Source organism: Polypterus senegalus, chromosome 1 (assembly GCF_016835505.1).
Source record: "Polypterus senegalus isolate Bchr_013 chromosome 1, ASM1683550v1, whole genome shotgun sequence".
NCBI lineage: Eukaryota > Metazoa > Chordata > Cladistia > Polypteriformes > Polypteridae > Polypterus > Polypterus senegalus.
The window spans coordinates 121,905,478-122,152,047 of record NC_053154.1 but is presented as its reverse complement, the minus strand read 5'-3'; the positions used below and the strand labels follow the sequence as shown (position 1 = coordinate 122,152,047).

The window sequence follows — 246,570 nt, the reverse complement described above, 5'->3', positions numbered from 1 at the left end:
TCCTGGCGGGGTGGAGGAAGAGGTGTCAGATATCCAAGTTACTAGGGTGTACTTTACAAAGTAAAAAGATATTGATGCACAATATATATCACAGCTTTGATATTTCATTATTGGGGACTGAGTGTCTGCAATTTGCATGGGAAAAAAGACACTAGGTGAAAGAGCGGTGAAATATTAAACTGATTATTAGCAATCATGTTCTCAAAATGTTAAACAGAAGAAAAGCCAGAGGTATGTATGTTTAGTTTTACATTTTATGCAGTAATATTGTACTTTGAATTTGATGTTACATATGCCTGTCATAGATATTTTCATATAAATTAGTAATTCTAGGTAGACATTAAGTAAAACACTTTCCTGAATTCATTATAGTCAGTATGCAGCTGACAAGTAATGGTTATATAATAGTTTTATATAACAATGAACAAGTCTGATTTTTTGTAAGCAGTATATAATTATGCATAAATGATTTTATATAATACGGTGTACAATAAATAAGAATATTTTAACATTTCAGTGAGCCAGTTCATTTGAAGGGTTTGATATATTTTTTTTGTTTATTGATTCGCCCTTTCATTTCCCCCCAGAATTAAACATTGACAAAAATGTACTGAAACAAATAATTAACTGGAACAGCAGCAGGTAATCAACACGCAGCAAAGCAGTGTCGTCCAATCAAACAAGTGAATGCCACGAATCACTGAATAAGCAATGAACAGTTTATTGATTTGAATGTATGGTAAAAAAGATGTAATCACTGAAATAAGAGATCTTCCTTTACCAAAGCTTAAAGGAAAATATCACTGAAACTGTGTTTTTTATCTGTGTATGTGTGTTTTTATAAGTTACACGATAATATTTAAAAAGTTAATAAGTAAGTTGATCAATACATGTAAATACATGAATGATAACCCCTTCAAAATCAAAGGTGTCTGAGCCTCCTGTGAGATTTATGTCAATTTAGTTTTTATTCTGGCCACCGTTTTCATCATTCGATTTGTCCTTTTGTGATCTGATAAATGGGCTTGACAATGGTACCTTTATCATGATTGTTCTTTCTGGTGCCTTATCAAGGGCATCTTTCTGCCTTACACCTGATGGTTTCAAGTTGGGTTCTTTCCTCAACAACCCAGAATTGGATTAAATGGACCTGAGAATGGCAAGGATGTCTTTATTATTTTAGTCTACAAAAAGAGGTTATCATTTTGTTTATTCGGATTGCTTCTTTGAAGCATTACACATTACGTTCGTTTGAACACTTCAACAGAGATTACATTTTTTAACTAGTCAACCTTCAGCATTGATGCCCCACCTAGAACTGGTTACTTCCCTTAATGCCCAATGCTGTTGAGTTTCTGCCGCCCATCACTACTTACAAACCGCAATCTGCCCCTGAACTGGATTAAGCAGGTTCAGTAAGGGAAGGATAATATGATTTGTTTTAGCAATTCATGAAGACACACTTGCTTGTTTGACATGCTATTTAAGTCCAACAGCTCCAATGTTCGACAGACATGCTTTTAGGTTAATTACTGACTCAGTGTTGGTCAGTTTAGAATGAGTGTACTGTACCGTGTGACACGCTGGCATCCTCTCCACTGCTGGTTCCTGTTTTGTTCAGTTAATGCAGGATAGGCTTTAAGGTGCTCGTGATCCATGACTTGGAAAAGCAGGATAAAGAAAATAAATGGATTTATCGTGGACACAGTAAAATAAGCACCAAGCAAGCATATATGGTGCATTATCAAAGGGACACTTTTACACACGCGGTCCAACACTGGATTGTAAGGAATTCAATTAAAGTCACCATTAACTGAACACACACATCTTTATATAGAATGAAGGGCAATGCATTAAAAAATTGAATCAAGTTGAGTATTAGTGAGTCTTGACCATTTGAACTGCTGGAGTGCTCTGTTAAAAGATAAAGGAATGGCCAAAGTGTGTGTCTTTACACACTGTGCTCAGTAGGCTGCATTAAAGGGAAGTGTTCATTATTTTTTTTAATCTAAAAACACAACGTAAACAAATTTACTTATACATATCCGTTCATAGAGTTAGCCACACTTGTCCAATCTATAGGTTTCATCAGATGAGGTGATGATACAAGTACTGGTAAATTCAGAAAATTAAAAATACATTTTTTAGACATCAAATGGTTTCTTCAAAGTTGAGTACATTCCTGTGTCAACCCGTTTATTAAAGCATACCTGATCAGTTACATTGTAAGTGTTCCAGTGATACTTTGTGCTGTACCTCCATAGACTGATTTCTTCTAAATTATATCTTCTAGGATTCTCTACAGGGTAAACGTGTCCCCATTACTGTTGACATCCAACTTGTAATTTTACCCATCAAAAAATGTGCATGCTTTTAAAGAAATACATTTTACAATGCACTCTTATATTCCAGACAAGCATGATGGTGCAGTAGTTAGTGCCTTGTGCACCCAGTTTTATTTGACTCTCACGCTAAGTTTCTCTCTGTGTGCAATTAGCACTTTCTCTCTGCATCTGGTTTTTCCTTCAGGGATTCGTCATTAATAAGGTACATGTGTTAGGCAGGTGGTGATTTTCAGTAGGTTTAGGCTATGTGGGTGAGTTGGCCCTTAATTCAATTCAGGTTCACGGTCACAGGGAGCCGTAACTTAACCCAGCGGCACTGGGTGCACGGCAGGAAACGGGCCAAGAAAGGGCGCAGTTCCTGGTAGATTCTGAGGGTTGTCTTTACACCTCAGATGAAGAACAAGTTTGTAAATGTAATGTGAATAGGAAGTGATGCACTGTGGTGATCAAATCTTATCATATGGGTTCCTTCTTTCATATTTAGCCATAACACGACTGAGTCACTGACAGCAGTGTTTTGCTGTCATTTCAGATATATTTTTAAATTTTTTGTTGCATCTTTTCGTGGACTCTTTCACCAACTAGTTGTTCTCTGCTTTATTGACATGTTAATTGTCCACAGTTTTCTGTTTGCATTTATTTTCTGATGTACAAGAGAGACTAAACATAAAAACCACGTGGTTACAAGTGATGATACCTTTACAGTTCTATTAAAAGGACTGAAGAAAATGCAAATCTGTATAATCTGGACATGACATTATGTTTCATAATGGAATAGGATGATCTACTCAGTCACAACCAAAAGTATGAAACTATAAATAAAATAATGAATGAACCTGCAGATTATTCATATCCATCAGACAAAGTTGAAATATCAACAAATTTTTATTGTTTAGTTGCTGTAATAGTGGAGATATGCCCTAGAGAGGAGAGGAATGAAGGTCAGTAGGACCAAGACAGGATGTTGAGGATGCAGGGAGTAGAGTTGACAAAGGTGGACGAGTTTGAATACCTGGGATCAACAGTACAGAGTAATTGGAAGTGTGGAAGAGAGGTGAAGAAGAGAGTGCAGGCAGGATGGAATGGGTGGAGAAGAATGTCAGGAATGATTTGTGACAGACGGATATCAGCACGAGTGAAAGGAAAGGTCTACAGGACAGTATTGAGACCAGCTATGGTATATGGGTTGGAGACGGTGGCACTGACCAAAAAGGAGGAGACACAGCTGGAGATGGCAGAGTTAAATGTGCTAAGATTTGTATTAGGTGTGATGAGGACATACATGATTAGGAACGAGTACATTAGAGGGTCAGCTCAGGTTGGGCGGTTTGGAGACAAAATCAGAGAGGCGAGATTGCTTTGGTTTGGACATGTGCAGAGGAGAGATGCTGGGTATATTGGGAAGAGGATGTTGAGGATGGAGCTGCCAGGTAAAAGGAAAAGAGGCCTAAGAGAAGGCTTATGGATGTGATGAGAGTTGATACTGTATGTAAGTGAGGGGTGTAACAGAGCAAGATGCAGAGCATGCAGCAAGAAATGGAAAAAGATGATTTGTTGTGGCAACCCCTAACAGGAGCAGCCGAAAGATGAAGAAGAATAGCTGGGAAAGCTAAATTACAAAACAAAAATAATGAACAGGATTGATTATTACACCCAAAGTTGTCAGGATATTATTCTGTAATGATGTGTTATGGTCCTGTTCTTTTTGAAGAAGCAGATTTAAAGACACATCCAGACTGCAGACATTCCATGTGTGCAGTGCTGCTGACGTAGAACTTTCTTATACATTAATAGCTTAAATGACACAAGGATAATCATAATCTATGAAGCCACCATGCGACTGGCTCAGAGCAATATCCAACACACAAGGGCAAAATGAAATTAAATTTTTCAATAATAGAAAGGTTACTGCCTCACACCATGATGGGCCATGGTGTTCCAGCCTGGTTGCCTTCTGTGCACATTCTACCAGTGCACGTAGGGGTTTTCCCAAATATTCCTACAACCCTCAGGAATTAATACAGTGTACCAAAACATCCCAGACTTGTGCAGGTTAGATTGATTGTTAGTAAGTCTAAATGTAGGGGTACTTTATCGTAACCCAGCATTTCAGCCATAATTGGTTCATTTTAATGCTGTCAATGTTATCTGATGGCTTCTGGCTCCCCAGAGTTTTATAACAGTGAATGGGTAGTTCAGAAAATAAGTGTGTGGGTTGATGACAGTAGGCACATTGGGTTTTACCCATTTGATCATTTAGATAAATTCAGTAGATGGATGTGCAAAATAGATAAATAGACAAGCCACTATATTCTATATAGATTTGAGATAGACAGGCAGACAATTTATTTGCCTTGAGAGGAAACTAATGTTAAGGAAGGTAAAATAGAAAAACGAAAGTGCGAATATACTTAAGAAAAAACAGTAAGAAGAAGAAATGTATGCATTGTCCCTTTAACACTAACACATTAAAACGGAAGAAAAAAAAAACAGTCTAACCAGAGGTTATGTCGTAACATCCAATGGCTGCTGGTAAGATAACGCACTGACAAAGCTCTCCTGAGCTGTAAATCACCCTTGGGCTGGAATTGCTCCACTGGTTGACCAGGCTATTACGTTAAAAGTGTGAGACATTGTCCAAGACAGCCAGCAACTTGTCCAGCATCCTTCTGTCTGCTGCCGACTCCAGAGAGTCCAGGCTAGTGCCTAGAGCAGGGACATCCTGTCTGATTAAGTTGTTAAGTCTGTTGGCGTCTCCTTTTCTCATGTTCTGCCTCTGCAGTGCAATCTGAGTTATTCAGTCAGTTATTATTTTATGTATCGCCTTTCACTAGAAACTTAATATAACATGTGAGAGTTGTGATTCCTTCCATTGCATAGCCCAGTCCTGTCTCAAGAACAAGGCTAATTCTTTTTAGTAACACTTCAATTTTTCTGTTGTCTCAGTAGATGTGGTATTTTTTTTTTTAGTTTTATGTTTGCATAGAAAAGGATGGTGCATAATACTCTTGAGGTTTTTAGGTATTCTTTGTCTAATTTGATGGGAGGATTTGCAGGAGATGGTGGTAAGTTACTACAGTTGTCAGATTGTTTTTGCATTGTAGTCAGTAAAGACAAATTAAAAAAAAAAATCTGTGATTCCTCTCCCTCCACAAAGATGAACTGTGCGTGCCGTCGTTTCTTTGTTACTATGATAAAAGCCTTTTAACAGACAAAAGCGAGATAAAGGGTCAGGCAAATGTACACCGTGTGTCTTGGTACACAAGATGCGATGGAAAGCTTCAAGTAACCCAACACTTCCTTATTCAAGTGGAAAACAGATACTGTCGCTCTGCCCTTTAATCACCGTTTTCTGGGTGTGGTGCTCATATCTCCACCTGACACTAATTCGTCAGCGCTTGCAAATTCCTGTAATAAAGGGCATTCACGCAGCAGTGACTGCGACACCTCCAGCACTTCTGTCAAGTCTTAAAGTGACTGCACCTTTCAGGAGTGTTTATGGAACACGAGCCGCACTTTTTACAGGTGCCCCCTTAAAACATTATGCAACCTGGGCCCTGACACCTTGTTTGTGCTTTATGTCAGCTCATTGCTGTTTACCCAAAGGCAATATATAACCAACTGGAGATAGCAAGCTTTTAGCTATAGGGCCTTCAGCTTTATTCTTGTAATAAAAATATGATTTTTTTTTAATGTGTCATTTTGAATAAATACTACAGAGCGGATCGTTCAGCAAGTCTTTCTGTTATTCATTTCCCTTTGAAGCAACAGCAAGAGGGTACAAATGCATCAGTCTTTTGGCAAATGTATCTTTTACGGTTATCATAATCGGAAATTATTTGGCATGTCCTTTGTGCGTCAGTCTGTTTTATGCTCACATTACACAAGTAGCTGTGCTCAAGAAGATCCAATGAAACAACTACGAAAAGGCAGATTTACAGCATTGGTGAATCAACCGCACTGTTATTTGGTGCCTTTCCTAGTTAGTACTGTAATAACAGTGAACTTCCAGATATTTCATTTGGCAGTAGATTTTTCATCATTCAAGCTGTTTTTTTTATATTTGTATTACATCTTTCATAGTAGGTACAGTGTTAAGTCATTCATTATATCTTCTAGGAAGAATAAAAGCAGATTTATAAGAGTGCCTTAATGCAGTAGTCATTTGGATGGGTGCAGTGTCTAGAGATCCTACTTCACAGCTCCAAAGAGATGGGTTTAAGTCCAAGTGGGTCACGGTCTACTTGGACATTGCATTCTCCCTATGTTCGTTTGTTTATCCTATATAACATAGATATGAGTGGTTGCATAATGTGGCTACTATGTATATAAAATAAGCATGAACACTTTACACTGAATGCTTGAATAGCACATAGCCAGCTGAAATACAAAACGTGAAGATACATGTCCGTGATGATTCTTTCTTTATGTCGATTTACTTCAATTAGTGAAATGAACAGACACTCTAAAACCTGGCTGTTTCATTCGGTTCACGTAAATTCTGATGCGGCTTCATCCATCCCAAACACATGCATGTCAAGTGAGTCAGCTGGTTGGTCCCAACCTTGTGCCTGGTAATTTCACGATAAGCTCTAGCCTTCCTGCGCTCCTCAAATTTGGCTCGCTCTAGTTTAGAAAATGTGTGGATATTCAATCTTTGAAACATCAACCCAAGTTGGAATATATCCCATCAGTCAGATTTCTTTTTACATGGTGCCTCTCACGACAAACAACTCACCCATCTGAAACAGCCGCAATCACGTCATTCTTGTGCACATTCTGAGAAGCCACATGGATGCTGTTGGAAACTTACTAAAGGTAAATTTCACCCAAACATAACAAACATTTGTCTTCACATAGAGAACCATAGACACTTAGAAAAAGTTTCAAAGTAGTGTGGTTGAAGAGTGGTAATTTAGGTACTTTCAAAACTTTGACTAGATATCATTTCTGAGTAATGAGGTGAATAGGATTGATGTCATTGTTGGACTGCATGGTGTGTTCTTGTCAAAATCATTTAAATATTCTAAAGAGTGATCCAGCATTCCCTACTGCATTACTTTTTTGCTGCACTTTTTTTAGCACTGGTGCCCCCACAACCCCTGTCCACTGGGTTCATAGTATCACTAAAGACACCAGCCCGCCTCAAAACGGAAAGAGAATTCAACAAATGGGTGAACCTTTCATAGTTCTGAGTGTTATGAGCCAAAAGAATTGGAATGATGTTGAAACAGATCACCATTATCATGTACAGTGTAGGTTATCTTTTGTATTTTTGTGTGTGACACGGTTCATTTTTATATCTAAAAATGTATTGCACTTTTGTGGCATTGTGATTACTTAGCTGGCACCTTTATCCAAGACGACTTGCAACATCTGAGATACAATTGGTTACATTTATTTTTCCAGTTGGGGGCCAGGCATGTGAAGTGATTTGCTCATGGTCACACAGTATGAGGATTCGAACCCACAACCCCAGGGTTGGAAGTCTAAAGTCTTAAACACTACACTACACTGGATTAATTGTGCTGCCTGCACAGGGGAGACAGCAGTAAATTACTGAGTTACATTACTATTATTATTACATTAATGAATGCTGAATGTAGCCTTCTACTTGATTGTGTTTGCTAATGCATAGATTATTTGTTGATTGATTGTTCCTTTTAAATCATACAGATATTTGCCTGGGTAGGGGCTTTACTCAACAGTTTAGTGTTAAACTTGAAATGCTGTCCAGAGCTGTTTCCTGCCTTGTAGCCAGTGTTGCTCGGATAGGCTCCAGTGACCCTGAAGGTGGACTAAGCGAGTTTGAAAATGTTATGTTATGTTATGATTGCTTTTTTCTCTCAATGAGTGCATTCAAGACTGAGAAGATGGCATCGTCTTAAATGCTTTGAATTTTCCTATTCATTAATTTGCATTGGCTGAGCACTGCTTCTGCTTCATTCACTGTCCTGTGTAACTTCTTTATGGAGTTGGTATTTAAAGAACTTCTTTGTGTATTCCGTTTTTTTCTTTGTCAAGAGCTATTTATGGAGTTAAGAGTTACTAATAGGAATGAAAAATTGAAAGGAATTTAAAAACAGCCACATGCAAGATAAGCCAAACAGAAAAACATTCGTGGATAAAGCAGCTACTAGTAAGTGAAGGCAGCATTTGAAGTCATTTGACTTGCAGTAACATTATTTTTAGAATTCAGTCAACCAACCAGCAAGAAGGGCCCCGCAAGACACCCAGCGCCTCAGGCCCTTGGGGATTGTCTTTGTCCCCAGCTTGTGTCACTACACGGCTGCGGTGGCGTGCCATCAAGTATCGCGTGCTTTCTCATGCCGTGCGTGCAATTTGATCTGTAAACATTTCACACCGCCCAGCGTTTTGGCCAACCATGCTGACGATGCAAACACCAGCCTTTAATGTCCCATGCAGTTCTCTCTTCTGAGCAGGTATGTCCACTGGTTTGATCTTATCAGCTACCTTGCAGCACTTCACATCTTTTCTGGATTAAACTGGTAACACTGAGCATGTTTATGCGCAATGAAGACATCCAGCTGATTGGTCTTATAATTTAATAGACACCAGATATCTTTGCAAAGCTGAAGGATTAGCAGGCCTCTAGCAGAAGCCAACGTCACCCTACCCCCAACCCTCACCCTCACCGGGATGCGAGGCAGTGTTTCGTAAGAGGCATACTTGTCGCAGACTGTTAAGTAAATTGCATTCTCCAATTGTCTGATCTCGTCAGATTTAGGGACGAAGGCACACAGAGCAGGAAGAAGAGAAACATTTCTGAACATTTTTCACATAGCGCCATCTGTTAAGCATTCCTTGGCTCAAGTTCCACCGGAATACAATTTATCCTGCGGTGCACACACATCTCACCAGACAAGTCTTTACAGAATTTCTCTTCTCTTTTCCTGAGCCCACCAAATTCCTCTTGGGGTCACGGGTCGCCAGCATTAGGTGTACGGCAGGTTGCACACGCGGAATGGACAGCACACTGGTGGTCAATCGAGCAAAACGTGTTAATCTGGCAACAAGTCTTTAGACTGGAGGCCCCAGGAAAAACTCATATCAACATGAGGACAACATGTGTAATCCACACTCAGTTACCTAACTTTAAACATGGTGCCCAAGTCCTGTTACGTGGCAGTGCTACTTATATGTCACTAGGCTGTGCTTTGGGGAAATTGTAAAGCAAAACCATGAAAGGAAAATCATGTAAAGGGCAAAGGGAAGCAGTGGCTGGATGCAGGCTTTTATTTCTTTTGTCTATTAGTTTCAGATACCCACTTGAACAGTTCAGGGGCTCTAGGCAGATGACATGCTCGCTCAGACACAGACCCCCTCACATAGGGACAATTTAGAGATGCCAATTGAGTTCACTTCATTTAGGATTGTGTGAAGGCTGAAAAGGCATTACTGCCTTCTACAAATTAGCTGTCTAGTCCCACAATCAAACGAGTGGGTTTAAGACAAGAGCATATCTGAGACAGAACACCTTTTAACTTTCACAGACATAGTCACGTAGCTATACGTACTCTGGGGGTATTTTTAATTAACCTGACCGCTGGCCTTTGAATTCCAAATGGCATACTAGGGTCCGAAGGACAAAAGTCTGAAACTCCTCACAAATGATGTCTAAGCCAAGAATGCAACTGAAGACACAACTTGGCCCTGAACTACCAGGATAACAGTCCATTATATTGGTCACACAGGTAGAAACAATCATTCTGGCTATATGTCCTTTATCTGTCGTGAGGAGAAAACCTGAAAGAAGATTGAAAATCTATGAAAAAGGTACTCTGGCTACCTTTAGAATGGACAACAGGATTATTATAAACCATAGCCATCCATTAGAGTTGCTTTTCTTTCTTCTGTATTCTGTTCCTGCAAACACTATGATCATATTAGCACCAGCGCTACTAGAGTCCACCACCTTTTGCTACTCAACCATCACATGCCCTGACAACTGTATGGATGTTTCTTGTGTGTATTGTCTGATGCTGCATTTAACATATACTGTTGTGTTGACTTCATTGTCTGCTGTTGCTACTGTCTGGAGGAGACATGTATGTTAGAATTTCATTGTTACTATGTACCTATGACAATAAAGGTGAACTTGAATCACAAATGTAAGTTGACCCAAGTGGCGTTGCTTTCCTAGGTGTTTCAATTCGTGGGTAATAAAATACAACAGGCTGTGATGTATTGTTTGAGACAACTTTTTTTTAGTGCGTGAGTCATTCATTACACACACATTGCTCTACCTTCAGTAGATGGATTTCAGTTAACTAACTTTGTAGCTCTTTGTGGTTACTTCCTTTCTTCTTCTATTTGGCTCTTCAATTGAATGTAGATAATGTATTAATTTGTGTCTTTCCCTTTATACATGGTATGGTTCTCAGGATGTAACACGTGCCAGTGAACAATCCTTCTATGGTGGTCTGGATGATTTGACAGACATTTCAGAGGATCACAACAGAATTAATTGAGAAAAAGAAAGGATGGACAAAAATGAGATAGTAGTATTTAGCCTGTTTGGTTGCCACCTTCATACCAGAGACTATTTGGCATCTCAAAACTGAGATGAGAACATGAGATTATCTGTGCACTGTAGTGGACTGGTGTCCCATCCAGTGAGGTTCCCTGCTGCTTTGTGGAATCTTGGATCTTCAGTTGGCCAAAAAGGGCTTAAAAATGGATAAATAAGGGATAGAAGAGGTTGAATGGATGAAGGTGTTATTAATGTTTTCTGTTGGCAGGACATTCCATTGGCATGCTGGCCACTGAATTAGCTTGGTTTGACTGATCAACCATAAACTGATCAAGCTTTCTTTCATTTTTTTTCATTGAACACTACAAGCATGTATCTACTGCCTAATTCATTCTAGCCCAGTAGGCGACTATAGGTGATTTTGATTCCACCTGACCTTAAATGAAATTTACTGGTTCATTTATCTTAACACCCTTATGTGTGTTGACAAATGTATTGATTTTATCCCATGCACTGGATTGTGTTTCTAACTATTCTGACTTCTTTGGGCTGTGCAACTTCTCTTGATTTCATTCTCCTGTCATTATTTCTCAGTTCTTATTTCACAATAGAAGCCTTCCCCGTGCCTCGTTTGTTAACAGTCTCTGCTTCCTACATTATCTAGTTTCACATAGTTGATAAAAATCACTCAATTAATGTTGACTCCTTTTAGACAGCCCTGCACTAAAGTGTAACCCGGTCATCTTCCATCACTGATTTGCATTTATTTTGTGTTTTGCATTCTGTATCATTCACTCATTTCCTGCAATGCTTTCTATTGGGAGCTCTGCATGTAATGTCCAACTCTTAATGCTGCCTACCCAATATTTTTTTACAAAACCCACCGTTTCAGGGTAAGCCATCCTAATAGTATCTTTTACAGTGTCCATCTTAATCCTGGCCTGTTGTGTATTTTGCAGTGTCACCACTCTTTGTACCTTTGTTATGCTATATGGACACAACGCAAGTAAGCGGAGTTCAATTGCGGGTCCAGTCGCAGTCTGTGTGAAGTTGGCATGTTCTCCCCAACTCTCACATCTCGGGTTAGGTTGCTTGATAGCTCTGCACTGTCTCCGTATGAGTGAGCATGTGTGTGTGTGTGCGCCCCATCTTCAACTGAGCACCACATGCTGCTCCCATTTCCCTTGACTCCTATAAAAGAAGTGGCAGATTAAGAAAATGGGTGGATTTGTTTTTTTTTTCTTTTGTGAGTATTGTTGCACCTTTTTTTTTTGCATATTGCATAATACTTCTGAGGAAAATGCTCCCATACTTGTCCTCAGTTTTCTATTTGAATATCTGTGAGAATTTGCCTCTTCACTAGTTCCTTAACTAATTGCTTGGAGCCACACTTTTCGTTGATTTGGAAGGGTTCATCAGCTATGGATTTCATTTTAATGCAAAACAAAAGGAACCCATCAGCATGACAACAGGCTTGTTTGGCTTTGTTTGCGTTATGAAGTGTACCCAACTACCATTCCGATTCCCCAGTTACGAAATCCTTCACTGAGTGCTATTTGCAGTCTGTTGGGGTTTCATTTTTTTTTTTTTCTTTTTATGAAACCAGCTGGTCGCCCTGGCAGAAGCGCTTCAAGAAGGCAAACATTCCTGATGAGAGGCACAATGCTAGTTATCACGTCTGCAGTCCCAGGAACTCAATTGTGTGCATCAAGAAACAGGACATTTTGAACGCTTGTGATAATTAGAAGTGGGGACACGGTGACACTCACCTTTAGAACACATAATACACAAAGCTCTCTTTGCCCTGCCCTGTGGGCTTCAAATCTTTAGAGGTACATTGTGATAAAATAAAAAATAGCTGATTTATAGTGTCCTGGAATAATAATTCAAAATAATGTGTTTTTAGATGATTTCACACACATAAATTATGGAAAGCGTGCCATAAATCCAATAAACTTTGTTACATATGGTGCCTTTTAGAGTTTCAGTTATAAAAAAAAAATTACCACTGAAATGTAACATTTTCAGATAGGGCTGATTGTTTTAATAATGATGCATTAGCACTGAACCAAACAATCTTTGCTCTTTGTAGTCCTTGCTAGAGTTTTGCCCAAAGCACTTCACAATATGCTTAATTATTCTCACTATCCATCCATCCATTTTTCTAACTGACATATCCAGTCAGGAATTGTGGGTAGTCAGAGTCAATCCTGGAAACATTGAAAGCAAGGCAGGCACCCAGTTCGTTGTGGGTAGCCAGTCTATAGTAAGGCAAGCTTACACACATCCACATTAAATCATACTTGGGACATCTTAGAGTTGCTACCTAACCTAACCATCACATCTGTAAGAAAGAAAAAGCAAACTCCACACATTGAATAACCAGACCACGATTCAAATGCGAGGACTCAGGAGTTGTGAGATAGTGTTAACCACTGTGCCCGCCATGTTTCTTATAAAACATATACATAAACATTTCTATATATATATTTGTTTAGTGTTTTTTTTTTTAATCCCCAAGAGTTTTTTTTAACATGGATGCTATGCTCCAAGAGTAACTCAGCTGAAGAACTTGAATCTATATTTGGCTGTGAATAATTCGGAGGGCATGTTACCCCATTGCTTCCTGTCAGCTTGTTTATAGTCAGCTCCACAGTTCACACTATCCAGGGTCAAAAGTTTGTCATCACGCCTTTCCCGAGCAACAGCAACTGCCGCTCAACCACATTTGCCTAGTAAATGTGTCAAGGGCTCACAGCAGGACTGAGAGCAGGTTCTCACTTGCTGGGCTCCACATAGGCATGTATGTGCAAAACCGAAAGTGTTCATTCCTCAGGTCCTTTGCGACCAGCCATTTTGGCATTCTTTCCACCTTCCTCACGTGTAAAGGACCTGGCTGGAGATGGATCACCTAGCTACATTATATATATTCAAGGGGTGTAATCTGCTAATGGACAATTCGTCTTTGGTCATCTTCTTCCCTTTTTGAATCGTTTTATCATTTTATAAGTAAAACCATGCACAGACTTTGAAAAGAGAAAGGTGCCTGCTCTGTGCACACGTCTCCAATGGCATTTTTGTTATTTTGGAACTATTTGGGGAGCACCTGCTTTCAGCCCCCATATGTCTGTATAACAATCAGGTTTAAACCCCCAATTTTAACATTACAGCCCCATCAGGGCGCCCGCTCAGTGGTTCTCAGGCAGAGTGTTTAATTGTTGGGTTAGCACAGTCCCTTTTCTCGCTTTGTTGGTTTACACATTGTACCTGCCGAAGGGAGACTATGTGTTCTGGAAGAACATTTCGAGCCTTTGCTTTATTCCGTTGCTGGAAATGAATGTCTAAAATGTTGAAGTAACTTGTCTGCGGTAATCACTGTGTACTGCTCATGTATTTTCAGTTAACTGTGTCTTAATGGAGTATGCTGCTGATTGCCACAGTGTTCTGTACGGATTATGCTGGACAGCGGGTTCTCTGAGGAAACATTTCATATCTTTGGCAAGCGTAGAGAATTTTTAGATGGGCTTGAGCTTTCTGCCAAGATTAAAAAAAATGTACATACACCATTAAACAAAATAATTAAAACATAATGCTAAATAGTTATTCAAAAAATACATATGTAAACATATGATCCAAAAATATATGAAGCATGTAGCTTCAGTGTACAACTGTGGTTGCATTACGAGTTAACACACTCATTTTGGATCCAGTGTTGGTTGGATATTCTTGCATGGGAACATCCAGTTTCTGGTGTTGATCGATGTATTGCATATGATGGCTGTCATTAAAGATGATTTCTGCCTATCCCCTTTGTATTGGCTTACTCATTTTTTCCTTGTAAGTCGTTTTGTGGGGTAACAGCTAACAAGTTTTAAAGCCTGGACACATTTCTGATGTTGATTTCATTTTACCCGCCATTATTTCAGCTACTTTTAAGATGTAAGGCTGATGAGACTCACGGGTTTTGATTTCTAATAAGTCAGTATTGTTCGTCTTTGAAAGTTATGATATTTTGTCAGTTGCCATATTTGATTGATTGAAATTTTCAATCGCCATTGTTATCTTGTTTGTTAATTTATTCTTATTTTGTAGCACTTTGAGATTGTTAAATATAAAGCACAATATAAATACAATGTAGTATTATTATTATTATTAGTTTTAGATCTTTTAGATCAAAAGTCATACAGTGAAGTGAATTTTTTAAACACTCTAGTAAAAAAGAACAGGTGAAAAGAAATAATATGGTGAACTATGTACAATGGCCACCACTTAGACTTACACTTAGCTAGGAATGCTGTCTATCCTTTCTTGTGTTGTACCCAGGATGTGAAGTGGGTTTATAATGATGTTCCAGCACTTCACTGTTTCTGCTTTGAGAACAGCATATCCAAGGGGACACCCCAGATCTCCACCATATTGCATGTACAGTATGTCACCACCAAGGAAGGGCCCCTGTCCTCCACCCCATTGTCTGAAGTACTTGTATATAAACATGCTCAATAATCAACAGAGGACAAACTCCACTCCCCCACTTTGAAATTGTATGAATTTTATACCACATCATGACAAGTACGAAGAAACTGACAGAACAGGGAGTAGTGCTTCTACCCAGTGAGGCGCAACTTGCTAAGCATGTTGACTTTGAGCTTCACCGAGCTTTCATCCTTCCACTTCACTTCTGTGCATGAAGCGGCAGCCCCATTTCCCAGCACAATTACAGCCGGTGGCTCAGTTGTGTTGGCAGCCATCATTTCCATGAAATGCAAGCCCCATTTCTCCACGTGATCACTTTTCACGTACTGAGACGAAAAAACGGATGTGGCTCCCACTCACTACAGCATTATTGCTAACAAATATTGACAATTAAAAAATATAGGATGGCTAATTTTCTTTTTTTTTTCTGTAACGTCACATAAATTTCAATTAAGCCAGTTAAAGCATTTTTAAGATTTTTGGGGTATTTTGTTTTATATTGTTGGGGGTTTATACCCATAAATGTTGATGTAGCAAAATGTCCTTTCTTATGAGATACCTAATGACTTAGATTTACCAATCCTGCTGCATTTCCGCTTTTTAACTAAATAGTGTTTTGTTTTTTTTTTTGAAGAGTGAGGGAGTCAGTCAGTCAACTTTCGACCATATCAAGGTGCTGGTCATAAAATTAGAATATCATGACAAAGTTGATTTATTTCAGTAATTCCATTCAAAAGTGAAACTTGTGTATTAGATTCATTCATTACACACAGACTGATGCATTTCAAATGTTTATTTCTTTTAATTTTGATGATTATAACTGACAACTAATGAAAGTCCCAAATTCAGTATCTCAGAAAATTAGAATATTGTGAAAAGGTTCAATATTGAAGACACCTGGTGCCACACTCTAATCAGCTAATTAACTCAAAGCACCTGCAAAAGCCTTTAAATGGTCTCTCAGTCTAGTTCTGTAGGCTACACAATCATGGGGAAGACTGCTGACTTGACAGTTGTCCAAAAGACGACCATTGACACCTTGCACAAGGAGGGCAAGACACAAAAGGTCATTGCTAAAGAGCTCTGTGTCCAAGCACATTAATAGAGAGGCGAAAGGAAGGACAAGATGTGGTAGAAAAAGTGTACAAGCAATAGGGATATCCGCAGCCTGGAGAGGATTGTGAAACAAAACCCATTTAAAACTGTGGGGGAGATTCACAAAGAGTGGACTGCAGCTGGAGTCAGTGCTTCAAGAACCACCACGCACAGACGTATGCAAGACATGGGTTTCAGTTGTCGCATTTCTTGTGTCAAGCCACTCGAACAAGAGACAGCGTCAGAAGCGTCTCGCCTGGGCTAAAGACAAAAAGGACTGGACTGCTGCTAAATGGTCCAAAGTTATGTTCTCTGATGAAAGTAAATTTTGCATTTGCTTTGGAAATCAAGGTCCCAGAGTCAGGAGGAAGAGAGGAGAGGCTGAGAATCCACGTCGCTTGAGGTCCAGTGTAACGTTTCCACAGTCAGTGATGGTTTGGGGTGCCATGTCATCTGCTGAGATTGGTCCATTGTGTTTTCTGAGGTCCAAGGTCAACACAGCCATCTACCAGGAAGTTTTAGAGCACTTCATGCTTCCTGCTGCTGATGAACTTTATGGAGATGCAGATTTCATTTTCCAACAGGACCTGGCACCTGCACACAGTGCCAAAGCTACCAGTACCTGGTTTAAGGACCATGGTATCCCTGTTTTTGATTGGCCAGCAAACTCGCCTGACCTTAACCCCATAGAAAATCTATGGGGTATTGTGAAGAGGACGATGCAATACGCCAGACCCAACAATTCAGAAGAGCTGAGGGCCACTATCAGAGCAACATGGCTCTCATAACACCTGAGCAGTGCCACAGACTGATCTACTCCATGCCACGCCGCATTGCTGCAGTAATCCAGGCCAAAGGAGCCCCAACTAAATATTGAGTGCTGTACATGCTCATACTTTTCATGTTCATACCTTTCAGTTGGCCATCATTTCTAAAAATCCTTTTTTTGCATTGGTCTTAATTGATATTCTGATTTTCCGAGATACTGAATTTGGGACTTTCATTAGTTGTCAGTTATAATCATCAAAATTAAAAGAAATAAACATTTGAAATACATCAGTCTGTGTGTAATGAATGAATCTAATATACAAGTTTCACTTTTTGATTGGAATTACTGAAATAAATCAACTTTGTCATGATATTCTAATTTTATGACCAACACCTGTATATAAATAGATACTGGGACTAGTAAAAAAAAATGTATTCTTGTATTCATTTTACTTACATTTGAAAAGTTTACACTGATTTTTGCAGATATTTCAGTGCTGGGTTGTGAAAGTGCACACACCCATCATACATGCTGTTACACAACAATTCACGCACTCAGCATGACTGGTGACTTTAAGAGTGACCAAACTGTGACACCATGAAGTTCAAAGATTTGTGTCACTGGGTGCAACATAAAGTTCATGGTAATAGAGAAGTCAGTCTTAAAGAGCAGTGCCCTTTTATGGAGCTTGAGGGAACATCTAAATCCGCAGCAGAGGCAGGCACCATCTTTGTGGAAATGGGCAATGAAGTCCTAACAGTTTATATAGGGGTCCTCAATTATGGTCCTGGAGGGCCACAGTAGTTTTTCTAATTAGACTTCAGTCCTTGCTGATAATGAAACTTAGTATTTAACTATACTTTCATTCTTCAAAGATGAATTTTATTTACATTGTAGATCCATCCATCCATCCATTTTCTAACCCGCTGAATCCAAACACAGGGTCACGGGGGTCTGCTGGAGCCAATCCCAGCCAACACAGGGCAGGAACCAATCCTGGGCAGGGTGCCAACCCACCGCAGGACACACACTAGGGCCAATTTAGAATCGCCAATCCTCTAACCTGCATGTCTTTGGATTGTGGGAGGAAACCGGAGCGCCCGGAGGAAACCCACGCAGACACGGGGAGAACATGCAAACTCCATGCAGGAAGGACCCGGGATCTCCTAACTGCGAGGCAGCAGCGCTACCACTGCGCCACCGTGCCGCCCACATTGTAGATCAGACGTCCTCATTTAAAATCTTGAAGGGCCACGATGGCTAAAGGTTTTCACTTCACCCAATTTCTTAATTAGAACCCATTTATTTACTACTAAAGCAATGTGCTTTTTGGGCTTAATTTTAGTTATGTTTCTTGTTTAAAACTCAGAACCCATAATTGCCTATTTTAGTTTTTAGCAGCTACATTTAATTGTTGCCTGTTTTCTTAGCCAGACTTTAGTTAATAATGAAATGCAGATATAGTTAATAATGAAATGCAGATACCCAATAAACCAGCAGTTCTCCACCGAACGTGCTTCCTTTTAAACCTGTGGATATGCACTATGAAGTATCTGTGTTAAAACATGTTTAGAAATGAATGAGAGGGCAATTGGAAGGACCGTTAAGTTTAAATATGTTCTGGTCCACAAAACCCATGGATAATGTTCTCAGAGAAGGACTCTACAGTGCAATTAAAATATCTCTTGGATGAATGAAAGCACTAACAAGCCAAATAATTAAATACCAAGTTTCATTATCAGCAAAGACTGTCTTCTAAGTAGGAAACTAGTTGGAAGGAAAATCAGCAGCCAATGTGGCCCTCCAGGACCGTCACTGAGGACCCCTGATTTATAGGCTATTAACGACACAATACCTGGTATTAAAAATGTCAAAGAGAGACCTTGTTTGGTACAGCTGATCACTTCTAACTCAGTGGTATTTGCAGTCGCCTACCACCCAGGTGTCTTAGGAATTAACAGTTGAGGCAGCCATATTGAAGCATTTGCTCGTATCAGAGTCATCTGTAGTGGTTGGCAGGTGCTTTACTGCTTGGGGACTCAAAAACAAAACACATCCATCTTCCAAACTGCCAGAGATGTAAATCTACTTGACAGTTTGTATTTATGATTGAACAAGGGCAGTCTTGTTGGAATCACTGAAGGAAATATGAACAGCTTTACTCCAAATACTCTTAAGCATCTGCAGAATGTTATTGCCTGTTCCAAAAAAAAAGGAAAAGAAAAGGTAGGCTCTAGTGAAAACAAGATATGATAGTTTACTTCAAGGTGAAGATGTACAGTGGATATTGAGGACAGTGTATGGTGGATTAATTGACTGCTGAAAACTGTATGAGTGGGTGTTTTTATTTGGTGTGCCATCTAGCAAAGTTGATTCCAGGAGAAGACCCCAGCCACCCTTAAATTAAATTAAATTAAATTAGCGGATTTTTAATGGCCATTGATAAAATAGTGCAATGAAAAATCACCATGACTCGTATTCTGGTTCTATAGCTACTGAACTTCAAAACTGTGGATTTAACATGTCTGTCCATCACCCTTTCTCAGTTTTAAGCTGGCTAGTTCAACATTGCACAGCTTTAAACAGTATTCTTAGTTACAAAATAAATAAAGTGTGCAGCATCTGTGAAGGTTGTCAGAGTTTAGAGTAAATTAGTCTTTTACGATACTAGAATAGCATTGCAGTAGCCAATGGTTGCATATTTAGTTTCACGTTCCTCACATGTAAGCCCAAAGCTGGTTTAATTCAAGACAGACAAATATATACAAACAAACAGCCTTTATATTGCAGTGAACAGCATGCTATGGCATCTGACAAGTAAAGAATTAGAAACCATTTGTTTCATGTGTAGGAGAAGCGATTAAGCCTTGAACTTTACAGGTCATTACCTTAAGCCACCAGAAACTTCAGTAAATCTCATTTGTTATATTTTTGTGTTTGTAAAAATATGAAAGAAGACTTTTTCAGGATATCCTAATAAGATAGGGGTAGGTACCTTGTAGCATTTTGCTTTCGAGTCCACAATTCTATTCTTATATATATATATATATATATATATATATTATATATATTCTTATAATATATAAAAATGTATTTGACGGATAGTATTTCAGATGCAAGAAGCAATAAAGAAAATGGATGGAAAGATGGGTGGAATGTAAGAGATGTTGCACATCAATTCCAAAATTTCTTAACATTCGGAGAGACAGCAGGTCTTACAGATCTCTTTGTTACACCCTCCAGCGAGTATTAGTCTTACTCTACTGACAAAAAACAGACATTCACACACTTTCCTTTGACTGTACTTTGGGTTATATAAATGTAGGATTCTTCAACATGCCATTTTTCTGCATAAATAATAACTGATTGCATTTTATTACTCATACTTATTACTTCAGAGCTGCTGCTGTGACAGGAGTCAGGTGTCATTCTTTTTCAATGTCCAAAAAGAAAAGATATCTGAAAAATATTTCTAATTTCCCTCTTGTCTGTCAGAGGCAGATAGTGTGTAAATCATAATATTATCTTTTACTGTAATAAACCTTTGATATGCTTTGAATAGATAATAATTGATAAAGATGCAGCTGCATTCTTTGAAGGTTTAAAGTTAGCGTGCCGTTTCTATTCACCGCTATTGTTATTATGTTGCTGAAGAGCAGACAATTTATTGACACAATCTGTACATGTCAACTGTGGTCAATCATTTATGTAGTGCCTTTTACATTCAGTAATATTACTAGGCACTGCACAGTCTAATAAATAAATAGAATAGAAAGCAGCATGACATGACAAGGTAGAACACATGATTATTTATTCTTGTATGTTTGCAGTTTTGTAGAATAATATTGTCTTTCTTGTTTCTAACTTCATATTAAATTTTATTAAGTTATTTTTTTTTTTTTTTGCAAAAACCTAGTAAAATAAACCTTAAGATAAACTATCAAATATTAAAAGCAGGAATTATTTATAGTTGGGTAGCTCCCAGCATCAGTGGATGTGAATTATGGCCTCAGCGGTATTAGGAATAATGACGTCCTTTATGAAGCTTGTGCATCAGCCACTGGAAGATCTTGTGTATGTTTCAAGTCACATTACACAGATGGAATCTAAGAGACAGGCATTCTGCCTAGTGTGGCTGGGTGCAGGAATGACAGGTCTCAAAAATAAAAGTTGGGATGGCAACAGGGCGTCCCATTTCATTTAACTGAAAGGATAACAACAAAAAAACTCCTCTTGGCATCTAAGCTTCTCGCACTCAGGCTTTTAACACACAAAAGGTTTTACTTTAGCTGAAGGTTCAGGGGTCTGTTTGTCAGGAGGACTGTCTGGCAGGTTGCTCTGATATCTAAAGACACCTCCTTCTGGGCAGCAGGGAAACTTGGAAGTGGTGGGGCTGAGTTCCCTCACTGGATGCTGCTTGGTGGTTCTCAGTTGTGTAGGGAGAGAATGTTAGCGACAGCACCCCCTATCTTCCCAGCGGGTTGTTACATACCTCGATCGAGCCCATGAGGAGATCTGCTAACGGGCATGCATGACACTAGATTTTCCTATTGATGACCCTTAATCTAGATAGATAGATAGATAGATACTTTATTAATCCCCAAGGGGAAATTCACATACTCCAGCAGCAGCGTACTGATAAAAGCAATATTAATTAAAGAGTGATAAAAACGCAATGCAAGTTAAAAAATGTAAGGTGGAGAGTGCGAGGCAGGTGTAACAGTCTATAATCTTGTATAATGTTAACGTTTACCCCCCCGGATGGAACTGAAGAGTTGCATAGTGTGGAGGAGGAGGAGTAACGATCTCCTCAGTCTATCGGTGGAGCAGGACAGTGACAGCAGTCTATCGCTGAAGCTGCTCCTCTGTCTGGAGATGATCCTGTTCAGTGGATGCAGTGGATTCTCCATGATTGACAGGAGCCTGCTCAGCGCCCGTCGCGCTGCCACAGATGTTAAACTGTCCAGCTCCATGCCTACAATAGAGCCTGCCTTCCTCACCAGTTTGTCCAGGCGTGAGGCGTCCCTCTTCTTTATGCTGCCTCCCCAGCACACCACCGCGTAGATAGTATAGATACTTCATAGTAAAAGATAAGAAGTAAAAATGGTGTTATTTGGATCTCTAGGGGTGTTGCACATACTTTATACATCTGCCACTTCAAAAGAAATCTGTTGTTTCTACATGCATTTCTCCTGCACCGGCTGTATTTATAGGTTTATAATGAGTTCAGCTAACTCTCCAACAATGCCCCATGAAAAATCGTACGTATTTCCAGGAAAGACGTCTGACATTACTGAACAGTTTCTAATGATTTTGTACACTCTCACATTCCGCCTGTCCTTCTAAAGACTTACACCCTGTTAGTAAAATTTCTGCAGCTGTAGCCATCTTCGCTTTGCTACCACACCCTTATTTTGTTGTTAATTTATTACCTTGCTACCACACCTTGATTTTGTTTTTGACTTATTTTATTTCTTAAAGTTTTCATTTTAAATTGCAAGAAACGTGATTTTTACCCTTGGTAACCTTCTGCATCTCTCTGTCTTTTTAGGGACCGTGTGTTGCCACTGGATTTTAACCTCATGAGAGTTGCTGATGTAGAATATGACCTGGTGAGGCGACTGGCTAGTCCTTCTAGCCCAAATATAAATTGCAATTGTAACACTGTGTGGAGGTACTACTGCAGAGACAACATCGGCTGGAGAGAATACTCTGAGGTGAGTAACTAGGCTTAACTCTGCTAATGTGACATCACTAATCATCGGCTTTGGCTAAGGCATAATTAAGGCATAGGACAATAACAATCTACTTTAGTGGCTCCCATTCTGATCTTTTTAACAAGAGATATGTGAGGAGGACATTAGTGTTTTCACTCAGTGCACGCACCACCTATCTCTCAAAACCCACCCGCACAGAGATCATATTACTTTATATTTTGTAGAGAGATGTCTTGTGCACTCAGGATGTTTGTGGTAAAATCAGAATGACATGTGGGGTCGTATATTTGAGGAGGCTGAAGGCTCTCCTTACAAGTTGAAGGGCACTCGAGAGGCAATATTTTTGCGGCTAATGTGACATAAACAATATAGTCATGCTCTGTCTTTATGGCTATAGATGTACTTTCTACAGAAGCATTGCCTCTTATTCTCCGTGTAAAATCTGTACTTGATTATCACATTTGATCATTGCATTGCATTCACTATTTGAAGAAGTGTTAGAATGGTTTATCGAATGCAAGTTACTTGGTGTATTTGTCAATTCAAAACATATACAAATGTTAATTTGGCAGTACAGCTTGTTATGTTTTTAGCATTCATTTGCAATTGTTAAGGGAATTTTAGGAGCACTGATATTACAAACTGTACAAATTGTAGCTGTGGTAATGTTATTATGCATACACTAGGAAAGTGAAATTACAAAACAAGAGTCATGGGAATGTAAATGTCACAGTCATTAGTCGTTGTCACTATACAGTTCCTCTAATAATCATAAGTATTTAGTACGTGTTGCTTTGTGACCAGAACTGATAGCTTATAAAAAGCACAAAAGTTACAGGAAAAGACTTATGTGTGACAGTGAGGTCAGATGGCTGTGGCTCCCTCTTTGTGACTTTCATTACTGTTTATGATAATTGTTTTCAGTAATAGAAACTATATGACATTGCACTGGAATGTGCTCATTCCCCCTTTCAGTGTGGGAGAAAATTAAATGCCAGGCGTTTTCATCTATTTAGAAAAATATTTTTGTTTCAGTGCTAAAAGTAAGAGAGGAGTTTGCTTTTAACAGACCTTTCCTAACACAGCGAGACAGTACCTCACAGTTTCAGAGTCTTGGGTTTGATTCTTGTGCCCAGTCACTAACTCTCTGTGGGAATTCGGCCCCCTTCTCTAAATGGGCTCTGTGTGGAGTGGATGTATGCACAAGTGAACCCAAAAATAAACAATGAGGCCCTGTCTAGCGCTGCCATGATAAGTTTTAGCCCACTGTGACCCTGAATTGAATGAAGAGGACTTGTAAATGTTGCATTATATATAATATCAACACACAGTACGCCTACATCTATCTATCTATCTATCTATCTATCTATCTATCTATCTATCTATCTATCTATCTATCTACAGTGCATAAAACACAATTCTGCATAAGCCTGGTTATATTGAATAAGACAATGAATTAAAATACTAATTTGTATACATGCCATGTATAGTAATGACAATGTTGTGGTCACAAACCTATCCAGATCACTGTAGTTGTTTGATCAGCAAAGAGAAACCCTGAGAAAGAGCAGACACATTGAGAGACTGCATTCTGAGCCTGCATTTAAGTGTTGCAGACAACAAAGAAAAACACGTCTACTATTTTAACAACTAAAATGAGCTACCCAGTGGCCACATTTCAGTGTGCACATCAAATCATTAGTCAGTGTCCTTTGGCTAACCTCCATGGTCTTGAGCCGTGGTGTCATGTGGAGTGTTTTTCTTCCTAGGAATGATCTTGCAGAGCAGCATACCTGCACAGAGTTTTTAAAATGGCCTTTAGCAGTCAGTGTTGGGCTGTGCAGACCCAAGCAGGTATGTGTCTGCCTATCGGAGAGAGTGGGTGGGTCAGCACACAGTGTGGATCCCCATACCTCTGACCTGTGGACATACTGTACCCATCTCTCTGAAGATGGACATCACCCAGTCATCCCATTTTGTTGGCTTACAGTTGAGGATAATTAAAGATACATTTAGGTGTGTTGTTGGAGCAAATGTGCTCTTTAGTTGATGGGATTATCTAGTAAGTGAAGGTCCTTTTGACCAGAAAACCAGATGGAGAGATCTTTTTCATCTTCTGAAATCATAACTATGTAGCTTATGTTAAATATAAAACCATTTGTAACAAAATATGAAATGTTTTACAGAATATATTACCAAGAGGATGCTTTTGTAACATATTCTGTGTGCCTTCTCATTATGCCTGTCTTACATTTTTTAAAATTGCATTCAGAGATGACACATTCATTTCCTAAGCAGATGGGCCAAAATCTGCTTATCATTATCTGAGCAAGCCTTATAGAAGGAAAAAAGGAGAAACTCTTCTTTTTTTTTTTTTTTTGCACACACATGCACACACAGCTGCTGGTTGAATCAAATCCATCCTTGTATAAATCAGAATGTTATCAGTTCGGTCAATGTCAGACCCTCAAATCACAGCCCTTTCATAATTAATGAATGAAGGCTTTTGTGATGTTTTCCACATTTCTGTATTAAGATTTGAAGTTAGAGTGTAGCTATGAAAATAAATAAATATGTGGCTTTTTATGTTAAAATACAAAAAATGATTGCAAGTATGAATTACCCATAAATGAGGTACAGTAAACTTTTCATGTGCTTTTATTAAAAACATTCAATATGTTCTTGTATATCTTACTTGTATGGTAAGATACTGCAGCAGTGCTCACTTGAAATGGGGTTATGTAAAATGGCGACTGACTGATTGATTGATTGATTGATTAACACCATATTACCAAGAATGCCAACAGCAGTTCACTCTGTCTTGGGAGCCCTTTAAATAATTTGCCATTTATTGATTTTTCCAATAGCCTGTTGTTCAGTTAATCGAAGATGCTGCATACAGAGGATTGAAGGAAGTCCGATTCGTCACCCTGCAAAACCAGTATATACTAAACATCAAAGAAGGGTTTCAGCAAAATGCTGTCTTTGGTTTTAGAAGACAAATCAAGAAAAGACCTCTCTTCCTTTCAACTGTCACCCTTATGCCATATTTACAGTAAGTGAAATGCACATCCTTACCATTCTCTGCAGAGTAAATTATGTTTGTAGCTTGTCAAATGCAGTGGTGCACATTTTTATAAATACATTTGTTTCCATGAATGTAACGGATAAAGCATGATGGTCTGGTCCAGAGCTGGCTTTGTGTCACATGCAGAAATAGGTAGATATACTGTATATCTATACTCATAGGCTATATACTATTGTTTATATATATATATATATATATATATGTGTGCATATTGGAAACTAAATTTTATGAGAATAATTGTACTTTGGTAAAATTATTTGTCATTAGTTTTATGTATTAAATAATGTAAAATACTTGGTCCAGCCGACTCCTGTGACCCTGTAGTTAGGATATAACAGGTTGGATAATGGATGGATGGATAATGACTTAAGGATATAACAGGTTGGATAATGGATGGATGGATAATGATTTATTGACTGACTGACTTGAGATAACAGTTCACCAAGCAAACCTCACTTCTTCATCTGCCTCTGAATTAAACTAAGCGGGTTTGAGAAAGTTATACTACGTGCATTACTTCTTATACTCCACTCATTTTATTTCTCTTATATAACATGTTAAATAGCATGCCTGACTGTGCTGCCTTCTGAATTAGCGTAGGATGATTATGTAGGTGTTAAAAAAAGAAAAAAGAACGAAAGCATCACTAAAATCCCCCACTTCGGAAACTATAGGCGATGACATTCACATACATAGTTATTGCCTAAACTTTATTTTAATATTATTTAATCAATCACATCACCGAGAACTGCAACGGATCATTGTGTTCCTAAGGCTGATGCGTTACCCAGAGCGAGAAGTCAGAAAGTAGCATATTTTAAAGGGTGTCAGCAAAATGAGTCACTTCAATAAAAGCTGAATAAATCATCCATTCACTCGCCAACCGCTTTAGCAGCCGCACCTGACTCTGACCGAATCCTTGAATCACTTTATCCATGTGGAAAACGATGCTTCATTCACTGGATGCGATGCACTCAGGTGTAAGAGTTTGTTATCGGCCTTTAGGTCAATTGGAATTGGGTTAGGGTTATCACCGTCGCTATGAAGAGAAGCCCATTCTGTACAAGTGCGAGTGAGATATCCTCATGCTAATTACTTGGTATCACTAAATGAATGACTTAATTGTCTGTAACAAAGCTAAATTGTATCTCAGTGAATAAACACCGAATATGTTATCATTACTGGCTTTTGATTCTGGCATGTTCTTTACTTGGATTGGTTCAGGCATGTCGTCACTTGGAAAATACATCGAGGATGTCTTTTTAAGTCACAGGGCCTCGAGAATGAAATCACAAGGACTTGCAAATTCATCAAAGCACAGATGAATGAAGTGCCATGTGGCTCCCGTTCTTTGAGTAAGACTAATAAAGATGCCATTGCTCTGATTTCAGCATCACAGCTGGAAACATTATTGTCAGTATCCAGTGGTTGGGAACATATTGTCTTGTTCTGAGGGGTGGAAGTCATTAGCCTGATTGACAACTTGGCACATTGTGGCAATTAAAAAGATTTCACTTTTGCATTTAAAAGTACAACACTCATTAATTCAGTGCTGTGCTCTCTTTTTGCTCAGAATCATTGAAAGGCTTGATTTTTAAGCTCTCTGATGAAGTAGAGACTTCAGATAAGGACCTGTTAGGTATTTTGGTGAAGGTAAAGTCTGTGTTGGAATTGAGTGTAACTGAGAATAGCAAATAAGAGACGGTGAAGTTGGACACATTTAAATAAAACGTTGAGGCTATTTAAAGCTGATCAATACTTGACAAAAGTGCCATTAGAACATTAAAAAGCATAAGTAAACCTGTGGGATAAACAAGTTAATTGGGTTGAACTTAATTTAAAATGATGACTTTAGAAATAAGAATGCTTACGGGTCACGTTAGACTAACAAGTCTGCTTTTTCAGTCTTTCTTCTGGAGTAAAATATGAAAAGACTGCTGCCATCTTTTGGCATTATCGTCAGTCATTCATTGATAACGTTTTCTTTTTCTTTCCAAAATTGGTGAATAGTTCACTTTTTTTTCCTGTGTTTGTTGATTTTAAAAATAATTGTGAATGTCATACTGGTAATCTTCTGTTTGATATTAATTGTTTCCTGTAGGTGTCTCGTATGCATTCCCGCTGAATAATGCTTTTCAGCCTCTTTTTCCACTTATTTCCCCAGTCTGGCATATCATATTGTTGTTTCCATGCTGACATAGCAGAGCTGATGATAAGCGGCAAACTTTTTTTTTTTTTCTGTCTGCTGCTTGCCCTCAGTTAATCTCCAGCAGAGCTTTGTGAATCACTGCAAATTGCCTTACTAGCTAAATGAATTGCTGCTGCTGCTGCATAAAACACATACAGTACTAAGCTTCATTTGGCCAGTAAACAGCATCCAGACAGAGCTCGCAGTGCTCCTCTACCAAAGGATAGATAGCTTTATTTTGTCCAGATTTTCAGAAGATGATTAATTATAAATAAAGTCACTTGTATCTCAGTTTTAATTCTGGTCCTACTCTACATGTGTTTGCTGTGGGCAGTCCAAACAGATTAGACGTCGCACGTTTTCAGATATAGAAGACTATGTGAGTGTGATGGCTTCCTCCCCATTTCAACTGCACTTCTTCCTGATACAATAATATGGCATTGAATATGTAGTCGTCCAGATACAATAATATGGCATTGAATATGTAGTCGGTTTCATTTATTTCAAAAGGATTTTTTTTTCAAACATTTGCTTGATATAGGAGAGGTGACATAGCTAGGACAGCTCATTGTAAATTCAGCGTACAAGTGTCATCATATTAAACACTGTCTTTACTTTCTCCTTCCACTAAGAATTAGGGTTATTTTTGTATAATATAGTAATAGTTGGGAGGCACAGTGGCGCAGTGGGTAGTGCTGCTGCCTCGCAGTTAGGAGACCTGGGTTCGCTTCCCGAATGCTCCCACCCTGCGTGGAGTTTACATGTTCTCCCCATGTCTGCATGAGTTTCCTCCCAAAGACATGCAGGTTAGGTGCATTGGCGATTCTAAATTGTGCTGTGTGCCCTGCCCGGGGTTTGTTTCCTGCCTTGCGCCCTGTGTTGGCTAGGATTGGCTCCAGCAGACCCCCGTGACCCTGTAGTTAGGATATAGCAGGTTGGATAATGGATAGTAATAGTTAATGTGTGGCACAGGTTCTAGAAATGAAAACTATTCCATTTTTTCTTGATCTAGCTCTTTTGACCGCTTTGTATCATGCATACTATTCATGCTTATAACCATTAAAAATCCTGTTTTACCAAATATAGTGTTTGTGGGCATGGGTCTGTCCTATATTTTTAAGTCTTAAATGTAAGAATTTGTTTAGAGCTGTTAGTTGTTTCTCAGAACAATGAGGTGCACCATTAAATAAATAGCGTGTAGTGTGAGTTTTTGAAATAGTTTAGCTGTATCTGTTCATGTCACAAATTATTCACCAAAAGTGACAATCTTCCTTTTTGTTTTTGTTTTTTTTTTTTGTACAGAACACTTGGTGGCATTGCGACAGCATTAAGCCCAGCGGCCAGGCTTGCGTGCAATCCCCCACTGTCTCCAGGTGTCTCTACCTCATCAAGTCTTTATCCAGAAACTTGGGTGGCAATGGAGGCTTTCCAAGATTTTGTCCAGGTGCCAGTGTCCAAGGAAGACAAAAGCTACAGAACTGTTTACAGTCTCTTTCATAAGACAGTGTCAGAGACCAAATATAAAATATTGAAAATTATGAGGGTCCAGAATCCTTTCCTTTGGGAAAAATATAAAAGGTAAGTTTGAGTTTATGAAAATGATGCTATTAAGCCCTGCATATTGATTTAACTCGACAGAACGGTAGACAAGATTATGGCCAGCATTAGCAGTTGGGTAATTGACCACAGAAGTAAATATAAAAGACACAAGACCAGTCATTCAGTTAGTAATGTATGATGTGGAAAATATGCTCTAATAAATTAAACATCTTCATTTTCTTAAAAGCACCATATCATTTTTTTTTTTTGTATTGTGGTTTCATATTGTGCAATGGATAATGTAGATTATTTGGTTTTTAAATAACTGGGGTTTTCTATCTGCTGCATTTAATTCAGTTGTGGATGTGAGCTTAATATTAAAAGAATTATTCAAATCCTTGGTTTGTAACAAGTGCAGGGTAGCATAGTTCGCTAGGAAATATATACATAGTAGCAAATATATGAAAGTTGTATTTCATCTTTTAATGGCTATTGAGAGGGACTTTACTGCCCATCTCATCTTGTTCAACACATCTCTCATTTCCCCTTTTTGAAATTTACTTTTGATCCTAATTCATGGATTTAGAAAGTTCCACATCACCACTTTGGTCTTCATTTTAATGATGTTTTGGGGATATTGTAACTGAGTGCTTGCTGTGTAGTTACCCATATTTGGCATACTGTATTAATCCCTGAGGGAAAAATATGAGCTATAAATCATCATCTGCATTGTATCTGAAAAATTCTGAGGCACTGAATTTGAGTGTTAGCATGGAAAAGCCATATGCTGTAACAAGCTGGGATCTGTTTAACTGTGTTTACTTGCTGTAGCCCTAAAAATAAGTGGCGTTGACATGATGTTTAGCGCTGACAAGTTTAGATTACAAACATCAACATCATAGACCAAAAATCATAGCATAGATCATCTCTATCACACTGTAGCAGTTGTTCATCCACGAAATTAATATCTTTTTTTTTAAACCTTGAACAGTTGTACTGAATACTACAGGCCTCCTTGTCATCAAGTATATTCCTGTTGACAAGACCTGCTCACATTGGCCACGCAGCTTTGCTCCTACTGTGAAAGTATGAAAAGGTCCATTTATATTGGACCAACTTTTCAAGTCCTGCTGTTGATAAGAAAAAATTGTTCAGTCACTTATCGCTTGTACACTCCATAACCAAGTAGCCTTTATAAGTATTGTCAGTCAGTCATTTTCCAACCCGCTATATCCTAACACAAGGTTACGGGGGTCTGCTGGAGCCATTCCCAGTCAGTGCAGGGCACAAGGCAGGTACAAATCCCAGCCCACCGCAGGGTGCGTACACACACACACACACACACACACACACACACACACATACCAAGCACAATTTAGGAACACCAATGCACCTAACCTGCATGTCTTTGGACCATGGGAGTATACCGGAGCACCCGGAGGAAACCCACACAGACACGGGGAGAACATGCAAACTCCATGCAGGGAGGACCCGGGAAGCGAATGCAGGTCTCCTTACTGCGAGGCAGCAGCGCTACCCACTGCGCCACCCGATAAGTATTGTAGCTCGACTCATTTCAGTTCATTATAAAATGAAAAACACGATGAAAGGTGAGGCCGTGTTTAAAAATAACCAAAATAACTGGAAACTCAGTCTCCTAAAGAGTGGGTTAGAATGTCACAGCCCAAATATCAGTCATAGTCTATTTTATTGTATACAGTTATATTCAAAGTAGGCCTTATCATTCATCGGGTAAGAGCAATGGTGCGTAAGAAATAGAAATTCATTTTAAAATGAATTGAATGTTCTTTAAATGTAATTTTCATATAATTGAAAAAATACTGTGTGCCATAAAATTCTAAGGGGCCAGGTTTATATAGATATGGTTACTGCAGAGCACAATTGGTTATACTTTTATTATTAAACATCCCTTGACAACATGTAAGAAACATTTCATTTTATATTAGTATTCAATACAATATTCTAGTAATACAGTTTTCATCAAATAAGCAAAACTATCAAGTCTTCTAACCAGGAGTGGATGGATGAGATGAGAACGAGATGCACAAAGCTCTTTGGTTATTGTTCCTCTGTATCACACAGTAAAGCAATGAGCAGCACAACTGCTTCGCTGCTCCTCAGTCCGGTGTCTCACCACAGCAAAGTGTCCTCCTTTTGTTGAACCTGCTGCCCTGCATGCCTTCTTTCACAATAATATATAAAGACATGACATGAAGGGCAAGAATCTCTTCCAGTCCAGTAATGGCCACACATGAGAGAAGGTTATCTCTGTCTATATAACACCTCATTACAGCAGCCACCCTCTGACCTGGAATTTCCCTTATCAGCCTGAAGTATATAACAGCTATGGCACTGCGGTGACTGCCAGTCTTGTGTAAAGAGCATTTTGGACTAAACTAGCTTTATGTTCTGTAGTCCAAAGAGAATGCTTTATAGATCTAGTCTAGTTATTATTGTTCAAGCAGAGTGACCATGAACAAGTTTCTGAAGATCAAACAGGAAACCTGCAAATTTGAGCCTCCCTAGCCCTAAGCCATGGTGCCAGCCAGCGGGGTAAAGTTTGAGTTTCACTATGGGAAGAGGTGTCTTGCTTTAACATTACTGGCAAAAATTTGGTTAGGAAAGTTAACACATATTTTGTTTTAACGTTAAGAAATTAAATATGTCAGTATTATAACTTTATTTTACTTTAGAGCTTTCTTAGATACGATACCATTAAAAAGAGTGTCCACAGCCACACCGCATGAATCATATGATGCCTGCGTGCAGTACATTTAATAACACATAGCTTAAAACTGCCTATTTATCAAAGTAATTCTGTTTTTCACAAATCTCTTAACCATACAGTGTTAAGAAAAAGGGTAAAAACAAGCACTTATGGACAACCTGTATATACTGTCAAACTGACAAAAACAAGCATAAAGAATAAAATGTCATATTAAAAACATTAATACAGTATTAACGTAAAAGCTTTCCATCAATCTGTCTTTCAGGACTAAATTCAGCACTAGGTTTAAGAAACTAATTGCATGTCATAGTCCACATACAGTGTAAAGATAAACTGAACATCAGTCATTCTTGGTAAATATATGCCAGACCATTTTCTGATCCTGCTTAATCTTGAGCAGGGACATGTAAGGCTGAAGCCTAATTCAGTTAACTTAGGGTTAGGTTTAGTCCATCACAGGGCAAATCACAAATACACACACATGCACTGGGGCCAATTTGGTATCACCAGACCACCTATATGTGTATGACCAATTAAAAAAAGAACATGCAGACATTACTGAATCAGTATTCTCAGCTCTGACTACCTGCCAGTGAATGCGTTGTGTGCTGTCAAAGAAGTCATCTATAGCTGGTGTTTGATCAGTAGGACCTTTCTGTGTTGGCAGTGAAGAAGAACATGGTAGGCGTTGTACCACTTTTAGTAATAACTATGACAATAAACGTAGTGATTAACTGATCACAGTAGGCTGTGTTTCAAATGTGTCTGTCTATCTATCTGTCTATCCATCTCTCTGTCTGTCTTCTCTGTCTGTCTAATCCATGGATTTCAGGTCTGTCTGTGTATCTATATATTTAAAACAAGCATATATTGTATGTGGTCCTACATTGCTTTTAATAAAATATTTTGATAAGGCTATGGTGCATAATGTGCAATAATAAAATGTATTGAGCAGTAATAGAAGCAAGTACCCCATCAAATCCCGTTTTTGTGAACTGTAAACTAAGCCGTTGGACTAAAATCCACACACAACATCACCGATTTGGAAGGTTGTTCTGCATCTTATCTATGTCACCTAGTGTCTTTCAGATCTATTTATTATGTATTGTATCAGTGCACAATCAAGTAGACATTGAATGTGATCTTACTTCATTTTTAATCAAAATGTTTCACTTAGAGGGCGGCACAGTGGCGCAGTGGGTAGCACTGCTGCCTCGCAGTTAGGAGACCTGGGTTCACTTCCTGGGTCCTCCCTGCGTGGAGTTTGCATGTTCTCCCCGTGTCTGCGTGGGTGTCCTCCCACAGTCCAAAGACATGCAGGTGAGGTGCATTGGCGATTCTAAACTGTCCCTAGTGTGTGCTTGATGTGTATGTGTGTGCGCGCCCTGCAGTGGGCTGCCCAAGGTTTGTTTCCTGTGTTGGCTGGGATTGGCTCCAGCAGACTCCCGTGACCCTGTAGTTAGGATACAGTGGGTTGGATAATGGATGGATGTTTCACAAGGCAACGTTAAGCATTGTAGGAAAAAGGGGAATAACAGAATATATTGAGTAGCAATAGAAGTAAGTGGCCATGAAATCCCTTTTTTGTGAACTAGTAAGTAGCAAGTTGGAGTGAAATCCATAACGTCACAGATTCTGGTGGCCAAAATGGCTCATTCTTTAGCTCTTACATCTCACTTAACCTGCACGTGCTAAAGTAACAAGAATATGTATTAGAAATGCCTCGGAACAGAGCTGAACTGGAACGGCATGACTCACATCTTGCACTGCACCTTGGTTGTTTTACTTGATGCTAACAATCATCATGCACCCTGTTGTACATCAATAAGCGTTCCCTTGCTAATGATAGGAAATGTATTACTTTTGTGTCACTTGTGTTACATTCATGTCAGAGTTTATTTCTTGTATAGTCTTCCCCTGTAATATGTCGCCATGGGTAGGGAAGGACTGCATTTAGTAAAGTTTCTATCTATCTATCTATCTATCTATCTATCTATCTATCTATCTATCTATCTATCTATCTATCTATCTATCTATCTATCTATCTATTCTGTAAAAGCTGGTGTATATAAAAGAATTTAACAGTTCATTTCTAGTTCCTTGATTTATACTACATATCAATGCACAATTTTTCAATTGAAAGACCGCAGGATCTATGTTAAATTTGTATAATAAATGCTAATTTTCAATTATGGCAAATGCATATCTTAATAAATCAAACTTGAGTTCCATCCATCCATTAATTCTGCTATATCCTAACTACAGGGTCACGGGGGTCTGCTGGAGCCAATCCCAGCAAGCACAGGGCGCAAGGCAGGAGACAAACCCCGGGCAGGGCGCCAGCCCACCTCAGGGCACACACATACACACCAAGCACACAGTAGGGACAATTTAGGACCGCCAATGCACCTAACCTGCATGTCATTGGATTGTGGGAGGAAACCGGAGCACACCCATGCAGATACGGGGAGAACATGCAAACTCCATGGAGGGAAAACCCGGGAAGTGAATGCTGGTCTCCTAACTGCAAGGCAGCAGCGCTACCCACCGTGCCGCACACTTGAGTTATTTTTCTAAATTGCATGGCCAGGTATTAATGATGTTAAAACACATATTGAGATCTAGCAATTGAATAATTGTTCTCACAGTATTTAACTATTAACCAAATAGCTCAAATTCAGATCAACATTTTTTATGCTGTGGAACTGAAACCTAGCTCCATAAATATATGTAATTATCCAATCACCACCTTTTCTTGCACCAGAAAGAACCTTGTTACCATGAATGAAAATTAAACTATAATTTCGGTATGCAGAGCTTTTGAAATAATTAGGAGCCTAGACACGCCCGTGGGGTTTGTTAAATTTGATGCTTTACTGTAAGTATGTGATGTTATTCACTCCAGGATGAGTCTGTCTGGTTGCACCTCTTTCCATTAGCAGAAGTGATCAGAGGTGATTACACCTGGGGAACGTGACAGAATAATGTGCACCTGTCATGCCCTGCACCTGTTCACACCCCTGGCCCCGCCCCTTTTTGCAGATGGCATCTCCAATAGCTGGATTGTCAAATTCTTGTCCTATAGAACAGCATTAGGTGACAGTTTTCCTTGACAGTACTCTGCATAGAAGAGACAGGTTGCTTTTGGTTCTTTCCCGGGTTTAGTTAAAGTCCTGTCTTCTTGTTTTTTTTTTTTCACTTTTCTTTTTTTTTAAAACATGTGTTTTATTTTCTCACAAGAGCTTAGTTCAGAATGTTTTATTCACTGAAATTTCTAATGAATTTTCAGTTTGTTTGCTAAGCAGCTCTTTATACACAAGTTATTGCAAATTAGTTTCAGAGAAGCAACATATTAATTCTTAGTCGCCTGTCAGCTTGTGGATTTTGCAGTGGTTAGCATTTAATCCTGTGCCTAGTCGCTGTCTGTCTGGAGTTTTCACGTTCTCTCCATGTCTGCATGACCTATTCTCTGGGCACTCCAGTGTTTCTCCCATATCCAGCTCTGTGAAGTTAGGTTAACTGGTAAACTGTTTTAAGCAGTCAAGCTATAAACTAATAATGAACATGAAAATCAAGCTGTGCATATTGTTCATTTTTATACTGTGGCTTGTCCTGCCATCTACACTCCCAACACAGACCCCAAATGGAAGCAGTCTAAATAATCTGAATTTTATCCGGACTCTTTGATTAAATGTGTGGTTCTAGTGACACCCGCGTCCCATGACCTCTATGAGGCTTATTCCTCATTACACTTAACTTTGAGCTTTTCTCTTTGCTTCGTGTTTTCACATCCTCATGTGTTCTTAATTCCATGTTTGTTTTTTTTTCTTTCGCCTCATCATTTTACTTCCTTTTGTAGATTTTTTTTTTTTTTACTATTTGCTTGTAACTGTGGTGGGCTGGACTACCCGGGGTTTGTTTCCTGCCTTGCACCCTGTGTTGGCTGAGATTGGCTCCAGCAGACCCCCGTGACCCTGTAGTTAGGATATAGCAGTTTGGATAATGGATGGATGGACATTTGCTTTTAAATGTAGCAATTCAGGAACAAAATATTTGGTTAGGTTTTCACAAGCGAGAATTTCTTTACCTTAGCAAACTGGAGCAACATATAAAGATGATAAGAGCAGTTCCAGCAAATGATGGTGCTCTTTGAAATTAAACTCGGGACTCTCTTTTATGGTAGACGATTTGAAAAGGAATAAGATAATCCATGAATACCCTGACTGTATTTAAAGTGGAAAGTGTCTGGGACACTTCAAAGCAATAGGCCGCTGATTGTAGAAAGTTTTAAAGAAACAGAGCATGCCTGCTGTAATTTAGGTCTTCTCCATCCAAGAATAACATGCTTTCCTTACCTTTCACAGGAAGAAAGAGTACATGTCCCGAAAGATGACAGAAATGGACCGCATGTTAAACGAAAGACACTTGTTTCATGGGACTTCTCAAGATGTGGTGGATGGCATCTGCAAGCACAACTTTGACCCCCGTGTTTGTGGGAAGCATGCAACCATGTTCGGACAAGGCAGTTACTTTGCCAGGAAGGCGATCTACTCACACAACTTTTCCAAACGCTCTTCAAAAGGAATACATTATATGTTTCTTGCCAAGGTCCTCACAGGAAAGTATACCGTGGGTAACCCCACAATGAGAAGACCACCACACATCAATGCTATTGACCCTTCTAGCGACCTGTTTGATTCTTGTGTCGATAACTGGATAGACCCACAGATTTTTGTTATATTCAATGATGACCAGAGTTACCCTTATTTCATTATAGAATATGAAGAAGTTTCTGACACTGTGTGCATTTAACTGCTGCTCTGCTCTGCTAGGAAACGAAACAATAAACTGCCAGTTCCATGGAAAAGTATTCAAACCTTAATATTCTGTGGCGCAGGGCTAATGAGCCCCAGGTCTGCATTCAGGATTTGAACATTACAAAAGGCCAAGACCTTCTTTCCTCTGACCTCGGGGATCCCAGCACAGCATGCTAACTAAAATACTGTATGTGACAAGACTGTTCATAGCAGCTGCATTGTAACGTGTAGGATTTTCAAATGCTGTAAATATTTAATGAACGACCGTAGAGGAAAGCAAATAGTATATAGTACTACTGCAGTCACAACTGTAAGACATGTACATATGATTTCATTGTTTATATATTTTAAATATGTGCCTTCTGTTTATAAAAAAGGTTTATTTATGTCAGTAAATGTTACATTAAAACAATGAATTGTATTGAAGCATTTCACTGAAAAGCAAGGACTTTTGCTTTTATCGTTATGTGTTTTTCATTACAAATAAACAAATAATCAAAATTATTTTCATGCTCAAGTAGTGTCTGCCAAATTTAACACCTCCAGAATGCCCAGGAATAACACCTGTTTTCGCTGAAGCATGGGCAGTCAACGTAATTGCAGCTTCACAAGCAATTAATGTGGTACACTTAGTACAGTATAAAAGTGATGGGCATGTGAAGCATGAATGGCATCTCGCTGTGAAACACGTTGGGTGAAAGTGTCAGATGGCTCAGGGATCAAGACTCGCAGTAACCCAACCGACATTATCGCCATCCTTGTGTGCCTAATTATGTATTTTATTACGTGTATGTTTGTACTGTATGAATGTGTGTGTATAAATATATTCCTAACAATAATATATATTAGGACACTATGTGATGTGTGTGTATGTATATTATAAAATATGTTATGTATGTGTGTGAGTATATATCTAGATCTAATTGTGCAATTTTCATTACGCTATAACTTATTAAGTTTACTGCATACAGAATTCACAAAAAAATGGAGGACAAGTGGGACATTACATGGAAAATCAGTGAATTAATTCAATGTAAGTCCATTTTCATTTATTACAAGATATTTCAGACAATTCTTTTGTCTTGTATTGTTTTCTTGTATTGCATTAAAAGTTGCATAATTAGATCTGGACCACCCTATATATATGTGTGTGTTTGTGTGTGTGTGCGTATATATATATATATATGTATATGTATATATACTGTATGTATATATGTGTATGTATGTGTGTATATATATATATATATATACTGTATATATATGTGTGTGTATATATGTGTATGTGTATGTATATGTGTGTGTATATATATATGTATGTATATATGTGTATGTGTGTATATATATGTATATATATATATGTGTATCTATATATGTATGTGTGTGTATATATGTATATATATATATATGTGTGTGTGTGTGTGTATATATATATACTGTATATACATATATATGTGTGTGTGTGTATATATATACTGTATATACATATATATGTGTGTGTGTGTGTATGTATGTGTGTTCTCACAGGTGGCTGGGGGTGTGACCAAGCTGAGACACCCCGGAGGACCGGAGGAGGGCTTATGCCTCCCCCAGACCACGTGGGGGCGACCGCCCTGGTGGCTATGGGGACCAGGGGTACACTGGGGAGTGCTGGCGGAAGATTGTCGGGAGGCACCTGGAGCACATCCAGGTGATTATAAAAGGGGCCGCCTCCCTCCATTAGGTGGTTTGACTTGGGAGTGGAGAAGGACGGCGCTCAGGAGGAGTGGCAAGGAGGCGGCCTGAAGAAAAGAGGCATTGAATTGTTGGCCAGGACTTTTGGCGGAGATTGGGGTTGTGTGCTTTACTGTAAATAATAGTTGTGTAAATAAATGTGTGTGGGTGATTAAAACAGTGTCCGTCTTATACATACAAGGGACGTTCAAAAAGTTTCCGTTTAACCATTTCTTAAGAATTTCAAAAACAAATGACATCCCTCTTCTACATAGTCACCTTCCTTTACAATGCAATTTTCACATCATCGTATCAGATTTTTAGTGCCATCAACAAAAAAATGTTTTTACGTGAGTGCGTAGCCACTGATGCACTGCTGCTTTCACATCAGGGTTCTTTCTTCATTCCTCATGGTTGTGGCTGTAGCTGGACATCCAGAGAGCTCTGCATCCATCACACTAGTATGGCCATTTTCGAACATTTCAATCCACTCATGAACAGCTCTACAACAGAAAACTTTATCCTCCATACATGTGGAGTTAAATTTGTGCTCCTGGCACACCTTCTGCCCACAAAAAGCGCATGACAGAACGCTGTTCCTCTTGCAGTTTTGCAGCCATCTTTACCACAGGTTGACAACTCTTATACTGAACTGCAAGGGAAGCCGGCTTGCCAGACAGAACTAGTCACATGACACTCTCAAGCTGCTCCTCCCACCTTTACCATTTCCAACGAAAATATAAAAGTCCAGAAACTTTTTTAATGTCCCTCTTATCCATATATTATATAATGTATTTGTGTTTCCGAAAAAATTAGTTTTATTTTTGTGAAGACAGGAACAGTCTCAAAGCATTTATTCAGACAGCAGCTGTCACTCAGACACACACAGCATGCAAGCAGAGAAGATGACGTTGTCCTGCATTCACTCCCTTCTCAGATCCAAAGAACAGATAGCCTTCCTACACAAGCGAGGAGACAGAAAGTGAGCACACAGCCGGCTCAGCAGCCGATTTTAAATGTTCCCCACATCAGCCACCAGACGACAAACACATTATGCGGCAAACCAGTGATCTTACAGTTGCACTGGCAAAGGACAAGCAATCCCTGCCTGCGTTAACAGCATTTCAGCGCACAGCGCATTTGGGGTATTATCAGGGTCTCAAAAGTCTCATATTTCAATATATAGGTGAGTGCACACTACCAGTCAGAGGTTTTAGAACACCTCAGTTTTTCCAGTTTTAATTCAAATTTAAGCAGTTCAAATCTAGTGGATAACCTAAAATGGTACAAAGATAAGTGATTAAACGCCAGAAGTAAAATCAATTTCAGTTATACAAAATGGCAGTTTTCAGGGAACAAGCAATAAATTGACAACTTACTGTTTTTCTGCAGCAACGGAAGTTCATTGAAAGTTGATGCAAACAGTTCCTGCAGGTGTCCTAACTTTTGCCAATTACTTACAAACCGCCTCTCTGTATAAAAAGCAGTGTTAGGTCAGACTGTGATGCCACATCCTCTGAAGCATTATTTGGAGTACTGAATCCTATGTCATCGAAAGGAATTTGGAAACTGAAGAAAACTCATAACAGAAACAGGTCTGGCAGGCCCAAGGCCACAACATTTCAACAGATTCAGAAGACAACTTTCTGAGAGTCAACAACTTGGCTAATAGGGATAGGGACCTTGCCAGACAGTGGTCGAAGTCCACAAGTGTCATTTGCAACTGTGGTAAAAAGACTTTGAACTACAGGTTTGAGGTTGAGTGACAATTGGAAAGCCATTGCTAAAGTGGTTAGAAGTTTTAGATCATCCCCCATTTCTCCAGTTTTTATTTAGATTTAAGCCATTCAGTTCTAGAGGAGATAACCTGAAATGGCACAAAGATAAGCGGTAAACTGCCAATGGTTTAAAAAAAAGTTTAGGTTACAAATGTTACTAGGTTGTAATTGTTACAATAATACAAAATTGCTGTTTTCTGGGAACAAGTAGTAGGTTACCAACTAGCAGCTTATCACAGCAATGGAAGTAAATTAATGCAAATAATTCCTGAAGGTGTCCCATTTTTTGTTGAATACTTACAAACTGTCTGTATAAAAACAGTGTTTGGACAGGCTGTGATGAGTTTCCTATGACATCAAAATGAATTTGGAAACTGGAGGAAATTCAAACGGGAACAGGTCTGGCAGCATCAAAGCCACAACCCAATCAAAAGATAAGTTTAGGAGAGTCAACAACTTACATGATAGGCACCTCACTGGACAGTGGCCAATGCCAGCAAGCATCACTTTCAACTGTGGAAAGAAAATTTTAAGCTACAGGTTTGAGGTTGAGTGTCAATAAGAAAGCCATTGCTAAAGTGGTAGCAGTTTTAGAACACCTCAGTTGCTCCCGTTTTTATTAACATTTAAGCAGTTCAAGTCTAGTGGATAACCTGAAGTGGCATAAAGGTAGGCAGTAAACTGCCTGAGGATCAAAGAAAAGTCTATGTTACAAAAACTGAAAAGTGATGTCATTTTCAGATTTACTCAAAATGGCTGTGTTCTGGGAACAACTAATAGGTTAACAACTTTCAGCTTTTCAGTAGTTTACTTACAAATCCCCACCAGTATAGAAGCAATGTTGAAACAAACCACATTATTACACTTTCTGAAACATTGTTTGGACACTTGTATACTGTTATCATAAATTAGCAAGAAAAAGGCAATTAACAAAGACAGGCTAGCCATTATAACCCTTTAAAAATTGTATGTCTATTTTTTTTTAACAAATTCCAAAGAAAATACAGGTGTCAATGAGTACAGTTTCATACATCAACAAAAAAGGCCTGGAAAGCGAAGGACGCTCGGCTGACAGGAACAGGTCTGGCAAACCCAAAGCCACAACAGAATCTGAAGACAGCTTTCTGAGAGTCAACAGCTTGAATGATGGGCAGCTCACAGGACAATGGTCAAAGTAAGCAAGTGCCATTTTCAAGTGGCGAGAAGAAAGGCATTGCTAAAGTGATCAGAAGATTTAAAACAAATTTGTCTCATTTGTCCACTTTTTATTATTCTATCAGACGGTTGTGGCGAGCGTCCTCTTCTACGCGGTGGTGTGCTGGGGAAGCAGTATAAAGAAAGAAGAAGGATGCCTCACGCCTGGACAAACTGGTGAGGAAGGCAGGCTCTATTGTAGGCACAGAGCTGGACAGTTTGATATCTTTGGCAGATCGACTGGCGCTGAGCAGGCTCCTGTTAATCATGGAGAATCCACTGCATCCACTGAACAGGATCATCTCCAGGCAGAGGAGCAGCTTCAGCGACAGACTGCTGTCACCGTCCTGCTCCACTGACAGACTGAGGAGATCGTTCCTCCCTCACACTATGCGACTCTTCAATTCTACCCGGTGGGGGGTAAGCGTTAACATTATACAAAGCTATTGTCTGTCTGTTATACCTGCATTCTATCACTCTTTAATTTAATATTGTTCTTTATCAGTATGCTGCTGCTGGAGTATGTGATTTTCCCCTTGGGATTAATAAAGTATCTATCTATCTATCTATCTATCTATCTATCTATCTATCTATCTATCTATCTATCTATCTATCTATCTATCTTTTTATTGAAAGGTCTCAAAGTACTCTGAAATGAAAGTACAGAAAGTAAGACTTGTTTACCTTTGAACCATTTCACCTTATTCACTGGACTTGACTAAAACTGGTAGTGTACATGCAGGAATGTGTGTGTGTGTGGACCTCCAGTTCTACCATCCCATTACAAAAGGCTAACTATAAACAACAATAAACTCCCCTCCCGTTATTTACAAATGTAAGAAATTGCAGTTGATTAGAAATTCTGAACATGTATGTACCGTGTTCTTGGGATTGTTAAAACGTGGAATTGTGGGAAAGGTGCTCACGTACAAAACTGACTGTCTGACTGTCAGTACAATGCCCACTAGGTTTCCGCTACTTAAACTTTTTGGCATTTCCATAACATATCACGCGGCATGGTGGCACAGTGGGTACCGCTGCTGCCTTGCAGTTAGAAGACCTTGGTTCGCTTCCCCAGTCACCCTACGTGGAGTTTGCATGTTCTCCCCGTGTATGGGTGGGTTTCCTTCCACAGTCCAAAGACATGCAGGTTAGGTGCATTGGCGTTTCTAAATTGTCCCTGGTGTGTGTGTGTGTGTGCGTGCCCTGCGGTGGCCTGGCACCCTGCCCAGGGTTTGTTTCCTGCCTTGTGCCCTGTGTAGGCTGGGATTGGCTCCAGCAGACCCCATGACCCTGTAGTGAGGATATAGCGGGTTGGATAATAGATGGATGGATAACATATCACATCACATAAGTTTTCGATTAGGAACAAGATGAGATTCTAATCATATTAGTTCAGGAGTAATCACGTGACACATGGACAGACATTTGCATTTTATGTATACTGTAGACAGATATGTACATATATATGGATGTGTTTCCATGTATTCCTAAAATATATGGAAGCATTCACTGCAACAATGCCACAACATTCCACATCATCTATCCAACATTCTGACACTGGGCTGGGTGTGGATGAAAATGGATAATAAAATAATTGCCTTTTGATTACTTTTCCTATAACTCTAACATGAGCTGTCATCACTTAATTTGTTTCCATTATGTTTAGCTCAGCTTTGTGGTGTTGTTCATTCTTTCCCTAAAAATTATATTTTAGTATGTTTCCAAAGATTTTGCCTTTTCTTGTCGTTTAGTACTGCTCAGGAAGTTTTGAATAATGAGGCAACTAACTGAGGTCCACTGAATTGTTTTGCAGCATAATGCAAAGTGAAGAAAACATATGCATATCAGTAATTCATGGGAATGTGTCTTTTTGGAGATCATATAAATTATTCATTCTGAATATTTGACACTTACCTTTTCGAACAATCCCAAAACAAATGGAGGGCTTGAAAACAGCTCATCATGTAATACCAGTGGAAAAAAGGGTATATGGGGCATTGTTGTTTATTATACACAGACAGTTTGCAACCCTTAGGCTTCATTCAGTCCTCTTGGGATTGCTGTTAGCCCAAAGAGGAGTCTGACGTCCATAGGCAGCCCAAACTATACAGCTTTAGATGTCCACTCAAACTAAAATGCAGGTGTATTAGAGCCTGGGGGCCTTCAAATCGATTCTCTGTTTATCACGTCTTGGTTACTTGATGGCCAGGACTTTCTCTTTTTTGCAATTGTGGCCATCTATGTAAGTGGCCAAGTATAAAAATAATAAAATCTATCAGTCCTGCTTGTAATCATCACATGTCCTACAATAGTAGTGTAATGTGGCATTTTCCTGAAAGAACCCTAACCAATGTAACCTGATGCTACAAAAATGAGTGAGAATGCATGGAGTCATTGAATGAAGATGAAGCACAGAATAATGACCTAATTGTCATAATGCACACACTGACATGATGTATTATTGTTCTTCCCAAGTGTCACTATGCTATTTAAAGCAGGTGGAAAGGTACCAATGGATATGCAATTGACTAGACACAAGTAAAATAATTTAAGCACTATGGAGTAGCAATAGATACCATAATTCAAAAACATTTGAGTACAACATGGATGGCAGTAAAGGCATACTGGAACACACCACCCTTTGAACCTTGACATAAATGAAGCATAGTGGCTCATTCAAGTTCTTCTCTATGTTGTGCAAAGCAAGAAGTTGCAGTGGAAAGCACTAAGAAACACAAACACCAAGCACTGAAGACTAAAAGAAACGTCACTTGCTTTCATGAACCCCTTGTTTTTGATCATTTGTGTTGATGGAGTGACCAGGATATTTCAAAAACCCCATGGGTTTCATGGATACATTCTTCACAGTGTTGTTAGCATGCAAGTCAAAAGTGTAACGCAATGGTATAGGGTGTGTTTGGGTGTTGTGACCCTAGATATGAATAGTGAAACATTAAAATGTCACAAGGTATCTTCATGTTCTTGGCAATCAGGTGCATCCCTTTATTGAAGAAGTGTGCCTATCAGCAAATGGACTCCTTCAGGAGTTTAGCACCAGGTGACTCCTAAAAAGGTCCTAGAAACATCTCTTGTATTTTGACGGTAATGCTGTAGAATATTTGTGTGGTGTAGTTGGTAAGCCACTAGACTTTAAACCCCAAAACTGCTCCTTGAGTTCCCATCACTGCCTCACTGTCTGACCCTGAGCTGGCCACTTCATCGTGACTGTTGCATATCCTGATGTTAAATGAATATGATGGTCAATTGTTGCAATCCAATTGAACTTTAATGAGACGAGATGGACCAAGCTATGCAGAGGAGAGAGCCACTCCAGCTAATTTACAAAAACCTTGGAGACACTTGACATGGAACAGCATTAAAGTGAGGCACATTTCTAATGCATTGAGTCAATGACTTGGCAGATTTGTTGCTGTTCTACAGGCAAACAGAGGACCAGGGTACATGTCAGTTAGCTAATAAAGCACCACCACAGCTTATATACTACAGTATATGATCTGCTTCTCGCAACTAAGAGGGCATGGCAGATGTCTTCCAACTGGCCAACCTGCCACAAGTATTACCTGGTAGGTAACCACGCAAATACCAGATTGTGATCAAACATATTCATATTGTAATAGGTTTTCTCAAATAATAAAGCGATTCCACAAAGGAAATGTGCATATAATGTCCATTGGACAATAAAAGAAAAAACGCAAAAGACTTTGCAGTGATCAAAAAGCATGTATAGCAATTGATACCATGACAGTCAAAAATGGCCTCTCTATATAGAGAGGACAAAATGGAGATGGGAAGTGAGTTGGCAAGAGATGACGTCAAAACTGTGGGACCTGATACAACGTCATCAAAGGTGGACCAGAAGTGAGGTAATGATGGAAGTCATGTCATCAGATGAAGCCGGTAGTATCGTCATTTGGAAGGGCCCGGAAGTAACGTTATCTTGGAACCCAGAAGTAAGTAACGTTTTATTTTTCTTCTTTTTGTCTGATGAAGAGAGAGAGAGAGAGAGACATTAGTACCATATTATCCCCTTGTCTCACAATGTTCCATTCACCTTTGGGTATGTTGACTGCTTCCTAAGTGTACGTTTGAGAATATATATAGAGTAGGGGTGAATGAGAAGGCAGAGTGAGTCCCAGAATAGTTGGGGTGTCAAAAAAAAGCAACAGGCACACAATGGTCCTTCTTAAACAGAAAACAGGCATTAACTTCTTGTTGCCCTCTAGCAATTCTTTCTAGTGGGGTCAAGTGTTGGAGGAGTTCCAGACGGGCGGGGATGTCTCATTTTATATCGTCTGGACCAGAAGGGGTGGGGCTTCTCAAGTTCTTTTGTCCTCAGTGGGCGCTTTCTTGAGGGAGGGGCAAAAGGACACAATACCATTAGTGACAGCTTTCCCTTTGAATCCTATGACTGGTACTACATACTTTAGACAAGCCTGGAAGGCGACCCTCTGGCACATGTGTGTGACAATATACATGTATATACATGTGTAACTGAAATCCACAAAGGGAGAAAATGAATCACATATCTTAAAATAGTTTTCTATTCCTAAGCTTTCCGCTCCTATCAGGAATCATCATCAGAGAAAAATGTTTACACTTACAGGAATCCAAGGCAAAATATAGAAAATAAGGAGGAGAGGCTAGGTGGATGTAGGAAGAGGGAGGGGGGAACATGCACACAATAAATAAGACTTTTTGACCAATATCCTCTGAACCCCACCTCATTAATTCCCTCCCTCCTCCCTATCACAGACTTTTGCTTCCATACATAGATAGATAGATAGATAGATAGATAGATAGATAGATAGATAGATAGATAGATAGATAGATAGATAGATAGATAGATACTTTATTAATCCCAAGGGAAAATTCACATACTCCAGCAGCAGCATGCTGATAAAAAAAACAATATTTAATTAAAGATTGATAAAAATGCAGGTATAACAGACAATAACTTTGTATAATATTAATGTTTAACCCCCTGGGTGGAATTGAAGAGTCGCATAGTGTGGGGGAGGAACGATCTCCATAGTCTGTCAGTGGAGCAGGACAGTGACAGAAGTCTGTCAATGAAGCTGCTCCTCTGCCTAGAGATGACACTGTTCAGTGGATGCAGTGGATTCTCCATGATTGACAGGAGCCTGCTCAGTGCCCGTCGCTCTGCCACAGATGTCAAACTGTCCAGCTCTGTGCCTACAATAGAGCCTGCCTTCCTCACCAGTTTGTCCAGGTGTGAGGCATCCTTCTTCTTTATGCTGCCTCCCCAGCACACCACCGCGTAGAAGAGGGCGCTGACCACAACCGTCAGATAGAACATCTGCAGCATCTTATTGCAGATGTTGAAATATGCCAGCCTTCTAAGGAAGTATAGTCAGCTCTGTCCTCTCTTGCACATAGATAGATAGATAGATAGATAGATAGATAGATAGATAGATAGATAGATAGATAGAAATTTTATGTCACTTCTCAATTTAATATTTTTTCTTTTCTTTTGCTTCTTATGTACCCATAAAAATAGAATTTGAAAAAGGAAGTGGAATCATATTCGTTTTTAGACCATAATGAGTAAATTGAACAAAGGTGTGATTTAATCTCTCATGCATTCAAGAAACTGGTTTCATTTAAGACACAGACTTTCAGTATACATGCTTGTGGATTATAAGCATATGGTTTTCATACAATTTCTTTCTTGTAGAAAAAAAAATTATCTCCGTCCTCACCTTTTAATGGCCAGCCATTATTGCACAAGGATCTGGTCCCATAAAATGACAATTCTTCTAAAGAAAAGACAGTTTTTTTGGTACATATTATAGGGGAACCTATGTGAGAAATAAACTGACAAAAATGCAGCACAAGTGACACAAACGTAACAAGATGTTTCCCTTCCTGAACAGTGGAATGATTATTGATGCCCAGAGGGGGATTGTTGGCTGGTTGGTGGTGCGAGATGTGAGTGGGCCCCTCCTGTTAACTCTGTGCCAAAGCATTTCTAACACGTATTCTCGGTGCTTTTGCACAGGCAGGTCAAGTGAGTCATTCTGGCCTTTAGAATCCGTGACATTGTGGATTTCATTCCAATTTCTTAGTTGCTACTTCACAAAAAAGTGATTTGATGGCCACTTATTTCTATTGCTACTCAATACATTCTATTATTCCCCTTTATCCTACAATGTTTATCGTAGCCTTGTGAAACATTTTGATTAAAAGCAAAGTAGGCCCACATTCAGTGTCTACTTGATTGTAGATAAATACATAATTACATTTAAAAGAAACTGGATGAGACAGATTGATAGTGCAGAATGATCTCCAGACATGAGTGCAAAGTGTTGGGGACCTACATTTAATAAAGATTTTTCTCCAAAAAATGAAAAATAAAATTGAAACCAAAGCAAATGCCATTCACACTGTCTTTAAACACAGTGGCATCAGGAGCTCTGTCTTCTGTGGTTGAAAGACACCATCTTTTACAGACAATCTGTTTTATTCCTTGAGCCCACAGGGGATATGAGGCTTAGGTTACTCAATGCGGGGCAGGGCTAGGCCTGGGTACTGCTTGAAGCTGTGGAAAAAGTAGGAGGCAGTGTTAGCGAAAGTGGCCCCTCCTGCTTTTCAGTGGTATTGACAGGCTTACCTGAGCATGCGTGACATAACCCCCTCCTCGGTGCATCCCCAGTCGGATGGGCAGACTTACCTGTGAGGTCATGGAGCCAGGAGAGGGTATCACATTAGCATGGAGTGCCCCTTCCCAGTGACGGATCATGTACTCTTAAGTCTGCAGGTTCAGGAGCCAACGGGTGACTCGCAGGTTTGCCTCCTTGTTTACCACCAGCCAATGCAGAGGTGCATGGTCCATCACCAGTATGAGCTCCCATTTTAGGAGGTAATAGCGAAGCTGGGTGATTACCCACTGAGATCACGTTATGATTGTACATTACATTACATTGACCTGTACAAGCGACATTGCTACCGCGTCACTTGCTATGTTGGAGTTATATATCATGTTAGAGTCTGGAAGCAAATATATACACTCACATAAGAACAACATGGTGGGGCAATGGCTACCTTACAGATGCAGTATTTCAGGGTTGAACCCCATGCCCTCTCAGTTTCTATGTGGAGTTTGCATGTTCTGCATGAGTTTTTCTGCAGATACCCCAGTTTTATTTTTACATCTCCAAAGATATCTGTGCTTGGATGACCAATTACTTTTAATTGGGTCCCAGGGAAAATCCAGAACTGTTTCCCACCTTGTGCTCTGGTGTTAGGCTCTGGCAACCCTCTATTTAATTAAACCGGAAAAAACGCTTTCTGTGGAACATACGTGATAAATCAGTTAAAAGTAGAAAATGCAGTAAAACTGAGGGTGCCAAGCCTCTAAAACATCCTGCAGTGCTGGATGTGGGTAAAGGGTGGGTGATGGCACTCCATGTGCAGAAATACTAAAAAGTTTCTTCCTGAGGCGATTGCCTTTGCAGTTCTGTTTGACGATTTCTTGTGGAAGTATAGTACATGCTGTTCCAAAAAAAATCTGATAATTTTCAATTCAAAACTAAGAACACTGTGCTCAGAGAAACAATCCAATCACCTTTGAGTCATGAGTGAGAAAGTAAATGGAAGGATTTTCAGACAATTCTCCTAATTCTTGTTTCGCAAATCAAGTAGTGGCATAGCCCCTCGGTGAGACTACATAAAACAGGAAGACACCAGCACAGTTTCTCCTCTTATGTACAATTTGGACAGATCTAAGAAATCAGAATCCTGTGCTGATCATAACATATTGTTTCAGAACGGTGTCATTTGTCCAAATTTATACGAACAGATTCTTTTGAGAAAGTTGGACTAAGTTTGTACAGATTACCATAACATAAGCAAGAATGGATCTGGCCGCCTCACTTCAGATAAAATTTGCCTCTCTAGGTAATGGAGAGGAAAAAGTGCGTGTTATTATCTGGAGTACATTGGTAAAGCAAAGGGCGCCTGCAAGGGAACCCAAAGGATTTCATTCAGATAAAAACATAAATAATGAAATATTATATAACAACACCCAAGAATATGATATAATACCACTTTACATTCTTGGATACAGAATACATGAAGTTTGTGTACAGTTTACAGTTTTACAATCGAATGATACTTACTTTTGCAATAGAATGAAGTTAATTTTCTATGCTTTAGCTGCCTTAATTACAACTCTTCATGTATAGGACATCAGGTTCTGTTCAGTCTTGTCATGAGTTTTTACCAGTAAGCAACCAGGATGCAAACTCAGGAAATGCACCGCCATGCACCAACTGTCCAACCTGAGCTAAAGAAAAGGTGGGTCGGCTCGGATAGCAAATCCGACTTTTGACAGGGGTGAGCTTTATTTATTCTCCATATTACGTTCAGTCCACTTGAGCTCTGCTGCACATTCATATCGAGTAAGTGTAGTTGAAGTCAATGGAAAATGGTTTAGGGTCTGCTTGGTATTAGGTCTGAAGTTGTTCTGAGCCCTTTTAAATCTAGGAAGCATGTTTTTATTGAGGCTCCTGTTACTGTGTTTCTGTCACTCTTACTCTCAGTCTATAAAGATGAACCTGATATCATCAGGTTTCTGTTGTTGGCTGCTAGCCAACCAGAACGCTTATTTAACTTCAATCAATTGGCTTTCAAAGTCATCCTCTGACATGAAAAAGCTGAAATGAAAAAGGCACACAAAAAAATCCCCGTTTGAAGGGAACAAAAAACCTTTTCCTTTGTCATTCCAAAAACTGAGTGGAAAAACCTCCTCTGTCGTCATTGAAATTCCTAAGTTAGGCAGAGTTTTTTTTTTAAACCATTATTAATCATGTGCCTTCATGCATATAGTTCTTGCTTTATGCTGTCGGAGAGCATAACATTAAAGCTGATTGGTTTAAAGTGAATGACTGTCCTGAAACAACAACCCTGATGTTTTCCTACTAACAACAGACACCTGACAACATTAAATCAGCCATGACACAACACATCATTGTAAAGTGCCATTTCTGCCTTTTTTTCTGAAGACTGTACTGCCAAGTGTCCAGTCCTAACCCATAGAACAGGTCCTGGGAGAAAAGAATTGTTTAGTCTGAATCACTTTAAAGACATCTGGCTAGTTATACTTTTATAACTGCAAATTAAGAGAAAGACGTTGATATAGATTAAATGTACAGATACAGAACATATGGGTTCAAATCAAAGTAATCAATGTAGACCTCAGCGTATTGATGTTTGCAGTACTCGATTGTATTTTATAATGCAGGTGCATTGCAATTTTGATTTCAGCAGGTGGCCGGTCTCAAACATTATCACTGCTTTTACAAATCCCCTAACAAATAGCATATAAAAGAGACACAACAACCAGACAGACACACTGATACACAGAATACCTCTGTTTTTTACATTTTTTCGGAAATGCACACAGTTTAATGTCAATGTTTCATGAAATCAAGACACAGAGCACATGAATAAACATACTGTCACACACGTGCGCTTAGAAGGCGGTCAACAAGTCTGGAGGTGAGCAATTTATTGTCTGACGAAGGGCTGAATTATGGTACTGATATCTCTCTTTCTACCTTTTCAGAGCCAAGGAAGAAAAATAATCCACACTCACTAACGATAACTCTAATATCAGAAACTGGCTCCACAACAATATCCTCCTACGAATCAACCTCACTTCAGACTCCCGTTGATGACATCACTTCCAGTACATTCTGATGACGTCACTTCCGGTCCCATAATGACACTGTCACTTCCAGCACAGATGGATGACGTCACTTCCTGCCAACTCATTTCCTTCAGCCATTTTCTGTCTGTATAAAAACGTCCATTTGAACTCTGTTTTCTGTCTGATGTGTGATTCTCAAATTGCATTTTGACCGAACTTTGAACATCAACTATTATACGGGGCAATTCCCCAACTCTTTAAGATTGTTTTGTGACAATACATATAATGAAACAAAATACATACAATAAAATAAATGCATGGAACAAATAAAAAATGAGACAAGGAATCATTAAGTGTACAAAATTGTATTCATATTTTTGATTCATCAAAGTAGCCACTTTTAGCTGATATAAGAGGCAAACACACATGTGGCATTCTTTCTATAAGAGAAATCAAACATTGGTCAGAAAGATCTTCCCAACACTATTGTAGAAGTTCTCATAAATGTGTTGCACTTGTAGGTTGCTTTCCAGTTCATCCCAAACTAACTCGGGGGTTCACATCTGGAGACTGTGCTGGCCAGTCCATGTTTTGAAGTTTCTTGTTCTTTTCTTCAGACTCCCGTAGATGACATCACTTCCGGTCCCATTCTGATGGTCCCGCAATGATACTGTCACTTTCGGCCCAGACAGGTGACGTCACTTCCGGTCTCGCAATAATGATGATACTTCCGGCTCATACTGTGTTCTTTTCTTTAAACACAGTTCTGACATAGCTTGGAAGTTATGTTTTGGGTCATCATCTTGCTGTACGATGAACCCCTGACCTAAACCCCTGCTAAATAATAATCTTTGAGTGGTACTAAAACCAAAATAAATCTCTAGTACCTCTGTATTTAACTTGCCAGTCTGCTAGGTAGCCTACAGTGCTTACTACCCTAATATAATGACAAGCTTCTGTGAAACAGAAGTGTAATGATAATCCCTACCCATTATTCCAATTCGCAGTATCTTTGCTAATTTATGCAAAGAACGCAACATAACCATCCAAGTAATGCACGGTGTCAGTTTTTAAGTGACATAGCAGCTACACAGATCTTTTTTAGCATGCCATGATCAAAGCTGTTGGTTAAGCAGCATTTTCCAACCTTTTTTCTGTGGTGGCACACTTTTTGTAACACAAAAAAATCCCAAGAAACAGCACAATTCTACCAATCAAAGAAACATTAAATCTCTTGGACGTGTTAAACCTGCCTGAAGTGGCAGAACAGGCAGTCCTCTATGTGCCTCACTCCACTGACCCAGGGCCAGTAAGCCCACTGTTCCTCGGCTCTGCGAGAGTTGCTGGTGAACACACACCAAGGCAAATGGCCCCCAACATGTTTCCTGGCTGCTAAAGTGCTCTCTAAGTGCCATGTCCACAAAACATGAATCTCGGAGCTGCTTTTATATATTGGCTTCTCCAAGTAGTTCCATCCTCCTCAACAGGTCTCGGCCACCTGAGGAGTGCGTGTCTCTCTCACGTCAAGACCCAGGGGCACTACACTGTTATTTCCACAGTGCACCAGTTGAAAACACTTCTGTAGAAGATAATTATCAAGTCACTGAGGTGATGAACAATTGAGCTTAGTATTTGTGAAGTTTCAACACAAGTTTTAATTAATGTATGCCTATTTAAGAGATGCTTATTCTTTCAATTAAATCAGTCCTTAGTAGTGCATTCAAAGTCAACAGTCGTTGCAATCATTTAATTTTACTTTGACACGTCTGTGTCTCATATGCTGTACTAATTTTTAGAATTAATACATTGGCCTTCTTTTTCTATTGCCTTCTTTTCACCTGGCCTTTTAGGAAGCCATTCAAATTCAGGTTGTACTTGCTCAAGTTGTGTTTTGTTAAAAGTTCCTCTATAAGGTCATTGTTTAAGTTTCCTTTGTGTTGATTTCACATTAAATTTGTAATTCTGTGTGTATTTACTTTTTGATTTATATTTAATTTTATAATTAATCATGATTAATTTCATAAGTTTATGCAATTAATTAGTTACATTCCCAGCCATGATTTATATATATATATATATATATATATATATATATATATATATATATATATATATATATATATATATATATATATATATATATATAATCTTCTTATATATAATACGCAACCATGGCCGTTCGTTTGTCTGTCCAGGATTTTGAATCACCTGTAGCTCGCAAACTATTTCACCTATGGACTTGAAATTTGGTACACGTTATACCACATGACATCTACTATCTGCTTTTGCGTTGATGAATTTTATTACTGTTTTTATTTTTAATTTAATTTTATTGTAGAATCAACTCTCGGCAGCACGCAGCAGGGTGGACGTGCGGCGCATGCGTATGGGTGCCGTTCTCATTCTCTACCACCTTCACTAATCATTCTTGAGGCAGATTGAAGACTTAAGTGCCAGCTTAAGTGAAAAATTAAAGTAATTGCAACACAAAAAGTAACTTAATCAGTTTTAACTCGAAAAGATGCCGACAAAACAAAAGGAGAGAAGCAGCAGGCCGCTAGGGTGGAGGAAAGAAGAGCTGCTCAGGGAAAAGAAGAACTGCTCATGAAGTAGCAAGCGCATCAACTTCTGAGCAAATGAATGCTAAACGTACAGAGAAAGAGTATGAAAACTAGGAATTCTCGTCAAGTGTATACACTGCACGTTATCGTGTAGTGCGCCATTACTGGTATATATATATATATATATATATATATATATATATATATATATATATATATATATATATATATATATATATATGTGCATAAATTATATAATATTATATATTTATATGCACAAATTATAGACCCTTCTATAACTGAAGTCTCAAAAGGAGAAAAATAAAACATGGGTAAAGCATTAAGGTGCATCTTTTAAAATGGGAATCTGGATACTCACTATCAAAGATGGCAGTTCTTCCAGTTAAGATCGTCTCTAGCATGAAGAAGCAGGTCCAGATGGTTAGACACTAGAAAAGATGTCAATCTTCTGGTCTGCAGAGCGACTGAATGCTAACTGTAACAGAGTATTAATGTCACTAGAGTCCTTAAACTGTCCCTTATGTGCATGTGCATGACAATATATATAAATATATATACCTGTCTATATACACTACTGGTTAAAGGTTTTACTGTAGATCATCCACTCTTTTCCATTGAAACTTAAGCAGTTCAAGTCCAGTAATTCACCATAAAGGGAACAAAGCTATTCGGTAAACGCACAGAGGGTAAAAATAAGTTTATATTGCCAAAAACTGAAAAATACAGTCATTTTTAAGTTCTATAAAAAGGCCTTGTTCAGGAAATAAGTAATGGATTAACATGGTTTTTACTGGAATGGAAGTTACTTAATCCTTGAAAGTTGCACACAATTTCTTCAGGTGTCCCAACATTTATTATTTACTTACAAACCTTCAAAGTATTAAAGAAGTGTTGGAACTGCATTTCTGTACCTTATGAAGATTTTTGTGGACACTACTGTGCTGTATGAGGTGTGACAATTTAATTCACTGAATGGATGTGCAGCGTTGCTATTTCTACAAAGTGCCACTGAAACATTGGAGTTGTTGAAAATGGCATATGGTGAGGATGCTATGAAAAAGTCAAGTGTCTTAGAGTGGCATAAGAGTTTCAAGGAGGAACAAGAAGATGTAATTGAAGACACTATAAGTGGACCATCCATCATGACAACCCCCAAGCCATGAGGCACTTAGTGTTGGAGCATCTGTAGAAACTGTTTGCATCTAACTTCAATTGCTGCTCAAAAGCACTAATTTGCTAACTTATTACTTGTTCTCTAGGAAAGCCCTTTTTGTACGACTGTAAAAGTTACACTATTTTTCAGTTTTTGGTAACCTAAACTTTTATTTTTAATACCCCTGGAATCTTACCACGTTCGTTTGACCCAAATGGGTGTCTATATACAATATACACACACACACTCACATACATACAGTACATACATAAATACATACATACATACACACACACACACATATATATATATATATATATATATATATATATATATACATACATACACCCTGCAGTGGGCTGGCGTCCTGCCCAGGGTTTGTTTCCTGCCTTGCGCCCTGTGTTGGCTGGGATTGGCTCCAACAGACCCCTGTGACCTTGTAGTTAGGATATAGCAGGTTGGATAATGGATAGAGGGATAATATCAGATTGTGATTCAGACTATGAATGCCATGAAAATATATATATATATATATATATATATATATATATATATATATATATATATATATATATATATATATATATATATATACACACTCAGCAAAAAAAGAAACGACCTCTGACTTTCAACTGTTTTTACTTTCAGTAAACTTAATGTGTAAATATTTGTATGAACACTAAAAGAGTCAACACCATAAGACATAAACTAAAAATGTTTCACAATGTGTCCTTGAATGAAGGGAGGCTCAAAATCAAAAGTACCAGTCAGTATCTGGTGTGGCCACCAGCTGCTTGAAGTACTGCAGTGCATCTCCTCCTCATGGACTGGACCAGATTTGTCAGTTCTTGCTGTGAGATGTTACCCCACTCTTCCACCAAGGCACCTGCAAGTTCCTGGACATTTCTGGGGGGAATGGCCCTAGCCCTCACCCTGCGATCCAACAGGTCCCAGACGTGCTCAATGGGATTGAGATCCGGGCTCTTCCACTGCGAGGATGATCAGCTGTCCTTCCTGTCTCCCTGTAGCGCTGTCTTAGGCGTCTCACAGTGCGGACATGACAATTTATTGCCCTAGCCACATCAGCAGTCCTCATGCCTCCCTGCAGCATGCCTAATGCACGTTCACGCAGATGAGCAGGGACCCTGGGCATCTTTCTTTGGGTGTTTTTCACAGTCGGTAGACAAGTCTCTTTAGTGTCCTGCGTTTTTAGAACTGTGACCTTAAATGCCTACTTTCTGTAAGCTGTTAAGGTCTTAACGACCATTCCACAGGTGCATGTTAATTAATTGATTATGGTTAATTGAACATGCATGGAAAACATTGTTTAAACCCTTTACAATGAAGATCTGTAAAGTTATTTGGATTTTTAAAACATTATTGAAATACACAGTCCTGAAAAAGGAACGTTTCTTTTTTTGCTGAGTATATATATACAGTATATCTCATCTCATCTTCCCATCTACTTTACCTGGTGACGGTCGCAGTACTCTTACACATATACATATATACAGAGGTGGCAAAAGCAGGTTATGATTATGAAAATTGCTTTATTAACTTTATCAACCTTTTAATTAATTTTTAATGAACCTTTATTAGCTTTATTAACTTTATTAACTCAAAAGAAAGTCATAATGGCACAGTGCACTTAGGTACTATCTCGTAAGTGCCAAATTGCCAGCCTCACGTACTCACAACTGTAAATTTACTTTTGCCCACCCCTGTATTTACACACACACATACATACATACAGGTATATATTAATTTACCTCAGTCATATCCCTACTCTGCACTACAGTAGCCAGAAGTGTAACTTTCATTTTAAAAGTTAGCCCTCCACTAAATCCTGTCAAAATGTAATAAATTCATCTTCTTCCAGGTTACTTTTTAATATATGTTTCCTTCTTCCAGATTTTGATAGGAAAATGAACATGACTCTGTGCCCATGGCCATTGGAATGTTTTGTAAACTAAATGAACACCAAGTGCCGAAGTCATAAACATTATGCTTGTTATTCAGTGGCTGATGCGGTAGTGAGATGTTTTTGAACATTTAACAGAGATAATGGGTGGGAAGATATACTCTGAAGTAATGTCAATACAGTGACGAAATACCTGCTGTTGGTGACAGACACAATCCCCATGACTGAAGTGTTTTGTTGCAGAGTTCTGAACGCTGTACATTTTCAGAGCACTGACAAAGTTTGCAGAAATTATGACTTGCACAAAAAGCTTAAAGCATCACCATCATTGCTCTCTCAATATCTCTCACTTGATTATTTGTTGTAGTAGGTAGTGCTTCCATCTGTTTTTGGGCCATTTAGTGTGCAAGGTGTAAGTTGTCAGGTGAGTTTCCTTTGCGCTGTCTGGTTTCCTGTCCCAGGCCAAAGACGTATATATAGCATAAGCCACAAACCACCATAAACCACACCATCGTCAGCCAAGCTCACATTGAACACACCTTCTCAGAATCTTTTCATGATATGCGGGACATACCATTGTTAAAAAAAAGAAAAAAAAAGACTCAATTCAAAGTAGGTGAGGTGAGCAATGGAAATATCAGAACATTTCCCAGCATTACAGGTGTCAATTCAGTATTAGTTCTGCTAAATAATTGATTGCATTTTAAACTGAGAGCTACAAGTAATTGAAGTGTGACCTTCCTTGCCAAGAGCTCAAGTGGCTCTTCCCTCTGTGGATGCAGGGGCTGGAGCCATTGCTAAATATACAACCTGAGCTGAACTTTTACAATATATGGTAATCTAGCCACTGAATTATTCAGAACATTTGATTTTTAGATGAACAGAATTCTTTATAGTTGAATAAGTTACATAGACTCATTAAACCATGCTACTGAAGCTTCCCTTCACCCTGAATAATTTAAAATGCTGCAATAAACAGATGAGGCATAGCTGTCATGCTCACCTTCTTGCCACGCTAAGGCAAATCGCAAAATCTTAGCCGGAGCTCTGGGAGCTCTTATTGCGTAATGCTCACCAGCTGCATCTCATGAACATTCCTGTTTGCTTTCCTTCATTGGCAATTTTCTGTTTTGTTTTCACATAAGCCTGAAGGATTAAGACAACTGGTGCATCTCTTGCTAGCCTTTAGATAACCTTTGGCACTGCTGCCTAAATAATTAAAACAGACCTCTTTAACCATTGGCGATTTACTTTACTTCACATATTTCTGCCATAAAACACCAAAAAATGAAAACCCTGAGTGACTGGAATTAAGGATTCACGCGGTTTAATGACTCAGATGACAAATGTCTCCTCTTTGCCAACACTGTAATGTACTTTTTTTTTTCAGCAGCAGAGGTGCATGCTATACATGGCCTTTAACGTTAGCCAGATAAATAGGCTACTTGTTAATAGAGGCCACAACAGCGTATCTTCATTTATCTTTTAGTCTGCTCTGGTTACCATGGAAACATACTTTATTTTTATTTTTTTTAGCAACATTTCTGACAACTATTAATGACCTCCGATAAAAAGTTTACCGTAGTAACAATAAAAGCTGCCAGTGAAATCTTTCACACCTAACGCTAAACCAGAAGCATCAATTCCGTCTGAATTCCAGGAAAAAAGCATTTACAAAGAGGTGTTATCTTGGGAGTTGGTGAGACAACATTTGAAAATTACGGCAGCCCACCACACCCCTTGTAGGACAATACAACATCACATCTGTGCCACCCAAGCTTCTTCCAGGCCAAAAACCCTGACCTTGTACTATGAATAGGAGTGAGGTGGTCCTGATTGTGGTGTAAAAAGTCTTCAACATGCAGGAGGTGGCTCAGGGTCTTATTGAACAAGAAGAACATTCATCCATCATCTAGCTTCCATGACCCTACCCTTTTTTTAACTTAACATCCTGACATCTGCTGAATCCATTTCACGGTGTGGCAGACGACCAGGAACCTTGCCCCACCAGGATGCCAGGAGAAGGGAAGGACCGGGAGAAGGGCAATTTTTTCCCTGGGGCGCAAGAGGGCAGCACCCCTGGATAGCATGCAGGCCACGATACAGAGCTGTGAAGCTCAACCCTGTGGGGGTCCATGGCGACCGCCAGGGGTGCTTGAACAGCTGTGGAGCCTTGGCATATAGCACTTCCACCATACCTGGGTACAATATAAAGGAGGCTGCCTCACTCCACTTGGGGAGCTGTAATTGGGAGGCAGAGGATGAACCTTGTGACGGACGGAGTGGAAGTGGCAGAAGAGAAAGAAAAGAGAGGCAAAGAAAGGACTGTGAATATTGTTGTTGGTTTGGGCACTGTTTGGTGTTGTGTGCAGGAAAAGAAAATGAAAGTGTGTACTTTAAGGGCAGTGTGTCTGTCTGGGTCGAGGCTGATCTTTCCACAATGGTCATGCAGAATCATTGTCTGCTTTGTCATGAGGAAGAAACTCTGGACGGGACACCACTTCATTGCAGGAACCACTTACGTACACATCCACTTTCAGTCAGGTCCATTCTCATATGCTCATGTTTACAGTGTGGAAGGAACACTGAAGTGCCAGTCGTGATGAGAACATGCAAACTCCACACAGACAACATCTGCCATTTGATCCGTGAGACAGCTACGCTATCATCTGCGTCACTGTGGTGCCCTTCCTACGTGAATTAATTTAGACATAAATATAGTAAGTGAAAAGAAAGCTTAAAAGCCCTGCAGGAAGTCTGTCTAGTCATTGTATTGTATATGTTTACACTTGTGTGTGTGTGTGTGTGTGTGTGTGTTTTCTGCCATGTTTCAAGAATGATTCCTTGCCCTCTAATGTCAGCTTCCTGTTTAAAGTGATCTAACACATTTAGGACAGGCTTGCATAAAGCTTTTACCTCTGAAGTCCAGTAAAGTGGGCTTGATAGGGTTGTGGGGTGTAGGCCGTGACGTACAAAGTCGAGAATGTGTGACAAAGGTACTCCTGCTAGACTAATCCATGTGCCTTGCCCAGCAATTAGAAAGACAGGGAGGTAGGAGTGGCTCATTACTCATTTTATCCTTTGGGCAATTTCCATGAACATTCCGCTAGCAACATTGTTAGTATCGCAGAGTGAACACAGTATTCCTCCTTTGCGATGGAGATTAAGGAGATACCTTGAACCCCTGAATTAGTGTACTTTGGGTTGCTTTCATATTGTCATATTTATGCAAACATAAATCATTTAGCAAAGCCAGGATGAAATGCTCAGTCCCAATTCCACCACAAAAAAGTTGCTGTATAAATAGTGCTCATCATAGAAGACGGGCATTTCTTTTGTAATCTCCCTTCTGCAAAAGGAGTGAGCAACAGTGACATGCCATAATTGGCAGAGTTAGGTTCAGCATCATTCTGGAAAGCCAACAAAGATTTCTAGAAGCTGTTGATAACGTGAAATGTATTATTAAATGGCTGCACAATTTTTAAAAGTGTCTCTCACAGCACTTGAACCCATTGTTTAATTTCTGACTGGAATGTTTTCAGTGACACGTTTGCAGTGTCATACATACAAACAATATGCAAAACTAGACCCGGGGCTGAGACCAATGGCAAGCAGAGCACAGTCAGGTAAATGACAATTTTAAGACTTGCCAACTAATATGAAGTGCTTATCTTTGGGTTGTGGTGCTTGCCACCATTACAAGGTTAGGCTCTGCTTTGGGAAGCATCCAGCACTGCATACTAGTTGTTGCCAAAATGGTTTCTAGCTCAAAATCATCCTTACCATACAAAATCATGTATAGAAAATAGAGGCATGGATGGATATTGAATAATTATCAAAATAACAAAGGGCAACCCATTAAGAAAGCAAATACATTACATATACAGGGGTGGGCAAAAGTGGGTTTACAGTTGTGAGTACATGAGGCTGAAAATTTGAGCATTTATGAGATTCTACCTAAGTGCACTGTGCCATTGTGACATTCTTTTGAGTTAAAAAAGTTAATAAAGCTATTGAGTTAATAATGCTATTGTAATAATCATAACCTGCATGTCTTTTTCCATTTGAACAACTTTTGCCCACCCCTGTATTTTTAAAAGTTTCTATATGCTATGTGTAATTGCAGTACTAACTGGGAGGTTGTAACATGCAGCATTTTCAACGCACACTTACAGATTATTAACTTGGAGTTCCATACATGGGAATTAAGTGATTTCTGCGCCACCCCACTATGGTTCTTGGCCATCTTGAAAAATGGGCATCAGTGCTCCAGTGAGGCCTACCATCAAAGCAAGCCTTACCCCATACTCTAGAAGCAGACCTCCAGACTGAAGACGGTCTTCTTCTTCCTCATTTTTTCGGCTGCTCCCATTAGGGGTTGCCACAGCAGATCATCTTCTTCCATATCTTTCTGTCCTCTGCATCTTGTTCTGTTACACCCATAACCTGCATGTTCTCTCTCACCCCATTCATAAACCTTTGCTTAGGCCTTCGTCTTTTTCTCTTCCCTGGCAGCTCTATCCTTAGCATCCTTCTCCCAATATACCTACCATCTCTCCTCTGCACATGTCCAAACCAACGCAATCTCGCCTCTCTGACTTTGTCTCCCAACTGTCCAACTTGAGCTGACCCTTTAATGTCCTCATTTCTAATCCTGTTCATTGTTAGTCGTCACACCCAGTGCAAATCTTAGCATCTTTAACTTTGCTACCTCCAGCTCTGTCTCCCGCTTTCTGGTCATTGCCACTGTCTCCAACCCATATAACAAAGCTGGTCTCACTTCTGTCCTGTAGACCTTCCCTTTCACTCTTGCTGATACCCGTCTGTCACAAATTACTCCTGACACTCTTCTCCAACCATTCCACCCTGCCTGCACTCTCTTTTTCACCTCTCTTCCACAATCCCCATTACTCTGTACTGTTGATCCCAAGCATTTAAACTCATCCAGCTGCACCAACTCTACTCCCTGCATCCTCTCCATTCCACTGACCTCCCTCTCATTTACACACATGTATTCTGTCTTGTTCCTACTGACCTTCATTCCTCTCCTCTCTACAGCATATCTCCACCTCTCCAGGGTCTCCTCAACCTGCTCCCTACTATCGCTACTGATCACAATGTCATCAGCAAACATCCTAGTCCAGGGGGACTCCTTTCTAATCTCGTCTGCCAACCTGTCCATCACCAGAGGGTAAAGGACTTTAATCTCAAAAAAATCCAAAAAACTGGGAGAGGGGAACCATAAAAATCCCTGGCCCACAATAAAAAACGTGTTTTTTTTATATTTAGAGGGTTTTTTTTTTTACAAATATTCAAAAATATTAACAAATAAAACTGAAGCAAAAAATAAAAAAAAGGTATGCCTAAAAGACAAACCTAAAGCAAAAGTTCAAAAATGCATAATCTTTAAACAAGCCAATTTAACAAACAAAAGTCAGCAAAATAAAGTAGTGACATCCAGGATCCCAATCAAAGCTAAACAAGTTTTTATCACAATACAGAAGTGAGTGACACATTCCTCTTACTGCAATATAAAGATTGTAGGTGTTGCCCTCAGTTTCAAAGTCAGGGAACACCATCCCCTGAGGCTCAGTACATAAAATACAAGGAACATAAGACACAAAACTTAAAACTACATGATCAATATAATACAATAATAAAAGATAATAAATCAAAAACACAACAGAAAAGTAATAAAATATAAACAGAAAGAAAACACAAGCAGAATTTACAAAATTATATTTACAAGACAACAAACAGATTAAATAAAATGAAAAGAACCATGAGACATGGAGGAAACCCTGGGTATCACATGAGAGCGCTGTTAATAATTTTTTGCCAAGTACTAAACAGACTGGAATATGAGAAGAATCATATACTAGAAAATGAAACAGAAGTGTCAGAGAGACAACCAAAAATAATATAGTTACCACAACCCAACACCTAAATTGAAATTAAAAAGAAGCACTTGCTAAAGTGCTAACAAAATAGATTTTGTAATAATTAGCACATAGAGATTTTTGAGAAAAACCAAAAACTTGGATGTCACTGAGGGTGCAATGCCATCTTAAATAGGAAATGGCCCATGATATTATTCCTATCATGACTTCCGGCAATCAATGATAAGCAGTTTAAAGAAACACATACAATGGCAGCTCCCATGGAGAAAAGCAATACACAAAATAACTGCATAATGTATTTATAATAATGTAAAATAAAAATAATAAATATAATAATGAGGGCAGCATGGTGGCGCAGTGGGTAGCGCTGCTGCCTCACAGTTAGGAGACCCGGGTTCGCTTCCTGGGTCCTCTCTGCATGGAGTTTGCATGTTCTTCCTGTGTCTGCGTGGGTTTCCTCCCACAGTCCAAAGACATGCAGGTTAGGTGCATTGGTGATCCTAAATTGTCCCTAGTGTGTGCTTGGTGTGTGGGGATTGTGTGTGTGTGTGCGCCCTGTGGTGAGCTAGTGCCCTGTGCGGGGTTTGTTTTCCTGACTTGTGCCCTGTGTTGGCTGGGATTGGTTCCAGCAGACCCTGTAGTTAAGGATATAGCGGGTTGGATAATGGATGGATGGATATCCACAAACTGAAAACTAATTTGAAAATATCTACAAAATCACAACCTTAATCATAACAAATAAAATGGTGGTTACTGACTGTAGCATCTTTGGACACAAAATAGTTTTCTAAAAAATGTTTAGCTCATACATGACCTATTGATTTTTAAGTCACTGGAGAAGACTAAGGTGCATTTTCCTGTATCAGAGGACCATAGTGATAGACATATATTATTATCTCTGCCACCAAGAGTATTGCTATGCTGCTAGAGACATATCACAAGGTCCTTTATGCATTTACGCCACTGCCAAACAGTGTTTATAGCTAAACATGGCTTACAGTAAGCACCCTGTTCTTAGCTCAGTAACACAGAATGTAGCTCAGGTAACAATGTTTTCAAATGATGGCTGGGCATTCAGTTTACCTTCTTGGCTGACCTAATTTACTAGCTAATTTTAATTTTAATAAACCTATCTTAATAGCATGTCTGGCCAATTTGCCACTGTCGTCAGTCCTCAATAGGAAGCACTGCCAATTATTTGGGCTAAAAGCAAGTACAAAGAGTATCCAACAGATTTTCTCATCATTGCATTTAGGTGGAAACGTTTTTCTAGAAGCAGTTTTTACAATTGCACTCCAGTCCAGGCATTAACTGTGAACCTGAACACTTGCCAAGGCTGAAGGGCTCTGAGGGTGATGGCTGAGATGAGTTCAGCCATAAGAGTTTGACACTACATGTTCACCAATGAAATTTGACCTCATTACCACAGTGGTCAGAACACACTGTTCAGACTCAAAGTCACTTCACCAGCTTCCTGCTAGTATGCTTGAGTCAAGCTCTCTACAAACAGCATTATTCCAAAGGAGTTCATGGAAAATATGTGAATGTCGAAAGGAGGTGAGCATACCAGTAATGGACTATATTTCCAATGAGTAGTGTTCAGTGTTATTTTATAACATGTAAATCCTGCAGTGCTTTGCTCCCACATCCCAAAAGCTGTGCAGATTAGGTTGATTGATAATTCCAAATTGGTCCTGTGTGAGTGTGTACATGAGTTGTCAACATGATGGACTCGCCCCCAGTCCTGGGCTATTTCTTGCTGAACATCCAGTGCCGCTGAAATACACTCAGGCCTGTTGCGACCTGAATTGGATTATGCAGGATTGGGAAAGTTATATAGACAAAATTAGTTGCAAAGTGAAGACCTGAAATGGCTGCAGACACGACATCCTGTAAGATATGGTAATTGCCGTAGCTTTAGCCATGCTTCCCACTGGCAGTTTGCCTTTAGCCACAACACCCAGCCCATGAATTTTTACTATATTCCACGTTCCATGTTCCATGGGAAATATAGGAAATAGGTGCCCTTCCGTGGGAAAGTTCATTGAATGTTCTGCCAAACTATGATGCTAGAAGGGAAATTCATCAATAATGTTGTTTCTGAAACTCTCCAGATTGTCATGTAACATTGACCTCTCACCACATGTAATTAAAAGAAAATTAACAATAACAACTAGGTCACCCAAAAATGTCATTTTGTGGTTGATATATATTTGGAATGATGTGATAACCAATTAAAGTGGTGTTAATAGCAACTTGGTGTTCCTTCTATATTTAGAGCCAGAATTGCATGTAAACTGTGAGGAGCAGAAAAGTGTGACGCCACACAATGTAAATGCGAAAATGTCCACAACATGTTAATGCAGCATTTGACTGCACCACCCTCTTGTAGTTAGTCTTTGGCCAACCCAACCATGTTGACAGGTGGTGTGGCCTTGTGGCGGACATGTTCGATCTCAAGCCATGAGGTTTCCAATTCAATATTAATATCTCAGACACTCACGTGGACCATAATACTATAAAACAGTTACACAAATCAATTACATCTTGGGATAGCATTCAGAATAGAAAGGTGCTATACCATATAATCGTTGTTATTACTGGGACTTTACGTTGTAGTCTGTACTTACTTAACATGGCCTTCAACTACCTTTTGCTTAATTATTTAGCTTGGATTAGCTTGTTTGGAAGTCTAATTTAAGCCTGCATTATAATATGTCTCCTCACCTGCTTTTTGTGTCTATTTACTTTTATGGATCATCTTCTGAACGTTTCTATTTTAAAGTCTCCTCATCCAGCTGTTCTCACTCCTTTGTTTTATTCCTTAACTAATCCTACAGATCATCGGCTCTTACATCCCACATTATGAAGACCTTCAAGAGGCTGGTCCTGGACTATATGAATTCTTTTGTGAAGAACTTAGACCCACTGCAATTTGCCTATTGGACAATGTTGGAGTGGAAGATGACATTACTCTGCTCCACAAGGTTTCTTTCAGTCTGCAGTCTTTCAGCCAGAATTATGTTTTTTTATTTCTCTAGTGCCTTCTATACCATTGTGAGATACGCCTGGACCCCACCAGACTGAGACCACATCTTTATAAAAAGCACACGTTTATTTTCTCCAAAATGCACAGTCCCGCACAGCACACAGTGCTCCCAGCACCAATCACCCCTAATACGGGCCTTTCTCACACTGTCTGTGGGCCGCCTTTTCCGCTCTTCACTGGAGCTTCATCCTGCTCCCACTCCCGATTCTAGCTCTTAGATTGTAAGGAAGCAGCCCCTTTTATCTTCTCCCGGACGTGCTCCAGGTGCTCAATGATGCTCTTCTGGCAGCACTTCCTGGTGTGGCGGAAGAGCTGCTCTTGCACCCGGAAGTACTCCGGGCATCCCTGGTAGAATCTTCCTCCATCTTCCCGGGTGTGGCGGAAGTGAATGTTTCCCAGGATCCATGAGGCTTTGGGTGCCCACTGATGGGGGCCTTGGGCCCCAGCGGGCTTGAGCCTCCTTGGTCCTCTCCCGTGGTTCTCTCCAGATCCAGGGCGGTTGCCCCCTCGTGGCCCGGAGGACAAATATGCCACCTCCCGGTCCTTCGAGCCGTCCCGGCTGGGTCTGTCCCCCAGTCTCCTGTGACACCATCTATCCACCCCTTGTAAGCTTAGAAAAACAGTTTTCAGGTGGATGAGCCTATGGTGCCCCAGGTAATGGACTATCTGTCAGGCAAACCAAGTTTCTAAAACTCAGGACTGCATCTCTGGGAAAGCAACACTAGAGCAGCACAAGGAACTATCCTGTCTCTTTCTTGGTGCAGAAAGAACTGTGTGCAACTTAATAGCAAAATTAGGAATATGATATTGAACAGCATTGCACCAAAAAGCTGTATGTCCAATCACTACTCAGGGAGTAGATATGGATGTGGTACGCTGCTACAGATACTTGACTGGTCTAGTAACACAGATGAACTATATAAGAAAGGGTAGAGCAGACTCCTTTTTCTTAGGAGACTATTTTCCTTTCATATGGGTACTGACATCCTTTACAACTCTGTGATGGCTGGTGTGATTTTCTACTTACTGTGGTGTGCTGGGCCCTTCAAGAGAGGACCACCAAATTAACAAGCTGAATAAGCAGAGTGGGACACACTCTGGACCCACTGGAGGTAGTAGTGGAGGAGAAGATGAAGAAAAAAATGATGGCCAGCATACACAATGCTGCACATCCTCTCTCTGACACAGTGGTATTCAGTACTTTCAGCCAATGAATCTTTCAAAAGAAGCGCGTCAAAAAAAGTGAATAGGTCTTTGTAACGCCTCATTCTGACTGCTCTCTTATCATTAGCCAAGTCAGAAGTTTTCTTTCTTTATAGTAATTGTGATGTCTGTTTGGGGGTGGTGTTGTTGTTTTTTTATATATATTTATTCAATTAATAATTTATTAAGCTTCTGTATTGCTAAATTTTCCCATTGGAACAAATAAATTGCTGTATATCTGTCTTCTGTCCTCTTCTTTGACACCAGACCCTCTCGGCCTGATAAGCATAATGAAGTGCTCAGAGCTCACAAGCAGTAGTTTAATAAGGAACTGAACAGCCAATTTAGGCAGAATGAAGTAACAAAGCAGAGAATCCATCTGATTTCCTTGGGGTTTTGTGTCCTATGTATTATACATTTACTTAAATTTTATGCCAGTGATATCATTGTGGCATCATTTTGTGGTTGTTTTTTCTCACTGCTGCCACCATTTTGTGTGTTATTTTGTGAGTGCTGCCATGTTGCCTGTCATTTCGTTCCTGACCATGTGTTGTCATCGTAGAGCCTCTATTTATGATGGCAACACATAGCACTTGGTGTCCTACTGCTGGATCTTTTCTAGAAACAGACTTTGTAGCAGAGTTACAGTAGTTGGAAAAAGGAAACTTTTGGATTGAAATCTTCTTTGTTTGTGACTATGATTTTGTTTTTGAGCTCTTGTTTTTTGGTTTCTTAACTTAGTTGTGTCTTCTAGACTACAAAATTGAATTTCTCTGTATTTGGTGTCTGTCTTTTTCTGCTTAGTTTCTCTTTATATGGTGTATAGTTTGCATTGCTGTGGCATGACATCTGCGATAGGAGCACAAGGAAGACTGCAGGGGTAATGATGAAGAACTATAGATACCACAAAGCATGTTGTCATTTTTTTTATCAGGAGTGGACTGAACATCTACAAAGATGACATCAACCAAAAATGTCCATGGAAGAGAAAGGAAGGAAATCATAGCAGTTAAAATCTCCAGAATAGAGAGAATATCACTTCCAGTGACAAGTACTCAAGACCATAAAAAAGTGAGATGAGGACACAATGTCAGCAGTTCAATTCTTGAACTCCACTAGGAATTGCTAATGGCATCATTATTGTAGGGGGCAGCGGTGACTGGCAGTTTTCATTGCTGTATGGAAGCTTGAGCCTATCTAGTTTCAGATACAAGACAGGAAAAAACACTACGGACAATAGTCCACCCCAGCGCTCATGTACGCACATACCTGCACACACTGCCAGTTTAACACAAACTATTTTTTCACAAGGTTTCATGAATTGGGAGCGTAACTGAACATCAGCTAAGTTATTTGACATTTATATTCAATGAAATACTGCAACTACTACTCCTCCTGCTATTACTACATCTTCAAGACGTAGAAGGAAACTGGAATACTAAGAGAAAACTCACACAGACAGTGGCCAAGCTTGGAATCTCACCTAAATCAACCAGTACACAATCACACGGCGCAAAGATTAAATCTTCCATTTAAAAACTATTTAAACAGTCAGCCTCACATGTACATCAGAGAGGTTAAGATACATTAACACTAGCCATCATATTTATCCAGTTCAGGACTGTAGGGGACTGGAACCAACAACATTACACGCAAAACAGAAAGCAATCTTGGAAGGGGTGGTAGTCCATTACAAGGCCCCTGCACACACAGACACACACACACACAGAAACTCACACTCCCAGGAACTCCAATTTAGAGTCACTAATTAACTTGCACATCTTAGGAAATGTGGGAGAAAAACCTAGAGAACCCAGTGAAGAACATTTGGAGAATGTGAATTCATACAGACAATTTGGTACAAGATTTAAGATCCAGGTACTAGGCTCAATGAATCAGCGGTGTTAAGCATTACTCCTCCATTGTACTCTTAAAAAGTTATGATTTGAAAGTCTCAAACATAACTCAAATATATTCAATACACAGACAATGAACTCATTCAGAGTTGTCAGTTTGAGCTGAGAAACTAAAAGTAAAATATAATGATTTCAGTGAAAGTCATCTGAAAGACACTGTGAAGAATAACAGGCTGAACACACTGCGGTCTGCTGTGGAGTGAGTTAAGTAGGCCATTTCTAGATCACATTGGCAATTTCCCACTGCATGCCCATTTATCTGAGCTGGACTTCTGCAAACTTATGCTGCTCAAGATCCCATACCCAGTCCAAGTGGGACGTACAGTATTCTTTTTTCATGATACCACCTGCCTAGCATGTTATGTTGACAAAGCTGATGTTTTTGTTGCACATGTTTCTTTTTGAGCAAATGACCCACTGAGGAGTTCCAACACCCACCTATTTAATAGCAATTGTTATTTTTGGTGTTAGAGATCAATCTAAGGATGACAGTTCATCAGAATGGAGAAGATGATGCAGTTTCCTCATTTATCAGTCTAGGGGAGAAGAAAATGCTTCTTTTAGGAAATATCTCACTGCAGTATATTATGTTTTGACTCAGATGAATCTATAAATTCCATGAAAAAAGCAACTTCCTATCTACTGTAAAGTAACAAATAAATGTTTCTTTCAGATATTGTATTAGATATAATATAAAGATGTTTGCAAGACATAATACCCTTTTATGTTGGGCATAAAATAGAAGAATAGGGTGTTAAGGTGTTGATACAGCAGAAATTGTAGCTTTCATTTCTAAAATGTTATACATGAAATCCAAATATAGTTAATAGCTACAAGCTAGTTTAAGTCCTGTTTGCATTTATTAATATTATACGTCTGCGCTAATGCTTTTAAAAAGGGTGAAAAATAAACATATACAATTTTATCTTTTTATATATGTTGTTGATGATTACCAGAACGTTTGACTTGTAAATGAACAAGGCTTTACTCTTTTTTTGACAAGGAGATGAAGTTTGAAACCCCACCAGGTCACTGTCTGTCTAGAATTTGCATGTCCTCTAAGTGTCTGCACAAGTTTTCCTTGGACAGCTCAAAAAATTCAAATTAAGCCAATTGGCAAATGCAGATTAGTCTGTGCTGGACTGATGGGAGGATCAGGGTGGTGTCTCATTTTGTAATCAATGATGTTAGGATAGACTCTAGATCCAAAAAACCCTTTTTTGCATAAGGAAAGTCAGCTAGATGCCTGGATAGAATAAATGATTGCATTCAAACTGAAATATATATTTGTGCAGTATCTTCCAGATAATATAGGTGTTTTCATGCATGCACATCTCTCGATCATCTTACAGGTTCAGCTGAGGTATGCAATACAACTCCAAAATGAGAGGGGGCGCTGCTGCTAACTTTGTCATCTGTTCCAGCTTCCACAGCTCAGATAAGATGCCCAGTGAGAATAACTAACTCTGCCCCTTCCAGGTGGAGTTCTATAAAGCTGGGCATCCCTGGAAGGAGGCATCTCACTTTGAGTCAAGACAGACTGAAGGATGGAGCGCCACAAAAAGACAGGACCTGCTCAACTAAGCAGCACCATTGAATTAAGAGAAGGCTGTGGCCTATGTTTGAGTTCTTGCAAGGCCACCATGCATTTGCTTTGTTTGGTTTAGCTGAAAGAATTAAAAGGGATGACCCAGTTGGTGTCCCAACATTTCTTTTTGAACCTTGATTTTACTACCATTTGACCACAGTGTATATTTTGAAAGGTCAGTGAAGCTTTCTCTCAACAGCAAAAGAATATGCATTGTTTAGTGAAAGATTCCAGAACCTCAAAAGGAGGTGATAGTTAATAACAAATAAAAAGTCTGAATTAGCATAAGCTGCTCTAATTAAGGGTGTTCATTAGAAATGTAATGATTTACTTCATGAGGTAAAAGTACATAAGAAACAAGAGCAGTTGCATCAAATATTTGAACTATTAAAATGTGTGATTCAATTTAAATATTTAAATCTATGTATGTGAATTTCCCCTTGGGATTAATAAAGTATCTATCTATCTATCTATCTATCTATCTATCTATCTATCTATCTATCTATCTATCTATCTATCTATCTATCTAAATATTGTTGTAATAATAGAGGTCTCTAGAGGGCAGGATCCTTAATAAAGGAACAAATAATATCATATTTGTAATCACTGAGCTTGAAACAGTCTAAAAGGACAGCAACATGCTTATGTTGAAATTTATCATTTTTAACCTTTTATGAGTGGCTCTTAGAGGGCTAGAGGACCACTGGTAAAAAAAATCAAATGTTAATAATTTTACCATATTCGTGAATGGCAACCTTGAAATAGCATAAAACGGAACTCCACAAATTATCGATTATCGATAATAGGTTTTGTGAAAAGGAGCAACTTTGACCCCTCACATTCCATTACAAGCTGAACCCCGGGGGTAAGTGATGGTGGCATCCACAATTTCAAATCCTTCAAATGTTTTTTGCTCAAGACACCTATTGGTTTACTTTTATCATAAAGGTGTAATTTCCTGCACAAAGTATGACCCAAAATTGGAGCAAAGATGAGACCAGAAATATCTCAAAAACTTTGCCATCTTGCATAACTAGACATCAAGAGGAGTCAAATGATATATATTAAAAATGTTGACCTGAATTTCAGCTATTTGGTTAATAGTTAAATACTGTGAGAACAATTATTCAATTGCTAGATCTCAATATGTGTTTTAACATCATTAATACCTGGTCATGTAATTTAGAAAAATAACTCAAATATGGGGCACGGTGGCACAGTGGTAGCATTCCTGCCTCTCAGTTAGGAGACCTGGGTTCGGCTCCTGGGTCCTCCCTGCATGGAGTTTGCATGTTCTCCCTGTGTCTGCGTGGGTTTCCTCCCACAGTCCAAAGACATGCAGGTTAGGTGCATTGGCGATCCTAAATCGTCCGTGGTGTGTGGGTGGGTGTGTGTGCCCTGCCTGGGGTTTGTTACCTGCATTGCACCCTATGTTGGCTGGGATTGTCTCCAGCAGACCCCCCGTGACCCCGTAGTTAGGATATGCAGGTTGGATGATGGATGGATGGGTTTTCTCATACCAGTGAATCAAGAAGGTGATTTCTAATCACTCATAAGTAATTCTTATGAACACAATATGGACAGAGCAGAACACTGGTAGTGGTAAGAGACTTTCAACCGGTATGGACTTTGAGCACACCTACTGAAAAATTGAAAGAATATCTTGGCAGTTTTGATTAAGTTTTGAAAAGGCTTGTCCATTTACAGTAGGGGATACAAGAATACCACATGCTTAGAGCTTGCGAATGTTAAGCCTGTGAACACATGCTGACCAAATGTCCACTAATACTACCACCTTCTTTACTGTTTCTGTTGTCGCCGTAGCTTATTACTGTAACAAGATGTTTATGAGACAACTGGCTCTGTGGAGAAAATAACAAAGGACTGATCAGTCCAACGGCTTTCAGACACGACTGTGTCACAGCTTCAGGAGGTTATTCTCCCCCATAGAACTAAAAAGGTCATCTGCCAGTATTTTTTATGGTATCATCCACTCAGAGGAATCAGAGGACACCACAATACTAGCAGGGGTAAAGCTTGTGTATTAAGTGAAAAGTGTAATGAAACATCTAATAAAAATTAATACTTGCCATTCTTTCCCCAGAGAAGGTATTCAGTCTCAGGAGCAGGATGATAGATAGAGGAATTCTCTGTGACCCTGTTATGTGACTCCAATATTTCTTGCACTCAGGTTCAGCAACATGGTGATACAGAAGGAAATTGATTTGTTCAGTAGTGTGTGCGCTCCCAAGATTCTTCTGCTGAGATAAGGCTGTTATATTAGAATTAAATGAAATGCTGCCCTTTTCCTTTTCTGACAGGCCCCAGCATCAACAATAATTCTCAAAAGTATTATATATAAACATGTACAAGCACAAGAAAGGTTATTCAGTTATGCAATATAATTACATATATATCATCTGAGCCTGCCTTTGATAAACTTGAACTAAACAAACCAGCAGTGTAAATTAAAAAAGTAAATTAAACTGTGCAATCACTGCCACATCTATATGTAGCACATAGTCAAAGGTGCGATGGTTGCGGTCAGGTGATCAACAATAATGGGCTGCGTAAACAAGGAAAATCAAGATGTTAGTGAAAAATCAACTTTTATATTCCAACTCAAGATGCAAAGTAAATGTCAGAACTAGATTATGTAAGTATAAAAACCCAAATTAGCTTTAAATATAGCCATACAGATGCGTGAGTATTACATGTTCAAATTTAGCAGCCAGATTTTTATTGACTGTATGTCAAAAGATCTCTGGGGTTCGTTCAAAAAATGTGTACTTTATCACTGATCTAATATCTGAAGAGCGGTAGAGAATATCCTTCAAGTATTAATAAACCTTAATAACATCCTTTTCAAATAAAATCAACACTGCACCTTTATTATCATATATATTATGATGATCGTGGACTGGATGAGCATACAGAAACTGGATGAATGGAGTACAATATCTGGCTTTATATAGTCATAATGATTTAGATCACACTGCAGGGTACTGAGGGGTAAGATACAGCATTTCCTCTCCATGGCATCCTGCACTGTTTGTGTAAATAGTAAGCAGGAACAGGAAGCCACACTTTAGCTACTTCCGCTGGCATGCCTCTCCACAGAGCTAAACCCACCAGGAAGCCATGTATTAAGAATCACTATCTGTGTCAGACACTTCCTTCTTGTCTGCTGCCATAGAAGAAGGAGCACAGGGTGGTGAATATACTCCATCACTGTGCTGAGAAACAAAATTCATTCCGCCTACACAACTTTCAGCACTCCGAGAAGGGGTGCATGGTCTGCTTGGCAAGAGGATCTGCAAAGCTTGTCACTTCTGACAAGTGGGTTCTGGGTGTAAACTTGAGTAATTGTTAGCATATACAGAGTACATCTTATAAAACCAAGAAGGAATGATTCCTGGACCAATCTGTTTCACTGTAGACAGCCATATGATAAATAACATTTCCCATTCAGGTAGCACCATGTAGCCGTGTTTCCACTACTCCTGGAATTTTAAAAGGTGGGGACAGTACACATATTGTAGTGTTGTTTTGCTTACCTGACTTTGTAAAAATGGACATATGAATCTCCAGCCATATGTTTGTCTTACCTTCAGTAGTCAAGTCAAAATGGCAAGAAGTGTCGTATGTAATAAAATTATTGAAGACACAACAAACCGTTGGGGGACAAGGAGGTGCGGTTGTAGCGCTGCTGCCTTGCAGTAAGGAGATGGAGGTTAGTGCCCCAAGTCCTGCCTGTGTGGAGTTTGCATGTTCTGTGTGTGTGTGTGGGATTCCTCCGGGGGCTTCGATTTTCCCCCCACTGTCCAAAGACATGCAGCTTAGGTGAATTGAAAACTTTAAATTAGCCCTAGTGTGTGTTGGGTGGTCATGTGTTTACCCAGTGGTGCACTGGCACCCTGTCCAGGGTTTGTTCCTGCCTTGTGTCCAATGATAGCTGGGATAGGCTCCAGCCCCTTCTGTGACCCATGTCAGGATTAAGTCAGTAAGAAAATTATATGACATGACAACAAAATGCTGATCAGGCAACGTTGTTGAATTCTTATATAGCATAATACAAAACAAGCGTGTAACTAAAGAAATTTCCTGTGGCTTCTGCAGTGACTGTAGAATTCCGACAAGGGGTCTGGATAGTATATGACTGCTGTCGTGTTGCTGTATTGATGGCTCTTTTTTAAAGAGTAAACACACCAGCTTATGGCTCATTAGGAATATGGCAAAGGGCATGGAAGCTGTTGTAGTTGATATTGAAATAATTGTCCATCCTGCTACCCACTTCACATAAAATTTAATAATTCCAAGTCAGCAGAGCCAACAATGAAAATGTCCCTTAGCCACGTTAGCCACAAGGCAAGAAACAACCCTGGATGGGGCAATGGCCTACTGCAAGTCATACCCATGTCAAAACTAGTAATAATTGATCAATCAATAACCAACAGATCAACAGAATCAACAGATTCTTAATTCTGAATTGTTAGTACAGTGAACATTTAATATACTTAAGAGTTTTTTAAAATGTTAATTAAAAAATGAAGTTCTTTATATTTTAGACTTTTTCCCAAAATGTTTCCCAACTGTATTTATATGTTCAGATTTGTAAGGAGCCAATGCCTATTGGTAGGACGGGAAACCAAATCGGAACCAATTCTGCATGTGGTGCCAGCCCAGCACAGGGCACACTAATGCTCACAGCCACAATCACTCTTACATGTCTCCAGACTCTATAGTCCTGCATTCAGAGTCTGGGTTAGACAAAGACACGATGAAATTTCAGTGTGTCAATGGGTGTTGTCTCTGGGTGCTCCGGGTTCCACTCATATCCCAAGGACAGACTGCTTAGGTAAAATAGACTGGCACCTTGAAATTGTCCTTGTAGGTTTAAACGTGGATTTATATGTGAGGATACCCTGTGATGGGCTGGAAACCAAAAGAGGAATCCCACACATACACTAAGAGAACATGGGCTGGAACTCTGCATTTGTCTGGTTGGTGGCTCATGGTAGACGTAGCCTGCTGTCTGCAGCACTCCTGTACTGAAACAAAGAGACTCTGGTCACAGGTCAGCAAAATTAAACATAAAAAATTGTTTTAGTTATAAATAGGTATTTTTATTCATGAACATGAATATCATCAACATGATAAAAATATACAAATCAAATGTTTCCATCACATCAGAATTTAAATACAAAATGTAATTTATTAAAAAATGTTACAAATTACACAATTTATTTGTGTATACATTATTCTAAATAAATTCAATATGAAATATTTATTAAATCTAATATATTTAAGCAGATATGTAAAGAAAATAACAATTGACTTACATATAACTTCTCTTGTTTTTTGACACTTCTTAGTTTTTTTGGTCAAAAACTTTGTTTGGTGGCCCACAGTTTAAACTCTTTCTGGGGCCCCTATGTATCATCTGGCAGTAGTCCGCCAACACAGCGACATCCCAATGCCCTTGGATTCTTTCACCCTGCTCTTCACTCACCACTCCAAGATTTGCAGGAAAAAAATTCCAAATGTGAATCCAAAAAGTGAATTTTGAGACTCATGTCACAACCCAGTTCCTTAAACTTAACCTCTTCTTCTTCTTTCGGCTGCTCCTGTTAGGGGTCGCCACAGCAGATAATCTTCTTCCATATCTTTCTGTCCTCTCCATCTTGTTCTGTTACACCCATCACCCGCATGTCTTCTCTCACCACATCCATAAACCTTTTCTTAGGCCTTCCTCTTTTCCTCTTCCCTGGCAGCTTAGCATCCTTCTCCCCATGTACTCAGCATCTCTCTTCTGCACATGTCCAAACCATACTTTTATTATACAATATGACGTTACTTTTTCATTTTAAGATAAACAACTATTTCACACAAATCTGATAAGGCAATAACTTCAGATGCTGTATTTAGTTTCCATCATTATATTTTCTTGCACATTCTTCATATTAAATCTTCTTCTTCTCCTTTTCGGCTGCTCCCATTAGGGGTTGCCACAGTGGATCATCTTCTTCCATATCTTTCTGTCCTCTCCATCTTGTTCTGTTACACCCATCACCTACATGTCCTCTCACCACACCCATAAACCTTCTCTTAGGCCTTCCTCTTTTTCTCTTCCCTGGCATGCTACCCTCAACATTCTTCTCCCAATACACTCAGCATCTCTCCTCTGCACATGGCCAAACCAACGCAATCTTGTCTCTCTGACTTTGCCTCCCAACCGTCCCATGTACTTGTTCTAATCCTATCCATCCTCGTCACACCCAATGCAAATCTTAGCATCTTTAACTCTGCCACCTCCAGCTCTGTCTCCTGCTTTCTGGTCAGTGCCACCGTCTCCAACCCATATAACATAGCTGGTCTCACTACTGTCCTGTAGACCTTCCCTTTCACTCTTGCTGATACCCGTCTGTCACAAATTACTCCTGACAACTTAACCAATACATTTTAAATCATTTCTTTATACCATCATTTGGATTTCTACTTTTACTTAAAAACTTCAAAATTACGTCTTTGAAAGGTACCGAAAGTCTCTCGTTCCAGGTTATTCATCAAATTCTGGATTAGAAACCGTTTTTCTAATACTAGGTCCACCTAACATGCCTTCTTTCAATTTAACTTCAGACAAACCAGGAAACATTTGGCACAAATGCATCTAACAAGGCTCCATCTTTGGATAGGGCCTTAACAAACTTGCTTCATTAAAAGAAGTGGTGGCAGCAGCACTTTTTTTGGATTCATCAAGTTAGGTCTGATGAGGTGTTTGGCAGGAAGCAGTAGCTTTCTTCTAGCTGGCCATTCCTTCTGATCCCAGTGTCAATTCTTGCCTCTGCTGGCCCAATCGCAAAAAAAACAAGAGAATTTTGTACGCCCTGACTGCTGCAACGACTCCACACCAGGTTCAGATCCCGCATTATTCAAAACTTGTTATCAAATGATATTAACATTTTGCTTTAAACAAAGATTTTTAATACATTCAAACACATCATGATTAAAATAAAATATTAATATTTCATTCATTATAGTCATTATATTAAAATTGACAGCTAAAAAATGCGTTTTGTGATAAAATGTTATGTGATGGAGAAAAATGGTTTTCATTTTTGAATTCAGTGCCCAAAAATGAAAAAGAAAAATCATATGAATTAACGAATACAACTTTTTAAATGTATACCTGTGAAAGTTAATAAGAATGTGAATTATGTAATGTTCGTTTTAGATAAAACAATTGACACACATGACCCTCAAAGTCTCATTCACATTTTTGTAAGCTGTGGTCTTGCTATGATATGCAGTAAACTGTACCTTCAAAAGCAAACTTATGCACTGAGGAGAATGTTTTGTTGAATTTATCTCAGAAAGTCGGTTTCTTTCACATGGCATGTTTCCTTTGCCCTTTCTCATTCCATACACCTAGAAAACAAGACACTTCAATTTCCATTTCAATGGACTTTTTATGTAGAGTTCTGCTCAGAAGGAGGAATCAGTGCCTGCCCTTATTTATGAACAGAAAATAGAAAAACAGAAAACTGTGCAACATACTGTATACCTACTGTATAGCATTTACAAACGTGTTCACACAAAGACGTTAGTTAATACTTTAATATATCCAATGTTTTATAGCTATTCTGCTTTGTTGTTGCTATTTCAAAAAAGTTAGAAATCAGAAATAAAGATATGGGCAGTTGGCAAAAAGAAAGAGCAAAAACAAACACTCTAGCTGACTAATTATGAGAAAATGTCGCACAAACGCCAACTGACTTAGACCAGTTGGTCACTTGGGCTCCCCTGGGTATTCTACAATGTACTACAGTCATACAGTACAGGGGTCATATAATAGTCCAAGCACTTTGATGTTTCACTCAAACCAAAGAGGACTGATTTATTTAAAGCACCAGAGGGGCCAAGTGCCATAGCAGGATGAAAGAAAGAAAAAGAGAACAGACAAAGATTACTGTGAGGACTGTCACAAATTAAGTGGAGGCAAATACAGTAATGATGAGACATTTGTATGATTTGAAGAAGCACACCAGAAGCTCTGTCAATATTTTTCCATGCTAAAGTCATGGTTCTCGTGACTAACAGAAATGTAGAGACAGGAAGGACACACTGTTTAACCACAGCGACTTTAGAGTGTCCTGCAGAGTGAGAAGTCAACCCAATTTCCTTCAGTTATTAGTTAGTTTGTTGATAAACTGAGCACTAACAGAAAGCCCAGGGTTCAAGATACAGCAGTAGACGCAGCAAAAGTAAAGTGAAAACGTTTTTTTTTTATTATTTAAAGAGCTTTTGCTCACTAAAAGAACTTTAATCTTAGTTTCTGAGTTTATGGACACATACTGCAGTTATCACTAATCCAATGATTTATCTTACCGAAAGTCTATTACTGACACTGTATGAGAAGAGAGTTCATCTATTAAGTGAACTTGAATATTATGGTCACAAATGATACTTCCTAAATGTGACATATTCAGAGAAAGAAATTGTTACTGGTTCTCGAGGGACTCTGTATCTGACTTGTGACAAGAATGAGGAACTACTGTCATTAATCTTCTGCACGTATTGAAAACTCTACTGATGTAAAAAAAAAAAAACGAAAGAAATGTAACGTTTTCTGGAATGAGAAGCTCTAGTTCCAGCTTGTGTACATTCAAAAAATGCCATCAACTTGTTTTTGTGTTCTGGTCATAATAAATCATGTGCAATGAAGCATTGTCAAACATATAAAAACTCCATGGCCACATTTGTATACAACAAGGTCCAGAACATCTGATCAGGTCAACATTTAAATCAAAGTTTAGGTCACAAAAGGCCACACTTAGCCAGGTTCCTTCCTATAATGTTTCAAATGTCATCAGAAGCAAGGGAAAGGGCCATTGGCAAACCACATGTCATGTGCCAGTGTTGCCAGACACTATGGATTACATCACTCCTCAATGTTCCTCCTGAAGGAAACGCATGAGCAGAGAGGACTGACAGGTGACCAACCAAGATCTGATCAACCTCACGTGACCACACCACCAGAGCAGGACCAACAAATCAGACTTGTCCTTCTGAGAGTTTATTTCAGATCTGTCACCCATACTTCTACATCAGTGACAGGACATTAAGGAACAGGCTCCAGTTACTGACATTAAAGAAAGGCCCTCTGCTCACACCTCCATCTAATTCTACAACTGGACTATGCTAAGTCCCACACACAGGTCCTGAGGCTACAGGTGTCCTCTGGAATGTTGGTGTGCAGTTATTGCCTTTGTCTGCCCTTCTCTCTGGATTTTAACCCCACTAAGCACATTTAGGACGCCATGGATTGCCATAGAGATGGGCCTTCTGTTTGCCAATGGATTGCAGCTTTGCCAGGTTCTTTTGCAGGAATGGGATAACATCTCAGAACTGTGGACTCATAGGCCCATTGACTTAAGGCAGAAGAGATGTCCAACAGTTGAGGCTACAAGGGGTGGTCACACACAGTACTGACGGAACAAATGGTGACCTGCTATGTTATCGGTATCCTGTTGTCTTTGTTGTTGTGCTGCTTTGTTTTTTGTATTATTATTCTCATTTGTTTACTGTTATTTCAGGAACGAATGTTAAAGTTTCAGTCCAACATGAGTGTTGTGTTTTTATCCATCAGATATTTAGTAAGTATGACTGCCTCACAATCCAACAAAGCTTTAAAGTTTGTGTTACAGAATCCCAGGCTCACTTGCGACAAAAGCTGTTTTTTGGTCTACAAATGTAATGGTTGTCTTTAAAGGAAACTCTAGTCAAACTCTGTTTTTTTTTTAAAAGACCCAACAGTAGATATCGGAAGTTGACAAATGGTAAAAATCAATTAATGATATCAAGTTAAAATCAAGCTAAGGGCAGTGCAGTGGCTAATTCATTTGACTCACAGTTACAGAGTCCTGGGTGCGACTCATGGCCTGGGCCATGTGGAGTTTGCATGTTCTCTCTGTGTTACTCTTTAGGTACTTTGGTTTCCCCTCACATCGTTGGTTAGCAGCTCTAAAGTGGCCCATTGACAGTGTGATTTGCAATAGACACTCATTTCTGTCCAGGGTTGGTTCTCACGTTACCGCCAGCAGTGCCAGGATAGGATTCAGTTACCCTATAATCTTAATTTGTATTAAGATGGTCAGAAAATGGACACATTTTTAGATGGATGAACAATGAAGTCAACAAAAGTTTCCAATTTCTCATCAAATAATAGTGCCACTTATAGTGAATTATAATGTAACACATTTTGGTAATATGTGATGAAAAGAATTTCTAGAATCAAATTGAACTTTATTAGTAATTAGTCTTTCCTTATTGTCCAGCCATGTGATAAGTTATTTTTTTTTTACCAACAATTATGATTTTAACAGATAAATTATTTTCATCCCTCTCTTTACTTCCATGAGTTTTGACTTGAAGCCAAATTTGCTAAACCCAAACACACTTTGTGGCAAGACAGAAAATGTTCCTTTCTCTTTTCTGCTTAAATAGAAACTAGACCAAATTATGCAGATTTTATAAGTTTCAGCCCTTAAACTGAAACCAAAACTGAATTTCAGTTGGTCTCCAGATTTTAGCGTTGCTTTGATTGTACATTTTGTCATCTTCCTGGAAGATTATTGGCCATCAAAGTCCAAGTTGTTCTGTAGCCGTTTTAAGAAGACTTTTGTAAAGTGACTCTATACTTTGCCACATTCATTATCCTTTCCTTCTTAAAAAGTCTTCCATTGAGAAAGAGCCCTGTAGAACTAACTGAACTGTCGAACCTTTGGTCTCTGATTTCCCCACTAACTTGCTGTCAATCTATAGTTGGGATCTGATGTGCTCTTTGCTGGTAGACATAACACCAAAGGTCAAGGCTATTGTGTATACAACAAAGAATGTGTCCTTCACCTTTCTTGATTAATTCATTCATTTTATTTTATCAACCTTCCCTACCATTTCTCTTAGTCTTGCCAGTGACCGAGTAGTGAAGCGTTTCCTAATCTATGAGATAGACAGATGCTATATACAGAATCTGTACATACTGTATGTGTGTGTGTGTTTGTCAGTAGACAGACAGACAGACAGACAGATAGATAGATAGATAGATAGATAGATAGATAGATAGATAGATAGATAGATAGATAGATAGATAGATAGAATTTCATGTCACTTCTCAATTTAATATTTTTTCTTTTCTTTTGCCTCTTATGTACCCATAAAAATAGAATTTGAAAAAGGAAGTGGAATCATATTCATTTTCAGAGCATAATGAGTAAATTGAACAAAGGTGTGATTTAATCTCTCATGTATTCAATAAACTGGTTTCATTTAAGACACAGACTTTCAGTATACATGCTTGTGGATTATAAGCATATGGTTTTCATACACTTTTGCTTATTTAAATAAATTTCTTTCTTGTAGAAAAAACAAATGATCTCCGTCCTCACCTTTTACTGGCCAGCCATTATTGCACAAGGATCTGGTCCCATAATTATCAGTACAAACCATTGCCTGCCACACCTTTTCCATTGTTGTGTCCTTGGGGAATATTTTAAGGTGGATGCTACAGACATGCCTCCAAGCCCATTTCCAAACCTAGTGGTTGTCCAAATAGTACAATGCTAGTATACATACCTGGACAATTGTAGAAACGCAAAAATGTTATTCCAAAGTTTAAACATGCTATTCACCTTAAATAGAGAACATGTTGCCAGTGTGACAAGGTCTGGGTAGGTTCCTACCTTGTTCCCAATGCTGCAGTGATAAGATATGCCTTGAACTGCATTAAGCATTTTGCAGAAATAGATGGATGACCATCTGAATTGACAAAGAAAACTATCAATTGATTTACATTTATACTTTTGCTAAGGCGTTTATGTAAAATCAGATGAGAAAGTAATAAAGTTATAAAGATTCTACAGAATATAAAAGATTGCTGCACAGGAATGTATGCTTTTCTTAGTCCCCCTTATCCATTTTTATTTTTTTATAGAAATGAAATACTTTCCATTTAAAACTTGAATGTCTGTTATTAAGCTATTGATGACTGATTATTAATTTCACTTCCTTTCTCATTTCAATATAATGAAAAAGGTTGTGGCAGTGGTAAAACTTTCAAAGAGTATGATGCCTTTAAGCAGTCCTGCAAGACAATGGAACAATGACATCAATTTAAAGGGAGTGTGAAAGAAACAGCACCCAGAAAACTGCCAATTAATTTAATAACACTTCACCTCAGTTCGATACATATCATTTAATAACTTTGAAAAAGCCTCATGTTTTGAATTTGAGCAAACACAAACCGAGTATGACATCCTCACATCAGCTTCGACTTCCGGTCTTTCTTTCACTCACTATCCAAACCTTTTGACTATAGATCAGGATAGTGGAGTAGGCTAGCCAATACATGAGGAGTCAGCTGCCTCATCACCATCATGGTATGGTACAAGTTCCACAGAACTGCTGCTGCTATACTGCGTAATTGGGAAAAGGAGCAAAGGAGTCCACAAGAATAGTTGGGGTGCCTGTTTTGTGACAGCACTCAAAAAACCAGACCTTAAACACGCTCTATTGAGTGAGTCAATTGGGAGGTCCAACATGAAGGGCATTCAGATTTTGACTGAGACAGCTCCTTCCTGGCATGTCTGTATTTAAAGGGGTTTGACTGGAGGGGGCAAGACTTCTTGAGACTTTGTAGGCGTAGCTCAGTTGCCCATAATGGCCTTTTTCTGGCCACTGCAGAAGAAAAAGGAGATGAACAGTTACAAACAGCATCCCCTCTCACCCCAGGATGGTACCTGCACCAGCAGAGTCCAAGAGGGAATCCTCAGACACCCATGCATAGCACCTGTCACAGGATTCATTACCTCTGCCCTTACTTTAGAATAACATGGTCTACCGTTAATTTCTCTAAAAATTAACCAAGTAATGGATCAAAAAGCGAGGCAAAACCAACACTTCACATTGCATGAAACTCATGAACTATTAGCACATGAACTATTAGCATCTGCGTACCTTTTTAAGTGAAATGTCCTTTAGTTTGTGTTGCAGGCATGTGTTGCAACTGGAGTTCACTGTGGCCCCTCAAACAAAATAACAAAAGGTCCCTTCTCTTGTGTATTACAAGCAAACAAGCAAATAACAAAACTCAGATTAATAAACAATGCTACATAACTTTCACAGTTACACACAGCTCCTTCAAATCCAAGCAGTGTTCCATATTTTATTGGCTGAAGGTGCATCAGGGGCTGAAATTGGCATTGCTTTGTCAGAGTCATTGTACCAACTTGCTTGGCATTGCCATCAATAGTGCATGTGGTAACAGTTTTAGTTCATTCAGCTTTTCTGTTATATTGTCTTTTGTTTAATTGCTGCAAGGAGGATGAAATTATTTTCATATGTACACACTTTAGCTAGTCTCAGACATTCAGAAGGAGGCATCAGGTGTCTCTCTAAATAACTTAATAGAGAATCATCTAATGTCCCATATAGGACCTATTTATATTGGATTAACATGTTTATGCTAGATATGCTTTTGTACAGTAAAGATTTTGTGTAACAAATTAATATTAGTGCAAAAATAATAAAGCACAAGCAATCTGCTGGTCTGATGTGCTCCAAGTGTTTTCCTTAAATGAATCACTTATGCTTACTGTACGTATTGCTGGAATCTTAAGAACCTTTTATACAGGAGTGCTGAAGTGGAAGCAGGGATCAGGATTTTTGTTCCCTACAGCATTCCACTCTTTCTTCATACATAGATCTTGTTCGACCATTTTTGAATTTATCAATCCATCCATAAACATTCCACAGAGGTAAAAGGGTGGTGTGGTGGCTCTGAGGCTAAGGATCTGTGTTGGAATCCCAAAGGTTGCCGGTTCGAATCCCCGTCACTGCCAAGTGAGATCCTACTCTGCTGGGCCCTTGAGCAAGGCCCTTAACCTTCAATTGCTCCAGGGGTGCTGTACAATGGCTGACCCCAAGGGGTATGTGAAAACTAGCAAATTCCTAATGCAAGAAAATGTATAAGGTGAAATAAAGAACAAAAAAGCATTGTCACCATATCGTGCAGAAAACCTTCTATGAATTTTTGTCCTTCAGCCCATAAAAAACTGACTGATCAAGGCGGAAACTTTGCCACTGTGACCACAGAAACACCATGTTTCTAAATTTTCCATGGGGAAAGCTGTATAGCCAACCTAAACAAAATTATCTGAAAAGACTTATTCTCATATGTGATCAATTCTAAAGTGGCTCTGTATGTGTGAATAGACCTTGTTACGCATGTGTGTTTGTGGATCAACATTCTGATTCATCTTGGGTAATTAGTCCCACTCTGGAATGAGAGGGGGCACTGTCACTAACTGTATTGTCTTTCTATTTCTGCAGCCAGGAGAAAATGCCCAATGAGGGCGTCCATCGGAGGAGCATATAGTCGAGGCACTCATTGAAGGTGGTGACTGACTCCAGAGAGACAGAGCTCCAAACCATACCTGACCAAGTTATGATCTCATGCCGTAGGCGGTTTATGCTTTGTTATTGTGCCACTACGCCGTTTTTTTTTTAACATCAGCTTGTTATTGAACAGGGTGACTTGGTTGGTGCCCCAATATTTCTCAAGTCCATTTGTTGTACCTCAAATGACCATAACTGGCACCCCATCCAGGATAGGTTTCAGACTTGCACTTGATGATGCTTGGATAGGTTCACACCCTTCATGATCATGAACTCCATGAAGTGAGTAAGACAATGTTATGTCAAATTGCTAATCCTTGTGGAATACTGTAGCAGGTCCATGGCTGGGCCCTACATTTTACAGAGGTAATCGCGTCCTGAGAAAGTGAAGGCTCCAATTGGGTGTGGGTGTGAGTGAGTGTGTTCCGCTCCGTGGTTAATTGAGGAACTGGCTGACTGCACCACATGCACGTGCGGAGGCGGGTGGTTTAGTCAGACACCTCAATGGTACCGTGGTGGGAGCAGCTCCTCGCTTCCCTACTCAATTGGAAAGCAAAGAAAAAAGGAGCCTGCATGGGAAACATGGGAGAAAAAGAGAGTCGAGCAGAGAAACAAGAGGAAGAAGAAAGAAGGTTAAAGAGATGAACTGAGGGAAAGGCTGGAGTGAGCGAGAGCTGGTGTTAGACAGGAGGAAGCAGGTGGACAGGAATGGAGCCCCCAGGAAGTAGTGCATCGCGAGCGCTTAGGAGGGGGCTGAGGGATCGCTCCTGCTGAGCAACTATGGAGCCGGAGAGACGTCCATTTTGAAAGGAAAACATCTGGGACTTGATTTTAAAGGACAGTTTCCTGCCTGTGTTTTTAATCTCGCTTTTAATGGATTTATTTATTTCAATTTTCCCCTTCATAATTCACTTGTTTTATTGAATATTTATATATGGACCTTTGAACACTGCACAATTTTGAACAGTGATGGTTTTGATGGTTTTAATTAAAGCACTTCTGCACTTTATTATACCTACCCCTTGCTTTGTGTGAGTGTTCTCATCTGCTAGGCTCATCCCTTGGGTGCATTATCAGCGGCAGCGGGTTTAAGAGGCTCCCAAGGGAGAGTGTGGAGCCGACCCACACCATCACAATTTTCGACAGACCTTTATTGAGCCTGGGATAACCTCTTACCTTGTCTGCACTGTGGCACACATAAGCTATTCTGACAGCCTAATACAACTGGGATAAAGAAGATACCTAAAATGGATAAAGTGAGAAATTCTTGCATTTTTCAGTCTATGTAGCTGAATGCACCAATTAGCCTCCAGACTTTCCTATAAAAGCCTGACCAAAAAGCACAGAAGCAATGCAACCACACCCAGAGACAGTTTTCATGCATAATCGTGTGTTACGCTTATACAATTTCACCTTACCAAACAAGTTTGAAACATTCATTTGAAACACAAAAAAGAACTTCCTAAAAGAATGTCTACTCTACACGGAGACAGAACTGGCCCGCTAAAACCAAACTTTCTTTTATTACACCTTACTGTTTAAATGCCAACTACAATTATCCACATTATATTTCAGTTTTTCAAAAAAAATCTACTTTTTATGTGAAGCAAGGAGTCAAAGAAAACTTAATTTTTGTTACAAAAGAAAATAAGTGTATATGAAGGAATGTTCCACGCTTCAGAAATTGAACAGAATAATCCAAAGGTCCAGACGGCTGTATTGTGTACAGTTGTTTTTTTAAGGTTTCATAGACCTACAGGAATTTTAGAACTATTTATTTTTGTGAATTTTACATGTCCCCTATTGAAAACAACATCCAATGGATACAATTACCAGTAGTTAGGAACACTAGTGGTCTAAATGAAGTCTGGAAAAGGCCGCAGATGTCTGCCGATTATAATAACTTGGACAGCTGCCTAAATCCAAGAAAAAGCAAAAAGGAAAGCATACATTGCTCAGCTTTAAAAATAAATTTTAATAACATAAATTTAATGAGTTTTCGGTATTTTGCAACATGCGCATTAACTGCAAAAACAAAAGCAACCGCTGCAGGCTCTCCATTAAAACCATCCAATTGCTTGAGCAGCTGAAAAAACGAATCTGAAGCCTTGAGGGTATAGGAACAAGCCAAGATGGCTAATTAGACTCACAAGGGTGAAGTGCCTCAATATTCCCTGGCTTTCTAAATGAGCATGTAGAAATATAATGGTCCAAAAAAAGGACAATTTGATTTAACCTTAAAACAAGAACTCACAGAGACTCTTGTTTCTCCCCCACCTTATCTGCTCCCAGATAGATCTTGAATAGATGAAAAATTTGAAAAGAAAGGGAACGTAACATCTTCTATTAGAGGAAGGGTGGGAAACAAATTCCAAGACAGCACTAATGAATTTTTTCTTCCCTCCAGCTCTCATAAACGACTGCCGGTTGAAGTCATTTATATCCCCTTATCTAATTGCTGCCTTTACATCTGGAGTAATAATTTTAATTTCTAGGCGTATGGGCATCAGGTGATAATGTATGCACAACAATACCACCACTTTTTTATATTCTGAAGTATTAAAGTATTTTAAAATAATACTTGCTTTTATTTTTAAAGCTTCACCTGATTATTCATTCAGCCATTTTTCATTTTCACGTCTCGTTTTCTTGGGAGGGTCATTGGTGGCAACGTGCTAGTTGGACTGATGAGACCACCATGATTTACTATCTTTTTCAAACACACTTGCAGTCCAGTCAACAAATGTAAGCCCTCCATTATGTTGGGGACTGCTGACCACTTACCCAAACCACACGAACAGGTTCCTCTTGATCTGAAAATGCAACAGTTCCACACTGTAGTCCGCATTTTGTTACTGAGCTCCTCACCCCATCTCAGAAACCCTGAGCAGGAACCTCACATCGGCTGGTTATACTTAAGATGTTTTTCTTTTCAGCCATTGTCCAGACCCCATGACTCTAAGCGAGGATGGGGATGTAGACGGACCGATAAGTTAAGGACTCAGCTTCCTCATCACTACCACAGTATGGTATTATGTCCACAAAACTGCTGTGGCTATAATGATTCATTGGTCAATCTCAAGATTACTTATATTTTTGAACACCCCCACAACAGACCACAAACATGACGGAAACAAGCAAATTAATAGCATATTCGATGAAAAGCATGACACATTGTTACATTGAGTGTCCAGATACAGAATTTATTTAAAACCATGGTGCTATGTTTTAATTTAGATAAACCTATTTTCTTTTTATGTTCTTTTTTATGTAATGCCTCAAATCACATCCTCATCGCCAAGTAAATCACCATGGACTCGCTGCATGAAAAACCTCAGTTGGAAGGCTTTCACTTTGGTGAGCTTCCAGTGGTCAGCTGTAAACCTACAGCGTCTCACTCAGAAGCACTGTCTTTGCAGTTCAATTAAGCGGCACTCCTGTAGCCAGTCGGGCAGAGTCTGCTTCTGAACCCTGTGAGCGGAACACTTCCTGGTTATGTCAGCTGAACATTTTAAAGCACAATGTCACCACTACACCTTAAAATCTTTGTTTGGCATTATAAGCTTGACTTAAAAAAAAAATTTGGACGTGAGTGTCAGTAGGCTTTCTGCCCTAGGAACCAAGTTACCCGAACTATTCTATAACATTTCAGTAATTATTTAATGCTCTGCTACTGTTCTTTCTGATCATAAAATAAGTCATTACGATTGCAACTGATAAGAAGAATTCATAATTAATTGCAGAGTTACGGTATTTGAGGGTTCCTCTAGAGTGCCTCTTTCTCTTGCACGATTTGGCTCAAAAACTAATCGGCACATCTTCACCTCATAGCAGGCTTAAGTTTCGAGTTTGGTATTTTTCCATTTAGTCGTTTTAGCTCTAGCCACTGTAACACACAGACACATACAAACACAGATAGACACAGACCCATCATCGAGGTATTGATGTTTTTGTTATCAGGGGAACCTAAAATGTCGAGGTCTGTTGAAAGCTGGATATCGAAATTTTTGATGAATCTAAAGCTTTCGCTCCTCCTCCATAGATGATGGGTTAAAGTAAGGGAGGGTGCAAAGCAAAAAATATTAACACGTTCAATTTAGAGTGGTAATAATGTTTATTGCTACAACTTGTGTTCCTGAAACATATTTAACAAAGGAATAAAATATATTTTGAAATTTCACTGAATCTGCTATTCATAAATGAAAATAGTGGGATCTGAAAATGAAAGAATGAATGAGCCAGCATTTAATATGAGCAAAAGAAATGAATGTTTTGTGGCATTCGATTCATTTAGCAGGTTGCTGATGACCACATTTCCAGGACCGATACTATAGTGCTGTCCCTGAATGTTACCACATAGACAAAGAGGTGGAAGAGGTGTTGGTGAGACCAGCATGAGGTGCTTACCCTGTGATCCCTGTGCCCTCTGTGGTCATTAAAGATCCATTGGGCATCTTTTGAAAAGCTAAATTGCCCATCATGGCCCCTTCCATTCTGGCCCCCTTACCATCCCCTATCTCTAATTGTCTCTCTCTCTCTCTCACACCCCTTCACCAGGGCCGTCTTAACGTATGGGCATGTTGGGCAGTTGCCCGGGGGCCGCACAATCATAGAGGCCCCATGCTAATCTATGTATGTTATGACTTGCTGGGTGGTTGTGTAGGTAAGGGCCCCAGTGCACTGCTTTGCCTGGGGGCCTATAATTCTGTTGAGATGACCCTCCCCTTCACCACCTAATAGCTAAAGTATGGTGAGAGCACTGGCGCAACAATGACTGCCATTACATCAACCAGGTGGGTGCTACACGTCAGTGGTGGTTCAAGTCTATCTAAGCACTTTGAATAGCAAGAAAAGCTCTATATAATTGTAATTAATTATTAATATTATTAAATAAAGCCTAATAACACAGATGGCAGAACTATTTAAAATGTAATAAATAACACAAATAGATGTGAAAAAGACAAAGAGTTCTCTCAGCAGAGAAAACTTAACAAAGACTACAAGAAAATTAATATCTCCAAAAAAGCAAGGATGCTTGTGGAGCTGCAGACTCTCAAATGAAGATGTGCTCTCTTGCAGAGTTGGTTCTGAACTGAATGCTGACTTCCTGTTGTGTGGTTCTTTTATTCAGAAGGGACAAAGTGTGGATGTTAAGTGGAAATCACATCAGGTTTCTTCAGATGGGACTTTCTCCATTGCAACAGTGGAAATGGAAAGTAAGTTAACGACTGTGCAGCATCCTCTTTGTCCCCTTTAAATCACTCATCAGCATAAGCAACATGCTGGTGGCAGGCCTTACAGCTCCATAAGAATAGGTTCAAATCCCAGCCCTGTTACTATCTGTTTGCCATGTGTGTATGCTCTATATATTTAAGTACATTTTAAACAGCTACTTTACGTTTTCTCCCAATTGCCAAAGACATGCAAAGAAGGTTAACTGGCTACTCAAAATTTTCCCAGTTTGAATTTGCCCTATGCTATTGTTTGGCTCTTGCCTTGCATCTGATGATGTTAACTATAATTGAAATATTCAGTTTTAGGAAGTTTACAGATGCAAGGACAATGGTTCATTTGGAAGCTGGTTAAGAATATATCTCAGACAGATATTATAAAAATGTATTAACATGCAGAGATTGGATGTGTATGGATTGAGTTTCCTGGCATTGTACTTAAACATATCATCGATGGGACATTCAAACCTTGACCCAGTGTTATTTTAGAAATGCTGAAAATAGGAACTAGTAACTTATTTTGAGCTTTGCTCATCAAAATATTTTATTAGATTCCGCTCAACATATTGTTTTAGTAATAAACTATTCTACTGCTTCTTTTTCTGTACACAATTTTTACATTACAGGGTCCAGAAGAGTGTCCTATGATGGACTGAAACTCCATTCAGGGTTAGTTCCAGCCCTACTTGTGATGCTGCTTGGATATTCATATAGACAAAGATAAATAAATGGACTGATGGAAGTCTAGGAGTCTATCCTGCACCAATGTATGTAAGGCAGAAACTAACATTTGTCCATCATAAGGAACATCAGCCTGAAATGTGAACTCCCAAATAAAAACATAGCCAATTGATTTTGTCATAAGTAGTAGAGGCCAGCTTATGTGTAAGTGAAAGCTGACAACCGATGAGCGCCCACCCAGAAATACAATACATAAAATATAACAACAGGGAATGAGGAATGTGGGTATTTTGGACAGCAATGAGAAGAGAGGCTCATCTGTCTGATGTCTCGTGCTTTATGTACCACAAGAGAATAGAGAAATGAAAAAGAGGGCTATGATTGTGGCTGAACTCACCATACCCAGAAAGCATTCATGCAACACAGTCCCGGTGAGGAAGCATGTTATTGGCTTTCAGTAAAAGGCGGTGAGCTTGTGAAACTTTGGAAATATGAAACTATGCTGGAAATATGCAGTCGTCGTGACATACCCTGCAGGTTCTTTCCATTTTATCTGACATGGTCCAGCGACTACAGTGGTCAACTTTTAATACCCCTCTGGCTAGAAGTCAAGTAATGTGACATCGGCATTAACCAGCTGACAGCTAAAAACAAGATAATGTAAACAGCAAGGTGCTCCAACTTTGGCTTTCTTTGTTTTGTTTTTTTTAATAACTTGGCTGAATGGAAAATTTATAAGGGAATTAACAGAGCAATAAGAGTAGAGGATTGGGGATAATTATCCAATCTGGTCAACTAAATACCTTGTTGATCATCTCAGCGAAGTAAAATCCACACTGGCCTGCGGAATTTCTAACATGCCATAATGGGAGAAAAATTAAGACATATAAAACAGGTGCAAACAGGTCTCTGCTTAACTCCACAATTCAAATAAAAGCAGAAGTTACTGCATCCCCTCAGAAACTGAGTTTGGGACCACCCTCCCCAAGTAACTACAACAGAGATGTCCATGCACAGGCCTGGAAGGTCTTTCTCTGCAACTAACCCCCTAATGAGAGTATCCAATTCCTGCCTTTTACAAAATTCTGCTTTTAGTTTGTTTTTTTAATCTATATTTGCAAATAATTTTGCACAGATTCTAAAAATGTACATGACCGTTTAATCTGTAAATACACACGTTTGGATTTCTAGTCTGTTATTCTTCTGATTTACTTTTTTTTCCCCCAAAGTGCACAACTTTCAAATGAACAAACCCATGTGTGACTGATGGTGAATTTGCTGTTCCTTTACAGGACATGTTGTGATTTACACCTGGGCCTGTTGTCTTTTTAGACTGAAGCAGAGCTTAGTAAAACATTACAAATGTGCCAGTTTGTTACTAGAGACTTTCAATCCATTGTTAATTAGGACAAAAATGTATAAAAGACAACAATTGTCTAATAAATACAAGTCTGATCACAATTAAAATATACAGCCACTAACATGCACCAGTTTTAAGGGTAGAACGACTAAAGAGGCCAGGAAAGAAATTCTGCTGAGAAAAGCATACAGTGATAAATGAGCACAAGAAAAATGTGCTCAGCAACAAAGGCACTCACATTCACCTTGGCATCACTGTTTCTGCCCGTTATTCACAATTCATATTTGCCTTTAGTTGCTTTTTCTTTTACATAATTCCTGTTTGCTACTGAGATGGTATATCTTGGACAATCACTGTGAAGACAAATGCAAGAATTCAGTTTAGTGGACACCCACAAAAATAACAAAAGGATTCCCTTGCATGGCAAAATGTTACTAAGAGCTTTTCCAGACCTTATGGACACTTCACCTCTAGACAGGAGGTGGGGAGCATGTGCTCATACCACGGTACCACACCCAAACACATGACGAGACTCCTTAATTGGGACACGAGTGCAGTAGGTGACACCTCAGCACCACACTGGAACAGTGTGAGGTCTTTTATGGTAGCTGGAGTGCCAATCCTGCCACCAACCCTCAAGTTTTCCTTGTAAGTTGGAGGATCTGCTTGCAGGGCTGGATGCAGATTAACGTCATACCCAGGATGAAGCAATTGCAGGTTAAGGGCCTTGCTCAGGGGCCAAACGGAGTACAGTCACTTCTGGCGTTTACAGGATTTGAACTGGCAGCTGTCCAACTGCCAGCACAGATCCCTAGCCTCAGAGCCAGTGCCATTATTATACCATTGAAAAGATATACAGTATACTGTATATTAGTAGGCAACAGATACAGCACTTTGAGGCCCTCAGGTTTTTCATGAAAGAGTGGAATTTATGAAACAGGGTAATGGACAATCTGTCATGGTGTAACAATTCAGTGAGAACTTGACAAACAGTGGAGTGTCATCAAACATCTATTTCACAGTTGGTCTCACACTTCAACTGAGTGCAGGATGACATCAAGATTCAAATTCACAGGTACTGAGTGGACAAAACCCATCAAGAGGGTTTCCATATCAAGACATGTCCAACTTAATCATACATAACTTGCAGCACTTAATTCAGCCTTTTGTCACTTTTAGATTTTTTGTGAAGAGATGCACATACATTATGTTATTATTGTTTTAATCATTTTGAATTTATTTATTTTTATGGCACAATAATTGTCATACTACACACAGTACACACAGAAAACACAAAAAAAAGTACTTAATGTTAGTATGCCAGAGAGAGGACGGGCAGCATTGCTCATAATGGCCAGATGTTTTGTCTTCATTCTCTCCTTCACTCCTACCTCTAGTAGTTCAAGAGTGTGCCCATAACTGAGCCAGCATGTTTTATTTAACTTGTTGAATCAGCAGACCTCTCTTGAAGTGATATTAAGAGCTCAGCACACTACGGTGTAGAAAATTGTGCTGCCCAGTGCAGAATTATAGAAGATGTCACTAAACCACATTAAAGGAGTACAGTGTCTTAAGAAAAAAGAGCCTGCTTTGCCCTTTCCTATATACAGTAGTTTCAAGACTGGTGTGTTACAAGACCAGTCCAGCCTGTCACTGATACGAATGCCCAAGTACTTGTAACAGTGTACCACATCCAGTCCTTGAATAGTGACCAGGTGTACAGGCTCTTGGTGAGGCAAAAGTCAATAACCAGTTCCTTGGTTTTGGTTAAGATCCAGAAAATTCTCTTTGCATCAAGAAACAAAGTTTTCCAGCTGACTCCTATACTCTGTCTCCTCTCCCTTTATCAATACACCAGAACATTTCTGTAAGTGACAGTACATGGTATTATATTTATAGTCTGAGGTGTACAGAATGAAGAGTAAAGGAGTCAGGATTGTCCTTTGTTCTGCTCCAGTGGTGCTCACATCCATATCAGAAACACAGTCCTTGAGCCTCACAAACTGCAGTATGCACTAAAGGTAGTCCATTATCCAGGACACCATAGGCTCATCCACCTGCATATCTATCAGCTTACTTACTTAACATAGCATGGCTGGATGGTATTTGAAAGCTGTACAGAAATTAAAAAACATAACCCTCACAGTGCTGCCAGCTTTGCCCAGGTGAGAATAAGCCTTGTGGAGCAGATAGATAATGGTATCTTCTACGTACTCCATTCTTGACCTATAAACAAACTGCAATGGGTCCAAGTGGTCTACCACAAGAAGACACATATAGTCCAGGACCACTTTCTCAAAAGTCTTCATGCTGTGGGGCATAAGGGACAAAGAGGTCTTTAGTCATTAGCTGAAGAAGCACCTGCTTTCTTTGGAACACAATGGAGGACATTTGTGTATAGTGTTTCTTCTAGGCTATTTTAGTTTATTTTATTTTTTTTTACCAGTTTTTGATACATTTTCTTTATTCATTTTTATTATTATTACTTTTGAATAAAAAATAAAATCTTTCCAGTAAATAAAACGTTCTCTTTCATTAGTAAAAGTATCATTCACAAGTGAGAGGATGATATATCATAAATGAAAGGCTATTCATAGGTGTTCTGTATATTTAATGGCTAGATTGCTACTAAGTGGGGAGGGCTAACCTTACCTTGAACATTTAATCATTGGTGAGCCATACTGAGACTGAACATGCTTGTCCTATAAGTGGACAGCTAGAACAGCACAGTGTGTACAAGGTTTTACTTGACAGTGGCAATGCTCGTGACTAATCAGACTAGGAGTACATTTTTCTATTTAGAAACATCAAAAAAATGATAAAATAAAAGCAGCAAGCCAATATTCTTATAACTTAAACCTCCAGTCTCACTCACAAAGACATGCAATCCCAGAGATTTCAAGCACCCTCTAGGCAATAGCAGAATCATCTGCTCTACATTTTTCTAACTGAAATAGAATTAACACGCAGGGTGGTCTGAGTGGGTCAAACATTGTTGTAGTTTTCCTGAAGTTTCTGTAGCCATTTTGACGCTTTCACTATACCCAAATTTAAAACAGAATGAAATGAGCTGCCACCACAAGCAATGAAGTTAATACTTTCTCTTTCAAAAAAAAATGAACATTTGATATTTTAACATAAATCAGTAACAAAGATTATTTCAATTGTTATAATATGAGGAATGTGCTATTTAAATGGCTTGGGCGGTGGCGAGGTAGCCTGAGAAGGGGTAGAGGAGAGCGTCCTGCCTCCTGAGATTTTGTAGTGTCAAAATAAATGTATTTTGGGAATCTACCCGTGATCTGCTTTGCATATTTAAATACTGAATTCACTTGAAAAGTGTGGAAACAATATATGATACTTCAGACAATATACCAGAAAAATATACGTTTTTTCTGGTATGTTTTATATAATAGTTTGATTGAATCACAAAAGAACAAAAAACAGATGAGTTGTAAGGGCTTTGTTAAGTCTACATTGATAAGAATGCAAGAATACAGTGAGGAAAAGTGAACAGTATTGCCTCACAACTCAGTTTGCAGCCCAGCTACTGTCTGTGTGGTATTGGCGTATTCTCTCTCTTTCTTTATTTTCAGGCTACTTTGGATTCCTTCCACATTGCAAATGTATGAGTGTCAAATGTGACCTGTACATTGGTTCAGTATAAGATGGCGAGTGTGAGTGTGGCCTGTCAAGTGCTGGAGTACCATCCAGAGTTTCTGCCTTTCACCTAAAGCTGCTGGGATAGGCAGATATTCCCTGTGACACTGCCCCGAGATATGTGGGTCCAGAAAATTAACAATAAATCTCAATTTCATTTAATATACTGCTAAGCAAAATCTTAATTTTTCTTGACATAATACCCTTAGACTAATTATGGTTATGATTTCCATGTTAGTTTTTACATTCCAAAGGAAGACACTGAACTCACCATAGTAGGCAGGCAACAGTCAGCTAATCCTGTACTCCACTGAGTTTAGAAGGTTAATTCATCGACGCCGGGAAGGCTGTGGCTCAGTGCTTCCTCTTGGTCTACACTGAGGAATCTCAACTAGCCATACATGAGCCACAGCAACTTTCTATTGTGACGGCGTTAGTAGTCAGTTAATTTTGATATGAATTATAATAATACAGCTTCTTGATGAGTTGCTTGCCAGCAAAAAAGGAAAATACCTGATCCCTAAACTGTTTGTTTGAATTATAAACAAAAGTTGCTTATAGATTAATAAAATCTATCAGGATTAAAACCCTGTCCTGTGCACTATACTTAAATATAAAAAAATGAATGTACTAATTACTTACAGAAGTAAAGTGCAAACAAAACCAAAAAGTACATTTGTGAAAATAACAATGAAAAAAGTTTGAAAAAAATCATTCAATAAATTAGTGATCCTATAATCCTCTATGGGGCGGCATGGTGACGCAGTGGGTAGTGCTGCTGCCTCGCAGTTAGGAGACCCAGGTTCGCTTCCCGGGTCTCCCTGTGTGGATTTTGCATGTTCTCCCTGTGTCTGCGTGGGTGTACTCCGGTTTCCTCCCACAGTCCAAAGACATGCAGGTTAGGTGCATTGGCGATACTAAATTGTCCCTAGTGTGTGCTTGGTGCGTGTGTGTGTGGCACCCTGCCCAGGGTTTGCTTCCTGCCTTGCGCCCTGTGTTAGCTGGGATTGGCTCCAGCAGGCACCTGTGACCCTGTAGTTAGGATACAGCGGGTAGGATGATGGATGGATAATCCTCTATTGGATATATGTAGGCTCAAAATAACAAAAGAGTGAAAGAGAACACATTTGTTCCTTATACAAAATTTCAAAAGCATTGTTTGGAAAATTAATTTAATGGTCTATGTGGAAGTAAACATGTAAATGATCTTCTTTCCCAAAAAAGTGTTGTGCAATGAATCTGGATGCTTGGTATTGTACTTACTATGTTTCTGATTATTATTATTATTATTATATATCTGCCTTATCTTTATGGGATGCACTGCAGCTGTTTACAGACTTTTCTTTCATTTGGAGCACAGGCAGGATAAGCGTCTTCCTCAAGGTCACACAGTGAAGCAGAAGCAGGAATGTAGCTGGCCACCTTGTGGGTTAAAGTCCATGTATTGTGGCTATAGCACACAGCTTGAAGCTTTATGGTTACCATAGTATTTGAGCACCATTGATGAGAAATGCTGTAGAGTTAGCATTAATTAAGAACAGAAAAACTTGGGAGTATGTGGACATACCATGTGGCTATATCGGTATGCAACTATTATTATTGTGAAATCTTTATTTTAGACATACGTTTAGTGAGGGAGCCTTTAAAAGTAATTCAGCGAAACATCTTCCACCTCTTGCTCTTTTAAGGTGTATATGTTAGAGTTAGGCTAAGTCACAGAAATCATTAACTGTAAAAATATAAGTTCTCCTGCACTGTGAAGGCATCAGAATTTCTAAAAGTAAAGAATAAGCTCTGGGCCTTTGGAAAAGTGTGTAAAATTTTTTTTGGGAAATCTTGGCATTATCAATGTGCTATATGAAAAAAATAATAATCTCAATAACTGATTTGTTAAAAAAAGCTTTAGCAATATGTCAGCAATTACAACTCATTCTGGATTTTGTAAGCAAAAATTTGAAGAATTTTTAAAAAGTAAGTAAAGATTTTACACTTCAAAGTTGAATAAAACTTGGTTCTGAAGGAAATTTTAAAGAAAAGATAAAGCATATTATTTCAAACAAATTATGTTTTGTTTTTCTTTTGTCATCAGTGCCTTGAGGCATTTAGAGAATATTGCTGCTATTCCAGAACATGAGACTATGCGTGAAAATAAAGAATTGCTTATATAATGCTATGTTTTCTAAAAATCAAAACACACAAAAACACAACATTCTGTTTTGCCCACAAACAGAGTATGTTGCCTTTTCAAAAGTGGTTAAGGTCAGTGCTGGGTTAGGGTTAACCAATAAAGTGATACTCTTTCATTACATATTGCACAAACATTGTCTCATCTTCTAGAGTAATAGCATATATTCTCTGAACACCAGAAGGGAGTGATGTCTAAAACCACCGCTTGCTTAAAATCTGTCAAAAGAGTACGACTGGCTGATTGAAAAGTAAACAAAAGGGATGGGAGTGCTTGAATTTCAGACATATTTAAGGCAGTAAAAGTAGGTCATTTCTGGTCATAAAGTCTTTGCAAGATGTCATTTTTGCAATATTACAAAAAAGACAAAACATTATGCTCTTGAAAAATTAATGCATTTCTTTTTGTGCATGTCTATACAGAGGATATCTGTATATAAGAATATGCTATTTACAGAATATATACATACTAAATGTATGTGTGTGTATTTGTCAATAGATAGATAGATAGATAGATAGATAGATAGATAGATAGATAGATAGATAGATAGATAGATAGATAGATAGATAGATAGATAGATAGATAGATTATTATGTATGTGTTATCAATGCATTTAGTGGTGGGTTATATTATTTATAATCAGAAAACAAATAAGAGGTTTTAAACATATTTATGACACTAGAAAAAAGATTTACCCGGAGATGGCACAAATACTTTACATTCCAAAATACCTCTATATGTAATGTGGCATGACCCTGACAAATCATGGACATGTGATTTGTGCTAGTTCAAGCGGAAATGAGAAAAACTGTTTACTTAATAAGTTTTTATTAAGAGTTGTTATTTAGAGTACTGACAAAGCAATACAACTGAATATGCCCAAACCGTAAACCTGTATAATTGAAACATAAATACAATATACAAGCCACATTTCCTCAGAATATATGATAATTCAATACAAAGACAAATGAGTTATAAGGGCTTAATATAATCCGTTTGTTAAAAGTCTACCCTGACAAGAAAAGAAGAATATGCTGAGGCTGCTCAGTAGCATATGTGGGGCATAAGCATTGTCCACCATCAGATCCACTGTAATGGCTATGCCACTTTGCAATCTAACCTCAGTAAATTAAAAAAGACATAATTCACATGTTGTTTCATAACATGCCTCATATAATCCAATGCAGGGTCAAAAGGAGCCAGAGTCTAAGCTTAGAACATCAGAAATTAACCCTGGATGAGGCACTAGTTTAGAATCTCTGATAATCCTAACATGTACATCTTTCTAATGCAGAAGAAAAACCAGACTGCCCAGAGAAGAGCTCATATGGTCACAGCCAGAATGTGTAGACTCCACACAGAATTTAATCAGCAGCCTCCACATTATGATTCCTAGAGTGTAAGTTACAGTACAGGGACACATGCTTCTGCATGTTAAACAATGCACCTTTAAGTTTTCTTTGAAAGGCTTCAAGGAAAATATATTCAGCACATAACAAGTACACAGCTACTGCATTTAGTATGGCAACCTTAATTGCAAAACTCATATTTAACAGAAGGAAGCTATTTCAAAATGGTGAACATTTATAAATAAACTATGATTCTATCAAAATATGTCAACTGTCTCTCAAAATGAAAAAATCTTCAATAATAAACAGAAATGAAAAACAACCATGCTTTGCATAAACTGCACAAATATTTGACTAATTGTATTAACAGTCAGTATTTTAAAATAGTACAGTACTCACCACAAAAGGTGCAATATAAAGCTAAATGCTATGATTTGTTGTAGTTCTTTCCAGAAATCTAAAAAACACTCTGATTACTATTTAACTGTAAGCAGCTTAATTTGTGAATACTGATAACAGAACACCATTTTGATATATTACATACTATGACCAGACCCCCGTGACCCTGTATTCGGATTCGGCGGGTTAGACAATGGATGGATGGACATACTATGACATTCTCAAACTCGTGTATGTAGTTCAGGGTCATTGGGGGTGGAGCCTGTTCAAGCAGCATCAGGTGCAAAGTGGGAACCAGGCCTGGACTGGGCAGAAGTCCATTGCAGGACCCACTTATGAACAGCTCACACTTACACAAGACTAGTCAACCAAACCCTCACAACTTGGGTGAAAAAAGAAGAAAAAAAAATATATATATACCGTATATATATATATATATATATATATATATATATATATATATATATATATATATATATATATATATATATATATATATATATATCTGACTCAGACAACCATGCAAACTCCACACAAACAACAACTAGGCATGGGATTGAAACTACAGGGAAAACTGGCACAAAAAAGAAACACCATTCAGTCACAGGGAACTCTCGCACACACGCACTAGAGCGATTTAGAGCTGGCAATCGACCAACAGAAGGAGGAACCTCACATAAACAATTGGTCACCATGTGGGAGACCATTCCAGAAACACCGGATGCAAGTCAAGAACCAACTCAACACACATATAATATTCTCAGATCCACTCAGTGCAGTGTATTATATTATATTATATTATAAAATCTGATTGTGGATGCATATATACAGTACTTTGGAAAACAACCAAAACCTACTGTCAGATAAAGCAGAATTTATCTAAAAAGAACAAGAGATATCCAACTTCAAATGACAGTGTTTAAAAAGGTAATTGCCCCCTAGTTAAATCAACTCAATTAAAAGGATAATTAGAGTTAACTGACTGAACACAGCCAACAACAACATTTACTTCTATATAAAATTTTCAAAAAAAATTAAAATTAGATACAAAAATAATGAAATAAATAATATACAAAACATAAATAAATTACTTACAGATGACACACATATAATTAACAGAGAAGTAGAGCCCATATACAGTATATAGAATTGGTTTTTAAGTGTCCAAAGTTGAGACCAAAGATAGGGTCAGATAGCTGGGGAGGGCAAAATAAAATAAATAAATAAAAGAAAACCTCCAGTTAAGCTGGAGGAAAAGAACAAATGAAAACGGTTCCAAGGCTAAAAGAGCACCCACTGCCCACTGGGCATTTTACCTAACATAAATGTTCATTTGTCTTTCTTTCTTTCTTTCCAGCAGTGTGATCTCAGTGGAGCTGACACAAGGAATTACAGGCGGCTGCATGGGACTTTGATCAGGTGGTGGCGGCACAAAACTCCACCACAGAAAACCGTAATAGAAATCAGAGAAATGAAAGATTAATGATGATTGCAGTTTCATTGAAGGGTATGATAATTCTATTCATATTTACTGAGCTAAAATGTAGCTATGAAAAAGCCAAATTTAAAAAGTGTTTTTTTCAGTAGTTTTTTGATTCATCTGCAAACTCTCCATTGGTAAATATTCCAGATTTTTGGTGCATAACTAGGAAAGGCAGCCTCACCAGTTCTTTGATGATTGGTTTTTGGAATAATAGGCAGGCCACCATTTGAAAATCTAAGGTTATTGGCACCTCAAAATATACGAAGGTATAAGCTTTATATATAATTAACAGTATTTACAAGTCAATTCTAAAGGACACACACAAGAAATGCAACAAAGCTAAGACTGGTGAGATGTGTTCAGATTTTTCTTTCTGTTTATGATTTTTGTTGCTGCATTCTGGACTAACTGCAACTATCTGATGTATTTCTTTAGTAGACCAGTTAGGAGTGCATTACAATAATCTTAATGACTAAAAGAAAAGCATGAATTAATTTCTCTCGCAATGTCATGAGGCGTCTAATGTTTGCAATCTTCCTCAGAAAGAAAAATGCAGTCCTAGTTAATATGGAATTTAAAGTTTAGGTCATAATCCATGATTATACAGTACTTAAATTCTTTACTTGAATTTTAAAGCTAAGGGATCACATTTATTTCTAATACTCTAATTACATCCATTTCCCAACCCGTTGAATCTGAACACAGGGTCATGGGGGTCTGCTAGAGCCAATCCCAGCCAACACAGGGCGCAAGGCAGGAACCAATCCTGGGCAGGGCACCAACCCACCAAGCACGCACTAGGGACAATTTAGAATCGCAAATCCACCTAACCTGCATGTCTTTGAGAGGAAACTGGAGTACTTGGAAGAAACCCACGCAGACACGGGGAGAACATGCAAGCTCCACGCAGGGAGGTGAACCCAGGTCTCCTAACTGCGAGGCAGCAGCGCTACCCACTGCGCCACCGTGCCGCCCCCACCAATGACTAAGATTTCTATTTTTTTCTTATTTATCTTGAGGAAGAAAGTACTACTCAGCTATTCAGAAATACAAAACATTCATTGGCTCAAACAGCCCAGACAGTCAGGGTCGTCAGGTGTTACAGATAAACAAAGTTGCACATTGTCTAAATAGCTGAGGTAGTTCAACTTTAGTTTTGATATAATCTGGCCTAATGGAGCAGGTAGATTAAAAAATAACAATTGGGCCCAGAATAGATCCTTGTGGTACACCGCATACAATATCATGGATCCCTAAACTACAATCACCAACACTAACAAAGAATTTTCCACCTAATAAATAAAATTGAAACTAGCTTAATACAATTCCAGAGAGACCAGCAGATTATCTAAGATGATTATAAGAATACTGTGGTCAGTCAGTCATGAGTTCTGTGGTGTGAAATACTGCTCCCAGGTCTAATAGAACAAGAACAAATAAGTTGTCTGTATCTGCATTAACCCAAAGGTCATTTACCTATTTTAACCAATGCTGTTTCTGTAATGGGTTTATTCTAGAAAGGAAACTTACAGTATAATGAATAGAATGTTTATTTAAATAGTCATTTAATTGCTGAAGAACTGCTTTTTCCAGAATTTTACTTAAAAAAGACAGGTTAGAAGTGTGTCAAGTACAGATTAGTCGAGATTATTTTTTCTTGAGCAATGGTTTAACTACTGCAGTCTTTAAACAATGGGATGACCCCGGTATCTAATGACAAGTTCACAAGGCCAGTACACTATCAGTAAGCACATTACAAACCTCTTTGAAAAAGCCATTTGGGATTGGGTCAAGGACACAAGAGGAAGGTTTTAGTTGAGAAATTATTTGATGGATTTCACATAAATCTATTTGAATTAAAGAATTTAACTTGCTAAAAACAGCATGCTGAGGTTCAACAGCATTCATTTTAGATTGATCCATTATATTACTTCTAATAACATTTGTGTTTGTGTTTAAAAAATGTTGCAAAAGCCTCACAAGTTTTGCTAGAAGTTTTCAGGAGGTACAACATTAAATGTATTATGTTTAGCCAGACGTTATTACAGCCAGACCTGCTCATTACCATTACCATTAACAGTCAATTTGAAAGTACAAAGATTCAACCACCACATAATACCATGATCAAAGGAAATTTCCTGAGAGATCATTAAAATGTTGTAGATACCTATCAGTGTGGAAAGAGCTACAAGTGAAAGCCATAATCTCGAAAGTGCACTCTCTAGGAAGAGCAGTAATTCTTCCCAGGAGTGTAATTTAAAATCATCTAAGAAGTATCAAAGGACACCCCAAAAAATCCAAAGATCTACAGGCCTCTCGTGCCTTAACAAAGGTCAGTTTTCATGACTATACCATCAAAAAGTCACTATACAGAAATGGACTCCATTGGAGAGTACCAGGACATTAAAACAACTGCTAACCATATATGTTCATCATTTACCAGTAAGAACTTAGAAGATAGATCCCCAGCCTTTTGGGAGACTATGGACAGATAAGACAAATGTAGAATGTGTTGGACTCCTTTATGTGGGGCCTAAAATAAAGACAGCCTTCAACCATAAGAATGTCATATCAACAGTCAAGCATGGTGGTAGTAATGTGATCGTGGTGGGATGCTTAACTGCTTCAGGACCTGAATAAACTGCTATGGTTGATTTTCCTAAAAATGATCCATTTGTTTTTCACCTGAATATAGTTGGTTCCAAGCTCTTATTGAAGGTGAAGATGCTTTACATGGTTTGCCATGATTTCAACCTTTTCACCAATAAAAAGTAACATTTTAATAAGAGTAAATTGTCTTTTGATAGTAACCTATAAGCAATTAATAATATACAAATGTTGATCTTTTTTGGTGTGAGTAGTGTTTATCTAAAAAGTGTTCTTAACTAAAAATAACAATATGCAGCATACATACATGTGGTGGTAATCAAAACATTCTTTCAGCATGCATTGCAGTAAAACACTTCAAAAAGTGTGACTTCAAATGTGCATTTTTAATAAAGTGAAAAAGATAAAAGCAGTTATGCCTGGCAGTAAGCAGACATGAGAGATTTTAACCGCTGCTTATGTAACCCCACAATTAGGATCCCATATAGATGTGAATTAAAAACACACTGTGTGCACACTTCCTCCACACACATATGCTCTTGGCGCTATTTCAGTTTTAATAAAAACTTCAGGATCATTCTTTGATCCCATCCTGGTGTGAGGTCGCCGTCTACCCACCATAAAACACTGCTGCCCTGCCCTTGGCTTGAACTGGTTACACATATGTAAACCAAGCAGTTAAATGCTGCTGCTCCCAGTCCGCTCCCTTCTGGCTGCTGCGTGACTGCGTTGATTTATAGTCCCATTCTGGATATTTGAACTGATCGCCCAGAAAACTGTCACGACATTCTGTGCTCAGATGTGTATGGCAGTGCCTTGGCGTGAGAGCCGCCGGAGCGCTTCCTACGCTTCTCATGCAAATCGATCTCCGTGAAGGGGCAATGCAAACACTGGTTGGCTGTGCAAGTAACTCGTGCGCTGCGATCAAAGGGCACCAACCACTTTTATGATTTTTATTGCTACTTAGGCAAAGCAGAAAAAGGAAGAAAGCGAATTGTTCACACGGAGGCCAGCATATAGTGTCAGGAGTCCTTTTTATGTCTCAGTGCTGACCGCAATGAAGAAGAGCCCTGGTTAATCGGGAACTAGCTAGGTTTTTTTTTTAACTTCCTTTCTGTTTTTCACTTCAGCAAATGCAGCTCACAATTGGCATCTTTATTCTTCGGATCCCTCATTCGACTCGCCTTTTCAGCGCCACCGCGAACCAAGTGCGTGCCGCCGAGAACTTCCTCTCCTCAAACCTCACATCACGCATATCCCGATATGTATTTCCCAGCTGCGGGGGGCTGCCAGGTGTCGGAGGCGGAGCTGCGTGCGAGAGCTAAACTGGCTTTTCACGAAGCACCGATAAGGCAGGAGGAGGCTAGTCACGCAATGTCATTGACTTCTCTGAAAGAGCACAGGGTTAAACATGAGAAGATCGCCTTGTCCTTTCAAATCTGACAGATTACTTTGACGAGCGTATGGCACGACAAGCTAACTTATCTCCTTCGCGTGCGTGTGTGAGCCGACCACACTCACCACGGAGTACTGAGTGTCCGAGTGAAAATGTCCAGTAGCTTAACGAGCGGACGTTTGTGGGTAGCCAAAGCACGCGGTCCCACGTCACTGCGAGCTTAGAACAATGGCTAATGGAAAAGAGGCATCCATTGTGCTTATTAGTATTTGCGAAACATTGCGGAATGTGATATAAAGTGCATATCCATGCACGGCGTTTTAAGTATTAAAGCAATGTGGTTTTCATCATGTGTACTGCTGACATGTAGGATTTATTTCACATTTATTAACCCAGTCACTTTTAAATATATTAGGGGATCAGACTTTGATTACAAAAGAAATATTACATTTTTAACTTAACAAAACAGAAAAGCAGCACTGGTAGCATAAACAGGAAAACTCCATCATATTAAAGAAACACATATTGTATTTTGAACAATCGCAATAATGGATGATGGTTAATATCACTATATATATATATATATATATATATATATATATATATATATATATATATATATATATATATATATATAGTGATATTAATCATCATGTATAACTGCTCAACAAAATTAAAGAAACACTTGGAAAACATATCAGATCTCAATGGAAAAAACAATCCTTATGGATATCTATACTGATATGGACTTGGTAATGTGTTAGGAACAAAAAGAATGCAACATTGTTTGATGGAAATGAAAATTATCAACATTTTGAGGGCTGAATTCAAGGACACCCCGAAAATCAAAGTGAAAAAAAATTATGGGGCAGGCTAATCTATTTTGCCAAAATTTCATTGCAGTAACTCAAAATTGTACTCAGTAGTTTGTATGGCCCTCACATGCTTGTATGTATGCCTGGCAATGTCGGGGCATGCTCCTAATGAGATGATGGATAGTGTCCTGGAGGATCTCCTCCAAGATCTCGCCTAGGGTATCACTGAGCTCCTGGACAGTCTGAGGTTCAACCTGGTGGTGTTGGATGGATTGAAACATAATCTCCCAGAGGTGTTCTATTGGATTTAGGTCAGGTTAGCGTGGGGGCCAGTCAATGATATCAATTCCTTCATCCTCCAGGAACTGCCTGCATAATCTCGCCATATTAGGCCGGGCATTGTCATACACCAGGATCTCAGGACCCACTGCACCAGCATAGGTTCTGACATTGGGTCCAAGCATTTCATCCCAATACTTAATGGCAGTCAAGGTGCCGTTGTTTAGCCTGTAGAGGTCTGTGCGTCCCTCCATGGATATGCCTCCTCAGACCATCACTGACCCACCACTAAACTGGTCATGCTGTTAGACAGCATAACATTCTCCATGGCTTCTCCACACCCTTTCACATCTGTCACATGTGCTCAGGGTGAACCTGCTCTCATCTGTGAAAAGCACAAGGCACCAATGGTGGATCTGCCAATTCTGGTATTCTATGGCAAATGCCAATCGAGCTACACAGTGCTGGGCAGTGAGGATGTCGGGCCCTCAGGCCATGCTCATTAAATCTGTTTCTGATTGTTTGGTCAGAGACATTCACAACAGTGGCCTGCTGGAGGTCATTTTGTAGGACTCTGGCAGTGCTCATCCTGTTCCTCCTTGCCCAAAGGAACATATACTAGTCCTGCTGATGGGTTAAGGACGTTCTACGATCCTGTCCAGCTCTCCTAGAGTAACTGCCTGTCTCCTGGAATCTCCTTCATGTCCTTGAGACTGTGCTGGGAGACACAGCAAACCATCTGGCAATGGCACATATTGATTTGCCATCCTGGAGTAGTTGGACTGCCTGCGTACCCTCTGTAAGGTCCAGGTATCGCCTCATGCTACCAGTAGTAACACTGACCATAGCCAAATGCAAAACTAGTGAAAAAAAGTCAGAAAAGATGAGGAGGGAAAAATGTCAGTGGCCTCCACCTGTTAAACCATTCCTGTTTTGGGGGTCATCTCATTGTTGCCCCTCTAGTGCACCTGTTGTTAATTTCATTAACACCAAAGCAGCTGAAACTGATTAACAACCCCTCTGCTACTTAACTGACCAGACCAATATCCCAGAAGTTTCACTGACTTCATGCAATACTCTGATTAAAAAGTGTTCCTTTAATATTTTTGAGCAGTATATACTGTATATATATATATATATATATATATATATATATATATATATATATATATATATATATATATATATATATATATATGAATGACTGTCCTGTGTCCCTAGCATTGTCAGTGTTCTGGTGACCCTAAAATGGATTAAGTAAGCACAAGATAATTATGCTACGTTATTACAAGTATTTCTCAGAATCATTATCTTTAACAACAGTTCTCATGAAAATGTATCCTTTCATTCCCTCAACACATTTTTCCCATCCTAGAGAAAGATCACAATTATGAAAGGCACAAGACAAGATTAAACCCAGAGCAGATCATCAGTACATTGCAGGTCACATTCATGCACATTCACACACACATTTTGGTCAGTTAATCAGGCAGGAATACTAACTGGGCCTAAGTGCTATATGATGGCAAAAGTATCCACCCATCAATATATTTTATTACCAGTAATTCTCCAAACCCACTTTTCCTGGCAGAAATACATCTTTCTATCCATGAATTTGAAACCATATTTTAAAATAAAGGGTCACGAGTAGTCTAAGCCTTTCTAAGCAGCGCAGCCCATAAGGCAGAAACCAACCACAGTGGAATGTTAGTCCATCCCAAACACACTAACACACACACCCACATGCAGTCATACTGAGCTGATTTAAAATCAAGACTTAACCTAACAACAAGCACATCTTTGTTTGCGGGTTGAACGATACTGATAAAACCCAAGCAGGCATTTTTAGAATTTGAAAATGCCAAACAAACTGACATGAAATTAAACCAGATGCTAAATTTAATTAAATATATGGTACTAGCTGTGTTATTTTTTAAGACAGTGGGTCTCAGTTATAGTGTTGTCAGTTTATCAGATGTATCAGAAGTGTTATGTATCTAAGTACCTTTCTGTACACAGTATTCATATTTTTCTTTACAGCAGGCACTGTGGTGTAGTGGTTAAGGCTTTGGACCTAGGGCTTCAAACCCTGTAATTGAGGGTTTAAATCCTGATACTGGCACTGTGTGACTACAAACTAGTTACTTTATTTGCTTGTATTTTAACTGGAAAAAGTAATGTAACCAATTCTATCTCAAATGTTATTTGCCACCTTGAATAAAGACTTTAGTCAAATAATAAATAATAATATTATTAGGTCACTAATAAATGAGCTACTTACTCTTAAACATGCTACATACAACTGTCCATGAGTAAAATATTCCTACATTAGAGCAATTCCTGTTTTTCCTAGTAACTTGGCTTTTGTTGATGGTCATTGCAAAACACTATTTTTTAGGAAATTGTATTCTTTTGAATTGAAACAGACAGGAAAAATGTAAAGTTTGAATATATATTATTATTCTTATTAGATATTTACAAATGTAATCTGTTTACATCATTCACTTAAGTATTTTGTTCAAGTTTTTCATTAATTGTATGTGGTACCCCTTTAAAGTTTGCAGATGAAAATGCATATGTAAAGAATTTTGGAGACTGGAGGTGGAGGTGGGGCATACCCACAAAGTAAGCAGGCACACGTTTAAATGTAAACGAGTGGGGGTTCCCTTTCAAAGTCTGTAGATGATAAGGTGTGTAACAATGGAGTAGCTTGTGGTGGACCTGTTAAGTTGAAACTGACTCCATCAGTCTGACACCACCACTGCCTCCACTTCTCTCTCATTCCTTTTTTGTTTCAAATGAAGCAACACCCATGTTCCTAGTTTGACATTAACATTGGCTAACTATTGAGGTTTGAATCTTCACTGAGCTTTGTCAAACTTTCTCCTATTTCATACCTTGCTTTACATACAAAAAGTGGTCTTTTTTTCCTGTCCATGACACCAGCCCTTCTTCAACTGTCTGTCCATGCTATTGGTTAGTAGTACTGTTCACATGGCCCGTCAATTGCTTCTGCTCTGTCCTTTATTTGCATAAAGCCTGTTCTCAGCACAGCACAGAGCATGTACATTAGCATAATATTATTAATAATAAATAATAAAACTTTCTACCTCTCTCTTTTCTCACTCAGGCGGCATTTTGTGTTGTTTTGTAATTACAATCATTAACCTTTCCATTAATATTTTTATCAGGTTTGTACTATATATGCAGAGATTTTACAGATTCTACTAAGGCACTTGTCAAAAATGCAATTATCATTAATAATACCAAAACCCAGTCACGGTGAGGTGAAATAAGTGGGTATGGAAATGGTTAGCTGGATGCAAATAAGAGTAATCAATGTGAATAATAAATTAAAACTAATAATATGTAATCATTTTGGACAGTCGCAGCAGAATGACTGCAACTAATGCAAACCAGAAAAGCATACTGTATATTTCACAAAGGTTTTCACTGCCCTAACCAATTTTAAATGTATTGTTTGATGGTAGTAATAAGTATGTGCTTCCCACAATACAGCAGTAAGTTGCATTGCAAAAATGTTGCACACCAACCATATGTGCACTTATGTTGGGTATACGTATAAAATCATAACAAGGATGGGTCTTAGCTAGTTAAAATCCACTTGTCTTAATAGAAGGCTTGGAATCAAGACCATCCTGAATAACTGAAACTCAATTATATATATATATATATATATATATATATATATAGGCACGTTATATGTCTGTGTGCATGTTTTAGTAGTATACTTATATTCCTTTTAGGATTTACTTTCTCCATGGAAGTGCATCAAGAATGCATGTACTGCACATAATTTACAGGTGTATGTGCTATACTATCAAAACAATTGTCCATGTTTTATATATATATATATATATATGGGTAACTTTTAAAATCTCTAAATTGCAAAATATAATTTTAAAGATATAGTTTTTTAATCAACCTAAAAAAACTAAATGCTCAAGGCAATCAGATATTACAAAATGCATAGCTGTCAAAGGCACCCTGTTGTGTGCTCCAATTTAGCTCACCCTGGGGTTTCAGAGAGGCACACAAAGGCAATAGCTTGGCTTGCCTCACCAACTTCTTTGGAACTCATTGTAAAAGCAGAACAAGCACGATGCATTAGCATACTTCTTTTTATGAGTTCGACCTAATACTATATTAGTCACTGAAGCTGATTTTGTTCCTGTCTTCTCATGTTTGCATTTCCCAACCCCAACCCTGTATACTTTACCTTTACACTGCATTTAACCTTTTTTTAAAAGTCTCTGGTGTGAAGAGCAAAAAATAAAAATGTTCAAATGTCCCTTTTTTGTAACAATCTACCACACACTTGAAATATCCACTCTGAAGGTACCATACCAATTGGGTGAAAATGCACTTTAATTGGCTTTTCAAAGCTAAATAGCAAGACTAAAATATTAACCTACTAGAGTGACGATTTAGTTGACACAAAGCTTTACAACCGGTCATTTTACTTTTGTTGTTTTAAATTTTATCCACGGAATCTACTACAAATATATAACTCACTTTATTAAAAATATGCTAGCATTCCGGTACTAAGTATTTTTGCAAAATAACAAGATAAAATAAAGGTCAAAAGTAAACGCTCAGCACAAATAATGTGCCCACTTCGCGTGCCATCTCAAGCTCCTCGGGGCACTTCGTTTCGGTCACATGCGACGTTTACGCATCCTGTCTCACCTATTCTTAAAAAAAAGGTAGTGAGAGAGAAGCGCATTACGTGTCTGTGTTTAATTAAACGAGATGTTAACAGGCGACGAGTCATGTGTGGGTGACCATGCCTTTCCTCAGATGAGTCAGGGACTGCACGACTTGCTGATGGAGGACGCGCTTGAAACACGACCCACATACCACATCATACGAGCGTTCAATGGACTGGGACAGGAGAATGATCCAGATGGGCGACAACTCACGCTACCCATTGCACGCCTCCTAACTCAGAAGTTTAAAACGCCACCCCACCCTGCTATTAAGAAAAAAAGAACGACTGCGTCTTTCACTGTACACTAAACAAGTACAACCACAACCACACGACTCGCTTCGCTTGCTGAAAAACGTTGCTCGGAATGCAACGCGCATGCTATCTGGTGACAGGAACGCCCGCGCTTGCGCAGATCAAATCGTCGACGTTGCTATGGTTGCCAAGAAAGCCAAAGAGGTTTCCTGTGATTTGAAAGTTTTCGAAAGCGAAGACTTATACCTGGTATTAATATAAAAATACGCATGCTGGTAGGTGGTGTCTTTTTCCCCAATGCCAGATAAGGTATTGCCTTTTTTAAAATTGGTTTTAATATCATGCGGTGTTTGTCCACCTAAATGTTTTCTTTTTAATAATAGGTCAAGGATGTTTGGTGTTAAAATTGTCCATTTAACATGCCGCTTGAATCTATCTATATTTGTGCTCGGTCTCGTGTAGGTAGGTAGAGCCTGGGGCACGATTCAGCCGAACACACACCAGCACATGCTCACAAGGGGACAATTTCTGTCTTCGGCCAGCTTTCTAAACTCTATTATTCGACTACAAGGTAACGCAGCGTTGTGGTCTGCTCCATGGGGAATCGGGCGTAATCCAGGATCCGAACTCTATTCCATTCTTATGGCATGGTTCGTAACACTCTGTCAAGTACGTTATGAGTAAGGTGCACCCGGAGAAAAGCCATGCGAATGTAACACGTCACAGAAGTGGCACCCAAACTGGTAGCCATTCTTGATACAAAGATTTACACTATGCAAGTCCCTTAATTCATAGTCATAATGTTCAAATATTTTGTAAACCTTTTTGTTTTCTCTCGACAATCAACAAAACGATATAGTCAGTATATTTCATTCATTCAGCATTTGGTAGGAGCCACACAAGCTGCATATCATGATGTGGTTTGGAAGTAACGTGGGATAAAGGTTCCTTTCTAAATACTACTACTGCTACTACTCCTATAACTAATAATATTAATAATGTAATTGGGTAGATGGATTAGTATAATATTGTGTGCTGAAACTGACATACCAGAGCTTGTGTTATAATCTTATTTGTATATGTTTTCTTTTCAAGGTTGTGCATACTAAGAAAAAGAGAAAACAACAGGACAAATGGAAAGGCATATACCAGTTTACCCATTGCCAGACACAATTCAGAAGGTAATCATTCTAATTTGATAGGTGTCAGATACAATTCAAAAGGTATTCATTTTGGAATGGCAATCAACTGGTCCCATTTAGACCAGAAGCCTAAAATATATAGGAGCCTTAAAATTAGTCTGATTTCTCAGAGACTCAATTACACCCATTATCCCCAGCAGATAAAGACAAGATTAGTGGAGTATAATTTTATTTCACCAGTTAAATATATTTTCATTCAACTGAATTATGAACGCTCACATCATTGTTTAGTAAATCCAAAGAACAACAACACATTTGAGAGAATGTTACATGAAGTGCCAAAAGTTGCAAAATGCAATAACAGTAGATTTGGCTTTGGTGTTATTGGGTTACAGTGTTTTCATGCAATATCAGCACTGTAGTAAATATGAAATTATAAATAGGTGTTGCACTTTAATGCAAATCACTGTTTATCTGTGTATACAGTAGTTGGCAGAAGACTAAGATTACAGCATAAATGAAAAGAACAACTAAAAAGTTCTCCTGTGATGGAAGGTGCTATATGACCATCAATACTTGCACGGTCTAGAAAGGTTTGCTACAGATATACAGTATATTTCTGAAGAAAATTGGAAGTTGTAATTTAAATGCATATTGTCAGCCATCTTGCTATGGACATTAGTAAAGCATCAGCATCACACTGTCAAGGACCTAGTTACAGTGAGAGATCTGAAAAAATTAAGTTTAAAGTTCCTTTTATTTTTCCTTCCTTTTATATTTTAAGTTTATTTTCAACTAACAGGACTCTATACAAATAAATAAATTAATATCCTTGATTAACCCATGATGGGGAGCTACTTTGCATACTAGTGTCATGTCTCAAAAATGCGTTCTAGGGGGCACTTCCCTAATAAAACACTTATGTGGTCACATTCCAGCCAGAATGAAACACATCCTATGGTGTTCCCAATGCAAATGGGCAATTGGTGCAAAATTTGTTAGAGATAGGTTCAACGGTGTGGATTTCTATACTGGACAGACACACTTTTAATTTTATATATTAAGTATTCGTAGTAAAGCAAAATTTATTAAATTACAATGGTTAATAAATTATGCAAATGAATCTGTTTTGTAACAATATTTTAACAAAGATAACTGATCACTAATACATACTTGCAGTTATAAATGTTTGCTTCTCTTTCAAACATGTGTAAGTGGCTTGGAAAATAGATGGGAGTTGTCCTCTGCATTAGCTTTTACCATTTTTGTTCTTTGTTGTTTCATTTCTGTGTCCAACATCTTTTCTTCATGTGCACAACTAGTGATTGAAATGAATTAAGTGGAGCAATCAAAATACAGCCTACCATGTCATGTTTTAAAGTCCCAAGCTTTCTGTTTGACAGAAATGTAATCTCAGTTGAAGCAATGAAAAGTGAATTTCTGTCTTTAGATAAAATATTATCTTCAGACAATAATAATAATAGTAATAGCAATAATAGTGTTTTCCATGAAGGGTTGGCACCCCAATCAGGGTTGGTTCTTGATTTGTGCTCCCTTTGACCCTAAAGTGGATAAGTGGGTTAGATGGATGGAAAGGTGGATAACATTATGTAATGTGATTTTAGAATTACAAGCTGGAGCTTCAGACTCAAGATATGTCAAACATTTTCACAGTCAGTCATACCGGGCCAATTTAAAGTCATTAATTAACATAACTAACACATCAGTACATGTTCATAGATTAAGGGTCAAGTTAAAAGGAATTCACAGGTTAGATATTTACTAATTTAGTTAATTTTTATTGCTGGAACACCTGAAATAAATCTGGCCACTTAGACTATTAAACCAATTCTGCAGTTAAGTTTACTTATTTGTGGGAGAACTGTTGTAACAAAATACCAAAAATGTAAAAGCTTTAAAGTCGATTAATTAAAAATAATCAATGTCACACATAAATAATATATAATAATAATAAAGTAGTAAAAGAAATAATGAAGCAAATATAAAGTTAATGTTTTTGATTGCTTCTTTGTCTGTCCCTCTTAATATTCACACACAATAACAGGTATTTCAGTAAGTTGTGACACATAGCTTTTTGCAGTGCAGTCCTCAAGAAAGTGCAGATTAAGAACAGAAAAATCCATATTTCGTTTTCACGTCACTCCTTTTCAGGCTTACTGTTTGTCTGGAGGCTGAAAGCGTAAGCAGATGTTTATTGAAAATTGGCTTGGGGCTACACCCGCTCAGTTTCTATAAAAAGGCTTTTCTAATATGAGTCAGATATAATAATTTTATTTACTAAAAAACTGATTAAATGTATGACATAATAATTTTATTTACTAAAAAACTGATTAAATGTATGACTATTTGTTTATTTACTGTGTGTGTATACCATGTTTAGCACATAATGACATTTGTGCCTGTACATAGTACATGTAACACACATGCTGTGGATTATGCTCTTTTATTTTTATATATACTGTACTTGACATGGAATTTGTGTAGGTTAATATAACATTTGTCATTTACTTTGGCAGCATTAGGTGCAAGGACGAAATTAGTCATGAAAGGAGCACTAGTCTGTCCTAGGCCACACTAGGTCATGCCAGCATAATCTCACTCCAGTCAACCTAACCTAAACATCTTTGGAAAAATGGAGGAAACCAGAGGTGCTGGAGAATATCCATAAAAATAGAAATGTGCAGACCCTGAAAATTTAACAGGTTAGGATAGGACCAGGTTAGGATTTGAACTTACATCTTAATAATGCCAGCTAATCACTGTGCCACATTTAGAAAAAAAAACAAATAGCTAAACTTTAATCACAACATACAATTTCAGCTTTGAGTAACCTGCAGCTTGGTCAACATCCCATTAATTAAAGTACAGAAATGATATGAAGTGAAATATTTAAATAAAAAACAAATGTCTTATATGTGCCCAGCTCAGGGATTGTCTCTGCCTGATACCTGATACTGTCACTATGGCTTTGAGCCAGCGACTTTAAACTAGTTGATAACAGATCCAAACATTATATAGTATAAAATGTTACCTATGAACCTTAAATGTCACAAATATTTTGCATCAGTATTCCTAGAGCAATTTCAGTACTAAAAGTCATTTGGAAAATAGAACCTGTTATCACTATCAATGTAGTTTCAACACATAAAAGATAACATATCTGCTAGGAATATGCAATCTACTAATTTATATATTTACTAATAAACAGACAAGTATTATATTAATTAATTCTGTCAACATTCTGCCTAATTTATATATCTACAGTGCTTATCCATCTATTATTTTTAAATCCAGTTGCAATAAGTACAAAACAGGAGACAGTGTATACTGTCATAACTTTAGTGGACTAGGAATGGAAAACACAAATTCTTTCTCAAAGAAGGCATTCCACCAATATGAGAATATCATGTCATTTTTTCTTTCCATACATTTCATGTCACTTTCTCTTCCCATACTTGTGATGATATACTTAGCAAGGCAGCACAATAAATGCAAGTCATGCGGCATAATTTAGCCCATTCATTGTCTGTTAGGCATTTGCATGGACTTTCCCAGTGTACTCTGGTCTCTTCCCACATTCCAGGGTGTGCACATGACCGTAACTGGTGATTCTAAATGTTTCAGCATGAGTGAATGTGGGTGTGTGTATGAAAGTGTCTGAAATGGGCATGGGTGTTGCAATAATTGATTACTCTAATGTGACCCTGCGTGAGCGAGCATGGGTTTTGTGCATAAGTGTGCCTAACAGTGGATAATATGTGTTACATTAAATGTTGACTTTGAATTGCACAGTAAGAGTGACCGTGAGTGTGTACAGTAAATGAGTATTGTTGTGGACTGGCATCCCAACTGGGGTTTGTCCCCAACCTTTCAAGCATTTGGTGCTGTTAAGATAGGTGTCACAGAATAATTAAAAATAATTGCTCTCTCCTGCCCTATATGTAATTAGAGCAGATTCTAGGGATTCTGGGGGCCATAGGTGGAAAACTCCATAGAGTTGCCTTCCCCCAAGTCATGACATGGTAAAATGTATTACAATTATTTTAGCACAAAGTCTAACAAACACAAATATTTTAATTTTGTGAAAAACAGATTACTGGTACAGTAAATAATTAACACTGCAATAAATAACCATTTATATACAAAATAGAAAAACAATAGTAATTGAATAAAGTACATTTTAAAAATATAAATAAGCAAAAAGAGTACAAATTCTGCAAATAAATGTAAGGTGCACATGGTATTGAAAATAAGTGCAATTTGCACATCATAATATTTAAAAAATAAAGTAAAAATGTACATAATTGAAATAAAAAAATGGCTTATAAAGGTATTACTGTAACTTTCACAATCATTGTTTATGGGCTTTGGCTACAGCAAATGGAGCTGGTACGTCCCTCAGGTCCAAAGACTTTTGACCATTGCACCCTATTAAAATCAGAGCTAGGGCTCTAAGGCTGTCCTGGCATATGAAGATCTCACATCAGATTTAATCAGCTTTAAAGATGAAAAACATCTTTCACTGGAGGCAACACTGATAGATAGAGTATGGACTACTGAGGGACTAAATTTTGATGTTTTGTTCTGGAAAGACTGACTGAAGCCAAATTAGAAATGGACAAATTTGCTAAACACACCAAGGTAATCCAAATTTTGCTGCCAGACATATAAATCCACTTCATGATTTATAAAGTGGCACTGATTACATTTAATTTTGCTAAAATATTAACATTAATCATAAACACTCTCGCTAAACAACATTTATTTATATTGCGCATTTTCATGCAAATCATGTAGTTCAAAGTGCTTTACAAGATGACAAACAGAAAGTTATAAGAAAAAAACAAGTAAGATAAGGCAATAATATTAAAAAAGAAGATTAAAACAAATTAATCTAAATAATCCAAAATACAGATAAATATCAAGTAGAAGAGTAGAATCATTATATACTAATATATATGAGTTCGGCGATCAGGTCAGAAGGCCAGAAGGACAAAGAAAACAAAAAAAAAGACTCCAGCTAAAGACATTGTTGCCTGTCTTGGAGGGTTTTCTAATTGTGTGATGCATTGATGGTTGAAGTAGGGTTCTGGCAGATTTGTTATTAGAGTGCCCTGGCATTTTCCTTCCTTGCCTGTCCTTTCACTATTCCTCTGTGTGCCTTCAGTGCCATTCCTTGGCATCCGTGTGTATTTGAATCTCTCTTCTCTGACACTCTGTCTTCAGAAAGCATTCCGATAAAGCCTGCTGCTCAAACACTGTCATCGTTATCAGTGGAAAGAGCTGAAATCAGCATGAGTAGAATCTATACTAATACAAGGCAAAGCCCTCACTGACTGACTCATTGACTGACTCACTGACTCACTCACTGACTCACTCACTCACTCATCACTAATTCTCCAACTTCCTGTGTAGGTAATTTCCTGGTACACCGATTACATTGATGCACGCATCAGAGCTACAAAAATGTAAGAGTCGGAAGAAAGCTTGTGCTAGGACTGAATGGAGGAAAATTTCGTTTCAAAAGACTACCCGACGGAAGCCTTGATTAAAGCGTGGTTTTGTGCAAACTGTGCAAAAAGGAGTTTGCATACCACCCAAGCACTTGAAACTTACGGTACCATCTAAATGCAAAACATGTTACAGCAAACACAGAAACTGTGTATGCTGTTAGCACTAGCAGTAGCAGTTTGAGTACCAACAAAAGGTGTCGGCAGCCCAAACCTGATGAAATGACGGGCTTCAGGACCAAAATTAGTAAGTCAACATCGGTCAAACACATACAAGCATATTCATGAGTGCAGCTACTTCGAAAACAAAGCATGGTGTAAACCTAAAGTTTAAATTAAGTTCATAGACAGGCTGCCGCTGCCGTTTGTCATGCCCACGGCTAATGCGGGATACAAGTTTAATGAGAGGACGCAGGTTATAAACGAGAGTTTTGATCACTTTGTAACTAAGTTAAAATTGCTAGTGAAGGGCTGTGCTTATGCAAATTCCGAGAGACTGTGTTTGTGGGGGGATTGACAGTTAAGGCGGGTGGGGGAGTCGCGTCATCATCTCCCCTCCCATTCACCTCATTTCACTCTGAGCTGAGCTCCGCAGCTAACGTGGTCTTGCGGAAGCAACTTTGTCACGCTGCCACCAAATACTCACAGAAAAATCCACAAGTTAATACACATGCTGTCTTTAGAGTTTCTCCACACTCTGAATCCTCCAGGCACTACTTACAAAAGGTTACATTGACAATCATGTTACCTTATTTTTAAAATGTTTCCTTTTCTTAGCACAAGCACAGCTGAGAAGCTTCGATGCATGTGCTCTATAACGCGTTAAAAATAACGCATTTAATCACACTTTGCATTCCAAGCAAAGGGGAACTTCTGTCAATGCATGATTTCCTGGTACGCCGATTACATTGATGCACACATCAGAGCTACAAAAATGTAGCAGTCGGAAGAAAGCGCGTTGCTAGGACTGATTGGAGGAAAATTTCGATGGAAGCCTTGATAAAAGCGGGGTTTTGTGCACATATATATATATGTATATATATGTGGATGTATATGTATATATACTGTATATATGTGTGTATATGTATATATATGTTTATGTGTGTGTGTGTATATATATATATATATATATATATATATATATATCTCAAAAGAATTAAAGGAACACTTTTTAATCAGAGTATAGCATAAAGTCAATGAAACTTATGGGATATTAATCTGGTCAGTTAGGTAGCAGAGGGGGTCGTTAATCAGTTTCAGCTGCTGTGGTGTTAATGAAATTAACAACAGATGCACTAGAGGGGCAACAATGAGATGACCCCTAAAGCAGGAATGGTTTAACAGGTGGAGGCCACGACATTTTTCCCTCCTCATCTTTTCTGACTGTTTCTTCACTAGTTTTGCATTTGGCTAAAGTCAGTGTCACTACTGGTAGCATGAGGCGATACCTGGACCCTACAGAGGTTGCACAGGTAGTCCAACTTCTCCAGGATGGCACATCAATACGTGTCATTGCCAGAAGGTTTGCTGTGTCTCCCTGCACAGTCTCAAGGACATGGAGGAGATTCTAGGAGACAAGCAGTTACTCTGGGAGAGCTGGAGAGGGCCATAGAAGGTCCATAAACCATCAGCAGGACCAGTATCTGCTCCTTTGGGCAAGGAGGAACGGGATGAGCACTGCCAGAGCCCTACAAAATGACCTCCAGCAGGCCACTGGTGTGAATGTCTCTGGCCAAACAACCAGAAAGACTTCATGAGGGTGACCCAAGGGCTCCATGTCCTCTAATGGACCCTGAGCTCACTGCCCAGCAGCATGCAGCTCGATTGACATTCGCCATAGAATACCAGAATTGGCAAATGCACCACTGGTGCCCTGTGCTTTTTACAGATGAGTGCAGGTTCACCCTGAGCACGTGACAGAAGTGAAAGGGTCTGGAGAAGCCATGGAGAACATTATGCTGCCTGTAACATCATTCAGCATGAGCAGTTTGGTGGTGGGTTAATGATTGTCTGGGGAGGCATACCCGTGGAGGGTCACACAGACCGCTACAGGCTTGACAAAGGCACCTTGGCTGCCATTAGGTATCAGGATGAAATCCTTAGACCCATTGTCAGACCCTATGCTGGTACAGTGGCTCCTGGTGCACGACAATTCCTGGCCTCATGTGGTGAGAGTATGCAGGCAGTTCCTGGAGGATGAAGGAATTGATACCATTGACTGGCCACCACACTTTCCTGACCTAAATCCAATAGAACACCTCTGGGACATTATGTTTTGGTCCATCCAATGCCACCAGGTTGCACCTCAGACTGTCCAGGAGCTCAGTGATGCCCTGGTCCAGATCTGAGAGGAGATCCCCCACAACACAATCTGTCATCTCATTAGAAGCATGCACTGATGTTGTCAGGCATGTATACAAGAACACAGGGGCCATACAAAGTGCTGCGTACAATTTTGAGTTGCTGCAATTAAATTTTGGCAAAATGGACTAGCCTGCCACATAATTTTTCACTCTGATTTTTGGGCGTCTTTGAATTCAGGGCTTTGTAGGTTGATCATTTTCATTTTCATCAAACGATGTGGCATCCTTTTGTTCCTAACACATTACCCAGTCTATATCAGTATAGGTATCCAGGAGGATTTCTTTTTCCCATTGAGATCTGATGTGTTTTTAAAGTGTTCCTTTAATTTTTTTGAGCAGTTTATATATATATGACAGTGAAACTCATGACAATGACAATGTCAATCATGTTACGTTATTATTAAAATGTTTCCTTTTCTTTTTCATTACTTTTTTAAGACACTACTTCTCTGCTGCGAAGCGCGAGTATTTTGCTATATATATATATATATATATATATATATATATATATATATATATATATATATATATAGTATATATATATATATATATATATGAATGACCTCCAAAGAGCGCGGAGACTTTTGATCACGTGAACGTGTCTGCAAAAAGTGGCATCTCCTGCCCTGCAAAACTCGAGCAGCCGGCGCGTGCACATAGCTATGCCAGCCTTTGAGACGCTGACTGCGCTTCTGCCTTAAGTCAAAGTGAGCACTTTTAATTTTTTTCCTCCTCCCCCTGAGCTATAGCCCAGACAAGTGCAAACACGGGATCCCTTTTCTACACCGTGGCAAACTAATATTAAGGCGCTTCACACTTTTTTTTTGCACGTATACGATTATGAGGTTGTTTGCTCAGATTATGAAGACACGCACAGGAGTGGAGGACCAACAGTGCCATCACAGCCGATTAATGGCAGGGATGTCTCACCAGTCTACACAAGACCCACCGCGACTGTTCCCAAAAGGCACTCATATCGTGAGCGAAGACATCTCTCTACACTATATAAAAGAAAAAGGCAACTTTCCTTTCTTTACACCTTTTTTCCTTTTATCCCAAACCAAAGCCTTTCTTTCTTAACACTACAGAGGACACAAAACTAATTTTCTTTAATTGCTGGTAATGCTGGTAAGGCACATTACCAGAGGCAGAAATTTGGACGTTCACATAGAAAATGTAATTTCTATACCACAGCCGTGGTGTAGCGCCTTTCAAAAGGGATCTACTACCGAGAGATCATCCATATACATTTTAGCTGCTGTTAGTACTACTTACCTGTTGTGTTACACCGTCTTTAAAATGTAGTTTACTCGAAACCACTCCAGTAATGCTCAATGTAGCTTTACTTCTTAAAACGTTCATGTTTTACTGTTTAATAACTTATAGACTACATTTTATTATTTTTCCCTTGCACTCAGTGACCAAAGCTATACACACACATATAGACACATACATATATATATATACATGTATATACCTGTGTGTATGTATGTATGTGTATGTATAATTATATATATACAGTATATATATATATATATATATATATATATATATATATATACACACACACACACCTATCTACATTATATATACACACACATATATATAATTTGTGTGTGTGTATGTATGTGTATATATGATGTAGATAGGTATGTATATATATATGTGTGTATATGTATATATGTATATATATATGAAGATATGTATGTGTATATATATGTATATATGTATGTGTGTGTATATATATATATATATATATATATATATATATATATGTAGACTCAAACCGATTATAACAGCAGCAATCCAAGTTGTGAGAAAACACTAAAAAGGAGGCGTGTCAGATGTCGTGGTACATTTTCTGATGCAGCTGCTGAAAACAACTTCGTGACGCTGTGGCCAAATACACAAAACAATTACTTTGACAATCATGTTACGTTATTTTCAAAATGTTTCCTTTTCTTTTTCTTTACTTCTTTAACACACTACTTCTCTGCTGCGAAGCGCGGGTATTTTGCTAGTCTACAATAAATAGAAGCATGCACTTTAGTCACTAGCTTTTGGCTATGTGGAGATTCAATGGTCGGTAAATTTCTGGGTAAGGTTTTCTCTGAGTGTTCTAGTTTTCCTTTCACATCCCCAAAGAAGTGCATGTTTTATTCATTGTCAATTCCAGGTTGGTTATATCTCAGTGTGAGTGTGAATGTGTGTCTATGTGGACCCCGTGATGGACTTACGTCATGTCTAGAGCTTTTTCCTGTCTTAAGCCCGGGGCTGCCAGGATTGACTCAAGGCTGTTGTATTGAAATGGTTCCAGGCACCTGTTGTGTTTTGTAAATGCTGTGTTTTGTTATTAAAAAAAAAATTAAACCACTGTTCTATATTTCCTATAGATGGATCCCGAGGAGACAGTCTGTAGATACTGTGGAGTCAGCTACCTCATTCACCATGAATTTAAAATGATGGAAGAAAAAATGAAAGCTATGGAATTAGAAATGGAGCTTTACAGGGCAAGTGTTGAGAATGAGAGGAGACTTCAGGGTGACATCCAAACTCTACATTCCCTCTTGGAGCAATCAAGGGCACAAGATGAACAACAAACAGAAAGGTCAGTTAGAGCCTTACAGTCTAATTTTTAAGCTCAGTTTTTCTAAAAAGTGTATATGATTTGTTTCTTGCAAAAAATATGCAAAGCACTCTGGAGATTAAAACATTTCAAAAAACCTTGTTAAATTGCTAGATTCAACTTGTGTTAGATAGACTTTATATTTTAAGTATTTGTTTATTGTCATTAAATCATAACACACTGTGCCTAAGAACTTACTTCTGTATTTAGTGTCAGTCAAGTGCAATTTTACTCAGTTTAGTTTGCCGCAAAAATATTTTGTACATGTATCTAGTTTCTTTAGTCTTCTTTGCTTTCAAGTTACTGTAATTTGATTTAAATCTGTATAAAATTAGAAAATTCAAGCTTGTGGTTGTTAACTGTTTATCTCTTCATGTCCAGGTTTTCTGTTGTTCCAGCTAATGTTTAAGTGCTGGGTATCTGTCCATTATCTGCCAGTTTTATCACAGGTAGGGTTAAGAGAAGTGCAGGACACTCTTAGTTAAATCACATAAAATAATACACTATATCACTGGTGCACATACAATTTTTAGTTCAAATATTGCACCAAACATGATTAATACCATTAAAGATCTATACAGGGAGAATATGCAATTTTGAGCCACAGGTAAAAATATCAATGCTTACAGCTTGGTCTCACATAATCACTTCCACATGATTTTGAATCCATTATATAAAAACCGGGAGTGGTCTCCCCTAGACTTTCTCATATACTCAGATATGGGGATGGATATTTGAGGTGTAAACCGCAAGACAATGATTATGTTTTTATATTATGTACATTAAAGAACCATCAACAACAAATCAAATTAATAATATATTGAACAATTATTATAAAAGTAAAGTTGAATAAATCAGACTCTGCAGCCGCATGAATAAAAAGTAGCACTTCTGGTTAGCAGAAAAAGCTCAAAATTTGATAGAAATCTTTGTTTTGTGCCTTTACTTGTATGCAAAATTTAGTTGACCTAAGTGAAAGTGTACTAAAGTTAACGTGTTTATATACACACACACACACACACACAGACAGACAGACAGAGAGGCATAATTCCAAAAATGGTATTTTCGGACTCAGGGAGGTCTAAAACATTGAGATTCATCAAAGTCTTCAAATTTAATTTTTGGACGATTACAATACTTTCCCTATTAGAAAATAAATTGGAGTCAGGGAAGTCTAAAACATCGGAATTCATCAAAATGTCAAGGTCAAATTTTAGGATGATATACATTGCATACAAGAAAGTCAGTCAGTCAGTCATTGTCCAACCTGCTATATCCTAACACAGGGTCATGGAGGTCTGCTGGAGCCAATCCCAGGCAAAACAGGGAGCAAGGCAGGAACAAATCCTGGGCAGGGAGCCAGCCCACTGCTGGGCGCACACACACACCCCCACACACCAAGCACACACTAGGGGCAATTTAGGATCACCAATGCATCTAAAATGCATGTATTTGGACTGTGGGAGGAAACTGGACCACCCGAAGGCAACCCACACAGAAACGGGGAGATCATGCAAACTCCACGCAGGGAGGACCTGGGAAGCGAACCCAGGTCTCCTTAGTGAGAGGCAGCAGTGCCACCACTGAGCCACCGTGCCGCCCATACGACAAAGTAAAAAGAACATATAGGACTTGAAATGGTGATTATAATTAACATATCTTTGGTATGTTCAATTGATTATATTTATGCTTGGATTGGTTTATTTTTCATATAGCAATATGAGTTTGATTATTTTGTTATAGTAATAATTACAATAAATAAATAAATAAAAACACCATAGAGCAATTAAAGACTGACTCCATGGTTATATTAACAATACCACAGGATTTGTAAACTTGTGAGATTAGCTGATGACACTAAAGCTGTAGTACTGAAGAGGCAGCAAAACACATTTAGAAAGACCTTGACAGTCTTCAGAGCTGGACAGATCTTTGGAAATAACAGTTTAACAGAGACAAGAGATATTAGTTGTAATTATAAGGTGGGTAATACTTGTTTACAGGTGGCTCGGAGGAGCATTTAGGGGTTTACCTTATGTATCATTTTTATCCACCAGGTAATGCACTTAAACAAGTAAAAATTCAAATAAAATGTCAAATTTCAAACACTTTCGAATATATCCATCCATTGTCCACCACTTATCCAAGGTCGGGTTGCGGGGGCAGCAGCCTAAGCAGGGAAGTCCAAAACTCCCTCTCCCTAGCCACCTCCTCCAACTCCTCTGGGAGGACCCCGATGCATTCCCAGGCCAACCAGGAGATATAATCCCTCCAGCGTGTCCTGGATCTGCCCCGTGGCCTTCTCCCAGTGGGACATGCCTGGAACATCCCTCCAGGGAGGCGTCCAGGGGGCATCCTAACCAGAAGCCCAAACCACCTCAATTGACTCCTCACAATGCGGAGGAGCAGCCACTCTACTCCGGGTCTCGCCTGGATAATTGAACTCCTCACCCTATCACTAAGGGAGAGTCCAGCCACCCTGCGGAGAAAACTCATTTCAGCCTCTTGTATCCGTGATCTTGCTCTTTTGGTCACTACCCAAAGCTCGTGGCCATAGGTGAGGGTTGGAACGCAGATCGACTGGTAAATCGGCAACCTCACCTTTTGGCTCAGCTCTCTCTTCATCACAACGGACCGTTGTAGAGCCCGCATTACTACATATGCCGTACCGATCCATCTGTCAACCTCCCGCTCCATTCTTCCCTCATTTGCGAACAAGACCCCAGGATACTTGAACTCCTCCACTCCAGGCAGTAATGCGTTCCCAACTCGGAAAGAGCATTCCACCCTTTTCCTGCTGAGAACCATGGCCTCGGATTTAAAGGTGCTGACTTTTATCCCCTTCGCTTCACACTCAGCTGCGAACCTCTCCAGTGAGAGCTGGAGGTCACGATGAAGCCAACAGAACCACGTCATCCGCAAATAGCAGAGACAAGATTCTGAGGTCACCGAACCAGACCCCCTCCGCTTCTTGGCTACGCCTAGAAATTAAGTCCATAAAACTTATGAGCAGAATCAGTGACAAAGGGCAGCCCTGGCGGAATCCAGCCTCAACAGGAAATGAGTTTGACTTATTACCGGCAATGCGGACCAAGCTCCTGCTCCTCCTGTATAGGGACTGAATGGCTTATAACAATGAGCCTTGTACCCGTACTCTTGGAGCACACCCCACAGGATGCTTCGAGGGACAGGGTTGAATGCCTTCTCCAAATCCACAAAACACATGTGGACTGGTTGGGCAAACTCCCAAGCCCTCTCCAGGATCCTGGCCAGGGTGTAGAGCTGGTCCAGTGTTCCACGGCAGGGACAGAATCCACATTGTTCCTCTTGAATCCGAGATTTGACCATCGACCAAATTGTTTTCTCCAGCACCCCTGAATAGACCTTACCGGGGAGTCTGAGGAGTGTGATCCCCCTGTAGTTGGAGCACATCCTCCGGTCACCCTCATTAAAAAGGGGGACCACCACCCCGGTTTGCCAATCCAGAGGCACTGCCCCTGATGTCCATGCAATGTTGCAGAGACGTGTCAACCAGGACAGCCCCACAATATCCAGAGCCTTGAGGAACCCTGGTGAACCTCGTCCACCCCAGGGGCTCTGCCACCTCGGAGCTTTTTAACAACCTCTAATATAAATAAATGGATATTGTGTCCACGCTCTAAAATATGCTAGTGAAACTGCATCTGGAATTCTGCTTGCAGTTGTGGATACTATACATGAGTTCATCCTGGACAAAGTGCATGTCCAACACTAAGAGTGTAAGGAAGTTAACCTTCTTTAGTCTAGAACAAAGATGAGTATGTACAGAACTTAAGTTATTTAGCAATTTCTAAGGTGTCAACAAAGTTCATACAATACAATTTAGTCACTTAAAAAATAAATTACGTTTCTGAGCACAGTGTTGTGTGTTCAAGACATTTTTGGAACAAACTACCATGTCAGGTAGTTGCAGCAGAAACCTTGACACCAATAAAAAGTACCTGGGCATGAGATCTGTACAACGTAACTATGAGCAAACATATCAGTTTGATATATGTAATGCTCACCTTTTGTTGTCAAATGACTTTTTAATGACACAATTTAAGACTAAACATTATGAGTTGGAAAGTAAACTTTTCAGCCTAAGTAAACACTGAAAAGATCACATAATAGATTAGGAATGTCAGGAGTAATCAAGTTACTCAATTAACTTGATTAAAAAAGAAAACCTCAATTAAAATTTGCCTCCTGGGTAAATCAGGAAATGAATCAGGCAAACAAAACATGAATGAGGATTGCAGGAGAAGACATCAGTGATTTGGGAGCATTTTACTTTAAATGAAAATGCGGCTGTCTTCCATCACTGTTAACAATATATTACTGTATTATTGCAGCAGCATTTTAAAAGATGAAAGATTTTACCTAAAAGTTGCCCGATGCCACAAGATGATCTGTGGGTAACTGTGATCTGTGTATATTTGTAGTATACTGCTTAGCTTTGTCAGCTTGTTATATTGGCTGTGAATATCTGCCAGCTATAGATATTTCCTGCTGTCAGTGGTTCATTCTTCCAATTTAAACAATACAACTAATTTAGACAAATTTAAAACTCTTTATATATGGCTTTGACTTCCTTGTAGCCTAACAATGAGGAGAAAAATACAGTCTCTTGGTGGTTCTTAAACTTTTTACTTTCCTCAAAAAAACAGACATCTCCTGTGTATGTTATTGTTACTATAGGCTCCCAAATGGATTTACTTCAGGTTTTCTAATGCTGCAGTGCTGCAAATGAACTTTATGAGTACTCACAATAGGCCTACAAAATTTCCCATAGCATTTGAATGCAGCTTAATTACACTTGTTTGCAAAATAAATAAATAAATACATAAATAAAATAAGTAAATAAATCACCCCTGGCAAAAATTGTTCTTATAGATTTTGGGTGCTAAATCCTACTGTGCTGTATCATGAAGGTTTAAATGAAAAAAAGTACTTAATATAAAACTTAATATATTTTTAATTGTATTAAGTATACAGTGGTGTGAAAAACTATTTGCCCCCTTCCTGATTTCTTATTCTTTTGCATGTTTGTCACACAAAATGTTTCTGATCATCAAACACATTTAACCATTAGTCAAATATAACACAAGTAAACACAAAATGCAGTTTTTAAATGATGGTTTTTATTATTTAGGGAGAAAAAAATCCAAACCTACATGGCCCTGTGTGAAAAAGTAATTGCCCCTTGTTAAAAATAGCCTAACTGTGGTGTATCACACCTGAGTTCAATTTCCGTAGCCACCCCCAGGCCTGATTACTGCCACACCTGTTTCAATCAAGAAATCACTTAAATAGGAGCTGCCTGACACAGAGAAGTAGACCAAAAGCACCTCAAAAGCTAGACATCATGCCAAGATCCAAAGAAATTCAGGAACAAATGAGAACAGAAGTAATTGAGATCTATCAGTCTGGTAAAGGTTATAAAGCCATTTCTAAAGGTTTGGGACTCCAGCGAACCACAGTGAGAGCCATTATCCACAAATGGCAAAAACATGGAACAGTGGTGAACCTTCCCAGGAGTGGCCGGCCGACCAAAATTACCCCAAGAGCGCAGAGGCGACTCATCCGAGAGGTCACAAAAGACCCCAGGACAACGTCTAAAGAACTGCAGGCCTCACTTGCCTCAATTAAGGTCAGTGTTCACGACTCCACCATAAGAAATAGACTGGGCAAAAACGGCCTGCATGGCAGATTTCCATGACACAAACCACTGTTAAGCAAAATGAACATTAGGGCTCGTCTCAATTTTGCTAAGAAACATCTCAATGATTGCCAAGACTTTTGGGAAAATACCTTGTGGACTGATGAGACAAAAGTTGAACTTTTTGGAAGGCAAATGTCCGTTACATCTGGCCTAAAAGGAACACAGCATTTCAGGAAAAGAACATCATACCAACAGTAAAATATGGTGGTGGTAGTGTGATGGTCTGGGGTTGTTTTGCTGCTTCAGGACCTGGAAGGCTTGCTGTGATAGATGGAACCATGAATTCTACTGTCTACCAAAAAATCCTGAAAGAGAATGTCTGGCCATCTGTTCGTCAACTCAAGCTGAAGCGATCTTGGGTGCTGCAACAGGACAATGACCCAAAACACACCAGGAAATCCACCTCTGAATGGCTGAAGAAAAACAAAATGAAGACGTTGGAGTGGCCTAGTCAGTCCTGACCTGAATCCAATTGAGATGCTATGGCATGACCTTAAAAAGGCGGTTCTTGCTAGAAAACCCTCAAATAAAGCTGAATTACAACAATTCTGCAAAGATGAGTGGGCCAAAATTCCTCCAGAGCTGTAAAAGACTCATTGCAAGTTATCGCAAACGCTTGATTGCAGTTATTGCTGCTAAGGGTGGCCCAACCAGTTATTAGGTTCAGGGGCAATTACTTTTTCACACAGGGCCATGTAGGTTTGGATTTTTTTTCTCCCTAAATTTATAAAAACCATCATTTAAAAACTGCATTTTGTGTTTACTTGTGTTATATTTGACTAATGGTTAAATGTGTTTGATGATCCGAAACATTTTGTGTGACAAACATGCAAAAGAATAAGAAATCAGGAAGGGGGCAAATAGTTTTTCACACCACTGTATATTTAATTAGAATAAATATTCCTTATACTTACTTAATATCTGAATACATCTAGACTTTAAAAAATATAAATTACATATAAAGTTGTTTTGAATATAATTATATAATATTATTATATATTATATATAATTGCTTGCAAAAGGCAGTCACTTGATATTTTTTTTCTTTAAAGACAATTTACCCTCAGGGATTAAAAAAATATACAAATCAAAATCAAATCAAAAATAATCCTCTGAAGATTATTATTATTATTTTAGAATGACCAACAGATGCCTGTTAACACAGACTCACTCCACTTCCCACTATAACGTCAATCCATTTGAGCAATATGTTTTTAGAACCTCTCCCCATGTTCATCAGAGACCACTCCTGTATTCTCAAGAGAAAACTCAAAATCAAAGATTAGAAAATGTATTTTTTACTGACAGCCTGTGCTAGGTATAAAGAGAGAAGCTCCTATGATACACAGCAGGCGCTGGCTGGCATCCCGACCGGGATGGTGCGTAATTCATTACTTGCCTAGGAGGCTGCTGTAATGAATGGCCAAGGAGAAAGGCAGATGGTACCTTGCCTTTGCCAGGAGGTTGGCAGGAGGTGGCAACCTCTGAGTGAGTATGCTAGTGTCCCGGCGGAGATGGACTGAAGTTCTTTACTTGGCTGGGAGGTTATTTTCAATAAAAGAAGGGTGTTCGTTCTTTTACAATGAAATGATTCAACTTAACCCTGCATATTTCTATAAAATACATTTAAACAAGAACTTTCTCTCTTCTGGACAATAAAATGGCATTTTTCTAACATGGTAAATCTAAATTCATGGCTATTTAGAAGGAACAATAAAAAAGTACTGAGAGAAAATAAATGTAGCAATACTAATTTTTTCAGATCAAAATATACTTCAAATAATATTCTGAACATAAAAAATAATAGAACATACCTTGTTTTTTAAAAAATGTGTTTTTTCACTGAATTTGATATCTCCTGGGAATGGTTTGTAATAGAAAAATTCCAGTTTTAAAAATGGTTTCAGCACACCAAAATCAATAAAGTACACCAGTTTTGTGTAGGAGTATTTTGGTGCAAACCATTCTATTCTATGTCCCTACCTTGTAAATACTGACTTCTCCAACCTCAAGAAATGCATATGGATGGCTCAATATCTGTCTGAATAGGTTTCTCAGTGCTACACACACATTTTGGTTGGGCATTTGTTAAATGAAAAAGGTGCTTTTTAAGATGAAGAAGATATCTTTGTAACAAGAAAAAAATAATACAAATATATACACTGCATATGAATATTTTTCCATTACAGTTTGAATGTGGGTATTTGTTATAAAAGGTGTAATAATACAATTGAGGCAGGAAACAAAAAATGTCACACAAATGTTATAAAATGGGTGTTCACACAATAGACAGAACAAGTAACCTAGTAGAGTAGCTGTTAGTAGAACATTAGAACAATCAAGACGAGAACAGGCCATTCAGTCCTACAAAGCTCATCAGTCCTGTCCACTTAATTCATCCAAAAGAGCATTAAATCTGTCTTTGGAAGTACTTAAAGTTCTATTGTCTACCACACTACAAGGTAAATATTTCCATGTATCTTTGGTTCTCTGTGTGAAGAAAAACTTCCTAATGTTTGTGCAAAATTTACCCTTAGCAAGTTTCCAACTGTGTCCCCTTGTTCCTGAACTCATTTTTAAAGTAAGCCTCAATCTACTGTACTAATTTCCTGAATTTTAAGCATTTCAATCATGTCTTCTTTCAATCTACTTTTGCTTAAACTGAAAAGGCTCGTCTCTTTTAATCTTTCCTCATAACTCATCCCCTTTAGTCTTGGAATCAGCCTAGTCACTCTTCTCTGGACTTTTCCTAGCGCTTCTTTGTCTCTTTTTTGTTGCCAGTACTCTAGATGAGGTCTAACTAGTGCTTTATAAAGCTTGGGAATAACTTCCTTGGAGTTGTACTCCATATATCGTGCTACATAACCTAACATTCAGTTAGCCTTCTTAATGGCTTTTGAAAACTGTCTGGGAGTTGATTGTGTCAAATCCTCTACATCGCCTAAGTAATTCTTATAAGATATACATTCGATTTTCTGACCTCCCACTGTGTAATCAAACCTGAAACATTTTTACTTCCTATGTGTAATACTTTAAATTTACATACACTAAATTTAATCTGCCATAAATCTCCCCAAGCCTGCATGCTGTCCAAGTCTCTCTGTAATGATTCAATGGATTCCAGATAATCTACCAATCCATCTATCTTGATATCATCTGCAAACTTAACCAGCTTGTTAGTTATATTCCTATCCAAATCATTTATATATATTAAAAGTAACAGTGGTCCTAGCAATGACCCTGTGGGACACCACTCTTAACATCACCCAATTTTGATAGGGTTCCTCGCACAATGACCCTCTGCTTTCTGCGTCTGAGCCAGTTTTGAACCCATCTACACACTACACCCTGATCTTTAATTTGTTTAGGTTCATTCCCACCCTCTTATTTGACACCTTTTCAAATGCTTTCTGAAAGTCAAGATAAATAATATCTTACGCACCATTTAGATTGTATCCCTTTGTTGCTTCCTCATAGAATTCCAGCATGTTAGTAAAACAATCTCACTTCTTTGAACCTATGCTGACTGTTTAGTAAAACTACTGTTCTCGCTATCTGTTGCTCAGTCTTATTCTCAATAATTCCTTCCATTATTTTACCTGTGATGCATGTTAAGCTTACTGGCTTATAGTTGCTTGGATATGCCTGGTCACCCATTTTATACAACAAGATAATATTTGTCATTTTCCAATCCGGAATTTCCCCAGTGCACAGTGACTTCCTAAAAATATTCATCAAGGGTTTATATAAGTACTCCCTAATCTCCTTATGAACTCGAGGATAAATATTATCTCATCCTGGTGATTTGTTTTGTCCATTGGGATCTTGTAGATCTTTGCTCAACTGTTTTTATGTCTTTTTGGTCTTATGAATAAGGATAATGTGGAAGAATGACACCTTTAAATAGATGGCATCATTTTTCATGATGTTGCCTACCAGATTCAGTATCATGTGTTCAAATCTGGAGCCTTGTTGCTGTTTGTACAGAGTTTGCATTCCTCCCTGTGTCTGTATGGCTTTTTCTCTGGTACCCCAGTTTTCCTTCATAGAGCCCTAAAACAAGCATAATAATTTAACAGTTGATTCTGTATTAATCCTGTGTGAGTGTTGTGTGTATAGTTGGGCCCAATGATCAACTAGTGGTATGTCTAGGCTTAGTTTCTGCTATGTGCCCAATGCTTCTGGTATAAACTCAGACACCTGTGACCCTCAAGTGGATTAAGCAGGTTTGAGAATGTTTTTTTATGTACTTTCAGGATGGCTATTAGATAAATTAATTAACTTGATGGATTGTATGGTTTTATGTTCTTTGTAAATTTTCAGCAATCTTTGTCTGATTTTAAAGTTGGAATGTGGCAGACCCACAATTTTAAAAACACATTAAGCATTAGCCTGCTTTATTTTAATTTGATTTTTATACATTATTAATTTGTATTTTCATTCTTCATACATTTTATTGTTATCATGGTAGTATCGAAAAAATCATGTTTTTTGCATTTCAAGATTTTATATTTCAGGATTTAATGGGAGCTAACATTTTGTGTGGGTGGTTATTATAATGCTGCATGTTTCCTTGGCACATGACCCATGACATCATGGTTGTTCTGATATATAAGACAGCCACTTGTATTAATCAATTTACTTCATACTAAAGGATCCCAGTGCACAAGCAATTAAAATAATATTTCACGGAAAATATTTCTGTTTTTGCTTTTGTTTGCTTTAACTAAACCTTTCTTTCTTGGTGAAGCATTATAATGATGTTCTATGATACTAACGAATACTACATATCTGACCATCTCCATGCTTAGCCCTTGAATAATCTTCTATTAATTTCTGTCTCTAAAAAATAATTAAATCTGTCTGAAGGAACTTATCATTCAGTCCTACTCAAATATTACTTGGGAGACCAATCCCCATTATTTTTACTTCCTTTTGTTATTGCTATACCATATAGTGTGTACTGCCTTTTCACTGACCTTATGTCCTGTATTTCGGTTAATGTTTTAGAGTTACAGGTGAAGACACTAAGAAAGGTGCCCATTCTCATTGTGTACATAAAGCTTGTTATTATTTGCATTTCTTTTAGATTTTTTCTGACACTTCTCTGCATCTGTTTGGATCATTTTTCCATCCATTTGGGTTTTTGTCACGTGTGGGACTAATTTTTGGAGGTTAAAAAACATTTGAAGTATTTTTAAGAACGCTAAACATATTTTAAGTCTTATTGTGATGCCATGATTGTTTATCATGGGTGGTTCCATCGCTTGTTATGTATTCTTTACAATTATTCCTGTTTTATTTCTCAGTGATAACTGAGCATGCACAGCTCATGGCTTTGTCTATGCAACAATTTAAAAGGTCACCACTGTGTACTTCCTGGTCATCCAAGACAACGAATTATTCAAACAAAAACACTTTTCAATGGCATGAAATTTTTCATGAAAGTTTTTTGGTATTCACCCCCTTTTTCTTGATTTTGTGGTTAGCATTTCGAATTTAGACAAAAGTAGGACTGACTCTCTGGCAATGACCCTTAGCTTTGTTTTCATGTCTAACCCCTGGTTGCTAATATTCTAATATCAAGCTGGCATATCAAAGCTTAAATGACAATTTTTTTCCCCACTTGTCCACACAAAAGATTGGAAGATATCTAAAAGTTGCATTTGGTTTTCTTAATACGTTTGTTTTTTTTCCCCACTGTTTTATGCTGTAGACACTTTTTCATCACAATTTAAAGTTTTCTGCCATGGGAAATACTGTTTTCGGCCCAAAGTGTAATACTTGCTTGTATTTCATAACTGATGTATTTTTCACTTTATTTATATATACAAAAAGTTACTATTACACAAAGCAAAAAAAAGACAAATGTTTCCAGATATTGAGCAAGAATGAAATAGACAGAAATTTCAAAGGTTGCTCAAGAAACCTTTGGAAAAATGAGAGCTGAAATAAAGCAGAAACCAGAATTGTACCTTTTGACTCCATATTGGCCTAAACCTTTAGACCTTTTTGCTGCTCACTCATTTTTTTGTGCTTTTCTTTCCAACAGAATTTTCTGTTTGAGACCTTATGTACTTTTATATTTATAGAAGCATATTCTCCTATTGCACCAGCCTGAATGCATTGAAATAAAAAATGGTGATTCCTTATCCTGGCTGTAACAGTTTATCAGAAAGACTTAGGATCTTATGGTTGTCTGTTATCTTAAACCTGTCTAAGGTAGAGAAGTGTTTTTCACAACAGTTGTATAACAATCACATATGCGAGAGCTCTCTATATGTGGCAATATGGTCTCATTTAATAAAAGTCTTTTTGAACCGAGGCATTCAGTTATCCTTGAAACAGTGTAGCAGAGCCATCCCTGGTGCATACGTTTTCACGTAACCCAATGTTGCAGTTTCTACTTGTGTCATAGAAGGTCAAGACAAGTTTAATCACCAAGTATCTGTAAAGCTTTTAAAATCTCTCTCCTCTGGCAGTTCTTGCGCCTATGCTGTTTTTGTCCTGGGTGTAGGGGTTCCTCCCATTGCTGATGGGTCTGATATGTTTTTCCCAATGGAGTTAATTATGTTCAGATCTATTTTAGTTCATCCACATCAGTAGCTAGAGGGAATTCTTCTCTTGCTGTCATACTTTTTGGATTGAAGCAAAGCCCTGTCATATGCATGATGCAGACCAATGTAGTCCCCTATACCTGAACTCACACTCTTTCAAAATCAACTTTTCCCCTACTCTTCCAAGAAAATTTTATCATTCTCTAATCATCATTTTATTTCACACAGAATGTATGACATTCTCCTATATAGAGCAGCATCCCCTGTTTTTGTAGAAGTTCACAAATTTAAAATAGCTACTTATCCTTATTTAAAACAAGAAATGTTTATAACTCATAGCATCAGCAACTATGTATTTGTTAACTTTTACTGTTCTCAAAGCTGAGGAACCTGACTTTGATGATAAGACGCTCAATTTAAGAGTTTTTTTCTTATTCAACTTTTTATATAAACTACTGGGAATGAATTGAAACTATTATTACTGTAAGTCCCTCATAAAAAGAATATGATAAGTCACTGATATTAAAAAGAAAAGAACATATTTCATATTGGGATGTTGTGATTGGTTTCTTGTGATCTGTCAGGTTTAGAAATGTTTGCATGCCAAAGTAAATAAGCAGCAACCAATTCGGCCAGTGAATGCAAATGTTGATTGTAGATGTACGCTGGCTTGTCAGAGAGAAGGAACACCATGTGAATTGTGTGAAAGTCAAATAAGGCTGACTTGGGTGGCACATCCGATTCAGTATATACAGTAGAAGTTCTCATGCATGGTATTTCATTGTTTTCTTTTTATATTTAATGCAAACAAAAAACATGCATAACCAGTTTAGCAAAGGTTTGTTAAAGATGATTGGAGTACTTTGTGCTTTTGTATTTACATTTAGATGATATATTACTAAATGCATAGTGTCAAACACATACATAATGATAATTAGTATCATTAATATTAATCAGATACTAGTATCAACAAAGAAGTTTTCTGCCTTTAAAATATACAAACATCTATAATTTGATCATTACTTAAAAAACATTTTCCATTATATTGTAATTGACTAACCTATAACATATTATAACATTCTTCCTCCAATTTAGTACTATGGTTGGGGTGTAACCTAGCCCAGCAGCAAGGGGCCCGTTTTTCTACAAATTGACACCCACACATACTCATACAAGGCAGGCCAGTATAGGTACATGTGAGTTTGGAGTTTACAGTCACCAGTTATCTTAATCTGCACTTCTCTAGATATTTAAAATTACCAGGAGATAAAACTAAGCGTACATAGGAAGAACATGCAGACTTCACACAGACAACCGTGGGTGTACAATTTAAACCATGGAGGGTAGATCTGCGGGGCAGCAGGCCACTTCATCATAATGCATTACTGGATATTCTTCTAGGTCTGTACTTCTAAATTCACAAATAAACGAATAGTCTTCTTTAAATACATATTGGCATCATTTTGCCTTAGTTTTTAGAAGGTTACGAGTGATGATTGTTTATTTTTTTCTGCTAGAGGCTCATCACTAATTTCTTTCTTGTAATGTCATTGGAGTAATGGTTTCTCTATAAAACAGAGAAATATATTGTGGCTTTTTAAAATTTTAGCTACTAACGCTACTTTTTCTTGCTAAAAGTAACAGTTTATTTAGATTATAATGAGCAATGCGTCATCATTTTTCAATGTAGTTAAAGAATAAAAGTCCTTCTTAATTAAATGAAATAAATTTCCATAATCTTGAAATTGACTTGAAATCCCAAAAGCAGTAACATTAAGTTCTGGGACATCAATCATATTTAAAACAAAACTGTGAAATGGTACCCTTTATTCAGTTTAATTGGTGACGGGTTGTGTTCAGTCTGTTCAGTAGTTTGTAGTGGTTTTCCCCATTCTCTATTACACTAAACAGTTGACCATAGTAAATTATACTGCCATATACAATTGGTTTTAATATAACTTTTGCAAATAGCTTTTCTAATTTCAAAATTAGGCTAATTGTTTTATTCATGAAAAAATATTTTAGCATTAAGTAGTAAAAATAAACAAAAATGTTGTTTTTATTTTGTTATTAATAATAACTAGAGAATAAAGAAAATTGTTCTGTTCTCTATTGACCTTGGATGTCAGATTTCACACACGATTTTACTATGTTCCAGTAAAACATTCAAAAAACCATTATGGATGCGTCCAGGAAAATCTTTGTTGTGATTGTAACTTCAGAATAAATACCAGTTGATTTATGCAGTATTTTGCTAAACACTGTAGCAACATGTCCATAGATCAGGGGTACCCAATGCGTCAATCGCAATCGACCGGTAGATCACGTACCATTCAAAAAACATTTTTTAAACGTTAGTCTATATATCCTCCCTTTGGCATTTGCCACTTGATTGGCATACAGGGCGGCCAGTCTGAGATCTCTTTTCTTCTAAGTGGTCATCCCGTATGCACGATCAAACGCGCAAGCTATTGCAAAACTCCGGCTGTGATCTAGTTAGCCTTCCAATTTATATCGACTAAAATTGTTTGGGGAGGGTATGGGCTGGATGTGGAATTGGAAGAGGATTTTTTTTTCTCACAATGTCACAACCAAAGTGCGTTTGATCTGTCAATCTATCGCTGCTATTCCAAAGAAGGAAAATGTGGAAAGGCACTTTCGAACTGTTCATAAAAACTACGAAACTGACTTCCTTGCGAAAAGCAATCTGAGAAAGAGAAAGGATAGGGAACTAACTCCAATCGCAGTTAATCGGACAGCCGTCATTTTTCACTCGGCTGAATTCAAAAGCTCCTTGACTGCATTATTCTACTCTACTTATTTATGCGAGTTAACCGTTTTCCCACATGAAGATTATTGAATCCAAATGCTGTAGTGACCTTAAATATATTGAATTGTTATTATGCCATAAAGGTTATTCAGTTATGCAAGGTACAACAACATATATTTTATGTATCAAGTATACTTAGTACTGTATATATGTAAATGCAGATGCAATACAACAACTGCTAGGGTTAGAGCTCTGTGCACTTGTTTTAAATGATTGCTCACTGCCTGGTCTCGCGTGAAGTTCTAAAAACAATATTTGTCCTTTTTACGGCCCTGGGTGTGGTTAAATTCTTTCTTGCAGGACATATAATGCTGCTAGCGCACGTTTGGGGGGTTGCTACTGTCACGCTGCCCTTCAATCTTTTTAAAGCCTCTGCTGCTCGCGTTCTGATCGTTTCTCCATCATCATAAATATACACCTGACCGAATTGTGTTTGCTTTGAAATTAAACTTGTTGTTCTTTTTAGAATTTTTCTTCTCTCCACCGCTTTTGGGTCTCTTTTTCTCTGTGCTTTCCTTTCTTATTCATTTAGTCGTTGACGTTTCATTTCTACCCTATTTATTTCTACCGTATTGACTTTATACACTTTATATTGTAATAACTGGTAGTTGAGTTATTAAACTTCTCGGAGCTGAACTTTGCTACTTACTTCCCCTAAGCTATTTGCTAGCACCTACACGCAGCTGTACCTAGCTAATTAAGTAGGCGAACACTCGTGTCCCATACACCGCACGACCCCGAGTGTCTCCGTAAATAATTGCATAGATAGAATATCTAGCAAGACACAGCTCTGTCCTTTTTTTACCTCTTTATTAGAGCAGAGAGTCAAAAACAAAGCTTAATACATGCAAGGCCATAGCCAAGGTCATTCATCAAGACATCTTTCTCCATAATGGTAACTATTACACTTTTATATAACTGGGCTGCAAATGAACCAAACTCACCCAAACTAACTTGAACATAAACACATATAACATCTCTAATGCAAAAGAAATCGACTGCCTTGCTTAAATAGCACAAAAAGTAAACTCTAAAGAAATACCCATAATGCACCATGCTGTTAGCGCTGACTGCCGGGTCATTACAATATGCAATGAGAACCCTGGAGCTGTGTGTGTTGCGTGACTGCCTTTACACTACTGATTTGTTTTTTTTGCCCGTGGTCTTATTTGTTGATATTATAGGGCGTGTCTTGCAAGAATCTCGTTCTATGTTCCCATGAGAGGCACCGTGGCAATTCTCTTTCATCTCGCGGGTCTTTTAAATGTCTTCCCAGAAGATGACGTATCGTAGCCTTGCTTTTGCTTTCCAGGACAGGATTTCTTTTTATAATAGAGAGATATATAGCATTTTTAATTTAGGTAGATCATTTTGACCTGGTCATTTTAAAAGTAGCTTGCAAGCCGAAAAAGTGTGGGCACCCCTGCCATAGATAGAAGTTGGACATAGATAGGAGTTGTGTGCACAACTGATTTAATGAAACACAGATAGACAGACATACAGTACTAGTAAACAGTATACTACAGCTTTCACTAAAGTTTATAGTGTACGCCACCATTTTAGATTGACATCATAATCTGGAATCGGACAAACTCAGTTTCCAAGTGGAAAATCCGACTTATGGGGGTGTTCCATTCGAAAATTCAGACTAGAAACCTGGAAATTCCAACTTCCCACTTCAAATGGAACACATTAGTAAAATATATATGTTGTTGTGGTGTTAACGGGGCTCTATCCTTCTTCTCAGTTTCCTTCATTTTAGACTTTATATTGTTATTTTCCCTTTTTGATATTTTGTTTTGCCTTCATTGATTTTAAAATTACTTTATAATTGTTGATGATGTAAATACTGTTTATATTTGCGTTAGTTAATTATGTTATAGCTAATAGTTAGTTATGTTGAGCCTAAAGGGGTCGGGCCTCATGAGGCTGCAACTACCTGAGGGCTTATTTAGCATTCCACTTCCTTAGAAGGCTGGTGTCTTAAGATGCTGCAGATGTTCTATCAGACGGTTGTGGCGAGCGCCCTCTTCTACGCGGTGGTATGCTGGGGAGGCAGCATAAAGAAGAGGGACGCCTCACTCCTGGGCAAACTGGTGAGGAAGGCAGGCTCTATTGTAGGCATGGAGCTAGACAGTTTGACATACGTGGCAGAGCGACAGGCGCTGAGCAGGCTCCTATCAATCATGGAGAATCCACTGAACAGGATTATCTCTAGACAGAGGAGCAGCTTCAGCGACAGACTGCTGTCACTGTCCTGCTCCACTGACAGACTGAGGAGATTGTTCCTCCCCCACACTATGCGACTCTTCAATTCCACCCGGAAACGTTAACATTATACAAAGCTATTGTCTGTTTTACCTGCATTTTTATCACTCTTTAATTTAATGTTGTTATCAGTATACTGCTACTGGAGTATGTGAATTTCCCCTTGGGATTAATAAAGTATCTATCTATCTATCTATCTATCTATCTATCTATCTATCTATCTATCTATCTATCTATCTATCTATCTATCTATCTATCTATCACAAGCTAATGTTGAGGCATTTTCTAAACTTTGTTTTGTTCAGCTCCCTTTCTCTAATTCTAGCAAGTTTTTTGGTCTTTTGACTATTTTTTTTTTATTTTTTTAGTTTGATCTTTTTGGCAATTCGTGTTTTTTGTGGACTTACTTTGGCTGTTATTTCGTTCCCATTTTTGATTTGTTTAGTATTTAGCTTTTTTATATTTGTAATTCATTCTTGTTTGGAATTTTTGTATTATTTTTATTACTATGGAGCTCTTGGCTTGTTTTAAATTTTCTTTAATAACTTAAATAATAAAGTTTTCTTAACGAGGCCAGGAGTTTCACTCTCCGTTTTTAGGGTTTGGCTTTGTAGGCCTTTAATCTTTCCTTAATGATATCAGACATTTTTTGAAAGTATTAGGCCCAAATTACAACATAACTACTATATTTTCAAAGGGATGAAAAGTCACATTTGTTTAAAAGGTGTTTTAAGATTAAAGTTCACTCTAAGGACAATGATGTGTATTTCTGTAAAATTTGCCTATGTAAAGACATTCAAGATGCTTTTACCATCAACAGTCCTATGTAAAATAAAATATTTGTCCTTTAAATCACCTAACACTACATACTTAAACTTTTTAGAAATGAGAAACACCCTGCTCACTCTGTAGGGTAATGGTGATTACAAAAGGAGAAAAAAAGAATATAATTAAACAAAGGTGTTAATCTGCATATTTGAAATAGCTGTTGACATTAATGCCTAGATATAACAAAAACATGGGAGTTTACCCACCTGATACACTTTATTGTGTTCTGCATTCATTTATACATACTTCATCTTGAAAGCATATTCCACAAACTGCTTTGCATGAATGTAAAGATTGTGCTAATTAATTTCTGGGAACACATGCTACTTTGTTGGCATGATACAAAATTCATAACGCAAATAACAAACCCAGAAAGTAACCCCCAAAAAAATGATTAAAACATTAAATTTAATATGCAAGTGCAATTGTTAGTCCTAAACATAAACTTTCATATTCACTAGCAGCATTAAACAGTTTTCTGTTTTCCATTGTAAACTGCAGTCAATCCCATGATTTTTTCCAGAGCTATGGCAAAAAAAATCTTTAAAAAGTTCAAATGCAAAAAGGAAACATTTTGTAGATACATTTTACAGAAAACACATCTATTATAGTGCTTGTGTAAATATGCTTTCAAAATGTTGAATTTCACCATTACCTGCAATAGAAAAACATATCATAAAACCAATCTTGGACCGAGCAGAGGAGGTAAAAAAAAAACTGCATTTGTTTTCCATTGTATCACCATTTAAGAGGGATTTTCGGATGAGCGACCGCGTCTCCTTGGGGTGCATTCAGCCACCCTCTTCACAATGGCACGTAACGCTGGTCTGGGGAGAGGGGTTAAACCCCCTAGTGTAAAAATAAAACTTATGTGTCCTGGGGATATTACCTATCCTTTACCATAATTTGTTACCTAGAAACTGTTATTATCCTGTTTTTAGGTTTCAATTGGGTCTGAAGTACTTTACGCAGAGCTGAAATTCATATGCTCAGAACGAAGCTAAACTTTTCTTTAATAAGCATGGAGCATTTATGTTTTACATGCTGTTGTCTGAAACATGTTGTCTTGTATTTTACTAAGCCAAAAACCCCATGATTAGCAATGTTGCTTGGGTTTCTTCAAAAGGCTCAATGGATTTGCCACTTAAGTTTAACCTTTAAATGGGATGCATCACACGAAGAGTGTGTTTCTCTGCTTTTTTTGCAATAGCACTATTTTAGGAAATTATAGCAGGTTGCCTCTCTGTACCATATATTCCAGCCTTTAATTTTATATACTAAATAACTTGGATTAATGGCAAAAGTCAAAACAAAACCCCAGGTACTGGCAGCAGTGCTTCACTTCACTCCACATGCAAAAGACCAAAGATTTGTTGCAAGTTGTTAAACAAAACTGCTAGTCATTTCACTTTAATTCATCTCAGAAGTCACACGGCTAGTAATTAATATCAAATTATACAAAATTCAAACATTTTTTTAAATCTTCTCTTCTCATATGTCTGACTTCAATTCTCCTGCTGTTTTCCCTTTCTTGATCTTCATTGGCTTTATTTCTGCCCCCTGTCATACCATTTTTGTCTGCCATTTTGTCTGCATTCTTCATTCCAGACACACACACACAAGATTGAGGCTTATCAGCCTCCAAAAACTATTTCTAGTCTGTGTTGGCTCAGAGGTCACGTGACACCAATAAATGTCAACAGAATTGCACATGCTTTGCTGATGATGACTTTGAATTAGAGTGAGGAGTATGGCTGAGTAGGCAACCAACTCTAAACCTTGTAGAACACAATGTCCACACATGCAAAAATCTGACAAAAAGTAAAAATTGTACATAGGTTGGAACCTTAAATCTAATCCAATCTAAGCCTTTGGCATGTTTTCTAATATAGTGGTAAAAAAGAACTCACACAATGGTCCACCAGTTTTAATTTTGTCACATGCATCTGTTTATTTGTTCTCAACTACAAAATAGGTTCAAGTGTGGCACACAAGAGAAAACCTACACGTACAGGCATTTGGTCCCAATTCTAAAGAGTTTTCGTGGTTCAGTAATGGGTGGGAGCACAATTCTTCTAGCAACATTTCAGGTTACTCATTTCTTTAGGAGGAAATGTCAATGCTTTTCACGGCTTGATGATTCTAAGGGATCAGCATCATTCCACTTTACACAGCTTCCTTCCGCCTGCAAATAGCTTGTATACTTGGATGACAGTGAAAACAGATATGGGCAGTATGGTAATAATTTGATGAAGCAGCCAGCAAAGATTCCTTATGCCAATCATTACATCTGAGCACATTCAAGCATTTAAATGACTTCCAGGAACAATGCGTGAGATAGCTTTTCCCCACCACCAACTACCAATGGTTTGCTTTCTCATTTGAAAACTATGCCAAATTCCAATTGTAATAGTCCAGATTCAGATACTGTAGATGCCATCAGACAATGCAAACACATTTTTCTAATGACATGAAGTGATCCAGCACCCTATAAGTTTCTTCATTTTGATTTTTATATATCTATCTATCTATCTATCTATCTATCTATCTATCTATCTATCTATCTATCTATCTATCTATCTATCTATTTATCTATCTATCTATCTATCTATCTATCTCTGTTACATTTGATTTTTAGTAAATTGAATAATTCCAGCATGATTTATATCATCAATCAGTATGAACTATTTCTTATTATTTTCTTGCTAAATTATGCTTGTGTTATTTTTGAAAAATAGTTTAAATGGTAAAATAGTAGGTGGCTGGATATTAAAATTAATTTCTATGATCTAACAATCCAATAACCATTCTCAAAGAGTGGGTTTTTTTGCTCATAGTTACACTTTCCCTGAAGTTTATTATTGTATTTTCCCCCTTTGTAAGGTACTATGTTGTAAAACATATTTTTGCCATTTGTGTGCACTTACCACTTGTGGATTTGCCCTTAAGTAGTTCTACACTGGAGTTAGTATATTATTATGCAGATGATAACATGTATTATCAGAAAGACTTCTTTTTTTCTAAATTATTCTCAGACATTTTTAATTCCTCAGATTCATAGCATTAAAGTTCCAATCTGAAGTCATGTGGAAAATAATTGTATGGACACGCTATTATTATTGTGCTTGGGAAGTCAAGTGAACTGCAAAGCTGTTTTTTGGCAAATGTCATTGTGACTAACAGGTTGAGTTTTAATTTTTTTCCTTTGCAAGACACATGAACTGGCTGTGTACTGTTCAAGCATTAGCTTATTTATTTGTTTTTCTATTGTCTTGTCTTTTCATTTGTGCAGTTCTGCCATGAGATAATTTGAATAACTGTAATGATTTTGTGAGCTTTTTCTAGTATATTCACAATCATTACCCTTTCTTCTTTAACTAGAATTTGAAGCATAACGTTAACGTAGGATTGTCCTCTTTTGTTGCATCACTGCTTCAAAGCTTTTGGACTTTAGTTCTGATTCTTAGTAGAGCTAACTTACGGTCTTAAATTTCACGCCGTTTGGCTTGCTCTCTCTCTCAGGGGTGGGGATCATTTTGTTTTTAACTCAATTTTTCTTTTTGTAAAAACTTGTTTGATTTGTATGGATTGCAATGAAATTAATAAAAAGGGAAAAAAAGCTAACTTCTTTGAAGCATTTACTTTGTACATTTGCTCCTAGTGTTAGTGTATGACCCACCCCCCTATTTATTTTTCCTTTCTGTTAGTAAGGCTGGTGTAACACTATAATTAAGTATATATAAAAATTGTGGAATAACAATTACAATTGAGTACTTAATTGTAGTGTTACACTGTATTACACATTAAGTACAAGGTAATAACACCTAGTTACTGTGTAATTATACAGGTAAATGCCTGGTAAATACAGAGTAATTATGGACACCTAAACTGATACCAAAATATCTAGTATATCTGATCATAAATGAGAACATCATAGTGTTCTAAACATCAAATAGTATGGTGTCTTTACTTTAGGGTGCGTTCACCTTTCTGTCACATTAACAATAACAAGTTATGCCTGTCCTCTCCTGCTGTAATTTCCCTTTGCCAATTTTTAAGTTCCAGCTATATTAAGAAAGGTGGACTGGCACAAGTAGGGTGACCAGATGGGTTCGGCTATAAAGGAGGAAACCGACAGTCAAAAAGGAGGACAAAAATTACCAAATATATTTTCCAACTCCACGGTTACCATACATGACATATAGTGGTTACAATTTAGTGAGCAACCTAAAAAACTGAAACTCGAATATTACCATTAGATAATAAACATAAACTAAACAATGTCCTTAGAAAAAAAATGTGCGTTTATGCCTATGTCATGTCACATACGTCTCAGATGATCCAACTTTCCGCAAGAGATCATTGTTTCCAGCAATGTAGTGTAGAATTTTTGACACGATGTGTTCTTGAAGTTGTACTTTATCAGAATTATTCCTCGGATGGACTGGATTGAGAGCCTGTTTCTCTCCTTTGTCCACTGATAGGTGATGAGCGAGAACGCTCCTTCGACGTTGGCGTTGTGCCCTGGTAAAGCGAAGAAAAACGTGCATACTTTAAGCAGTTCGGACGGACAAGCAACAGTACCTTTGAAGTATGAGCTCCATTGTTGGGCCAGGGGGCGCTTGAAAAATTAGGCATCTTTCTGCTGTTCCGCGAAAGACTTAACGTTTCGGTGCTGATCAAACAATGAAGCATCGTCTAGATCAGTTCCTTTCTCTTTCAGGTACTCTACACATGGCAGTAAAGCATCAAATGAAATATCTTTCATCCTGTCAAGAAACATCCATTGAAAGCACTGGAATTCAGCAAAAGGTGCCTTCCATTTTTCCAAATAAGAAATGCATGCCTCGTATACTGACTGGACTGCTTGCGTGAACTTGGTGCAATCTGCGTATTGACTGTCTTGGCGCAATTTTGTCAGAAGCTGTCTAATGGTTAGTGGAATAAAAGTCTCCTCCAGCCTGCCTCGAAGAGTCTTCATTGTTGACTGCAAGCTGTTGCAGACCTCCAACACAGACGTTTCTTCTTTTTCGATCAGCGCTATCTGGCACTGGAAAACTGACATCAGAGAATGTATGAACCACAAGTACAGTTCAGAAAAATCATTTTCGAAAAAAATCTTCAGCAACACTGGTGGCTGATCCATGTTTTGGAAGTAAGCCTTCAAAGCTGGAAAAATCTGCAAAAGTCTGTCTTTTGCTCGAAACAAACTCAGCCTTCTGGTCTTGCTGTGTTACAACAGCTGCTGGTACGTAACATTGACAAAATCGCAGAAATCTTTCAAAGCCTGCGTGCGAATGGTATAAATGGAAAAATAATTGAACACTTTAAGTACAATTGTCTCACTGTCAACTGGCAGCAGATCTGCCCATGCTAACTGCAGTTGTGCAGTACATGGGCTGGACATCCTACTCCAACAAGTGGGCCCTGCAGGGCTTTTTTCAGCTGCGAAAACACATTATTCCCATCCCTCCGACTGATACCTCCAAAGTTCACATTAGCATTGTCTTTTGAAGACAGATGGTACTTCTTAAGAGTATCTACAAAATACTTGGGAATAGTTTCTGACTTTTTTTTGGCATGCTGTCCAATTTGAGTAATCCTGTTTTAGTTCCACCAGCTTTCCAGTCAAAATACTGCACAATAACTGGGAACAATGATTGCTTGCGTCGATTGCCACACCAAAATAGCTAACATCATTCAGTGTCTGAACTAGTTTGGTAACACTTTGAGGGCCAATGACGCCGTCGATAATGGCTTCTGATTTTGTCCTACCACACAAAATATTTTTTGCAGTGTCAGAGTCTGCAAACAATTTTTGCATTAAGCCAGCAGTACAGTCCATCGACCTATAAGACTGATGATGAGCAACAGTATAAAACGCTAGTGCTGCTTCAGCTGCACGCACCTTTTTATCAGCAGTTGAATGTTTCAGCTCAAAAAATGTTGTCATCTTGGCATTTGAATCGTACGTTCGTACCATCTTTCGGTGTCTCAATATGTCGTTGTAAATCAAGCGTTCCTTTATTAGCGATGGAAACGTAGGAGTCGCACACCATGCATTTCACTTCTGTTTCATTTCGTCCTGCCTCAAAACACGGATATTTCGTCTTATGACGATCAGAAAACTTGCGTTTTCTCGTTTCGGTTTTAGACTTTTCTGTTTCTGTTGACATTTTACAAAAACTTCTAAGTTATTACTTTTATTAGACAATCAACCGTTAACCGCAATCTGTTGCGCCGTCGGGCGGAAATAGAATATACAACTGTGTTGCCGCTACTTGATGTTACAATTATTGATAACGTGATAACATATCTTAATGTCACGCGGTGACGCTTATGAATGGAGAATGGCCGAAGGCTGCTCATTCTCGGTATATATCATATGTAATTTGTCAAAAACGGTCAACTCTGTTCGTGATTCTGTGAAAGGAGGACATTTTAATGAATTTTTGGAATGAATGGAGGACGGAGGAAACCATGTTAAAAAAGAGTCCTCCTTTTGGAGGACGTCTGGTCACCCAAGGCACAAGTGTCTCACCGTTATTCTCTGTCACTGAACAGTGACATTTTCAAATTACTCCTACAATATTAAGTGACAATCAATAGATTTTCCAAACCATATTTCCTATTTTGGAAAATTTTCTGCAGTTCAGTAATGGTCTGTTTCAAAAATTCTTTGTTACCTCAGTATTTTTACATTTTTTTATGCCTACATAAATACCTTAGAAAATCTATTTTGCTTTTCAGAGTAATTTAGTAAATAATAATTATTATTATTATTATTATAATTATATACTGTATATATATTTTTTTTTTGGACTGGAGTTAATTTATTTTGGAATAAGCATAATTAGAAAACAGTCTTTTGATGTGGAGCACCGCCACAAAAAGATATGTTCCTCTTCAGAAGATGTATTTGTGTCTCTACTGTCACATTGGTAATGATCAGGCTTAAACCCATTAAAGGTAAACTCATAAAGATATACTGTAAAATATATATACTGTATACAGAAAACAATTTTTTTGTATCTATTGCCTAGTTTTTTTTTTCTGTTGGAATTTTACATTTTTTTGTTTCATGTCAGTTAATGTTACATTTTAATTACACTTCAATAGTAATTAGTGTATAATGTACAGTGCTGTATTTGTAAGTGAAAATGTGTGTTGTAAGAATAAATTGGAACTGAATTGAACTGAATAGGTTCCAGTTCCCCCCAGCCCTTTACTGAACAATAAGGTTCAGACAACATAAATGGATGTCATTAAAATGCAAACAATATTTAAAAAGCCAGACTTTTAACCACAACAGAATATAAAATTATGTTTACGCGTAAGCGAAATATTTGAAATGTAAAGAGCAGAAAGAGAAAAACCTGACAACATGACAACTTGTAAGGCTTAATTGTACTAATTTCTCTAGTGTTAGTTTTTAATTACTTTGCATATCTTACAACAGAGATTTGAATTATTTTCAGTGACATTTTGGTAAATGTTGTTTTAATGATAAAATTGTTTTGGAGTGGATTTCTCCTTGCAAAAGTATGAAACATTTTTTTTAATAATGAAGTAAATATAGCCAAGGATTTAGCTTCCAAAATCGTCATCAGTAAGAAGTTGGAATTATTGGAAGGTGCCTGTACTGTGAACCATAGACCTGTAATAACTTTTCAGCAGATAGTTAATTTTATTTATTTTGGATAATACATCTGAAGCATATAAAGACAGCTTGGTTCATTTATGATTTGTTAACGTAGTGTTAAATAAATAAATATAAAAAGTTAAAAAAAAGAATGTGATAAGCTAGAATTGTAATTTATTACCCATAGTAAAACTCACATATTTACTTACTGAGTGAATGAAATATTTGATTGCTGTATAATTTTTTAATAATTTCATGTAAAGTGCTGTGTCTGCATGTTACCAAATACAGCATACTACAGTAAACTGTATACCTGAATTCTACTCACTTGTTAATATCAACTTGTCCTACTTTATTTCAGTTAATTCTAATAGTGAGGAATGAGCTCACTGATGGTCAGTCAAATATTTACAGTCCTGTGTCTTAATAAATGGAGTATACACTTGCTAAAGACATTAGAATGTGCTAGCAGACTGTTCACAACAAATGTATACGATTCAAACTTGGGTGAGGAGACCTATTGCTATATAAGATCTAGCATTTCACAATATACTGAATGTTGCATCATCAATCACTGTTTATTCATATGTCTGGCCATAAGGAAATACAAAGGAAAGAAATCCATAAACAGACAGCACAGTGCCATGCCAGAACAGAATTCAAAGTAGACATGGTTGTTACTGTGAGAGATCTACACAAAATTGGCAGCCATGTAATGCCCGAGGACCCATGTTTCTCTACAGTGTTGGATTGCTTGCATGAATTGAAATATGAATGTGCATTGGATTCAATGAGGTTGCAGCACTTGGATATTTAAGTACTGAAATTGTTATGGAGCTATTTATTCCTCACAGCAATATCTAATGTTCTTACCAGATCATCTAAATAATGCAGAAAATGTTCACAGCAGGTTAAGACAGAAAGATGAATACCAGCTGCATCCTAAAAATCAGAACCACTCCGGTGTTTTTAAATGGTAGATTATTCCTATAAGTCATTTTTCATCTCTGGATTAAATATTTTTCCAGGATGTTAAACAATGGTGTTGCCTAGTGGCAGGGGTTTGGTACATTGGGTCAATGGGTCTTATTAAAATAGCATTTGAACCAAGTTCTGGTCAGGGTATGAAGTGTACAGGTTTATGGAGTCGCTGTGCTGAAAGCAGCCTGATTTTTTTTTTCTTTTCCTTTCATTATTCTGTATACTACCCCACTTACTGTGACATTTTATTTGTAGTAGGCCTATAATGCAGAGTACAGCTCATCTCTAGGTAATCTTGTCTACAGTGTATTATGCTGAAGTAGACACCCAAGTGTGTTTAAGTTAAGTATTCAGTAGTTTGGAATATTATAAATAAACTGGCTTTTACATATCCCTGTTGCTTTTTGTCCCAGCGCACAGCTGCTGGCAAATATCTTTTTAGATTGTGGATAGATTATGAATAACTCTTCACTTCAGTACTTTAAACTAACATTACAGGATTTCTCTTATTTATTCAGCAACAGAGAACATTTTGAAAGATAATATTCCTCATCTCTGAATGTTTATATACCATAGAATGATTAACTTCCTTTTTTACTTTGTAATGTTTGAGATTTTGGAAAGTATTTAATATAATTCACTTATATACCATTAAGTATTGGTTCTAGCTCAGTGCCCCCACTGCCAGAATGAGCTCTGACCTTCTCATTACCCTGAATTAGAAAAAAACTGGTATAGAAACTGAAAAAGCATAGAAAGGGTATGACATGATAATAGATTAAAAAAAAATATGATATAGTAGTTGGGACTACAGCCTAAGTACTGTAAGAGGTAGGTTTCAAATTCTGGCCTGGTCATTGGCTATGTAAGTCTCACATGTTCTCCCTGTTTGTGTCTTTTTCTCATTTGAGAACTTCGTTCACATCCCAAAGAGGTGCACGATAGGGTAGATGGTGGATCTAGGTTGGCTTGTGAAGGTGAGTATTCTCTATGATGACCAAGACCCTCATCCATGGATGTCCCAAATTTCCCAGGATAGGCTCCCCTTACTTGAAGGATAAAACATTTTAAAAAGTTAACACAGTGATCACTCACCATCTTAAGTACTAAATTTACCTAATAGTTGGTATGGGATTCTTGAGATTGCACATTAGAGCTATGAGAACCATTTTGTATTTTAAATTAATTTTACAATATGTTTAATCCATGTATTCATTTTCTGAGGCCTTGTTTTACATTTATTATTGTAGATCTGAAGCATACCAAAAATCAGTACTAGAAGTCCATTAAAAGGCACACTTATGCACTCTCCTACTGGCCAATTTAGAGTTGGAAATAATTCTAACACATACATTTAGAGGATGTCTGACGAAAAAAGTAATACAGAGCAAAAACCCACAGTGAGGAAAGAAGTACAAGCAAAATCCATGCAGATAGCCGAGTTATGAATTAAATGCAGGACCCCAGACCGGACCGGCAGCAGTTGCTAATCAGTGTACTGTGATGCCACCTGAAAAGATTTGTTTTTTCAAAAAAAAAAAAAACAAAAGGCAAATAATACATTTTTACCAAATTCCATGGCAACCTAGCGCACCCACTGTAGGCTGTTTTTGAAGCCACAGATGACTGACTTCAGAAGTAGAAAAAGCAAACAATCTAATTAAATAAGAAGTTCAGACGCAGGATGTACCTCTTGAGTAAAAATACTAATGCCATGAAAACCTGATGACACATCAGTCTTTGAGAAAAGGCTCTGGAAATTTGTGACTTACCCAATAAATTTTCTTCTCCTACATCAAAAACCACAGTTACTGTAAGAAGACAAGGCCACCTGCTATACTGCCAGTAATCATGAAAATTTCAAAATCTACCACAGCTAATGCAAACTGTCAGAGGTATTTCACATTTTGTATTTGCCCGTATTGGATGAGATCCCCAGCTAGGGTGTAAAAAGGGAATGGCAACTCATGTGACCTTCTGTCAATCAGGAGAATGCTACCAAGGGTACAGAAGAGGAAGCCATGGCATTAGAAAGTCTCAGGGCATTGATTTAAAGGGATTGCAGTGAGGGATAAGTGATAATGTAATTGGAGGTTTCAAGAGGTTCATTATGTCAAAGATCAGGGACATGGCTATGGGTTGGCATAAGGACAAAAATAGGTAAAATAAAGTTTTTGCTTAGTTGTGGCATTAAGTTGCTCTTCCTTCATATCCAAATGTCTAGCCCAAGATGACGTCTTAGTAATGCATCAATTGAACATGTCTCAGAGTTACCCTGTATATTGTACTGATGACCTAATGCCTAGTTCTTTAACCTTGTGCAGAGCCCCCTGATGTAACTAGGGGGAGTGCTGGAGCTCCAGAAGTCATTTGTGAGTATTCACAAAGATCCTCCAAAGAGTGGTTCCTGGCAGGACCTTTAAAGCTTATTGTGGACACTCCCTTGGTGATTTTAGTGTTGGGACGATAGTTGTGGGCAAGCACTAGACTGGCAGAAGAAAGAAAGAAAGAAAGAAAGAAAGAAAGAAAGAAAGAAAGAAAGAAAGAATAGATGAATATTTATGACTATTCGTCTGTTTATTTTCAGACCTGCTTAATCATCTAATCCAAGGCCCTCTTGATACTGTATGTATGAGCCTAGACAAAAATATAACTGGATTGGTAAAAAAATTTAGATATTTATTGATAAATTACAGTATTCTAAACATTGTCACCGATCTCTACACTGCTCCATACGTATCTTCCATTGATTGAAACAGGCTTGCCATTTCTGTCTTCACTTTATCCCCTGAAGAAAAATGTGTTCCCTTCAGGTCACTTTTGATTTTCGGGAACAAGTAAAAATCACACGGAGCTAAATCGGGTGAATAGGGAGGATGATCGAGGACAGGAATGTTTTTGTCAGTCAAAAACTGCTTTATGGAAAAGCAGTACAATCATTTTGAACAATCTCATTCACCGTTTTGATGTTTTCATCCGTCCGAGACGAGCTTGGGTGACCTAGGCATTGAACGTCTTCCACATTTTCTTTTCGTTCCTTGAAACATTTGTGCCACTCAAAAGCTTGTGTGTGAGACAAACTGTTATCACAGTACACTGTTTTTATCATTTCATAAGTTTCTGTGGCCGTTTTGTTTAATTTGGCGAGAAATTTGTTGTTGATTCGCTGTTCGATTTTTTTCACCTAACATTATAGCGGCATCTTGTGTAGCAATTGTTGTGCAAATACTGACTGGGCTATTCACAGGATATACCTAGCTGGTTGGCAGTTTGAGAGGGCATGTAGGAGGGGATATAGTTCTATGATTCACGTGCATCCAACCTCAAGGCGGTTTTCCAGGAAAGCCCCAAGCCCAGTCCGGTTATTTTTGTGTCTCATCTCGTATGTATGCATGTAAATACAGTCATGTGCGGAGACAAGAACAAGGGGTGTTTTCTCCATGGGGTTTTGGGAGCACAAGGAAGAATGAGTGGAAATTGTTTTGTATAAAGAGGCTGCAGAGACTTGATGTATATGTACTGGTGAACCACACCAGAACAACAGAGTCTCAATTGCAATGACCTGTACACTCTGTAATTGACATACAACCAGTTTTATGCACAGCCAAAAGGCTGATCCCAAATGGAGCCATTAGTCCATGCATGACTATATGTTATGGCAAGTTTAGCAACCAATTCAGGTTGGTTGACGATACCTTTCCTGGACAGGAAGCCAGCATAATGAAAGGACAGGGACAGGCCTGTAACATTTTTTCAGTTGCTCCCATTTGGATTTTTGTAGGGTTGCTTGGGAATTGTATTTTGGGTGAGGGATCCTGTTAGTGATCTCTAGGCTACTATACATGATAATGTGACCCAGAAAAGGTTCCAGACTATGCTCCTTGTGTAAAGGAAATACTCCAAGGTTAAAAAAAAGACTATGTGTTTTGGCCAGGTGAGTTCAGTCTCAGGAAAGTAGGAGTGGCATGGAGAAGGAGATCAACAGTGAGATTTTTTGAGGAGGAAGGTGTTCTGTTGAAACAAATTTGTCTACTAAAGATATTATTGTTGGGTGTTTTTGGTCTCATGAAGTTCTACTTTAGGTGCTGTAACCCATATTTTACTACTATGTACATATAAATACAAATCCTTGATAATATCTGTATGTATGTGTTTTTGTGTGTGCATTGTGTAACATAAAAATTAAACCTATTAATGGACATTGGTTCAAATATTCTCAATTTCTTCTTGCCATTGTATTTTATTTCCAAAATTGCTTTAGCTAATTTACAAAACTGAAGCTATATCTGATGTTTTCTTTGTGGCTTTCAGCATAAAATTTCTTTCTACACAACTGTCAGAAAAGGAGTCTGAGTTAAGGACCGTGACCAGTGCAATGGACAGTTTTCAAAGCAAGCTAAATGAAGCAGAATGTCAGTCCCAACTGCTCAGGTAAGGAAATGAGAAAACAATGTGCTGACGGAGTGAAGTTAAGGAAAGTATGATGTTGTGTTTGGGTATTCTTTTTTTTTTCCTGTGAGGTTGCATAGCGTGATACGTTAGCAGAATTTAGTACTCAAAATTTAGAAGACAGCACGACAGGAAAAGAGTAACAGATGTTAAACAACTGTTTGGAGCCTTTAAAAAAAGTCAGATTGATGGAATGAGTCCAACAAGTTTTCATTTTTCTTTCTTTTCTGGCAAAAGACACAAAACAACTTCAGATTATAAGATAGAGTTAGTTTGATACTTTTCTCTGTTGAATTTATTTATTTTTTTTATTTTTTTTTTATTTATTAATTTTATTACAATCAATACATAGCAATCAAGTTTTTACAAAAAAAAAATAATTATGTTAAGAACAGATCGATCCCCACCCCTGCGTTGAATTATTTTTGATCATTAATTAACTGGTTACTTTTATAAAACACTTCACTCAAGTCAAATAATTTCCTACTGTGTTATATAAAGACAGGCATGACCAAGCATTTTTTAAATTTTGCATTTACAGAAAGACTGTGTGGCATGGTGGCACATGGTGGCACAGTACATAGAACCTTATTGATCTAGTGTGCTAGATATAAATCTCATACTTGGATGTGGCCTATATGGAATTTGCATATTCTTCACTGTCTTGTTTTTATTCCCACATCCATAAAGACGTGCAGGTTAGGGTATTTGGCAGTTCCACATTGTGAAGTGGATTGTCACTCTGTCAAGGGCTGTTTCCTGCCTTAGATTAAGTAATATGTTTATATCAGAACACCCCACCATTAATTTTTCAAAACCTGCTTACTTAGGGTTGCAGGGGCCTACTATGCCAGCAGTAGCAGACACAAGAAAGGAAGGAATCAACCCTATCTAATTTCATTGCACATCCCCTCATACCAAGCCAATGTACTGTAGAATCATCAAATAAAGTAAAATTTAAGACTTGTGAGATGTGAGTGAAATTCTGGGGCATCTGAAAGAAACACCCACACAGACATGAGGAGAGTGGACAGCTTCAGAAAGAAATCAGTCCAGATTTCTAAACTAGCATCCTGTCGGCCCAGAATAATTCTCCAAGCAGAAATAAATGTTTCTACTCTTCAGAGTAATGCTTAATTTAATAAATGACCAAAAAAACAAACAAAAAAAAATTTAATTGTGTTTACTGTTGAAACTGAAAACATACCTAAAATATCACCATTTCTACATTTGAACAAAGGCTAGTTGTGCAGTTGTGATCTACGTATATGGCCATTTTTTAGAAGTGACATTAGAAGTGGACACAAAACATGCAGTGACTAGTTTTAAATTTTATATAGTATTTATAAGAGTGAAATATAAAATGTTTAATTCATGTGTATAATGTGAAGCTAAACCATCACATGCATATATAGTACATATTTGCAAGAGAAGCACTAACAGCCACAATGGTACTATGTTTGCATTCTCAAGCAGCCTCTTTCTAAAGTGAACATGATGCTGATTTTGGTTACTTTCACTTTCATTCTGACAAATCAGTCACTTTTACAGTATGTTTTTCTGACAGCTTTGCAAAATACCACCAACTCTCACCAGGTGTTCTTTTTTTTTTTTTTGCTTATGACACTCTCACAATCTGCACAATTTCAAACTGATGTAGTCATTAGCAAAATCCCCAGTCACACTAGCAATGCAATGCTACAGGTTTGCTATAGCTACTTTTTTTTCTCTTCAAAATACAACATACTTAAAACTTTGCATGTCCAACCACCTGCAGACTAGCGTGACCAGTCAACAGTGAGGTAAACTTCTGGCCATCTGTTCCATTACTCCTAGGTGAAAATATGAATAAATATAGTATCACAGTATAGTTGAATACATCCAATATTCATTGTGTGTGCCATTTTTTGTCAATTTCCCTGAAGTTCCTGTGAGTATTAGTGGCAGCCTGCTTGTGCCCACATCTCACACCACAGGAAGCATGCTTTGAGTTATTACTAGCTCACTCAGAAAGAAAGATTTTTTTGTATGTGCTGTTAGAATGGCTGGAGGGCCACCTTTGTTAGACAGAGTTCCTACTGTTTAAAGAAAGTATGCACTTCCTCAGAAATACTGTTGTGTAACCAGAAGAAATACTGCAGGCTGACAGCACATGCTGAATAAGTTATTGAAAACCAAATACACTCTTCTTCAGACTAGGAAGGGGCAATGCACCTGATCACCAGAATAGGCATAGACTACCCAATCATCTATTCTTCTTTCTTATGAACTTACTTTTTTGATTATATTATTACTAAAAAAAATAAGCCCATGCCAATCCCAGCAGAACTGAGCACTGGTGATTAACATACCTGGACAGTACACTAGGTTCCTCATTGAGTACACCCACGCACACTCACAGTAATACTCACCTGATTGATTTTGAGGCACCAACTAGTGTTTCATGCATGTCTTTGGGACAAAATTGAAAACTTGAGTTCCCAGGGGAAAGTCTGCACAGACACAGGGAGAACATGCAAACATCACACACCACACAGACCTACTGTATTGTTTCTAAGGGTTAGGAAGCAGCATGAACTAATGCATCACTGCAGTGCCAACAGGTATTAGCTAACAACACATCCATCAGGTTTCTAAACCCACTTTTGCAATGGCTGTACCAACTAGACACAATTGCAAAGAAGGAAGCAACACTAGGCAGGGAGCCAGAATAATCTTTAACCAGCTATGTTAAATTCAATACACACACATACACCAGGCTTTCATTGATTTACTCTGTAATATAAAAATAAGTCTCTTAAACCTACTAGTTAGCTCAGTAGTTACCTGGTGTAATCATTCAAAACCTGTAAATATACTAATAGAAAACAACCTAACTGTTATGCCAGTTGCTTTTATCCACAATGATCTGCTGTACTACAATATGAAGAATGTCTACCTGCTTTTTACGTTTCAACACCTGCTGACAAACGGAAATGTGGCCAGGCACTAAGACAGAGTAGCTGGATCACTAGATGCACGTTTATCCAAGAAACTGTAGTGAGGGTCAGTATTGAAACTCCGAGAAACGTTTGTCAAAGCTGAAGCACTAAATCATGGATGAAGTCAAAAGATAAAAGGCCAGAAGTTAATAACCAAATGATATGCCTTCAAAAAATGAATACGCAAAACCAACAACAAAGTTAAAAAGTGAGCCAATAATGAAGCCAATATTCAAAAGATGTACAACCTCCAAAAAACCTGACCAAAACTGTCACTGGAGTTCAAAGGTAAACTGCCACAAGTCATAAATTAAGAAACATCACCCAAAAGATATGCACATGGGAACTGTTGTGAATTGAAAACATTCATCACTTAGAGCACCACTAATGTTGTTTAAAGTTTGGATCTGTAACTTTGGTAAATAAAGTGTAGCATCAGTAATATGGTGGCATTTTGTGAGTTTTTGGAATAGTGCCTCCAGCAACAATGCAGCACATCTTGACAACACTGACAACTAATGATAATTCTAATGGCTTGTTATTCCATGTGCTTTTTAGATTTTTCTAAATTCCAGTTAATCCAGAAATAAATAGAAAAATAATATGTTAAAATTATAACTGTTTAATTTCTTTAGCTACTACTTGATTAATTAATATTGGACGACTGTCAGAAGACTATGGAACATTTAATGCTTAAGTAGTACTCACCTTGGATTTTAAACTCATTAAATGCATTTATAAATGTTTTGGTTTAAGATAATACACTTCTCTAATTACATTTATGAATCAGGTTCTTCTTTATATTTATTAAGGAACAATTTTGTCGAACATTCCACTGGACCTTTATCCTTTGTCATTTCTACATTTACCATTACGTGTTTTGCTTCTAAATTAGTTTCCCATTTTCATATCTTCCTAGTCAATTCCAGTTCATTTTCTTCTATTAATACAAGATCACCAGAATACAAGAGTCCCCATAGCAATCCATTATGCCCTTACCTGGTTCATCACCTTCATCACTATCACAAAAAGCAGTGAACTCAAAACAGATGTCCCGTGCAGCTCCACCTTCACTCCAAAACTTTCACTGCCCCTACATGTTGTTTTGAATCACCATTTGTGGCACACTATACAATCAAGAGTATTTCACTTAATTAAAAACAAAAAGCTCATTTTATATTTTGAAAGCTTGCCTTTTCCAGCATGCACTTTTTATATGTGGGACCAACCCTGTATTAGCAAACAAATTCATTAGAGGGCAGATGGACAGGCACACACACACTACATCAGTTTAGTTTTGCTGATCACTCACGATGCATGTCTTTGGACCTTGGGAAGAAAACAGCAATTCCTGTGTAGAAACCCACATAAACATGTTAAGAACATTTAAACGAACCTGAAGGAGTCCCAGTCTGCTGTCGGGCCCGAGCTTTGGCACCCACTGCTTTAGTAAATAGAGGAAGCAGTTTTACTTTCAGTCTTGCAAACCCCTCCCCTCACTGATGTCACGATTTGGGGTTTTAATGTAAATAAAGTGAATTGCATCTGTCTTTCCACAAAGAAAGGCTCCTACTGTTATCTCTCTTCAGTCCCTTTACATAAGAGGACACCCATTCTATCAAAAGATCTCCATCTTTACCTCAGTCTCAGGTGGAGTCCTTGACTTGTGATAAGCAGGAATGAGCCTAACCACTTCATAAGCATCTGTGGTTTAGGGAGATAGGGTGACAACTTTGAACTTGCTAGATGGAGGATTTGGGAGGGGTGGGAGTTAAACTCGCCTGTAACATTTATCCATTATCTTGCAAAAAGAATAAATGCATTGTTTCAAAGCCAACAGATTATTGTTTATTTTAGGCACCATGGCAACTACAAATAAGCTTTCATTTATAACATATGCCTTAAGATACTGCCACTCGAGGAAACCACAGTAATATTGCTTGGGACCAGTCCGCATTTTATTTTCCATGATTTATTGCTACTTTTAGACATAGTTAATTGAAAATGTTTCTATTTTTGGTACATGAATTAGTGAAAACGTACTCCTTAAATATAACATTGCATCATGCTGTTGCCTCAGAGCTACAGATAGTTGGGTTCAGTTCCAGAACTTGTTACTCTCTGTGGAGGAATTCCACATCCTGTGTGTTTTTGTATGGTTACTCCAGTTTCCAAACTGATGACTATAAGCGGGCCCATTATGAGTCAATGTGAGTGTGTGTGCGGCTTGTAATCGAACACTGTCCCATCAGTGCAGTGGTGCTCTCATAAGCTGCAGCTCCACGTGTTGCTTGTAATGGTTAAAAACAAAACAGTTTCAGAAAATAGATGTAGGGTAAATGCTAAAGCTTTTTAAAATTATTTTGTAGTTATTGAGCAATGTTCATTGCAGCCATATAATCTGTGAGTTCCTGTATGTGCTTGTGACCTAAAAAGGCATTAAATGGACAGCCAGCTGTAGCCTATAAGCTATTGTTAGCTTGTAACCGAGCTTCAAAAATATTAAAAATCACTGATGTTTTGCACCTGGAGGACTAGTTAGGTTATGATAAACAAATGCATCATGTTTTATATTAAAAACTAGCACAGATAACTTATTTAAAAGGTGTCTATACCATTCTATTACTATTAGATGATATTAATTAAGATAAAACAGTCAGTAATATTGTTAAACCAGCAATGGCGCACTGCATGATAATGTGCAGTGAATACACTTGACTAGTTTTTATACATTTTCTCTGTATGTTTAGCATTCATTTGCTCAGAGGCTGGTGCGGTTGCTGCTTCCTGAGCAGCTTTTCTTTTCTCCACCCTAGTGCTTCTTCTCTTTTTTCGGTGGCATCTTTTCACGTTAAAAAGTGATTAAGTCAGTGTTTGTGTTGCAATTACTTAGTATGTTTTCTTTCATTTTTCACTTAAGCTGGCACTTAAGTCTTCAATCTGCTTCAAGAATGATTTAAGATATGAAGAGGTAGGGGAAGTGACGGCGAAGGTGGTAGGGATGAGAATGGCACCTGTACGCATGGGCCACATGGCCGCCCTGCTGGCCGCTGCCAAGAGTTGATTCTACAATAAAATAACATAAAAATAAAAAGAGGAATAAACTTGGAGGTCAATCATCCCAATCACCCCAGAATTAGACAGTAGAGGTCATGTAGTATATGTGTACCAAATTTCAGGTCAATAGGTGAAATGGTGTGCGAGCTACAGGTGATTTAAAATCCTAGACAGACAAACGAACAGCCACAGTAGCATATTATATATAAAGATTAATGTCTAAGTGATTTATTGCTAACTCTCACCATGATTCTGTATAATTTTAAGTGCACATAGTTTCTGTGCATATTGATGTCCAGTCATGCAGGTCGCATTCATATCAAATAATTAAGCTTCTCAATAGCAAGATCAAAATTATGCAGTGATTATTTGCATTTAATTCATTTGGAAAATCAGATCTGAAAGTAATTGAGACATGGCAGGCACACCAGGATGCGCATGCTTGACCTCATAAACTAGCGCATTCTTTTCTGCTGTCAAGCTACTGTAAAGTCTGGCTGAATGGCATGTCTTTAATCAGTCTCTTCAAGCAAGCCATGCACATGACAAAGGGGAAGTTTGAAATGCTTCAACCTCAGGTTATCACGCTATGACAGTTGCATGGTTCCAAATAAATTCCAAAATACGATAGACAGCAGCTTTTCAAAAAGAAGTACATAGGCACATGTTTTTAAAGTATTCCTCACCTTTATGCATTTTCAAAAAGATTAAGAAAAATGCCAGTGTCATAAAAAATATAATTCACAAATTAAAGGTAAACTTGAAAATGTAATGTGTTATAACTTGGAATTTTTAAATATGGCAATTACAGGTAAAGTATAGAAAGCACCAATAGAATCAGTAATCTTCTGTTTGTTTGTTTTTTTTTTAATATATAAATTTAGAAAATCATAATGTTCTTTCCCATTATGGAATATTTCTTACTGGTCAAGTGAAAAATAATAGAATATTTTAAGACATATTATTGTGAATTAAATCAATTCCATATTGTAACACAATGGAATGCGTAAATGTCCAAGGGCATGATATTTTTAAACCCACTTTGTGAAGGATAATGTTTCAATAACACGGCCCACTTTCTTGTTTATTTTATAAGAATATGAAATAGCAGACATAGCAGTCCAAACGAATAAACCAATTTGGTAAAGATGTCGCACATACTTTTTTTAAAAAAAGAAGATTTCCCAAAGTTACGACTCCTTAAAATATATTCCTGCATGCTTAAGCTTCTCAGTTCTTATTTCTATAATTATGGTTGGCATGACAAGAATTTTACTTCTTTTCAATAAAAGACACCACAAAACGCTGATATAAAAAGCAGGCTGGCATGGAACTCAGAAGAAGTGACATCAGCAGCGAAGGGCACCTGTTGGTGAGAAGCACAAAGTACCTATGTGTCATGATGACGTTGCATTGATTAGTCTGATGCTGAAGACTAAACAACAAAGCCAACTTTGCTGTGTACAAATTGTAATTTAAGGAGTGCACAGTCAGTTTACAGTTCGATCAAAAGAAGTCTGTTGAGGGCAGAACACCTTAGCCTGTTACAGTAGAAAAGCCATTTACTAAATTTGGCAAACCACTTTTATGTGCGGAGGATCCAGGCAAATGAGGGTGGTTGGATGAATCAGTCTTCATTTCTATCTTTAACATCAAACCTTAGCATATGGCACACTGCAAAATAAGGATACTGTGTTTAGTTCTATGGTTTCCGTGACCACAAATGATGCGGGGTTCATTTTTTCTTTTAAATTTTTATTAGTTTTATCAATTTTATGATGTCACATTACATTGAGTGAGACACAGAACAAACAAGAATTCAATCAGTAATAATTCCACATACAGTGTACCGTATCTTAGTTCCATATTAAATCTAACCAAATTGATATCAGCTTCCCTTTCCTGCTGAGTGTGTACAAAAAAATCCAGTATATAATAGACCTTCTTGTATGCTGAGACATCAAAAATGCTTAACTGAGGCTCACCTTAATTATTTTAGTAGAATATTAATGATTCTTGGAAAAATCTGGAAAGCTTTGGACCGTTCCTTGCAGAGAAAATGTAATCTTTTTTTTTAATTAAGATGCCTTTTTCTCACTGAGTTATGGAGGGTGAAATTGGATTCTTCAAATGGGCTAACATAAGACGACAAGTGAGTAACATAATGCAAGATATCACAGTAGATTTTATGCTAGTGTTGTCTCATCTGGTGTTACTTCCGAATGCATGTGAAAATTGCTATTAGAAGGTGTTTTCAGTAATTGTAAATCCAAAACTATCTGACAAAAATATTTTACCCAATATAACTTGAATGTAGATTATTCCCAAAACATACTGTATATCATAACACGGTAGACACTTAATGACTTCACTCATAATTCTAATCTCTTTAATATATTTTAGATAATTTAAGTTGACATAAGTGTATGTGAGAGTTCCTGGCATTATCTTAAATTATCTATTGCAGCACTCTTTGAAGTAAATTGAAAGATTCTTCAAAGACTGCTTGTATTCTCACCATTGTAAGATAGTATAATTTCAACTATAGTTATTGATGGTGGATTAGGAAAGCTGGGTAGGTTTCTTCTAACAATATTTCTGATTTGCACGTAGTAAAAGTAGTTTGTTACTGAGAGACTATATTTGAGGCATAACTGTTTTAAAGGTACATACAGTATATGTTGTTAAAGGAGAGAGCTCTCTACAGGTCCAGATTCTTCTTCACTTACATTAATTATATAGGTTAAAGATGGCTGTAATATGATTATTAGGCATAAGAGAAACTGAAATTAACACCTCAGTCTTAAAGTGGCTTTTAAATTGGCACCATATTTTGTTCAAATGATGTGGCACTGAATTACTGGTAAATTGGTGACAGATAATAATGGCATTAGTCCAGAGGAAAGCATATGGAGAAGAGTTTGAGTGGGTTATCTTTTACATGGTTAACGAAGTAGGTGTAGTTTCTTTACCTGTGGCTTACTTACATAGTCCCAAATCATAAATATTTGGGACGCTGCAATAATAAACTTTGGAATGATATTCATTTTAACAATATTATATCTCCCAGCTAAGGTGAAAGGAAGAGATGACCATCTGTTAACATCTTGCTTGATATTTCCTGTCAAACAGCAAAAATCTGAGTAGATCTTCAAGGATGCAAGCAAAGATGAACAATGAGAAACTGCAAAGTATCAAACAATCAAAGAGAGTCCCTGTAGACTCCCTAGGTTTGACTTAAAAGGTTGTTAGCCTCTTGTCAGGTGTGTAGTCTCTTAAAATAAACACATTTCTATACATTCCTACTATCTGTTTGTTGTTCTTGAAAATATACCTTAAGTTTGATATGTACATAACAGTTTGGGTCTTATACTGGATGTGTTTTGGATGTTGTTATTGAAAAAGATTTAAGTGATGTATTTTTTTTTACTGAATTACATCCATATAGACTGCATCTTGTCCATTCGTTATACACTTTATGATGCCTGGTCAGCCCTAATCATCTGTTAGTTATCCTGAATGATATACTGTATCTTATCCCTGGGAAGAGGATTATTCTAGAATAAAAATGTCCTTAAGCCACATGAATGTCCTGTCATTCAATGATTTGACCTGTTGCTGACCAGTTCGGTATTTAGTGAAGGCCTGGAGTTAACATCTGAGATGATATATTTCACTTTAATCATCAAAATTTGAATTTTAACATTTTTGCAAAAGAATGATTCAGGAAACCTTTCAGGCAGAATTCCACTCATAAATTCTAGGCCACGACTCATATAGTCTGTTTTGAAGGCATATAAGGGCTCTGTGTCCTATGATTTCTCTTATCATTGGTATCTCTGCCTGTTTATTGACTAGGCAGACAAATGTTCCAGCTTTAGATGGAATAATTTCTAAATGAAAATGACACTTCTATGCAGTCAAGCTGAACGTAAACACTGTTAGTCACATCATGAGAAATGGCGACTCACAACAGAAGACAGTGATGAATGGAAAAGCTAAGGGTAAAGGGAGGGAGGTAAAGAGGAAGGGAGAAAATCTGATAAATTGTATTATCAGGAGGAGGATGAGTGAGAGCAATAAAAGACATTTTAATTGACAGAAAGCCCAGGCAAAATCCCGCTCTTTGGGTCACTACAGGGTACAAAGTGCCAACAGCTTCTACAACAACAACCCAAAATGTATTCCATAACAATAGAGCATAATATGACAAAAATGCTGCCTTTGCTTATCTGATCTTTACAACCATTCGTAAGGAACATTGCAAGCAGTGTTATTAAGGTCAGTGTTAATAATGCTGGTGCTTTACGAATTCAGAAACAGATAACCAGGTCACAAAATGAAAGTTAGATATAACTCAATCCACAGATGTGCCCTTTATAGGATCTTCAAAGTACTTGTGTGATTGAATGTAATATGAATATGGTGACAATAGTCTAATGTGAACAAGGCAGTGAAAACATTTCACCAGTCTGGAACAAAATTCTTGAAAAAGGATTATTATTTCCTTTTATAACTCTTCATTGTATTGTGTTTCTAATTCACAGGAGAAAATGTACATTGCAGAATGCTGTTTTAAAAAATACAATGAGTTTCCTGCAATTAACAAAGAAGGAGCTTTTAACAACAAGATCTACTGTGGCCTGTTTCCCCAAACTCTGGAGAGAGTTTGCCAAAGAAGTGACAGACCGGAGCAAAGATGCAATGGCTGGTAAGCACAATAGAGAAATAGTTTAAAGATTTAAGTCCTAGGAGACTGAGACCAGCATTGGCTGGATAATGTGGAGAGCTGTTGGATCTTGGCATCTGTGTAAAAATAAACAGCGTAATTGCCAATTTGGATAAGAGTGTTGTTTGGCTTTAAAAATTTACTGTGGGTTATCTTTAGAGTGAGCATGGATCGATGTGCATTCACTTTGTGACATTGGCAATAAAATCTGTTAAATCGGTGAGAGAAAGGGAACTGACTACACTGTATGTCAATTAAGAAACCATTATTGAATAATCACCTTTTGAAATCATCATATTAAAAGATTTTTTTATATGACAATTTAAACAAGGTGTTTTTTAATAATGATGGGCAGGCAGTGTGACATAGTGCCTTAACTATAATGCTACTGGATCAATTTCCACCTCCAAACACCATATAATTGTAGTTAATTTTTGTGATTTTTCATTATGTGAAGCTACAGGTACATACATCACTTAAACTGCATGTACTTCAATTGTAAAAATATATTTAAACAATTGTATAGAATCCTGATCTCATAAATAACTTCAACTAAAGATGTTGAACAAATGCTGTAATGATAGTAATAATCAATCAGGTCAGTATGGTGGCATGATAGATAGGCAGGTAGCTCTCCCACTTTACAGATCCAGAACAACATATCTGCTGAATAGCTGCCCTCAGGTGTGCTAGGTGTGAAGGCTTTAAAACAGAAATGATGTGTCACTAATGTTCTGTTTTTTTAGCATGGAAATAACCCATACCCATTTCTTTCTTTTTAAAAAATTCACTTTTGCCTAATGTTTATAAATTTATTTTTATAAAAAGCTCTTGATCAAAGGGAACATTTGGATGTATGTGGCGTCTGTCAGTCCTAAAGACAAGGATGGTAGCACTGATCCACTTTCACTGGCAAGCAGCTAACTCAGAAATGATAAGACTGGATTGAGGGCTTTTTTAAGAACATGTACAACATTGTTTTGGTGAAATTATAACCTGCGGATGGACCTACTCCAAAACTGACAAACAGTGTGCTGACAATAGTCAAGCTCATGGGGTGCTCTATTCCTAGGAGCCTTCATTTGCTTGCATGTCAAAGATGTGACTTGCATATAAGAAAGCATGCAACCTAACACAAGCATATGCATTTATTCTTTCAAACTTTATTTTCATGTTATTTCTGACATGAAAACATAAATCTTTAATTTAGTTTTTACTCTCTGTTGGTTTATTGTTAGCTTTATTATACTCTAGCAAAATCCCAAAGGTATGGTTTCTATGTATACTTATAACAACAGATCAGTCATCATCCTCATATGAAACGGTTTAGATCTGGCAAAGCTATGATATCATTTTGCCAATGTGTACTTGATTAGGTTATGTCTGACTTTTAAGAAGCATAACATATAGCTCATTGCCCACCTGCAATTAGACAAACAGAAGTGTAGTTAATTAAGAAGTGTAATTTATTATGCTGCTCCTGATGTCTTTAAATATCATTGGGATGTCATGATGAAACAAGCAATAAATAAGGCAGTCAGAGAATGATTAAATACTCATTTCTTGTGCAACTTTGGCTGGACATGTAGGTAAGAATTTCACTTTACTCCATACTTGGAGTGCAAATTAAATTAGTCACTTTATCTGTGTTACAGCAGACACACTACCAAGTGATAGTACTTCTGAATACTACTTTTGTTTTACATTTTTTTACAGAAATAAAGCAAATCACATTAACTGATTTATAAACCTGTTTGTGACAGTGTAATTTGTCTATATATAAAATATTCACTGGTCATATCTTACCTGTAATGGAAAGAAGGCCGTGGTGGCTTGATCACTAGGTAGTGACCAATCAATCTGTCTTTGGAATGTTTGAGGAAGTAGATGTGTATGTTTGGCGAACATGTGGACTTCACACAGTATACTATTCATGCTAGGGATGTTGCAGAACAACCTACTGAGTTGCTATACAACTGTTAAGTAGAGCATCAAATATCGATTAATCCGTTTTATAAGACTTAATCTCTCAAAGTGTCATGTGGCAGAGCCTAGCTCAGCACTATTGGAGGGAAGGTAGTATCTTACCCTGGCTGGAGCTCCAGTCCAATGTGTGTGTTTAGGATGTACAAGAATACTTATAGAACATAACATTCGTAGACCTGCTGAGGTCTGGAGCCTGGGCACAAACCAGGAAACGACCCAGGACAGGCCACCAGTTCCTGCATAATGGGACGGCTGTGGATATGATTAGTTTACCTTTGGGCTACGATGTCATCAGGATTTTAGCAATGCTGCATAAGCAGTTAAATCAAGGAGTATCAGTAACATTAATAACTACTTGCTTCTAAATATTAAAATCCAATGGTTTTTCAATGGCATGTGCGATAAAGATTTACTTGTAATATACTAGCAAAATGCTGAGTTACAAGGGAATTCCAAACATAATGGTCCCAAACATTCTACCTTTGTTATCCTAGAGGCCAACTTTACATATTGTTGTCCAGTGGCCAATGCAGCTTACAATTCCTGATGGTTAGAAGCTACACAGTTATGCTGAAGGGAAAAGCTATAAGCCAGCTAACTTAAATGGCATATAAACAAATTTGATAGATCTGTTAAAATGATTTTTTTTTTCAGAATAATCAGCCATGCCTTCTCTGAAAAGTTTCAAAAAACCTGCTGTAGGAATGAAATGCTCTTTCACTGCGTGTGAGTGCCTTCATTATTTGAGACAGATAGATACAAAAATGAATATGTGTCATTTCATCTCATTTCATGTCCATTTATTTTACATTGTCCCCTTCACAATGAGAATGATGATGTACAATCAAACCTTTTGAATATTTCTCAGTATTCTTACATACTATGGGCAAATTGTGCTCATCTTAGTTTATTGTATTTATTATATGTTAGTTAATTATGGTGTGCTTGACTTATATTGATCTAGAATGTAGTTTATAAATGTCTGGATAACATTTGATTTGTTAAATTTTAATTGAATGGTCTCTTTGCCATTGTTCCGAAAGATCATTAAGGGATAAGTTCTTTGATTTTTTTTTAATACTATGTAGATGCCATCTGAATCTTAATACACACTAGCCAGTGTTCCACCTCAGGGACAGATCTTAGTACTACTAATGAATGATGTTGCTACTAATGAATGTTGTGCCAGGTAATGTGAAATGGTCTGAAAGATCTGTAGCTCAGATGCCCACCACCCATTCTTTTTTCCAAACTGACCACCTTGGGTTGATTATTGGCATAGAGTACTAGAGAGCTATTGCTGTGAAGTTAAAGACAGCTAACAAGGAGATTCATGTTTCTTTCCGTAATAAAACAAAGGAATTCTTTCTAACAAACAAAAGAAATAACAAGGGTAAACATTTCTGAGCACTGTCATTGTTTTTTTCTAACCCAAAGGAATTAAGCCCAATTGTTGACAGAAAAAAAAAATCCTACTATATATAAATGAGATAAAACAATAAATGAAAGAGCAAAAGTTAAAACCAAAAAACAGAAAATGAGAAATTCTAATAGCACTTGTCCACTGATTGAATCCTTATCACGGACAAATAAGCTTTCTCTGTTGTACTGTAGTATATCATATAGTATCAGGAAGTTGGTCCCTAGAAACTAGACACGATTCCATAGCAACCTATTGAATGTCCATAGCTGTTTTCAAAATGGTGATGCTATGCAGTTCATTTTTACATGAAAAGAAATTCTCAAACGAAGAAATAAAGTCATATATTAAAGCTGTGAAATCAAACTTTCAAAAGATAAAATTCTTGTAAAATAAAAAAAATATATATATATTGAAGCACAAAAAATCTTCTAAGCAGTCTAAACAAGTGTCGACATTCCAAATGCCTTTTTTGAATTGAAGACAGAACTCAAAAAGTGACTCCCGAGTCTTTAGGTTTTCTGTTTTCTATTCAACAATATTTTAGCAGTGTTTCATACATTTTGAGCAAGCTACTCGATAACAGACATACAGTATGGATTATGCAAGATGAGTAATGATAGATTTTTATTTCTTATTTCCATGGATGCTTTTCAAATCATTTGCCATCATGCAGCACTGGTCACTATTGATTTCTGTAATGTCATAATCTTCTTTCTCTCCATTCTGCATGAAAACACTATTCATTTTAGATTGTTCCTTTAATAGTTTAAAAAGTGCAGATACATTATCATTATAGAGATCTGTAAACGTCACAATCTCAAGCATCTCCCATAGACTGAAGACAGCTTAGGTTAAACGAGGTTGAAGTTGGTGGTTATCAGGTGTAGAGGCAACAGATAAAAGCCTTTCTGCCTTAAAGCACATCTTTCATTGGTTTTATATCTTCAGTGAATGCTTAACCACTGGATTACAGGTTGACTCAACTTAATTACTGTTGACTGGAGCACAGAGCAGAGCATACAATGAAGATTTAGAACAGGATTTCCTTTCCATTGCTAACCAGGCAGGTGTAAGTTCATGGAATTCTGCCAGTTTCCAATATTTTATTTATCATATTTACAGCCAAGTAGGGGAACTGAAAAGTAGTACCATGTTAATGTCTGCTTTAGATTTCTATAGAGTCATCTTTTTGATACCTGACTCTATTGAGATCCAGATAAATGATGTTATAACTGAGTCTAACTTCTTAAAGAATGATTTGTTGATGCCTGAGGGGAAACTCTGAAAGAGGCATAGGAGCTTTGTGAGGATATTCATATTATATACCATTTATTCTCCTGGCTACAGTAAGATGGAGAATGGATGATCCATTAGCATTTTGTTTGATGTTTTCTATCTTACAACAAAAATTATGTTTAATGAGATCGTCATGTTTCCTTGTAAAAATTACTCTCATGCATTTAAACTGTTTTGATACAATCAGCAAAAACTTATCCAGCCTACTCTGACATTCCAGAAACTTCATTGCAAAAAGCATCCTTTTATTCCAACTATTTTTTAATCCAGAAATCTTATGCAGTTTTAGTGTGTGACTTTGCAGTATACAAACTTTTACAGTATACAAGTTGAAGGAAGGCTCTGTGACTAATCTTATGCACTAAACTGAGGTTTTACATCAGGTGGCAAAATCATATCCCAAATTCATACAGATTTCTAGTTCGCAGTTTGGTATACTGCCCACTAATCCTAATATCATCTAGCATAAGAACTTAAAGTATAGTCCTAAGAACATTTACACTTTATGTGTGTTAGAAATTACCATTTTTCAGCATAAACTGTCATAAGCATGTAACAAAGTGCAGCAGTTAAGGCTAGGATGCCATTAATGTTTTCACAAGTTGCCTGTTTTGCCATCATACTTAGAAATCAAGAGTCACCTGTTAAAGACTTTTCCAAAATATTCAGTCTGTGTGAATTTTCATAGCAGCTTGGCACATGGCACTGGAAGGTTGGGCTAATCTTTAATGTTAACCTTTACATGAACAATTATGAGCTACCTGTCTTTCAGCTTTTGTGGTTTTGAAAACAGAGACGCTATCAATCACCCTGGTAGGCAGGTTATGGAACAGCAACAGCTGGTTTCTTTACATTAATTATGCACACACATTATCAAATATGCTGACAGACATGTTGAGGCCTCACAAGCAGGAACAGAAGTGATCCAACGCCCTGACTAGATGCCAGGATTCGTGCAACGTGATACTCCTTTAATTTGTTATGAGAGCCAGGAGACTTACGTTGCACCTGGGAAAGTATAAAGGTGTCTCGAAATATCCCAGCTTAAAGTTACATGCTGTATGACAAACTGCGGCATTTACCATATTGCTAAGGAAGGGTGCACACATTCAATGGGAATTCAAGAAATCAGTTTTAGCTCATTGCACACGCTTATTAGACAAGGTGCAGTCCTGCAAGGAATACTAGTCCATCATACATAAATACACAGACATTCATAACAGTCCAATTTAGAGATGTCAATCAATCTAATGGACATGTCTAAGGGATTTGGAAGACGCCAGAGAAAACTCATGTGGATACAAGAGAACATTCCAACACCACACAGATGTATATACAGTAAATGCATTGAGCACCAGATAAGCGGCTCACGGCTGAGTTAGATTCAGTTGGGTTATGAGTTGGAACTTTACATTTTCAGATTATATTCCTTTTCTGGAAAAGAGTGCCACGTTTACTGAAGGAATGGGATGAATAGCTGTCATAAGAGGAGGAGTTCAGGTACCTTGAGATCTTGCTCACAAGTTATGGAAGAGGTATTTGTAAGATTGAGTGACAAATTGGTGCAGCTGCAATTTTGTAAACTATTGTACTAGACTGTAGTGATGAAGTAGGAACTGCTGTAAACCTGTGCATGATTATGTAAATATCCTGGTCAGTCTACAGCATGATATGTGGCTCTGAGCTTTATGAAGTGTCTTAAAGAATGAGAGTTTGAGTACTGTGGGTAAAATGAGGTTCCTGTAAATGGCTGCTAGAGTCATACTCTGTGATAGGGTGAGATGATCAATGCAGGGTGATATTGGAGTTAAACTGCTGTCCTTCTTTTTTGAGGAGAATCTGCAGAGGTAGTCTGGGCAATATAGTGAGGATGTCACAAACGGCCACAGGAGATGTGAAAAGTATGACATACTGTGACAAGAGAAAGACTGACGCAGGACACATTGTAGGACTTATACAGTATCTCCAGCCACCATAACAAATCTTCCCATTGGTTTCATTCCATCTGAACTAGTGTGGTGCTGTGGTGTCATCCGTTGCATGGCTGCACTCAGGTACTAATCTGGGATCCGGGATGGGATGCGCTGTATCAGTGCATACTCCTAACCTCTCCTCTCCCAATTATTCTGTGAGCATCTGGGTATTCCTTTCTGGGGATAAATACATTGGCCTGATCAGCGCTGCATTGTTACCACAATCCTCATGAACAAAAGGAGAAAGAATATGATAATGATGATGAAAAAACAGAAGAAAAAACATAAATAATAAATAATAATAGTCATCACCATCCTCATGTCAAACAACTATTATATGGTGAATTTGATAATATGGTAAAATGATGCGCGATTAAGGAGAATGATCAAGAGGTCGGTTCAAAATACAAGATAACTCAGGGGCATAATATAAATAATAAAATAAATTATGAATCAAGAAATTATTGCAATAATTAATAATAAAATAAGGTCATTAATTGGCTGTTGACGTACATTAATGCAATAGATAGATAGATAGATAGATAGATAGATAGATAGATAGATAGATAGGATTTTTTAAATAGAAGTTTTTACAATTTGAATTTATTGTTCAAGTTGTTTTTTGTCCTTTTTTAGTCTATCTAGTACAATTCTATGACACTAGAACTCACATAATAAATACCGATATTAATCGTTACACCTTTTTGATATATTTAAATTAATTTGATGTATTAGGCATGTCTTAATTAGATTCACAGAGGCTAATCTACAGTTCATTAATCTCTAATTTTAAATTTACAGATGTCCTCTTCAATAGCATTTTTCATATGTGTAATTTATGGTTAGGCAAATATCTAATTTTAACTTTCTTCATTAGCTATACATTTCAGGTTCAAGGGTGCTACAAGCAGAGTGTTTTACTGATTCATTAGAATGCCATGTAGTAGTGGGTTTAAATCCCATACTTATGTCCAGACTGCTAAAATATTTGTGTTTATGACAAACTAATTTGCAGTGCAGCCAGTGTTGATTTCCTTGGTATTGTGTTCACCAAGGGAGTACCCTTAACCTAGAAAAAAATCTCTTTTAAGCAAGCATTTGCTGAATTTGCCTATCCATTATTTGAAAAATCCTTCTTTAGCCCAGGGTCACAGAGAGCTGGAGCCCACCCCAGCTACTGAGGATCCAATCTTAAATGAGATGTCAGTCTGTGTTATGTCACACTCATTCATAACATTGGCATGTAACCTGACAGAATGTCTTTGGATTATAAAAGGGAACCAGAGACTAATGCAAACACTCAAAAGCAAGCAAACTCCACAACAAAAGCATCCCAACCAGACACTGAAGTGAGATCCAAGCACTGTGAAACGTCAATAGTACACATTGAAATGCTAATGCATTGCCATTATTTGCTGAGGTTTCAACACTAATTCAGTTATTTTTTTTTCTCTTCTCTCACAGAGCTCACTTCATTAGAAAGAGCTGTGGGTATCTCTCAAAGCGAAGTTGTGCGCCTTCGGGAACAGGTGAATGATTTACAATCAGTGTCAGCAGCAGCGGAGTTGAAATCTCAACAGGTCCAAGACTTGGTCCAGAGAGAATCAGAACTGCAAAACAGATGCCATGAAATGCAAAAACAAATCCTAGGTAGGAGACTTTTTTCTTGTTTTAATAATACAGTTCAGTAGTTGAATTGTTTTTTGTTAGTCTGTGGTAAATAAATAACAAACTAAGCACTATTTTGGGGAAGATGTAATAATTAGTGTACAGAAGAAACCAGTCAGTGTTTACCAACTTTTTATTTCAAGTCTGTAATCATCTTAATAAACCTTCTTAGGTTACTAGTGAGAGAAACTTGGATTGTTACATTCAGGCACATGATACTGTTACCGTATATTTCAAAATGTATTCTCAAATTATGCTTTTTATTATTTATCTGTTTAATTAATTGTTTCAAGGGTCTCCCGCCATCTCCATGTAACATCTTAGTCAATGGCACCATCATATGCAAAGGTATGCTTAATATGCATCACAGGAAAATGAATGGAAGGAATTATTAAGGATAAATGATCAGCTCATAGCCAGTACTGGAGTTTTTCTGAACAGTCAGCATGGATTCAGAAGAAGGAGATCATGTTTTACTAATATGCTGAAATTCTACGAGGAAGCAACAATAGGATATGATCAAGGTGGAGCATATGATATTATTTATCTTGGCTTTCAGAAAGCATTTGATAAGGTGCCACATGAGAGGTTGGGTATCAGCTTAAAAAAAGTGGGAGTACAGGGTGATGTTTTTAGATGGGTACAGAATTGGCTCAGACACAGGAAGCAGAGGGTGATGGTGCAAGGAACCTCATCAGAATTGACTGATATTAAGAGTGTTGTTCCTCAGGGGTCAGCACTAGGACCACTGCCACTCTTAATATATATAAATGATGTAGACAGGAATATAAGTAACAAGCTGGTTAAGTTTGCAGATGATACCAATATAGGTGGATTGGTAGATCATTTGGAATCTGTTCAATCATAACAGAAGGACTTGGAGACAGCATGGTAGACAGTAAGACTTTAGGAACTTTCAGAACTAGACTTGATGTTTTTATAGAAGAATTAAGTGGATAGGACTAGTCAGCTTTGTTGGGCTGAATGGCCTGTTCTTGTCTAGATTTTTCTAATGTTCTAATAATAAGAAGGGACAATTGCAGCAGTCTAAAAAACACAAACACTTTTTGCTCTTGACAAATTTGTGGATGATTTATGAAAATTGGATGACCAGGCTCCCCTGAGGCCATCCTGCAAGCTGTGTTCCGTGCAAGTTTTAACACTTCTGTGGATGCAGTGCTTATTCAACCCCTTAGAAATGTTCACATTTTATTGTTCTACAACATTAAATCACAGTGGATTTAATTCGGTTTTTTGACACTCTTTAATGTCAAAATGAAAACAGTTCTCTTTAAAATAGTCATAACTAATTACAGATTTAAACCAAAAAATAATCAGTTGCATCAGTAGTTGTCTTCTTTAATATGATGCACTTAAATCATCACTGGTGCAGCCAATTTTAGTTTTAGAAGTCAGATAATTAGTCAACTGGAGATTACCTGACTGTAGTCAAGGGGTTTTAGTTGATTGTAGTATACAGTAAATGCACCTTATTTGGAAGGTCCAACTTGTGGAAAGTCAATAACATGGCCTTACCTTCACAATAAAGACAATGTAACACCCTAGGCAACTCTGTGAAAAGGTGATGAAAAACCACAGGTCAGGGGATGGAGACAATAAAATATATATGTTACTGAATATCTCTTGAAGTCAAATCGGTGACTAAAAAACAGAAGCAGTATTGCACAAATTGAAATCAGTCTAAAGCAGGCCATCCAAAATAAGCTCATGCTTAGTGCTCATGCAAGAGGACAACTAGTGAGGAATGGCAACAAGAGAGCAATGATAACTCTGAAGAAGTTACAAGCTACTCTGAACAAGATTAGAGAGACTATGCAGGCAACAACTGTTGTTTAGGTGCTTCACCAGTGACAGGGAGGGTGCCAAAGAGAATCCCCTGTTACACAAAATGCACATGACATCTCAGGAGAAGGCACATGAAGTCAGCTGGAAGAAGGTTTTGTGATGAGAATAAATTTGAGCTTTTTGGAAATTAGACTACACACCATATCTGACTTAAGACAAGTACTGCACATTATCAAAACATGCAGCCCCACCATGAAGTATGCAGGGATGCTTTTCTGCAGCAGGCAATGGAAGGCTTGTGAGGGTAGAGGGAATAATGAATGCAAGAAAATACAGGGAGGCCTAATACAGTCTGTAAGGAACCTGTGCCTTTGGAGAAGATTTGTTTTCCTGCAGAATAACAACCTGTGCCAACGCTACACAGGAATGGCTTAAAAACTATGTTAATGTCTTGGAGTGACTGAGTCAGAGTCCAGATCTCAGTCAATTAAGAATTTGTGGCAGGACTTGAAAAAGGTTGTTCACTCTCAATCCCCATGTACCCCAACAGAGCTTGAGCAGTTCAGCAAAGAAGAATAGAGACAAATGACAGTGTCCAGATGTGAAAAGCTGATCGACACTTGGGTATAAAAACTCAAGGCGGTCATGACTGGTAAAGGTGTGTCTGTTAAATACTGACTTGAACACTTATGCAATTAATTATTTCATGTTGTAATTAACGTAGAGCACTTTGCAGAGATTGTTTACACATTGACATTAAAGAGTGTTTTTCTCTGATCAGCAACAAAAAAGTAAAATTAAATCCACTGTGATTTCCACGGTACTTTTGGTTGCATAACAATAAAATGTAACACTTGTTAGGGGAAAATTCTTTTAATATGCATGGTATGAGCAGAAAAATAGAAATGATCATTGGTTCTGGTCATTCAGATACATACCAAGATCCTAATAATACCATCCAAGTATGCATACATTTCTCCATACATTTCTGCTGCTCAGCTATATGTTTTTTTCTGTTTATTTAAAAATCAAAGCTAACAGAATTTGACTGGAAGCTGACTGACATAATGTTAATACTGTCAAATCTGCTTAATCCAGCTCAGTTTCAGTGTTGGCCAGAGTATATCATGACAATATTAAGTGCGTGACAGAAACCAACAGAGCACTTTCAATTTGTTTAACATAAATGATTATGAGAATGTAATATCTATTACAAATAAGATGTGGGTAACTGACATAAGGGAAGAGGAAAATGAAAATTCCAGTCAACAGCTTCACTGCAGAAAATAAACCTCTGGGGGAGTGAGTGGGTCAAATCAGTTTTAACAGACAATGTCATAGTCAGACATTGGGGATGGTGGAGAAAAACCCACTCACATACAGGGAGAACATACATACATAACGCAAATAGAAACTGGGTGCAGGATTCACATTTAGGATGTGGAATCTGTAAAACAGCAGCACTAACCAAAAACCTCTGAAAGATGATGACAACTTTACTGTGTACAGTATATGTGGATGTGAAAGCATCTCTTATATTAAATGAGCTGTTATTGATTGTGCTGCAGTTTTGATGAGTGCTTATGTGAAAGGCAACTAATATCCATTCTGCTGCTTGTACATGATTTTACTGTAATGTATTCAAATGATTTTAAAAGCTTACCGAAAAAGAAGAAGTGGTTTCTTTCCAGAACACTATTTCAGTTCTTGCTGTAAATACAACTAAATTAAATGTTCTTCCTAATTGACACATCAAAGATGAACACTTCATGAGCAAGAAGTTTTTTTTGTGCCAGTAGGGCCGTTTCAAGTTCTGTCCATATCATAAGTGCCTTCAAGACATATTTTTATCTTAACTATTTAGTTATTCATACATTCATGGTATTGTACTGTATATGGACAGATGTATTACCTTACTATCATAAATTTAGATTTGATAGCTCTCAATCATTTTTAAAAATAATACTAGGACATTAATTCCACCTCATATGTCACTGAGTGACACAAACTGATAATTGTATGTATACTTATATCCCTTTACCTTTTAAATCTCACTGACTTCCCATCAGTCAGTATTACTTGCATAACACCTTTACATTACAAATGCAAAAACATGTCTGTTTTTGTTCTGTTTTTTCTATTATTTTTATTAACATTTGAATCTACATTATTTATACATTTAGGCAGTTAAGTTTAAAGAGGTAAATAACATACATATTCTTTAGGAGCATAGGAAATAAGGACAGTAAACTAACAGAACAAAGTATTTTGTCCTATTGCATTGTATTTCTGAGATGACAATGTAGAGAAAAGCCAAGCAAAATGGCACCTTTTATTGGCTAACTAAAAAGATTACAATATGCAAGCTTTCGAGGCAACTCAGGCCCCTTCTTCAGGCAAGATGTAAATGAGATGAGATGACAGTGATAGATTGGCCAACTAGCTCTGTGAAGAGAACTACTTGTATTTTGTTTTGGGTATTGTACTTTCACCACTTTTTGAAACCCATAGCACACCCAACCTACTGGGAGGGAGTCTCTCCCCGAATTGCCTTTCCCAAAATTTCTTCCATTTTTTCCCTTCAAAGGTTTATTTTATTTATTTATTTATTTTAATTTTTTGTGGGAGTTTGTTCTTGTCTTCTTAGGGAGTCAAGGCTGGGGTTCTGACAAGAAATAGGGCCTGTTAAAGCCCACTGAGCCATGCCTTGTGTGATTTTGGGCTATAAAAGAAATAAATTGTTGTTGTTGTAATAGACACTTGCATCACCAAATCATGTTCCTTTACTTTAGTCAGTGAATGAGAGCAGTGGCCATGAGTAGAACCGAATATGTTTCACTTAGATCCAGGAGCACAGCGTTATCTGTAGTGAGACCAAGAAACATGTGGGACATCAATCACATCAAAACTTAAAACCTCAGTATAACTGTAAATATCTATAGGTCAATGCTCCATATAATGTTATATTCATTCTAGTGATCCCAAAAACTATATTTATATTATTATTATTATTATTATATATGCAATATATATGAATATTAATATTAATTAATATTAATCCATCCATCCATTGTCCAACCCGCTGAATCCGAACACAGGGTCACGGGGTCTGCTGGAGCCAATCCCAGCCAACTCAGGGCACAAGGCAGGAACCAATCCCAGGCAGGGTGCCAACCCACCGCAGGACACACACAAACACACCCACACACCAAGCACACACTAGGAAGCGATTCCAGGTCTCCATACTGCGAGGCAGCAGCGCTACCACTGCGCCGCAGCCATTAATATTAATAATAATATTATTATATATACAATATACTGTATATGTAATATAATACAGTATATATATTATGCATGTGTACTTAATATTTATCTATGTACTTATATACAGTATAATATAATATAATATAATATAATATAATATAATATAATATAATATAATATAATATAACTAGCAAAATACCCGTGCTTCGCAGTGGAGAAGTAGTGTGTTAAAGAAGTAATGAAAAAGAAAAGGAAATATTTTGAAAATAATGTAACATGATTGTCAATGTAATTGTTTTGTCACTGTTGTGAGTGATGAGTGTTGCTGTCATATATATATATACACACACACATATAAACATATATCCATACATATCTACATATATACATATACCCATATATATATACAAAGTATACACACACACACATATATATACATATATACATCTACATATCTACATATACACACATATATATACATACACATACACACACACACATATATATATAAATATATATATATATATATATATATATATATATATATATATGTCACACACGTGTGCATGGGAGGCAGCTGAAGGGCTTGGAAAATACTGTTTATACATCTGCCCGGGGGGGGCGGGGTACGCTGACGCTCTTTCTGAGTTTTCTGCAGGTCTTACCCGGGAAATCCCACCAGGAGCCACCATTTCCAAGAAGGACACATCACTTCCGGGTCCGGCACCAAGAATGAGGTCACTTCCGGTTCCGGCCCCAAGGATGATGTCACTTCCAGTTCCGGCAAAGAGGACGACATCACTTCCGCCCTCTGTCCTATAAAGCCCACTGCCTTTGCTCTGGCAGGCAGTTCTGTTTTGGACTCTGTTGTGTAAACTTTACTATAATGTCTCAAGTACGTTTGCAGCCAGGAAACCGAATTAAACGGGTGGCTGCCCCAAACCTTTTCACGCCTCAAGTCTCATCTTATTACAGTGGCGTAGTCGGCAGGATGGTGTCCCTGAAGAACCCGGGACACAACCTTACAAGGAACCAGGTGGGTAAGTACCGGGGCCGAGTTTCGGGGCAGGGAGTGCGCCGGTGGGTCAGGAAGGACGCGGTGCAGGCTCTGCTCCACGAGCATAACCCGGGGCTAACAGCCCATCTCGTGGAGAAGGTAGAGGGGACCCACAGGCGTGGGCTGGTTTCTGGGGAACACACACAAGTGGCTCAGTATGCTCTCCTGGGCAGGAGAGCCGAGCCGCCCATCGAGACCAAGGTCCCTGTTAACGATGGATTGACCCCAGGCCAGCAGGTAAAGGAAATACAAAACTGGGTGTTTAACCCAAGTAAAGGGCTTACAGAGCAGGCTATGGCTCTCTGGCAACAGCTGGGTCAGTGGCTACGGCCATTTGATTTGACCCCGTTACAAATCGTGCAGCAAGTGGCTTGTTTTCTGCTATTACAACACCTACCCCAGGATTTTGCCCAGCCGGCCTGGGGCGAATTTCATTCAATGGACGAGCTCCTACAGCTCCTAAAAACACCGAGGCCGGCTGTGAAACCTGGGAGGGCAGAACAGCCGCTTTGTGGACTACCCGGGAGCTATGTCCCACTGAAGCAGTCCCTTCCACGCAATCCAGAGCCTGTTCCGAAGTCGCCGGACCGTCTGGCCTGCGACCTGTCGGGGAATAAGGCGGACCGTAGGGGACAATGGCGGAGTTGTTTGTGTGCCCTTAGAAATCCCCTGGCAGACAAACATACGGGGGAGCTTCTCATTAACGGGCATAAAGTAACAGCCCTATTTGATTCCGGCAGTAGCGTGTCTGTCGTTGCTCGCCGTTTTGTGCTACCTCAACAATGGATTAAAAAAACAACCAGTCTCAAATGTGTACACGGAGATATCCGCACGTACAAAACCGCCCGCGGTGCACCCGGATCCTCCGTTTCCCGTAATCCTCGGGCGGGACTGGTCTAATAGTAACAGCGGTAGCCTAGAAAGCATTCCCCGAAAAACTTATGGCCTTATTATAGATGACAAAGACTCATCTCAAGCTGCTTCCACACAGTGTAATCAGCCGACAGGGAGTGGGGCGGAAGGCCAAGAGAATGACGAAGGCACTCCCGGACCGTCGCGGGCTGCTACGTCATCCACCAGCGCCCCGGCAGCGAGGGAGGAATCTCCGCCCCTTGAGGCCAGACCGGACCCACTCTCTGACTTGCACTTTCAGTTTAGAGCAACGCCGGCTTCTTTCAAGAGAGAACAGTGGAATGACGACTCTCTGAAACACACAAAGAATGCAGTGGTCCTCGTTAACGGCCAACGCACTCATCAGCCCATGCCACAGGGATCTCACTTTGTCATTGATAATGATTTGTTGTATCAGGTCGCTGAGCATGAGGGGAAGGTTCGGAAGTTGTTGCTAGTCCCGCGAACCTACCGGCGGCAGGTCTGCGAGTTAGCACACTCCCACCTTCTTGGGGGCCATCTCGGCTCCGACAAAACACTAGAGCGAATTAAGCTCCATTTTTTTTGGCCAGGGGTTAATGAGGAGGTTCGCCGCTTTTGCATTTCCTGTCCGGAGTGTCAACTGCGGCAAATTCCTAGGAGGGACCGTGCTCCTCTGGTCCCCCTTCCCCTTATTGACGTTCCCTTTGACAGGATTGGGGTCGATATAGTAGGACCCTAGAACCCTCAGCCCGAGGATATAAATATATACTGCCCTCGTGGATTATGCAACCCGATTCCCTGAAGCCGTTCCGTTGCGCCGGCTACCACAAAAATATTGCACGGAACTAGTAGGAGTCTTTTCGCGGGTGGGCATTCCTAGAGAAGTCCTGACGGACCAAGGAACGCCTTTTACCTCGGAAACGTTCAAGGAGACTGCCAAGTTACTGAAAATAAAGCATTTAAAGACCTCGGTGTATCATCCTCAAACCGATGGGTTAGTGGAGAGATTTAATCAAACTCTCAAACAAATGCTACGTAAGGTAGTCAGCAAGGATGGGAGGAATTGGGACCAACTTCTCCCCCTTGTCCTCTTTGCCTACCGGGAAGTTCCTCAAGCCTCTACGGGTTTCTCTCCATTTGAATTATTGTACGGAAGACAGCCCGGGTTTATTAGATATTTTAAAAGAGGGCTGGGAAGGGAGGCACAGCCCTCCACTAATATTTTGGAATATATCGCCCAATTGCGCGATAGATTTGATGCAATTAGACCGATTCTAAAAAGTCATATAGAGGAGGCACAATCAGCACAGGCCCGTTTATGACCGTGGCACGACTCTCCGGGAGTTCCAACCGGGGGATCGCGTCATGGTGTTGGTACCTACTTCTCACTCTAAACTGCTCGGCCCCTCTGAAATTAAGGAGAGGAAGGGATTGGTGACTATTTGGTGAAACAGCCCAATCGCCGACCAGCTGAGCGAATATATCATGTAAACCTGCTGAAACCGTGGAAGGAGAGGGATCCCGATCCCTCCTCCGTACAGCCCTGCTCTCTCTTCGCTGAAGTAAGTTCCCTTAATTTTGGCGAGCAGCTATCTCCCAGACAGAAACAGGAGCTCAAGCAGCTATCCGCTCGTCCCAGAGGTGGTAAGTGAACAGCCAGGTCGGACCTCTCTGATTGCGCACGACATATTGACTGACCCGGGGGTGATCGTCCGTGAGCGACCCTACAGACTCCGGAGGCAAAGAAAGTAGAAATGGAACTGGAAATCAAGCGAATGCTGGAACTAGGAGTAATTGAGGAAAGTAGTAGTCCCTGGTCCAGTCCCATCGTCTTGATTGCTAAGCCTGACGGCAGTTGGAGGTTTTGCAATGACTTCCGTCGGCTCAACCAAGTTTCCCGGTTTGATGCTTATCCCATGCCTCGCGTGGATGACCTCCTCGAGCGACTGGGACCAGCCAAATTCTTGACTACACTTGACATGACAAAGGGTACTGGCAGGTTCCTTTAACGGAGTCCGCTGGAAAAACCGTTTAGCACTCCTAGCGGACACTGGCAGTACCTTCCATTCGGGTTACACGGGGCGCCTGCGACTTTTCAGCGTCTGGTGGACAAAGTGCTCCGCCCCATAACTCGCTCTGTGCTGCCTATCTGGATGACGTCGTCATCTATTCCAGCACCTGGGAGGAACACATACAGCAGGTCACAGCAGTGTTACGGACATTAGGGGAGGCAGGGCTCCGAATCAACCCCAAGAAATGTTTCTTCGGTTTGAGAGAAGCCAAATATTTGGGCTACCTAGTGGGCCGGGGTACTGTGAGGCCACAGTGTTCCAAGTTGCAAGCCATACTGGCCTGGCCCCGTCCCGCAAGACCAAGCGGCAGGTCCAATCCTTTCTCGGTTTGGCCGGTACTACCGCCGGTTTGTGCCTCGCTTCTCTGCTTGCCCCTCTGAAGTGGATGGCCCTTCACAGGGAGTCGAATCCACGGGTCACGAGGTGGTTTCTTGACCTGCAGCAGTACAAGTATACGCTCATTCATCGACAGGGGTCTCTTCATGCCAACGCCGATGCCCTCTACCGGGCCCACGACCTCTCGGTGCAGGTCGCCCAACCCGACGGGTCTGGGCTGAGGGGGGAGTCTTGTCACACACGTGTGCATGGGAGGCAGCTGAAGGGCTTGGAAAATACTGTTTATACATCTGCCCAGGGGGGGGCAGGGTACGCTGACGCTCTTTCTGAGTTCTCTGCAGGTCTTACCCGGGAAATCCCACCAGGAGCCACCATTTCCAAGAAGGACAGATCACTTCCGGGTGCGGCACCAAGAATGAGGTCACTTCCGGTTCCGGCCTCAAGGATGATGTCACTTCCAGTTCCGGCCCAGAGGACGACATCACTTCCGCCCTCTGTCCTATAAAGCCCACTGCCTTTGCTCTGGCAGGCAGTTCTGTTTTGGACTCTGTTGTGTAAACTTTACTATAATGTCTCAAGTACGTTTGCAGCCAGGAAACCGAATTAAACGGGGTGGCTGCCCCAAACCTTTCACGCCTCAAGTCTCATCTTATTACAATATATATATATATATATATATATATATATATATATATATATATATATATATATACACTCACCTAAAGGATTTTCAGAAACACCTGTTCAATTTCTCATTAATGCAATTATCTAATCAACCAATCACATGGCAGTTGCTTCAATGCATTTAGGGGTGTGGTCCTGGTCAAGACAATCTCCTGAACTCCAAAATGAATGTCAGAATGGGAAAGAAAGGTGATTTAAGCAATTTTGAGCGTGGCATGGTTGTTGGTGCCAGACGGGCCGGTCTGAGTATTTCACAATCTGCTCAGTTACTGGAATTTTCACGCAGAACCATTTCTAGGGTTTACAAAGAATGGTGTGAAAAGGGAAAAACATCCAGTATGCGGCAGTCCTGTGGGCGAAAATGCCTTGTTGATGCTAGAGGTCAGAGGAGAATGGGCCGACTGATTAAAGCTGATAGAAGAGCAACTTTGACTGAAATAACCACTTGTTACAACCGAGGTATGCAGCAAAGCATTTGTGAAGCCACAACACGCACAACCTTGAGGTGGATGGGCTACAACAGCAGAAGAACCCACCGGGTACCACTCATCTCCACTACAAATAGGAAAAAGAGGCTACAATTTGCACGAGCTCACCAAAATTGAACAGTTGAAGACTGGAAAAATGTTGCCTGGTCTGATGAATCTCGATTTCTGTTGAGACATTCAAATCTCAAGTCAGAATTTGGCGTAAACAGAAAGAGAACATGGATCCATCATGCCTTGTTACCACTGTGCAGGCTGGTGGTGGTGGTGTAATGGTGTGGGGGATGTTTTCTTGGCACACCTTAGGCCCCTTAGTGCCAATTGGGCATTGTTTAAATGCCACGGGCTACCTGAGCATTGTTTCTGACCATGGCCATCCCTTCATGACCACCATGTACCTATCCTCTGATGGCTACTTCCAGCAGGATAATGCACCATGTCACAAAGCTCGAATCATTTCAAATTGGTTTCTTGAACATGACAATGAGTTTACTGTACTAAAATGGCCCCCACAGTCACCAGATCTCAACCCAATAGAGCATCTTTGGGATGTGGTGGAACGGGAGCTTCGTACCCTGTATGTGCATCCCACAAATCTCCATCAACTGCAAGATGCTATCCTATCAATATGGGCCAACATTTCTAAAGAATGCTTTCAGCACCTTGGTGAATCAATGACACGAAGAATTAAGGCAGTTCTGAAGGCGAAAGGGGGTCAAAGACCGTATTAGTATGACGTTCCTAATAATCCTTTAGGTTAGTGTATATTTATATATACAGTATATATATATATATATATATATAGATAGATATATACAGTATATATATACATATATATATAGATATATATATACACACACACACACACACACTCTTTGGGGTGCGAGCAACTCTTGCTGGGGATGCCAGAATCCATCAAATCCATCAAGGAAGAAAAATTAAAAACATTATTTGTACAAAATCTTAATTTATTTATCCATTCCTAAACAATTAAGTGGGCAGGCTATTTCGTATCAGTGCAAAACACTGCTTGTTAAAACAGACGACTCCCGCTCTTATGTGCAAGTCTGCGTGGATATTATGAACTATCGTATCTGTTCAAGTTCTGTTCAAATTTTAAATAGAAGGAATTTTTATTTAGTCGACAGAAATATCTTTGTTAGGAATGTAAGTTAAATGTAGGCATCATTGCATAAATTTTTCTTCACCATAAAACTGTAAAGAGTAAATTCGCCTTATATTTCAACCAAAGATATTTGTGTCGACTAAATATAACTTGAAAAGATATATTTTTTCGAATGTGATCGCCCAATTTAGATCGAGTTGACGCACACTACATGAGCCCGCGTGCTATTGTGCTTTCGCCTGCGTGCCTCAATAAGTCACCCTCCCCTAGCTCTTACTTTTTTACCGTTCATGTAATGATTACACTGAGTATGGCTTTACCAAAACAATCATTGATGGCGAATAAAGTATTCATTATTCATAAAGCTTCAATTGGTGATCTGTCTTTCTGCGTTAACCGAATATTTTTTCATACGTCTCAAACCAAGGGGGTGCGAGGGTAAAATGAATCGGGAAGCACTGATATATATGTAGGTGTGTGTGTATGTATATGTATGTGTATATATATATATATATATATATATATATATATATATTGAAATAGTTTTACTGAGTAAAGAGTATGCGACAGAGTAAAGAGTACTTAAAGAGTTTTAAAGAGTACGCGACACGTGTTTCGTCCTAATTTTGGGGTCATCAGGCGTACATACTCAGTGCAGAGAAGTAGTGTGTTAAAGAAGTTATGAAAAAGAAAAGGGAACATTTTAAAAATAACGTAACATGATTGTCAATATACAGTAATTGTTTTGTGAGTGTTATGAGTGTTGCTGTCATCAAGGATTTGATTATCATTATTTCTTTCAATCAGGTTCGTATTTTTAGGATGTGTTATGTTCAAGTTACATTCCGTGTTTGTCAATCGTTGTAAAGATAACTGGTTTCATTCATCGATTCGTTTCTTACTGCATCGATAAACAGCTCATCTTCCTCTTTATCTGAGACGTGACACACAGCATGCACGGCTTTTTTTTACACTGTCTTCCTTTAGCGGCACATTGACTTTTTCCACCGTGTGCTTTGTTTCAGCAGTAGCTGTACTTATGAATATGCTTGCATGTGTCACACGCTTCATTTTTTTTGCTGCCTTCTCAATTGTGTAATTCGGTTTTTGTTCAGCACTCTTTGGAACTGTTGCTTTTTGTCTGTGTACTGCGTCAGTTCACGTGAGCCGCTCGGTGTACGTGCATCCAAGGTTCCCAGCTCTGCTTATGCCATCTCGTGCGATGTCCATGGTTTTATTTAATGTTAGCTAAGTCCCGGCACTTAAAAGTTTCTCTCGTAGTTTCGCTGAGTTTGTGCCAAACACCACCCTGACCATCTCATCTTCGTCTGCATAAGCACAGTCCTTCACCCATGAATATTTATCGGCAGTGTTTCTATTGGATTTCTGCTGACGGATGGCCTTATTTGGGCAGGCACTAAATTACGTGGGAAGCGTAACTCCGCCTCCCACAGCCATCGAGCAGAAATCTATTATAGTATATGGACGAAAAAATAGGTTCCAGTTATTACCATTATGCGTAGAATTTCGAAGTGAAACCTGCCCAACTTTTGTAAGTAAGCTGTAAGGAATGAGCCTGCCAATTTTCAGCCTTCTACCTACACGGGAAGTTGGAGAATTAGTGTGAGTCAGTCAGTCAGTCAGTGAGGGCTTTGCCTTTTATTAGTATAGATATAATATAATATAATATAATCTATATATATATAATTCACTAAGGCAAGACACCCATGGAAAGCACACCGGAAGGGGCATGGATTCACTAGGCCGCTGACAAGTAAGACATCTATGGAGCATGCAGGAAGGAGCCATGCTGGAGGTGAATCGCATTATGCAGCATGTAAAATGGTTTGCTAGGGGTATCCCATGGGATCCTTAAAAAAATCCTTTACAACTGAGGTTAAAACACAATGAAGTAAGCAGTCTTCAAAAACCGAGTTTTCGGTTACTACGCACGACCGCGTGCACCATAGAAAACTGTTTTACACGCTACATACAGCAATTCGCATTCCGCGACAAACATGTGTCTTCTTAGATGCTCCTGCAGGAACATGGAAAGTCTATGTGAGTCACAGGTGCATCTGGACTGTGCAAAGACGACAACGACTCAAGTGACGAGTTGGAGGTGGGCACATGAGCGATGGCAGTCCGCCAGTTTTCAGTCACGGACGATTGTGTGTTGGTTCGTTCCGTGCATTGTTACAATGTTGCTTTTCTTGCTGATTTATTACATTACTGATTTTTCAAATGTTAATTTTCTCCCTGTGGCTAAAAATCATTAAAAAACCGGCCTGATTATGCGGCGTATGATACGCCGCGGGTTGGCTAGTATAATATAATATAATATAATATAATATAATATAATATAATATAATATAATTAAAAAAACCCAGCCAGTCCTATTCAGGATCACAGGTACATACAGTGTATGGTAAGGAGTATGTGAGGTAAGCTGATTTGTGTTTCTTTAAAGTGAAGTTATGTATTTTAATTCTTGCTCATCATGGTGCAGGAAAGTGGTGATGTTTTGCATGCTGGATGGACATGCAAATACAAATTTACACATGACAATACTACTACCATACAACTACTGTTATAATATAATGCATCAAATATATGAAATGGAGGCATTAACTGTTTGCTGCTGTTTTTATAAAGCATCTTTGTCAAGACTGGCTTCTACCATACTCCCATGGTTGCTAGGACAGAACTTTGTCTCATTAAACTTTTGTTTGGCCTGAGTGAGTATAACTTATTGGAATGGGTTTCATGAGCACCACCTATAGACATTTTTTTTAAATTGCACTTTGGTAAAATCATGTTTAAACAGGCCAACAGTATGCAATGTGTGGTGTGTCACTTACACATAGAAAAGCTCAGGATGTGGGGTGAAGCCCATTTGCAATGTTATAAAACATACAATTTAATCTGCAAGTGATTTCCCATCCCTGTCATTATTTGTTCGATATCTGTATTTTTATATTGTCATTGTATTGACTGCTACAGTAGTGTGTCTTTTCATTTCAGGTGACAGATATTATTTACTTCTAATTTGTTTAAAGAAAGTGATGTGTATTCATTTTTTCAGATTGTGATTGGCAGAATGAAAATGAAATAAAATGAATTAAACTGACAATTGATTATAATACTGCATAACAAAGTCCATTATCTAGCCATGCATATTATTTCTGGTCAAATTTTGATAGACCACTACAGTTAATTAAATCATGACCAACTGTTTGGTAATCTGAAAATCAGCAATTTTTTTTTATATGCAATGCCTTTTGCAGTCATAAATGTTCTATTATAAATGAAATGAATTTCTCATCTAGCAGAATGCAGCAGAGGCACATTTTCAACACAAAGGAGACAAGTGCTGATTTATTTGCTACTGCTCTGCACACATTTGGAACTCATCGGACATGTCACAGTCGTCCAAATTCTCCAAGACTCACTGCACCCTTATTTGCAGCTGACTGTGTGGTCATGTTTTGTAGCCCCCCACCCTTAATCTTGAGAAGTGCACCCTTGCCTTCTCTCACACATCACAGGACAAACCCACACAACTCATTCATAATGGACACTGTATGTAGGTGGAGAGGGGAATGGAAGAGGTCCAAGAGCAACAAGCAGAGGGTAGAATATACAAACCACTGAGTTTACTCCATTAAACACACCCACCAAAAGCAGCTTGAAGTCATTGCTGGTTTTTGTCTGTCATATAATAAGTGTGTGATTATTGTAGCAATATATTCCTAAAACTCTTAATCTAGATGTTTTTACTATGTTTTTCAAAATGTTTCAGTTCTGAAGGAACTTACAACTGGTTCTTTGTCTTTATTCTTGTCATTAAACATTGAAACTTTGCATTCCTAGATAAATTTAGATACCATAAATGGTCAGTTAAAATGCTTATAGTAAGAGTGCTTTCTTAAAAGGTTTATTCCTTTTTAAATGTTCAAATCTAAAAGCAGCAGACATGAAACCATGAACATGCTTTGTTAAAGTGTGTTCAACCTTGTGGGGTCAGACATCCGATTGTCTCCAGCATTAAGGTAACTATAGACATGGACATGACTGTAGCAGTTACTGAAAGACATCTACATTGTGCATTCTTTTTTGCCTTCTTTTCTCTCCAATGCTTTTGTGTTTCTTTTCGATGTGCTGCTCTTTCTTCTTCGCTTAGTCGTTGTCGTGCCATCTAGAACATATACAATTTTTAAGAGCTGGGAGCACATGAAGTGTGTCTGCCAAAAGCATTCCAACAACTGAGAGATTAGATGTCCGTGATCTTGTTTTAAATTGTTTGTAAGTATGGTGTGACATGCAAAAGTCACCGTCTCACGGGTCTGGCTTCCAAAGGTTGTAAAGTCTAGTCTCGCGGGACGTCAAAATGTCTTTCCGAGAAGACCACGTCTCGACCCAAGATTTTTTTATTATAACAGAGAGACAACTCAGCAGTTTGCTTCTAATTACCGCAACTCTATGCCTGAAAAAGTACTTTTTGACTTCCATCTTGAACCCACTCTATTCTAATAATATCCTCATGATGTACTACATGCACACTACATGTACATGACACACTACTTAAAAGTCAATTTACATTATACTTGTTTAAACATTAACAGTACAGCCACGGGTGGTGTGGACCACTTCTTTGCACTTATTTTTCACACACACGCAGAGCAATCATTCTTATGAGAAATTATTAGCAGCTACTTTTGATCAGTTCATTAATTGAAAGCAATTGGTTCAGTAGAACAACAATTTGCACATCTGGTCAAGTGTCAAATAACTGAACCAACTCTTCTATTGATTGTTTACAGATTCTTTGCAATCACAGTTGGAAACATTTTCAAATAACTATTGTCAAAGAGAGGTCACTTCAACTTTCCCATGACTGGCTTTGAATTTAGAGTAGACAAACAAGAAACAATTTCTGACAGCATGTTATTTGCAAAAATTTTTACAGAAAACAAATAGTACCAATATGTCCAAAGTAGTAGCCGTACATTTAAATCCCTCCAAAAATAGGTAGGGTCAATGGTATATTATGACTCTATTACAACACTTTTTGAATAATACAAAATCCCTCTTGAAGGTAGAAGGATTTTTAAATGGTGGTTTGCACAATGTTGAATGTGACTGTGGCCACTATTATTATATAAACGTTTTAAAGAGTTCCCATTCAAGCAATAGTACTACAGGCTATATTGCATCAGATACTGAAAGTGCTTGAGATGCAAAAGATTGTGTAAATGGTTTTAGGGGGTCTATCATCAGCCCATAAGTGGTAGCATAATCAGTGCTACAAAGGTGGTGTAGTTACAACACTTGTGCATACACAGTGGCGTGTTCACATTAACTTTAGCAATCCATTTAAACGTAACTATTATGAATTGTAGAAAAATTATGAAATGCGGTGAAGTGGTCAACATCTGTGAACTTAACGTAAATGGATATAAGGTTTGGCAAAATGAAATGCAGGGTTTCTCTATTTCTTACTTGAAAAAACAGAGCAACTACATAATATAACCTAGTATGGGATATCATTTAATAATAGTGCACTGACCCAGAAAAGGCAGGCGGATTAATTTGTAAAGTCTTTATTTACTATATATTAATTATAATCTTAGTTCATTTCAGTTAATTAACAAATAAGTTTATGCATGGAAAGTTTAAAAAGCTACTAACTGTCAAACATTTGTTAAACTTGTATAATTTATTTCTATCATCATGGGCTCAATGCAGCTAAGACAGACTTTTAACACCAGTTTTGAATAATATAAACCTGCACAATCAATTATTCATATATTGATTTTATATTCATGTCATAGAAAAATATATGGCTATTTGCCGAGATGTGCCACAAGAAGGCCTAGCTTCCCATCTAGGGTGAGTGCCACTGCTGTAGGGATATCTGCCTATTCTCAATGACCCTGTAATGGGAAAGCAGTTTCAATAAATGCTATTTGTGCCCTAGCAGAGATCATTAATTCTGTAAATGGACCAGGTTCAATGCTGAGAATTGCAGTGTCGAGAGGGTGTTCTGCTTACAGTGCCAGCTCAAAGCCACAATGGTGACAAAATAACAGCAACAATACCAAAAACCAATCACAACACATACAATAAGTTTGTGATTAGTTTGTAGAAGCTAAGCTAGGCTTATAATCAGTGTAAAATACACATCAAGCTCTGCTGGGAGGCCCCATTGTAAAATCAACAAAGATGAACACGGCAGCAAAGCTGAAGTATTCTTGGTGTTCTGACAATTTTATACTTGATGAGCTGTCAGAGAATACAGATATTTGGAAGTTAGAAGTTTATGGAGGGCTGCAATTCAAAAGTCCCAGTGTTGAGGAGGTCGGTGGTTATGGTGCCCTAGAACGTCCAGAGTCTGGCAGTTGTGAGGTTCTCAAGAGGCAGGCTCTAGTAACATTTTTTATAACTTCAAGATAACATTGTTTTGGTACAATAAACTAATTATTTTCACCTCCTTTTGCAACAATGATCTCAGCATTTCCCTTGGCAGAGCCCAAAAATACTTACAATCTGAAATAAGATATTAAAAAGTAATATAATAATAAAAATAAACTAGCAATGTAACATAATACTAATAAGTAGAAATAAAATATATATTGAATATGAAAGACTAACATCATAAGCAGGCTATGTGCAATATATGACTGCAAAGGTTTTTAAGTACAGACACAGTGATACTGATTGATCTTCAATGCGACCTGCACCAGCACCATGATTACCTCAGCAGTGGGCATGTCTGACTGTAGGTCCAAGTTGTACATGGGGTGATCATGCATCTTACTTGCCTACATCCACAACTCCTACAACATTAACTGGAATGGCCAGTGACAAGTCCTCTTCTGACCATCCGTGTGGACTGTCTATAACTGAAGACCAAATAAGGACACAACTGAGAAAGCTACACACAGGGAAAGCTGTGGGACCAGATGGAGTCAGTCCTTGAGTTTTTAAGACCTGTACTGACCATTTTTGTGGGGTCCTCTGACACCTGTTCAGTCTGTCTCTAAGGCTCCAAAAAGTGCCACTGCTGTGGAAAACATTCTGCATTGTTCCTGTTCCAAAGAAGGTAGGCACACCATCACGTAATGACTACAGACCAGTGGTAATTATGTTTCATATCATGAAGACCTTTGAAAGACTGGTCCTGGACTATAGGAGTCCTCCTGTGGTTGACTTCATGGACCCACTGCAGTTTTCCAATCGGACAAAGATTGGAGTAGAGGATGCTCTATAAAGCTTATTCTCATCTAGAGATGTTTTGGTACTTACTTTCAGAGCTTTGCATGGACAAGCTCCTGAGTACCTAACCAGCCTGCTCCAATGCCATTCAGCTTGCCGTACTCTAAGATCTGGGCAACAGGGTCTTCTCTTTGTCCCACGCACTCGGCTAAAAACCTGTGGGGATCGTGCATTTCAGTCTGTGGCACCAAGGCACCTGCCTTGTGGTCTGCGTGGAGTCGAGTCTGTTGATTCTTTTAAAAAACAACTAAAAACATTTCTTTTTAAGCAAGCTTTTAATCAGTGCTGAATAGTTCCAGTTTGTTTATTTATTGTTTTTATTGGTTGTATTAATGTTTTTGTTCAACTGTTTGTATTTATTCTGTATTTGTTGTTCAGCGCTCTGTGACCTTTTGTCTGTGAAGGGCGCTATATAAATAAACTACTACTACTAGACAAAGCTGGCAGCACTGTGAGGACTATGTTTTTTGATTTCTCCAGCACATTTAATACCATTCAGCAATCCCTGTTAAGAGGTAGGTTCAGAGATATGCAAGTGGATGAGCCTATGGTGTCCTTGGTAATGGACTATCTGTCGGGTAGATGACAATTTGTGAGACTCAAGAACTGTGTTTCTGATACAGATGTGAGCAACACTGAGACACCACAAGGAACAGTCCTGTCTCAATTTTACTCTGTACATCTCAGACTACAAATATAACTCCGGGTCATGCCACTTGCAGAAATTCTTAGATGAGGTATAGGGTACGGTATATTGATAAAGGGCATGTGACTGAATATAGGGGTCAGGCAAAGAAGTTTGTTTCTTGGTGCAAAGAGCATTCTCTGCAACTTAACATCAGAAAAACCAAGGAACTAGTTATTGATTTTCACCGCACAGAATTGTCTCTATGTCCAGTCAGTATTCAAGGAGCAGAAGTAGAGGTGGTCCACTCCCACAAGTACTTGGTGGTCCACATTAATGACAGGTTGGACTGGTCTCGGAACACAGAGGAACTTTATAAGAATGGTCAGAGCAGGCTCTTTTTACTTAGGAGACAGCATTCCTTTAATGTGGGAAGTGATATCCTTCACAGCTTCTATATCTCTGTGATGGCCACTGAGATTTTCTACACTGTGGAGTGTTGGGCTGGTAACATCACTTGAAGAGAGGTCCACCAAAATCAATGGGCTAATTAAAAGAGCAAGCTCAGTTATATGACACACTCAGGACCCGCTGGAGGTCTTAGCAAAGGAGAAAATTAAAACAAAACCGAGTGTTATTATGAACAATGCTGCACATGCTCTCTCTTACACACTAACACTGAGGACTTTCAGCCAACGAGTCATTCAGAGTGTGCCAAGAAACACTTCTGGGACTCCTTTATACCAACAGCAATACATCTGTATAATGCCTCAGTGGGACTGCCAAGTCAGAATGTTTTTTTCTTTTTAATTTTCTTGCTTTATAGTTATTCTGGTATGTATTCAGACCAAAGTGTGTGGGTGTGTGTGTGTATTTATTTAAAGAGCTTCTGTAAAACGCCAAATTTCCCCCTGAGTACAAAAAAAGATTGATCTATCTATCTATCTATCTATCTATCTATCTATCTATCTATCGATCGTGCTCAACATGAACATGACCTGGAACACAAGAGCAGTGCTGCAATGCAAAGTGTTCCATCATGCTGCCCATGGACATACTATGTAAATAATTAGAATATTAGTTACCCTGTAAAAAGAAATAATGTTTTCATTGCATATATAGAATTCTTTTTCATAGCCATGTGACTGAAAATAACCGCTTTACATTTTGCATTTAATGAGTGTCTAGGTGTTGACAAGCCACACTGGTTTTAAGTGGTATTTTCTTCTAAAATATTCTCATTATGCTCATGATGGCTAAAGAAAGAAATAATGCATAAATGGCACTCTGAGCCTACCAACTGTGAAGGGGTGCCATAAAGAAGTAAGCAGAATTGAACCTGATTATATTCCATAAGCACATTATGTGCTTTTGTAGAAAAGGACAACAAATAGCACATTAAGTGGAAATGCATACTAGCTAGTGAGCCGGGATGTATCCTGAAGAGCATATAAATGGTTTACAGATATTCATCGGCATGATCAGCATATGCTACATCTTATTTTGCTTAGTCTCAAGGGTCATCTCACGTGTAATAGAATTTTACCACCATACCAATTAAAGAGGCATTCAGCTGTACAGACCTTCCAAAGATAGTCATTTTTGATGGCTATTCTTTCACGGTCACTGCTTGCTATCTTCCTCCTTAGCACAGTATGTGAGACACATTATTAATTAAACAAAAAAAAGCAGGAGGCACATGGCTTTAAATAACTAGAGAATCAGGCAAAACTCCAAGATTGGAAGGTCAATATTCAAGTGTTGAGGATGTAGATACAAATTTATTTGCACAGCATTATGCATAGATTTTGAAATTGGTTTATTCAAATTGACTAATGCAAATGAGTCTTTTTCTAAAGCCTGAAGTGTATAAGCCACCATATGCAAGCAGCATTGCGTCCTTTGCATGTGTGAGCATGTGGTGAATGTGAAGAACGCACCAACTGTTCCACCCCTGTGATTGCAGTCCACAGAGGAAAAATTAAGCCTTCTCATTACTTTTGTTAGTTTGGTACAAGATGCGGCAGTTCTTAATGAAAAAAATGTTCTCTCTGTTTACAGATTTTTCTAGTAGCAGTACTACTGTTATTGGTACAGTATATGATGAGTTTATGGACATATAAAAAAAAAATAGCTTCAACCATCATTGCTAGAATTGAATTCATATAAAAACTATGCAGCCTTTTGGCTGGTGAGGAACATTTCCACTCTGCTAGATTATAAGCACAGATGAGGGAGAGGTGCTTTACCGCTTTAGTTTCCAGTTTGTTTTCGTATGGTGGCGGGTGTGGTTCAGACCTGTATAAGTGAGCTACAACTATTAATTGCAATCATGAAACAGTTGTTTTGTGGACTGAATTTTCATGGTTCTGCTTCTTGACATTTTTCATCATATTCCGTAGTAGTTTTTATCCATTATAAGGATGTCACAAGGACTTGGTGTGTGACACTTCTAGAGAAGCCCACCCTTTGTGTGGTTGCCCAATTAATCCCACCACCACACCATTAAAAAGAGTTAGAACAATGGATCGTGTAGCCGTTTTAAAAAGTTACAACATTTGGGTAACTCCACAGCACTACTTCTTGCCTAATCAGAAACCTGGGCTGATGGGTGTGCCTCCCTTCTGAATATCTAGGTCTGACTCAGACTTCAAGCATGGCCCCCGCCTTCTCTTGTACAAGAGTACAACACTCGCAAGGGAAATAAAAACCAATGACTAAAAGCAGAACTTGGTCCTGCTTATGAAAATAGTGTCCTTCCACCACATGTCCTCAAAAAAGTCATATATCATTATAGTTTGTAAAGAAAATATTTATTAAGTCATAAACATATGTAGTTTTACATCTTAAGTTTATATGAAAGCCTATATTTTTGTTTGTATTAGCTGTTTTATGTTTTTGTTAATAATGAACACATTAATCCTTTTAGTAATCCTCATTAGTCTAATTTCATGGTAGGACCCATCCCTGGATGGGATGCCAGTACATCGTAAGGCACATTCACTCCTACTGAGTCACTAATTATCCTGACCTGTAGCCTATGTCTTTGAAATGTTAAAAAATCTATATTCAGAATGCATTGGGGAAAAAATGTCAAGTGGTAGGACCCGTCTCTCTACAAACAGTCACAAGTAGAATTCAGAAATGTGAGGCAGCAGAACCATCTAATGAATGCATCCATCCATTATCCAACTTGCTTACCCAAGTTCAACCACAGGGCCTAATGTCAATCCTAGTAGCAAAGTAGTGGGCAGACACCCAGACAATACAAGCACACTCGCTGATACTGAACCAGGATAGAATCAGCAACCAATCTAACCTTCATGCCTTAGAGGCATAGATTGGAAACCAATGGACCTGGAGAAAGACCAAGCTAGATATTGAAAGAATCAATAAGCTAACTATAAAGGCAGGTTTAATTATGGGAAACACTCTCAACTTGCTGGTGGTAGTAGAGGAGGAGAGAATGAAGGTAAAACTGTGTGTCATTATGAACAATTCTGCACAAGTTCTGTATGAAACAATAACGCTTGGTACTGTCAACCAACCAATTATTCAGTAGAAATGTGTGTCAAGGAATGCCACTGGGACAATACACCTTTACAGTGTCTCACCGTGACATTGACTTCTCTGTTGATCCTTAGCCAACTCGTACATTTTTCTTTACATTTTTTTTTTTTGTTATAATTTTTGTTTATGTAGTTCTTGAGTGTCTGTAAAAATTAAATGCTATCTATATATTTGTAAACTCCATAAGAACAGGGACCAGTTTAGATTTTGAGCCAAGTCTCCCAGAGGTATAACCAGGGAACCATCATATTTTATTGTATTATTCTGCCTATTATATTCTGTGTATAATCTCTATTTATAAATGCTGAAGTCTGTCATGAGATTACTTGCAAATTAGTGTGGCTAGAACCTTGATCTTGGTTTTAATCGAAAGCTTATTACCTGATTTGTTTTGCAAATTCAAAATGTTTTAGTTAGAGGGAACCCATTGGGCACTACACTGAAAGGTAGAAAAGTTTACTGTAATTAAAGCACGGTCCCTGCAAACATAAATGTCGAGAATTTATAATCAAGTGTAACTTCTTACATTTGTAAACAACAGGCAGAGAGTTTACTGTTGGGCTACACTAGTATATTAAATTTATTACTACTGCAGTATATATATATATAAACACTAATAAACCACATTTCTTTAAAAGTAATTGTTAATCATTTAAATATATTGTACTGTTTTTACAGTCTTTGAGTGTTTAACTCAAGGAGAAACTAGACATATTTCAATTTACAAACTGGCAAGCTTTTTTGAAAAACTTTAATCTTTAATACAAGGATTTCTTGTGGTGTTTCTGATTATTTTTTGCTGAGCGATTTCCTTAGGATTTACTGCATTTATTTTCTAGTATAGCTTTTCCATGTGGCTAAATTTGTGTCATAACCTCAAGATCCTGCCATCAAACTTAGTAAGATTTTATTTTGACACTTCCTTTGTGGCTCATTCACCTTAAATCTGACTGTGGTCGATTTAGGTCTCCAGCTACACCCATTCTCTTTATCATCTGAATCGCTTATTGCTGTGTGGAATTCTTTTATACATGACTGTTTATTTTTTCACTTCTATGCTGACTCAAACTTAGATATGATACTTATCTTCTGTTACTGTCAGGAAGCAACTGTGTACATTAGGTTTATTGTGAGAGGAAAATGTAAGTAAAGATTTTTCTTGAAATATATGAAGCAGATTTGAAATGACATGTGTCAACTGTATATCCTTCACAAGTTTGTGTTTACTGTTATTTCTAATCTGGTGGTAAAACATTTGTAGCCAGCACACAACTCTGTACTGAATGATTTACCTCTTTGCTTAGTTATCTTATTTCTTTGTATGATTTATGATGGTATTTATCAAATTAAGATTTATTAGTATATTCTGTTTGCAGGACGATTTCAAAGCTAGATGCTAGAAGTGCTAGATTCTAAGCTAGACCTTTCAAGGAGTTAAGAAAATAAGTGAATGTAGAAATAAAGTATACTGAAGGGTTAACATTTTAATGTTCACTCGACAAAGTACAAATGCCTCTTTATTATTGCTCCTCTGCAGGCTTAAACAGTCAGCTCGAAAGCCTCCACGTGAATCTTCAGCAGCGAAGCAGTGAAATGGAACATTTCAAGCAGTTAGTCGTGTAAGTGCTTGCCATTTTCAATGAAGCAGGCAGGTTGAAGGAGTTTATGGACTATATCTGACCTTGAAATGGGCTGGACCCCTTTTTCTTCCCTTGGGTGAACATAAGCTATGCAGTCACAAATCCAGTGTGACAAGCAAAAATTGGTATTTGTTCAAGGGGGCAAAATATCATTCTTGCCAGAGGCGATCAGCTCATTTGCAAGGATTTAGAAATATTTTAAGTTCTTCTTTTAATGGTGATGACTGCAGACAGCTTTCGCTTGTGTGCTGTTTACTGACAGTCCTCAGGGTGGTCTTTAATTCAAACATGTCAGTTTGCACACAATGAAAAAAAAATCCTACTTTCCGCTGGTCCTTAATTACTGTATTCCACTTCCCCCTTCTTTTGACTTCCTCTGTGTGCTTTGGTAATACTGGGAATGATGTTTCCATATCACTGAAAGATGCCATAAAGCTAATTACTTAGCCTGCCTGCATAGTGACTGAAGAGCCAAAACAAAGAGGTCAGACTTGGTTTAATCATCTAGAGTTACCCAAGTAGTTTTGTTTTTAATCCACTTCAAGTGCCATACAGTTAGTGACTAGGAAGAGGGACTAAAAACCACAAGGATTTAATTCAATCACTGCCTCTGATTTTTCAAAGTGACTGGCAGCAATCTGACAGGCCTGGCTCTTCTAATAAATTATAAAAAGTTGATTTGTATGTTTTATGCTACATTTAAAATTATTTTGCAGTAATGTCTCTTATAACTTTCTCAAACCTGCATAATCAAATTTCAGGTTACAGAGAGATGAAGCCTACCCTGGGAGCAGCAGGTACAGGGAAGGAAACAATCCTGGAGAGGGTGGCAGACCATCACAGGGTCCATTCCTACAACTTCCACACTTACACCTACCTTTTATTGGTATCGTGCAAACTCCATACATAAAAAGACCTGGGATCTGAATCTTTAACTGGTACAAGAACATTTTCTTGTATCAATTTAAACATTACTAGGTTAATTGTTGATTCCAGATTGACCCTGTATGAGTGTAAGTGTGGACATGTACATGAGTGAGCCTACAATGGACTGCAATACTTCCTGCTTTGTACCGAGAGCCAGTAACATAAGCTGTGGTCTCCAACAACAGTGTGAAATAGAGAGTGTTACATTATCTACAAACAAAAAGATGTCAAGTAACATTCTACTTTACGGGCCACATGGCACCCTTTGCTTGATGCAAGTTCAACCCTCACCAGGACAGTCAGACAGGTCAGACAAACTATCTCCTCTTGAGGGGTTTGTAGTCTTTACTGAGTCAGTTGTCTCTCCCTCTCTCTCTGTAACGGCCATTTTCCAGGTTCACCTATTGTCCATTTACTCACAAAATCTTGGGCCTATTGAAGAAGAATATTGTACAGCCTGATACTCTTCCCAACCCCAATTTCCTTTGGTCATACTTTACAACATGCCTGAGAGACAATTAATACTCACAGATCTTTGATCCACCCTGGGCTCTTGTCCTAATTGGCCAATCCACAAACCTTTTTAAGTGGCTCATTTTAAAGTAGGATCTTCACCCTACATTATAGCGTAAACTCTGATCAAGCAGTGTGACTTTATTTCTTCCATTTGCCTCTGTGTCCTTTTTCTATTTTTGTAGGTTAAGAATAGTAGTTGTAAATCATAAGTGCAAAAATGTGCTTAATTTTAAAACTCCTGATGGCCAGATTCAAAGAATAACCAGAGTTGTGAGTGGTAGCAGTCGTCACACAGTGGGTCAGATGCCAACCCACATATAGTCTATTAGGTCACGTTATATATCCGTTGAATATCCAGGGGAAAAGTGGAACACCAGATAAAACTCAAGCAAATATTAAGGAGACGTAATATAGGTAGACTTCATAAGACAACCCAGTTAATAATTAAAAGAGGGACCAGCAACAAGTTAAAAAAAAAAAAAAGTAACCAAATGAGCAGGTTCACATTCACAACATCAGCATGCAGGATTGACATGTTGTTCGTGACTGAAATCTGTTTGTACAGGATGTCACATCACATCCAGAAACCACATGGAAACACAAACATTTTACATGGACAGTATGTTTAGACAGATGCTATAAAGGGAATTTTATTGACTTGGTTTTCATGTGCTGAGAGGTTTCCGCTTTGCATGGCAAATGAAAACTATTTCAGGATGTTAAACAAAAAAATAAATCTTTCACAAAAAACTGAAGAATTCAAAACCAAGCTGTACATAGAGATAATAAAACATTCTGAAATAAATTAATAAATAAATAAATAAAACTTACCATTGTCCCATACACATTCATTAATATAAGTTGGATTAATTACCACATTACTAAAATGATATTGTGTCAGACCTCACTTGCATTGTCATACAGTATATATGAAGCTAGATTATTGTATTCCTTCACCATTTTTGTTACATGGAAGAACTCTAGTCATTTGCAGTCACAGGTACTTCAACTATTTGAACTAATGACTTAGTAGAAAAGGAGGTGATAGAATGCTGCATTCAGTGGCACGCTAGCTGGCTGACAACTCTTTCTAAGAGCTGCATTAATGAGAGCTTGATTCTGGGTGAGTGACATTCTGTACAGAGTGTGCACTTTCACCAAGTTGCAAATTAAGTTGAGTGATGGATCTTAAACTGTTCATGTATTAATGAGTTTTGCATAATTGTATTGAATTGCATTGAATGGCGCACCACACGTAGGCTCCTGTATAAACTTCTCAGCATTGGGGATTAAATTAATTCTGGACAGACTACCAACTCCATTTTCATGAATGCATTCCTAAACCTGCAGGGAACCTCTGCCACACTTCAATGTTAACTTTGGTAACTTTATATATACAGTATATATATATATATATATATATATATATATATATATATATATATATATATATCTTCTGCTCTTCCACAGACAAACTGTCTCCTGTATTAGCCAAACATTTCTACTTTTGACTCATTAGTCCAGACCACTTACTGCCATTGTTCAGCATCCCAGCCCTTGTCCTTTTGTGAACACCCGAGTCTCTTGGCTGGTTTCCACTTCGAAGGAACAGCTTTTTGAGTAGCAACTCTTCCATCAAGATCACTTCTGGCAAGACTTCTGCAGACTGTAGAAGCATGTATTCGAGATCTTGTGCTTCCTGTGGGATCAGAAAGGATGGTAATGCTGGACTTCTTCTGATCCTTAAGGAACGTCAGTTTGAGATATCTTTTATCTGAATGCTCTCAGTTTCCATGGCCAACCACTGAATTTCAAATCCTCAACCTTCACTGTGCCCATGTGCTTCTTCAAAACAGCTTAATCAGCACATTTTAAAATTTGTGTATGCAGTGAAATTTCTGCTTGGGAGAGACTTTGCTTATTGCAGGATGACAGCTAGTGTATTGTTGCTGTGCTTTTTCTTGAAATAGTTTAGTACTGATGATGGGAAAATTTAACATTCACATCTTCCACACTGTCATCTTTTAGTTTAATTGTCCTTTGTCCAGTTTGATTCCTCCCACACCTCTTTCTGTTTCAGCTAATCAGTTTGGTTCAATCAACTCATTCTGTCACTGATCATTAGCACCTGTTATCTTAGTTCAACCACGCACTGGCCTACAGGCCTACAAGGTAATCAACTGAAAGGTGGTCAATTACCTAATATGTTACTTTTAAAACAAAATATTAAAAATTCTCTGTAGGATTTAATTCTTTGGAAAATGAATGCACCGTGCAGCAGGGTGGCCGTGCGACGCATGCATATGGGCGCCGTTCTCATTCCCTACCACCTTCGCTAATCATTCTTGAGGTAGACTGAAGACTTAAGTGCCAGCTTAAGTGAAAAATTAAAGAAAACGTACTAAGTAATTGCAACACAAAAACTAAATTAATGAGTTTTAACGCGAAAAGATGCCGGTGAAAGAAGAGAAGCAGCGGGTCGCTAGGGTGGAGAAAAGAAGAGCTGCTCAGGAAGCAGCAAGCCCATCAACTTCTGAGCAAACGAACAGATAGATAGATAGATAGATAGATAGATAGATAGATAGATAGATAGATAGATAGATAGATAGATAGATAGATAGATAGATACTTTATTAATCCAAAGGGGAAATTCACATACGAATGCTAAGCAGAGAAAGAGTCTGAAAACTAGGAATGCTCAAGTCAAGTGTATTCACTGCACGTTATCGTGCAGTACGTTGTTACTGGTATATGTATAATTGGAGATATATATATATATATATATATATATATATTGTAGGCTATTGAGGCGTGGGCCACCTCTAACACCCTCAGGTACCACTCTGAACACCAGGTGAAAGTATAATAATTATTATTTTTATTATTATAATAAAGTGCACCAAGCACTCTCCACTCCACACTCATAAATCACCAATACACTACACAATACTCTTTCCTCCTCGCCCAGAGACTTCGCCCTCCTACCTCCCAACTCAGCTCCCTGTCTGGGCCTTCCCACAATCCTTTTATACACCCTGACCCGGAGGTGTTCCTGTCCAATCAGTCCACAATTCCTTATTCCTTCTGGGTCAGGGCAAACAGTCCTTTTCTTCACCCCGGGAGCACGTCGTTTCTTCCCGTCACATGACTATGACATACTCCCGGGTTATAGGGCACATGCGAGCCTGTGAGCCCCCCTACAGCGATGCCTGGTTGCCCCCAAGGTATCTAGCAGGGCTCTGTAAAAACACTACAAAGTCCATGATGCCCTGCTGGAACTCGGGGCATGATCATGCTGTCGGGAGGGCTCCTCCTGGCGGCCTGGGGGTGAGGGCCGGAGTAACATGCCGGCAATCCACCACTATATATATATATTATAAAAAATACAGAGTGAGCATTAAGTAGTAAAAAGTGTAGCCATATAGCCAAAACTATTTAAAATAATATTTTAGAAAATCTGGAAACATGACATTAAGTGACTCCATAATGGAATCCAGACTTCAGTGTAAGAAAGTAGAAAATATGTATCCTGGGAGACATAAATATGAAACTATTGCAACAGAATGACAGTTACAGATCTATCAGTCTTTCTTTAAAAGTTGTCAATTTATACTTACCTATAACTGTCAAGGAAATTTCTCCTGTATTTATTTTTGACAGGTAAGAAATTACAGTGTTTAAAAGACAGCATGTCAGTGGTGATGACTATTGCTTATAAAAGACCAGATGACTGACTTTCTGAATAAGATTTCTTTCAAAGTGACATAGCGAAGTAAGCCCATTAACAAAAATGCCTGCAGACTATCAGGAATATGCTGTTTACACAGCACAAATACAAGGTTTTCAAGTTATAAATGTGCAGTATATTGTATCCACATATGTTTTGAAAATTTTACACTTAAATATAATTATACTGCAACAGACTGGCACCCTGTCCAGGTATTGTTTCTGCCTTGTGCCTGATGCTTGCTGGGCTTGGCTTCATCTCCCCCTTGACCCTGCTTAGGAAAAGCATGTTTGGAAAATTGATCTATGGATCCAAGATAATTATATTTACAAATAATTATTGATGATTTGTAACTATTTTTAATACAGTATTTAATTGTAGTGCAAAATCAACAGAAACAGAGCAGTATCTTTCCAGACTGAAGCAATCTGAAATTGAGCAAAAAGAAACTGAATCCAGGTATGTCATTTTTTTCTTATACATACAATATACAGCAACTTATAAAATTATTTTTGAAATCCATTTACTGGTGCATATATGTATATTATGTTTACATTTCATTTCAGTCTTTCATTTTTGTGTTTTACAAAAAAAAATTAGCTCAACTATAAATTTGTCAATGATTTATGTCAACTGTCGAAATTCTTTAAAAAAAATAATTTTGTTTTCATTTTTTAATGGCTTAACTGGGCGACTAACCTGACAGCAAAGTATACAGACTAGTCATGATTTCTTCATACCAGCATCAGCTTCTTTCCTTTTAAAACAAGTTACTGAGTTTTATATTTTCAGATACGTTATAAAGCTAAAAGTATGTGGACGCCATTCTAAATGATTGAGTTCGGGTGTTTCAATAGCACCCATTGTTAACAGGGCATAAAATCAAACATATTGCCATGCAGTCCCCATTGACAAATCTTGTCATTGGCATGGGTCATACTGAAAAGTGAATTTAAATGTGGCACTGTTATAGGATCAGTCAGTATGTGAAATTTTTCATCTTCTATATCTGTGCCTGTCAACTGTAAGTGTTATTATTGTGATAAAGGAATCATGTAGGAGGCAGCACGGTGGCGCAGTGGTAGCACTGCTGCCTCGCAGTTAGGAGACCCGGGTTCGCTTCCCAGGTCCTCCCTGCATGGAGTTTGCATGTTCTCCCCATGTCTGTGTGGGTTTCCTCCGGGCACTCCCATTTCCTCCCACAGTCCAAAGACATGCAGGCTAGGTGGACTGGTGATTCTAAATTGGCCCTGTGGTGTGTGGGTGTGTTTGTGTGTGTCCTGCGGTGGGTTCATCTATGTGTGATGGTCAGGTGTCCACAAACTTTTAGCCATAGAGTGTATTTAAAATTATTCATCTGTTTATTCATTATCAGACCTGCTTAATTTGGAGAACCTGTCCCAGTAGCCTGGGTTGAAGGCTGGAACCATGCCTTGACAGGATGTTAGTGTGTCATATCGTTAATATTATTAAACTGTATATAGCTTGCACTTCCGTTAATAAATTGTATTTTGGGCTGCACCATTGCTGTTAGCAATGGCAAGTGGAACTTGGTTAATATGTCTATCAAATCCCATAAGTCTGTTTGTTTTTCAGTCATATCTTTGAATATTTGACATTTAGTATGTTAATGTTCAATATCCTTTTTAGCATAGCCTCTATATACTCTGCCAAAGTTTTCCTTTTAGTTTAGACTATGTTACTTTTAACAGCACAATAACTCTCATGCTGTAATTTTGAGTGTAGTAAAATGAAAGTAAAAATCAATGTGAAGCCTTTGTTGAATTTTTTATTGATAAGGAATGAAATTATTGAGGTATGTCAAATTATGTTAATTATACCTAGTTTCTACTGTATGTGTATATGATTCAGTTTAGTTTCTTTTGCGGTTTCCAAGCAGGGTTTCTGTAAATGAGACCAAAGGAAATATTTATCCACTTTTTTGTGTTAATTATGTATATTCATACTGAATTGTACAGTAGCTGATAACGTTAAAGTACTGTTGTAATAATGGACTTTCGTTTATACTAAGCATTCTGACTTTCCTTTTTCATGATACTATGTAGGTTCTGCAAGAAACTGAGAGAAAAGGATGAAGCATGGCTGGCTTGTCAACAGAAGTGTAGATTATTACAAGAACAGCTTACCGAACAAACAAGGAAGCATGAGGAACTGAGCAAAAGAAATGGTCTCTCTGAAAACGAAAATGAAACTCTCCTAGATGCACTGAAGCGAGCTGAAGAAGAAATAGACACTCTGCGCAAAGAAAGGTTAAACAGTTTATACCTAGTATGATGGATGCATTATAAAGTGTAATGATAACTAACACAGTGGTAAATTAGATTTTCATTATTTAAATACTGTAACAGAGCCCTGATGCACGGATAGATCTTCTTAGCTGGGGTGTTGATTTGACACAAGCTCTAGAAAGGAATCCTGTAAAATACACTTAAAGAATTAGCATGTTGGCATTTCTGAATAATATTTTACATTCTCAAAGGATTCTAAAATATCTTCATAATCCTATTGAACAAAATTATTATAAATACATCCATAATACAAATATTTCTATGTGAATATTTTTAGAGTAAATAACGATTTAGTTAATAAGCACAAACATAAACACAAAACAAGAAATAAATAAGAAATAGGAGAACTTATCGTGTCTGTAATTCCTTATTTAATACGGGTACACCTCAAAGTCTAGAACATGCTTGTCTAGACAGAGCCAATAAACATGATTTGTATTGCAAAGTCGGCCTCAGACATTTTTGATTCCAGATTATTTACAGACTCCAGCTTTTTCAAAACTTCACATATTCCAGACCCTTAAACTGATCTGACCAAATTTTTGTTAATTGTCCAGTTCTCATTAGCATCCTAACCCATCACTCATGACAGAACAATTCATAAGATTTTCAGAAGCTAAAATACCTGCTGCCCCTTTGGAAATGTCTGCTGCTTACAGAACATCCAAGTCCATCTGTGAGCCTCCTTCTCAGTCAGATTCGGATACAAGTTGAAGGTCTACTTCTGTTTGATCACATTATGAAAGTATCCCTTACTTATGTTGACTCTTAAATTTTTTTCACTTAATCTTTACCACTTGTGTTCAGTTCATGGTTGATTTTAATGATAGTCCATCACTGTGCTCATATACAGTATTATATTATTTATTCTTATACATAGTGTTAGTTGTTTTGTTACATGTTGTTATTTTGTAGCCCGCAATGAAGAATGTAGTACTTTAAACAATGTTCACATGGGTAAGACCAAACAAATAAAAGTCTATTTTTCCAAATAAAAAAATTAAAAATTGGAGTTTCACAATAGTTCTCAAGTGCATAAGGATGTAATACAATTCTTAGAGCACAAAGAACAATTTAAGCCTTATTTGGAATGTGATATTACTGCAATGCTAAGCGCTCACTTGACTAAATAGACAACGAATGGTACATAGCCACATAAATCATCTGGGGAGATGGTGCTGGAAGAGGGACTTTTTATTTGAACTTAAAGACTTCCAATAGCTAGAAGTTTGTTTATAATTTTTAATTGTCAAAATCCAATTGATAAAATTTTACCTTGTTTACCATCATGTAGGCATTTTGTATATTAATTGAACAATTTTGTATATAAAAATATTTTACATTTCATTTATGACATCACCTTAGCACCATTTTGTTTTTGGGTTCCTTTGCAGTTCCCATTTCATTGAGCTGTGGCCACAACACATGATACCGAAGTCAACTGACATATTATGTCATTAAGTTCTGCCAGCATAACATAGTGACCACACATCCAGGCATCCTTGCTATGGATCAGGTACAAATTCAGATGTGAATCCAGAAGGTGCTTCCCAAAAACTTCAGTGTTAGGACCTTTGCCTTGCACACCGGATTTTGATTCTCACTGTGTGTTTTGGTTTAGTTGCTCATTCTCCATTTTCCTTCCTGTGTTTTGACATTTCGGTTAGGTCCTCAATTTAGACTTTGCCTTACCCCTTACTCTGTTTTCATCTCTTGGCCTTTTGTATTTCTCAATTTGATTTCTACATTAAAGTATCTTTAATACCGATTTCCAAATCTACCTTTTCTATTACGTGTGTGAAAATCATGTGCAAAAGTAATACATTCAATTATAGTTAGTTCTTCAAACAAAACCCCAGGCTATATATTGCATATTATGAACAGATCTTTCTAAAAATCAGAAGCCTGTTACCAACAATTATTGTCTAAGTAGACATCCTGTAATTCACATAATTATTGTGATTGTTGTAAGGATGAATCAAATGTGACTGAATAAGGTAACATATTAAAAATCACAATGAAACAAGAACTAATTATATAAATGGTATACTCTTGTTATTAATTTTATTGTCTTTCATAGGTGTAGCAATGAAAATGGTAATGCATAGTTTGAGCATATTTATGACTGGCAACTCTATTGTGCACTATGAGTAGTCGCTTGATCACAATTTCTAAAGCTCATACAAAATGCAATTTAGATGCAAGCAGATATTAAACACAACAAGCACCATAGAAAGCAAGTCTCCTATGGCAGCTATATTGGAATATGTTCTTCTTCCATGAAGGGTGACCAGTTACGGAATTAGACGTTATGATAAGTAGGATCCAATCAGGGAAGAGCCATGTAATAAGCACCATAGAGTTTGTGCGTTTTCACCGTTTGTAGAGTTTGTCACTGTTTTAAAAGTATTTATTTTTGTTAGTTGAAAAGGCCAGATTAGTGCGACAAAAACATAGACAAACATCACCGTTTTAAAATGAAAATGTACTAGTGTGGACTGGGCCTTAGACACTTAGACAGAAGATGTGGTCCAAGAACTTTGGCCATAAGCAGGACACAAGCCTAAGCTCAGTTCAAATCATTTGTACACATCGACCTCATTTACCTACTGTCAGGTTATCTATACTGTTGGGCATTTGATATTATTTAATATGAAGCTGTCTTTAAATGGTATCAGTTATACATATATCCTTCTATGTGTTGAACATGTAGAATTCTGAATTTCAGACAGACTTCCTATTTCAGACAAGAGATGTTATCAGGAAGGTAAGTTCAAGAATTTCTTGCACATTCAGTCAGCTTTTACCAATGGTAGTCTTGTCTAGTTTATTTAGGTTGCAATGTATTATTATTATTATTATTATTATTATTATTATTATTATTATTATTATTATTATTATTATTGGCCACATGCATAAGTGTGCAAAATCCTATTGTATCTGTTGTGTTTTGTCTCCAAAAAAATTAATTATTTAAATTATAAACTTCCAACTTAATAATTAATCCAACCTAACAGAACGCTCTAGTTATATTCAATTAGAACATAATCAGTTAAAACACCATGTCTCCTGTATCAGTTGATACTTCCCAATGATAACATCAACCGGTGCATTTCTGATACATTAATACCAAATAGCATGCGCTTAGATTTTGCTAGCTTTTTCTAATACATTACTGCTATAACTATGCAATCCAATGACTTTGCTGTTGTCAGTCAATAATATCAATGGAGCAAAACAATATTGATGCCTTCTAATGCATTCTAGATTAAATTGTCAGTTGTTGCAAGCATTTAACAAAGATACAAATACTTGTACATTTTTTTTTGCTTCGTATATATTTATCTAGATATATTTATCTATCTTATCAGTGAATTTTACCTAACAAAGGTAAAATATATCCTATGTGCATTGGTCTGGAAATAAGACATGATATTTTTGGTGACTCTAAATTGGCCCCATTTGGTTCTGTGTGTCAGAGGTCCGTATGATAGACTAGCGTCCTGTCTAGATGTAATTCTTGACTTGTGCCCAGAGCTCCAGTTGACCATGAATTGGATTAATTCAGTTGAGAATGTTATATAATGCATTTTAATAGTAGTAACATCTCAAAAAAGAAATACTGTAGTATGTTATTTGGACTATGTTTTACTTGGAAAATATTTAGGGAAAACTATCATTCTGGGTTAAGTTAAATTACCAATAGGAAAAGAGGAAAAAAAGACTTATGGCATAATATATAGATGTAACAATTTTCAATGAATATGATTTGTCGGAGTCAAGAACAAGGAGATTAATATCTGGGAACAATAAAGAAAGAAAGAAAAGTGGAACATATCAAGTACAAAAATAAGATTGTTGAGACTTTGAAATCAAATCAGATTGTAATATCCAAATTAATATTTAAATATTAATTATATTTCATATATGCTTTGAAATCTTTGGCATTTTAGTAGGCTGCATTGCATTGGTCAAAATTGCCTGCATCGTTGTAGTTTGTCATTGCATCTTCTTTAAAAGATCTCACTTTTCAAAGTGTCAGATTCCATCCATCCATCCATGCACGGTCTGCCAGGCATCAACCAATTCCAAATGAGACAATTTAGAACTGATGATTAGACTAAAGCAGAGCTTTGAATAAAACCAGTGTACATATGTAGTGAAAAGCCAAGAATTTGTGAGGAAACTGTAAAGTGTACCCAACCAGTGACTGTGTAAGGGGAAAAGCCAGCAATTCAAAGATCAGACTGAACTTATTAAAAAAAAGGTTCTCACTAAACCCAGTAGATATGAAATTTTTCACCAGGCTAAAGCCCTTTATCAGGAATCACACAGTTCAAGCTTCCCCTTCATATTGAGTCGCCTTTTAATCAAAAGTAGAGAGGCACGAGTTATTAAATTGTTATGTCTTATTGGGTTTTTTTGTATGGTGACAACTTTACATGCAAACAGCTGTCTTATGAAAACACCAAATGTTCAACTGGTCTGCTTGTTCAGCGCAAATATTTTAAATACTAAAGGTTTATGTTCTCATGTTAGAGCTGACAGGTATCTGGGTTTTCATGGCTAAATTGCTTTAATGTAATTGCTTCACTGACTATCAATGCTTAATAATAACTTTAAAAAGTAGGAGTTATGACATTTCTTGATTACACGTTATGTTTCAGTCTTTGTACTTTAGCTGCCGAAAACAAATCTGATCTAGCTTCTCAAAGAACAAGAAGTTCTTGAAAGATCGAAACGGAATAAAACCTACACAGAGAGCCCAATTACTTGTACAGAGAGATGTAAAGACATAAAAGATGAAAGAACAACCAGAGAGAGACACTGTGAAATGACTGTAATAAGATGAAAATATCTGTTCCTTTTAATGCTCGGCGTTTGATAAAGGGCAGAACTAAGAGTTCGCTGTCAAATTAGAGGGTGGGTATTGTGCACTGTTCAATGCAGAAATGCATGCATATGCTTTAGACAGAATCAATGTAACTTTTCATTGAAGTCTGCTTAAAAATGGTATTTAAAATATTATATATGTATATACACTATATATACTATATATATTATATATATACAATTTATATATATATACAGTGGTGTGAAAAACTATTTGCCCCTTCCTGATTTCTTATTCTTTTGCATGTTTGTCACACAAAATGTTTCTGATCATCAAACACATTTAACCATTAGTCAAATATAACACAAGTAAACACAAAATGCAGTTTTTAAATGATGGTTTTATTATTTAGGGAGAAAAAATCCAAACCTACATGGCCCTGTGTGAAAAAGTAATTGCCCCTTGTTAAAAATAACCTAACTGTGGTGTATCACACCTGAGTTCAATTTCCGTAGCCACCCCCAGGCCTGATTACTGCCACACCTGTTTCAATCAAGAAATCACTTAAATAGGAGCTGCCTGACACAGAGAAGTAGACCAAAAGCACCTCAAAAGCTAGACATCATGCCAAGATCCAAAGAAATTCAGGAACAAATGAGAACAGAAGTAATTGAGATCTATCAGTCTGGTAAAGGTTATAAAGCCATTTCTAAAGCTTTGGGACTCCAGTGAACCACAGTGAGAGCCATTATCCACAAATGGCAAAAACATGGAACAGTGGTGAACCTTCCCAGGAGTGGCCGGCCGACCAAAATTACCCCAAGAGCACAGAGACGACTCATCCGAGAGGTCACAAAGACCCCAGGACAACGTCTAAAGAACTGCAGGCCTCACTTGCCTCAATTAAGGTCAGTGTTCACGACTCCACCATAAGAAAGAGACTGGGCAAAACAGCCTGCATGGCAGATTTCCAAGACACAAACCACTGTTAAGCAAAAAGAACATTAGGGCTCGTCTCAATTTTGCTAAGAAACATCTCAATGATTGCCAAGACTTTTGGGAAAATACCTTGTGGACTGATGAGACAAAAGTTGAACTTTTTGGAAGGCAAATGTCCCGTTACATCTGGCGTAAAAGGAACACAGCATTTCAGGAAAAGAACATCATACCAACAGTAAAATATGGTGGTGGTAGTGTGATGGTCTGGGGTTGTTTTGCTGCTTCAGGACCTGGAAGGCTTGCTGTGATAGATGGAACCATGAATTCTACTGTCTACCAAAAATCCTGAAGGAGAATGTCCGCCATCTGTTCGTCAACTCAAGCTGAAGTGATCTTGGGTGCTGCAACAGGACAATGACCCAAAACACACCAGCAAATCCACCTCTGAATGGCTGAAGAAAAACAAAATGAAGACTTTGGAGTGGCCTAGTCAAAGTCCTGACCTGAATCCAATTGAGATGCTATGGCATGACCTTAAAAAGGCAGTTCATGCTAGAAAACCCTCAAATAAAGCTGAATTACAACAATTCTGCAAAGATGAGTGGGCCAAAATTCCTCCAGAGCTGTAAAAGACTCATTGCAAGTTATTGCAAACGCTTGATTGCAGTTATTGCTGCTAAGGGTGGCCCAACCAGTTATTAGGTTCAGGGGGCAATTACTTTTCACACAGGGCCATGTAGGTTTGGATTTTTTTTCTCCCTAAATTTATAAAAACCATCATTTAAAAACTGCATTTTGTGTTTACTTGTGTTATATTTGACTAATGGTTAAATGTGTTTGATGATCCGAAACATTTTGTGTGACAAACATGCAAAAGAATAAGAAATCAGGAAGGGGGCAAATAGTTTTTCACACCACTGTATATACATACAGTATATATTGTGGAGGACTGCCGGCTTCGTGCTCTGGCCCTCACCCCCAGCCCGCCAGGAGGAGCTCTCCCGACAGCAGGATCGTGCCCCGAGTTCCAGCAGGGCCTCATGGACTATGTAGTGTTTTTACACAGCCCTGCTGGATATCTTGGGGACCACCGGAAGTTGCTGTAATTATGCATTAATTGAAGCAACACTCTTATACCCCAATATTTTAAAAATTTTTGATGACTTATTAACAGTAAAAAATCTTATGAAAAATCTTTCATTGTATTCAGACCCTTTACTTGTTACTTTGTTTGAGCACCTTTAGCAGTGATTACTGGCTGTAGCCTTTTGGGTATGACACAAAAAGTTTTGCATCACTAAATCTAGGGATTTTCTCAAGCTCTGCCAGGTTGGATGGAGACCATCAGTGGACAGGTATTCTTAGGACTTTCAACAGATGTTCCATTGTGTTAAACACTAAGCTCTGACTGGGCCACTCAATGACATTCCCAGCATGGTCTCTAAGCCACTCCTGTGTTGTCTTTGCTTTGTGCTTAGGATCATTATCCTGTTGGAAGATGAACCTTCAGCCCAGTCTGAGGTTTAGAGTGCTGGGGAGCAGGTTTTCATTAAGCATATCATCTTTAATTTGCTCAGTTTAGCTTACAAATCCCTGTTGCTAAAAAGCAACCCCACAGCATGATGCTGCTTCCACCATGTTTTACTATTAGAATAGTATTGCACAAGTGGTGAGCAGTGCGTGGTTTCCTCCAGACATGACGCTAATCTTGGCTTCATCGGGCCCAAGAATTTAATTTCTCACAGTCTGAAGTTCCTTTAGGTTGCTTTTTTTTACAAACTCTAAGCAAGCTTCTCTGTGTCTTTTACTGGGCAGCCCACCCTCCTTGCCACTCTTTCAATAAGCCCAGATTGGTGGAGTGTTCCTGTAATATAGTTCTTCTGGAAGTTTCTCTCATCAAAACGCAGGTTTTCTAAAGCTCAGCCAGAGAGACATTGGGAATCTTTATCACCTTTCTTACCCCCCCCCCTTCCCATGATTGCCAGCTCTAGCTAGAGTTGTGATTGTTCAAAACTTCTTCCATTTAAGAATTATGGATACCACTGTGCTCTTGGGAATCTTTAATGTTGCAGGATTTTTTTGCAGCCTTCTCCAGATCTGTGCCTCAACACAATCTTCTTGTCTCTAAACTCTGCAGGCAATTTTTCCAATCTCATGGTTTGGTTTTTATTCTGATACCCATTGTCATCTGTAGGGCCATATATTAACTGGTATGATCCTTTCCTAATCACGTCCAGCCAATTGAATTGACCACAAGTGGTCTCAATGATGATCAGTAGACTGGGATACACCTGTGCTAAATGTAAAGTGTCATAGCAAAGGGTTTGAATACTTGTGTCAATATGATATTTCAGTTTTATATTTTTAATAAACTTGTAAAAATACCTAAAGTCCTGTTTCCGTTTTGTCATTCTGAGGTATTGAGTGTTGCGTGATGGTTGAATAAAATGTTAATCAAAATGATTTTAGCATAAGGAGCTTTCTGAATGCACGGTACATACAGTACATATTTTTTCAAACTAAATAACCAAAAAATGTCAACAAGTGAAAGATCGCCTTCCAGTCTATCTTCCTGATTTGTTGGGCTAAAAGCTCAACTCTACCATTACCTTATCCAGAAGTGGTGCACACACACACATACAGTGACAGATTGTTCCAGATTGCTTCCCACCCCTTGGTAAAGAATTACCCCCTGGTTTGTATCGTGAATATAGTATCAACCTTTCATAGGTGTTTTTGCTGAAAGGAATTTGACATGTTCACTTTGTCTAGGATTTTGAAAACTTGGATAAAGTCACCCCAAAATGTCCTCAGCTTATCACTGTTTCCTTTCCTTTTTCAGAGTAGACCAATTAACACACCAGCTTGCTCATCTCTGCACAACCGCATAATGTGTACCTGGTTTAAGTTTTAGGTTAAGTTTTAAGTCTGAGGAAAACTGCTGTTCAGATTAAATTTGGCTTCTGAAACCCAATTTTCACTTGTATGTGTTACACAATTTAGGTGAAACAAATCTACTGGAATAATGTATCATTGTGTATGATGGTTCCTGCTGACTGACATGATGTTGTTCCTTTCCATTTTAAAGTAGCTTATACTTAACACACCACTAGTAAAACTGGCTTCCCTTATTCTTTCATGTTTTGTGGCACAGAGGTAATCAAAAATGCATGTGATACGGCATTTCAGCAAGCCGTATGGCACAAGGCATCCACTCTGCTCCCTGTCTCCGACTCATGAAGTAACCGTGAGCAAGTCTCAGAACCCTCTGGTGCTTCAAGTATGTGAACTATTGTTCAGTGCACTGATCTTGTAAATCATTATCAAAAATAATAATAATGATAACTCAATTAACACACTGTATCTTAGCTATAACAAAAACGTCCCATCTCTTATTAACTTACAGGGGGTAAAAGTTTATACCATTGTCTATGGCTATAACTAAGCAAACACGAATATGAATTTAATTTAACTAAAAGCATTACTTTCTAAGATTGGCTCTTGCATTTCAGTCCCCTAATTGGCTATGTAGGCGCGGAGACAATTACTATACTTTACTTTAATATGAGCCAACTTACTTTACTTTTACATTATCTATTGGTTTCAAATCACTAGCATTAATACTGCAAACAAACATTTTAAAAAATGTCATTGGCTGTTTCTTGAAGCAGGCACAGTTTTTTCCCAGGTCTGTCCAGTGTGCTGTTTTTGGTCTGCACATAAACTCTATTGTCTTGATGACTCGACCCATTACCCAGGAATTGCGGGTTGTAGCATCATCTACAGTTAGAACAACGTCCCCTGGTTCAAAATTTCTTCTTGGTGCAAGCCATTTTTGACATTGACAAATACTCTTTAGACCATCTTTTCCAAAACAAATCAGCCTTGTATTGAACTTGCTACCAGCATCTTCAAGTAGTAGTAGTATTGTTAATGTTGTTATTATTACTGTACAGCACACTTCACAATTAAATCTACAGTTTTCACAAAATAGCTGAAAATGTTGCTTACCTTTTTCGTTCTTTTAAAATGACAACATATTATCTGCATTAACTTGTATTTTTCTGTTTTTATGTGTAACCTTTTGCACTTATTTACACTGAAATGCACTTTCCAAGAAGTGAACATTATTCATATGCATCCAAAGTGTTTTCTCTTTGATATCTGTCAAATTCCACAGTTCACTTGCTAGAGACAGTATGGAATCTTGCTTCTGTCTTATCTCAACTAGGTTTTTATGAATTTTGTCTTATTTAAAAAGTGCTTAGCATAAGTATATGCAATGACTGATTTGCAAATATTTTCTTCTGCTGGTTAGTCCAAAATATGAATCAATGCCCAAACCTAAAGATAATGTTTCTTAGCTATGCATTTTTGGCAGGATTAAAATAAGTATAATTCATGCAGTACAGTTACTTTTATTTGTTTGTTTGTTTGTTTATTTGTTTATTATTTATTTAAGCAGACACTCAGGTGGCTTACAAAAATCAAATGCCATACAAAACTTCAGAGTGCTTCTTAAGGCCATGAAAAATCAACAGACAAGTGAGAATAAAATCTTAGGCACAGTACAAGACATTTAGTACTGCAGCGAGTGCCAGGAATAGATGATAAACTAGCAACATATCAGCCAAAACATTGAAAACCGTTGTTAAGGTCAACAGATTATTTAGGTGGTCAGTCTTCAGAAAATGTTACACTATGAATATGCTAATGTAATTGATGTTCAAAGGAAGAAAGCAATATTGTATATGCTCTTAAATTTTTAATGTTGACAACAGCATCAGGACAAATTGTTGTGTTTAAGATAATTTTTAGAAAACATTAACATTTGAAAAACACCCAGCAACATCATCCTGTGTGAATCAATTTTTGATTTAATAAGAAAAGGACTGAAGTTAGTGCACTGAGCTGATGATGCAGGTACCTTCTTTGCAATTGGTACAAAGTCCTTTAGCTGAGCTAATAACGTGTACCACCATTAGTTTCTAAAGCTTCATCATTAGAATTCTTACTGGTATCCATTGCATCACTCCTTTTACATAAATGAACAACAATAAAGGAATGACGCAGCAATAAATTGCTGAAAAGTGTACTTTGGTTTGGATGTAGTTTAAAATAAATCTTTACAATTTGATTTCAATAGGATAGATTGATTTAATTCATGCATTTTTAATACCTGTTACATTACATAAATATATCTTTTTAAGGGCATAATTCATATTATAAAACATCTATCTATCTATCTATCTATCTATCTATCTATCTATCTATCTATCTATCTATCTATCTATCTATCTATCTATCTATCTATCTATCTATCTATCTATCTATCTATCTATCTATCTATCTATCTATCTATCTATCTATCTATCTATCTATCTATCTATCTAAGTCCAGAGTTCCTTCAGCCTTGCACTGGGTGCTTCCATGAAAGTCTCTGAGCCAGTGACCCAGGGAGTGAGTGATATGTGACATTAGCATACAGTGTATCCTCTGTTTACAAGTAGCAAAGCTTTACTTTAGCAAACATAAACAAATTGACAAATAGATTCATAAGGAGACAAATCAAGTGTGTCTTTTTGCATAATGTTTCAAAGAACTTTGTGCTTTCACTTTTTTCTCACACATTTGGTTTTCAAATTAGAGAGAAGCCAAAAAACATGTGTAGAGCAGTGGCTTATTGAATTTGACTTCTATTCATCAGCTACATTATACATCATATGGTTCAAATATGACAAAATAATTCATGTCAAGCTAGTGCCTTTTTATCTTTTTAATTAACCAACCATCTATCTACTCTGGTTTCAACAACCCCAATATGCCCCAAGACATGTGTGGCAGGTTAACTGGCCAGATATATACAATATGTGAGCGTGGGTGGTACAGTGGTTCGCGATGGCTGCCTCATTGCTTCAGGAGACAGTTTTACCCTGAGTTTTTTCTCCATCATGTCAAAGACGTGTGTGTTATGTTTATTGGTGCCTCTGCACTGGCCTCATATGAGTGAGTGTGTTCTTAGTTGCTCTGTGTTATGGCTGGCAACCCAAGCAGGTCAGTTTCTTGCCTTGTGATTGATGCTGCTGAAGTGAGCTTCATTCTCTCATGATCCTGAGTTACATTAAATGAGTTTCATAATAGATTGATTGATAGATGTGTTTCGTAATTAGATATGCATTAAGAGTTTTATATATCTTCAAGAAAACCCAAATAACACATACAGCAAATCAGTGTTTGTGTTATTTCAGAATTGTTTCATGTTTAATATACATTCAAAATGTGAACAAATAAATGAACTGTTTAATTCAAGAAGCAGTGGGACATCTTTTAGCAACACTGAAGAAACCCACACTTTTCATAAAAAACAAAATAATCTGTTTTGACATGTTTACTTATTGTTTCTTACAACATGTTTCAATTGTTCTGGATATACATGAGCAGCCTTGCTGCAGGTGTTCAGATTTTTTATTAATATCCTAAACTCAGTTTCTTCTTTTAAAATCCCTTTCTGGTATATTTGCTGCCATTTTAAGGAATATGTTTAGAACTTGATGTTCTGAAAGAATATATTTAGATAAGACTTCCACTGTTCTCTAATGGCATTACCATACTTTACTGTTGGGTTAAGGTGTTGTGATGGTGAATATTAGGCTTTCATCAAATATGACTTTTTTTTGTTTTAGCCAGAAAGATAGATTTTAGAGTCATCAAACCAGAGAACATTCTTCCAAAACAGGATCATCAAGTGTTTTTTTTTTAATTAATATGAGCAGATGTTATTTATTCAGAAGAGGTTTTGAGTTTTTTCCTGGCTACCCCATAATAAATGTCACTGCTATTCAGGTAGCAGAATTAATTAACAGGCATATTGTTGGTTTCCATTTATATTAATCAGTTTCAAACTGATTTCCTGTGTGTTTATACAAATATGTGTCTTTATATGTACTAAGCCTGTAATCTGTGAAATTTATACAAGCACTTTACCTGAGAACATCTCACAGCACTCTGTGCCTGCGCTCAGTGAAGAGCACCATACTAAAATAAACTGCATTCAATAATTTTGACCCTGTAGTTAGGTTGGACAATGTTATATAACAGGTTGGACAATGGATGGTTGGACAAACATTGACATCAGTTGAAACTAGATACAAAGTACAAACCGGATTCCAAAAAAGTTGGGACACTATACAAATCATGAATAAAAACTGAATGCAATGATGTGGAGGTGCCAACTTCTAATATTTTATTCAGAATAGAACATAAATCGCAGAACAAAAGTTTAAACTGAGAAAATGCATCATTTTAAGGGAAAAATATGTTGATTCAGAATTTCATGGTGTCAACAAATCCCAAAAAAGTTGGGACAAGGCCATTTTCACCACTGTGTGGCATCTCCCCTTCTTCTTACAACACTCAACAGACGTCTGTGGACCGAGGAGACCAGTTTCTCAAGTTTAGAAATAGGAATGCTCTCCCATTCTTGTCTAATACAGGCCTCTAACTGTTCAATCGTCTTGGGCCTTCTTTGTCGCACCTTCCTCTTTATGATGCCCCAAATGTTCTCTATTGGTGAAAGATCTGGACTGCAGACTGGCCATTTCATTCCTTCTCCTACGCAGCCATGATGTTGTGATTGATGCAGAATGTCGTCTGGCATTATCTTGTTGAAAAATGCAGGGTCTTCCCTGAAAGAGATGACGTCTGGATGGGAGCATATGTTGTTCTAGAACCTGAATATATTTTTCTGCATTGATGGTGCCTTTCCAGACATGCAAGCTGCCCATGCCACACGCACTCATGCAACCCCATACCATCAGAGATGCAGGCTTCTGAACTGAGCGTTGATAACAACTTGGGTTGTCCTTGTCCTCTTTGGTCCGGATGACATGGCGTCCCAGATTTCCAAAAGAACTTGAATGTGACTCGTCTGACCACAGAACAGTCTTCCATTTTGCCACACTCCATTTTAAATGATCCCTGGCCCAGTGACAACGCCTGAGCTTGTGGATCTTGCTTAGAAATGGCTTCTTCTTTGCACTGTAGAGTTTCAGCTGGCAACGGAGGATGGCACGGTGGATTGTGTTCACTGACAATGGTTTCTGGAAGTATTCCTGAGCCCATTCTGTGATTTCCTTTACAGTAGCATTCCTGTTTGTGGTGCAGTGTCGTTTAAGGGCCCGGAGATCACGGGCATCCAGTATGGTTTTACGGCCTTGACCCTTACGACAGAGATTGTTCCAGATTCTCTGAATCTTCGGATGATGTTATGCACAGTTGATGATGATAGATGCAAAGTCTTTGCAATTTTTCGCTGGGTAACACCTTTCTGATATTGCTCCACTATCTTTCTGCGCAACATTGTGGGAATTGGTGATCCTCTACCCATCTTGGCTTCTGAGAGACACTGCCACACTGAGAAGCTCTTTTTATACCCAATCATGTTGCCAATTGACCTAATTAGTGTTTATTGGTCTTCCAGCTCTTCATTATGCTCAAATTTACTTTTTCCAGCCTCTTATTGCTACTTGTCCCAACTTTTTTGGGATTTGTTGACACCGTGAAATTTTGAATCAACATATTTTTCCTTTAAAATGATACATTTACTCGGATTAAACGTTTGATCTGTCATCTACGTTCTATTACAAATAAAATATTGACATTTGCCATCTCCACATCATTGCATTCAGTTTTTATTCACAATTTGTTTAGTGTCCCAACTTTTTTGGAATCCGGTTTGTAGATAGATAGATAGATAGATAGATAGATAGATAGATAGATAGATAGATAGATAGATAGATAGATAGATAGATAGATGAGGTCTAAATTTTGTAAGACATCCACAAATCACAGTTGTTTTGCATTTGTTTCAATTGTACACCAGTGAACTCCAAAACATTTAGCAATGATTCTGTAACCCTCTCCAGACCAATGATCGGTTATTCTATGCTCATCGGTGTGGTTAATGTCACACTTATTAAGTTTCATACCTTTAACAGCAGATGGGCTGTCAGGGTTGGTCAAGTGGCCTGGCTCTTTAATTCAGTATGCAGCTATTTTAGCAGCTGGTTACAATTGATATCACTGTTTGGGCCAATGAAGATTCTGATTCTTCATTTTTTGAGGATTAACAAATTAATGTCTACCTTGTTTTCGATTGTATGCATTAGTTGCCACAAAGAATGTATGCATAGAGACTTGAAGGACAAGGATTTCATAGTTAAAATATAACACTGAAAATCTGCGTTCACATAATTTGGGTTTGCATTAAGCTACCTATATTTATGAAACAAATCTGATGCTGAGTGAATATGCATTATTACTATAATAATACAATTACTAGTTGTAAAGCCATCTATAGTTAAAATATGAAATAATACATTTTACAATTCTAACAATGAGTCCAATTCACATTCATGCCACTGAATTTAAATTACTGGTTTGTTGCTTATTCAACATACAAGAATTTCACATTGTGTTATTAGTGCATGTATACCCATCTTTCGTTCCAAGTATGACAGTACTTAAGTAAGAAGTCACCTAAGTTGACAACAACAACATTTATTTATATAGCACATTTTCATATAAATAATGTAGCTCAAAATGCTTTACGTGATGAAGAAAGAGAAAAAAGACAAAGTAAATAAAAAAGAAAAATAAGACAAAACTCATTAACATAGAATAAAAGTAAGGTCTGATGGCCAGGGAGGACAGAAAAACAAAAAAAAAACTCCAGACGGCTGGAGAAAAAATAAAATCTGCAGGGGTTCCAGACCATGAGACCGCCCAGCCCCCTCTGGACATTCTACCTAACATAAATGAAACAGTCCTCATTGTATTTAGGGTTCTCATGGAAGGACTTGATGATGACAGTCACATGGACTTCTGGCCTTTAATCCATCAATGTAGGAACATCACGGTGCTTTGATTAGGTGGTGATGGCGCACGTCGCCACCACAGGAAACTGGAAAAAGAGTAGAAGAGAGAGTAGGGGTTAGTACGGATTTTGGAGCCACCATGAATAGTAATGATAATTAATTGAATATACAGAGCATCAGAATTAAACTGAAATTAAGTTATAAGAAAGCCATGTTAAAGTAATGTGTTTTTAGCAGTTTTTTAAAGTGTTCCACTGTATTAGCCTGGCGAATTCCTATTGGCAGGCTATTCCAGATTTTAGGTGCATAACAGCAGAAGGCCGCCTCATCACTTCTTTTAAGTTTCGCTTTTGGAATTCTAAGCAGACACTTATTTGAGGATCTAAGGTTACGATTTGGAATATAGGGTGTCAGACATTCCGATATGTAAGATGGAGAGAGATTATGTAAGGCTTTGTAAACCATAACCAGTATTTCAAAGTCAATTCTGAATGACACAGGTAACCAGTGTAGTGACATCAAAACTGGAGAGATGTGCTCGGATTTTCTTTTCCTAGTTAGGATTCTAGCAGCTGCATTCTGCACTAGTTGCAAACGATTTATGTCTTTTTTGAGTAGTCCTGAGAGGAGTGCGTTACAGTAATCTAGACGACTGAAAACAAAAGCATGAACTAGTTTCTCAGCATCTTTCAATGATATAAGAGGTCTAACTTTTGCTATATTTCTTAAGTGAAAAAATGCTGTCCTAGTGATCTGATTAATATGTGATTTAAAATTCAGATCAGAGTCAATAGTTACCCCTAAATTCTTTACCTCCGTCTTGACTTTTAATCCTAATGCATCAAGTTTATTTCTAATAACCTCATTAGATCCATTATTGCCAATCACTAAAATTTCTGTTTTCTCTTTATTTAGCTTGAGAAAATTACTATCCATCCATTTAGAAACACAAGTAAGACATTGTGTTAGTGAATTAACAGTGTCTGGGTCATCAGATGCTATTGATAAATACAGCTGTGTGTCATCAGTATAGCTGTGGTAGCTCACGTTGTGCCCCGAGATAATCTGACCTAACGGAAGCATGTAAATTAAAAAGACCAGCAGACCCAGGATAGAGCCTTGTGGAACACCATATCGGATATCATGTGTCTTTGAGTTATAATTACCACAACTAACAAAGAATTTTCTACCTGCCAGGTACTTTTCAAACCAATTTAAGACACTGCCAGAGAGGCCCACCCATTGACTAAGGCGATTTCTAAGAATATTGTGATCAATGGTATCAAATGCGGCACTCAAATCTAAGAGGATGAAAACAGATAAATGGCCTCTGTCTGCATTTACCCGAAGTCATTTACTACTTTAACGAGTTCAGTTTCAGTGCATGTTTATTGAGGTGGTTATTTAACTGCATAATGACTGCCTTCTCTAGAATTTTATTTAATAAAGGCAAGTTAGAAATGGGTCTAAAATTTTCAAAAGCAGAGGAGTCAAGATTATTTTTCTTCAGTAGGGGTTTAACTATAGCAGTCTTAAGACAGTCTGGGAAGACCCCTGTATCTAATGATGAGTTTACTATGTCAAGAATACTATCAATTAGCACGCCTAATACTTCTTTCAAAAAACTTGTTGGTATTGGGTCAAGGACGCATATGGGAGGCATTGACAGCATGTGGAAGTAAATCAGACTCTCTACAGGAAGCTCAAGTATATAGAAGTAGAAAAACTATGCATTGTGTGGCATCTACTGTGTCTCTCTTACGTGAGTTGCGAAAGTCGTATAAAGATTTAATTTTCTATTTTCAAGCCTGCACATTCCAGCTCAAAACTGAAGACTGGTACAAAGAGGACGCAATCCTGCCCTGGGTAATAGTCCTTCACAGGGCACATCCACCCATGTGCACACACACAAGAGAGGTCATCTGAGTCCTACTAGTTAACCTTAATGAGCATCGTTTGGATATGTGTGGAAACCAGAGTATCCAGAGAAAAACCACTGCAGGAATCAGCACACTATACAAACAGAGTGACTGGTGTTGGGCATCAAGGTGAGTCAATTGCACTTGTGAAGCAGCACCACTGTCCCTCTGTGGCACCCAAGCAAAAGTAGCTTTCAAAAGCAAATATCAGTGATTTATAGTATCATGACTGCTTCTTCTAATGTAAGTAGTAATAACATCTAACTTTTGTAAAACAACTGAGGCATAGAGGGAGAATATATTATGTTCCTACATACAAATCGATTAATACCTAGAAAACCTCATCATTTTCCACGCCCTTTTGATCCAGCAGCTCTGGATGTAAACTGGGATGGGATGTCCACAATAAACTTCCAATTCATGTATGTGTCCTCCTCCTTTATGCATCATATCATGTATAATTCATCATCTAAATCAAGGAGATTTAAGCAAGTTTTAGAAGCTAAACATATAAACAATGTTTAACATAATTGTGCTAGATAAAGATCAGCCTAAAAACGTAAGTATCTGTTACATATTGAATTAGAATGCATATTAGAAAATGCAATATCTAAAGATGATAACATCACAGCTTACTTAAACATGCCTTTTTCCCCTCTTAATTCCCATTTACATGGCTCTATTTTTGCAGTCAGAATGAATGTTCTGAATCACTCTTGCTGTTTTAATGGATGCAGTTACTTTAAGCCTCCTGTATATATCATTACCAAAATGAAGGGAAGGAGAATTACTGCAGTTTTTTGGGGAGTCTTTTAAACTCAACTCTCCTGAATTAACACCATGACTGCCGAACTCCATTTCAAAAGCTAATTTAACTTGTATTTAAGATATGTAATTGATAATTTATGGTACCTTAATATTTTTTTGTATATGTTATAAATTCAGGAATGCTAAAAAAAAAAAAAAGTAGCAAAAATGCATATCTTTGATTTATTGGACCAGATTAGTTATACAGCAATTTTTTTCCTTCTGTCTGAAAATCTGTTGACACTGGAGGACACCAGAGGTGCAAATGGCACTGAAGTATTCGGTGAAGCTCTACTGATGCTCTGATTTCTGTCAAAATGCTGAAGGGTCCCCTTTTTCTGTGGTGTGTTGTTACTAACTGTTACCAGCACTGCGTTTGCAGTAGTTAGAGTTACAAATGACTCTTAAACATATTTAGCACACTGCCATCAGAGCACTTCAGAAGTTTTACCAACATCATCACTTTATGCCCCTTTGATCTTGAAGGTAATGTTTTTTTATTCAAAGAATATTACAACAGCACACAGCTTAATCAAACAATAATAGCAAAAGAATATCAATCAAAAGAAAAATAGAGAAGTCAGCCTTCTCTAATTTTTCATTTTATATCCTTTTTACCAATGCCACCTCTCGGAGCATTTTTTAAATTGTGTAAACGTTATTGTATAATGCCTTTTCTTAATGACCTCTGTGAATGTGGAAAAATAATGATAGATTACACTGTATCAGTGTATAATTATTGCTAATTGCCAGATAAACATCCATGACAACAAGCCATACTTCTTCATTTCTTTGATCTCTAAAGCAAACCCTAAGAAATATTTCTGATTTTCCAACTAATATACAAACAGAATTACTGTAATTTGGCAGACATTTCCATTACAGCAGGAACTGATCTCACACAAACAAGGTGGTTGGAATGAAAATGGGCAGCCGGTGCTGCCCTCAGAGCCAGAGCAGAGAAGCACAACCTTAGATAATTTGTAAATAAATATAGAGGCCAACCTTCAGTTATCAACAAATCCGCCCTAAGTACTGTATGTAAACGCATATCAATGGAGATTGTTTCCTCCATTTGAAATATTGTAAATTCCCAGGTTTTCCCAGCTCTCTTGAGAAATCCATTTACCCACTGTCCATGCTATTGACATCTGCACCACATTACTTTTATTATTAGCCTGGAATGTCAACATACCTAGTATTTTCCCAAAAAAGGAATAAAAATGAAAACAACATACAATCAAGCAAAAAGAAAAAAAACTTTAAAAAAGTAAAAGCTATTTTTATTAAAGGCAAATACTTGGGGTGCGACCTGACTTTGTAATATCTTGTATTTGCAATATGTGATAACAATCTAATAATTGTGGATTCTATGCCTGGCAATTACTCTTTGTTTTTTATGAAGGAGAAAAACACTGTTTCCATTTCATTTAGAGAAATATTTTAAAAATTCTATAAAACTGATCATATGTTTCTTAAACAGGGATGTAAAAGCTTATGCATCATTTGTCTTTTTTATGATGGAAGTGTAGTCAGTGCAGAAAGTTACTGCTCTCCATACCTGGTGCCCTTCCTGTTCCCAGATGTGACCATGTCCAAATCACATATCTTGTAATTGCTCCATCTCTGATAGCATCTAAAGGAAAACTTAATAAATAAAACTTTGTTTATCAAGGATGGGTTACTTGATTTATGTATGCTTTCCTCTTTCCTCCAATAATTCAATTAAGTTGCATCTTTGTTTTGCCCTCTGATTAATAATTTCAAAACAGAACATATGCCATTTTACAGTATATAAGGTCAGAGTCCACTTGTCCTATTAACAGCAGCTCTGAAAGCTCATGTAAAATCACTGGTGGAGAGTTTAAGAGCTCCAAATACCTCACAGCCCGTTTTACTCTGGCATAGCGTGTAAGGTTTTGGATTTCAAACCCTGAAGTTGTGGGTTCAGATCCCATACCAGCAAGTCACTTTACCTACCTCATCTCCTATTTGAAAAGCAAAAGAAATCTCAGATGTTGTAAGTTTCCTTGGATAAAGGTGTCTGTCTAATAATAACAAACCAGAGACTTGCTACCCACATCCCATCTGGGAAGCTAAAAGCAAACAAGAAGGGCCACAGGAAGAAGTTCAGCATTCCTTTCCGATGAAGTAAAAATAGGTGAAGGGGGAATGATTTGCTGGCAAACTCTCAAGGGATATGAGATCTAGCTATGAGACTGTTTTGGGTACTGCACTCAGACAAAAAACAGACTGAACTAGAAGTGAGATCGGACAGAGATTCAAGCTCTGTTGGGTCCAAGTCACTTATTATCTGCAATGAGAAATCACTAAAAATGTATTGAAATAAATCCAGCATGTCTGAACTGAAGTCCATCCCTGCTACTACTGATATGTTTCACCAAACACCTTCTAAAGGTCAGTGTGTTTGCAGCAAATATAAGTGCAGAAATATGGTTAATATTGCTCGTTAAGCTATCTATACTACTGTAATACCGTAATTAATTGTTTTATTAGATATATACTCTCTCTATATATATATATACATACATACATACATACATACAATAAATAAATAAACAGAGGATGTCACAAAGAAATATGTCATTTTTTTTTAAACTTTCTTACTTACAGACAAAACTCTTCTATATGTGTTCTTTACGAATGAACAATGAGAGCATGCACGCACATGAAGCATTGCTAAATCACCATAATGTTTATTTAGTTCTTAGCTCATGAATGCCTGGAGGCAGGTATGAGATAATGCACTTACTTATCACTATGTACAGTTGTTTACCAGACTTCAGCATGAGTGTTGTTTTTATTTTATATATATATATATATATATACACACACACGAGTATATATATTAGATACCATGTTGTTAACTGTTATAAAGTTAATGATGGCCAAGGCTAGAATTTCAACATGACTTGCAGTGTCCAGGCAGGGATGGCGAATTAGTAGAAAATGTAAGTATCCTATAAATATTTAGTCCAGAGCTAGACTAAAAAAAAGGAAGGACAGTACAATTGAGGTGGAGAGTGGGCAAGGAGGTTTTGATGACCTATTTCAGTGGGAATTTGCATTACACATCTGCTAGTTTGGAGCTCACACCTATCTACACTCATATGAAAAAGTTTAGGAATCCCTCTCAGCCTGTATAATAATTTACTCTACTTTCAACAAAAAAGATAACAGTGGTATGTCTTTCATTTCCTAGGAACATCTGAGTACTGGGGTGTTTTCCGAACAAAGACTTTTAGTAAAGCAGTATTTAGTTGTATGAAATTAAATCAAATGTGAAAAACTGGCTGTGCAAAAATTTGGATCCCCTTGTAATTTTGCTGATTTGAATGCATGTAACTGCTCGATACTGATTACTTGCAACACCAAACTGGTTGGATTCGCTCGTTAAGCCTTGAACTTCATGGCCAGGTGTGTCCAATCATGAGAAAAGGTATTTAAGGTGGTCAACTGCAAGTTGTGCTTCCCTTTGACTCTCTTCTGAAGAGTGACAGCATGGGATCCTCAAAGCAACTCTCAAAAGATCTGAAAACAAAGATTGTTCAGTATCATGGTTTAGGGGAAGGCTACAAAAAGCTATCTCAGAGGTTTAAACTGTCAGTTTCAACTGTAAGGAATGTAATCAGGAAATGGTAGGCCACAGGCACAGTTGCTGTTAAACCCAGGTCTGGCAGGCCAAGAAAAATACAGGAGCAGCATATGCGCAGGATTGTGAGAATTGTTACAGACAATCCACAGATCACCTCCAAAGACCTGCAAGAACAGCTTGCTGCAAATGGTGTATCTGTACATCATTCTACAATTCAGCACAATTTCCACAAAGAACATCTATATGGCAGGGTGATGAGAAAGAAGCCCTTTCTGCACTCACGCCACAAACAGAGTAGCTTGTTGTATGCAAATTTAATTTTGGAACAAAGTGCTTTGGACTGATGAGACAAAAATGGAGTTTGGTCATAACAAAAAGCGCTTTGCATGGCAGAAGAAGAACACCGCATTCCAAGAAAAACACCTGCTGCCTACTGTCAAATTTGGTGAAGGCTCCATCATGCTGTGGGGCTGTGTGGCTAGTTCAGGGACAGGGGCCCTTGTTAAAGTCAAGGGTCGGATGAATTCAACCCAGTATCAACAAATTCTTCAGGATCATGTTCAAGCATCAGTCACAAAGTTGAAGTTACGCAGGGGTTGGATATTCCAACAAGACAAGGCATTCATGCAGAGGGAGAATTACAATGTTCTGGAATAGCCGTCACAGTCCCCTGACTTGAATATCATCGAAAATCTATGGGAAGATTTGAAGCAGGCTGTCCATGTTCGGCTGCCATCAAATTTAACTGAACTGGAGAGATTTTGTATGGAAGAATGGTCAGAAATACCTCCATCCAGAATCCAGACACTCATCAAAGGCTATAGGAGGCATCCAGAGGCTGTTCTATTCGCAAAAGTATTGATGTAATATCTCTGTTGGGGTGCCCAAATTTATGCACCTGTCTAATTTTGTTATGATGCATAGTGCATATTTTCTGTTAATCCAATAAATTTAACGTCACTGCTGAAATACTACTGTTTCCATGAGGCATGTCATATATTGAAAGGAAGTTGCACTTTGAAAGCTCAGCCAATGATAAACAAAAATCTAAAGAATTAAGAGGGGTTCCCAAACTTTTGTCATGTGACTGTAGTTATGCCCAGTAGGTCTGTGGCGTTCACCTTTTTTGATCTTTTGTATACTTCATATGTCATTCGTTTCTTTGCATCTTATTTTGTATAATAAATACCTTATTTTTTTGTAATATTTAGTTAAACTGGCTTTTTTTTTCTGGACTCAAATATGGTTGCATTGTATAATTTAACCAAATCAGTTACACGTGACAATCTTTGTATAAAAGAAAGCCATAATTTGACTTTCTGTGCCTTGTCCAAAGTCTTTTTGTATATGAAGGCCAGAATTACTTTAAAAGAAAACAATAAAAATGCTACATGACCTTGGACCCTAGATAGAAGAACCTGACATCCCCAAACTGTTTAGTCCAACATCACATAGACAGGTCTCCAGCACATACTTTTCCATCCATTCCTAGGTCACATAAATCAAACCTTTCATATACCCTCTCCAGGATCAAGGCACATCATACATTTTACCAGTTGTTTGAGTCAGTGCAGTAAAACTAAAATAGCACTCAATGTTGCCAGCTGCTTTGCAGTTTCCAGGTCAACACTTATGCTGGTTGCTTAAGTTCCATTACAAGTCCTAACTTGTGTGGTGCTGAAAGCAGTTTAATATAAGAAAACCAACATGTTATCAATATGGTCAAGTAAAGACGGCAGAGAGCATATTTGTGAGCCAACATTATGAATGCATTGCAGTTGCCAACCTAATATTCTTGCTACCTTCATACATTACTTTATAAACAATGCAAACACTGTTTTATATCAGGAAGGGATGTAAGTTAAGTGTCTTCTTCACACTTATGGTAAAAAAATAATAATAATAAAACTAGAATACCAAACAAAGTTTGTGCATCCGTGATTTTTTTTGTGACGTTTTCCCTGAGTGAAATACCAGATAATCGTGATGGCAGCCATCTCACAACCACTGTAGTAGCTCATGTTGAGAACTTATTCTGCATTGTGACCAATCTTTCCTGAGACACTCTATCTGTTCGTTTTTGTGAAGCTCCATCAGTGGACCTTGCTTAAAGTAAAGTCTTGCCTCTTCTCTCTTGCATTTATATCTACTCAACTGTAATTGTGTTCATAGTCAGTTCTTTCAGGACAACTGTCCTATTCTTATACAATCTATAATATCATCTCAGGCTACTCACTATTCCCTTCTTTGCTTATATATACTTCTACCTATAACAGTAACTTGTATTACTATTTATTTTAAAGCATATCCTTCCCTGCATGCTATGATGGTCCTCTGGCAATGATGTTGTATAAAATAATGATTTGCTACTTCATCTATCTTGATGGAATGCTTGTTAGTTTTGAAAGATGTACATTTAGAATTATATTTTCTTCACTACGATCAGGATCAGTCTCTTCAAATGTGTATGAAACTGTTGCTTTATCTGGGTATACAATTGCTCAACATATATAAGATAACCTTTACACACGAGCCTCTTGTCATGTTGCAGGCACATCCTTTGAACTGAGACTAAACAATTCATGTGTACTATGGACTGCCTGGTCTTTAGTTTCCAATATGAAGCAACAGTTTATTATCAGTAACTGTATTTAAAATGTGAAGCACTTAATGTACTAAGACTCTAATGCGGATATGATTTGTATATTTGAGATTATTTATAAAATATGAGTTATGACAAGTACTGTATAGTTTTAGGCATGTAACTCAGAGAGAAGTCTACATACTGGATTAAAACACAATATAAGTGAACACATCAGTAATACTATTTTATATTATTATTAATAATATTTTGCTAATGCATTTTCAATTGAATCACATTGCAGACTTTGCTATACATTGCAGACCACCCTTTCTGATACTTTTGTGATTTTTGCTATATTTTAATACATTGTTACTCTGTTGATCATGACCCTGGTTACATATTGTTATGTGCAATGATAAGTTATCCATCAATCCACATATTCCATGAAAGACGCAGGGGAAGCTGAGCAAAGCGCATCAAACACAAACCCAGAACAAATCCTGGCTGGAATTCAAGACGTTTGCAGGGAGTGCTGACTCTCATACTTACACTCCTATTCCTGTCCATTGGGGCAGTCCTTTTAAATTGTACCTTGAGTAGTGGTAATGGTCCCAATGTGTTTGGCAAGCAGAGTGAAATAAATTACAGACACTGGGACATACTTTGTCATATTACACATTTGCAACATAGTCAGCTAAGAGCAGAAACAATCTGCTGCAAACTGACAACCTTCTGGTTCTGAACCCAAAAAACTTTCAATCAATCAGGCAATCCTTTTATGTACTGCCTTTCTGGATAAAGCTGGATTTTATTAGACTTTTCAGAATAATCAAGTTGAATGAATTGTCATTTGGATTATTGGACAAATTCACATTTTGTTGCATGTCAGGTGAAAGACAAATAAGCTAACTGATGGCATAGGGTTAATCATTTCTTTTTATATAAGGTACAAACATACTTTTAAATGCTAAATATTAATCAATTCCTTTTAATCAGTACAGAGTAACAGGGATTGTGGAAGAGAGGTGAAAAAGAGAGTGCAGGCAGGGTGGAATGGGTGGAGAAGAGTGTCAGGAGTAATTTGTTACAGACGGATATCAGCAAGAGTGAAAGGGAAGGTCTACAGGACGGTAGTGAGACCAGCTATGTCATATAGGTTGGAGACGGTAGCACTGACCGAAAAACAGGAGACAGAGCTGGAGGTGGCAGAGTTAAAGATGCTAAGATTTGCACTGGGTGTGACGAGGATGGATAAGATTAGAACAAGTACATGGGACGGTTGGGAGGCAAAGTCAGAGAGACAAGATTGCGTTGGTTTGGCCATGTGCAGAGGAGAGATGCTGAGTATATTGGGAGAAGGATGCTAAGGATAGAGCTACTGGGCAAGAGGAAAAGAAGAGGTTTATGGATGTGGTGAGAGAAGACATGCAGGTGATGGGTGTAACAGAGCAAGATACAAAGGACAGAAAGATATGGAAAGTGATGATCCGCTGTGGCGACCCCTAATGGGACCAGCCGAAATAAAAAGAAGAATCACTTCCTTTTAATCAGTTTTAATGTTTCAAATGATCACAATGGGCGGCACGGTGGCGCAGTGGTAGCGCTGCTGCCTCGCAGTTAGGAGACCCGGGTTCACTTCCTGGGTCTTCCCTGCGTGGAGTTTGCATGTTCTCCCCGTGTCTGTGTGGGTTTCCTCCAGGTATTCCGGTTTCCTCCCACAGTCCAAAGACATGCAGGTTAGGTGGACTGGCGATTCTAAATTGTGGTTGTGTGTGTCCTGCGGTTGGTTGGTTCCTGCCTTGTGCCCTGTTTTAGCTGGGATTGGCTCCAGCAGACCCCCGTGACCCTGCGTTCAGATTCAGCGGGTTGGAAAATGGATGGATGATCAAAATCCTTACTTTTGTCAATTTCAGTTATATAAGGTTATTCAGAAAACTAGGCACTTTATAGTAGGCTTGTTGCACTTTATTGAACAACCTGGAACAGCAGAATTTCTTACTTCTGAAATGAGGCACTCAGTTAATCATAAGTACTTATTATTTGGTATTTTTGTAATAAATAATTTATTTGGCCTAACTGCTTGTGATTGATTCATCTCTTTCTTGCTTGTATTACAGAGAATTAACAAAGCTTTCTCATCAGAATACAATTGTGCAGCTGCGGGAAAGTTTCAGACAAAAGATGCTTGAAGGACATAACTTAAGGACAAAGGTACAGTGCTTCAAGGCACTCTACTTTCATTCCTTTCTATGGCCACACTAAACCACTTGACTTTTTGCAACCAAATCATTCCTCCTTGAAACTAGCCCTGACTTGCACTTCTCTTTAATAGCTTTGTTAATAAACAGGAGTAATATATAAGCAAATCAATCAATCAATCAATAAAAACCCAAATGTCTTCTGCATTTCGGAAAGGTTTTTTCCCAGTGATAATGTTTAGGTCACAAAGACAGCAAAATCAGATTTTAGACATTTCAAGATGATAAAATGTGCCATTCTTTTTTAATTACACAGACCTGCCACTACATTTCAGTTTACCTGGCAAATTGAAAAGTACAATTAAATGGCAAGATAATTAGTACTGAATGGCAAATACTCCTAATTATTACTGATACCTTCACATCTTCAGTTAACCTTATAGGCTAAAGGTAAAATAGAAGATAAAGGAAGGGAAAAATCTGTAAATTCAGCCTCCCGAGGATCACTGGTCAAAAAAATTCATAGAATGCCTAATATTTGTATCTTCACGGCCCTTGTGTTTTATAATCATAAATGCCAGCTGTTCCAGTCCTTTGTAAGTTTGAAATTGTTAGTAAATTCTGCAAGTGGCTTGCATTCCAGTGAACTCAGTTTACTATCCATAATCTTGAGTTGAGAAGGTTTTGACAAATTCAGCTCATATTTCTATTTATACTATACATGGAAATGAATTTGTACTTACTGGAGATGAAGTCCTTTATAATGCGCAGATCCCTAGAAAACAAATAAACCAAACATTCATTTGACATTATGTATTATATTATTTCCATATGATTATTAATGATTAAAATAACCTGTGTATACAAATGTAAGGCATTTATTGCATTTCAATTTATTATTGATAATAATAATAATAATAAATATAATAATAATTCTTAATTGCTTTACTCTCTACTCAAATGGGGAGTTACATCAACCAGCACTAATGTACAGCATCCACCAGCATGATGTGATGTCAGACATTTTTGCGCCAGTATGCTCACCACATATGAGCTATTAGGTGGTGAAGTGGGGAGAGTGATAGCCAATGAGAGACAGGGAATAATAAGGGGGCAGAATGACCAGGCTATGATGGTCAATTTAGCCAGGACATCAGGATACACCCTACTCTTTATGAAAGATGGCCAGGGATCTTTAATGACCACAGGGAGTCAGAACCTCAGTTTTACATCTCATCCAAAGGACAGCATCATATTTACAGCACAGTCTCACCATCTCTGCATTGGGTAATTGGAATCCACATTCAGACCACAGCGTAAGCACCAACTGCTGGCCTCACCAATGCCTCTTCCAACAGCAGCACAAGCTTTTTCCTAGATGGTCTTATTTCAGTACTGGCCGGGTCCGAACATGCTTAGCTTCAAGTGGATGACCTCTTCTGAAGTGCATGTGGTATGGCTGCTGAATATTATATTATTATATAAAGAAACACAGAGTATGTTAGTTGATTGTTATTTTAAAATTAAACCGTAAATAAATAAAATTGCATGAAACCATAATAGTTTTTTTTCTCCTAACAGTTTGACGAAGAATTAGAAGAAGAGAGAAAGCATCACTTTATAGAAATGCAAAAGGCTGAACTAAAAGTGAGAGAAGATGCTAATACTGAATTAGTCATTCAGCGAGAAAAGTTTCAGGAGTTAATCCAAAAATACCAGAAGGAACATGAAGAACTCAAGAGCAAGGTACTGGTACTTAGTGAGCCGTATTCACACTGTACCCTTCTCATGAATTAGCCATAGCATAAAGAGACAAGAGGCTTCCTATTTAACCAACGTGTATCCTCTTCTTGCAGGCAATCATTATCTGTACCTTTAGCACATAGTCAAGCCTGGGTTTTCAAAAGCCAGTAAAAAATCCATTGTTTAAAAAAAAGAAAGACAAATCCCATAAAAAATTCAAAGACAAGTATTTTTGTCTATGGCTTGAAGGAATATTTGAAAAATAAACACACAGACCAAGTATCCTGAGTATTTGATGTTCTGCTCTGAACAACATTTTGTTCCTTTTACATTTTATCATAAGAATTTTTATGCCTCAAAAGACATTTTTCTAACTCTGATTTTTTTTTTTTCCCCACTTGGTTAACTGCGTATCGCTACAGTCAGAGAGCAATACATTTTATTAGATAAGCAAACCAATGACAGAAAACACTTTGTAATGAAGTGACTCATTTAATAGGCTGTCTAAAGCAGGAGATGGCCACACGTTGTTGACAGCCTGCTCTATTTCTCAGTCATCTGTCTAAAACTTTGCTGCTTGGCTTCCATTTGAACAATAAACATTAATGATTATTGTAAGAAAGTATTCTGCTTTACTTAACCAAGCTTTATTTAAACATTACGTTCTTTGAACAAATGTCATTTAATCATGGAGATTAAAGCTGATATATAACTTCATGTGATTTATACAAAGTATACAGAAAAAATAAATAAATGCCTTCCTTGTACCAGTAACATTTCAATAGCATCGTTTTAGATTTCCATCCCATTGTGTATTGATTATTTATTCAATGTCTCAATAGAAATGACCCATTTTAATTCATGTTTATTGATTAGGTGCCCTCACTTATTCAAAAAGCCACGATGGATCTACAAGCAGAAATTAAATGTTTGGAGAGCAAGCTGATGGATTTGCATAATACTAGGAGAGAGAAAGAAAGTAAAAAGGATCAAGAAATGAATCATTTGATGAAGCAGGTCTCTGATTTAGAAAGCCAGCTGTCACAGGAGAACAAAAATACTGAGAATCTGACAGCTCAAATGAAGCAAGAACTACAACAAAGTTCTTTAAAAATAAAGGAACTAACCATGGAGCTCGATCAGTTAACACAGGAGTCATGTCAACTGCAGCAAGAGGTCAGTCCTGGGAAGCAGACACAGGTGGACTGTCAGCACGTGACAAAAAAACTGCTATCCCTAGTCTCAGAGCCACCACTACGCCATTACAGGCTCACATGAAGGCCGAACCTCTCCCATTATCAATGGGCACAACATAAGAACATTGTCTTGAAGGGGTTTTATTCCATTTATTATTCCATTATTCCATTAGGTCACACTCACTTGCACGGCCAATTTTGAGTCTTAGAATAACCTAATCTGCCTCCACGTTTTTGGAAATGGAAAGGAAGTTGGAACTCCCACAAATATAGACATCCCATTCATCCATTTTTTCCAAAACCATCTCTTCTAATACATGGTCATAGAAGGTAGAAAGAAAGAAGGGTCCTTATATAGCCATTACTGTATATTATATTATATTATATTCATGAAGGGCTACAGTCTATCCCAGAAACACTGCCAGAAAGGCGGGGACCAGCCTTAACTTGAAATCTGACTATTACAGACTAGACTAGACTATATTAGAGAAGGGCAGCTGGGTAAAGCAGTAGGTAGCAGCATGGATTTGAATCCTGTATCACGTGGAATTTGCATGATCTCCCTGTGACTGAATAGATTTTCCACCTGCATCCTCACAGATGCTAATTCCAAAAAGTACCCTATATGGGTGAGTATGTGTGAGTGAGCCTAGTAGTAGGTTTCAGCTTGTGCCCAATGTAGTCAGAATAAATAATGGCTACCCTCAACTAAATTAATGAGTTGGATGAATACCGGTATTATATTATATTATATTATATTATATTATATTATATTATATTATAGAAACCATTTAAAACAGTTCAAGGTTGTGACGGCAAGAGCTTACACCTGCTGCATCAAATGCATAACAACAACATCCCTGTATCAAACTACTGTCCATATTATATTATACTAGGCGGAAAATCCCCCTGGCAACTTCCACGCCCAACCCCCAGTTGCGTTCTGAAGAGGGGGGCTGAACACACCCCAAGGAGACGCAGTTGCTCCTCTGAAACCCCCTCTTAAGAGGTGATTCAATGGGAAACAAATACAGTTTTTTTTTACCTCCTCTTTGCTCGATCAGCTGCTGGCTTGCTGCTGCCGTGCTGCATGATCTACATCTCATGCTGCGCTTCGAAAATTTGAAAACCTGTACAGTACAGCAGCTGTCCTACTCTTTGTGTTTTATTTCTGGCCCCAGGCGTGGTTAAATCTCTTGGCACTCTTGGTTAAGTCTCATCTCGCAGGATGTGGGTTCTTGATATTTTTTAGTTTTTAATTTAAAAACAGAATAAGAATCTAAAAATCTAACAAAATCACATTAAAGTTATACAGTATATACAAACGTATATATATGTAGGTTTTAAAATAAGTCAGATTTAAAACATGACAGAAGACGTGACATAAAATCATTGCACTTTTAGGCTTAGTATTTTATATATAGAGATTATATTATATTATATAGGTACAGATACACTACATTTTTTAAAATATATTCATAAAATGTTCTGACTGCATTTCAAAGCACTCACTATGAATCATATCCTAAGAAGGACTATATACCTTGTCAAAAATCAGATAGATGAAAAAATTCCAATTAGTGATTTGGTTAAATGTAAATATTTTAAAATTCTCTTCATATTTTACTTTTATGGTATGTGCATTTAAGTTCCAATCCAATTCTGCACTCAACAGCTGCAACAGTATGATCAAAATTAAAGAAAAAGTATGTTTTTGGAATTTTCAGTTACAGTTGATTTACTGTTTACAGTGTTATCATTTTATCAACTATCCATTCGTCCACCCAGCCATTTCCCAGTGCCCAATGTTGTATAATTTTTAGTTATTTATATAAAATATTTATTTTATGAAAATACTATCAAGGGAATAAATAACATCTGTGACAGACAGGGGGCGCTGTCATCCTCTTGAACCTTCAGATCAGACGGCAGACACCCGATAAAAGTCCAAATCTTTATTTTATTATAATAATAATGTGCACAAAGCACCCTCCACTCCACTATACTCATAAATCAATACAATAATCCTCCTCTCCCAGACGTGTTGTTCCCTTTCTCCCAACTCAGCTCACCCGTCTGGGATTTCCCACAGTCCTTTATAGTCCTTGACCTGGAAGTGCTTCTGATCCCGCAGTCCATGTGATTATCCAACACTTCCGGGTCAGGTGAAAACTACTTTTCTTCAACCCGGAAGTACGTCATTTCTTCTTTCCCCGTGACTGTGACGTACTTTCTGGCTCTATTGAAAACATAAGTCTCTGGGCCTTCCTGCAGCGTCCCCGACGTTATCCAGCAGGGCTGTGCATTAAAACTCCACATACCATGATGCCCTGCTGGAATTCGGGGCATCTCCACGTCGCAGGGAGGGCTCCATCTGGCGGCTTGGTGGTATTGGCCGGGGTGGACTGCCAGCCATATATCACACATTGTAACAATGTAATTTATAACAAATATTTGTGTTTTCTATAGCAAAATCCAATGCAGGGCAGGAGTTTTAAAGCAGGAATACGGCATAAAATAAATTCAACAGCAACATACCAGACTTCACCATTTATTCTGCGGTGTTTTTTCATCTGATCACTTTAAGTTCAGCTGTGCATTTTGCAAACAGTTCACCTCTGTCCATCAGTATCTCATGACTGAATTTTGCCTGCCATATTTCCACTTTTTCCCCATCAGTGTAAAAGTAAAGGGTTTATTAAAAGACTGCTTTGAAATTGTTTGATTTAGGAGAAAAACATGAGATATTTGCATTCAGCTAACAAGTTTTTCATATTAAACAAAACACATTTTAACCCTTTATAGATATCATCCTTTCAGACTCTACACTTTGTTTCATTACAGTGAAAAATCCAGGAGAGATGTAATAATTCATGCTACTGCTGTTCTGTATAACATTTCTTAATGTGTTTCTGTGGCTGACATTAAAGCTTTTCAAATTAAACAAAAGCATCAATTGAAATAATATTTAGTACTTCCTAGATAATGCTTTGGCTACCTGCTTTTAGCTGCAGTGCAGCTGCGCCATGGTACTAAAATGTGGAAATATTACTTTATAAAATTATCTAATGATTAAATTATACTTAATGTTTACTTTCTGTTGGCAGAACACACTGCTCCAAGAGACAGTTCGCAGGGAGTGTGAAGAACGCTATGAACTGACAGAGGCTTTAAGCCAGGCCCGAGAGCAGCTACTGGAGCTAAAAAAGCGAAGCGGGGGTCTGCAGCTTTCACAGCGCTCTTCCAGTCAAAGTGTTCGCATTGAGTCACCTTCACCTTCTGCCAGCCAAGGACATAAAAGCATGAACACACAGAGGTCCGGGTTAGCAGTAAAGCATGGCCTCTTGACAAGACTGGCTGGAAGCCCCGATGGGCAGCCGGGCAGCAGCAGCACCAGTGCACTACCTGCAATCCCCTTGCCACGCCCATCAAAGGACAGGCTGTTCTCCATCAGTGAGTCCAAGCACAGGATTGCAGCTGTGGTAAGAAGCAGAGAGAACAAGATGTGATTCACCACAACTCCTGCCTAAAATGATTCTTCCTTTCAAGAAAGTTTCCAGCTCATTTATTTGAACTTCTTTTTTTTTTCATATTTCCATATGGAATAGACAGCTATAATTTGAAGACTGCTGCTTGTGAAACCGTTAATTCCCACACATGGCACATAGCGGTTTTTCTAATGCAAGCTTTAAAGTACAAGCATCCATCTTACATCAATATTATTATTTTCTCTACAAATTTTATTTCCTGAACATGTCAATAGGCACACCGGAGTCTTATTTAGACAAGGTGTGAAAAATGGTGGACAGAGATGTGCTAACACTGTACAACATACCTGTTGTGCAGTAATGAAGAAGATTTTTCTAGCCTTGGGGAGAGAAAGTCAACACCAGGCAGAAACTTGGGAAATCTAGAGCCAGTTCATTTCTGTGGATATACAGTAAGGTACTGTAGATGAGTGAGCTTACTTCGACTGATGGTTGACCACGGTGGGCTCTACAAAGCAATTCTGCATAGGATTTCAAAGAATCATACTAATAATAGTAATACATTTTATGTGCAATTGTCAGTAAATAACACTGGATAAGAGCTAATATCAGAATAACAACATACCAAATAATATGAAAAAATAAGTGAAACACGGGAAGTAAATACGAATCCTGCTACTGACACTGTGTGTCCAAGAGCAAGTCACATCACCTGCCTGTGTTCCAATTGGAAAAATTAAAGAAATCAATTGTACCTCAAATGTAAATCACCTTGGATAAAAGTGTCCGCCAAATAAGTCAATGTAAATAAAAATACACAATAATGGGAGATAGCACTGCTGTGGCCTCATGGATCCAGTGTCCTCTTTTTGAAATCTGCACCTGGTCCTTGTTTGTGTGAAGTTTAGCACGTTCCGCCTCTGTCAGCTTTGTTTTTTTGGAGGGGTTTCCTCTCACATCTGTCAATTCAAATTTGCCCCCTGGGTGTTTTTGTGTGAATGTCCTGGCACTCCATTGAGGGTCAGCTTTGTGCCCATTGTTGTTGTGCCACCTGTGACACTGCACTGGATTAAGCACTTACAGGAATGTTCTGTTATTTTAGAAGACAGGCAACAAAGAAAAGGATCAGTCAAGGTACAAAGAAAAGGAATATTTGGAAAACAAATAGGTGCCACAGGGACAACCACAGCCCTTATATGGAAAAATAATTACACTGATAAATGATACTGTTCTCAAATTAGAAGCTACAGGTAGACGTAGATAAAGGCCAACCCTGAATGATGTCACAACACAGGTAAGGTAGCCCATGAAAAAAGTGACACTGGGTTTAAAAAAGATTATTATATCACGAATCCTGGATTTCTTTTGTTTGTTGTGTTGCGCTTTGCTTTGAATTTGAAACAAAATAGTTACTAGCAATTTCTCTTCATGCTACTGAACATCCCTACACAATACAAGCTAAATAAAAGTTAAACAACACAACACATGACCCCATCAAAATTGTATAGAATGTAATATTTAAGACCATTCATAAATTAAAGCAGTAAGAACTAAAATATTACTTTGTAACAGTGGAAACATTTCAGAGAAGTTCTATACCTAATAACAGCCAGCAGACCTGTGTAGGTCTTTTTTTAACGTGTCTTAAAACACACCGATGTTTACTAATACATTGTATGTTGTTTTCTCCCATCATACATCATTGTAGAGCAGCATTTCCCCATCCTGGTTTTACCGACTTGCTGTACTGAGTCTGTATCATTGTCACTACCCTACAATTGGTTAGATTTCTAAGTTATTCCCATAATGTGATGGAGATCAGCCCCTGATATCTACCTCGATTGGACAAAACATGTAATTGTACACTGAGAGTTGTTTTAATGATAAACTGACCAAAGCTTTGACAGCACATTGAGCAACAAGTTGCTGAGGTTAAGCAGATTGCCTAATCCTCATATTGGGATTTTCACATCTTTCCCTGAAAAGTGTGTTTGCCTCCTGGGTCCTCAACTAGTTATGCATGCATGAGAAATAACGTTGCTGGCAATGCCTCTTGAAAGTGAGGGTTACATGTAAATGGCAATTCAGAGTACGGCACATTTGATCTGTTCACTTAGGTCTGTTACGGCAGGGGTTTCCCAGTTCAATTCTGGGCTACCCTTTGGCTGCAGATCCCAACCAATATCACGATCAGTAAGTCATTTGTTTGCCTTTAATTAATCACTTTGTTTAATTAGCTGACCTTATTTTACTTTCAGTAAAGTGCAGTAGAGTGAGGTTTACATTTTTAAGAATTTTTTGCCATAGCTTTAAATGCTTAACTCTGTTTTGCCGTTTTCTTTTGAATTAATTTTTTTTCTATGGAGTTTGCTCCCTTAATTGTATCTAAATGCTTACAATTAATTATCAGCAGAGTGGACAAAAACAAAAGACAGTGTACAATAGGTTAATATTGAAGAGGTCATTTATATATTGTACTATATTAATAGGCCGATAATGACTAAGGATAGTCCATGAAAGACTGCGTGATAAATTGTGTCACCCATCCCAATTACATGGACAACAAAAATACGCAAGAAAAATAACAAGAATAGACAGCAATAAACAACAGAGACTCGCCAACATACCTATACAGTATACTTAACTTACAGACACCCCACAATATAACATATATTTAACCTAACAGACAATAGCAGAAGTTAAAATTACCTAATAAACTTTAAATTAGGTCTAATCATGAGATGAAAATTTTATGAAATCTACTAGCTCTGCACCATATATTTTGGTACCACTTGCCAGAGGGTAGAAGGACAAACAGTCCATTGTGGGTGTGAGGGTGGTCTCTGATAATGATGGAGGCCCTGTTTTGGCAGCATTTGTTCCTGAGTTTTTGTATGGGTGGGAGAGATGTCTCAAAGATATTCTTAGCTGCTCTCACCTCTCTCTCCCTGGAGGGACATCCGGTCTGTGGAATTACAGTCCCCATACCAGACAGAGATGCAGTTGGTCATTACACTGTCTACACTGCCTCTCTAGAAAGTGGTGACTGTGGGAGGGGGGATGTTAACTCTTCTCTTGTGCTATAGGAAGTGTAATCACTTCTCTCCACTCTTGACTAGGAAGGAGGTGTGGTGATTCCAGGAGAATTCCTATGCTACCTTCACTCCCAGGAACTTTGCACTCCTGACTGGTTCCGCAGAAGATTCGTTCATAGACAGGGGAAGGTGGGTGACATGGTTGTTCCTGATCATTCAGGGTCAGGTTATTGTTCTTACACCAGTCCACTAGTTGTTTGATCTCCTTTCTATAAGCTGTCTCATCATCACCACTGATGAGGCCAATCATTGTTGTGTTGTCTGCAAACTCAATGATGAGGTTTGTGCTGTACCTACCACAACAGTGCGGAATCATTAGGGTGAAAAGTAGTGGACTCAAGAAACAGCCTTGAGGGACACCAATGTTTAGGAGGATGCTATTTCATGTTCATACTGTGTTTAAAATTTTCATATAGCAATAACTAAAAATGAACTGAGTAACTCCTTCTTGATTACACAAGAAAGAACTTTGGCTGTATGAGACCACAGTTGGGGTGATGTGGTACAAATTAACATTTTATTGTACTCTAATTCCATTTCCCAGTAAAGAAGTAATGTCACAAGTTACAGTAGATATTCTTGTAATCACATTGCAGTTGCCAACTTAACTGAAATTCTGTTACTTGTGTCACACATATGTTTCTAAGGAAATGATATGTCAGTATTGTAAATGTCTTGCTTGGTAGGCATTCCATTTCACATAACATTCAAGCAGATGATTGTGGCTACCCAATCTGTGCCCCCTGTCTGATTTGCACTGCACAGGCACACTCTTTTCTTGCGAGTTTATAGTAAAGGGAATTTTACAAAGTTGTCAGATCTGTACCAGAGACGTGTGCCATTTAAATGACATTACATCTGGATTCTCAATTACGGTCCTGGAGGGCTGCAGTGGCCGCAGGTTTTCATCCCAACCAATTTCGGAATTTGAAGCAAAGCATAGCAGATAATGAAACTTCTTATGTAATTATATGGTGTGTTAGTGCTTTAATTCTTCCAAGATCACATTCTAGATTTTTTATTTTCTGAGACATCATGTTTTGTACCTCTTGATCCTTCCCTTCTCTCTCATTTATTTCTCAGAATTTTATTCACACCGGTACTTCATGTTGCATGCATTCAGGTTTAAATGGAAGCACGATAGATGGAGAGCTGTTGTTTCTTTTGTCACTTGCAACTCATTATTAACTGATGGCTGGTTAAGAAAATGGATAATTACAACTCAAGTGCAGCAGTTTAAAACTAAAACAGGCAATTAAAGGTTCTGAATTGTAACAAACAAATTAACTAAACCTAATCCATAACAAACATATAACTTTAGTACTAAACTAGCTGTGCTACCCGTCTAAGGGAGGCTAAAATCTAAATAATCAATGCAGACCTCAGCGTTAACGTTTGCAGTGCACAATGTTATACATTTGTCTCTGTTATATGCCATTTGGTATGGGATTTGTAACAGCAGTGTTCATGTGTGTGATGCACCATCTACAAGAACGACAAATACAATGCATTTTAATTACTAAAAATGTTCATGACAGACACACAAGACACTTATTTTTTTACTAAGGTGGGTTCTAAAAAGAAATTGGTTAAAGCAAAAATAATTGAGGAGCCCTGCAATACATGATAATTCATTTTGCTTTAGGATTGTACAGAGGTCCCCTTTGTCTTTATTAAGAATTAAATATTCTTACTTGAACTCTGAAAGGTAACAACTTTCCAGTTTTACAGTGCATGAAAAAAATTTCATTAATGCAGACAATTTAACTCCACTTTAAGGAAGATGGAGCAAACTGAACCGCAGTGTGCGTTCAGAAACTTTTAGAATTAAACGTATGAGAGCTACGTTAATGATTGTATTCATTGTGATGCACAGCCTCGTGATCAAAGAGGCAACAAATAAAAATGCTATAAGCACCATGTTGCCATTAAATGTAACATCATATCGTGTCAAACTTTTCAATTTTTTCTTCACCTCTCTTTAACATCCCGTGAAGATGTGTCTTTATTTGTTAAGAGAATGTAAAATGCTTCCTTCTTGGTCGTCATGTGCCGTTCTGTTCGTGTGAAGAGCTCTGAGGAAGGACAGAGAGACAGGGTGTATCGATCGTGTTATACTGAACAATGCTGGCCCTACTGGATCAATAAGTGCTAGTCAATACACTAGCAATAATCTTACTGTTTAGTACGTGTTCAAATGGTTAAGTCGGTTTTATTTTCAATCTTTTTTTGAACTAAAGGCCTCTACTTGCTGGTTCATGTGTTTGAAGTGGCACAGTGCTAATGTAAATCATGTAGCTTACTTGTTTAGCTGGTGATTTTACGTTCACTGTAATTGGTTTTATTTCCTCCTCATTAAAATAATGAAAGGACACTTGGGTGTCGTCAGAACATGTTTGCATTGGTTCGAGACAGTAACATAAAAGTGATTGGTAATGTGATTACTTTTTTTCAGGAAGAAACGAGTAAAGTAATCCCTTTACAATTTGAGAGAAGCAAGTAGTAATTTGTAATGGATTACTTTCTTTGAGCAGCTATCCCAGCTCCGCGCCACACGTTCCTGCTTCTGCTGTGTATCAGAGACACTTTGGTGAAAAACACATTGGGATCTTTAAGGTGCAATTTTCGGTCTAGACAACACCTCTTCTTTGCTTGCTTTAAATTCTTGCCCCGCTCTTCAAGGAGAGCAGCAAGATCAACAGAACCCCGCTCACGTGTTTAAACTGCTATGCCCCACCGTAAGATTACAATGAGACAAGCGCTTCATTAAAGGGATTAGAAGGTCCTGTCATTTAACTGAAGGATTTATCTCTGGAAAAAAATCTGCACTGTGAAAGTGACAGGTGAATGTGTCCTGTTTTTAATCAAAAGATGACCTTGTGAAAGCATTTGGGGAATCTTTGCACACCAGTGACATTGTAAGCATCCGCAGAGATAAAGATTGTATCTTTGGCCCTGTTTAGAGAGAATGGATTTATCTGGCCTTCATGTGATAGTGGGCTGTAATTGTATAAGTATGAGTCGCTGCTTTCACTTCTGCCTTTGGATGATAACACCAAACACATCTGATCTAATGGGCGATTGTTTTTACAGGGAATAAAGTGACCTTGCTCATCTTCACTAGACAAAGCAGCCCCCTCATTTTAATCCTGTCGCAACAAAAGGGTTTTGGGGTGGAATGCTGGCGATGGGCTTGTGATTATATCACTCACTTGTTAACTCCCGCCACTTGCCCTTTCCCTGCTATGGTAAGCTGTGGTCCATTCGCAGCCCTAAAAAGCATAAAGGAGGTTTTGACATTGGAGATATGGAAATTGTTTTAGACACGGTGCTTCCTTTCTGTAGATATCCCTAAAAGCAACCCTCCTTGTCTAATCACTTGTTCATGAAATACAATAAAAAAAAGTGCATCCTGGGCTAGATGAGTATACAGTTTGAGAACCTAAAGGTTGCATCTCTGCTGTTTGCTGCTAGTGCCATCCTCTTGGTTTCATCAGACTGCAATCTCTGGCATGCACTGGAATGAATATGATGTGACTGGGCACCTCCAAACCTGAGATCTTCTCTTGGAAAATAATAATTCTTTACATTTATATAGCATTTTTCTCACTAGCACTTTTCATGGTGAATAGGGAGCCAGTTCAACCACCACTTTAAGGAAGATGGAGGAAACTGAACTGCAGTGTGCGTTCAGAAACTTTCAGAATTAAACGTATGAGAGCTACGTTAATGATTGTATTCATTGTGATGCACAGCCTCGTGATCAAAGAGGCAACAAAAATACTTCCAGTCAAATAAAAATGCTATAAGCACCATGTTGTCATAAAATGTAACATCATATCGTGTCAAACTTTTCAATTTTTTCCTCACCTCTCTTTAACATCCCATGAAGATGTGTCTTTATTTGTTAAGAGAATGTAAAATGCTTCCTTCTTGGTCGTCATGTGCCGTTCTGTTCGTGTGAAGAGCTCTGAGGAAGGACAGACAGACAGGGTGTATCGATCGTGTTATACTGAACAATGCTGGCCCCACCGGATCAATAAGTGCTCTATCAGCTAATCAT

At 38.0% G+C, this 246,570-nt stretch overlaps 2 protein-coding genes and 1 long non-coding RNA gene across 5 annotated transcripts; 2 read left to right on the top strand and 1 right to left on the bottom strand.

The window, feature by feature from the left end:
- The first annotated feature begins 22,711 nt into the window (after positions 1 to 22,711).
- LOC120531652 (TCDD-inducible poly(ADP-ribose) polymerase) lies at positions 22,712 to 37,778 on the top strand. Its single transcript, XM_039757258.1, has 4 exons — positions 22,712 to 22,893; positions 25,761 to 25,948; positions 29,472 to 29,747; positions 36,822 to 37,778. The coding sequence occupies exons 1-4, from the start codon at positions 22,759 to 22,761 to the stop codon at positions 37,267 to 37,269; spliced, it is 1,047 nt and encodes a 348-aa protein (XP_039613192.1). The 5' UTR covers positions 22,712 to 22,758; the 3' UTR covers positions 37,270 to 37,778.
- A 74,241-nt stretch (positions 37,779 to 112,019) lies between these two features.
- lekr1 (leucine, glutamate and lysine rich 1) lies at positions 112,020 to 240,354 on the top strand. 3 transcript variants are annotated; one of them, XM_039757222.1, is made up of 13 exons: positions 112,020 to 112,120; positions 112,941 to 113,026; positions 123,275 to 123,489; positions 154,668 to 154,787; positions 165,391 to 165,554; positions 173,715 to 173,900; positions 198,632 to 198,713; positions 204,286 to 204,363; positions 205,971 to 206,174; positions 232,905 to 232,998; positions 234,567 to 234,731; positions 235,605 to 235,904; positions 239,032 to 240,354. In XM_039757222.1, exons 2-13 carry the CDS (start codon positions 112,979 to 112,981, stop codon positions 239,431 to 239,433), a joined length of 2,058 nt encoding a protein of 685 aa, XP_039613156.1. In that variant the 5' UTR covers positions 112,020 to 112,120; positions 112,941 to 112,978; the 3' UTR covers positions 239,434 to 240,354. The 3 variants fall into 3 exon arrangements, with proteins under 3 accessions (XP_039613156.1, XP_039613172.1, XP_039613163.1); XM_039757229.1 differs by having other exon boundaries at positions 112,026 to 112,154; XM_039757238.1 differs by lacking the exon at positions 235,605 to 235,904.
- Positions 221,911 to 226,689, bottom strand: LOC120531648. Its single transcript, XR_005634131.1, has 4 exons — positions 226,568 to 226,689; positions 226,149 to 226,223; positions 224,112 to 224,249; positions 221,911 to 221,947 (listed from the first exon to the last, which is right to left on the bottom strand). It is a non-coding gene; the product is annotated as an uncharacterized LOC120531648 (long non-coding RNA).
- Positions 240,355 to 246,570: the final 6,216 nt, after the last annotated feature.

Bases quoted from the DNA above. Each gene is read 5' to 3' on its own strand.
- LOC120531652 (XM_039757258.1), top strand. From the start codon at position 22,759: ATGAGAGTTGCTGATGTAGAATATGACCTGGTGAGGCGACTGGCTAGT. The intron at 22,894-25,760 runs GTGAGTAACTAG...TTTTTCCAATAG, and splicing joins GCTGGAGAGAATACTCTGAG to CCTGTTGTTCAGTTAATCGA. The intron at 29,748-36,821 runs GTAAGTTTGAGT...TACCTTTCACAG, and splicing joins CTTTGGGAAAAATATAAAAG to GAAGAAAGAGTACATGTCCC.
- lekr1 (XM_039757222.1), top strand. From the start codon at position 112,979: ATGGAAAGGCATATACCAGTTTACCCATTGCCAGACACAATTCAGAAG. The intron at 204,364-205,970 runs GTATGTCATTTT...GATACTATGTAG, and splicing joins CAAAAAGAAACTGAATCCAG to GTTCTGCAAGAAACTGAGAG. The intron at 206,175-232,904 runs GTTAAACAGTTT...CTTGTATTACAG, and splicing joins GACACTCTGCGCAAAGAAAG to AGAATTAACAAAGCTTTCTC.